At 39.6% G+C, this 252,634-nt stretch overlaps 4 protein-coding genes, 1 pseudogene and 4 gene segments (V, D, J or C); 7 read left to right on the plus strand and 2 right to left on the minus strand.

Moving 5' to 3' along the window:
- Positions 1 to 1,001: 1,001 nt before the first annotated feature.
- On the plus strand, positions 1,002 to 4,336 carry LOC307160911 (Ig lambda chain C region-like). The segment is given in 2 exons: positions 1,002 to 1,344; positions 2,854 to 4,336.
- Positions 4,337 to 7,789: 3,453 nt separating this feature from the next.
- Positions 7,790 to 41,762, plus strand: LOC307166294 (immunoglobulin lambda-1 light chain-like; annotated as a pseudogene). The gene is made up of 5 exons: positions 7,790 to 8,186; positions 8,322 to 8,498; positions 10,028 to 10,350; positions 40,720 to 40,755; positions 41,298 to 41,762. The product of its transcript is annotated as an immunoglobulin lambda-1 light chain-like (transcript).
- A 1,323-nt stretch (positions 41,763 to 43,085) lies between these two features.
- Positions 43,086 to 62,002, plus strand: LOC307166300 (uncharacterized protein; the record flags this gene model as incomplete). Its single annotated transcript, XM_079884569.1, has 8 exons — positions 43,086 to 43,141; positions 43,274 to 43,455; positions 44,448 to 44,543; positions 44,627 to 44,963; positions 48,255 to 48,406; positions 48,487 to 48,809; positions 58,576 to 58,609; positions 60,985 to 62,002. 8 exons carry the CDS (start codon positions 43,086 to 43,088, stop codon positions 61,308 to 61,310), a joined length of 1,506 nt encoding a protein of 501 aa, XP_079740695.1. The 3' UTR covers positions 61,311 to 62,002.
- Positions 62,003 to 63,078: 1,076 nt separating this feature from the next.
- On the plus strand, positions 63,079 to 71,466 carry LOC307166307 (immunoglobulin kappa variable 3-15-like). The segment is given in 4 exons: positions 63,079 to 63,118; positions 63,207 to 63,280; positions 70,095 to 70,195; positions 71,286 to 71,466.
- A 40,144-nt stretch (positions 71,467 to 111,610) lies between these two features.
- Positions 111,611 to 115,022, plus strand: LOC307160526 (Ig lambda chain C region-like). The segment is given in 2 exons: positions 111,611 to 112,232; positions 113,624 to 115,022.
- Positions 115,023 to 132,713: 17,691 nt separating this feature from the next.
- Positions 132,714 to 134,245, plus strand: LOC307169217 (Ig lambda chain C region-like). The segment is given in 2 exons: positions 132,714 to 132,744; positions 133,715 to 134,245.
- Positions 134,246 to 136,274: 2,029 nt separating this feature from the next.
- On the minus strand, positions 136,275 to 154,730 carry gsg1l2a (gsg1-like 2a). The gene is made up of 5 exons (XM_079886575.1): positions 154,238 to 154,730; positions 149,456 to 149,503; positions 148,730 to 148,882; positions 139,286 to 139,397; positions 136,275 to 138,137 (listed from the first exon to the last, which is right to left on the minus strand). Exons 1-5 carry the CDS (start codon positions 154,536 to 154,538, stop codon positions 137,861 to 137,863), a joined length of 891 nt encoding a protein of 296 aa, XP_079742701.1. The 5' UTR covers positions 154,539 to 154,730; the 3' UTR covers positions 136,275 to 137,860.
- Positions 154,731 to 167,769: 13,039 nt separating this feature from the next.
- Positions 167,770 to 171,614, plus strand: rcvrna (recoverin a). Of its 2 annotated transcripts, none has more exons than XM_079874918.1 (3): positions 167,770 to 168,563; positions 168,847 to 168,958; positions 169,059 to 171,614. In XM_079874918.1, exons 1-3 carry the CDS (start codon positions 168,183 to 168,185, stop codon positions 169,175 to 169,177), a joined length of 612 nt encoding a protein of 203 aa, XP_079731044.1. In that variant the 5' UTR covers positions 167,770 to 168,182; the 3' UTR covers positions 169,178 to 171,614. The 2 variants fall into 2 exon arrangements, with proteins under 2 accessions (XP_079731044.1, XP_079731045.1); XM_079874919.1 differs by having other exon boundaries at positions 168,006 to 168,563; positions 168,875 to 168,958.
- Positions 170,979 to 235,273, minus strand: gas7a (growth arrest-specific 7a). 2 transcript variants are annotated; one of them, XM_079874906.1, is made up of 14 exons: positions 235,256 to 235,273; positions 218,096 to 218,216; positions 209,662 to 209,730; positions 206,797 to 206,882; positions 202,643 to 202,711; positions 193,733 to 193,822; positions 190,922 to 191,034; positions 189,974 to 190,048; positions 189,057 to 189,135; positions 188,377 to 188,508; positions 184,881 to 185,004; positions 181,830 to 181,909; positions 179,407 to 179,505; positions 170,979 to 174,958 (listed from the first exon to the last, which is right to left on the minus strand). In XM_079874906.1, the coding sequence occupies exons 1-14, from the start codon at positions 235,256 to 235,258 to the stop codon at positions 174,845 to 174,847; spliced, it is 1,254 nt and encodes a 417-aa protein (XP_079731032.1). In that variant the 5' UTR covers positions 235,259 to 235,273; the 3' UTR covers positions 170,979 to 174,844. The 2 variants fall into 2 exon arrangements, with proteins under 2 accessions (XP_079731032.1, XP_079731033.1); XM_079874907.1 differs by lacking the exon at positions 235,256 to 235,273 and adding an exon at positions 218,307 to 218,465.
- Positions 235,274 to 252,634: the final 17,361 nt, after the last annotated feature.

Consider the following 252,634-nt stretch of genomic DNA (forward strand, 5'->3'; position numbering starts at 1 on the left):
TGTCGGTACGTGGGAAGTGGTCCAGACACAATGATAGTTTTTTCAGGCGATGTGCTGTGTACCGTCTCGATCAGGCTCCTGAAGTCTTTCTTCAGAACCTCCGTCTGCCGCAGCCTGATATCGTTCACTCCCGCGTGCAACACGACGGCTCCGACACGCTCGTCACTGTTCAAGATCTCGGGTACCCGCGCAGCGACATCAAGAACACGAGCACCAGGAAAGCAGTGAGTGCGCACCTTACTTTTACCTAACGTAGCGTGGACGTGCCGGACAATGGAATTGCCGATGATCATAGCATCGCGTTCTGTTTCGCGAAGAGGGGAGAAGCGGTTCTGGGTGGAGATCTCGAAAACCGGGAAGGGCGGAGAGATTCTTGCTCTGGTCCTGGCCCGCGTCTTCCGCTGCGGAACCAGCCAGGCTTCGTGGTGGCGTGTCGGAGCCGGAGTGAATGAAACCATGGCTGAGGGTGACCTAGTCGCTCGGGACCAATGCTGAGAAACGCACGGAGTAGACGAGGTCGGGGTGAGCGGATTATTACTAATGTTAGTCACTGATTTGTGTGCATCGGCGTGTGATGTTTCAAGAGCTAAACGCCAGTCTATCAGCTCGGCTTGTTTCTCTAAAAGGTTGCGGATCTGCTTCTCTACAGCTTCCAGCTCAGACTGCACCGCGTGCAGCTCGAATGTGTCCTCACCTGCACCAAAAGGTAGACAACATACATCTGATATATTCGCCATTTTAACAGATGGACAGTAAGTTAGCAACGACGCTACCAGTGATTCTATCAATATTAATACTAATTTATGACTGAAGTCTTGGATATAAACCGTCTTTTTAGTGGTACGGGTGTAATGTAGACGCACGATAGGCGAGAAAATGTTCGTTTGTCAATGAGTGTAGAAAAGACGCACTCAGCCGTGACCCACAGGTGAAAACCGGTGTTGAATCAGGACTATGTATTGTTTTCTTTTTTTTGGTCTGGACCAAAAGAACCAGGAGAACCGAACTACAAGTGTGAACACACTGAGACAACAGCAGATTCACTGCAGTCACTGACACCTCAGAATAACAACAGCCATATGACATTGTGTTTCACAGCACTTTAATACACAGCCGTCAAATACAGCAAATATGAAGACTAAAACAGCAACATAAATGTGTTTGTGTTTGAATCTGAAACATTTCTCCATGAAATAAATGTGTAAAGGACACAGTCAGCCGAGGTTGAGTGAGTGTTTCACTTCTGTTTGTGTCTCTTCACAGACTGAGGAGGTTTTTGTACGACTGAACATATGAAATGTGTCACTGTGGTATTCGGACAAGGAACAAAACTCATTGTGACTGGTAAGTGATCTTTACACTGTATTTTCAGTTTTTAAAATCGTTTCACTGTATTAAATATAGCCTAAACTTCATTATAGAAATATAAACTCATTATTGTAGTTAATTTAGATAAATGTGTGAATTCAGTCAGAGACAGTTTTATCAGCACCTCCAGTAAACAGTCCTGAAATACTGACAAGACTTTCACTGCAGCTTTAACTTTCATCTGTGTTTTTATCTGGTTGTACTTTTTATTCAATTAAGAATAATAATAATAATTATTATTATTATTATTATTATAGAACAGACTTTTTCATGTTGTGATTTAAGGACAAGCATCTACTTTGTGTTTAATTTTATTTTAATTTTTAAAAATCCTCATTGAACTAATTATGTACAGTATCTGTGAAACAACACATGAGAAGTTGACCTGCAGTGTGACGTGCTGTATTACATCTAAAACTGTTTTGCTAAATGTTTTTTTAATAATTATTATACATGAAGCTTTTATTAACTAGTGTATTACTCAATTTGTACCTTTATGTCACGCTGTATAGACAGTTGAAAATGAGCTAGTGAAGGCACGAAGATGATTAAAAATGGTAGAAAATATAGTGTCAGCATCTAAAATATACACTGTGTGACAAATATATTCACATTTCAACCTAAAATCTCGATGTAGAAAATAACAATCCAACAAACTACCCACATACATGCACTATTTTGTGTTGCAAGTCAATAAAGACATTGAGATGCATGTTTTAAACATAAATAATTATGATATTATTTATTTATTAAATAATTTGACATGTTGACATGGTGATGTGTGACATTTTCAAAGTTTAAATGTAGTCAGAGTTTAATATGTCAGATGTGTGTCTGAGATGCAGATGTTTGTCCATGTTAATGGTGATTTGTGTTGATGCTGATGCAGATGTTTGTTCATGTTAATGGTGATTTGTGTTGATGCTGATGCAGATGTTTGTCCATGTTAATGGTGATTTGTGTTGATGCTGATGCAGATGTTTGTCCATGTTAAATGATGTTTTATTAACAAAGTTCGGGAGGAGCACGTTCAAATAATCAAGCAATCAATCAATCAACTCATCAAACAATTACCATGTCTACCCTATCAGCATGAGAGGAAGCATATATATATATTCACTCTGTCAACTCACCTAACTTCCTTGACAGTTTTCAGCATCCCTCCACCACCCCGACTCCTCACTCTTGGCTTGTTCTTCACAGCCAGGAATACGGGGGGAGTACTCTGGGTTCGGGCCAAATACCGAGCCCGGAGCCCTCTCCTCGGACAGCACGCCAAATACGCATTTATTCTATCTGACTTATTTGTAAGTGTGAACTCGTGAATGGTGATTTGTGTTGATGCTGATGCAGATGTTTGTCCATGTTAATGGTGATTTGTTTTGATGTTGATGCAGATGTTTGTTCATGTTAATGGTGATTTGTGTTGATGCTGATGCAGATGTTTGTCCATGTTAATGGTGATTTGTGTTGATGCTGATGCAGATGCTGATGTTGCTCCTCCTGTGCTGAACATCCTCCGTCCATCCAGAGAAGATCTGATCAGCTCCAGTAAAGTCACTCTGGTGTGTCTGATCAATCACATGTCTGTGGCTTTTGCTGATGTGCGCTGGCTTGTGAACGGGAACTCTGTTACTACAGGTGTCTTCACCGGCTCTGCTGAACAGCAGCCTGATCAGAAATTCAAGATGAGCAGTTATTTAACCATTGAGAGCTCAGAGTGGGACAAAGACCAAGAGCTGACATGTGAAGCGTCTGTCGCCTCAAAAATCACCAGCACAAGCATCAAGAAATCTCAATGCAGCGACTAAACTCAGAGGATCTGATGTGTTGTTTGAGGGATTATGATAGCGAGTGATAATATCTTCTGACGTAGTATAATAGAAATCATGAATATATATTAAAAATAGTTCAAGAATGTAACTTAGTAGCCTGAACTGTGTCGTTTTCTGCAGACAATATTCTGGCTTTAATGCTGATGTAAGATGATTTACAACCTGTTTAATAAACCGCATGTTCAACAAACAGTTTTCTTCTTGATTTTGTAAAAAAATTAAATATGTAACCATTCAAAATGTATTAACTACTTCTTTACTAAGTCAGTTTTCACTTCTACGATCAATGGAAGAATGAATAATAAAAGTAGTATCATTGTGTAAATACTCATATAAACCATGTCTTCAGTTTTAAAATATGAAACCTCAGATCTTCAGAGGAAAGAGCAAATTAAACGAGTGTTACTGCTAGTAAATATGATTTGTTCAGAGCACAGCAGAGATGAATGTCGTCTGAATATGGAGACGATCACATGACTGATAATGAAGAGTGACTCAATGACAAATGAAAAAATGACTATTATTTGATACAGTAAAGTTACGATCTAAACTATGAGAAACAAAATGCTCCTGATGGCCTGACATTCGTGTGATACGACATCATGTGAATCTGGATTGTAAAGTTGATGCTGAAGTGTGTCTTCTAGCAGATGCAGTGAGCTGTGGAGATTTTCTTCAGGACAGGAAGTTGATTCTGACACACAGGAAACACCTGCTGTTATAATCAGCTCTATGGAAATCAGCAGTTTCTCTGTCTCTTTTTATCTGTTCATTCAACCAGACAAGAGCTTTAACAGCAAATGATCAGGAATCTTCATCTGCACATGAACAATAATGAAGGAGCAATAAAATGAATTCAAAATACTGGCAAGAAGAAAAACAAAATGAACTTAAAAATAAATAATAGTTAGTTAGTTATATAATAGTTGGTGAAATTTGTGACATTGTTTTTGTCTCTTACTGTTTCTAACACTGACTTATGACAGGTTTTAAATATTTCAGAACATCAGAGACTTTTTTTTCTCAAACTTTTGAATTTGTTGCTTGCGTTGTTTTAATGAATAAGAAACTCTTTTGTAAATCAAGTTTCCTCTCACCAAAAAAAATGTTTGATATGTTTGAAGACTTACAATTAAAAAAAAAGAAAGTATTTCAACCTAGTATGTTATTACATAAGTTTAGGTAAATATATTGTATGTTTCGTGATGATGTGTATGATGATGAATGATGATGTCACTGAGAGGCTCCTCCCTCTTCAGTCTCTTATAGCTCGTCTCTGATCGCTCTTCTCTGTTCAGTCTCACATCACACACTCACAACATGCTGACGGTCTTCATCATCCTCATCATCACTCTGTCATGTAAGACATCACTGCAGTTTAAGATGCACATCTAATATGATCATGAATATGTGATATTGAGTCTCAGTAATGGTGTGTTTATTCTCAGGTGTCAGTGGAGTGACTGTAGTGACGCAGAATCCTCCATTAATCTCAGTCAATAAAGCACAGACTGTGTCATTGGTGTGTAACACAGGCAGCTCTACTGATGGTGGACGCTGGTATAAACAGGTCGCAGGAGGAACGCCTCAGTTTGTGTTAAACTCGTACCATAGCTGGAGCTCTCCTGAATATGGATCTGGATTCTCCTCTCCTAAATTTACAGTCTCTTATCCATCGAAGTCCGATTGTCATCTGTCAATCAATAATGTGGATGTTGGTGATTCTGCAGTGTATTACTGTCACACATGGGATGGCTCTGTTAATGAGTTCATATCACAGTGATTCACAGCATGACAAAAACCTCCTCACTGCTCACATTCACTTCTGCTTTTACACTGTAAAACGTTGTACTGTAAATTTACAGTAAAATACTGGCAGCTGACATAGTTTCCAGCCACATACTGTATTTTTACAGAACTAGTACAGTAAACAGCATTTACAGTACTCCACTTCAAAAGCACGATCACAGAACTGACAGCATTCGATAGCATTTTTTTTTTACCACATAGATAGACTATAACTGTAACACTACTTAAAAGCACTTACATTAGCACTGGACCGTCATCAGATTACAAAGCCTGAAACGAAAATTATATATATCAAAAGCAGGTCATGCAAATAACATGGTAAATGTTGCCTATTATGTGAAATATCGAAGTTAACGTTAATGTTAGCTGCTACTTGGTAAACAAGTGGAACAGAGTGAATTGTTTGTGCGGCCGCGGTAGTAAACCGCGTTCGCAAAATCAAACCAAATAGGCCTAACGTTACGTGGAAACAATGTAGAAATGCGAGCGCAAAAAATATATATTTTGACTTACCGTATCACTCAGTTGAACAATTTTCCATCTTCTCAAACTCTAAATCCCACTTATCGTCACAGGCGCAGGTTAGATTATTCAGATGACAAATTCTTCCATCCATCTTCATGTAACGTTGTTGTACATTTTCTGCTGCTTCAAAGGCAACTAATGTTTGAAACACGAACCGAAGCTCACAAAAGCTTAAAAATTGCTCACAGATTCGCAGACACTGTTTATCTTGATAACAGGAATGATTATTCTGTTCAGTTGAATCCCGCTGACAAATCAAGTTTGCCTGTAGTAGCTACTGTCTGCTCGCGTCACATTTGAACTGAATTGAGCGCGAAAGGAATCAATTCCACAATGCAATGCCTTTACAGTATGATACTGTAATACGAATTTATCGGGTTGAAAACAGAAATGTGCTGTATATTTACAGCTGTTCTGTAAAAGATACAGCCTAATACTGTATTATGGAAATACAGTACAATTCTATAGGAAATTCGCTGTAAATTTACAGTAAAGGGTTACAGTGTAGACAACAGATGATAAGAGTACTACTTCACTTCTCAGATTCATGATGAATTACAAACTAATCACAGATGCTGAGAATATTCTCCAATTTCTTAACTGTGTCTGTTAAGTTAACTCGTCTCTTGCTTTTATGATGTTATTTGTCCTGTTTGGAGCTGGAGACATCTAAAACAGATTATAGTCTGACCATCAGTAATGTGGATGTTGGTGATTCTGCAGTGTATTACTGTAGCACATGGGACAACTCTGTTAAAGAGTACGTATCACAGTGATTCACACCATGACAAAAACCTCCTCACTGCTCACATTCACTTCTGCTTTTAGACAACAGATGATAAGAGCACTACTTCACTTCTCAGATTCATGATGAATTACAAGCTAATCACAGATGCTGAGAATATTCTCCAATTTCTTAACTATTGTGTCTGTTAAGTTAACTCATCTCTTATGTTGCTTTTATGATGTTATTTGTCCTGTTTGGAGCTGGAGTCTTACCATGGCTGAAGCTCTCCTGAATATGGATCTCACTTCACCCATCTCTTCTCCCTCTCCTTTTCTTAAACTCTCTCCTCCTCATCTCTTTCTACCTGTTTCACTCTTCCTCTCCCGTTCCTCAACTCTCTCCACCATCTTCCACACCTCTTTCTTTTGCCTTCTCATGCTTCTTTTTTTTATCTTTACTGCAATTGTGAAAGCTGTGTAAACAATTAGAAGAACTGCATTTCCAGTGATGTGTGTATTATTAACCATCAGATTAGCCTACTAGTTTGGGGCCAAGTGAAATCACGCTATATGCAATTGAGAATATGACACACTTACAATCTGTTTAGGACAATTATAAAGCATTCAGATCTCTGTGTTAATTGTTTTGAGAGCAGTGATCTGAGTTTGTGTCAAATCAATTAGGTGTGTTCGACATCGGCTGCGACTGGATGTAAGCGATCGGCGAGAGTAGCCGCGTGCAGGCGGGGAGGAGCTGCAAACGGAGACGTGAAGTCGGACACTTTCTGGTTCCCGTAGTGACCGCTCACGTGGTGTTTGCATACTTTACCACAGCTGAAGTGAAATAAATGCAATATTTGCCAAATAATAGATGTTTCAGAGACATTTTCATTCAATACTTTATGTACTGCTTCATACAGCGTCTGTTTGAACAAGAATAAAGTTCAACATAAGCTACTATCAATGAAGTGGAGTCTACGTTTTTTAATCAGTTTTAATTTGATAAACATGACACAATATACCATCACAACTACATGAAAGAGTGTTTACTGTTATAATAAACTGATTTGTGAGCTTTAGAGGAACTAAAGGTGTTTGAATAAACACTAATCCGGCCAATCGTGGAACAACTGTGTCGTCATCAGCCCTCGTGCAGCCGCTCTTGAGAAGCTGTGCTGGCTGAGTTCTCCGGCTACTCTCGAATCGCTCTCGCGGTACTTTGATGGCATACGTCACAGTCATGTGGTGTCGGCGCTGTATCAAGTCGGACAAAATTTCTAACCGGCATGCACTGCTTTAAGTCAGCCAGCGATCGGTCTGCGCAGAGCTGCATTAAGTCGAATGTCACAGGTCGGGGTGGGCCAAGCCAGACTGCACCCACCCCTGGAGACCGGGTACCACCTCGAGGAGCGTGTCAAGGACCAGACAGACAAGAGAATAAAGGAGCAACAGTTTCTTTAAGTTAAAAGCAAATAATTTGAAAAGTCCTAATTAAAATCTTCCTTCTGGTCGCCAGTAGCAATTCGATGGCCCCCTGGGCCGTAGAGGGAAGGACGTTCGTGGCAGCCCTGCAGCTCGTTGAAGAGGGATCAGAGGGAACTCACACCGTCCAGGTAGGTCACTGGGTAAGTACTCTTTACAGGACCCTTGAGGAAGTCGTGGTTATACGGACCCCATTCGGACTGGAACCAGGTAGTACTCATGGCGGGAATGGAACTAGTCCCGGATGCTGCCCAGAGGTAAGTACCCAGGGAGCGGTGATCTCAAACTCGGACGGATCACAGGGTGGCGAGCGGGCCAGGCCAGGAGGGGAAGCAGGTGAGTATATCCCAGCAGGTGTCCTCTGGGCCAAGCCAAGTGGAACGGGGGCCTTGAGCCGGGACGGGAGAGAACCTTGGACAACTGGACGACACTTCGATCGAGGTACGTGCCGCAGCTATTCTCTTTCTTCTCAACAGCGGCAGCAGCTTGCAACGCGGGCATGGAGGGCCACCAGGCAAGAGGACACTTTAAGTGAGACGCTCCCTCTCGGCTGTGCACTTCTCTCTTTCTAAACAGGGCAGGAGCTTTCGTTGGGGCTTGTGAAGACCACCAGACGGAGAGGACCCTTCGAGCCAGACACTCCACTTCGGCTGTGCGCTTCTCTCTTTCTGAACAGGGCAACAGCTTTCGATAGGAGCGTGTGGAGACCACCAGGCGGGGAGGATGCTTTAAGCGAAACACTTCACTTCCGCTGTACACTGTAACAATGCAACAGGATTTAACCATTCAACAGTAGATGAAACATTCAGCTGCAATACCTTCTCTCTTTCTGAACAGGGCAGCGGCTTTCAATAGGAGCATGTGGAGACCACCAGACGGGGAGGATGCTTTAAGCGAGACACTTCACTTCAGCTGTACACTGTAACAATGTAGCAGGGTTTAACAGTTCAACCGTAGATGAAACATTCAGCTGCAATACCTTCTCTCGTTCTGAACAGGGCAGCGGCTTTCGTTAGGAGCGTGTGGAGACCACCAGGCGGGGAGGATGCTTTAAGCGAGACACTCCACTTCAGCTGTACACTGTAACAATGTAGCAGGGTTTAACAGTTCAACAGCATATAAAACATTCAGCATTAACAGAGCCGGGCTATCTCAAAATGGTAAGTTGGGCGCTTGATATATCAAAACCTTCCTTGGAGACGGCGAGTGAAAGACTGTAAGGAGAGAGTGCACAGCAGACTACTATTACTTCTCCACACGATGAACTTCACTCCATAACACAAACCGTGTGAATCGTCACTTCAGGCACTGCATTCCACTCGCACACCGTGCATTCGAGCCAGCACTCACCCACCGGTCTTTCTCCCACCAGATCGACTCTCGTCTCTCGCAAGGGCTCAACTTCTCTCCAGAGACAGCAGAAAACGGGTGCAGAGATCATCACATTCAGCGAGGAACAGACAAAAGTTGGAGACAGATCAACAATTCACTCGGTGTACTAGTTCACTCGTGCCACACACTTTCCAAACTCTCAACACCACTTCAGTGTTAGTGCATATAAACAACGAATCCAATACTCATCACTTTACGTCTTCCCCACTGCTGACGATATTCCTTGGGTTTTCGTTGATAAATACTTCACTCTCTTCTTTCCACTTCTCAGCTTCAATCTTCGCCCGCTTCACAGCCCAGCCTCAAATACAAAACAGCCCGCCGACAAACACAGTATCTCACGGGAGGAGAACCACACCGACAGTCTGTTTCCTCTCTATTTTTAAAGCCCCACCTGAATACGTGTCCCTCTCACAACACTGCCATAGCAACAGATTCGCGGTGCAATGAGACGGGTGTCCACAGGAGGTCTCCAAATAACACTGCATTCACAAGGGCTTTAATCTCTTTTCTAATTGTTATTTGTCACACCGTGACACGAACAAGCCTATTTTTTTCAGTGATGACATGAGAAGCACATGTGTAGTTTGTCAGATGTGGGTGTGTCTATTGTATGATGTGGGTGTGTCTATTGTATGATGTGGGTGGGTCTTTCAGTGACTCCTCCCTCTCAGAGCTCTTGACTGTCTTAAAGTTTCTCTCTCTGATCATCTCAGCATTATTCTACAGCACTGCTCATCTTTACACGTCACACGGACCAAATCACAAGATGATCACGATATTCTGTGCTTTCTTTACTCTTCTGACCTGTAAGTTTTCCCTGATTTCTGATGTCAGATTTAAAGTGTTTTGACTCACAATCTCATATAAAGGATGTGTTTATTCTGCAGGTGTCAGTGGAGTGACTGTAGTGACTCAGAGTCCATTAATCACAGTCAATAAAGGAGAAACAGCTAAACTGGACTGTAATCTGGGGACAGTAACTGGTTATTCTGCTAGATGGTACAAACAGACTCCAGGAGGAGTTCCTCAATATGTGTTAAAATTTTATCATAGCTCGAGCTCTCCATCATATGGATCTGGTTTCTCTGCTCCTAAATTCACATCAACACACTCATCTAAATCAGATTATAGTCTGATCATCAGTAATGTGGATGTTGGTGATTCTGCAGTGTATTACTGTAGCACATGGGATGACTCTGTTAAAGAGTACGTATCACAGTGATTCACACCATGACAAAAACCTCCTCACTGCTCACATTCACTTCTGCTTCTAGACAACAGATGATAAGAGCACTACTTCACTTCTCAGATTCATGATGAATTACAAGCTAATCACAGATGCTGAGAATATTCTCCAATTTCTTAACTATTGTGTCTGTTAAGTTAACTCGTCTCTTATGTTTCTTCTATGATGTTATTTGTCCTGTTTGGAGCTGGAGTCTTACCATGGCTGAAGCTCTCCTGAATATGGATCTGGATTCTCCTCTCCTAAAACTACAAATGTACACTATAGTACAACACTCATAAATATAGACGTGGAATGTCTTTTTAACACTTTTGATCTGTTTCAGCTTCTCTCAAGAATAATCTATAATTTATTACATGGTCAATTAGGGTGATTTTCCATTTAATTTGAAAGTCTGTACATTCTACGTCTCTTCACTCCTCTTTCATCCCTTCCTTTTGTCTTTGTTCAATTTCTCCTCTTATTCTTTCCCCTTCACCAATGTCCTCCACTTCACCCATCTCTTCTCCCTCTCCTTTTCTTAAACTCTCTCCTCCTCTCCTCTTCATCTCTTTCTACCTTTTCCTCTCCCATTCCTCAACTCTCTTCCACTCTTCCACCTCTTTCTTTCCTCTTCTCATGCTTATTCTTCTTTTTTTTAATTTGCATAACAACGTTTGTTACTTCTGAAAATAGTTTTTATCGTTAATGCAATTGTGATAGCTGTGTAAACAATTACACAAATTGCATTTCCAGTGATGTGTGTATTATTAACCAGAAGATACCAGTTTGGGGCCAAATGAAATAATTCCATGTGCGATTGAGAATACGAGAAATTACAGAGTTTTGTTTGCTGTGTTTGGAAAAATGGTACATACATTTTTGTGGTTTTTTTTTTTTTTTTGTAAATTCAATAAAAAGAGTTGCAAATGTTTTTTCCTGATAATTATAAAATGTTGGGTTGGATATGTAAACTGTCAACATTTGAGAAGCTTGTACTGAATGTTTTGAGAAAAAAAAATGCATATGATTTGTAATTTGTATGAAATAAATGAAAACTTTTGTTTAGGACAATTATAAAGTGTTCAGATCACTGTGTTAATTTTTTTGAGAACAGTGATCTGAGTTTGTGTCAAATCAATTGAGAAAAACTTGAACACATTTTCCTCAGTGAAGAAGTGAGAAGCACGTGTAGTTTGTCAGATGTGGGCGTGTCTATTGTAAGAGGTGGGCGGGTCTTTCAGTGGCTCCTCCCTCTAAGAGCTCTTGACTGTCTTAAAGTTTCTCTCTCTGATCATCTCAGCATTATTCTACAGCACTGCTCATCTTTACTCGTCACACAGACCAAATCACAAGATGATCACGATATTCTGTGCTTTCTTTACTCTTCTGACCTGTAAGTTTTCCTCATTTCTGATGTCAGATTTAAAGTGTTTTGACACACAATCTCATATAAAGGATGTGTTTATTCTGCAGGTGTCAGTGGAGTGACTGTAGTGACTCAGAGTCCATTAATCACAGTCAATAAAGGAGAAACAGCTAAACTGGACTGTAATCTGGGGACAGTAACTGATTCTCCTGCTAGATGGTACAAACAGACTCCAGGAGGAGTTCCTCAATATATGTTAAGATTTAAACATGACTGGAGCTCAGTTGAATATGGATCTGGTTTCTCTGCTCCTAAATTCACATCAACACATTCATCTACATCAGATTATAGTCTGATCATCAATAATGTGGATGTTGGTGATTCTGCAGTGTATTATTGTCAAACATGGGACAGCTCTGTTGATGAGGTCGTATCACAGTGATTCACACCATGACAAAATCCTCCTCACTGCTCACATTCACTTCTGCTTTTAGACAACAGATGATAAGAGCACTACTTCTCTTCTTAATCCATTATGATTAATCTAATTTACTAACTAAAACTTTACTTTTCTGTCCTGTCAGTAATTATTTTAGAAAAATATGTTTATCAACATATATAAGTGAAGTTATTAATGTAATTTCGGGAGGAGTACGCTCATCTAATCTTCTAATTAATACCAAGATATAAAACCAGCCTCTTATCATTTCTCGTGGTTAGTTCTTTCGACATCCCTCCTCCTCTCCTTCTCCTCCTTTTGTACCATACTTGGCCTGTGTAATAGGGGGCGATCGGAGCTCGAGGAGAATGTCCTCTCTGAGCCCCTCTATAGCGGACAGCAAGCCAAATCCGTTTACCACTTACGCTAAGATTATATGGGCACACAAACTCGTGAATGTTGTGTATTCCAGGTCTTCTGAAGCTACAGCAGTTTCTCATCTCTGGTCCTCAGGTGTAAAGACACACTTTCTTGAAGTGACCATAGCATGTTCCCTTCACTAACAAACTTACAGTATGTGATGGATTCAGTTGTTCACTTTCGTTTGAAACGCCCGACAAACGGCATCTTCTTCCCAAAGTGAATTCACTCAATGTTAACAACAGATTACTCTCATCTTTGGCTGCAAATAATCATGCAATCTCATCTACAAATGAACAATAATAACACAGAAAAAAATGTGTCCCACTTTATATTAAGTGGCTTTAAGTTCTATGTACTTACATCAAAACATATGTACAATGTACTTATTGTGTTCATGTTGTAAAACACTTTGCTGCTGTTAAGGTGTGATACAGGGAAGGTTAGGGACAGGTTTGGTGGCATGGGTTGGTTTAATGGTGGGTTGAGGTGTGAAGGAAGGGTCAACAGTTTAAATATAAATGTAATTACATAAATGAATTACAGCTATAGTTACAATGTAAAAATGTAAAATGTAAAAGTAAAAAAAAAAGTACAATGTAAAAACATGTATGTACACAATAAGTCTATTGTATCAAATGATTAATTTCAATGTTAGTACATATAGTACTTAATGCCACATAATATAAAGTGGGACCAAAACAATTAATGACAGCAACTGGTGAAAAAGATGACAAACAAACACTTTATCTCGTGTCTTAAAGCTAGAAATTCCTCATGCTAAAAAAACTGCATAAAAACAGCTTGTCGGTTGTCAGCTCCATCATATACCATCATAATTACTCACAGCGAGCGAATTTAGCGCAGAACACAGCATTGTTTTGGATGTTCGACAAGTTCCATCGCAACATATAATATTTTCTTTTTTCTTTTCTTTGTATCTTTAGGTCTGGTGTTAAAAATGACACTGTGAATGCTGAGCGAATCAGGACTATGTATTGTTTTCTTTTTTCGGTCTTGACCAAAAGAATCAGGAGAACCGAACTACATGTTGTTCTCTCAGGGGTGTCAAAGTTGATGAAATTAATTGTACTGATTATAATTTTTCAGGTGTCAGATCTGTGAAAGTGTTCAAACAGAAACCCTCTGTGCTGACAGAACAAAAAGGCAAATCTGTGACTATGAATTGTAACGTTGTAAAGGATGATGGCTATTATGTCAGCTGGTATAAACAGAGTCCAAATGCAGCTCCTCAGTTTGTGTTGAGATTCTATCAGTCACACAGCTCTCCTAACAAATATGGAGATGGTTTTACATCCAGCCGCTTCACATCTACAGCTCAGTCAAAGATTGACTATAGTCTGATCATCAGTAATGTGGATGTTGGTGATTCTGCAGTGTATTACTGTAACACATGAGACAACACTGCTAAAGAGGTCGTATCACAGTGATTCACACCATGACAAAAACCTCCTCACTGCTCACATTCACTTCTGCTTTTAGACAACAGATGATAAGAGCACTACTTCACACCTCAGATTAATGATGAATTACAAATGAATGTTGAGATTATTCTGCAATTTCTACTTTATTATAATCTCAATCTATTTACTAACTCTGATTTAGTGTCTCCATCATCTCTAGTGTGTAATCTTGGCGTTATTTTTGATTCACAGCTGACATTTGATGCCCATATTGCAATGATCTTGAAAGCTGCGTTTTTCCACCTCAGAAATCTTGCCAGACTTCGACCCTCTCTATCACTGCCTGATGCAGAAAGGCTTATCCATGCCTTTATTACGCTGAGGCTTGATTACTGCAATTCTCTTTATTCTGGTCTTCCTGATGAGTCTAATGAGAAACTTCAATATATTCAAAATTCAGCCGCACACATCCTGACTTACACAACTGCTCGTCATATTTCTCCAGTTCTTTATAGACTGCATTGGCTTCCAGTACAGGCACGTATTGATTTTAACACTTAGATTTTAAACATATAAAGCTGTTCATGGGTCAGCTCCAACATATCTTCGTAACATTCAAACTCATTCTCTACGTCCTTCCGACTCTTGTACTCTTCAGCCTACATTAAAACTGAAGTCTATGGGTGGTCGAGCTTTTTCCGTTTCTGCTCCAAGGTTATGGAATGCTTGGTAACACTTTAGAATAAGGTTCCTTTGTTAATGAATAACTACAAAGGAACAAATGAGTAACACATTATTAACAATCTAGTAACTACTATTGTTCGGTTCTTTAAGACTCTCCCCACCGAACGGGGCGTCAGGAGAGGACACGTTGTTATGACTCTTTGTGGTTTTTTATTTACTGTGATTAATTTTCCATACACAGTTGATTAGTCCACAAATAACAGGTTATAAACCTGTAAAAAATAGAAAAGCTATGGCGTAAACAACAATATTGATAGCCACATACATAATATAGCATAAAATCTGAATAATACACAAATATAAATAAAAATATAAATTCCAAATATAGTCAGTATTTAGTATTATAAATATTATAATATACTTAGTGTTTAAACTGAATGACTAAACAAAGCACATGCATCTAAACACAGAAATGCAACAATTTCACACACACCAAATGTACATGAATGTCAATGTTACACATTAAACCAATAGCCCAAAACCACAAAAGTGTTCTCAGTATGTTGGCCTAAAGTGAAAACCAGTGAGTGTAGTTTTAAATAGCAACGCTGAGCATAGCAATCCATTATATTACATTACATCCAGTGTAAAGCGACTAACTACATTACCCATCAAGCACCGCAAACAGGAAGTAACTCGTGTGATAGTGAAACGCTCCAATTTCAAACATTCGCTGGAATATACACAGATACTATCGAGCCGACAATGATAAACATCAGACCGCAAACAAGGTTTTATCAGCGTGACCAAAGTAACAGTTATCAAGCATTACAATTGCGCCCAGACAATCGGCAGCACAGTGGTAGCGCAAGTTTGCACATATACTGTTTACAGACAAACCGCAGCTCAATGGATAGAAACAGCAGCTTACCGTTGGCGCATCTCTCCTGACGAAACAACATGCCAAAACTAGTACTCGCTCCCGCTTATAGCTCGTGCTCATTCATACTGGATTCTAACACACCGTTTTTTACTGGTCTACGTTTCAACTCTTGACTGGCCCGTGCTTTAATCAGGTAAGTGAACCTCCCACTTATTAACCTGCGTTACATTGCTGTTAAACACCCGTGACGTAGTGAACGCGACACCTCCCACTTGACCGACTGATCATGTGATTCAAGGCGGTCACAGACAAAACATTACATTACACCACATAATTTTTTTTTTTTTTTTTTTCATGAAGAATAGGACGCCATTGTCACTGTTCAGGCACCTCCCCAGACAGATGTGTGGTATTCTGCCAGGTTTGGTCATATGAGGTATGTACTCTTCATTCTTCGTGAATGGTGGTGCAAGTGGGCAAAGGCGGCATAGATACGTACCCACCAGCGAGGAGAGAGAGAGAGAGAGAGAGAGAGAGAGAGAGAGAGAGAGAGAGAGAGAGAGAGAGAGAAACAGAGAGGTATCCTGAGGTTATGCCTTCAGAATCGGGGGGCTTGGGCGCTTGGGCAGCACCTGCAGAACTGGTGGCCGAAGAGACGAGGTCTAGGAGTCACTGGTCTTCCACAGGGATGAGGACTACCAGTCTTCTCACGTCTCTCCGTAGGATGACTGACGTCAGCTGCTGAGGGTTCCTCTTAAGTTGCCCAACTGTTAGGGAGGCAGGAGGACCTGCACACGTCTTAAAGGGGTCATATAATGCCATTTTTGTACAAGCTAATATGATTCTTTAGGGTCTAAATTAAAAGTTTGTAATATACTTTAATTAAAAATTCTCATTAGTATTGTAAGAAAACACTAATTTTACCTGGTCAAAAACAGCTCTGTTTTCAGCACGCCGTTTCAGTGCATGTGTCTTTAAATGATAATGAGCTTTGCTCACCCCGCCCCTCTGTTCTGTGGGTACACCGTATCTAACACAATAACCACGTGTTATTCGTTATAAACGTGTGATTATGAATTATATTGAGAACGTCGTACATAGAAAACATGCCGTAATGTACCCTGAGTGTAAACCTTAGACGCATTCATTGTGAAGCCTGCAGCAAGGTTTGCAAATTTCGCAAAGATTAATATAAATACTAATATAAAGGTTAATAAAACATTACACTCACATCTTCTGGAGGTTCAGCAGTAACACGTTGGTACCGATCCGTTTTTTCTCGTTTGTAAAGCTGTCTGGTGTGAAATGATTCGCGTAAACATGAAAGCATGGACGATCGTGGGGAATCCCCGTGAGGGAATCCCCGCGTCAATCCTTTGGGCATATCGCTTCAAAAACAAAACTCAGCCACTGCATCTTCAACGGCTCAGATTTAGGAACATCCAAATGACTGCTGTGTTCCTTATTACATCTAAGAACAGAACACCACAATCGCTTAGACGCCATTCTACTCCAGCATATCAACAATGGCGGACTACTATGACGACGGCTGTCACAGCTCGCTCAGGGCGGGTCTTGTGTTGAAACACGGCTGTCAATCACAATCGCGGGAGGGGCGTACGATCTTATGACGTCACAATATCGAACGGCTTGATTTCATAGATGGTCAAACATATATGGAGATTAAAACAAAACCACTGGATGGATTTTAATCATGATAGGATGGTTGTGTACAGGCACTGCCAACAGACATTTCAGTGCAATCAACTTGTAAAAGTGCATGTACCATTATATGACCCCTTTAACGTCTGCGTCTCTCACAAGTCCTTTCTTGTCAGGGTACACAGCCTGGATCCGTCCGAGCCGGAATTGCCCTCGCAGTGCGTTTTGATCAGCAATCCAAACAATGTCACCGATTGCTACATTCCTTTGGGTCTGGTGCCACTTTGGCCGAATGAATAAGTTAGGTCCGGCTAGTTCACTCCACTTCTTCCAGAACATATCCACACCAATCTGGATGGCTCTGAGACGGCGCCAGGGATGTCAAGTGCATAAGTCAATTCCTCCTGTATCTCCTCCTTGCCTAGTTCTTCCGAGAAGCAGAGTATTGGGGGTCAAATACTCTACAGAGTCTTCTTGTTCTTGTGCCCTGGCGTCAATTGGCCTTTCATTGGTGAGGTTAGCTGCCTGGTAGAAGAGGGTTTGGAGTTCACCCCAGGTGAGTGAGCTTGTTGTCCCTCCGAGGCTAGTGAGAGCCCTTTTTATGAGCTTAACTGCAGCTTCCGCAGCCCCGTTGCGATGAGGTGCGTCAGCCGGATGAAAGTTCCATGCCCACACTGTCCCATTCTTGCCGGCTTTGTCCTCTATTGATGCTTCCCGTAAGGTAGCTAAGTACCTATGCAAGTCTTGTAGGGCAGGTTTAGCTCCAATGAAATTGGTTTCCCTATCTGACCACAATTTTCTGGGATGGCCTCTCAATGATACAAAGCGAGAGTAAGATTGAAGAAAGCTTTCAAATGATTGGTCATCAACGAGGTCCGCATGAACTGCCCTTGATGCCATGCAACAGAATACTATGCCCCAGACTTTTTTCCCTGTTCTTTTCTTAACAGCATCCTTGATTTCAAAGGGGCCGAAGAGGTCAAGTGTGGTATACTCAAATGGGTTAGCACGCTGTGAGCGTTCTGGCGGCAGATCACTCATCTTCTGCTGGCACATCTTCCCTTTTAGTTTGCGACATGTAATACAGTCGTTTGCAACTCTCTTTACTATCCTCCGACCTTGCACAATCCATGCTTTCCTCCTGGTGCGCAGAAGCGTGGCAGCAACACCTTCATGGTTCTCGTCATGAGCTTCTCTTGACAGTAGCGTTCATGAATGAAATGGAATTAAAGGAACAGCTGTTCCATCTTCATTCCAGGACTGGATTCGTCCACCACAGAGAAGGATTCCTGTGCTCTCGTCCTTGTGGACCACCAAGCGGTTCAGCGTTGAGTCCAGGAACTGACTACCATCTTGGGCTGCGAGGACCAGGTCTCGGAAGGCTTGTGCTCTCTCCTCAATAGACAGGATAGAGCGGTTTGCCTCCCACTTTGATGAGTCTGGTGCCTGGCATCTTCTCAGCCAGTTTTCTGCAGCCCGTCGAGTCCAGGCTATAGAACCACACAGCTTGGAAAGAGAACTGAAGCGTTGAGGTTCCACAAGGCGCACCAGTCCAATTGCCCAGGGCCTTCTCTGTCTGTCTGCTGATGTTCCATCCTGGACAGCTGGCGATGTCTGTCTACTGTTGACTCCTTCATGCTTGAGGTCCGCCTTGATGTCAGGCCCGTTGAGGCCAATTCTTTCCTTTGACTGGGCCCTGGTGACCACTGCTGAGAAGGCTTTCCGCTGAAGTTTTCCCACATCTTCAGCAGCAGAGGATGTAATCTCACTGGCCATCTTCATAGGCCAGTCGGTCTTGGGCAATTTCAGGAACTCAGGGCCTCGCTGCCACTCTGACCCTTCGTTAAGTTCCTCAGGAGTTGCACCTCTGGTAAGTATGTCAGCAATGTTTCGTCTGCCTTCAATCCACCTCCAATCTTCCAAATATCCGGCTTTCTGAATCTCACCGATTCGATTAGCAAAAAAGGTCTGGAAGCCGTAGCTGTCCTTTTGGATGGCTGCCAGGATTGTTTGGCTGTCCACAAAGTGAATCCATTGCTTGATTTTAATGTGGCAGTGCTTCTCAAAATACTTTTTTAGGCGGGTAGCGAAGACCGCGCCACAGAATTCCGCCTTGATCACATCTCCCTTTTGGTCGAGAGGGGTCAGTTTAGCTGGATTTGGATTCCACCAACTTCACTACAACTTTGTCTCGGATTTCCCACCGCAGATAGAGTACAGCTCCATAGGAGGATTCGCTTCCATCTGAGAACGTGATCCCTTTTGGTGGGCCTATGGCTCCAGGCGGCGTGAGGCTTCTCTCAAACCTTACCTGGCCAAGTCGCACGATTTCTTCAAAGAGCGTTATTGCGGCTTCTCGAAGTTTTAGTGAGAGAGGGGCATCCCATGTGTCTTTAGATGGATTGTCCTTGCCAGCTTCCTGGAATGATTCTCGTACCAACATCACTCCCTTCTGTTTGGCTGGTGAGGCAAGACCAATCGGGTCGTATAATGCGGCAATCTGGCTAAGTAGTATGCGTCGGGTAAGGGGATTTGGTGTTCCTTCCCTGAAATCCTCCATGCTCAGATTAAATCCTGTCCTCATTTTCCCTCTTTTCTTAGAGAAGTTGATAGAAGTCAGCAACCGAAGCTTGTCTGTCTCAGGTTCGTAGCCGACCCCAAGAGCTTTGTTCTCCCCATCATGCATTTGATTGGGCAGTACCAGGGTCCTGGGTACAGTTGTTTCAGGAGGGGCTCCACTCCTCCCACTTTGGCATGACAGAACCCACGGTTTGAGGAAGAAGCCTCCCGCTTTCAAAATCTCCCCCACCCCTTTGGTGATCCTTTCCAGCGTCCTGAGGTCATCGTGTGAGGTCAGGATGTCATCCACATAGCTGTCCTCAGTCAGAGCTCGCCGTTCTTCAATCATATCAGCAAACTGAGGAAGGTTGGCCGTCTCCTTCATTGCAACTTGGGCGATACATCCTGCGGGTTTATCACCGATATTGACTCTGACAACTGCAAACACCTCAATGTTGTCCTCAGGGTTGTCTCTCCAGAGAAAGCGGTGGAGGTGAACTTCATCATCTTTCAGCCACACTGAGTTATACATCTTTTTTACGTCACCCAGTGCGGCATGGAGTCCACTCCTGAACCTCAAAAGGACACCTCTGATGGGATTGAGTACATCGGGACCCTTGTGAAGGAGATCATTTAGACTTATGCCTCGGAACTCTTGGCTACTATTCCACACAATTCTCACAGGAGTTGAGGAGGAGTGCGGGTTCGGTGCAACCAGATGGCTGATGTACCATTTAGGTCCTTCCCAGTTGTTAATTTCCTCCCTTGTGAGTTTTGCAGCAGCCCCTCTTGAAACCATTTCATGTATTTGTTCTTTATATGCAGCCTTCCACACAGGTTCCTTCTCCAGACGTTTCTCAGTGTTTCTGAAGGTTGCCTCCACTGCCTGCCGATTGTCTGGCAGTGTTGTGAGGTCTGTCTTCCAGGGATAAGCTGCGTCCCAGTGGGGAGAGTTGCTGTGTTTGTCCGCCAGCACGTATGTTAGGCATTCTTTTATCTTTTCCAGGTCCCGCTCTTCCTTGAGGGTCATTTCTTTTCCTCCAGGGGGGCACCTGCCACACTTGCAGCCGCCACATTGAGGACTGCACGCAGCTCCGATGCTGTCCCACCTGAACCACTCGAAGACCTCTTTGTTGGCGGTTGCAGTGCTCCGGACAAGCGCATTTCCTTCCTCTTCTTGAGGTATGATGGTCTCTTTATACGCCATCGAGGCTGATCTCATGGTCCTTGCAAGGTGAGTTTCAGAGCAGTACACGGCCAGGTCGACTGTCTCAATGAGATCGGGATGAGTTCCCCCAACAGTCTTTCCCAGCGAGGTCTCCCACAATCTTGATTGGCTGGGGAACAAGACGACCTTCCCGATGACTGATAAGGAGGTCAATCTTTGTGGGACGGACCAGTTCGTCTCTGGGTACATTGGGGAAGAACTTCTGCAGTTGCTCGGCAGTGACTAATTGAGTCACCTCCGCAATGTTTTCCAGGCCATAGCAGAGAATTTTGTGCTCTGCCACTTTTCCCTTGGATGTCTTCACCTTTAGCCGCAGGGAATATCTTTTGGTCAGGACAGTCTTCTTCATCCCCCCGACTCCATGGACTATAAGCCTGATGTTCTCACCGCACAGTCCAAGGCGATCGGCCGTTTCATTGGTGATATAATTGGTGTCAGATGCAAGGTCGATTAGGGAGCCAATAAGGCAACCCGAGTTTGTCGTCACTTCCATCAGCATCATCACCACTGGATGTTCTTGCAGTCCATCTCCAGCCTTGGCGCATACAGTTGATGATATCTTGTTTGAGAACGCATTCTTGTATTTCTCCCTTTGTTCTGGAGTAAGCTCTGCCAGAAACTCCTCTTGTTTGTTGGTTAGGCCAAGTTTCTTTCCTCCAATTTTTATGGTGCTCTGCTCCTCACTGCTGCTGTCCTTCTTTGGAGTCGGTGGCTTAGGACACAGAAGGTAATTGTGGTCCGACACCCCTCCTTTCCGACAGTCTACTTTCGGGCAGAGGTATCTGGGTGTGCATCCTTTCCCATCCTTGGGGTGGTGCCGCAAACACTTGGAGCACAACCCTAGCTTCTTCACATGGGCCCTTTTCCTCAAGAGATCTTGCTCCCTGAAGACCTTACACGCAAATAGCTTGCCGGCATGAGAGTCATCTTCACATATAGTACAGCTGGGATGGTCGTCCATCTGACCTGCTGTGGATTTAGTGAAAGCCTTCCTCCCTCTCTTATCTGGGTAGTCTGCAGCACCCTTTTCCACAGGGCCTTTGTCTGCAGGGCTTGGCTCCAACTGATCCAACTCTTCAAGAATCTCCTCCTGCTTCTTCAAGAATCCTAGAAGGCAATCAAAATGATACAGTGGAGAGAACCTATTTGCTGGGTCAGTTTTATGCATAATCCACTCCTTCTTGAGTGAACTGGGAAGCTTGCTTTCAAGAGATTGAGCAACAACACAGTTCTTCACGGCATCCTCTTCACCAAGAATCTGGAGGTTGCACAGTGCCCTTTCCACAGCCTGGATCAATTCAATGGTTCTTCTTGGATTGTTTCCTTTGACAGGGGGAAGAGACTGGACCTCGTTGGTGATCATTAGGACTATTTTCGCTCTGTTCCCGTATTTACTGTCCAGCAGCCTGAACATATCGTCGGCGGATCCACAGCTAGATAGGACAAGATCCTTCTTGACCTTTTCGTGGAGACTATTTAATAAGTGGAACTTTTTTATACATTCCACACCTTGTGGGTTACCCAATTCTTGTAGGTCCTCCCACTCAGTCTTCCAGCGGTAATAGTCCCTCATGTCACCAGAGAAAGTGGGTAGCCGTGCTCTTTCAAGGCTGATTTGAGGCTTGAGATTAGAGTTTCCTTTGGTCCTTTCCGGGCTGCTTTGCTGCAAGAGGGGCCGGGTGTTCATGTTCAATGCCCCTGTGTACGTTTTGGGCTTCAGCTTGAGATCGGCAGACATGTCAGGGAGAGAGAGGAAAGAAGCATCTTGTATCGGATCATCAACCGCGCTGCTATCATCTCCCAGGTTTCTTTCTCTACCCTTTACTTGGTCTGCTTCTTCCTCCTCCAGTTTATCAGACAACGCCAGGACCCTCTTCTTTAGTGTCTTGTGGCGTGTCCTAAGATCTAATGCCTTCGGACCAGGAACCAACTCCTTCCACTCTACCAGCATTTCTCCGAGTTCAATGTCCTCTCTTTCAAGACGTCTATTTCTTAGCCTGCGGTTCTTGATTAACTTCTGAGGGTTAACTTCCTCTTCCTCTGCCTGAGTGATGGCCGTATCAGCTGTTTTAGCCTGCTTAAAAAACACCTCCTCTGCATAGCTGGTCCAGAAGGTTTCCTGGGTGACTCTCTTTACCTCAAGGAACCTGTTCTCACACTCCGCTGTCTTTACATCAATTTGGTTTGCAGATGCTATGACCTCTTCATCCGTTGATTCCCTCAGGGCTTCAGCATACTCATGTCCCGCATCTGTAACTTTAGAAAAGTCTGTCCTGAAAATCTTCCATTCCCTGAGAACTTCAGTCGGTTCCAAGAGTCCCGGCTTGGTGAGAGTATGAGCCCTTTTTGTGAATGAAGCCTGTGCTCTTGATCGCACACTTTTAAGCTTTTCCAAGTCTGCCATTGTTACTCCCTTTGTGTTGACTGAAGAGCTGTCACTCAATGTGTATACACGCTCTTTTATCCTTGATCAACGGGCAGTTTGATTGGTGATAAACTTGGGGTCAGTCACAGAAGTGAGAGGCCAGCTGATCCTGGGTTAATTGAGCTTACTTAATGAAGCAGTCCGTGGCTGTTTTTTGCTGCACTCAATCCAGTGCAGTGGGCCGCGGTTTATAACTGTTCGGTTCTTTAAGAATCTCCCCACCGAACGTGTCCTCTCCTGACGCCCCGTTCGGTGGGGAGATTCTTAAAGAACTGAACAACTATTAACTAACAAGAAACTCTGATTAACAAATGAGTAAGTAATAGCACACAGATGAAAGTGGTAGTTCACTATTAACTAATCAATAACTACTATTTTTTTAATGCTTCCCAGAGAACTACTGAAAAAGTTTCATAATTCATGCAAAACGCCTCGGTTACGACTGTAACCTCGGTTCCCTGAAGAGGGAACGAGCGTTGCGTCGAGTTTGACGCTATGGGAACGCTTTGCGTGATGATGTCTTGAAGCACATGTAAAATCAGTCCAATGGCGTGGCGGAGCGTCAGATGCGGGTGACGTCACGTACCAGGAAACTATAAAGCCTGCTTGAAAACAGAGAGCGACAGCTTCGTAAAAAGTCTGAAGTAGCCGCTGACAGGCATGAAGGAGATATGGCAAGGTGACGCAACGCTCGTTCCCTCTTCAGGGAACCGAGGTTACAGTCGTAACCGAGGCGTTCCCTTTCAAGGGAACTCGCGTTGCGTCGAGTTTGACGCTATGGGAACGTCTATACCAACGCCACCATAGCTACGAATGTCTGTCCTGTGTGAAATCAAGTGAGCAGCACTAGGAAGACAGAACATGAGACCCTGGAGTAGAGTCCAAATCCAGAGAGTAGAACCTGACGAATGTGTGCGGTGAGGACCAGCCTGCCGCATCACAAACGTCCTGTAAGGAAACTCCTGATATAAGGGCCTTGGAGGCCGCCATACTCCTAGTAGAGTGCGACCGGACAGCCATAGGAGAAGGCTGTCCGGCTGCTTCATAAGCAAGCGAAATGGCCTCAACCACCCACTTGCTCATCCTTTGCTTAGACACTGGATATCCCTTGTTAGGGGACCCGAAACACCCAAATAATTGGTAGTTTTAAGCCACAGGGCAGCTCTGTGGACATAGCGTCTAACGCCCGAACTGGGCAAAGCAAATAGTTCTTTCCTGGTCCGTGAAAAGGAAGAGGACAGAAGGCCTGCAGAAAATAGTTAGAAGGAACAGAGCTTTCAGTGTCAAGAACTTCTCTGGAGCCTCCTCAATAGGCTCAAAAGGGGCCAGGGAAAGGCCTTGCAGCGCAAAGGACAAACCCCATGGAGGGACCCTAGAGCGAACTGCAGGCCTCAGCCTCAAGTGCCACGAAGGAAACGAGATACCAAGGGGTCTTTCCCCACAGAGATTCCACCCAAAAGCATGTGGTAAGCACCTATGGCCGCCACATAAACCTTTAACGTGGACGGGGTCAGACCTGCAGTGAACCGTTCTTGCAGGAACTCCAGCACTGTACCAAGTGGGCAGTTAACTGGGTCCAACCGACAGTCACTACACCAAGAAGTGAATACTCTCCACTTCAGGGCATAAAGTTTCCTCGTGGAGGGAGCTCTGGACTGTAGAATGGTCTCAACAACCTCAGTTGAGAGACCTGACACTATGCGCTGGGCCCCCTCAGAGGCCAAGCCCACAGGTTCCACAGTTCTGGTCGGGGGTGAAATATCGAGCCCTCCGCTTGGGACAGAAGATCCCTCCTGACGGGTAGCTCCAGGGGAGGCCCGTCGAGGAGAGACACGAGGTCGGGAAACCATACTCTGCCCGGCCAGTGCGGGGCTATAAGAAGCAGGCAAACCCGGTCCCTGCGAACTCTTTCCAGAACTCCCGGGAGCAGAGCAACTGGGGGAAAAGCGTACAGACGTAGCCTCGGCCACGTCTGCACCATAGCATCCAGTCCCAGAGGAGCTGGATGCGTGAGGGAGAACCAAAGTGGACAGTGAGACGTCTCTCGAGACGCAAACAGATCCACTTGTGCTTGCCAAACTCCCTCCATATCAGCTCCACCACCTCGGGGTGGAGCCTCCATTCCCCGGGCCTCAGCCCCTGTCTCGACAGAGTGTCTGCTCCTATATTCTGGACCCCGGGGATGTACGCTGCCCTGAGAGACAGCAGCTTTCCCTGGGACCACAAGAGGATATGGCGTGCCAAGTTGCATAACGGGCGCGAGCGCAAACCCCCTTGGTGGTTGATATAGGCGACTACCGACGTGTTGTCCGTGTGAACTAGCACATGGTGTCCCCTGAGATCTGTGAAAAAGCTCCTCAGAGCCCGGAAGACAGCTAACATCTCTAGGCGAATGATATGCCATAAGCGATGATGGTCTTCCCACAGACCTTGAGATGAGCGACCCTCTAGAATCGCTCCCCAGCCCGTGAGGGAAGCATCCGTCGTTAGCAGTTTGCGACGACAAGGAGCTCCCAACACTGGGCCCTGGGACAGGAACCAAGGTTTCCTCCACATAACCAAGGCACGTAGGCATCGCCGCGTGACCTTGATTGTGCGAAATGGGTTGCCCCTCGGGGAAAACCCCCTGGTCCTGAGCCACCACTGCAGGGGCCTCATGTGTAGCAGTCCAAAAGGTATCACGTTGGAAACTGCTGCCATGAGACCCAACAGTCTCTGGAACTGTTTGACAGTGAGTAGCTGGCCTAGCTTTACACTTTTCACAGCTGCAAGGATAGATTCTATACGTGGTGGTGACAGGCGCGCCTGCATCGACACAGAATCCCAAACCACGCCTAAGAAAGTGGTCCTCTGAAGTGGAGAAAGCACACTCTTCTTGGCGTTCAGCCGTAACCCCAACTCTTTCATATGTGCGAGAACGACATCTCGATGTCGAACCGCCACCTGATGTGACTGAGCTAAAATCAACCAATCGTCGATGTAGTTCATAATGCGAATGCCCTGGAGGCGCAGAGGCGCCAGAGCTGCATCCACACATTTCGTGAAAGTGCGGGGTGATAAAGCTAGGCCGAATGGAAGAACTCGATATTGGTATGCTTTGCCCCCGAAAGCAAACCTCAGGAACTTCCAAAGACACGGACGGATGGAAATATGGAAATATGCGTCCTTGAGATCTATCGTGACAAACCAGTCCTCGGACCTGATCTGAGGCACGATCTGTCTCAATGTTAACATTTTGAACTTGAGCTGCATGACTGACTCATTCAGAACTCGAAGATCTAAAATGGGACGCAATCCCCCGTCCTTTTTCGGAACTATGAAGTACCGGCTGTAAAACCCGGTTTTCCTGTCGGAGGGAGGTACATATTCTATGGCCCCTTTCTCTAACAGAGTGTTCACTTCCTGTTCCATAACCAGAACCTGCTCGGGGCCCACCACTGTGGGCAGGACCCCCATAAACCGAGGTGGGCGTTTCTTGAATCGTATCTGATACCCTTTTTCCACGGTCTGCAGGACCCAACGAGAAACATTTGACAGTAGCTTCCACGCTGTCAAAGATTCTACTAGAGGTACCAGTCTCTCGAGACTGACTTCTGGGTTCTGTTGTTGTTGAGTAGTTGGTTCATCGCCCTGTAACGGCGCACCGGCAGGGAACGACTGAACGGACTGCTCTAACACCCTCCTCAGAGGGGGCGGGCATCCCGAGGCCACTACGTTTCCGGGTGGTCCTTGAGATAAGTGCTCGCCGGAGACCGCTGCGCCCTGAAACACCGGAGGTGGCAGGGTTGGCAGAACGGTTTCCCCTTTTATTTTTTTTTTTTTTTTTTGCGTAGTCGGTTCGTCGCCCTGTAACAGCGCACCGGCAGGAAACGACTGAACGGACCGCTCTAACACCCTCCTCAGAGGGGGCGGGCATCCCGAGGCCACTACGTTTCCGGGTGGTCCTTGAGATATGTGCTCGCCGGAGACCGCTGCGCCCTGAAACACCAGAGGTGGCAGGGTTGGCAGAACGGTCCCCTGAGGGTACCGAAGAGAGACGGGCACCGTGAAAAGAGGTGTTGACCGCTGCACTTCGGGGGGGGGGACTACCCTCATTGTCCTGAGCCCTCGAGCATCAGGACAAAAAATTTTTCTCCAAAAAATTTACTAAGAGAACCAGCCTCTCAAGACTGGTGTAGATGTTACTCGAGCGACCAATTCAGTGCCCTGTATGGCGAACCGGCAGGGAACGACTGAACTGACTGCTCTAGGACCCTCCTCGGAGGGGGCAAGCATCCCAGGACCACTACGTTTCCGGGTGGACCCTGAGATATGTGCTCGCCGGAGACCACTGCGCCCCGAAACACACAAAGTGGCAGGGTTAGCATAAATGGCAAAGACATCGTGTATAAACACACGCGGAATAAGCCTTGCCCACCAGAGATATATTTTTTATTTTTTATGTCACTCTGAGGGGCTTATTTAGGCAATGCCGAAACACTTAGGGACGATGCTGTTGCTAGAGAGAGATAGCTCGCGAGCGTCTCTCCCACCTTTGGCATCTCCTCATAACCATGTCTCTTTAACCAGAAAATAGAGGAATAATCAGATATTTGAGGAATTAAACACTCTATATGACACTGGTTTCTCCCACGATCTCGACACCTCAGTATGGAGATCGGGGAAAAACGGCAGATTTCGGCGTTGTGATTGTGCACGTGAGGGCAGGAAGCGTTCGTCAAGTTTATTATTTATTTATTTATTTGAACGAACGTCCTGTTTATAAGATTGCCACACAATAATAGTCTATCGACTGCTCTTGTCACTACATCCAGCAATTCTTCAACATTAACAACATCCAGTTCCTCAGAACTGGACAATTGCAGTGTTTGTGTAACCATCAGGGGGGAAGAAACCGCCGCGCGTGCTTCCGCACCCTGATGAGAAACACCGGGTCTATCAGGCAAGGGCTGAGATAAGGCAGAGTCCGTCTCAGACCCCGCTGATAGATCCATTTGCGAACCCCAGGACTGAGATCGCCGCTGTGCCTCGGCAGCAGCGGGACCCGAGCCCTGGGGAGCGCGAGCTTCCCGGAAGAAACTCAGCCGGGATCGGAGCGAGCGCATGGACAGCGCCTCACAATGCACACAAGCCAGCACCCTCGAGTGCTGACTGGGCATGCTCCTCTCCCAAACAAACAATACACAGAACGTGAGTGTCCCTACCCGTAATAAAAACGCGGGCAGGGATGCACACACATTCTGAACTGATCGCTGGATTGCATAATGTGACAGACAACAATAAATAGACAGAGACAGATTTCACATAAAGCGCTACTGAAGACACAGAAGCTGTCGCTCTCTGTTTTCAAGCAGGCTTTATAGTTTCCTGGTACGTGACGTCACCCGCATCTGACGCTCCGCCACGCCATTGGACTGATTTTACATGTGCTTCAAGACATCATCACGCAAAGCGTTCCCATAGCGTCAAACTCGACGCAACGCGAGTTCCCTTGAAAGGGAACTAATCAATAACTAATGCAGGACAAATGTCTAGCACTACATTAACATTTTAACTGCTACTGTAAACAAATACACAAGGTTATTTACATTAGCAATATGTAATAGCATAGCAGACTTACGATTTCAGAAAGCTGTCAATAATTAGCCTATGCTGTCATATAGCAATAACGTTAAACACAAATCTAAAGCAATAATACTTTCCTTACATAAACATAACTATTACCAAATGCTACATGTGGAAAATATAAAATTAAGCATGCTTTTTCAACAGAACCAGCTGCAATATGATGCAATTGACTTGCGACTCCCAGCTCACCCCTGCTCACACGCCCCGTTTCCTTGGATAAAATCGCAATTTTCTCACGATTTAAAAATAGTTGGAAACATTTGGGATATTGTAAGTACTCAACTTAACAAAATATATAACACTGGCCTTGAGATTTTGGGATATTTTAATGTAAAATTCTTACATATTGTACCTTTAAATAAACAGCAGGCTTCCACACTATAATAGCTCTAGACCCCAAAACACGACAGTGTGTAGACAGTGATAGGACTACAGCTGCCATAGTTGTGGTGTCAACACACTGATTTTTTTTATGCATCGGGCTTGTTTTTGGCTTTGGTGAGTGCCCCTTTAAATCACATTGTGAAAGACATTTTCCTCTAACTATTGGGTTAGTGGCATTAGGATCTTAACACATTTTCTATAATACAAGACAGTACATCTGACCAAATGCAATTACAATGACTTGCCTTATACTCCCGAATGAGATGTCCATCATCCTCACCAAGGTAGATGCAAAGTGCCTTGAGGACTGCTGCCCTTTTAAGATTGATGTCACTTGTAGCCTGTGTAAAAGGATTACAACTATTAAAATATAATAAATAATAAAAATGTCTCGAAAGTGTAGAATATTTCAAACCTGTGGTAACCTCAAAAATATATACACAATAACTGCATTATACATTCTGAAAATGGACTGCCCTCTTTAGCTCTATCAGTATAGCTGTTAAGATGTATGTTAAATGCACTGTGTCTAAAGCCTGGAACACACCAAGCTGACGGTCGGCCTTTCGGGCAGTTTTTGTGCGTCGGCCGACTAAGTTTCCTCATTGTGTTCCGCACCGTCGGCTGAAATTGGTCCTCGTCAGCTTTTTTTCAGGCCGTCGGTGAAAGAAGGAACTCTGATTGGCTGTCCAGCTTAGTGAACGAGTCAGTGCACGAGAATAATAGAGAGCCTAAGTCCCATGGGACCTTACTTCGGAAAAAATATGTATGGTAGTCAATGGCGAGAGACAACTTATCTTTTTATTCCGTCTGATCTGTGCCCTGAATTACACATGCTGTTTGTCAATTTAAAAGATAATTATGAAAGTCAAGAAAGTCGCAGTTTGTCATAAAACAGAAGAGTAACGTTTAGTTTTATGTGAAAATCGCTCAATGAACTACATCTCTCGTCTCGCACTATGTACGTCACAAGATCCGTTGCTCGTATGTGTGCAGTCTGGTACAAAACACTCAGACATGACGGCGTAACATTACGATTATAACGTAAGACTATAGAGAAAATGACAGACGTTAGCTTCAGTAAAGTTAGCTTCATTCATTGAGAGAAAAGGTATGACGTCACACGTGCGCCTTTTGGGTTTGTAGTCTCTGTAATTACGTATTTTCACAGTCTTATACCTCACCAGTTTTACATCAAACTGCGACTTTCTTGACTTTAAAATGTATCTTTTAAATTGATAAACATCATATGTGTAATTCAGGGCACAATTCAAACGAGATCAACATATTTGTTGTCTCGCGCCATTGACTACCATCCAATATTTTTCCGAAGTAAGGTCCCATGGTGGTCTACCGGAAGGGGAGGGACTTAGGCTCTCTATCCGGTTGTTAAGTCTGACGTTACGCGTGACGTTTAGCCTTTACAGGTGTGGTGAATTATCCGGTCACTTCGGGGTGTGATGAGTCCGGGCGTAGGACCCAAGCAATCCGATTGGTTCAAAGCACGTTTTATGGGTAATCGCTTTAGTGCCTGGTTACAATTCATACAAAATCACTTTATTATAGAAGACATTTGTACTACGTTATAACGAGTCATTAATGTATTTAATGTATTTTAAATTATACGTTTCATATACTAGTATTTAACCGAAGCTATAGATTGTGAAATTAAACATTTCTCGTTGTTAGTGTGTTTTTTAGTTAGCTTAGATAGTAGCATAGCATACAGCTAACGTTATCCAATGATCGTGCTATGAGCTTATACTGCACTGATACTGCCTTACCATATTCACAGCAATTCGTAATGCAATTATAATTATTATTTTTTTACACTTTTATTTATTAAAAGATCCATAAAATAATGTTTATTTGTGTATATTACTATTTTTCTTATTAACAGTTTAGACATTCAAATAAATTACAGAATGCTAGCTATGTTTTGTGGGTATAAATATTAATTGGTTGTCTGCACTTGACTAAAGAACAGTATAATAAAATTATGGAATCACAATCTTAATGTAATTAATCAAACCCCTTAATTCATATAATAATATTTTATTTGAAAGAAATAACATTTTTAATTATGTTTTGTGACGAAGTTATTTGTTATTAAGCAATAGGGCATAATATGCTTTTTTTATTACAAGCATGTCATTTGTGTACTAATGCATATGATTTATGTTATAATTAATTCTTAATACAGACCATCATACAACACAATAACATTTAATGTAATAAAATTAGAGAATTAGAAGATTAGAATTAGAGATATAAAAATGTAATTAAATTACACAATACAATACATAATGAATTCAACTGAATTATGAAATGTAATGTATTACATTTTTATTACCACAAAACTACAAGCAAAATGCACATCGTTTTAGGACATTTATAGAGCTTTTTAAAATACACAACAATACAAAGCAGCTTTAAACAAACATACTCTAGTATGTCTTAACTTTCCTAAACACTTTTGTGATAGTCCTCTGGCTATACATTGTGAAAAACAATTAATTTTGAGTTAGCTGTGTTAAAATATTTAATGAACTGTAAGGTTAAAGTTTTTTGAGAGCTAATGAGACACAAATAGATGCAGTGTCTTTTGCTGTATGAAAAGTCAAATCTTTAGTTTGAAGTAAATTCATGTTGTATGTGCAGTCAATTCTTTGTGGAACCATCCTAAGGCCTAGATGATGCAGTCAGTCAATTTCCCCTTGGGATGGTGGGGTTGTGACCTGGTAGGTGAGGAGGCTGGACTAGGTGTCATGGACTGACTTGAGGGAACTCTGCAAAAACACACAAACATGCTGCAACACGTCATGTGCAACTGTACACTTGCAGTCTTTAGTGCTATGGAACATCACTCACTGTTTTCACACAAGCAAGACATTAAGTCACAAAGATCATGGTAACTAACTAGCAATGACTCAAGTGTTACTACACAAATTCTATCGGAATTACTATCTAAAACTTACTACTATCTAAAAGCTTAAAATGACTTCAGTAACTAGTTAGTTACCATGATCTTCACTTTATAATACAGATCCAAATAATTAGTAATTCCCATAGAAGTATGCAGTAACACTTGAGTCATTACTAGTTAGTTACAATGATTCTTACAGTAGTTACTAATGAAAAGCCAATCCTAAAGTAGAATCTTCTAATCATTCACTAGATATTCACACATACACACACACACACACACACACACACAAGTATATATATGAGCTAGCGCGCTCTCCGTGGGCGGAGTCACATTAAAACTTAATGAGCTGACATGAGAATGACTGACATCTCTCTCTTTTCATACATATTACATAAACTGAGAATATATTTTTTATATAAAAATTACTTCATTTAAAAGAAGAGAATTCAAGCTTCATGCCTGTGTGTCTGTCAGTGATGCGCGGGTTGATCCAAAATGAGTTACCCGCGGTTACGAGTCATCCAAAAATATTTTTAATGATATTCGGGTCGCGGTCGGTCGGGTCGTTTGAAATAAAGATGCCAATTAAACCTTTGTAATTTATATAGTACTAGACACAATTTTCTATGAAATACATAGGCCTACACTTTATTGGCTGCAGCTCAGTCTGCAGGTAGAGATGGAGGCGGCAAGAGAAAAGGTGAAGACTGGGGAGTGGAAGCTCCGCAAATACACAAATAGAAAGAGCAAAATGTGGGAGACATTTGCCAAAATAATGAAAGATGATGACCAAAGTGCTGGCTTTGTCATGTGTACTTCTTGTGATGCTATTTACACATTTGATAGCCACAAAACTGGCACGACCTACCAGGCACGGTGCCAGGATTCCAGTTTTGGATGGGCCAGACCAATTGTGGGTGGGCCAAACTTTAAATAAAAAAATTAAAAAAACATTATCCAATCACTGCTTAACCTAATAAAAAAATATATTGACTAATATAGCCTACTGTTATATTATCTGTGCGTATACATAATATAGATTTTAATAGCTTGATGCTCTTTAAATATTTTGTTGCATTGTTAAAGGTCCCGTATTATGCCCCTTTTCACAAGATGTAAAATAAGTCTCTGATGTCCCCAGAGTGTGTATGTGAAGTTTCAGCTCAAAATACCCAACAGATCATTTTTTACAGCATGTTTAAATTGTCATTTTTTGGGGCACAGAAAAACGCGCTGTTTTAGTGTGTGCCCTTTAAATGCAAATGAGGTGCTGCTGGACGACGCAGGGGTTTCATGAGCTCGCGCTCAGTCTCTCAGGACAATTTCAGCTCACGGAATGATGATAATATCAGAAACTCTCAGTAACAGCGTTCATTTCGAGTCGGACAATAATGCCTACAGAGTCAGAGTGCTGTATAGAGATGAAACAGGTATAGTTTAGTAGTTTAATTACGGTTATTATAACGTATTTGTCATCTGCTTGTAGGCTATGTATCCATTATTTATTAATAGCCTACAAGTCTGCTGTCTGAATGATGATCAAACATATACTGATGAGTTTAATAAAGTTTATTGTACATCACACAAAAGATGAAGCGTCAGTTTTACTTCAGAAAATCACCGTAAGAGCTGAGTAAACACAGTAGCCTAAGTTATAAGAAGGGCGCAAGTAGCCAGTAGAGTTGAGGGAGCATTCCTGTGGGCGGAGGTTAGTCAAAAAACTGTTCTAGTGACATCATTAAAGAAGGAAGTAGAGGGATGTAGTCCAAACGAGCCGTTCACTGTAGTCGACTTCTGTTAAATAAAATATCTCGCTTGGCATTGAACTTTGAGCTTTATAATTTTACAGATATTATTTATGCTCTAACAGCAACATTACACACTAACTAAAGTTTGAAACATGGGATCACGAAGAACGGGACCTTTAAAAGTTTCGGTGCATAGGACGGACCTATCCGCGATCGCTCTCCATGGTTCTGACCAAAGAAGAGCGCTTTGGAATCTCCGTTGCGCATCATACGCATCATACCTGGGCTGCATTTTCCGATAACATTGTCTCTTAACGCGCTACCAAGACTCTTAAGGTATAACTTAACTAAAGGTATACTACCACTAAAGGTATCATTGCTAGGCGTCTTCAGGGCTATCATCCACTCGCTAGGCAGAGGCGCTGAAAGGCAGAGGCGCTGGCGCCCTCCTAGCAACGGCGCTGTTTTTGGTAAAACATGATTTTGACGACTTCATTAAGTTTTGTTTTATAGAAAACTCTTTTTAAAAGATTTTCATTTAGTATAAATTGTATCTTAATTTTGATCAATGTTTTATCAATCAATTGCCCGTATTTAATGAATGAGAAGAAAATATATAGCAGACAATCGCCGGCACGATCACTTGTATTGCTTGTGCCTCACAGTTTTGAGAAATATAGGCTATATATTACAGAATGCTTGAAATGTCTACTTTTAAATGAAAATATTCAAACCAAAATAAATAGGCTACTCTCTGATTATGTAGGCCTAATCCATATGAAATGTGCATTTCTCTCTGGCGTTCATGGTGAGTCCGCATCGTCAACTTCATCTTTGCAGCGACACAGAAAACACCAGTTTATTACTAAACAATTAAATGTCTCCTTGCTAATTTAGACACATTCATAATCATTACTTTAACAGGTTCTTTGTGGCAAGCTTTATGCGTGCGGTCATAACGCTTATTATCGCTTATTAGCTGAACTTGCGCAGAAACATCAAAATAGACATAGCCAGCTTTTTTAAATTGTTTTTAAAACTAAACATTTAGACTATTTTAATACAAATTATGAGCTTATTGACGATTTTTTATAATTCTTGACAAAATTAGAATATATGAATTTTTTTTCCAATGACGCTACGATGAGCATTTACTACTTTTAAAAAATGCGGGTCAGGAAGCGGGTCGGGTACAATATTTTCTTTTTCTTTTTTTGCGGTCCGAGTTGTGGGCGGGTTAGTTGAAAACGTCGGTTGGGTGCAGGTTGTTTATAGATTGACCCGCGCATCACTGGTGTCTGTATGCCTGTTTGACTGAGAATTCGCTGAGTTACAGTTCATTTTCGGGCACGTTTCAGAATGGACCACACTGACAGAGAGAAAGCAGAACTCGCATCATGTTTATTTTTCTTTATTTGGCAAAAAGCACAACACAACTGTTTTTATTGTGAGTATACACAAAAATAATACACACTTAACAGGATCGAGCGATGTAAAACACAAGTATGTAAGATCAAATTCAACAGAGTAATTTTCGTCTCTGTTGCACTGATAAGGAAAAAAGCCTATCACGCCGGCGCGACAGCCGACCTCAGGGGGTTAAAACGACAGTTCCCATCATTCCACGCTCCTTCACATAGTCATCGAGCTACGCCGTTGTTGTTGTTTGGAATGTAGCGCCCTCTAGCGGCAAAAAATCTTGCATATTGTACCTTTAAATCAACTAATGCAAAACTTGAAAAATGCTCTAGCCACTAAAGCATGTCACCACAGAGGATCATATTGGTGTTTTTATGTTTTAGTTCATTGATGACAAATGCATTAAAATTACCGCTGACCATTTTCCAAAGGATCAATTTTAGAAAATTAATTTTAACCATATAAGTAGCCATAAGGTTGAGAATATTTGTATAAAAATCAACAATTTGCTGCACAGTTTTCAAAGCAGGTACCATTTTCTAAACACACCCTGGTGCATTCAAGAACTCTTGACATCCAATAATTATTAACAGATTTGTCTGTGTCTGGAGATTTTCATTAATTGGCTAAAACATTTTAAACCATCAGTTTGGTTCTTGAAACGATAAGGCAGGCTTTATTCATTATTTTGCTAATTGTTAAATTAAAATACCAAAACCAACAATGTGTTAGTTCATCTCTCAATCCATTCTGACTTCTGTGTCTCTGCTCCATTTGCAGAAAAGTTTGGATATTTTCTAGCCTAGAAATCTGGACGCGCCCTAGCGGCAGCAAAATGTATTTTGCAGCCAGGGCAGTCTAACAACTCTACATTGACTTTCGAGCTGCAAAAACCTAAATTGGGTCAGGCCAATCACATCGTGTATAGAGTAGGTGGGGCAGGCTTAACATAATGACGACAGAGTTGCGACAGTTACCTGACACTTGAAAACAAAGAATGACGGCTGCTGCTGGCGAAACATCTTTCGAATCGTCTTTGTCCGCGACTCTGGAGGACTTGGACTTAAGTTTTTCTTTGAGAAAAGAGCAAAGAACGGCACTTAAGTCATTCTTTAAAAAAGGAAGATGTGTTCGTAGTTTTGCCGGCCAGATATGGCAAAAGTTGAATCTATCAACTAGCTCCGCTGTTGGGAAAACGCTCTGGTTGGGTGAAGCGCTGTCCTATTGCGTGCAGAGGGAATTTGAAAGACAGCCGTTTATCCTGCCCCTCGGATTGAGCCGTGTCTATGGTGAGTTGCCAGACCCAACATCTTGATGTAGGTCTGGCTTGCCAGGCTAGATATTTTCCACAATGCCATAAAAACAAAAATCTGTGATTTTTCACATTGAACCTTTATTTAACTGACAAATATTTTCAATAGTTTTACTGACCAGTGTAATTATATATTGTAAATATAAAGAAATGTAGAATGTTCAGGTCATTAAAATCTATTACATAAATTCATGGTGTTGTTTTTTGTCACCTATATTCTACAAATATACAGGACATCGAAAGAGATGACTTCCTGAGAGATCTGCAGAAATCCACCATGGGCGTATATGTCATCAACAAGGAGGGTGGAGAAATTGGAGCTCATGATGACATTGGCATTTATGTTGAAGGAGAAATCATTCTGGACAACATTGGATCTGTAGCCCAAGCATGTGCAATGATGCTGGGAGTCATCTATGTACTGAACTATGTCCTCTTGCAAATGGGTGGTAAAAGGCTTTCCTCCAAAGTCCTTGGACTAAAGAACTAAATCAATGCTGGACTGTAGGATTTCTTCAGCTGCTATTATGAACCCTATTATGCACATTTAATATGATGTGAAATGCAGCTGTAGAAGATGTTGCAAAGTGAGTGGTGGACTGTAGTAATGTGTGAATATATGTATACAGCCACTGTTGTGAACATTTAAAGCTGTGGATGTTTTGGAATATTTACTCTATGAATACCTTGAGTCCTGGAAATATGTGCTTGTTTTGTGAAAAAAATGGGTATTGACTCAATGTAAGAGTTTGCAGTTTAACTTAAAATAAACTTAGAGTTGAAAATATTGGGTTTGCTTTATTTGTCTGAATATTAATGAAAGTTAAGATGCAATAAGAGATAAAAAAAAAACTATTTGATTGAACTTCGTTTTAGTATGTAGAAATTAAACCATTAAATTGATCTGGTTGCACATAATTAATTTTAGTGTACTGAACATAAAAAAAATGAGTAAATTCTACACAAAATAGTTTAGCTAAAATTATGAATATAATTAATCTGAAATTACTGAAAGAGATTAATACACTCAACTTATAAAATATAAGTACACTCAACTTAAAAATGTCTGGATTTAGATCAATTTATTTCCTGCAACCCCTTGACAATAAAATTAAGTAAAGTCAACATAACATTTTTTTCAGTGTGTGTATAAATAACATGGGAAATGAAACTAGACAGTCTGTTAGAATCTTGTGATTAACAAATGAAGTCATCATTAAATCAAAGTTTGCTTTACCTGTAACAGAGGGGTTTGCATATGAAGAACCAATCAAATAGTGGGGAAGTTATGTAATGCAGCCTGATATTTATGCCATACCTCTATACTATAAAAACTGTTGTATTCTTGTGTACGGTGGTATTTTCTCAATGGAATTTGTCGGAGATCCTCCGGCCTTGATTCTTCTTGGGAGAGTTTCTCTGAGAACTGCTCGAAGACTCTCCCGGCCGTTATTAAAGCATTTAGAGGACATCTGCTGATGTCTGTCTGTTAATTTCTGCTGCGCAGCAGGTCAGTTTAGGGAAGCAAGTAAGTTAGAGTAAGAGACTCGGCCAGTTGTCGATGGAAGACGCAAAGAGCTAGAGTATAAAGGTTATTAACTGTCGATTTGCAGACGCTCGGTGTCGATCAGTAGACACGACAGATTTATTTATTAAGTGTCGTTTTGAGACGCTAGATAGTCAGGTTTAGGGAAAAATCCACTACAGTCTCTTCACTCATCTTTCATCCCTTTCTTTTTTCTTTGTACAATTTCTCCTCTTATTCTTTCCACTGCACCAATGTCCTCCACTTCACCCATCTCTTCTCCCTCTCCTTTTCTTAAACTCTCTCCTCTCCTCTTCATCTCTGTCTACATGTTTCAATCTTCCTCTCCCATTCCTCAACTCTCTCCACCATCTTCCACACGTCTTTCTTTTCCTCTTCTCATGCTTATTCTTATTTTTTTATTTGCATAACAATGTTTGCTACTTTTGAAAATAGTTTTTATCGTAAAAGCAATTGTGATAGCTGTGTAAACAATTAGAAGAACTGCATTTCCAGTGATGTGTGTATTATTAACCATCAGATTAGCCTACTAGTTTGGGGTCAATTGAAATCATGCTATGTGCAATTGAGAATAGAACTTATAATCTGTTTAGGACAATTATAAAGTGTTTAGATCACTGTGTTAATTGTTTTGAGAACAGTGATCTGAGTTTGCAGAAATGTGTCAAATCGATAGAGAAAAACTTAACACATTTTTCTTCAGTGAAGAAGTGAGAAGCTCATCTGTACTTTGTCAGATGTGGGTGTGTCTATTGTATGATGTGGGTGTGTCTATTGTACGAGGTGGGCGGGTCTATATTATGTGGGCGTGTCTATTGTATGAGGTGGGCGGGTCTTTCAGTGGCTCCTCCCTCTCAGAGATCTTGACTGTCTTAAAGTTTCTCTCTCTGATCATCTCAGCATTATTCTACAGCACTGCTCATCTTTACACGTCACACGGACCAAATCACAAGATGATCATGATATTCTGTGCTTTCTTTACTCTTCTGACCTGTAAGTTTTCCTCATTTCTGATGTCAGATTTAAACTGTTTTGACACACAATCTCATATAAAGGATGTGTTTATTCTGCAGGTGTCAGTGGAGTGACTGTAGTGACTCAGAGTCCATTAATCACAGTCAATAAAGGAGAAACAGCTAAACTGAACTGTAATCTGGGGACAGTAACTGGTGATGCTGCTATATGGTACAAACAGACTCCAGGAGGAGTTCCTCAACATGTGTTAAGATTTCGTCATAGCTGGAGCACAGTTCATTATGGATCTGGTTTCTCTGCTCCTAAATTCACATCAACACATTCATCTAAAACAGATTATAGTCTGATCATCAGTAATGTGGATGTTGGTGATTCTTCAGTGTATTACTGTCAGACATGGGATGACTCTGTTAAAGAGCACGTATCACAGTGATTCACACCATGACAAAAACCTCCTCACTGCTCACATTCACTTCTGCTTTTCAAGTCAAGTCAACTCATTTATATAGCACTTTTAATGATATGGATTGTTTCAAAGCAGCTTTACAGTGATTATAGGAAATTACCGTAACAGATTGTTTAGGCTTTACAACAGCTCTAAGATAAAGACAGCAGATGATAAGAGCACTATTGCACAACACAGATTCATGACAAATTACAAACTAATCACAGATGCTGAGAATATTCTCCAATTTCTTTACTATTCTGCCCTGTAAGTAATTGTTTAGAGAAATATTTTTATCAAAAAAAAAAAAAAAAAAAAAAATCATAATAAAAAAAAAAAAATCATGACAGGATAGTGTTAAATGTTCTGTATTCCAGGTCTTCTGAAGCTACAGCAGTTTCTCATCTCTGGTCCTCAGGTGTAAAGACACACTTTCTTGAAGTGACCATAGCATGTTCCCTTCACTAACAGACTTACAGTATGTGATGGATTCAGTTGTTCACTTTCGTTTGAAACGCCCGACAAACAGCATCTCCTTCCCAAAGTGAATTCACTCAGTGTTCACAACAGATTACTCGCATCTTTGGCTACAAATAATCATGCAATCTCATCTACAGATGAACAATAATAACACAGAAAAAAATGAATGGCAGCAACTGGTGAAAAATATGAAAAACAAAAACTTTAAACACCTGCATAAAAACAGCTTCTTATGAACTTGTTTCTTGACATCACGACACTTAATGACTGTAAGAGTTTTAATGAAGAGAGTTGTGGTTTATAATCTGAGCTTGAGTGAATGTTTCAGTTCTGTGTCTCTCGCCTCTGAAACTCAGGAGGTTTTTGTACGAGTGAAGATGTGACTTGTATCACAGTGGTATTCGGCCAAGGAACAAAACTGAATGTGATCGGTGAGTAAACTTTACTCTTTCAATACTGTTCAGTCACTTTTTATTCTTGCAAAAATAAAGGTCAAATTATATGATAAAAAAAATGAAATATATTGATTTACTTAAAAAACAACAAGAACAAAAACTTGTTCTTGAGATTTTATTTCCTCTATAAATATATTTGATTATTTCAGAATTCACCTTAATAATGATTTTTAAAATCTGATCTCAAGTTGATGGGTTAATAATATTAAAATAGTTTTTTAAAGGCTTGATATTTTCCCTCATGTTGTTTCAAACCAGTAATGTTCTGTTCTTTATCACTGTAAAGCTGATTTGAAACAGTCCATATTGTTAAAAGTGCATTAGAAATGAAGGTGACTTGACATTGTAGAGTCAGATTCAAGGTTAAATTCAATATTAAAATGATGATTCTAGTAACTGTCTTGTATTTTATTTGCATATGTGTATCCTTTAACTGACCCATTTACACAAGTTGTGATACATTTATATTATATTATAATATTTCCTGTTGTCATGAATTCCCTGCCTGTTTTCTCCAGACTTTCCTCTGGCTCCTCCTGTTCTGACACTCTTGCCTCCGTCCTCTGAGGCTCTGAAGGAGAGTAAAGCTACACTTGTGTGTCTGGCTGAGGATATTTCTGTAGCTCTGGTTCATGTCAGCTGGACAGTCAATGGACACTCTGTTACAGATGGAGTTTGGAGCAGTGCTACTGAGAAACAACAAGACAAAACCTTCAAAATGAGCAGCTCTCTGACCATCGACTCCTCGGACTGGACCGATAATGTGGATTTCTCATGTGAAGTGTCAGTGGGCTCAAAATTCACTAAGAAAAGTATCAAAAACTCACAGTGTTATTGAAATATTGTCTGAATGAAAATAACATGTTTTTTTCTTCTTCTTTATTTCTTTTCATATTATTTGAATTGTATGATGCCATATCTGAGACTTATCACGAGTATATACTTTAATTTTTGGTTTTGGTTCTGCAATTAAAGATCTTTGGCAATGCATTTGTTTGCATTTTCTTTCATAGACATGCATGACTCTCTCTCAGGATACACCTGCACAATGTGCCTCATAATTTCAGCTTTATGTAAATCATGATGTTCCTCTGAGCTCTTTCAGAACTGAAACACACAAACTTAGTCTGTTAAGAAGTCACCGGCTGGCGGCTGCACAGATCACAGAGAAATATATTTCATAATAACCACATTATAATTAACATGATTTTGTGATATCTAATCAATGCTTTATTTTGCATCACATATCTTACTCATTTATAACTTTTACTACATACTATTAAAAATATATTTCTGTAATTGACAATCAGGGAACATATATGTAAAAATAATGACGTACTTGGATAAGTAATTTGTAATAAATACTGCAATATTTCATAAAAAAAATAAGATTACATGGTGACTTCAACATTTGGAAATCTGATCAAAGTCAAGAATGGTTAAACATCATGTTCATTCATCACTCATATACTCTATATACATTTCAGACAGAGGGTCAGAATGAAGATTGAAGATTGCAGTTTTCCAGCATTTCTGTGCAAAATAACTTTATTAACATTATAAGTGGACCTCAAGGAACATATTAAAATATCATCACATGACCCCTTTAACATTTGGAAATCTGATCAGACCTGGGACTGCCTAATGTTGGACCTGGGTCTGCCTAACTTCACATGTCTTTGGATCAAGGACTTCCTGACGGGACGCACACAGAGGGTCAGAGCCCCCACATTTCCACAGCTCTCAGACTCAGCACTGGCTCCCCCAGGGCTGTGTGTTGATCCCCTGCTCTATACCCTCTATGTACGACTGCGCCCCTGTCTATTCTGTTTGAATTCTCTTCAGTCTCCAGAACAGTTCTCTCTTCTCAGCGTCGCAGAATTGGTGCATTTTCTCTGTGAAATTCAGGTTTGTGTATGCTTTGTTTAATCTATAAAATCACTACTGTGCTTTAAATCATTTTATTTCACGAGTTCACACTTACAAATAAGTCAGATAGAATAAATGGTATGCATATTTGGCGTGCTGTCCGAGGAGAGGCCCGAATACCCTACTTCCCCTGTGTTCCTGTGGAAGGAACAAGCCAAAAGTGAGGAGTCGGAGTTGTGGAGGGATGCTGAAAAACTGTTGAGGAATGTAGGTGGGTCGACTGAGAGAATATATATATATATATATATATATATATATATATATATATATATATATATATATATATATATATAGCAGCTTCAACTCGAGCTGAGATACACCCCCCAGTGAGACTACTAATGCTCAGATGATGAGTATGGTAGCAAGATGCCTGAATTATGTTGGTGGAGTTGGGGAGGTGGAGGGATGCTAAAACAGCTGATGCCAGAGCAAGGTGAGCGGCTGCTTATATACTCCGGCAGTTAACTGAAAGATTAGATGGGTTCACTCCTCCCGAAATTACGTTGTGAACTTCACTAAAAGTTTTTAGAGTGCTCACTTATTGCCTCTGTGTGTGGTTTACCAGCTGCACTGTGGCACATAAAAGAGATCTTCAGAAGGATCAGGACTGCAGAGAAAATGATCGGGTGTCCTCTCCTAACTTTAGAGGACCTACACAGTTCACGCTGGCTCAAGAGAGCTCACAGCATCATAAAGACACATCTCATCCAGGTCGCTTTCTGTTCAGTCTGCTACCGTCAAGCAGAGGTAACCATCAGAACAAGGACAAATCTTTCAAAAACAGTTTTATCCAATAGATGCACAAGCTCTAAATGCTACGTAACATAAATGCTTATGTTATGTGTGAAATGAGGGATTTGTGCTGTCAAATTCAGCATATTTCCATTTACATTGCACTTTTTTTCTATTGTACATTATATTTGTTTGCACTATTTACATTTACATTCTGTACCATTTGATTACATTAGTTTATATTTTTTCAAATGGGTGTGTATGTGTGCACTTTTTCGAATAACAGACTAAATATCGTTGTATAACTATACAATGACAATAAACATTCAATTCAATTTGAATGACAGAAGAGAGAAAGATAAAACTGCAGTCAAGTGCATTTCATTATGAAACACATGTAGTTTCTTCTGTTGGTCACTGCTGTTTTTGATGAATGTAGCAGATTATCCATATAGACAGTGTATATACTATATACTGGATAATATTAACTATTAGGTGAACCTGAGCTTCTTTTACATGTGTTTTATTCTGTCTTTTAGATCGAAGCTTCTACTTAATGACTCACAAATGTAGCTGGATGTAAATTGTGTGTTTTTTCTGTTTTCACTCATGATGGAGAGAAACAGACGAGTTTTACTGACCTGCAGATTCTCACGAGACAAACCACAATCATGAACTGAGTTTAAATGATTTAATTAACAATTTTCATTTTAATATTCTGCAGTATCATTTGAAATTATAAATGAGATGCTTTAAAACAATTGTTTTTATATTTTTGTGCAATTTTAACATTAGTATATGTCTATACATTTGATTTCATGTATCAATTCTTAGATTATTGTTATTAAACTGACATTCATTTAACTGGAATGGAGGAAACATGATTTTTTTCCCCCATATATGAAGTAAGTGAGAATATTAAAGCAGTTTCTGGATGAAGTGATTGGCTGAACTCCAGTGATCGTCACTCTTTCAGAGTTTCTCTTCCTCATATATGAGTCTCTCAGTCTCTCTTATTCTCTTCATCTCTCCACTAAACTCAAACTGCTTCACAGGGAAGATGCTGATCATTTTCTACTTCACTCTCCTCACTCTTCTGTCATGTAAGTTATTTCACTACAAACATGTTGTTCTCTCAGAGGTGTCAAAGTTGATGAAATTAATTGTATTGATTATAATTTTTCAGGTGTCAGATCTGTGAAAGTGTTCACACAGAAACCCTCTGTGCTGACAGAACAAAAAGGCAAATCTGTGACTATGGATTGTAACGTTGAAAAGGATGAGAGTCAATATGTCAGCTGGTATAAACAGAGTCCAAATGAAGCTCCTCAGTTTGTGTTGAGATTCTATCATTCACACAGCTCTCCTGACAAATATGGAGATGGTTTTACATCCAGCCGCTTCACATCTAGAGCTCAGTCAAAGATTGACTATAGACTGATCATCAGTAATGTGGATGTTGGTGATTCTGCAGTGTATTACTGTGGCACATGGGACAGCTCTGCTAGTGAGTACGTATCACAGTGATTCACACCATGACAAAAACCTCCTCACTGCTCACATTCACTTCTGCTTTTACACACGTCTCACTTGATCTTGAATTCAATATACAATTTGGCCGGTTTTTACAGTTTACAGTTACATTAGTATATTTATATCAATTAAATCAAGTTTATTTAACAGTGAGGAAAATTTAACATACAATTTGAACATTAAAATTAATATTTTTTTATGAATTATCTATTTTCTATATTATATATTAAGACATTATACAGTATATATCTGAAAAAATAAAAGATGTGCACTAGTGACAGATGAATATAGTGAACTGTGACTGTGCTTCCCTAACACACTTTTATCATATCATTCTCATATCATTTAATTTCATTCATGAGAAGCTTATTATTATAGACCTTTAAAAAAGCCCTAAACCACATTCAAATATCACAGTGACTCATTTAAAAATATATAAACATGTATTAGAAATATTATATAAACCACTGACTAACACTATATTCCAAAGAAAAATTCTTAATTTCTTTTTTCGAATAATTTTTAAGTTGTTGTATTACAGTTTCTCTCAGTCGATTGGACACATTTCTCTAAACTCAGTTCATTGCTCTAAACACACTCTTATCTTATAGCCAAACAGTTCATGAAGCTCTGTATTTTATTATTAGTAAATACTATCATCAAAACTACAGGTGTGTTCTCTATTGATTTCATAACATATTCAGCTGTAGACACACAAATATACTAATGAAAATGCATTTTATGATGAAGTTCTTAATGAGGAGTTTTGATATATGTTTTTTCCTCTACCCCCCAAAATTATACACAATACACAAATGTTTGCTGTTGTTCAGTACTGCGATCACTCAACTTTATTGATCACGGCTCTGATTTACATCTGGACAGAGAATTTCACACAGAATATATTCTAATCGTGCATTATTATGACCGCCGCTAGCGTAGCTAGCGAAAGCGGTCATATAGGGATTGTCAAAGTTTTTTTTTTTTTTTTCCGTCATCTACTGAATTTTTCGTCAATGATACAGGGACACCGAAACACCGGGGAACATGAAATTTGGTGGGCATGTAGCCCCACTAGACTTTTACGGAAAGATTTCGTTTGGTCCCCGGGGGCCACTCACCCTCCACCCCCCCCCCACCCCCGCGCTGGGCCCCCCCAAACCCAAAAAATGCAGTTTTTCCTAAATAACTACCTGAACCGTGGCACCGAGGATGAAGACATTTTTATGGTATGTTGGTCTTAAGGGCCCACATCAACCTAGCCCATAATCACTCATTTGTGATTTGCGCCCCTTCCGATAAAAAATGAAAATGCAATATTATTCTGCTTTAATCGCCCCTATCTTCAGTTGAGATGTTCAGAACTGCACCATATTTCATGTGTATGATTAACTTGACATCCTCTGGGGGTATGCTAAGTTTTGTAGAATTTCATCCATGGGGGGGTATAAAATAAATTCATTTATGTGCACATTTAGTGATTGTACACTCATCGGCCTGTAGATGGTGCTGTTGAGCGAAGGGTTGCTGGTTTAGGATGATACTGTCACACACACACATGCAGGAATACAAACAAACGCAAGCATGCACACACACTGACATCCACACGCACAGACACACACCCATACACACACATACAAACACACACGCGCACAGTCGCACACACATGTACGCACGCATACATGCACGCACAGACACACACACACACACACACACACACTATGAATACATTTTATCAGCGTTATGGACATAACATGAAATACACACACTTTACAAGTGTCCTACAAACTCTGGGAATTATTAAACAAACTGCCGATGTAGCATGAAAAAGACTTGCTTGAACACAATAAGTGTGTTTTTGAAACTCATTTTTGTAATACATTATGTAGGGAAAACCACTGTTATGGATGTGACGTTTTCACATTATGGATGTTAAGTGTCTAAACTAATGACTTTTGATATAAAACTTAAATAGTAATGGCAAATAATTACAAAACTCTAAATTACCCATGATCCACAGGAATACTCCAGACAGTCTTTTAAAATATACAACTTATATACATAAACACGTAATACAGCCAAATTGCTCCACGTCATTTATTTTTGTGGAAAGCCAGTGCAGGCCTGAGCGGCGGTCATATTTTGTACCGCCATGCGGTACATCTAGTTATTATCCTTGTTTCTTCTGCCTCAACATCTTCACAGGACTCTTCTGTTGTGGTTGATGGTGTTGTTTAAAAATGACTTGCTCTTATTCCATTGAAAACACACTTGGTCTTCCTCAATGTTCTTGAACTTAAATTCTGAATAATGTTTGTACATTTACAGAACTTTCCCCTCTGAGTCTTTCTCAAAACTACAAATGTACACTATCTAGTGTAGTAAAACACTCATAGAAGTGGAATGTCTGAGTGTAACACTTTGGATCTGTTTCAGCTTTTCTCAAGAAGATTTATTTATTACATGGTCAATTAGGATGATTTTCCATTTCATGTGAAAGTCTGTACCTTCTACGTCTCTTCACTCCTCTTTCATCCCTTCCTTTTGTCTTTGTACAATTTCTCCTCTTATTCTTTCCACTTCACCAATGTCCTCCACTTCACCCATCTCTTCTCCCTCTCCTTTTCTTAAACTCTCTCCTCCTCTCCTCTTCATCTCTTTCTACCTTTTCCTCTCCCATTCCTCAACTCTCTTCCACCTCTTTCTTTCCTCTTCTCATGCTTATTCTTCTTTTTTTTTATTTGCATAACAACGTTTGTTACTTCTGAAAATAGTTTTTATCGTAAAAGTAAAACTACAACTGTACAATACTCATAAATATAGAAGTGGAATGTTATATAAACATTTTGTTTCAGCTTCTCTCAAGAAGAATCCATGATTTATTACATGGTCAATTAGGATGATTTTCCATTTCATGTGAAAGTCTGTACCTTCTACGTCTCTTCACTCCTCTTTCATCCCTTCCTTTTGTCTTTGTACAATTTCTCCTCTTATTCGTTCCACTACACCAATGTCCTCCACTTCACCCATCTCTTCTCCCTCTCCTTTTCTTAAACTCTCTCCTCCTCTCCTCTTCATCTCTTTCTACCTGTTTCACTCTTCCTCTCCCATTCCTCAATCTCTGTGTTAATTGTTTTGAGAACAGTGATCTGAGTTTGCAGAAATGTGTCAAATCGATTGAGAAAAACTTTAACACATTTTCCTCAGTATGACGTGAGAAGCTCATGTGTAGTTTGTCAGATGTGGGTGTGTCTATTGTACGAGGTGGGCGTGTCTTTCAGCGGCTCCTCCCTCTCAGAGATCTTGACTGTCTTAAAGTTTCTCTCTCTGATCATCTCAGCATTATTCTACAGCACTGCTCATCTTTACACGTCACACGGACCAAATCACAAGATGATCACGATATTCTGTGCTTTCTTTACTCTTCTGACCTGTAAGTTTTCATCATTTCTGATGTCAGATTTAAAGTGTTTTGACTCACAATCTCATATAAAGGATGTGTTTTTTCTGCAGGTGTCAGTGGAGTGACTGTAGTGACTCAGAGTCCATTAATCACAGTCAATAAAGGAGAAACAGCTAAACTGGACTGTAATCTGGGGACAGTAACTGATTCTCCTGCTAGATGGTACAAACAGACTCCAGGAGGAGTTCCTCAATATGTGTTAAGATTTAAACATGACTGGAGCTCAGTTGAATATGGATCTGGTTTCTCTGCTCCTAAATTCACATCAACACATTCATCTAAATCAGATTATAGTCTGATCATCAATAATGTGGATGTTGGTGATTCTGCAGTGTATTACTGTCAGACATGGGACGACTCTGTTAAAGAGGTCGTATCACAGTGATTCACAGCATGACAAAATCCTCCTCACTGCTCACATTCACTTCTGCTTCTAGACAACAGATGATAAGAGCACTACTTCACTACTTCATCCATGATGATTAATCTAATTTACTAACTAAAACTTTACTTTTCTGTCCTGTAAGTAATTATTTTAGAAAAATATGTTTATCAGCATATATAAGTGAAGTTATTAATGTAATTTCGGGAGGAGTACGCCCATCTAATCTTCTAATTAATACCAAGGTATACAACGAGCCTGTCCTCTCTGAGCCCCTCTATAGCGGACAGCAAGCCAAATCCGTTTACCACTTTCACTAAGATTATATGGGCACAAACTCGTGAATGTTGTGTATTCCAGGTCTTCTGAAGCTACAGCAGTTTCTCATCTCTGGTCCTCAGGTGTAAAGACACACTTTCTTGAAGTGACCATAGCATGTTCCCTTCACTAACAGACTTACAGTATGTGATGGATTCAGTTGTTCACTTTCGTTTGAAACACCTGACAAACGGCATCTCCTTCCCAAAGTGAATTCACTCAGTGTTCACAACAGATTACTCTCATCTTTCACTGCAAATAATCATGGGAATCCCATCTACAAATGAACAATAATAACAAAGCAAAAAATGAATGACAGCAATTGGTGAAAAAAGATGACACACAAACACTTTATCTTGTGTCTTAAAGCTAGAAATTCCTCATGCTAAAAAAACTGCATAAAAACAGCTTCTTATGAACTTGTTTCTTGACATCACGACACTTAATCACTTGAAGAGCTTTAATGAAGAGAGTTGTGGTTGACTTTGAATTTAGCGCAGAACACAGCATTGTTTTGGGTGTTCGACAAGTTCCATCGCAACATGTCATAAAATATTTTCTTTTTTCTTTTCTTTGTATCTTTAGGTCCAGTGTTAAAAATGACTGTGTGAATGCTGAGCGAATCAGGACTATGTGTAGCCCGGTGTGAGTGTATTAATGACAACACCGGACACAGGAATTAAAATTATTGAAGGGGTTATTTTATTCCAGACTGCACTTGAAACAGCGCAGCGTTAAGTATGCAGTTCTGTAGGATTGTTTGAGTCTCTTGTATTTTTGCTCTTAGTTACCACATTAACAAATCAATCTAACATAGACAAGGATAGTGGACTCTTTCTGGAAAACAAATAAACACAGAGGATCAGATAATGCTGCTCATTTGACATAAATCATGCATAAAAATAGAATTAAGTCACATTTCCCAGCAACATTGATGCATTCCAAACATTACAATGAATAATGTTCACTCAATCTCAAATCACAGTGAATTAACACTTGTACATTTCAAAAATCAAATGATTCAAACTTACTGTTTGTTCATCAGCACCCTTATAAGCATGTAAACTCTTGCATAGCCAGAGAGATGAACTCAATTTCCCTCTGTAGAAAGTAATGGACATAATACAACACCGTTTCTTAGCATTTAGAACACATGACAACAGAAAACCGGTAACAGTCTACTAGTTTCAATAAAACACATACATTGTGAGCAATAAACACTCTTTTAGAATGGATCAGTTAAGAACACTCACTCTTTTGCTTCACACTCAGGCCGAAAACACACAGAAGGCCTACAGAGAACTCCTCTCCCCTCTTAAATAAAACCAAAACGACCACCGATCACTTAATGTTCAAATCACATTATGCAAAATAAAACAACATTGATGATAAACTGGCATTGATAATGATTAATCACTTACGCTTTGAGATCTCTTGTCATTTGGATTTCTCCCCCACAGATATGAGTCTCGACAGCAGTTTCACTCACTCCGTGCAATACACAGCCGTGCACAAAACACTCAGAAAGGCTTTCAGGTCACTATATGTAAGGATGGCTGACGCGAAACAGTCGTTCCGAAGCTTTGCGAGATCCCGAAGCGCAGATGTGTCGAAACACTGATCCGAAGCGTGATTCGAAACACCCATGTCACGTGACTATGACCAAACGAAGCCTCGAAGTGTTTCACTAAGTGTTTCATCAGGTGTGGTCCGCCGAATCAGCGTTTGATTGACACGGTCGGGAACAGACCACACAATCGCACATCTGTATAAAAGTGAAATAAACGCATTTTGACCTCGTGGGTTTATGTGAGAGGAGTTTGATTTTGAGATAGCGTATTTTTGGTGATATAGTGACATAGTGCGATTTGATTAGTTATAGGCAATTTAGGCTTACATTTAAATTTACACAACACATTGACTGATAGGCTAGAGACAGACAGAGTAGGCTTAGGCTATACATATAGTGACACATTAATAGATACATAGATATAAATATATATAGACAGCTAGATTAATAGATAGATACATATATAGATAGATTACAGATATAAATACATATATTATAGATAGATACATATATAGATAGATTATAGATACATATATAAATACATATGTTATAGATAGATACATATATAGATACATAGATTATAGATACATATCTATACATAGATAGATTCATATAGATAGATAGATAGATTTGGATAGATAGATAAAATGGAGGCTCCCCAGAAGAGATGCCGTACATCTGTGGTGTGGGAGGCTGGGAGCATTTCCATTTAGAAACCCCAAATAAAGTGAGATGTGTGTATTGTGATCGGCAGCTAGCCTACTGCAACAATACATCATCCATGATGCGCCATTTGAGGAGCACTCATTCTGCCATTTTGCAGGGTGCAGAGGATGGCATTCCCCCTGTACCTAGGCCTGCTACTGACACTGTTGGGCCATCTATATGGAATGTATTGTTTGAAATATAATTATAATTGAAATATAATTACAACCTTTTGGGACACTGTTTAGAAAGTCCATAGCCCAATGCCCTACAACCTAATGTCCCAATCACAGCTGCCAATCATGTTAAAAATAGCTTCAATGTGAATATAATATAATATAATATAATATAATATAATATAATATAATATAATCTTGTGTGAATATACATTTTATAGGTCTACATATGAGTACCCAATATACTGCAGCTGATGCCACAGTGGAAGTGAAAAAAATACAAAAACGATGCGTATTTGCCCAGAACTCATGATCCACTAACTTACTGGAAAGAGAGAGCAGTAATCTTTCCTCATTTGTATGTCCTTGCTAAAAAATATCTTTGTATGCCAGCAACAAGTGTCCCTTGTGAGAGGATTTTTTCAAAGGCTGGAGAAATTATCTGTAAAAAAAGAAGTAGGCTAAGTCCTTCCACAGCAGAGAAATTAATATTTTTGAATAAAAATCTCTAAAAAAGTGAGACATTGTGGCTTGATTTATTTTATTAATATTCATTTTTCATAACCAAAATAACATTATGCACAGTGAGGAGCCTATAGGTTACAAGCTTCACATATTAGAAAATTATAATAATAAAAAAACAACACATTTTTTTAATGGCTCGTCAAGGTTGTTTCAGATCAACACCTGCAAGTGACCACTAGGTGTCACCGTTGAGACGGGTGTCGGATTGATTCGAAGCCTCGAAACAATATGGCACATTTGGTTCAACTGTTTCATTGCTTCACGAGGCCTCGATCTGGCCATCACTAACTATATGTGCGTGTTTCGCTTGATTTTTACAGCAGCACCGACTTTAATACCTTAGCTTCAACTCTTCACCGCATGAGCAGCGTCTCAATCACGTTCTATTTCACTGTTACAGACCGCCAGAGACGGTCAAACATAGTGGAAGGAGTCGCGTCTCGCGAGCCATATCGAGAATCTCGTATTGATTTGTCACCTGTGACCCTGACCGATGACGTGTTGGAAGCTATATCCGCTTCATTCGCGTCACGGTCGTTCTCTTTGTCATTCTCGCGAAGAGATCTCGCTCGAGCGTGCACAGCGTTTTTGGTGAGCAACTGCTCCCCGCTACGGCTGTGTCTCGGGAGAAATATTTGGATTATATTGGATTATATTTGGATCGCGTGCATCGGACCATAACGTTATACCCATTGGTTGACCAGGGGTTTGTTTGGACCGATCGCTACTAGCAGTGTTGAGGTGAGTACTCACGTGAACTTAGTGGTTAACCAAGGTTCATTCAGACTGCGTGTAGCATTGTTTATTGCCTAAACAGGGTTTGTTTGGAAACGATCACTACTAACAGTGTTGAGGTGAGTACTCATGTGAACTTAATGGTTAACCAGGGTTCATTCAGACTGCGTGTAGCATTGTTATTGTCTAATGACTGCTATGTGTATGCTCATTGGTTAACCAGGGTGATACATTGACAAGGCTTATCGTAGCAACTGCAAAGCCTTTTTTGTTTTGAGTGGCTGTTGTCTTTCTGCCTGTATTGTGATTATAATCCCATTGGTTGACCAGGGATTTTTTCCAACTACTGGTCTGGAGGTTATGGCAGCTTCATGTTCCATCTGCTCAGGTCCAATGGATCTCATGGATGCTCATATGCAATGTCCCACTTGCCTGGGCATTGATCATCTTCGAGAGGCTTTGGTAGACCCGTGTCCTGAATGTGGTTTGATGTCCTTGGAGATGAGACGACATCGGCTGGCTGAATTAGATCCTGAATTTCAGGGTTCTGCTCCATCAGTTGGGGCAGCGTCACATGTGAGTAGCAAGCGTGTGGCCAGCAAGCGTGTGGCCAGTGGGACTGGAAGGCCTTCGAAGAAGATGAGAACCTCTTCGGAGTCTAGTACGTTGACCCAGCAAGTGGCTGAGCTTGCGAACGCTGTTCAGGGTATTAAGGCCTTATTATCTGTACCCCCTACCCGTCAGAATATGAGTGAGGGGAATATGGGTGTCTTAGCTCCTCCCTTGCCCAGGTGTGAGCCGACGTCCAGCTTTTCCAGAAGAGAATCGGACACCTTATCTATTGCGGCCTCTGACTCCTTAGACCGGGAGGAACAGGATTATTATACGCCCATACAGGAGACCATACCCTCACATTCCGAGTTCCAGCGTTCTCATAGTGATGAGGGTTCTAGCCTTCAGGATGCGCCTTCTTCAGTGGTTTTCTCTCTGCAGGACACACTCAAGATGGCGCTTGCCAAGCGGAATTTGGATCCTCCATGTCCTGGGCCAGGCCAGTCAAACCTCTTGCGTCGCTCAGTTTCCCGTCAAGAGGATTTCCTAATGCCGAGTTGTCCGGACTTCACAGATGTTGTCTCTTCTGCGTTTCGGTCAGCTCCTTTATCCAGACCTGATCGTGTGGCTCGTACACTAGCAGCAATGGCTGAGGCTGAGGAGAAGGGCCTTGGTAACATGCCTCCAGTTGAGCCATGCGTTTCTTCACTGATAGTGTCACCAGATGAGGCTCTTAGACAGAACCTTCGCTGTCCTAACCCAGAGTGTAGACGCACAGATGATCTATTGGTGAAGATTTATAATACTGTCTCAGGCTTGAGTCGTGTGGGGAATTCCATGGCTCATCTTCTGTTGGCACTTCATTCCGCTTTGAGTACTAATCCACCGGATGGTACTGCATCAGAGTTACTTGAGGCCTCCTTACAGGCCTTGGGTTCAATCGCTTTCTCTAGTGGAAAGGCTCTTGGGCTTACAACACAGGCTAGGCGACAGGTTTGGCTGGCACAGTCTAAACTTCCAGAGGTTTGCCGTAACAATCTTCGTCAACTACCACTGGTACCTGGGCATGTTTTTGGTCCAGCCGCCCAAGAAGCTCTTGAGCGCAGAGTTCGTGCAGTGGAATCTCGGTCCCAGCACTTTGAGCGCAGTGTGAGTTATGGACCGCCTTCACATCGAATGCCTGTTCGTCAGGCAAATCCACTCCAGCACAGGCAGGGACAGTCTTACAGCAGGCCTGTACAGCAGGCAACTCGACCTGGGTATGACTCAAGAAGGGAGGCATCCCGTGCTCGTAGACCACCTGCTCGCCCTGTGGCAACTCATCGTCGCCCCCCCAGGGATAAGGGAACCGCTCCTCATCGTCGGTGATGGTCCAGGGTCTGTGATGGGACACTTTTCAACCTCTCAACTACAGCTTTGGAGAGGGATTACAGACAACAAGTGGCTCATCGACACACTCGACAAGGGCTACTGTCTTCAGTTCCGTCACAGACCCCAATTATGTACACACACTCGGCCCACAGTGGTTCGGGACCCTCGTCAAGCTCTTGCTCTATCTCTCGAGGTCCAGAAGCTACTGGAAAAGGGTGCGATAGAGCTAGTAAACCCCCAGGTCCATCCAGAGGGGTTTTATTCAAAGTACTTCCTAGTTCGCAAGAAAGATGGGAGTTTCAGGCCAATCTTGGACCTCAGACGCTTGAACAGGAGTCTCAAACACCTTCCTTTCCGCATGTTGCGTGTCAAGGATGTCCTACAAGTAGTCGAACCCGGCATGTGGTTTACGTCTGTGGATCTGAAGGATGCCTATTTCCATATCCCCATTGCACCTCATCACAGACGGTTTCTTCGGTTCACATTCCAGGACAAGACATACCAATATCGAGTCCTGCCATTTGGCCTCTCCCTCTCTCCCCGCGTGTTCACACGATGTATGCAAGCGGCACTAGAACCTCTACAACGGGAGGGCATGTTGATTCTCCCTTACCTGGACGATTGGCTGCTTTGTGCCAGATCACCTCAGCAAGTGGCCAACAACACACAGTGCCTACTGGAGCATGTTACTGCTCTAGGACTGAGGGTAAACCTAGAAAAAAGCTGCCTTACTCCATGCCAGTCAATATGCTTTCTGGGTTTGCAGCTGGACTCCAGAGTAATGAGGGCTACCCTCACAGCACGCAGGACGCAGGCTATACGGGGAGCCATAGCGAGGTTCCAGGTTCAGCGCAAGCTACCTTATCTCCACTTCCTACGGTTAGCGGGCCTTCTCACGGCAGCCTCATCAGCCATTCACTTGGGGCTTTTACACCTTCGTCCCTTTCAGCGTTGGTTGATAGCCAGACGGTTGTCAGCGGTTCACAACCGTCATGTCCTTGTTTTGGTGACAACCAGTTGTTCTGTCTCCCTGAGGCTTTGGAGACGGGAACAATTTCTACAAGGGGGTGTACCGATGGGACCACCCCCATCACGCAGAGAAGTGGTGACAACAGATGCCTCTCTCTCCGGATGGGGAGGGCTGTGGCAACACCGGGGTGTTCAAGGGAGCTGGACCTTGCAGCAGATGTCATCTCACATCAACATCCTGGAGCTGCGGGCAGTGCTTTTCACCCTAAGGCACTTCAGACAGGAGTTGTCAGGGAAGCACATCCTGGTGCGGACCGACAATACCACAGTGGTGTTTTTAATCAATCACCAAGGGGGCACGAGGTCTCTACCCTGCCTTCGTCTTTCACGAGTGCTGCTGTTGTGGGCAGACCAGCACTTCCTGTCGATCAGGGCAGCACACATTCCCGGTCACTGCAACAATGTGGCAGACTCACTCTCTCGATCGGGTCCGAAGCCAGGGGACTGGTGTCTGCACAAGGCGGTAGTTCAGTCAATTTGGGGACTTTATGGGACCGCAGCAGTCGACCTCTTTGCCAGCAGAGAGACGACACATTGTCCGCTCTGGTTCACAGAACAGGAGGAGCAGGGATCACTAGGTCAGGATGCCCTGGCACACAACTGGCCGGACCTCCTCCTCTATGCCTTTCCTCCAATTCCACTTCTTTGGCCTGTGCTGAGGCGTGTGCAGAAGAGACAACACAGGCTTATTCTAGTGGCACCCTGCTGGCCAGCAAGACCATGGTTCAGTCTGCTGCTGACCCTTACGACCGGTCCACCACAACCATTGCCAGTTCGGAGGGACCTACTATCACAGATGAACGGGGAGCTTTGGCACCCCTCACCGAACAAATTGAACCTATGTGTATGGCCCCTGGGGTTGAGCAGGAGCTCTCACAGTGCTCCGCAGATGTGAGAAACACTGTCATGAATGCAAGAGCCCCATCAACACGTCGCACTTATGCCAGTAAATGGAAGATTTTTGTTTCATGGTGTACAGATCGGTCTGTCAACCCAGTCACTTGTTCCATCAGTTCAGTGTTGGAGTTCTTACAGCATTTATTAGACACTGGGCGGTCCCCAGCAACTCTAAGGGTATTTGTGGCAGCCTTGTCAGCACATCGGAATCCTTTGGGGGGGATATCGATTGGTGCAGAGAAATTGGTGGCGGCTTTCCTTAAGGGAGCAGTACGTCTTAATCCACCGGCACGGATAATGCATACTCAGTGGGATCTTCAAATGGTGCTTAACAGCCTGCGTTTACCGCCTTATGAACCACTTGAACAAGCTGATATTAAGAGTCTCTCGATGAAGACTGCTTTTCTCTTGGCTATAACATCAACTAGAAGAGTAGGTGAGCTTCATGCCCTCTCAGTGAGTCCACAATGCCTTAGATGGGGGCCCGAGTACAATCAGGCTACACTCTGGCCGAATCCAGCTTTCCGACCTAAGGTGTTGTCTGATCGCTTTGTGAATCAACCCATTCAGCTTGCAGCGTTTAATCAGGAGGCTTCCCAGACAGCTGTGTGTCCAGTGAGAGCATTGCGACAGTATGTGTTGAAAACTGCTTCGTGGCGCACTACTGATCAGCTGTTTGTCCGTTTTGATGCCTGTCAGAGAGGCTCACCCTTGTCGAAGCAAAGGTTGTCTCATTGGGTGGTGGATACCATTGTACAGGCATATGAGTCGGCTGGTCAGACAGTTCCAACGTCTATTAAATGCCATTCAACTCGGTCAGTTGCTACTTCCTGGGCAGCTCTACGTGGGGTGCCCCTTTCCGAAATATGTGCAGCAGCTACATGGACGTCACCTTGCACGTTCATAAGATTCTACAGGATCAATGTGGCCCCTATTCCTTTGATCAGTTCTGCTGTGTTAGTGGACAGTATCTAGGTGGGTGGCCCTCGTGACTTGGTTGTATTCGTCTTCCACTATGTTTGACCGTCTCTGGCGGTCTGTAACAGTGAAATAGAACGCCGGTTACTGGTGTAACCTTGGTTCTATGAATAGTGGAAGACCGCCAGAGTCTCTGGTCACTCGGACTGAGAGAATGACTTCAGAGAACGGCCGTGACGCGAATGAAGCGGATATAGCTTCCAACACGTCATCGGTCAGGGTCACAGGTGACAAATCAATACGAGATTCTCGATATGGCTCGCGAGACGTGACTCCTTCCACTATGTTTGACCGTCTCTGGCGGTCTTCCACTATTCATAGAACCAAGGTTACACCAGTAACCGGCGTTGTGTACCCGCGCTTCTCACAGGCAACTCTCGCGACACTTCCAGAGCATCACTCAGTGTCATGTTTCTTAAAGGGCTAGCGTATTATTACATCAATGAGTGAGAAAACCCTGAAACATGCTATAGTGTAATTTACCTCAACTCAGAGCATTGATTAATCAGTACAGGGATTATTTTTGTAACTTTTTGCCCTGGTTACACTGTATTGTTTTCTTTTTTTCTGTCCGGACCAAAAGAATCAGGAGAGCCGAACTACAAGTGTGAACACACTGAGACAACAGCAGATTCACTGCAGTCACTGACACCTCAGAATAACAACAGCCATATGACATTGTGTTTCAAAGCACTTTAATACACAGCCGTCAAATACAGCAAATATGAAGACTAAAACAGCAACATAAATGTGTTTGTGCTTGAATCTGAAACATTTCTCCATGAAATAAATGTGTAAAGGACACAGTCAGCCGAGGTTGAGTGAGTGTTTCACTTCTGTTTGTGTCTCTTCACAGACTGAGGAGGTTTTTGTACGACTGAACATATGAAATGTGTCACTGGTATTCGGACAAGGAACAAAACTCATTGTGACTGGTAAGTGATCTTTACACTTTATTTTCATTTTTTAAATCTAGTCACTGTATTAAATATAGTCTAAACTTCATTATAGAAATATAAACTCATTATTGTAGTTAATGTAGTTAAATGTGTGAATTCAGTCAGAGACAGTTTTATCAGCACCTCCAGTAAACAGTCCTGAAATACTGACAAGACTTTCACTGCAGCTTTAACTCTCATCTGTGGTTTTATCTGGTTGTACTTTTTATTCAGTTAAGAATAATAATAATAATAATTATTATTATTATTATAGAACAGACTTGTTCATGTTGTGATTTAAGGACAAGCATTTTCTTTGTGTTTAATTTGATGCATTTTTAAAAATCCTCATTGAACTAATAATGTACAGTATCTGTGAAACAACACATGAGAAGTTGACCAGCGGTGTGACGTGCTGTATTACATCTAAAACTGTTTTGCTAAATGCTTTTTTAATAATTATTATACATGAAGCTTTTATGAACTAGTGTATTACTCAATTTGTACCTTTATGTCACACATTAGGACAGTTGAAAATGAGCTAGTGAAGGCATGAAGATGATTAAAAATGGTAGAAAATATAGTGTCAGCATCTAAAATATACACTGTGTGACAAATATATTCACATTTCAACCTAAAATCTTGATGTAGAAAATAACAATCCAACAAACTACCCACATACATGCACTATTTGACTTTTGTGTTTAAAGTCAATAAAGACATTGAGAGGCATGTTTTAAACATATATAATTATGATATTATTTATTTATTAAATAATTTGACATGTTGATGTGTGAAATTTTCGAAGTTTAGAGTTCAATATGTCAGATGTGTGTCCATGTTAAAGGGACACTATGCAAGTCTGAGTGTTTTTTCTCTATGAGCTCCCCCTAGTGTCTGGTAGTATAATGCTTTCAAACACTCTGTCGTAAAAACGAACTGTTGTCCCTCCCCCCTTGCCACGAGCAACCCAGCTGATCAGCTGTCAACCTAGCTGAGCAGAGGAACCGGCTATTTCAAAACCAGTTATGTCTACCGAGGCAAGTAAAGCAATACTTTCTTTCCAACTGATGGCGATTTTTTTATTTATTGTGTTGTCATGCATACTAGTATTTTTACCGGGAACGAACGATATGAACGAGGCGAACTACTGCTTTCGTGTTTGTTTGTTTGTTTGTTTTTGGGAGAATGGGCATGAGCATAAAAAAAAAATATATATCGGAGGCTAATATTTGTCTAAAGTTATATTAGCAAGGTCTATAAGTTCATCTGGTAGAATGATGGTTTACCTTTGCTTGTCTAAGAAAACATCAGAACGTTTTTTCTAGCTCGATCATGATATGTGCAACATTTTGCGCGTCTGATATTGCCTACTATCAGACGCGTTGACTTAGTGACATAAAATAAAAGTGTAAGTTACACAAATAAAACCGACAGAGGAACGGCCAAACAACTACAGAAATCAAACGTGTTTGCTATGACAATGCTAACATCAAAGTTATAGTATCTAGCGTACTAGTAAGCCCCTAACAGACAGCGATCATAATAAAAACCTTTACAGACAATAGCAAACATCCTGAGGTCGCAATTACTTGAAATTTAAATATTAAACACAGTTTATTCCAAAGATACTTAACTTACAAGTGCAACAGCAGGATCAGCATCCGTTTTGCAGGCTTCTGTTTCTCTCAGTTCTCACCATTCTGAAAAAGCCGGTCCGATATATTTACTCGAGTCTGACTTCTTGCTCGGTCAGTCTCCCGTTTCCTCTTTCGTTGGTCCTCCGACAAAGATTTCCTAGCTTTCTGCTTCTTTTTTACAGGCTCAGCCTCAGCCATAACTCAATCTATCGTTGCCCTTTGCTTATAGCTAGCCCGCCGGTGCTTGAATAGGGGCGTGTACGTGTGCAGTGCCGTCAAGCAATTCGTTACATCGCGAGACCTGATATCACGCGATACTTCCTGACACCGACCCGCGTCCCAAAGTTGCAAGTGAGTTTTTTCCGCTCTCGGGCACCAGGGGGGTGCGAAACCACCACCATTCAACCCGAAATAAGTAATATAACCATTCCACTGACTCCGAAGCTGTTCAGTTAAGGTTAAAAAGTTACCTAGAGCACCTTTAATGGTGATTTGTGTTGATGTTGATGCAGATGTTTGTCCATGTTAATGGTGATTTGTGTTGATGCTGATGCAGATGTTTGTCCATGTTAATGGTGATTTGTGTTGATGTTGATGCAGATGTTTGTCCATGTTAATGGTGATTTGTGTTGATGCTGATGCAGATGTTTGTCCATGTTAATGGTGATTTGTGTTGATGCTGATGCAGATGTTTGTCCATGTTAATGGTGATTTGTGTTGATGTTGATGCAGATGCTGATGTTGCTCCTCCTGTGCTGAACATCCTCCGTCCATCCAGAGAAGATCTGATCAGCTCCAGTAAAGTCACTCTGGTGTGTCTGATCAGTCACATGTCTGTGGCTTTTGCTGATGTGCGCTGGCTTGTGAACGGGAACTCTGTTACTACAGGCGTCTTCACCGGCTCTGCTGAACAGCAGCCTGATCAGAAATTCAAGATGAGCAGTTATTTAACCATTGAGAGCTCAGAGTGGGACAAAGACCAAGATCTGACATGTGAAGCGTCTGTCGCCTCAAAAATCACCAGCACAAGCATCAAGAAATCTCAATGCAGCGACTAAACTCAGAGGATCTGATGTGTTGTTTGAGGGATTATGATAGCGAGTGATAATATCTTCTGACGTAGTGTAATAGAAATCATGAATATATATTAAAAATAGTTCAAGAATGTAACTTAGTAGCCTGAACTGTGTCATTTTCTGTGACAATATTCTGGCTTTAATGCTGATGTAAGATGATTTACAACCTGTTTAATAAACCGCATGTTGAACAAACAGTTTTCTTCTTGATTTTTTGTAGAGAAATGAAGCATTTAACCATTCAAAATGTATTAACTACTTCTTTACTAAGTCAGTTTTCACTTCTACGATCAATGGAAGAATGAATAATAAAAGTAGTATCATTGTGTAAATACTCATATAAACCATGTCTTCAGTTTTAAAATATGAAACCTCAGATCTTCAGAGGAAAGAGCAAATTAAACGAGTGTTACTGCTAGTAAATCTCATTTGTTCAGAGCACAGCAGAGATGAATGTCGTCTGAATATGGAGACGATCACATGACTGATTTACATTACATTTACATTTATTCATTTAGCTGACGCTTTTATCCAAAGCGACTTACAATTGCTAATTATGTCAGAGGTCGCACGCCTCTGGAGCAACTAGGGGTTAAGTGTCTTGCTCAGGGACACATTGGTGTCTCACAGTGGATTCGAACCCTGGTCTCTCACACCAAAGGCATGTGTCTTATCCACTGCGCCACACCACCCACTGATAATGAAGAGTGACTCAATGACAAATGAAAAATGACTATTATTTGATACAGTAAAGTTACGATCTAAACTATGAGAAACAAAATGCTCCTGATGGCCTGACATTCGTGTGATACGACATCATGTGAATCTGGATTGTAAAGTTGATGCTGAAGTGTGTCTTCTAGCAGATGCAGTGAGCTGTGGAGATTTTCTTCAGGACAGGAAGTTGATTCTGACACACAGGAAACACCTGCTGTTATAATCAGCTCTATGGAAATCAGCAGTTTCTCTGTCTCTTTTCATCTGTTCATTCAACCAGACAAGAGCATTAACAGCAAATGATCAGGGGATCTTCATCTGTACATGAGCAATAATGAAGGAGCAATAAAATTAATTCAAAATACTGGCAAGAACAAAAACAAAATTAACTTACAGTTAAATAATAGTTAGTTTTAGTTTTTGGTTTTAAATATTTCAGAACATCAGAGACTTTTTCTGATACATCAAACGTTTGCATTTGTTACTTGCATTGTTTTAATGAATAAGAAACTATTATGTAAATCAAGTTTCCTCTCACCAAAAAAAAATGTAATACATAAGTTTAGGTAAATAGTTTAGGTAGGCCTAAATACATTTGTATGTTTCGTGATGATGTTGTCACATGCCAGTACTGTCTTGTGCTGCACATGGGTGTTTTGTTATTTTGGGCCATTTGCTCGTGTCTATTGTCTAGCCCCTCCCATCTTGTTATCTGATTATTAGTTAATTTGTCCCACCTGTCTGTCTCGTTACCCTCCTTTGTTTGTTCCCCTATTTAGCCTCCTTGTGTTTGTAGTCTTGTGCTGGTTCATTGTCCGTGTTTCTTGTTTCCTGGAGTTCCTGAGTTTTTGTGTTTGTACCGTACCTGCATGTCACTAATAAACTAACTCTGCATTTGTATCCTCGACTCTCGTTTACCATTCCGTGACAGATGTGAATGATGATGTTACTGAGAGGCTCCTCCCTCTTCAGTCTCTTATAGCTCGTCTCTGATCGCTCTTCTCTGTTCAATCTCACATCACACACTCACAACATGCTGACGGTCTTCCTCATCCTCATCATCACTCTGTCATGTAAGACATCACTGCAGTTTAAGATGCACATCTAATATGATCATGAATATGTGATATTGAGTCTCAGTAATGGTGTGTTTATTCTCAGGTGTCAGTGGAGTGACTGTAGTGACGCAGAATCCTCCATTAATCTCAGTCAATAAAGGACAGACTGTGTCATTGGTGTGAAACACCGGCAGCTCGACTGATGGTGGACGCTGGTATAAACATGAAGATCTCCTGAATATGGATCTGGATTCTCCTCTCCTAAAACTACAAATGTACACTATCAATACTATAGTACAACATTTATAAATATAGAAGTGGAATATGTCTTTTTAACACTTTTGATCTGTTTCAGCTTCTCTCAAGACGATTTATTCATTTATTTTTCAATTACATTTGAAAGTCTGTACCTTCTACATCTCTTCACTCTTCTTTCATTCCTTCCTTTTGTCTTTGTACAATTTCTCCTCTTATTCTTTCCACTTCACCAATGTCCTCCACTTCACCCATCTCTTCTCCCTCTCCTTTTCTTAATCTCTCTCCTCCTCTTCTCTTCATCTCTTTCTACCTTTTCCTCTCCCATTCCTCAACTCTCTTCCACTCTTACATGTCTTTATTTTCCCCTTCTCATGCTTATTCTTCTTTTTTTATTTGCATAACAATGTTTGTTACTTCTGAAAATAGTTTTATCATTAATGCAATTGTGATAGCTGTGTAAACAATTACACAAATTGCATTTCCATTGATGTGTGTATTATTAACCAGAAGATACCAGTTTGGGGCCAAATAATGAAATCACGCCATGTGCGATTGAGAATATGAGAAATTACAGAGTTTTGTTTGCTGTGTTTGGGAAAATGGTACATACATTTTTGTGTTTTTTTGTAAATTCAATAAAAAGAGTTGCAAATGTTTTTTTCCTGATAATTATAAAATGTTGAATATGTAAACTGTCAGCATTTGAGAAGCTTGTACTGAATGTTTTGAGAGAAAAAAAATGCATATGATTTGTAATTTGTATGAAATAAATGAAAACTTTCAATCTGTTTAGCACAATTATAAAGTGTTCAGATCACTGTTTATTGTTTTGAGAACAGTGATCTGAGTTTGCAGAAATGTGTCAAATCAACTGAGAAAAACTTGAACACATTTTCCTCAGTGAAGAAGTGAGAAGCTCATGTGTAGTTTGTCAGATGTGGGCGTGTCTATTGTACGAGGTGGGCGTGTCTTTCAGTGGCTCCTCCCTCTCAGAGATCTTGACTGTCTTAAAGTTTCTCTCTCTGATCATCTCAGCATTATTCTACAGCACTGCTCATCTTTACACGTCACACGGACCAAATCACAAGATGATCACGATATTCTGTGCTTTCTTTACTCTTCTGACCTGTAAGTTTTCATCATTTCTGATGTCATATTTAAAGTGTTTTGACACACAATCTCATATAAAGGATGTGTTTATTCTGCAGGTGTCAGTGGAGTGACTGTAGTGACTCAGAGTCCATTAATCACAGTCAATAAAGGAGAAACAGCTAAACTGGACTGTAATCTGGGGACAGTAACTGATTCTGGTGCTAGATGGTACAAACAGACTCCAGGAGGAGTTACTCAATATGTGTTAGTGTTTTATCATAGCTCGAGCTCTAAGTCTCCAGCATATGGATCTGGTTTCTCTGCTCCTAAATTCACATCAACACATTAATCTAAATCAGATTATAGTCTGATCATCAGTAATGTGGATGTTGGTGAATCTTCAGTGTATTACTGTAAGACATGGGACAGCTCTGCTAAAGAGTACGTATCACAGTGATTCACACCATGACAAAAACCTCCTCACTGCTCACATTCACTTCTGCTTTTAGTCAACAGATGATAAGAGCAATACTTCAAGCAGATTTAACCCACACAAACGTACTCTTTTAGACAAACATGCATAAACATGAGCACATACGCAAAGTCAATATCGACTCAAAAGATAGAGTGTAAACTTAATTAGAGGACAAACGTAAACTCATTTGAATGATTTTCAATTCATACATGTTTGGATTATGAGTATTTCTCTTTATCAACAGAAGGTAACAGCACAAGTGTGTGTCTATAGCAAAACATTAACAGTAGCCTATCTGGGCAAAATCGCTTGGACACTGCATCACATATATCAAACATGTTTTGTTATAACTCTGAAACTGTGAAAGTCTGTTTATGTGCAAAACATATTTTTTAACATATGCAAACAAGCACAGAGAAGGCAGTCATAAAGTAATCCTTAACCAGTGACACCCGAATGCAATCCAACACAATGTTCCTCAGGCAGATTTTATCACTAGTAAGGATGCATTAGTTCATTTGAGAGTCTGTGTGTCTTCACTCCTCTTTCATCCCTTCCTTTTGTCTTTGTACAATTTCTCCTCTTATTATTTCCACTACACCAATGTCCTCCACTTCACCCATCTCTTCTCTCTCTACTTTTCTTAAACTCTCTCATGCTTATTCTTATTTTTTTATTTGCATAACAGTGTTTGCTACTTTTGAAAATAGTTTTTATCGTTAATGCAATTGTGATAGCTGTGTAAAAAAAATTTCCAGTGATGTGTCTATTGTTAACCAGATTAAATCAGATTGGCCTACTAGTTTGGGGCCAATAGAGTGCCGAAGTTATGACGTCAATTTGTAGGACAACCCGGAAGTTAGCGGCGCATGGGTTCCCTCGATCAAAAAGCTATGCATTTTCCCCATAGACTTTTGGAAAATCGCAAAAAATAAGATCTGTGTTCAGCAAAGAGTTGTGACCCTTACACGTTTTGTCTATCAAGATAATCTTTACAAGTTAATCCAAAGTGTATACATTTTGAAGCCTAAATAAAGCCGTCAGATATAAAATGCTAACGGTAGGCTATAAACGGACTACAGCACTACAGCACACCATGGTCGCGGATCAACGTCATCATCAAGCTTCCTCAAACTTTATTTAAAAAACTCACTCGCTCGCTCATTATGATCTGCGCTGTGTATGAACCTATTTTTTACAGTCTATGGTATGAACACTTATCCACTTTTTCATGAGAAATATTGCCCATTCGTTTTTTCCAAAAATGTTAGAAACTAATTTTGTTTATGCGTGCCTCTCTGAGATTTTTTTTTTTTTATCTTTTGTTAATGTTTTATTTATTCGTTTATTATTTTGTTAGTTTATATAAACCTTAATAATATTTTCTTTGTGATTAAGATTATTATGCCTGATCATTGTGCCCCAAATAAACTTTAAAGATTATCTTTCACTGTATTATGTTTGACTGTATTTTTGCATACCATTTGCTAATTCGCCAGAAAAAAACGCGCTTTTACCATCACAGAAGCACTAACGTTAGCTATGGCCGTATCAATTTCCAATCTTATGTCCTTTTTCTTAGACGATAGAAAAACCATAGATCGAGGAGATAACCACTATAAATCTGGACATTGCCGGTATTGTACGGGCCAGCATGAGGGACAAGGTTTATCGAGTCTCGGTAAGTAAAACTAGGGAGAGATAGAGGAGTTATAATAGTGTTCTATGAATTTAAGATAACTATAGGCTACAAATAATCTCTGAACAAGCATAGCACAGTTAAATTCCAAACATTTAATATAATAGTTGTATTAACTTGTATATAATTATATATGTTGAATTTAAAGAGAATTGTCCAATAGCATCAACAAAAGCTTATTATAATATATTATAATTAAACCATATATGTTCCCTAAATGAACCATATATACTAATTTTGTTAACATTTTCTATATATTTTTACCTGGTAATCCACAAGCCCCAATGTGAGAGCCAGTGTAGTAAATTTTATCTCACATTCACATTACTGTGAGCTGGCTGGAGTGTAGTTACAATAGTATACAAGTAGTATACAATAGTTTAACATTTAATTCTTGGTATTTGTCAGACAGGCGACTTACAGTGCATTCGGGCTATACATATCGTGTTCTCTGGGAATTGAACTCGCAACCTTTTGCACAGTTAACAAAATGCTCTAATCACTGAGCCACAGAAACCTTACAGCAAGAGTTGTAGTAAACATCTTTATTTTCATAAAATAAGTAGGCTAAACCATAAATTGTGTAGCCATTTCCTCCTCTTCATCCATGGGTGGTGGAACATTTTTAGGCACATCAGCGCTATCCTGTCTCAGGGAGTATGAACCCAGACAGCAAGCCAACATTGAATAAACATTGTTTTTCCATCTGAATCATCATTATGGTTGATATTGAAATTTCAATGCAAAATAAATGTTGAATCACCATTACCATATCGATGAAAACCTGATGTTATTAATGTTGATGGCAACAATATTGGAACAACATTGATCTATAGTTATCTTTATGATTGATTAAAGCTGGGGTAGGTAAGAATGGTCTAAAAAACTTATTTTTCAAATGTGTTTAAACTTTATGTATATATCAATACATAATTAAAATGTAAGTATTCTGAAAAAGAAAGTATAAAAATCGAGTGTATGTAGACCTCTCACGACTGTTTTAAAGACAGCTCATTATTTCCATTCAGTCCACCCTCTCCCTTCTGGGGTCCTTCCAAAGCCACGCCCCCAAAACACATGAACGCGCGACTCCGACAGCTGAGCTGGAAGACGCATTATTTACCTGAGACGAGCGGAGAGGAAGGAGCGCAGTGCATGTAGCATCATGTCAGAATCACATGTAATAAAAAAAAATCTAACTTTATCATTATGAATATAAACAAATAAGATTTATTTTAGTAGCCTACTCACTATCAAGCTATCATATCGATATTGGTAAAGTTTAAAAAAAATTTTTTTTGATTCTCTAACGAGCTAGTTATAACTATAAGGCAAAGCTAAAAACAGGTTGCATTGATACACGTTTTTCCATTTCCATTAGTTGCACTGTGATGAAGATGAATTTCGTGTAAGATTCATAACATATAACGTTAGGCCTACTAGCTGTTAAACATGTATTTTGTTATGTAAAGCTCCCCCACAGCGGAGCCTGCCTTGAACGCGCAGGCTAGTAAACCGATGACGACGGATAAACAGTTATGGCACATTCACTGGTAGGGACAAAATGCTTTACATTGACTGGCCTGCCCATACTTTGACTACAAACTTGGTCCTCAAATCATTACGTATTATGTAATACATGTAATGTAACTTTATAACGTTGCACTCTTTCTATGAGTTATAAATAGCTAGTAAGATAATATAACGGTAACGTTGCAGTAGGCTATGTAAATAATTATTCTAGCGATATGTAATGCTAAATAAGGTTTGCTAGTACATTATTTTAGCAACATGACAAGCCAGTGAATTAGCAGGTTTCAGTTGTTGCTTTGTTTTAACACTGAGTCAATGGGCTCCGACGGGCTTGTTTATCGTCATCGGTCTTTTTCCGTTTACCTGTCTTTGTTGTATGAGCAGGTTCCACTCGAGAAATTGGCAGTTTTGGTTGTTTGTCCGCCATTAGCACAGCTGCTCGGCACACCGGCAATCTTGATTTTGAATGACGGCACGTGCTGTGCAAGAGAGGGCGATCAGCGCGTACGCGAACTTGATTGACACTGCTAAGACACTCCTCCTGGCTCTGAAGGCATCTGATTGGTTCTTTACATTCGCACCGAGTGGCAGTGATTGGTCAGAGTTTTTACTGTCCTGCAGCTGCTACAGAGGTCTGATTGTTTTCATTCCTTTTTCTGAACACATAATGTATTGACTACTCTCAGGATGGAAGGACCATTTCACCCAGTATAAAAAAAAGTGTTTCTGAACAGGATTACCTACTATAGCTTTAAGCATTGCTATTTGGTTTACCGGGCGATCGCTGAATGTGTTGAAGAGTCATTGATTTATAGTTGACCGGGAAACGACGCTACAGTCTCTCCACAGAAATAAAGAACTGGTAATCGGTTACCTTAATATCACAGAATTCTGTGTACAACAATATTTGGAAAAACTACAATTTGAAAAGACTAAATATATAACGTTATGTATATTAACTGAAAGGTAAACTTCTAAGAATGTGAGGCTGAAACGCGGGCTTGTGAGAGATTTCTGTTTGTCATGATGACGTCTAAAGTCCCCGCCAAAGGATGTAGTCCCTTTTAGCAACTTGTTAGCAACCACCGTTTGCAGACACAATACAGTTTAAAAAATCACAAGCAGGTTATAACTGGTGTGTTTTATGTCATAGATCAAAACGTGAAAATATTTAGAGGCTTTGTTAACCACAGACCTTATTTCAGGCGATTTAGCAAAATCCCATTCAAAAAACCCATAGACTTTAGGGCGAGGGAACCGGAAGTGCTAAAATGCTAACTCACTTCCGCGTTTTGGCCTACAAAGTGACGTCATAACTTCGGCACTCTATTGAAATCATGCTATGTGCAATTGAGAATATGATCTGTTTAGCACAATTATAAAGTGTTCAGATCTCTGTGTTAATTGTTTTGAGAACAGTGATCTGAGTTTGCAGAAATGTGTCAAATCGATTGAGAAAAACTTTAACACATTTTCCTCAGTGATGAAGTGAGACTTCCTCAGTTTCCTCATGTGTAGTTTGTCAGATGGGTGTGTCAATTGTACGAGGTGGGCGTGTATATTGTGTTATGTGGGCATGTCTATTGTATGCTGTGGGTGTGTCTATTGTATGAGGTGGGCGTGTCTTTCAGTGGCTCCTCCCTCTCAGAGCTCTTGACTGTCTTAAAGTTTCTCTCTCTGATCATCTCAGCATTATTCTACAGCACTGCTCATCTTTACACGTCACACAGACCAAATCACAAGATAATCACGATATTCTGTGCTTTCTTTACTCTTCTGACCTGTAAGTTTTCATCATTTCTGATGTCAGATTTAAAGTGTTTTGACACACAATCTCATATAAAGGATGTGTTTATTCTGCAGGTGTCAGTGGAGTGACTGTAGTGACTCAGAGTCCATTAATCACAGTCAATAAAGGAGAAACAGCTAAACTGGACTGTAATCTGGGGACAGTAACTGACCAATCTGCTAGATGGTACAAACAGACTCCAGGAGGAGTTCCTCAATATGTGTTAAAATTTTATCATGGCTCTAAGTCTCCATTATATGGATCTGGGCCCGGTTTCCCAAAGCGTTCTTATCTCTTAAGTAGTTCTTAACCTATTCCTTAACCTCTCTCTTAACCTTATGGCACGATTCCCGAAACGTTCGTTCGCTAAGTATATCTTCTGTAAGTCACACTTTCGTAAGGTTGGTCTGGCCACTCTTAGCTTTATCACTGTTGCAGGTCTATATGAATATTATTCTGAAGTTTTAATACACCCAGACAGTATTAAATTAGGCTAATTCAAGTGTTTTCATGCAAAGAATAAAATTGTCATTACACTGATTGTTGTTAGAATTTTAATTATATTATTATACAATATTATTTATTTAATTAAAACGCTCTTTTAAAGGCCAGTGAAAGCATAGGCTACTGTCAGTTAAGTCATATTCGGACGCTAATATTGTTTCTCATGGGCTCGTCCGGTATTTAAAAAATTTACAGGGGTAAGTCTGTGATTTTAGTTACCTTCTGTTTTTTGACAAACAGGTCGTGTGGTAATTTAATTGCCGTCTGAATCCACACCTCTGAGTTTACAAGAGATTCAAAATTCACGGTTTAAATCCTTTTTGATCACTGCCGAGCACCGTACGCAAGATGTAAACTTTTATTACTGAAATACTGGAAAGTGTTTACAAGAACGATATTTCATCGCAGCTCCACCTCAGCGAACAAAAATGGGAAAGAGAAGAAGGCACGTAAATTTTTGAAAAGGTTATTGTGGCAGCAATAGGCCTATATGTTAAAATTTTTAAATATGTAGGCTAGGCTATTATAGGCTATTATAGTTTGGATTATTTTTTATAATATCCAATAATCATAATAAATTGCAATTTCAACTATTTCTGAAGTGCTTCATTTATAAAGAACTCCGCTTTCTCACATAAACAGCCCCTGCACTAGAGAATAATTGATTCTCGAGCCATCGATATAAAAACATTCAGCAGCATCGCCACGGACAGCGCCGGGTAACGTCGCACGTAAGAAGGAATATCTTAAGCAGCTTCCTAAGGTATAGTTCGGGGAACACACTTAGGAACATAAACACCTTTGGTAAGATATATCTTTCGAGCTCTCTTAGCACGCTAAGAGTGAGTGTTATTGGGAAACCGGGCCCTGGTTTCTCTGCTCCTAAATTCACATCAACACACTCATCTACATCAGATTATAGTCTGATCATCAGTAATGTGGATGTTGGTGATTCTGCAGTGTATTACTGTAACACATATGACGTCTCTGCTAGTGAGCACGTATCACAGTGATTCACAGCATGACAAAAACCTCCTCACTGCTCACATTCACTTCTGCTTTTAGACAACAGATGATAAGATCACTACTTCAATTCTCATATTCATGATGATTAACCTAATTTACTAACTAAAACTTTACTTTCTGTCCTGTAAGTAATTATTTTAGAAAAATATGTTTATCAACATATATAAGTGAAGTTATTAACGTAATTTTGGGAGGAGTACGCCCATCTAATCTTCTAATTAATACCAAGATATAAAACCAGCCTCTTACCATTTCTCGTGGTTAGTTCTTTTGGCATCCCTCCTCCTCCCCTTCTCCTCCTTTTGTACCCTATTTGGCCTGTGTAATAGGGGGCGATCGGAGCTCGAGGAGAATGTCCTCTCTGAGCCCCTCTATAGCGGACAGCAAGCCAAATCCGTTTACCACTTTCACTAAGATTATATGGGCACAAACTCGTGAATGTTGAGTATTCCAGGTCTTCTGAAGCTACAGCAGTTTCTCATCTCTGGTCCTCAGGTGTAAAGACACACTTTCTTGAAGTGACCATAGCATGTTCCCTTCACTAACACACTTACAGTATGTGATGGATTCAGTTGTTCACTTTCGTTTGAAACGCCCGACAAACGGCATCTTCTTCCCAAAGTGAATTCTCTCAATGTTCACAACAGATTACTCTCATCTTTGGCTGCAAATAATCATGCAATCTCATCTACAAATGAACAATAATAACACAGAAAAAAATGTGTCCCACTTTATTTTAAGTGGCTTTAAGTTCTATGTACTTACATCGAAAAATATGTACAATGTACTTATTGTGTTCATGTTGTATTGTAAAACACTTGCTGCTGTTAAAGGGGTCATATAATCCCATTTTTGTACAAGTTATTATGATTATTTAGGGTCTAAATGGAAAGTTTGTAATACACTTTAATTAAAAATTCTCATTAGTATTGTAAGAAAACGATACTCGGTTACTCACGTAACCTCGGTTCTCTCTAGAGAGGGAACGAGTATTGCGTAAGGAACTTACGCTACGGGAAAAGTCATCTTTTCTCGAGATACTGAAGCCAAAAAATTATCCTTAATTTTTCATAATTTGTCAACGCAGTGCAGCAGGCAGCACAGCAGAGCTAGAGCGGGCAATACTGCGTGCTCATTGGCTGCCGCGCGGCAACTGCTTAAGCCTACCAGTGAGCCCCGCGTGACGTCACGCCCAATCAGGGTGCGCGCGCCCTCGGCGTCACAGCCCGCCAGAAGGGGCGACGTCAGAGCGTATAAAAACAGGGCTCGGAGGCTTAATTCTCTGGTTTCTGTCGAATGAAGCGACATGAGCTCGAGGCGCAAGCACGGCAGGGAACGCAATACTCGTTCCCTCTCTAGAGAGAACCGAGGTTACGTGAGTAACCGAGTATCGTTCTCTTACGAGAGGTTCTCTCGTATTGCGTAAGGAACTTACGCTACGGGAACCCTTTGTCAACGCCGTGCGCGCCATGCATCCACACACAACTCCAGGGGGAGGGGACCCGGGGAGTGAAGAGTGGGGAGAGAGGTGGCCAGCAATGCGGGCCAACACATGTACATAAGCACCCGTAGGGAGAAACAGAGCGGCGCAGCCGGTCTGTATATAAAAGCTTTCCCTGAAAGTGCGGCTCGACCAGAAGAGTCAAATCTAATATCCAGCCTGCGAAGAGCAGGGCATGAACATGATTTTAGACTGCAAGAAGTTTAGCCTGCAGGGCGGGAACTTCCAGGTTATAAAACCTAACAAATGTAGACGGGGAGGCCCAGCCTGCTGCCGTACAAATGTCATAAATGGAAATCCCACTGGACCATGCCCACGATGAGGCAACGCCTCTGGTGGAATGAGCCCGTATGCCCAGAGGGCACTGCAGGTCTTTGGACGCGTATGCTGTCGCAATAGCGTCCACTATCCATCTGGATAGCGTCTGTTTCGAGGCGGCGAGACCCTTGGTGTGCCCACCAAACGAAACAAAGAGCTGCTCTGAGAGCCTGAAGGCTGCAGAGCGCGTAATATAAAGCCTTAACGCCCTGACAGGGCAAAGGAGGTTATTATCGACCTCGCTGGCTCCCGGCGGCAGGGCTGAGAGGGAGATAACCTGTGCTCTGAAAGGAGTACCCAACACTTTAGGGACATAGCCATGTCTAGGTTTGAGAATGACTAACGAGTCGTTAGGTCCAAACTCGAGACACGACGCGCTAACTGATAGCGCATGCAAGTCACCCACACGTTTTACTGAGGCGAGGGCCAGCAGAAAAACGGTTTTGAAAGTGAGGTATTAGAGACCCACAGAGTCTAACGGCTCGAAGGGAAAAGCTTTAAGGGCCTCCAGGACCAAAGACAGATCCCATATCGGAACCGAAGGTGGCCGCGGAGGGTTCAGCCTCCTGGCGCCTCGCAGGAAACGGGTAATGAGTTTGTTTCTTCCTAGTGCGCGGCCGCGCGCCGAGTCGGCGAACGCAGCAATCGCCGCAACATACACCTTGAGCGTGGAGGGGGACCTGCCCGCGTCCAAGAGCTCTTGGAGGAAGTTCAGAACCTGTGGAACCCCACAGGACTGAGAGTTCAAACTCTTCCCTGCACACCATTTGTTAAACACTGACCATTTAGACGCATAGAGCCGCCTCGTCGAGAGGGCTCTGGACTGCGAGGTCGTGTTAACTACCCCTTCTGGCAGATCAGCGAATATTCGTTGATTACCCACGCATGCAGAGACCAGCGCTCTGGATGGGGATGCAGAATTGACCCTCGGGCTTGAGAGAGACGGTCTCTCCTCGCCGGAATCGGCCACGGGGCTGTGTCTGACAGGCTCACCAGCTCCGGGAACCAGGGTTGGTTCTCCCAGTGCGGGGCTATGAGGAGCACTGCGCAGCGCGTTTCCCTGATCTTTGCTAATACCTGAGGCAGCATTGAGATCGGGGGGAAAGCGTACAACGGGACACTGGGCCAAACTTGGGCCAGCGCATCCTTGCTCTTCGAAAAGAACCTTTTGCACTGAGCGTTCTCGCTTGTGGCAAAAAGGTCCAATTTCGCTTCGCCGAAGCGGCGCCACAACGTCTGTACCGTCTGGCTGTGTAACGCCCATTCCCCTGGGGTAACATTGTCCCTGGACAGTTTGTCCGGGTCGTCGTTCAGGTGCCCGGGCACGTGCGCGGCTCTCAGCGAGCGCAGCGAGCCCTGAGCCCAGACCAAAAGGCGTTCTGTTAGAGCGCGCAGGGCTCTGGATCTGAGTCCGCCCTGGCGGTTCACGTAGGACACCACTGACATGTTGTCTGAGCGAACTAGCACGTGGTGTCCCCGCAAGTATGGGAGAAAATGCTTCAAAGCCTTCTCGACCGCTAACATCTCCAGACAGTTTATATGGAGGTTCCGCTCTGGGCCCGACCAGGGGCCGCAGATTGGTCTGCCCCCGTAAAGCGCTCCCCAACCCATGTTGGACGCGTCTGTCGAGACCACTTTGCGGTGTGAGATGACTCCCATTGTCACTCCCTGTCGGTACCATTCGGGCGCTAGCCAGGGCTGCAGGGCTGAGACACAGACCTGAGTCACGCTGACTTGAGCGCTGCCCGAAGCCCACGCTCCGCGGGGTATTTTCGATTTCAGCCAGCATTGAAGCGGGCGCATTCGAAGTAAACCCAGCTGTAGGACCGCTGCGGCTGATGCCATATGGCCTAACAGCTTCTGGAAACGTTTCAGAGGGAGGTATCTGCCCTTTTGGAAGGATGCGGCGAGGTGTCGAACACAGCGCGCGCGCTGTTCTGACAGCCTGGCCGTCATCGCCACCGAGTCCAGTTCTATTCCTAGGAAGGAAATTGACTGACTGGGGATAAGTGAGCTCTTGGCCCAGTTCACCGAAAGACCCAGGCTTTCCAGATGACTGAGAAGCGCTATCTTGTGAGAGATGAGTTCCTCTTTTGACTGCGCTAGTCTTTCAGATCGAGAGATATGAACCAGTCCCTCGGGCGAATTAGCGTGAGGATCTGCCTGGTCGTAAGCATTTTGAACGGCCGTCTCATGAGAGCCCTGTTCAAATGTCTCAGATCTAATATGGGTCTGAGCCCACCGTCCTTCTTGGGCACGAGGAAATAACGGCTGTAAAAGCCCGCCTCGGTCAGAGAACTCTCTCTATCGCCTTTTTTTTTTTTTTTTTTTTTTTTTTCCGTAGCAGCTTCGCTATTTCTGCATGAAGCAGATGGGCTGCTTCTGCGTTCACTTTCATTTCGGTCCGGGCTTGAAAGCGCGGAGGCCGACGACTGAACTGTAGCGAATAGCCCTGTATTACCGTGTCCAGCACCCATGTCGACACACCCGGAATAGCTTTCCATGCATTCGCAATCATAGCTAGGGGTCGAATGGCCTCTGAGTCCTGCCCGCTGCATAGCGCGGGACGAGGGACCTGCAGTGGCGGGCGCGCGGTGCGCGCTGAGACAGTGCTGCGAGACGGGGACTCGCTGATAGCAGTGACCGGCCGGATTGCGCTGAGAGAGCGCGCGTGAGTGTTTATAGCAGAGTGTGAACGCAGGGGAGCGGTCACAGGACTCTTTATTAAAACACGGCCGGTGGCAGTGGCGATATCTGAACCCTGAACGTGTGAGACAGAGCGAACAGCGTGTGGTTGTGAGCACTCGTGAGCGGGCACCTTTCCTACACTTAACACTCGAGCGGCAAGTGCGCGCTTTATGTGAGTGTGCTCTGTGGGGTACACAGGGGGAATTGTGCTTGTGTGTAGAAATGAACACTGGGTCGTGGGCATATTTACTACACTCAAACACCGTCGGCGTGAGCCGAATAACCAGAATTAACACTCTTTGCCAGATTTTCTGGGCCGCTGTATGAACAGCGTTTGTGTGCAGGCGAGCGAGTTGTATAACTGACTCATTGGCTGCAATACACACACTTTCTGCGTGTGAGAAGCTGGCCGCGAGCTTGGATCAGCGAACAGCATAAAAAATTTTGCTGCCAGAGCCGGGATCGAACACGGGTCTCTGGTGTGAAAGCCTGTTATTCTGCCACTGAGCCACAGGGGAAGAGTGCATAGGCTATCGGTTCGCTCGAGCATAAGAGAGTGCGGGTCATGTTTTTCGTCGGCGATAGCGTGCAGACGTGCGTGTATTATAACAGGCTCGTTGCTGCAACATTAACATTTTCAGCCGCCTAAACTCAGAGGGGGCTGAGAAATGTATGGGAATTGGAGAATGGCCCGGCCTCAGCGGGGCTACAAACATCTCCCTCCTCATTCCGCCGGTGAGTGAGGCACGCGGGGTGCTGAGCATTACTCGTGACCGTCCGCTCTGACATCCCTGAGAACGGCGCAGTTTGCGCGGGAAGCGGGGCGAGTAGCCGGAGCGTCGTCATGTTTTGCAGGCGAGCGTGTAAGGTAACAGGCTCGTTTACTGCAATATTAATATTTCCAGCCGCCTGAACTTAGAGGGGACTGAGAAATATGAGAGAAAGGCGGAAGCCAAGCCTCGGTGGGACTCGAACGCTCTCTTTCCTCCTATCACCGGCGAGTGACGGACGCGGGGACAGTAGCTTTCTTGTAACGTAAAGAAAACTAACCCCGCGACTGTCAGCTTCTGCAATCCCTTGTGAGCGGCGCAGTCCGCGCGGCTCGAACAGAGGGAGAGAGTGCGGGGAGAGCGAGTAGCCAGAGAGCGTTATCATGTTTGCAGGCGTGCGTGTGCTGTGACAGGCTCGTTTACTGCAATATTAATATTTCCAGCCGCCTGAACTTAGAGGGGACTGAGAAATATGTGAGAAAGGCGGAAGCCAAGCCTCGGTGGGACTCGAACGCTCTCTTTCCTCCTATCACCGGCGAGTGACGGACGCGGGGACAGTAGCTTTCTTGTAACGTAAAGAAAACTAACCCCGCGACTGTCAGCTTCTGCAATCCCTTGTGAGCGGCGCAGTCTGCGCGGCTCGAACAGAGGGAGAGAGTGCGGGGAGAGCGAGTAGCCAGAGAGCGTTATCATGTTTGCAGGCGTGCGTGTACTGTAACAGGCTCGTTTACTGCAATATTAATATTTCCAGCCGCCTGAACTTAGAGGGGACTGAGAAATATGTGAGAAAGGCGGTAGCCAAGCCTCGGTGAGACTCGAACACTCTCTTTTCTCCTATCACCGGCGAGTGACGGACGCGGGGACAGTAGCTTTCTTGTAACGTAAAGAAAACTAACCCCGCGACTGTCAGCTTCTGCAATCCCTTGTGAGCGGCGCAGTCCGCGCGGCTCGAACAGAGGGAGAGAGTGCGGGGAGGGCGAGTAGCCAGAGAGCGTTATCCTGTTTGCAGGCGTGCGTGTGCTGTGACAGGCTCGTTTACTGTAGTATAGATATTCCCAGTAGCCTGAACTAGGAGGGGACTGAGAAATATGTTAGAGATGGAGGTTAGACCGGCCTTGGCGGGTCTAGAACACTCTTTTCTCCTTTCGCCGGGAGACGGCGGGCGGGGGGGAGGGGGGGTAGCTTTCTTGTAACGTAAAGAAAGCTAGCCCCGTGACCGTACGCGTCTGCGATCCCTTGTGAGCGGCACGTTTTGCGCGGCTCGAACAGAGGGAGAGAGCGAGCCCCGTAATCATCCGCATCTCTAACACACCTTGTGAGAGGCGCAGTTGCGCGGCTCGACAGAGGGAGAGAGAGCGGGGAGTGGTGCGAGGCATTTGAAACAACGCCTCGAGTAAAGATACATCAGTAAAACACATAATGAGAAAGGATATATCGCCGGATAGCTGAGCTGGCACGGCAGGCTGAAGGCGGCGAAGATTCGTCCGGCTTCCTCAGGCTGTCCTAGGCTGGCTCGTTGCTGGTTTCGACGGCGACGGCTTCTCTCAGAGAGCAGCGATGCGAAGAGCTTCGCTGAAGAGACAGAAATCAGAGAATTAAGCCTCCGAGCCCTGTTTTTATACGCTCTGACGTCGCCCCTTCTGGCGGGCTGTGACGCCGAGGGCGCGCGCACCCTGATTGGGCGTGACGTCACGCGGGGCTCACTGGTAGGCTTAAGCAGTTGCCGCGCGGCAGCCAATGAGCACGCAGTATTGCCCGCTCTAGCTCTGCTGTGCTGCCTGCTGCACTGCGTTGACAAATTATGAAAAATTAAGGATAATTTTTTGGCTTCAGTATCTCGAGAAAAGATGACTTTTCCCGTAGCGTAAGTTCCTTACGCAATACGAGAGAACCTCTCGTAAGAGAACACTAATTTTACCTGGTCAAAAACAGCTCTGTTTTCAGCACGCTGTTTAAGTGCATGTGTCTTTAAATGACAATGAGCTTTGCTCACCCCGCCCCTCTGTTCTGTACACCGTTTCTAACACAATAACCATAACGCGTTGTTCATTATAAACTTGGGATTATGAATTATATTGAGAACATTGTACATAGAAAACCAGCTTTATACTGACCCTACTTTATAAAGCAGTCTGGTGAGAAATGATTTGCGCAAACATGAAAGCATTGACTTTGATCGTGGGGAATATTCCCTTCGAAAACAAACTCAGCCACTGCGTCTTCAGCGGCTCAGATTTAGGAACATCAATATGACTGCTGTGTTCGTTATTACACCCAAGAACAGAACACCACAATCGCTTAGACGCCATTCTGCTCATAGACAGTGCTCCAGCGTATCAACAATGACCGCGCCGGTCCGTGCGGACTATGATGACAGCTCGCTCAGGGCGGGTCTGTGTTGAAACGCTGCTGTCAATCAACAATCATGGGAGGAGCGTCTGACCGTGTGACGTCACACGGTCAGGCGGCTCGATTTGAAACGGGGGAAAACATTTAAGAAGATTAAAAAAAGACCACTGGATGGATTTTTATCATTTTATGATGGTTGTGTACAGGCACTGCCAACACACATTTCAGTACAATCAACTTGTAAAAGTGCATGTACCATTATATGACCCCTTTAAGGTGTGATACAGGTAAGGTTAGGGGTTTGGTGGTATGGGTTGGTTTAAGGGTGGGTTGAGGTGTAAAGGAAGGGTCAACAGTTTAAATATAAATGTAATTACATAAATTAATTACAGCTATAGTTACAATGTAAAAATGTAAAATGTAAATGTTTTTGTACATGTATGTACACAATAAGTCCATTGTATCAAATTATTAATTTCAATGTTAGTACATATAGTACTTAAAGCCATATAAAGTGGGACCAAAACAATTAATGACAGCAACTGTGAAAAAGATGACAAACAAACACTTTATTTCGTGTCTAAAAACTAGAAATTCCTCATGCTAAAAAAAACTGTATAAAAACAGCTTGTCGGTTGTCAGCTCCATCATATACCATCATAATTACTCACAGCGAGCGAATTTAGCGCAGAACACAGAATTGTTTTGGATGTTCGACAAGTTCCATCGCAACATATAATATTTTCTTTTTTCTTTTCTTTGTATCTTTAGGTCCGGTGTTAAAAATGACAGTGTGAATGCTGAGCGAATCAGGACTATGTATTGTTTTCTTTTTTTCCGTCCGGACCAAAAGAACCAGGAGAGCCGAACTACAAGTGTGAACACACTGAGACAACAGCAGATTCACTGCAGTCACTGACACCTCAGAATAACAACAGCCATATGACATTGTGTTTCACAGCACTTTAATACACAGCCGTCAAATACAGCAAATATGAAGACTAAAACACAACATAAATGTGTTTGTGTTTGAATCTGAAACATTTCTCCATGAAATAAATGTGTAAAGGACACAGTCAGCCGAGGTTGAGTGAGTGTTTCACTTCTGTTTGTGTCTCTTCACAGACTGAGGAGGTTTTTGTACGACTGAACATATGAAATGTGTCACTGTGGTATTCGGACAAGGAACAAAACTCATTGTGACTGGTAAGTGATCTTTACACTGTATTTTCATTTTTTTAAAATCTATTCACTGTATTAAATATAGCCTAAACTTTATTATAGAAATATAAACTCATTATTGTAGTTAATGTAGTTAAATGTGTGAATTACCAATTACATATTTAAACTCTAAAAAAAAAAAAAATCATGCCTTAAAATAGTTTGAAAAGCCTATAACTCTACACCAGTGGTTCTCAACCTTTTTTGGGCCAGCGCCCCCTATCTATTATCCCTTACCCCCTGAGGCTCTGAAGGAGAGTAAAGCTACACTTGTGTGTCTGGCTGAGGATATTTCTGTAGCTCTGGTTCATGTCAGCTGGACAGTCAATGGACGCTCTGTTACAGATGGAGTTTGGAGCAGTGCTACTGAGAAACAACAAGACAAAACCTTCAAAATGAGCAGCTCTCTGACCATCGACTCCTCGGACTGGACCGATAATGTGGATTTCTCATGTGAAGTGTCAGTGGGCTCAGAATTCACTAAGAAAAGTATCAAAAACTCACAGTGTTATTGAAATATTGTCTGAATGAAAATAACAGATGTTTTTTTCTTCTTCTTTATTTCTTTTCATATTATTTGAATTGTATGATGCCATATCTGAGACTTATCACGAGTATATACTTTAATTTTTGGTTTTGGTTCTGCAATTAAAGATCTTTGGCAATGCATTTGTTTGCATTTTCTTTCATAGACATGCATGACTCTCTCTCAGGATATACCTGCACAATGTGCCTCATAATTTCAGCTTTATGTAAATCATGATGTTCCTCTGAGCTCTTTCAGAACTGAAACACACAAACTTAGTCTGTTAAGAAGTCACCGGCTGCACAGATCACAGAGAGATATATTTCATAATAACCACATTGTAATTAACATGATTTTGTGATATCTAATCAATGCTTTATTTTGCATCACATATCTTACTCATTTATAACTTTTACTACATACTATTAAAAATATATATTTCTGTAACGCAACAGAAACGCCACGCAGCCAGTGTGTCTCTGGTCGTAGGGCGCCTGATAATTAAAATGTCAATGATTTTGATGATTAAAACACTCCTGCTCCAAGTAAACCTTTCTTTTGTACCAGTTATTATGACAACCTCTAACTGCACAAACAATCCCGGTCTTCCCCGAAGCCATAATGATGAGTTAGTTGTTACGAAAACTTGTTTAATTAACCGCTATGGTGAAAAGTGAGTTAGCGCGCCAGTGACCGGAAGTGCCTGACCGGAAGTCTCGCACAAAATACCGTCAACTGGCTGCGTCCGTATTTCCGTTAAAAATAAGGTGAATAGAGTAAAATATATTTTGTAATATATATTTTATATAAAATATAAATAACTATATTTTTAAATTTGTACATTTTAATAAACTCAAACTTATATAACTTTTTTCTGTTTCACTTTCATCATTTATTTCACTTCAACAATAATCTGACAAATGTCTTCTTTAAAACAAGACTAACCATAGGGTCTATATTCCAAAGCATTCTTGAATTACAACCATTTAAGGTTGGATAGTGATTTTCATGTTTCACGAGTTCACATGTTAATGAAATCTGATGTAATATTATAATGCGTATTTGGCTTGCTGTCCGGGGGGAGGGCTCCGAGCTCGGAATTCGGCCCGACCCCAGACCCCATGAATGTATAAACCATGGTATCTATGAGCAGACCCATCTGAATGTGAGGTGATGGGGTGGTGGCGGGATGCTGAGAAATTTGTCATGAGACAGGAGGTAAGGGAAGGCTTTATTTGTACTGGCTTCTTCTTGTGCTGATTGGATGATTACCTGAACATGCTCCTCCCGAACTTTGTTACATAAAACTTCATTTATGCGAAAAAAAGGTGACAGTTAAGGTTAATTTAGTGATAACAATGAATTAATCAAGCGGTCATTTGCCAGGTTAGGTGTTCATATATCTCTGAAAGTATGCGATTTAAAAAGCCCACTTCGAGTCTTGACTCAATTTCGACCAAATACATAACGTTAGCAAACTGTTACTGCGGTTATGGGATAGCTTACATTAACGTTACAGCACCTGTTATCGTTGATGTTAGCTCACTTTAACGTTAATAAAAACCTTTTCTACTTTACCTCTCTGTATCTAATCTGAAATGCTAGTTGATTGGTTGTGCACTGGTAGTTGTTGGAGTTGATGGCAGAACACTGTTTTCTTTGTTTCCAATTATTTCCAGACATAATGTTAATGCTGTATACGGTAGTTGTGCTAACGGTAAAGCCGTTGGTTCAGTCCGAAATGGCGGCCACGCTACCGAAGCGCCACCTAGTGGCTGTTGTCAAAACTGCAACGGAGTTTCGCCTCTTGGTACTTCTATTCGCCTTATTTTCCATAACAAAAAGGGCGACGCCATTACGCTCATTTTGTTCCGCTCATACTTCCGGCTAAGCGGGACTTCAACTTCCGGCTGAAAGGACCTACGCTAGTTTCTAGCGTAATTCTATAGTTGTAACGGTAAAATATGTAAAGTATTATATGCTCAGTTAATGGCTGCTAACAATTGGATTAAGAGAATAGAACAATTCAACCAGTTGTGGTGTACTTTACGATTTACACGAGGAGCACCTGAGGCAATGGCGGAAGGCGCTAAACTTGAAGTGCTCACCCAAGCGCTGTGTGTTCGTACCATGTGTGTTATGTGTGTTCGTACCATTTTATGGACGGGGAGCAGATTGACGAATGAACACCCTTACCCCGAGTAAAGGCTCGGCTACGATGTTCTGGTAAAAAAGACCCGACGGGTACTGAACAGGTTGTCAGATTCAGGTAAGCTAACTTACCTAACTGTTGTTTCCTAACTTATCTATGTGCTTGTTAGCCTAACGTTAGATGAAGTCCGTTCTATGAATACATTTAAGATTAGTAACGAGCCGTTCCCAAAATACAACGAATCTTGCATGATTACCATTGGCCACCTATATGTCATATTTCTTATATTTCGTTTACTTTGTGATATGGACCTAAGGGTCTGAAATAAAGAATGGATGAATATTCACGATAGTACAATATATTATGGTACATTACAGTCTTACAATAGCTCACATTATTCCTGTAAGGAGGCCAGCTAGCTACATCTCTTATTCAGATATTGATATTGACCTACATAGAGTTAGGAGATTGTGTGTATACTGTCTCGTTTTTAATGCATCTCTCTTTTTCACACTGTTCTAAGTATGAGTGCCATCATAAATTAATTCTCATGATCTATTTTAAGTACTTATGTAAAAATGTGTATGGTTATATTACTTCCATAGAACATTGATGAGCGTCAGTGTTGCAGTGGACATGTGAGGATGATCACAGCTACATGCCCCAGACCTGTGATGCAGAAACACAATGGGAGGATCCATCTGTCTCTGACCACAACTACACTCAAATCTCAACTCAACCTGAAGCCACCTATATCTGATATGGGAACACAATGCGTTGAGCCATTGCCATAGTACATAACTCTGCTGAGAACGACCACCTTTGTCAGCTCTACACAGGGTCGACATTGATGCATTCCACTCAGTTGCCGAGCACCTTACCAATTCATACACCAACAGCTTTCAGCTACACACTTGGTATCAGCTCCTGATGACTCTGATGAAGCTGCGTCTTAAAGGGTTAGTTCATCCAAAAATGAAAACTCTGTCAGTAATTACTCACCCTCATGTTGTTCCAACCCCGTAAGACCTTTGTTCATCTTCGTAACACAAATTAAGATATTTTTTATTAAACTGAGAGCTGTCTCACTCCATTTAAAAAAAAGAACGGGGTTGGAACAACATGAGGGTGAGTAATTACTGACAGAATTTAAATTTTTGGGTGAACTAACCCTTTAATTTATTGCAGGGTGATCTTGCTGAAAGGTTTGGTGTTTCTCAGTCCATTGTGATTGTGGCGATCGGGTTCAGAAACAGGGACACCAAATGAATAAACCAACTACGCCACCCTGGGGGCTTATTACCAGGGAATCGCCCTAAACAAATTAGGAGCACACAAGGCTCACAGGCTCATATTGGTTGGAGTCAGGCATGAGACATGGGTGAAGGATACAAACAATAAAATCACTTTATTGATTAAAACAATAAAAAAAAGAAAAGAAAAAAAAAGAAAATAATCAGAAAAAGGATATTCAAAATTGGACACTCCTGGCGACGGAAATTGGGAACGGCAGCCAAATTACTCCACCCAAGGGGCCTCCCTATTCTCCTAAAAGAAAAGAAACGAAGAAAACCACAAACACACGTGCACTCACACTGCACTCAGTCAAACACCTCCGGGTGGCACAGCAATCACTCCAAAATACCACCACCAAGATGAGGGCTGCCGCCCTTAGTTTCCTTGCCGCCCAGGCCTACAATAAAGAACACACATCAGACTCATACACCACAAAATAAAGAAAACAAAAAGGAAAAAAAAAACAAGAAATACACAAAAACAATTATTTGCCCCAAATGCACAATGTTCGTCTCAAACCAGTATGATAACAAGCATTCTCATCATAGACAGATACATTCCAGATGATCGTCACCTCACAACATTGTTGAATTTTACACGTTCACCACTTAAATCAGGGTACTCTCATGAGAACAATTGGATAACCGGATATCCTAGACAGCATCCGGAAGATACAGACCAGGTGTTTGTTTAACTCGTACCGGGCCACAAAGAGCCAAAAAGAAAGAATTAAACAAAACACACATTCACATAATAATAAATAGACCAAAAAAAGGAAAACTTAAATCAAAACAATGAACAGTGATGACTAAGAATAATGAGCATCAAAAGCCACTTTATATACACTCTTTACATTCTGAGAACCCAATATCAAATCCCAGGCAATGAAAACATCCACACCAGTTCTCATGGAATGAAAGAGAAAAGTTAACGTTGTTAGTGCCGTTGAGATCGGAGATGTCGCAGTGACGCTAGTCAATAAGGCTACACAGCAGAGCAGCACGTAGTAAGTTTGTGGTCGCTCGCAGTCGTATATCCGTGAAATCAAGCCAAACAGCAGCACGCAGTAAATTTGTGGTCGCTCGCAGTCGTATATCCGTGAAATCAAGCCAAACAGCAGCACGCAGTAAGTTTGAGGTCGCTCAGCAGTTTATGTTGAACCGGACTTCTGATTAAAGCGTCCAGTGAATGACAATGATGACGAAACAACCCACCATAACCTTAAACAGGCATATGAAACACACCTGGATTGAAACAAAGAGGAAACTCACCAAGCAGACTTGAGTCGGACTGAGGCATTAAATATAAAAGGTTGAAAACAATACCTGAACAGCACGTCATTAAAGAACCACGAAACTCATCCGCTTCTCTAGAAGTTCGCACAACAACGAGCGCCGCCGAATGTATGCCGATTAGTTCCCCTGTCCACTACAACAAAGAAGTCCACATCAACCAGGGCCACAGGAATCACTTGCAACAGAGTTAAGGATGGCTGACGCGAAACAGTCGTTCCGAAGCTTTGCGAGATCCCGAAGCGCAGATATTTCGAAACACTGATCCGAAGCGTGATTCAAAACACCCATGTCACGTGACTATGGCTAAACGAAGCCTCGAAGTGTTTCACTAAGTGTTTCATCTGCTCTTGCACACCGCGCCGGAACAACAACAATGACATGACGTCACGTGTAATGCCCTCACAGGTAACGTACACCAACCGCATTTATAGTCCTCATAACTAGAGTTAAATCACCATCCAGCCGAGCGTTAATAGGCGGAGCCAATGCCTACTGCCACATAAGCAAGGTGATTTCGCGTTGGCTTGACATCATGGAGGAGAAGTGTTTCAGAGAGCAGTTTCCAAACACAACATGTAGAGCACAATATATCAAAATATCGCAAATGTATATATTGCAATATGCATAATTTTTGCTTTAATAAGCTTTAATCAGATTATATAATTCATAGGCTACAGTGAAAAACTAAGCAGTGTTTTACTTTTACATTTGATTATTCAGTTTCTGTTGTTAAATAGACCTAATGTAGGATAACCTGAACACCGTGGTTTACACTGATGTTAAAATAACACATCTTATATACAGTAAAACACTGATGTTGAAGGGATGTTTTCTTGTTACAAAAAGAATGTGAAACACGTATGTAGGTTATATAATTTTAAATCTAATTTAAAGCTCCAATATGTAGGAATTTTGTAATAAAATTTCCAAAAATAACTTGCACAGTGTGATATATTTCCTCCAGTTGTGTACTTACAATATCTCAAAAGTCTCCAAAGATTTTTTATTTTAGAGAAATTCCTATTTTAAATAACTGGCCGTCCCGGAAAAGAAATGTCGCGCCTCAGTGACGCAATGTCCGCTCTATCCTTTTTTCCGGTGTGGACCATGTGATAGGATATTCCACCACACCGGATTTTTTTTTTTTTTTTTTTTTTTTTTTTTACAACAACTTTATTGAGGTTTTTTTTCTTATCACAATAAACAATAAAGACGTCTGACAAAGAATAAAAAAAAAGAATAAAATAAAAAATATGACCCACCACACCGGAATATCGCATGGTCAAATGCGGAAGTGGTGGTTAAAGCGTTATAGCCATAGACTGTATGGTTATAGCTGTTATGGATCACGAACTCTTTGGCGAGTATTGAAGTGCCAACAAAACAAGGGCGTCCATATTCGGATACACGCGGAGTCGCGGACTGTGTGACAAACGGAGGAATAAAACCCGGATAAATATCGGCAGGCGTTTTCGAGATGGAGAGAGCTGCGGGACAATCTTGGACTTGACAGAGACTCTCTCGCGAGTGTATTGAGACAGGTAAGACATGCAACTGTCAATAATAGCACTTATAAACAAAGTTATATTGCTCTTTGTACTTTGGTAAGGCTTTTTATCACGTGTGGTGACCGAGATTATGGCAGTACAATTAAATACAATCGGATATGATGTTAAAAAAATATATTTAGTCATTACTTGCAAATGTTCGTTCAAATTTACTTTTAGATATTGGTTTGAACACGTTAAACAACACGGCATTAACCATAAAAACGTAAAACTGCACAACATTAACCAAACAAATCATTTGACAAATAGCTGTATGTTGTAACGGGATAATATAGCATAACATTTCACGTTCCTTGCAGTTCATTAATTATGATGACATAAAATAATACGATCAGACATACAGGTAATACAAAAATGAATAAATTACCTCATCCGTGATCATGATTCATTAATTCCATGTAGATATATCGCTAGATGGTGAAAACGCATTAAAAACGACATCTCCCATCGTCACCTCCTTCATAGCGTCATCAAGCTTCGCCTTTGTTATTGTTGGAAACTGCGCCCTCTTGTGGTCAAATACCAAAGTCACATACTGGAGCTTTAAGTTAATTTTATATACTTTAAGCATTATCGTATCGCATATCGAATATCGCATTGTTTAATAAGTTATCGCATATCGCATTTTTCTTCAGTATCGTGCACTTAATAACTTCATCCAGGCAATGAAGTAATGGCAGACAGAGGCTTCACCATTACTGATCTCCTCTATGAAAGGAAGGTGAAACTTGTCCTCCTTGTGAATCTTGTAAAACAGATGTTACCTGTTATGAATAGTTCTTTTTATAAACCTTTACAATGTGACCAGATGTTCCCTTACGAGAACGTTCTCTCGTACTGCGTTGCAAACGCTGTGGGAAAACTCCTTTTCTCGAGAATATTGAAGCCTTTATTTTAAAACGCATTGCAGCAGCACAGGTGAGAGCATCAGGCTCGCGCAAGCGCGCTAATAGGCTGTGCTGAGGCAACTGCACGAACCAATGGCGAGAAGGCAGAGGCGCGCGATCCAATCAGAGCGCTTGGCGCCCTGCCAGACTCGAGCGCGCCAAACAGGGCGTGGCAGAAGAGTATAAATACAGAGAAAACTCGCCATATGATAGATCTATCTCCTTCAGCTCTGAGACTCTCCTCGTCGCTGATTTCTCCAGATAGGAAGCCGCTCGCCGTAGAAAAGCCTCTCAGCGGAACAGCTTTGCGTCTCGGCATATCGCCAGCCAAGCGTTTCCTTGTGGCATCCGACGAGTATCCTTTTTTCATTTTATAAAAGAGTAAATCGCTGTTTTCACAGCGCGTGGCGTTGTTTCAAATGCTGCTTCCCATCTGTGATTCCTGCGGGGTTCCCCTGCACATGTCTGATAGACACACACAGTGCGCTGTCTGCCTCGGTCCTGAGCACGCTGAGGCAGCGTTCACTAAAGGCGGCTGTCTACATTGTGACGGCATGCCTGTGGCCGTCCTCCGATCAAGCCCTCAGAAGGGCTATGTGACTCTCCCACCACTTGAGGAAGCGGTCGCCGCTCATTTGTGCCCTCCCACTGCAGGAAGTTGGAGGTCAAAAGCGGTGCACCCATCCAAACCGTGCAGGACTACTTCGGCTATAGCCAGCCGCGCTTATGCTGCCGCCGGTCAAGCCGCCTCTGCACTACACGCCATGGCGACCCTTCAAGTGTTCCAGGCTAAGCTCCTCCGCACTATGGATGAGTCAGGACCTGACCCGGACGCTTTTAAGGACCTCCGAAGTGCTGCGGATTTGGCGCTACGGGCTACGAAGACCACTGCTCAAGCCCTCGGCCGCAATATGGCCAGCTTGGTGGTTTTGGAGCCCCATTTATGGCTTAATTTAACTGAGATCAGGGACGCAGATAAAACCGCCTTCCTCGATTCTCCGGTCTCCACAACTGGTCTCTTCGGCCCATCTGTCAGCGGCTTCGCAGAGCGTTTCACCGAAGCTCAGAAGGCTTCAAGTGCAATGAAGCACTTCCTTCCAAAACACTCCAGCTCGGCTTCACGGCGCCCCAAGAGCACGCCGCGGCCGGAAAAGACAGTGCCGGAGGTTCACCAGCCCCGCCCCAGCGGCTGAAACCAGCCAGCACCTGAAGCCCGCGAAACGGTACCCGTTCCCTAAGCGACCATGAGCCCAAAAAGACCGGCAGAAAGAGGGATCTATGTCCCGCCGCGGCCAGACCTGCCCCGAAGACCGCTCGAGTGCTTCTCACAGCCCCCTCTTCAGCTCAGGCAGCTGGAGCAGTATTAAATGCTGAACATGGGCCCGTCATCTGTCACGCACCCCTGCACCCAAACGCTGTTTTAACAGCGACCCACAAAAAGCACAAAACAAGCAAAATTTCTCACTTAAGTTCATGTCAGGTCGAACCCCCGACTCCGGGCGTTCCGTCATCAGATATGATCGTACCTCTGGCTCATTGGGCTCTGGCTTGGCAGGCCATCCCCAGAGTTTCAGAATGCGTGATGAACATTATAAAGCGCGGTTACTCGCTTCAGTTCGCCCGCAGACCACCGTGCTTTCGCGCTGTTATCCAAACCTCAGTAAAGAGCACGTTGACTCACGTCCTCCGCACCGAAGTGTTATGTCTGCTGGCGAAAGGGGCTATCTAGACAGTCCCCGCGTCACAAAGCGAGTCAGGGTTTTACAGCCGTTATTTTCTCGTTCCGAAGAAATACGGCGGCCTGAGACCCATTCTAGATCTCAGACATCTGAACAAGGCCCTCATGTCACGGCCATTCAGAATGCTTACGACCAGACACATCCTAGCGCAGATTCGCCCAGGGGACTGGTTCTTTTCAGTAGATCTAAAAGACGCGTATTTTCACATCCAAGTGAACCCCCACCACAGGCCATTCTTGAGATTCGCCTTCGAGGGGCAGACATACCAGTACACAGTCCTACCATTTGGACTGGCACTAGCGCCTCGTACATTCACGAAGTGCATGGATGCAGCTCTCTCCCCCTTAAGACAGCGGGGAATGCGCATTCTGAACTACCTCGACGACTGGCTCATACTGACTCAGTCAGAGGCGGAGTCCCATACTCACAAAGCCTGGCTCCTCAGCCATCTGGAATGCCTAGGGCTCAGGGTGAATTTTTCCATGAGTATACTGTTACCCAGCCAACGTATCATGTTCCTGGGAACAGTTCTCGACTCCGTACTTATGAGAGCATGGCCCACCTCGGCCCGTGCTCTATCGATTCAGCGGCTCGCCGCGTCATTCAAAGAGGGCTCCTATGTACCCCTCCGAACGTTTCAGAGGATCTTGGGCCTGATGGCCTCAGCATCATCAGTACTCCAACTAGGCTTACTGCGTATGTGTCCTCTTCAGCTGTGGCTAGCACCTCAGGTACCACCCCATGCCTGGCGCTCAGGCCTCTTGAATATCAGGGTGGACCAGCGCTGTATTCGAGCTCTGGCCCCCTGGAAAAACGCCAGCTGGTACCAGCAGGGCGTAAGCATGGGGGTGGTCTCAGAGAGGAGGGTCATTTCGACAGACGCTTCCAACTCCGGTTGGGGAGCCCTGTACAAGGGCAGGCCTGCCTCCGGCCTCTGGTCGAGCTTGGAGAAACGCCTACACATCAACTGCCTCGAGATGAGAGCGGTTTTTCTAGCCCTGAAAACCTTCCTTCCTTACCTGGCGGGACACCACGTCTTGGTCCAGACAGACAACATGTCAGTGGTATCCTACATAAATCGCCAGGGCGGCCTCAGGTCCCGCAACCTGTTCGCCATAGCCACACAGCTACTGCTATGGGCTCACACCAACCTGCGCTCGCTCAGGGCAGCTCACGTGCCGGGCACGATGAACACAGGAGCAGACATGCTTTCTCGGGGCAACGTTCCCCCAGAAGAATGGTCACTCCACCCCCAGACGGTTCTCCTACTATGGGAGGTCTTCGGGAAGGCAGAGGTAGACCTCTTCGACCTCAGAAGACAACTGTCACTGCCCAATCTTCTTTTCAAAGAACAGGGATGCGCTGGCCCACGAGTGGCCCAACCTTCCCCTTTATGCGTTTCCTCCGGTCTCGATGCTCCCTCAGTTCATCGAACGGATCAGGAACACGAAGTGCGCAGTCCTCTTGGTAGCCCCCCTCTGGCGAACACAGACTTGGTTCCCAGAGCTGATGCAACTGTCTGTGATAGACCCGTGGCCAATCCCGCTGAGGTGCGACCTCCTGGCGCAGGCGAACAAGACTATCTGGCACCCCCGTCCCGACTTGTGGGCCCTACATGTATGGCCACTCAACGGGTACCCCAGGACCTCCCAGAGGGTGTCCTAAATACTATTATGGAGGCTAGAGCTCCGTCTACTAGACGTCTCTACCACCTTAAATGGTCAGTGTTCTCCAGCTGGTGTCTATCTCGGAACCTCGACCCACACACTTGCAAAGTACCTATGGTACTATCCTTTCTCCAGGAGATGCTGGACGCGGGACGCTCCCCCTCCACGCTCAAGGTATACGTGGCAGCCATTGCAGCATTTCACGTACTGGTAGCCGGATCTTCTTTAGGTAAAAGCGACCTTATAGTTCGCTTCCTTAAAGGAGCTAGAAGGCTTAACCTTCAGTGCCGGCCTGGGACCTTTCCCTGGTTCTACAGGCTCTTAAGGCGAGACACGGCAGGCAAAAACATAAATTTTTTATGCAGTGGTCAGTTTTGAGATTTTGGGCTAGTTTACTCCTTCAATATGTGTTCTTTCAAGCTGCTATAAAGAAAACGTTGAAAATATACATTAAGATGTTTATTTTATTACATTTTGTTTACTTGCGGCAGTAAGTTTCTCCCGAATTTACCAGGAAGTTTGCATTCAAACGCGACACGCCGAGCTCCGTCTGTTTACTGAAGTCTGTCATGACCGGTATCATTGTGAAGCTCTGAATCTCCTGCACTGCACAACGCTATGTAACCCAAATATGGGCATTTCCTTTCTATCAGTAACCAATCGTGAATGTCCAAAGGGGGATTTAAAGTTAACGACGATTTCTCATTTAGAGCTATTTAAATCTTTAACTGCCGTTTTCTCAAAATGATTTTTTTGCGTTTTTTTGTCATTCTCCAGTACAAACATCTCAGCCTATGTAGCACCTGTGTACACCAAACTTTCCAGTTATACACTTAGCAGTATTCTGAAGATATTTTCAGAGGGATTTGTTAATAAATCATTCCTGGCCTGATTTATGTGACATTTTAATCAAAAAAATATGGCGAAAATCAATTTTTTATGGCTATGGACAGTATATTTTGATTTCCTAGGTAATGAAAGCATATATCCTGAAATCCCTCTGAGTTTTTATTTTCATCCTGTGTGTAAACAAAATGAAAAAAGAATTTTGCACCTGGCTTTATCATATGTTCAGATCTATCTACCGAAAATATATGCAAAATTGTGCATATTTAATGAGATAATACCTAATTTGCATAATTAAACATACAAATTTCTAAAACGTGTAATACATTTTTTTTATATACTTGTGTAAGTAATCAACTGAGGAAGTTTCATGGTGATATCTATTATTTTAAAATTTTACCCTATTCACCTGTAGTGTCTCGCCTTAAGGGACCCCCCTTTGAACTACTTCAGTTGGCTGATCTAAAACCCCTCTCCCTGAAAACCGCTCTGCTGTTGGCACTGGCGTCAGTTAAAAGAGTAGGGGACTTACAAGCGCTTTCCACGAGCACTTCCTGTCTTGAGTTTGGCCCTAACCACTCTAAATTCTTCCTTAGGCCAAGACATGGATATGCACCTAAGGTGCTCTCAACACTGTTCAGAGCCCAGGTTATTTCTCTGTCAGCTCTTCCAGTTTCGGGAGAAGACAGTGATGCTCACACGCTCTGCCCCGTCAGAGCTCTGAGAATATATCTGGAGCGTTCTGCCTCTTTCAGACAGTCTGAACAGCTCTTTATCTGTTTCGGGGGCCGGACCAAGGGTCTTCCGGCCACGAAACTCACGCTATCCAGATGGATAGTGGACGCCATTGCTCTGGCATACACCTCACTGGGCCTCCCTTGTCCCATAGGTGTTAGAGCTCATTCCACAAGAGGCATGGGCTTGGGCTTGGTCCAGTGGAATCCCTATCGAAGACATTTGTGCGGCGGCCGGCTGGTCCGCTCTGTCCACATTTGCAAGGTTTTATAACTTAGAGGTCCCTGCTCTGCAAGCACGAGTTCTCTCCATCTAGATCCTGGCTCCATGGACCCAGACTAGTGTTGACTCAGACACATGGTTGTGACCTCGATTTTATGTGGGTTTTATACTTTAGGTGACTGGCCCCTTTGGTACAGCTCTATGTATGCATTATGAATATCTCTTTGGCCCGACGTTCTGGTCTGTGGTATTCGGGCTACTCTGTCATAGTCCCGGGGCTCCCTGGACTCTCGGAGTAGCCACAAGACTAATAGCACGGCGTTTTAAAAAGCTTTCCCACAGCGTTTGCAACGCAGTACGAGAGAACGTTCTCGTAAGGGAACGTACTTGGTTACTTACGTAACCTCGGTTCCCTTAGAGATAAGGGAACGAGTACGCCGTTGCCTTGACGTGCTATTTCTCTTACATCAGGGGTTTTTCGCTTCAGTCGATTAGATCTGTAATATGGCGAGTTTTCTCTGTATTTATACTCTTCTGCCACACCCCTGTTTGGCGCGCTCGAGTCTGCCAGGGCGCCAAGCGCTCTGATTGGATTGCGCGCCTCTGCCTTCTCGCCATTGGTTTGTGCAGTTGCCTCAGCACAGCCTATCAGCTGCTGCAATGCGTTTTAAAATAAAGGCTTCAATATTCTCGAGAAAAGGAGTTTTCCCACAGCGTTTGCAACGCAGTACTCGTTCCCTTATCTCTAAGGGAACCGAGGTTACTTAAGTAACCAAGTACGTTACCTGTTATGAATAGTTATTTTTATAAACCTTTACAATGTGACCAGATGTTACCTGTTATGAATAGTTATTTTTATAAACCTTTACAATGTGACCAGTTGTTACCTGTCAGTCATTTATTATAAAACAATATAATGTGAGCTCTGTAGATTCCCCTTAAAACTTAAATGAATTAAGTCTTCTAGTTAGAAGGAATAAGTCACGTCAAGTTTGCAAATGAATACCATCTTGGTTTATTACTTATGAAATTTAAATGGTGAAATGTATCTACATGAAGGTCAGTAGAAGGTGTCTCTAGCTTCCTGAAAACATCAAACACTTCTTACAACTGATTTTATACAACTTATTTAATCGTTCATATTTAACCAATTACCTAATCTCCTATCCTTAACCCTAAATATTCCTTATTATTTACAAATAATTTTTCATTGCTGCTCCATCAACTCCTTCTGACAGGACGTAGTTAAATATTCCCATAGGTTAACGTTACCTCTGGCCACGTTAACAATGACGATGGATGAGACAATGTGAGACGAACTGATAGTCGTACGAAGTTTTCTCCGTGCTCCCAATTTAAAACATTTACGGTATTAACGTTATTTGTCATTTTGATAAAGTTTTGGCTAACTATAAACAATCTTCTAACTACTGAAATAGCTACCGGATGTGCCGTGTCAGTTTAGCGGAAGTCGGATGACAAAATGCGAAAGCGCAAAGTATTAAAAGTGGACGGGGCGGAATAAGGTGAATACAAAATAATTAATCAGAATACTTACTCCTGCTCACTCACGCTAAAGAACTCTTTGCTCAAGCTCGCCGTCTCTGCAAGATTAACGTTGGCAGTTTGCACGCACAGCTAGAAGATTTACATCTGTCAGACAAGGTTGCTCACGTCATCAAGCTTAGTTTGAGTTGGTTTGAGTCTGCGCGTCAGGAACGGAAGTGCTAAAAAATCACAAAAAATGGGCTTCACTTGTCTCAATTGAGTTCCAATGAGATGGCTCTGTCCACTTCTTATACTGTCTATGGCTAGACACCGAGCTCCGTACTGCGTCCTTGTACGGCAAAGTGGTTGTCGCCATCAAGTGGTCGGGAGTGTGCTAGCGCTTCAGACTCAAATATCGAGCGGAAGTTTATACGCGGTTGTGAGGTATCTGAAAACATAGTTCCACTATAGCAAATAACACGGATTGAAATCATACATTGCGCCGATATATTTGTTTTTAATCATCAACGAACACCACTAACCACTCGGTGAGTTGCACAGTTTTGAAAAGGAGCATTAAGGGTTGTTTTATGGACATTTTCGTGCATGCCCATAGACAGCCACTCTAAGCGGTCAAAGGCGATTCTAAAAAAGTAAAAAAGTCGAGACAGGACCCATCGTCAACATTCCTGCGTCCACCACTCTAGTTCATCCAAAACAAACTACAAGGTGTTAAATACCGGAATTATCCTTTAACCAGAAGATTGGCCTACTAGTTTGGGGCCAATTGAAATCATGCTATGTGCAATTGAGAATATGACAAACTTACAATCTGTTTAGGACAATTATAAAGTGTTCAGATCATTGTGTTAATTGTTCTGAGAACAGTGATCTGAGTTTGTGTCAAATCGATTGAGAAAAACTTGAATACATTTTCCTCAGTGATGACGTGAGAAGCTCATGTGTAGTTTGTCAGATGTGGGGCGGGTCTTTCAGTGGCTCCTCCCTCTCAGAGCTCTTGACTGTCTTAAAGTTTCTCTCTCTGATCATCTCAGCATTATTCTACAGCACTGCTCATCTTTACACGTCACACGGACCAAATCACAAGATGATCACGATATTCTGTGCTTTCTTTACTCTTCTGACCTGTAAGTTTTCCTCATTTCTGATGTCAGATTTAAAGTGTTTCGACACACAATCTCATATAAAGGATGTGTTTATTCTGCAGGTGTCAGTGGAGTGACTGTAGTGACTCAGAGTCCATTAATCACAGTCAATAAAGGACAAACAGCTAAATTGGACTGTAATCTGGGAATTGATTCTGGTGCTAGATGGTACAAACAGACTCCAGGAGGAGTTCCTCAATATATGTTAAGATTTTATCATGACTGGAGCTCAGTTACATATGGATCTGGTTTCTCTGCTCCGAAATTCACATCAACACATTCATCTAAATCAGATTATAGTCTGATCATCAATAATGTGGATGTTGGTGATTCTGCAGTGTATTACTGTAACACATATGACGTCTCTGCTAGTGAGCACGTATCACAGTGATTCACAGCATGACAAAAACCTCCTCACTGCTCACATTCACTTCTGCTTTTAGACAACAGATGATAAGAGCACTACTTCACTTCTCAGATCCATGACGATTAACCTAATTTAATAAATAAAACTTTAATGTTCTGTCCTGTAAGTAATTATTTTAGAAAAATATGTTTATCAACATATATAAGTGAAGTTATTAATGTAATTTCGGGAGGAGTATGCGCATCTAATCTTCTAATTAATACCAAGATATAAAACCAGCCTCTTATCATTTCTCGTGGTTAGTTCTTCCGGCATCCCTCCTCCTCCCCTTCTCCTCCTTTTGTACAATATTTGGCCTGTGTAATAGGGGGCGATCGGAGCTCAAGGAGAATGTCCTCTCTGAGCCCCTCTATAGCGGACAGCAAGCCAAAACCGTTGACCACTTACGCTAAGATTATATGGGCACAAACTCATGAAATGTTCTGTATTCCAGGTCTTCTGAAGCTACAGCAGTTTCTCATCTCTGGTCCTCAGGTGTAAAGACACACTTTCTTGAAGTGACCATAGCATGTTCCCTTCACTAACAGACTTACAGTGTGTGATGGATTCAGTTCTTCACTTTCGTTTGAAACGCCCGACAAACAGCATCTCCTTCCCAAAGTGAATTCACTCAGTGATCACAACAGATTACTCTCATCTTTCGCTGCAAATAATCATGGGAATCTCATCTACAAATGAACAATAATAACAAAGCAAAGAATGAATGACAGCAATTGGTGAAAAAGATGAGACACAAACACTTTATCTCGTGTCTTAAAGCTAGAAATTCCTCATGCTTAAAAAACTGCATAAAAACAGTTGCTTATGAACTTGTTTCTTGACATCACGACACTTAATCACTTGAAGAGCTTTAATGAAGAGAGTTGTGGTTGACTTTGAATTTAGCGCAGAACACAGCATTGTTTTGGGTGTTCGACAAGTTCCATCGCAACATATAATATTTTCTTTTTTCTTTTCTTTGTATCTTTAGGTCCAGTGTTAAAAATGACACTGTGAATGCTGAGCGAATCAGGACTATGTATTGTTTTCTTTTTTTGGTCCGGACCAAAAGAACCAGGAGAACCGAACTACAAGTGTGAACACACTGAGACAACAGCAGATTCACTGCAGTCACTGACACCTCAGAATAACAACAGCCATATGAGATTGTGTTTCAAAGCACTTTAATACTGTGATAACTCTTCACTCGAACAACAAACAGGCTGGAGACATTATGGCTTTCAACACAACGCAGCAAGATTTATTTTTCTTTGCCTTTTTACTATTGGGTAGCCTATAATAATGTAAGTCACGCAGGACCTCTTTTTTAAGCTACCCATGAGCATAGGAACTTTAACTATTACATTAACTACTTAAATAAACATTTTGTTGGGTTTTTCTAGAAACAAAAATAATAATTCCTTTGGAAATCACATTCATTTTCTGTGTGCTTTCAGCCTCTCCGTCGCGGTGAACTTTTTTTTCTTGAGCACGTCTATAAACTGAAACAAAACTCAGCGAATACTTGTCACACATATGAGCCATACCTTTATAATCATTTAAGTGTGTACTTTTAAATGATCGGATTCAAACTGAAAACAAATATTCTCTGTTTAAGTAATTTGTATAAAACCAACAAGATGTCCAGCTTCTCAAACGCTTGCTCATTAATTTTAATTTGACCACGCCCACACGCACAAAAGAGATTCACATGCAAATCTCCACATGGAACACGAACGCGCTCATTAGCCTACCTCAAAAACAAAGCACCAAAAAACTTCACAAGTCTCTGCTTTTCGTCGAGTTTGAAAGACGTACACGCCGTGAGCTTACATTGGCTTTACCTCAGAAGAAGAAGAATGCGATTTGAAGACAAGAAAGATGTAAGGTAAGAAATTCTTACTTATTAGTTTATGTTATTGTTGCATAAACTTCACATTGCAGTCAAACTGTTGCTAGATATATGGTGAATATTATAATATTTAGACCCGTGTTTACTGTTACTGTGTTTGTGGATATCTGCTCAAACATAGATATGTATAATATGGTAACCATAATGTTTCATATTTTGGAGCGCGTCGTGCGTTTGAATGTATCATATTTTGGATCGCGTTTGAAAAGCAAAACGCACCAAACATTAGGCTTCATGTTTTTACTATTATCTCATTTCATATCATCATAACGAATGGAAACATTTGAAGTAACATATGATAATAAATATATTTTTCTCATAGTTGTTACTGAAATCTTTTGGAAGATTTATAGGCTGCTATAGGTTATTGTTATTATTATTTTATTCAGCACTGCGCATAGCCTATGCCTACAAGGCACAACAAACCTGGTGTTTATTATATTATATATTGTTGGAAACATTTGTGTGTGTGTGTTCTGTGAATTTTAATAAGCAATTTTAACCAGAAAATACTGATATCTGTATGTTCACTTTTTTTTTTTTTTTCAGGGCCCAGATGCTGCACTAATGAGTCCTGCTGACTTCAACATTCTCATGAGTCTCTGTATATGAACATGGTAAAGTGAAAATCAAACACCTTGGAAATGAAAGGTATGTACAATGTTTTTAGGAATGGCACACAGGGGCCCGTTCTTCGTACGTCGCTAACTCACTTAGCTGTAATTGATTGTTGGCGATTTGGAATGATCTTGGATTGTTTGGTTCTTCGACGCTCATCCTGGACTTGCTGTCATAGCAACAGGTGCGCAAACTTAAACCTGCTCGGGAGCAGGCTTATTTCATGTTAACAGGATTAGATCCCGGCTTCATAAGCGGAGCTGATACGGGAAGTCCAGCGCAGCGCGATAGAGTGCACTTTCTTTCTGAGATATATATTTTTCTCGTGATTCGTGAGATTGTCGTTTTTTGTCGCTTTTAGGTTTAAAAAACAGTTTTAGGTTTTTTGTGGCATTTCCAAGCCACTTAAGACCCAATGTTGTAAAGCATTTTTTTTTTTTTTTTTTTAGGCTATCATAATTTTTTTATGAAGATCATACAATCATGACCATGCCGATTACAGATATGTCACTCAGGCTTCACTAACGTGATTGGTACCATAGACCATAGACTGCCATCAAGGCCTCAATGAAGGGGATTATGTGAACAGAAAGGGGGTTCACAATGTAAATGTGCAGCCCAGTTACTATTGTGATTCTTAATATTCCAGATTAGTAATATTATATCAAATTAAAAAAAGGCAGTTGACTAAAATCTTCCATATCACAAATGTGAAAGCAAAATGGCCAGGATCTGTGCATGACTTAAGAATTTTCAGAGATTCACATTTATGCACATTATTTGAAAGTGGTAAGAAAAGTTCCACAATTAAATATCAAGCTCACTGTATTACATACACTTATGCTGATCCTAACAGAACTGCATTTTTTTCATAGGTGATTATGACATGTTCCTGCCTGCAGACAGGTGTTTTATGACCCCATTCCCTGACCCAAACCAGTTACAATGCAGTATAGCCAGGACAAGGGCACACAATGAAATTAACTTTGGCTAACTAAAGGGAAGATTTCAGTGTCTGAAAAGTCTGAGGGTTGCACACCTGACAGGGCCTGTGACATTGTTGCATGTGCCATATTACACAACGTTGCCAAAAAAAACACTTTTCATTAAATGTTTAATAATAGACAAATATGCTTAGTTCCTTGTGTTTTATTTCAAGGGTAAATAAAAGCCAGTGGTCAAGTGCCTACAACAAGAGATATTAGACACATGCCTCATGCAACAAATAAAAAGGAAAAGTTGTCTATACACTGCCCACCTGTAGGCCTATGTCTCCTCTGTCTGTGCAGACTCTTCTGTAGGCCTTTCTGTAGATGTGGAATCCTGCAACTTATATTGCAGCCATAAAGCATACAAGTATAAATTAAGTAAAGTTATTTATGCACTTGCAGGTAGGCTAGTTCCTCCATATGACATCTGAGAGGGTTTATTCACTGTCCAGTGCAATGGAAACAAATGGACATTACAAAGTCGTGTACTTTCTTTCCTTTGGAAAGTTAGAAAATGTCCACTTACTGCACATTATTTATGCACTTGCAGGTAGGCTAGTTCCTCCATATGACATCTGAGAGGGTTTATTCACTGTCCAGTGCAATGGAAACAAATGGACATTACAAAGTCGTGTACTTTCTTTCCTTTGGAAAGTTAGAAAATGTCCACTTACTGCACATATTTCAGCCACCACTTACTTGGGAACAGATACAAGTGTTGGTGTATTATGTAAAAGTGCACAAAAGAGGAAAACACAATGTCATTACAATGAACTACACTCGGGAAAAATGTGATCAATAACTCATGGCAAAATATTTTTACATTAACAGAAGTAATCATTACTCAAGATTTAACAGTTGAAAACACTACAGCCTTAATTTAATGCAGCAAAAATTATTTTACAGGCTACTAAGATCTTTTCTTTTTTTTCTCAGCCTTTTTCTTGGTTGCTTTTATAATCAGACAACCATTTATTTAACAGTGCCTTTTATAAAAGAGACTATAATAACTAAAAATTACCATTATGTTGAATATTTTTGTACTTCACTTTTATTTGTTCCCATGTTCTAGTGTGGTGACTCTGACATTACAATGCACAAAGTAATTATGCAATTATTAAAATACAAAAATATAGGCTATTAAGTGCTAAAAACATCTAGCCTAACATGGCCACTTCTAATGGATTTAACCCTCTGATGGTCCTCGGTCATTTCTGACCGAATAATTTTCTGTTTTGAAATTTTAAAAATCACAGCTTCATCGGAAGGTTATGAAACTTGGTGACTTTTCTGGCATTAGGTATGTGAATACAAAAAAAAATTGAGGTCATGATCCGAGCATGCTAAGTGGTCGTAAACAAAAAGAGTCACACTCGTGGTCTTCGGTCAAAAATGACCGACCCATAGGAAATGAATGGGAAATTTACAAAAACACAAAAATTCTCTGAATTTTTGTCTGTACAATCTACAAATCGGACACGATTCTAAAAAAAAGTACACCGCAGTAAAGGGGTGACACTCTACAACATCAAGAGTGCAAAAAATTCACACCCACCCACACACACACACATACAAACACACGTTTATACACATACACACCAATAAATTCAGATTACAAAAATCTGTTTTGAATTTTTAAAAATCACAGCTTCATCAGAATGTTACGAAACTTGGTGACTTTTCTGGCATTAGGTATGTGAACACACAAAAAAGTAAAACATTTAGTTCATGATCCGAGCATGCTAAGTGGTCGTAAAAAAATTAGTCATGATTTTGGTCTTCGGTCAAAATTACCCCCATAGGAAATGAATGGGAAATTGACAAAAACACAAAAATTCTCTACAAATCAGCCACGATGCACAAAAAAAGTGCTCAGCAATGAAGGGGTGAAACTCTAAAACATCAAGAGTGAAAAACATAACATAATTAATAATTATAATTAATATATGTATATATAATTAATATAATAATTATTAAAATTATTAAAATAATAATTAATAAAATGTTATAAACCTTGGCAAAAAGTATTATTTGAGACTTTCTAAAAAAATACATTCAATCCACATCTTAAAAGTAAGTAATTTGGTCCAAAAACAACTAGAATTCACAAACATCTCCATTTAGAGCTATACAGGCATCTAGTGGTAAACCCATGCAATATCATGTTTTATTTAATTTTATGATTAATAAATTGATGAATTTTTTTTTATTTTATTTTTTTTCTGAAAGCCTAGTCTCTATTTTACCCGAAAATACTGCATAGAATTTTTTTTTTTTTTTAAATCAAAAAAATAAATTAAAATAATTATTTTCAATGGCAAAAAATGGACTATAAATATTGCATAAATATTAATAAGTTCAATCAAATTGTCTCAAAATTCTAAATTAAAAAGAATAAATATTATAGAACAAAAATAAATTGCATTGGTTTTTACTGGGATGGAGGAAGTTTCATTTTTAGGTGTCCGGTCATTTATGACCGGGAAGGCCCCCAGTGTGACTGCTAAACGAAGACCATCAGAGGGTTAAATTGTCTGCTACTTTTTGCCAGCCCTCTCTCCTGGCTTTTGCAGACTTTGAGGTGTTCCCTGGCGTTTTGATTAAACATTAAAATTCTGAATAAACTTCGACTATTAGTTCTTGCTCTGCTGAGGAGAAAAACTGAGCACGCTCTTTGGCCACGCTGAGCAGCCAATAGCAGCGTTGCTGATCAATGTTTCTACTATCGATACATATCCCCTTTTAACCAGCGCATGAACGTGCAATTATCTCAGATAACTCAATCCAGCGATACTAATCATATACGGCAAGTGTGTTCGAAGAACCGAGTTAGCCAGATCATGAGTAGCACGATGATATCATCTTGGATGTGTCATTTGATCTTGGATGTAATAAGCAACGTATGAAGAACGGGCCCCTGGTCTCAGTCTTTGGATTATTGTTTTCAATAATGTGCTTTTTTTGTCATTTGTTGTGTATCTTTGGATTATGTTGTGTTGTAAATAAATCCAAACAGTCAAAAAGCCATTCTTTTTTAAATCTCCTCATTCTTTGTGCAAGGTTGCTCAGAATGATAGGGCCTGATAGCTCCTAAAATAGGGCCATTAGGGAGTGTCTTTGTCTTTCTCAGGTGTGAAAGGCTTACATATTAATGAGGTGATCACGCCCCTTCACATAAAGCTTTCTCACACAAAAGACGTCTTACAGTTTTTAAATCAATATATTGTCTTATCTGAATGAGCAGTCAGGGTGATTTTCACATAGTTTTGGAGCAAATATTCTAGGCTACGTGATTCAAAAGTCTTGTGAAGAAATAATTAGTATGGGTTTCATGAGCTTATTTCAGTGACAATTGTTTTTTTGTATTTTCACAAACCACGCATAAACGTCATTATCTCAAAACTACAAACTTTTACACACATGCTGCTGATATATTATTGTAGCAGAGTTTGTGCTAAACACAGTGTAATCAGACTTTAGCCATGAAAATGTCACAAGTAACAGAAATAAGCACAAATGTCAGAGCATGTCAGAACACCTCCAGGCCCAGAAAACACCTCAGACCCCAGAGGGTTAAACTAACATTCATTTAACAGGAATGGAGGAAACATGATTTTGTTTCCCCCATACGTGAAGTAAGTGAGAATATTAAAGCAGTTTCTGGATGAAATGATTGGCTGAACTCCAGTGATCGTCACTCTTTCAGAGTTTCTCTTCCTCATATATGAGTCTCTCAGTCTCTCTTATTCTCTTCATCTCTCCACTAAACTCAAACTGCTTCACAGGGAAGATGCTGATCATTTTCTACTTCACTCTCCTCACTCTTCTGTCATGTAAGTTATTTCACTACAAACATGTTGTTCTCTCTGGGGTGTCAAAGTTGATGCAATTAATTGTATTGATTATAATTTTTCAGGTGTCAGATCTGTGAAAGTGATCACACAGAAACCCTCTGTGCTGACAGAACAAAAAGGCAAATCTGTGACTATGGATTGTAACATTGTAAAGGATGAGAGCTATTCTGCCCGATGGTATAAACAGAGTCCAAACGCAGCGCCTCAGTTTGTGTTGAAATTCCATCATTCAGACAACTCTCCTGACTATGGTGATGGTTTTACATCCAGCCGCTTCACATCTAGAGCTCAGTCAAAGATTGATTATAGTCTGATCATCAATAATGTGGATGTTGGTGATTCTGCAGTGTATTACTGTCACACATGGGACGACTCTGCTAAAGAGCACGTATCACAGTGATTCACACCATGACAAAAACCTCCTCACTGCTCACATTCACTTCTGCTTTTACACACATCTCACTTGTTCTTGAATTCAATATACAATTTGGGCAGTTACAGTTTACAGTTAAATTAGTATTTTTAAATAAATAATTTAAATCAAGTGTAACTCTATAGATGGACTGGTCACCTAGAGCATTTCCATGTTGGAAATGTATATTTATTTTTATTTCATATTCGTTTATTTAACAATGAGGAAAATCAAACGTAAATTTTGATTTGATGGATGTATACATACATTTACTTTGGATATCTGTTTTCTATATTATATATTACAGAATTATACAGCATATCTAAAAAAAGGAAGATGTGCATTAGTGACAGATGAAGTATCTAGTGAACTGTGACTGTGCTTCCCTAACACACTTTTTATATCATTTAATTTCATTCATGAGAAGTTTATTATTATAGACCTTTAAAAAAAGCCTAAAACTGTAAACCACATTCAAATATCACATTGAGTCATTTAAAAATATATATATTAACATGTATTAGAAATATTATATAAACCACTGACAAACACTATATTCCAAAGAAAAAAAAACTAATTTTTAATTTCTTTTTTCGATTAATTTTTAAATTGTTGTATTACAGTTCCCTTTCGAGGGAACTGGAACTGCGTTGATAAGACACTTTGGGGAACGCCCTTAGCGTAGCGGCTCTGAAGCATGAATGAAACTATAGGCTTGTTCGACTTCATGCAGCTCTGCGCAGACCGATCGGCGGCTGACTTAAAGCAGTGCATGCCGGTTAGAAATTTTGTCCGACTTGATACAGCGCCGACACCACGTGACTGTGACGTATGCCATCAAAGTACAGCGAGAGCGATTCGAGAGTAGCCGGAGAACTCAGCCAGCACAGCTTCTCAAGAGCGGCTGCACGAGGGCTGATGACGACACAGCTGTTCCACGATTGGCCGGATTCGCTGTATGACAACGATCACGTGTGTTTCATGTTTATTCGAACACCTTTAGTTCCTCTAAAGCTCACAAATCAGTTTTTTATAACAGTAAACACTCTTTTCATGTCGTTGCAATGTTATATTGTGTCATGTTTATCAAATTAAAACTGATTAAAAAACGTAGACTCCACTTCATTGATAGTAGCTTATGTTGAACTTTATTCTTGTTCAAACAGATGCTGTATGAAGCAGTACATAAAGTATTGAATGAAAATGTCTCTGAAACATCTATTATTTGGCAAATGTTGCATTTATTTCACTTCAGCTGTGGTAAAGTATGCAAACACCACGTGAGCGGTCACCACGGGAACCAGAAAGTGTCCGACTTCACATCTCCGTTTGCAGCTCCTCCCCACCTGCACGCGGCTACTCTCGCCGATCGGTTACATCCAGCCGCAGCCGATGTCGAACACACCGATTGGTGTTGCGTCATGACATGACGTGTGATGGCATACACGGAAGCTACAAAGGGACGCCAGCACACAACAGAGTTAGCTTTTTGCTCTTCAGCAAGCGCTCTGTGTGAAACTGTCTGTCCTATTTGGTGTTGTTTGTCCCATAAGAATTGTCCCAAATAAGGTCTGCATTGCAATATAGAATCTAGTGGCTCGGATCTCGCGTTTGCCGAGGCAGCGCGTAGATTACGGGGCTACTCTGCATTAAAGATTCTGTGAGGGTGCAAGGCATTCACATGTTCATGTTTGTTCATTGAGAAATATCTCAACGCACACAGCCGTGCGTTTTCGAGTGTTTCAGCCTCGCGCCCGTTGACTTTCTTCTCGAGAGATGAAAACCAAATATATTGTGAACGACTCGAATCTCACGTTTGCCGAGGCAGCACAGATTACGAGTCTGCAATAAAAGGGACACACGCGATCTGTGAAATAATACTGTTTGGGTGCAAGGCATTCACAGTCAGCTCCTGAGGGTGCTGGCAGTGTTCATTGAGAAATATCTCGGCGCGCGTGCATCCGTGCGCTGTCGGATGTTTCAACCTCGCACCTGTTGACTTTCTTCTCGAGGGATGAAAGCCAAATATATTATAACGGCTTGAATCTTGCGTTTGCCGAGGCAGCGTGTAGATTACGAGACCGTATAAATAAATATTAAAACAGTATTGTCTGGTGATTATGGCTGCATTTAATTCTATGAAATTAAAATGATGGAATATATTATCTGACTTGAAGAAGTTAGATATTTTAATTCAGCCTACCATCCAGACCATGGTTTACTTATCCAGTGTTTTTGGCTGCATTTAATTCTGAGGAATTAAAATGATGAGCAGCGAACGTCGAAAATCGTTTTTGCAGCCGACCCAGTGCAGGGTCGGGTATTGGAACAGGAAGTAAACTCCCTGCTGGTAAAAGAGGCCATAGAGTGTGTTCCTCTGCCGAGCAGGAGTTCTACGGGGTCTACAGCCACTACTTCATAGTTCCCAAGAAGGATGGAGAGTTGCGCCAACTTTAGATCTAAGGCATTTGAATCGGTTTCTGCATGAGGAGATTCAGGTTTAAGATGCTCACTATTTCCATCATCGTGAGTCAGATCAAATCTGAGGATTGGTTTGTCATGATAGATCTAAGGGACACAAACTTCCACATATCCATCCTTCCATCTCACAGGAAGTTCCTGAGGTTCGCTTTCGGGGGGCGAAGCGTTCCAATTTTGGTTTCTTCTGTACGGCCTAGCTATGGATGCAGCTCTAGCTCTGCTGAGGCTTCAAAAAGGGGTGTCAGGGTACTAAAATATATCAATTATTGGCTCATTATGGCCCAGTCACAAGAGCTGGCAGTTCGGCATTGAGATGTCGTCCTTGCCCACATCCAGAGCCTGAGGTTTAGAGAACCACGTTCCTGGGAGTGGCGTGGGACTCGGTCACGATGCAGGCACAATTGTCTCCTGCACAGATCGAGTCCATCCTGGCCACGGTGACCAGTATAAAGCTAGGCCAATCCATCACTGTAAAACATTTTTAGAGAGTGTTATGGCAGCAACGTCCAACGTCATTCCATTCGGCCTGCTGCACATGAGGGCCATGCAGTGGTGGTTGAAAACCAAGGGGTTTTCCCCAAGGGGGAACCCGTTCCGCATGATCAGGGTTACGCGCAGATGCCTTCGTTCCCTATCTATGTGGAAAAAAGCTTGGTTTCTGTCCCAAGGCCTCGTGCTGGGAGTGTCATGTCGCCGGAAAGCCGCTTCAACAGACGCCTCCCTCACGGGCTGGGGCGTGGTCATGGATGGCAGGGCTCTGAGGAGCTTCCTCCCAGACCTCAGGGGTCACCACGTAGACAGTGTGTCAGTGTTCTCCTACTTGATTCATCAGGGCGTTCTGAGATCGCGCCCTCTATCCAGATTGGCGCATCAGATCCTCCTGTGGTCCCAGGAGCAATGCACGTCCCAGGGGACCAGAATCAGTGAGCAGACATCCTGTCGAGGCAGGGGCTTAGGCCCAGGGGAATGGAGACTTCACACTAAGGTGGTGAAGTCGATATGCGAGAGGTTCGGCCCAGTGGAAGTGGATTTGTTTGCGTCTCGAGGGACGTCCCACTGTCCACTGTGGTTTTCTCTCACCCATCCAGCCCCATTGGGTTTGGATGCCATGGTACAGACGTGGCCGAGGCTACGTCTGTATGTTTTCCCCCCAAACGCTCTGCTCCCAGGAGTTCTGGAGAGGGTCCGTCGAGACAGGATCAGCCTACTTCTAGTTGTGCCGTACTGGCCGGCCCGGGTATGGTTTTCATCATAGCACTCCTGGCAGGCCAGCCTTGGCAGATCCCTCTGAGGAGGGACCTGCTTCCACAGGCCGGGGGCTCAATATTCACCCTCGACCAGACCTGTGGAAACTTTGGGCCTGGCCCCTGAGGGGGTTCAGTACCTAGAGGTTGGCCTGTTGGCTGGAGTGGTTTAAACCATACTCAGTTCCAGAGCTCCTTCCACGAGGAGATTGTACGGCCTAAAGTGGAATGTGTTTCCACTTGGTGTAGAGAGCGTGAGGTGGACACAGTTAACTGCCCGGTTGGCTTCAGTGCTGGAGCTCCTCCAAGATCGCCTCTCTGCTCGTCTTACCCCGTCCACACTCAAGGTGTACGTGGCTGCCATTGCGGCTTTCCACGCTCCTCTAGGTGATGGGCCTCTGGGGAGACATCAGCTGGTCGTACATTTCCTCCGTGGGGCTCGGAGGATGAGACCTGCGGCTCGTACTGGAGTTCCCACATGGGACCTGGCAGTGGTTCTCGAAGGGCTGGCAGAGGCCCCCTTCAAACCTCTGGAGTCGGCTGAGGCCAAGAACCTTCCCTCAAGGTAGCTTTTTTATTAGCCTTTTCTTCTCTGAGGAGAGTAGGAGATCTTCAGGTGCTCTCTATATCTCATGGGTGCCTGGAGTTTTCTCCAGGCGACATTAAGGCTATCTTGTATCCCAGGCCGGGCAATGTGCCTAAGTGCCATTTAATGTGGCACGGCTTACGGTTCTGCAGGTTTTTCAGCCTCCACCTCACGTGACGGCGGATGAAGAAAGACTTCATTTACTCTGCCCTATCAGAGCTCAAGATTTATGTCCAGAGGTCTTCTTCATGGCGGATGCTTCATCCCGCATCCAAACAGACCATCGGGATCTAACTGGGTCGTTCAGTCTCGGTCGAGTAACTGGGTTGTTCAGGCTATCTCTATGGTCTATCAGGTGCGTAGCTTGCCTTCACCTTTGGCCATGAGGTCTCATTCAACCAGAGGCATGGCGTCTTCTAGAGCCCTCATTTCAGGGGCCTCGATCCAAGTGTGCGATGCAGCTGGATGGGCCACCCCTCATACTTTCATCAGATTCTATAGCCTGGACATTCCTTCTACGCCAGGCACTCTAGTGCTCTCGTCCTAAGTGTGCCTGTGTGCAGCTTCACACAGGGACAGGCAGGGCTTGTTGTGGCATAGTGGGTACTCGTTCCCCAAAGTGTCTTATCGACGCAGTTCGAGTTCCCTCGAAAGGGAACGTCTTGTGTTACGACTGTAACCCTTGTTCCCTGAGAAAGGGAACGAGAACTGCATCCCTCCGCCAAGCCTTCCCCTGCCTGGGAGCGACTTGCTTCATCACAGAAGCTAACTCTGTTGTGTGCCTTCGTCCCTTTGTAGCTTCCGTCATGATGCAACACCACTCAAGGTTGGCTTAGTTTCATTCATGCTTCAGAGCCGCTACGCTAAGGGCATTCCCCAAAGTGTCTTATCGACGCAGTTCTCGTTCCCTCTCAGGGAACAAGGGTTACAGTCGTAACTCGAGACGTTCTTCTCAGTCGATTGGACACATTTCTCTGAACTCAGTTCATTGCTCTAAACACACTCTTATATTATAGCCAAACAGTTCATGAAGCTCTGTATTTTATTACTATCATCAAAACTACAGGTGTGTTCTCTATTGATTTCATAACATATTCAGCTATAGACACACAAATATACTAATGAAAATGCTTTTTATCATAAAGTTCTTAATGAGGAGTTTTGATTTATGTTTTTCCCCTACCCCCCAACAATTATACACAATGCACAAATGTTTGCTGTTGTACAGAACTGCGATCACTCAACTTTATTGATCACAGCTCTGATTCACATCTGGACAGAGAATTTCACACAGAAAATGTTCTAATCATGCATTATTATCATCCATGTTTCTTCTGCCTCAACATCTTCACAGGACTCTTCTGTTGTGGTTGATGGTGTTGTTAAAAAATGACTTGCTCTTATTCTATTGAAAACACACTTGGTCATCATCAGTGTTCTTGAACTTAAATTATGAATAATGTTTGGACATTTACAGAACTTTCCCCTCTGAGTCTTTCTCAAAACTACAAATGTACACTATACTAGTGTAGTAAAACACTCATAAAAGTGGAATGTCTTAGTAACACTTTAGATCTGTTTCAGCTTCTCTCAAGAAGATTTATTTATTACATGGTCAATTAGGATGATTTTCCATTTCCTTTGAAAGTCTGTACCTTCTACATCTTTTCACTCTTCTTTCATCCCTTCCTTTTGTCTTTGTGCAATTTCTCCTCTTATTCTTTCCACTTCACCCATCTCTTCTCCCTCTCCTTTTCTTAAACTCTCTCCTCCTCTCCTCTTCATCTCTTTCTACCTGTTTCACTCTTCCTCTCCCATTCCTCAACTCTCTTCCACTCTTCCACCTCTTTCTTTCCCCTTCTCATGCTTATTCTTCTTTTTTTTTTTTTTTTTGCATAACAATGTTTGTTACTTCTGAAAAAAGTTTTTTATCATTATTGCAATTGTGATTTTTGACAATTACAAAAATTGCATTTCCAGTGATGTGTGTATTATTAACCAGAAGATACCAGTTTGTGGCCAAATGAAATCATTCCATGTGCGAATGAGAATATGTACGAGGTGGGTGGGTCTTTCAGTGGCTCCTCCCTCTCAGAGCTCTTGACTGTCTTAAAGTTTCTCTCTCTGATCATCTCAGCATTATTCTACAGCACTGCTCATCTTTACACGTCACACGGACCAAATCACAAGATGATCACGATATTCTGTGCTTTCTTTACTCTTCTAACCTGTAAGTTTTCATCATTTCTGATGTCAGATTTAAAGTGTTTTGACACACAATCTCATATAAAGGATGTGTTTATTCTGCAGGTGTCAGTGGAGTGACTGTAGTGACTCAGAGTCCATTAATCACAGTCAATAAAGGACAAACAGCTAAACTGGACTGTAATCTGGGGACAGTAACTGATTATTCAGCTAGATGGTTAAAACAGACTCCAGGAGGAGTTCCTCAATATGTGTTAAGATTTCTTCATGAATGGAGCTCAGTTAAATATGGATCTGGTTTCTCTGCTCCTAAATTCACATCAACACATTCATCTAAAACAGATTATAGTCTGATCATCAATAATGTGGATGTTGGTGATTCTGCAGTGTATTACTGTGCTACATGGGACAACTCTGCTAAAGAGGAGGTATCAGTGATTCACAGCATGACAAAAACCTCCTCACTGCTCACATTCACTTCTGCTTCTAGACAACAGATGATAAGAGCACTACTTCACACCTCAGATTCATTATGATTACAAACTAATCACAGATGCTGATAATATTCTCTAATTTCTTTAGACATAAATAGCATGAATCATAACAGGATAGTGTTAAATGTTCTGTATTCCAGGTCTTCTGAAGCTACAGCAGTTTCTCATATCTGGTCCTCAGGTGTAAAGACACACTTTCTTGAAGTGACCATAGCATGTTCCCTTCACTAACAGACTTACAGTATGTGATGGATTCAGTTCCTCACTTTCGTTTGAAACGCCCGACAAACAGCATCTCCTTCCCAAAGTGAATTCACTCAGTGTTCACAACAGATTATTCTCATCTTTCGCTGCAAATAATCATGGGAATCTCATCTACAAATGAACAATAATAACAAAGCAAAGAATGAATGACAGCAACTGGTGAAAAAGATGAGACACAAACACTTTATCTTGTGTCTTAAAGCTAGAAATTCCTCATGCTAAAAAAACTGCATAAAAACAGCTTCTTATGAACTTGTTTCTTGACATCACGACACTTAATCACTTGAAGAGCTTTAATGAAGAGAGTTGTGGTTGACTTTGAATTTAGCGCAGAACACAGCATTGTTTTGGATGTTCGACAAGTTCCATCGCAACATGTCATAAAATATTTTCTTTTTTCTTTTCTTTGTATCTTTAGGTCCGGTGTTAAAAATGACTGTGTGAATGCTGAGCGAATCAGGACTATGTATTGTTTTCTTTTTTTCCGTCCTGACCAAAAGATCCAGGAGAACCGAACTACAAGTGTGAACACACTGAGACAACAGCAGATTCACTGCAGTCACTGACACCTCAGAATAACAACAGCCATATGAGATTGTGTTTCACAGCACTTTAATACACAGCCGTCAAATACAGCAAATATGAAGACTAAAACAGCAACATAAATGTGTTTGTGCTTGAATCTGAAACATTTCTCCATGAAATAAATGTGTAAAGGACACAGTCAGCCGAGGTTGAGTGAGTGTTTCACTTCTGTTTGTGTCTCTTCACAGACTGAGGAGGTTTTTGTACGACTGAACATATGAAATGTGTCACTGTGGTATTCGGACAAGGAACAAAACTCATTGTGACTGGTAAGTGATCTTTACACTGTATTTTCAATATTTTAAATCTTTTCACTGTATCAAATATAGTCAAAACTTCATTATAGAAATATAAGCTCATTATTGTAGTTAATTTAGTTAAATGTGTGAATTCAGTCAGAGACAGTTTTATCAGCACCTCCAGTAAACAGTCCTGAAATACTGACAAGACTTTCACTGCAGCTTTAACTTTATCTGTGTTTTTATCTGGTTGTACTTTTTATTCAGTTAATAATAATTATAATTATTATTATTATAGAACAGACTTTTTCATGTTGTGATTTAAGGACAAGTATCTACTTTGTGTTTAATTTGATGTATTTTTAAAAATCCTCATTGAATTATGTCCAGTATCTGTGAAACAACACATGAGAAGTTGACCTGCGGTGTGACGTGCTGTATTACATCTAAAACTGTTTTGCTAAATGTTTTTTTAATAATTACTATACATGAAGCTTTTATGAACTAGTGTATTACTCAATTTGTACCTTTATGTCACGCTGTAGGACAGTTGAAAATGAGCTAGTGAAGGCATGAAGATTATTAAAAATGGTAGTTAATATAGTGTCAGCATCTAAAATATACACTGTGTGACAAATATATTCACATCTCAACCTAAAATCTCGATGTAGAAAATAACAATCCAACAAACTACCCACATACATTACGCACTATTTGACTTTTGTGTTGCAAGTCAATATAATAAAGACATTGAGATGCATGTTTTAAACATAAATAATTATGATATTATTTATTTATTAAATAATTTGACATGTTGACATGTTGATGTGTGACATTTTCGAAGTTTAAATGTAGTCAGAGTTCAATATGTCAGATGTGTGTCTGAGATGCAGATGTTTGTTCATGTTAATGGTGATTTGTGTTGATGCTGATACAGATGTTTGTTCATGTTAATGGTGATTTGTGTTGATGCTGATGCAGATGTTTGCTCATGTTAATGGTGATTTGTGTTGATGCTGATGCAGATGTTTGTCCATGTTAATGGTGATTTGTGTTGATGCTGATGCAGATGTTTGTTCATGTTAATGGTGATTTGTGTTGATGCTGATACAGATGTTTGTCCATGTTAATGGTGATTTGTGTTGATGCTGATACAGATGTTTGTTCATGTTAATGGTGATTTGTGTTGATGCTGATGCAGATGTTTGTTCATGTTAATGGTGATTTGTGTTGATGCTGATACAGATGTTTGTCCATGTTAATGGTGATTTGTGTTGATGCTGATACAGATGTTTGTTCATGTTAATGGTGATTTGTTTTGATGCTGATGCAGATGTTTGTCCATGTTAATGGTGATTTGTGTTGATGCTGATGCAGATGTTTGTCCATGTTAATGGTGATTTGTGTTGATGCTGATGCAGATGCTGATGTTGCTCCTCCTGTGCTGAACATCCTCCGTCCATCCAGAGAAGATCTGATCAGCTCCAGTAAAGTCACTCTGGTGTGTCTGATCAATCACATGTCTGTGGCTTTTGCTGATGTGCGCTGGCTTGTGAACGGGAACTCTGTCACTACAGGCGTCTTCACCGGCTCTGCTGAACAGCAGCCTGATCAGAAATTCAAGATGAGCAGTTATTTAACCATTGAGAGCTCAGAGTGGGACAAAGACCAAGAGCTGACATGTGAAGCGTCTGTCGCCTCAAAAATCACCAGCACAAGCATCAAGAAATCTCAATGCAGCGACTAAACTCAGAGGATCTGATGTGTTGTTTGAGGGATTATGATAGCGAGTGATAATATCTTCTGACGTAGTGTAATAGAAATCATGAATATATATTAAAAATAGTTCAAGAATGTAACTTAGTAGCCTGAACTGTGTCATTTTCTGCAGACAATATTCTGGCTTTAATGCTGATGTAAGATGATTCACAACCTGTTTAATAAACCGCATGTTGAACAAACAGTTTTCTTCTTGATTTTGTAAAAAAATTAAATATGTAACCATTCAAAATGTATTAACTACTTCTTTACTAAGTCAGTTTTCACTTCTACGATCAATGGAAGAATGAATAATAAAAGTAGTATCATTGTGTAAATACTCATATAAACCATGTCTTCAGTTTTAAAATATGAAACCTCAGATCTTCAGAGGAAAGAGCAAATTAAACGAGTGTTACTGCTAGTAAATCTCATTTGTTCAGAGCACAGCAGAGATGAATGTCGTCTGAATATGGAGACGATCACATGACTGATAATGAAGAGTGACTCAATGACAAATGAAAAAATGACTATTATTTGATACAGTAAAGTTACGATCTAAACTATGAGAAACAAAATGCTCCTGATGGCCTGACATTCGTGTGATCCGACATCATGTGAATCTGGATTGTAAAGTTGATGCTGAAGTGTGTCTTCTAGCAGATGCAGTGAGCTGTGGAGATTTTCTTCAGGACAGGAAGTTGATTCTGACACACAGGAAACACCTGCTGTTATAATCAGCTCTATGGAAATCAGCAGTTTCTCTGTCTCTTTTTATCTGTTCATTCAACCAGACAAGAGCATTAACAGCAAATGATCAGGGGATCTTCATCTGTACATGAACAATAATGAAGGAGCAATAAAATGAATTCAAAATACTGGAAAAATGGGAGAAAACTAAACAAAAATTCACATACAAAACAAAGCAATATTCAGTGCTTTAAAATATAGTATTTAGTGAAATGTATGACTGCTTTTGGCTCTCAATGTTTCTAAGTTTCAGATTTTGATTATTTCAGAACATCAGATGCTTTTTTGTAAAACATTAAACTTGCATTTGTTACTTGCGTTTTATACTGGCATGAATTATTTTAATAAGAAAATACAACTGTTATTCACCAACACATTTTGGCACACAGGCCTTCATGAGGGCTAAAAGCTCGCAGGAACACAAAGACTCATTTAAATACAAGCAAAGTCAGATAGTATAACATATCAGGTAAGTGATCACACATAGCCTCTGTATTTGTAAAATTGTCCTAAAATATGTGTTTAAAGTCCCCCTGTAGTCAATAATATCCCTAAAAACTCATCTTTGATCACCAAAATTACATATTTAAACTCGAATATATATATATATATATATATATATATATATATATATATATATATATATATATATATATATATATATATATATATTCATGCCTTAAAATAGTTTTGAAAAGCCTATAACTCTACACCAGTGGTTCTCAACCTTTTTTGGGCCAGCGCCCCCTATCTATTATCCCTTACCCCCTGAGGCTCTGAGGGAGAGTAAAGCTACACTTGTGTGTCTGGCTGAGGATATTTCTGTAGCTCTGGTTCATGTCAGCTGGACAGTCAATGGACACTCTGTTACAGATGGAGTTTGGAGCAGTGCTACTGAGAAACAACAAGACAAAACCTTCAAAATGAGCAGCTCTCTGACCATCGACTCCTCGGACTGGACCGATAATGTGGATTTCTCATGTGAAGTGTCAGTGGGCTCAAAATTCACTAAGAAAAGTATCAAAAACTCACAGTGTTATTGAAATATTGTCTGAATGAAAATAACAGATGTTTTTGTCTTCTTCTTTATTTCTTCTCATATTATTTGAATTGTATGATCATATCTGAGACTTAACACGAGTATATACACTTTAATTTTTGGTTTTGGTTCTGCAATTAAAGATCTTTGGCAATGCATTTGTTTGCATTTTCTTTCATAGACATGCATGACTCTCTCTCAGGATACACCTGCACAATGTGCCTCATAATTTCAGCTTTATGTAAATCATGATGTTCCTCTGAGCTCTTTCAGAACTGAAACACACAAACTTAGGCTGTTAAGAAGTCACCGGCTGCACAGATCACAGAGAAATATATTTCATATATATTATATTTTCATATATATATAAAACCACATTGTAATTAACATGATTTTGTGATATCTAATCAATGCTTTATTATGCATCACATATCTTACTCATTTATAACTTTTACTGCATAAGATCAAACATATATTTCTGTAATTGACAGGGAACAAATTTAAAAATAACGAGTGCTTGGATAAGTCATTATAATAAATATTGCAATATTTCATAAAAAAAATTAAGAATTGTCAATTTTGATTTCTTGGTGACTTCAACATTTGGAAATCTGATCAAATAGTCGTTAAACATCGTAACAGTTGACAAATGTGTTCAAAACTGCTGTAATCGTTCTGTTATAAGAGCAGATCTGTTTGACTAATGCAGTATCACAGAAAACCAGGAAACTCTGTGGAAAGCTGTGGAATGACAGAAGAGAGAAAGATAAAACTGCAGTCAAGAGCATTTCATTATGAAACACATTTTTTTTGTAAATTTGGAGTGCTGTCAGTACAGAGAACAACGACAAAAATCGGTGTTGCCTACACCGTGTTATCCTCTTTTTAAAATTTGCACCCTGTTGACTAATCGATTGAGTAGTCGATTGTCGAGTTCACGCGCATTGGTTTAGTACCTATGATCACGCGCGTGAACTCGACAATTGATTACTATGGACTTCGACCGAAAACAGGATGTAAATACAGGTATGTGCGCTGGCTGAATAAACATCATTTTTATTAATATCTTTCACATCTACTGCAGTCAGATTGACCCGCGTTCACTCTGAAGGAATCACTCACATGACCTGTGCACTTGTAATGACACATCAAGGATGTTAAGAGGCTAAAAGCAGGTTTAAAACTTGCCCCATTGAAGTCAACAGGGTGCAAATTTTAAAAAGAGGATAACACGGTGTAGGCAACACCGATTTTTGTCGTTGTTCTCTGTACTGACAGCACTAAAAATTTACAAAAAAATGAGCTCAATGTTAAAATTGACCGGAGTTCTCCTTTAATGTCAGTTTTGCATTTGGAGATAAGTTTTAGGCTATATTTTTGGAGGGAAAAGCTTAGTGTTCATGTTCGCATGGGTAGTAGCACTGGCTTTAGCGGCTCTAACTTAACTTTTCCATATCATTCATCTTATGATGGACGTCTCATGATATTTATTTTAGCACAACTGGGCTGTATTATGCTATTGATTCCCGTGATTTTGCTTATAAATTTTGATTCAGCCATTAGCCTACCTTCGTGATCACGCAAGAGGTCTGCCGTGGCGGTCCGTTCAGAGTTCGCTTAAATATTTTTTATTAAACAATGACAGACAACAAAAATGTGTGCTTGTGTGAGTGTGTGTGAACAAGAAAAACAAAAACCAGGGGCAGGTGATCCATGAAACAGACAGGACTGGTGATGGCCATAACAATCCTAGAGGTCCAGCATTGTTCTCACAAGCCGCTTCACTCAAGACAATAAAACATAATGAAAAGTTAGTATATCCCAAAAAATTAAATTAAATAAAAGTTGCTATGAAGGTGGTAGCAATTCATTACCGAACTCTTACTGTCACAGCTGACGAAGTCGCACAGACAGTGCTTGAAAATTGGTTGAAACAACCAACATAAAATATAAATAATTACGCTGTGCATGTACAAATGAAGACCAGTATAAGCATCGCAAAGGGCCTCTGATACAATATAGACAGTTGACAATTCAAAAGAGGTCGATATTTCAGCAACTTAACTCTGGAACAACTCGACGTGCAGCAATGTAAGTGAATGGTGTCCAACGCCCGATCTTCAAATCCTGGAAGTAGGCGGTTAAAAGCGCCGCCATTTTTTACAACAGAGGTCTATGGGAGTGTCGCAACTCTTTCTCTCTATGGCTCTGGCCTATTCTTTTCCTATTGTTTTCTGTCCGAGTCACGTGACTTTCAAGATTCCGGCTGTGAGAACAAAAAACATGGCGGACATTTCTTTCATTTTTAGTGAAAAAATCAATATTTTGAGTTAGTTTCTGAAACTGAAACGTTTTGGTTGAGTCACGTGACTTCAAGAAGGATGGGGAGTGGGTAGTTGTTAGAGTATCTGGACCAAGTTCACAGTAGGTGGCGGTAATGCACTATCTATCTATCTATCTATCTATCTATCTATCTATCTATCCATCTATGAAGGACAGAGATGATCTGTCAAGCTTTTACAAACACAGCATGTGTTCTCTGGTTTGCTACAAAGTGGGAGTCTTTCAGGCTTTTGAATTTTTTTTAATATAGCCTACTGTATAACAACATAAACACAGCTTATGGAACAAAACAATTGAACATTTCCTTAATTCTTGGTGTTCTCCTCCGTCACCCACTGTGTCAGCCAAGTTTTCCCTCTGTAATTAAAAGAGATTGTTATTAATTTAGGTCTTTACATATTGATTTCTTTCACTAAAAATGAAAGAAATGTCCGCCATGTTTTTTGTTCTCACAGCCGGAATCTTGAAAGTCACGTGGCTCGGACGGAAAACAATAGGAAAAGAATTGGCAAAAAAAAAAAAAAAAAAAAAATTTAACAGTCATACAATTTAAGGGCCATTATTGTAACCCCTCTACGTTTTGCACTTTGGACCAACGTAGTCAGGGTACGTTTTTATATGAGACTGGGTTGATTATCCATATAGACAGTGTATGCAGCAAAAGTATACCGAGATTTTAAAAGGAGTGCATATTGCATTATTTAACGAACATAAATATAACAATGCAATATGTAACAAGTTGTTTTAACTATTCACGAGTTCACACTTACAAATAAATCGGATAGATTAAATTGGTAAACATATTTGGCGTGCTGTCCGGGGAGAGGGCTCTGATCTTGGTAATTGGCCCAAACCGCTGTAGACCGAAGACTGTAGAATATCCTTAGGAGGTGAGTTTGACTGTGATGTATGGTTTGCCTGCGTGCTTATTGGGTAGTTGATTACTGATTGTAGACAGCTGGTGATACTAGAGTATTTGTGATTACTGATTGTAGACAGCAGGTGGCAATAGAGTAGCTTATTTTGACGTGTTCCTCCCGAATACGTAAACATCATTTAGCCTATGTAAACCTTAGCTTCCTGTACATGTGTTTTGTTCGTTTTTTTAGATCGAAGCTTCTTCATAATGACCATATATAATATAATTGGAATATAGCTGGATGTGAATTGTGTGTTTTCTCTGTTTTCATTCATGATGGAGAGAAACAGACCAGTTTTACTGACCTGCAGGTTCTCACGAGACAAACCGCAATCATTAACCATATATTTTCATGAATAGGCCTACTTACCTGAACAAATATTCAGTCACATAAAAATTGAAACAGGTCTTCTAACTGAATGAAATTCTTGTCTTGAAATCCTGTGCTGAGTTTAAATGATTCAGTGAACAAATTTAATTTTAATATTCAGCAGTATCGTTTGAAATTATAAATGAGATGCTTTGAATTTTATTTTTGTGCAATTTTTATTTTAGTATCAGTCTATATTTCATATATCACCTCTTAGAGAATTTCCCTTAAACTAATATTCATTTCACAGGAATGGAGGAAACATTAGGATTCTTTATTTATTTTTTTTCCATATATGAAGTAAGTGAGAATATTAAAGCAGTTTCTGGATGAAGTGATTGGCTGAACTCCAGTGATCGTCACTCTTTCAGAGTTTCTCTTCCTCATATATGAGTCTCTCAGTCTCTCTTATTCTCTTCATCTCTCCACTAAACTCAAACTGCTTCACAGGGAAGATGCTGATCATTTTCTACTTCACTCTCCTCACTCTTCTGTCATGTAAGTTATTTCACTACACACATGTTGTTCTCTCAGGGGTGTCAAAGTTGATGAAATTAATTATATTGATTATCATTTTTCAGGTGTTAGATCTGTGAAAGTGGTCACACAGAAACCCTCTGTGCTGACAGAACAAAAAGGCAAATCTGTGACTATGGATTGTAACGTTGAAAAAGATTATGATTATGTCAGCTGGTATAAACAGAGTCCAAACGCAGCTCCTCAGTTTGTGTTGAGATTCTATCATTCACACAGCTCTCCTGACAAATATGGAGATGGTTTTACATCCAGCCGCTTCACATCTAGAGCTCAGTCAAATATTGACTATAGACTGATCATCAATAATGTGGATGTTGGTGATTCTGCAGTGTATTACTGTGGCGGACGCGACAACTCTGAGTACGTATCACTGTGATTCACACCATGACAAAAACCTCCTCACTGCTCACATTCACTTCTGCTTTTACACACGTCTCACTTGTTCTTGAATTCAATTTACAATATGTTCGGTTTGTACAGTTTACAGTTACATTAGTATATTTAAATAATTTAAATCAAGTGAAACTTTAGAGATGGACTGGTCATCTAGAGGCATGTTGGACATTTATATATTTATTTTTATTTCATATTCATTTATTTAACAGTAAGGAAAATTGAATGTAAAATTTGATTTGATTTGATTTGATTTGATTTGATAGACTTTATTAATCCCACACTGGGGAAATTTCTGTGTTACAGCAGCTCAAAAATAAAGTAAGAAATACAAAAAATATAGAGAATGGAAAATAGAATAGAATAAGATTACTTACAATAACAATAATAATAATTAGAAAAACAACTGTATTCACACAATAGCCAACCTTATGTAAACAGACAGTATATAAATACAAATATACAAGTATACAAATAAGTATAATGTAAATGAGTGGAGGTAACATATTGCACAATTATAAGTGACACAAAGTAATAAATAGATAAAGAAATGCAGAGTAATTGTCCGGTGCTACTCAAAGTGCAGAAGCAGCTAGCAGTGCTGCATTATGATGTTGCATTAAATAGTCTGACTGCTGCTGGAATGAAGGACCTGCGGACAGGGCTGGACTGGGACAAAAAATCGGCCCGGGCATTTTTGCCCAGACCGGCCCACTATATGTATAAATCTTACCTTAGGGGTGGTAAACTAGCTGACAGAAATCATGCTCTCAAACACATGTGTGCACAGCAAACAAATAGGAAGAGGTGCTCAACCCTGAGCTCCAAACTCACAGGTGTGCTCCACCCAGGTGATTAGCCTCCCACAAAATTAATGGATCCGGTACAAATGAATTAGACTGTACAAATAATCTATCACTCATTCAACATAAGAGAAAAAAAAGAGAACAACATGGGCCTACCATAAATGACAACATCAGTTAATAATTGAGTAACAACGCCTCACTGGCAATAAACAAAGTTACACCAAGAGAATGACTTGTAGATAGAGGACGCACTACGAAATCGGCCCAATTCAAACTGGTCAAACCAAAACCACAAAACAGAGATAACAAAATGAAAACACAATCATAATTACACAAAAAGTAAACCAAGTTAAGGAAAAACGTGTGAGCTGTGGAAGGTCAAATCCACGGATCAACGAACATCAGGATGTTAGAATGCCTTCACAAATGTTCCACTAAAAGCTTTCATCGAGCGCTCGATGTCGACGCAACTGCCAGGAGACTTTAACAGGAACGTCTACAGCGACAACTCAACTACAGTGACACTGGAGACATGAGAGGCGGGCATAACAAAGCCTACGATCTAACCTAAGAATATTCTCCAATTTCTTAAATATTGTGTCTGTTAAGTTAACTCACCTCTTATAGTGATTTTTATGATGTTTTTTGTCCTGTTTGGAGCTGGAGTCTTACCATGGCTGAAACTCTTCTGAATATGGATCTGGATTCTCCTCTCCTAAAACTACAAATGTACACTATCAATACTATAGTACAATACTCATAAATATAGAAGTGGAATGTCATACAAACACTTTGGATCTGTTTCCTATTCTCTCAAGAATAATCTATGATTTATTATATGTTAATTAGGATGATGTCCATTTCATTTGAAAGTCTGTACATTATGTCTCTTCACTTTCATCCCTTCCTATTGTCTTTTTAATATTTCTACTCTTAATCTTTCCACAACACCAATGTCCTCCGCTTTCATCTCTTCACCCTCTCCTTTTCCCCATTCTACTGTTCCTATTCCCTTTCTTTTTCTGAAACTCTCTCCTCTTCATCTCAAACTTGTTTTTCAGAACGCTAAACAGTTTTTAGCAGGCAAAAGTTGAATAAAATTAAAACACCATTATAATAATAATAATTAACTTTATTTTCTATAGCGCCTTTAAAAGTAGCATCTCAAAGCGCTTCACAAGAATGAGATAAAATATAACATACAATTATACAAACGATGCATTAATGAAAGTGGAATACAGACAAAGAACAAAATACTATATAAAAACGTATCAAAAGTACAACAAATAAATAGAAAAATATAATAATTTCAAAATAATCAGATAAAAGGTACCCTATAAAAATAAGCTTTAAGAGAGGACTTAAAAACACTAAGGGATTCTGCTTGCCTAATCTCAGCAGAAGTTTTGGAGCAAACAGAACAATTAAAAGGCCAGCTTCTGAGGAGCGGAGATCACGCACTGGTGATTAAGGGGTTAAAAGCTCAGAGAGATAATGAGGTGCCAATCCATGCAAAACCTTTAAAAAAAAAAGCATGAGCATTTTAAAATCAACACAGAATCTGACAGGGAGCCAATGTAGAGACTCTAAGACAGGAGTGATGTGATCCCTGTTTCCAGACAGGATTCGAGAGGCTGAATTTTGAACCAACTGTAATTTATCTTTTGAAACCCCGGCCAGCAAAGCATTGCAATAATCAATGCGGGAAAATACAAAGATGTTAATTATCTTTTCAGCCTCTGGGAATGACAACATATCTGGCACTATTTTTAAGATGAAAAAAATGATGTTTTGACAACGTTCTGAACATACGGAACAAATGTTAAATGAGCATCAAATATCACCCCCACTTTTTTGTTGTTGTCATCGTTTACACACAATAAATCAAAAATGTTCACACTTATTTCTAATGATGTGATCAAACCAACTGTACAAAATAAGCCAGTTAGGTGCACTGAATGTTGATACGAAAAGGAGAGGAGGAAGAGTATGTGTAAGAGGTGGTGGACGAGGAGGTAGAGGACGAGAAAGAGCAAGGTGTGGACAGTGTTGTCAAGACTGGATCCATGATCACACTAGAAGATTTTTCCCTTTGCCCTGTAAGAAACGACATTGCCTGTGATGTGGACAAATCCTCAGGCCGGACCAACATGAAGACGTGATGCTTTTTTACTGTTACAATATACTTTTTTCTGTAACTGCATGATTTGGATTCTGTAATCTCCACTTTTTGATGTTGTGTCTAATGAATGATCTGTAGTGTTTATAATATTGACTCACTGTGAGTATGATCTGAAAACATTATTTGATTTTGAAAACAGATAAAATGGTTTTGAGGCAATTGTTTGATTTAGCCAGAAACGTCAAGATGTTCTATGAATGTAGTTTGAAGTTTTAGTTTTGTGTTTAAGGTTTGTGGTGGATTTTTACTGTATTACTGTCACTGTATATCAAACTAACCATGTCTCTAACATCTAACCTTACTTACTTTTTCAGGCCTAACATGATAACACTTTGAAACACAATGTACTAAAACGTTCTCTCCTGTGTTTTTGAATGTTGTATGTTGTGTTGCCATACCCCTTTGACTTTGGTTGTGTGAGTGTAAAAATAACACATTTGGGAATTGAAACTAGACAGATGACTAAATTTGAACCTTGTGATTAACAATGAAGTAATCATTAAAACAAAGATTTACCTAGTAACAGAAGGGTTTGTCTATGAAGAACCAATCAAATTCATATCATTTTGCCATACCTCCCTATTCTATAAAAACTGTTGTATTCGAGTTAGCTGGTGGGAATCTCAATGGAATTTGTCTGAGATCCTCCGGCCTTGCTTCTTCTTGGGGGAGATTCTCTGAGAATTGCTCGAGTACTCTCCCGGCCGTAAATAAAGAACTCAAAGGACATTTGCTGAAGTCTGTCTTTCAATTTCTGCTGCGCAGCAGGTGAGTTAGATTAAAGAGGTAAGGGAATGTTGATTGGAGACAACCCAGTTAGTTAGGTTTAGGGAAAAATCTACGACAGGTTTTAAGAAAGCGGGTGATGGTTTTGAGAAATGTGTTTTAGCAATTCAGAAAAACTGTAATGTAATTCTGATAGCTGTGTAAACAATTAGAAAAAAATGCATTTCCAGTGGTATTACAGTTTTTAAAAATTATTATACACACTAAAAAAAACACTGTTTGCACAGGAAATTACTGTATATATGTTTACAGTAGAATACTCAAGATTCAGTCAAACATTGCAGTAATGAAAGTACTGTGAGAGTCAGTAATTTCCTATGTACTGTAGAAAACACAATAACTAATTATGTACTTTAGAAAATCACATTAACTTCCAATGTACTGTAGAAAACACAATAACTAATTATGTACTGTAGAAAATCACAGTAACCTATTATGTATATAGAGAAGGAAAACACAGTGTACTGGCAGCTGGGTGGCCAGGCAATTACTGCATTTAAATTGACCTTATCGTAATTCAATTACATTTTCACCCTGAATAGAGAATACAGGAAGCACATTTTATTGTTTTCAACACATCTAGCAATAAGTGAAGAATGAATAAAGCTTGTTATGATGATGAGCTGTTTGACTGTAGATAAATGGATATTCATATTCAAATCATGCGATATGCTTTTTTTATTTATCAATTCATTTGGGCAGAAACAGTATAACTAAACAACACTTAAACATTAAGAACCAGTTGGTGCCGATAGCCTAGTGTTTAGCACACTGACATATAGTGCAATTGTGCCTCCGGTGACCTGAGTTTGATTCCTGCCTCGAGGTCCTTTGCTGATCCCATTCCCTTCTTTCCCGCCAATCGCTACACTGTCCTGTCTAATAAGCAAAATAAATAAACTGCCAATTGAGTGAGTTTTACTCTACAGTGAATTTCACAGTCATTAACAATGAAGTAATAATTGTTCTTACAGTACACAATTACTGAAACTATGGATCCATTTCTCAAAACTCTACACACAAAATCAAAAACATGCACACAAGATGCAAAACGTCACACATCTCTTGTAAAAGCCAACACAAAATTATTTAACTAAATAAAATAAAAATTGTGTTTTTGCATGGTAACTCTATACACAAACCATTAAATGATTGGCCACATACACATGAAACTACACACAGGTGTGTAACATGTAAAACACTACTCTCTTGTGTCTTTTGCTGTTTCAGTGTGCAGTGGAGTGTACCAGAGTTTGTCACACGGATATGTACACAAATACACTATATATACAGCATGTATGCACAATTGATCAACTTTACAATTATTGAACTGAACTGAATCAACACTGTACTTGAGCTGAATAATGACACCATTACCTTGTTAGAGCTTTACAGCAGAATTTGAATTTGTTACTATTGTGAAGCTCCTTTAAAACAATCTACAGAAATAAAGATGACTTAACTTGTATGCAGTTCAGTAAATATTTACAAAATAAACAGAAATGCAAGGGTCAAAAATGTATTTGTTTCTCAAAACATTGAGTTTTCTAAGTGATCAATCTATGGATAAGTGTTTTGCAGACATGGTCTGAAGATTAGGTACAAGAGTGAATGGTTTTTCTAAGTAGGCCTCAAGTACCAGTTTTAGTGTGTAAGCATTTAAAAAAAAAAAACTTGTATTAAACCGGCAGATACTAGTTTGGGGACTGAAATCATTGCATGTGTAACCGTGTAGTGAGTCTCTTGAGATCAGAGGAGTGAGGTTTTCCTGCACAGCTCTCACTAGCTGGCCTCAATGTGCGAGTGAGAATATGACAAATTACAGTTTTGTTTGCTGTGTTTGGAAAAATGGTACATAAATGTTTGTGATTTTTGTAAATTCAATAAAAAGAGCTGTATTTTTTTTTTTTTTTTTTTTTTATATACATAAAATGTTTGGTTGTATATGTGAACTGTAAAAACATTTGAGAAGTGTGTACTCAATGTTTTGAGACAATTATGCATATGATTTGTTATTTGTATGAAATAAATGAAAACTTACAATCTGTTTAGGACAATTATAATGTGTAATGTGTTCACTGTGTTAATTGTTTTGAGAACAGTGATCTGAGTTTTCAGAAATGTGTCAAAACCATAGAGAAAAATTTGAACACATTTTCCTCAGTGATGAAGTGAGAAGCTCATGTGTAGTTTGTCAGATGTGGGCGTGTCTATTGTACGAGGTGGGCGGGTCTGTTGTATGATGTGTGCGTGTCTATTGTATGATGTGGGCATGTCTATTGTACGAGGTGGGCGGGTCTTTCAGTGGCACCTCCCTCTCAGAGATCTTGACTGTCTTAAAGTTTCTCTCTCTGATCATCTCAGCATTATTCTACAGCACTGCTCATCTTTACACGTCACACGGACCAAATCACAAGATGATCACGATATTCTGTGCTTTCTTTACTCTTCTGACCTTTAAGTTTTCATCATTTCTGATGTCAGATTTAAAGTGTTTTGACACACAATCTCATATAAAGGATGTGTTTATTCTGCAGGTGTCAGTGGAGTGACTGTAGTGACTCAGAGTCCATTAATCACAGTCAATAAAGGAGAAACAGCTAAACTGGACTGTAATCTGGGGACAGTAACTAATTCTGAAGCTAGATGGTACAAACAGACTCCAGGAGGAGTTCCTCAATATATGTTAAGATTTTATCATGGCTGGAGCTCAGTTCAATATGGATCTGGTTTCTCTGCTCCTAAATTCACATCAACACATTCATCTAAATCAGATTATAGTCTGATCATCAATAATGTGGATGTTGGTGATTCTGCAGTGTATTACTGTAAGACATATGGGACAACTCTGTTAGTGAGTACGTATCACAGTGATTCGCAGCATGACAAAAACCTCCTCACTGCTCACATTCACTTCTGCTTTTCAGATTCACGATGAATTACAAACTAATCACAGATGCAGGATAGTGACAGGATAGTGTTAAATGTTCTGTATTCCAGGTCTTCTGAAGCTACAGCAGTTTCTCATCTCTGGTCCTCAGGTGTAAAGACACACTTTCTTGAAGTGACCATGTGATGGGAGTGAATTATTGATGAATGCATTTTTGATACACATTTTAATGTTATATGATTGACTCATCGATCAAATGACTTTTGTACTATGCTCATTTCCTAACACCTGTGCATAGACTAATCAGTGACCTAGTGTCATAGGCTGGTTAAGAAAAAGGTGGAGACTGTGGCCCTTTAAGACCGTGTGCTTGAGAGACTGAGGTGTGTGCGTCGTCTGGGCTGCGTCATTTACGTGCAAGTCGACATCCGGTTGAGTATTTTAAACAGGTGCTGGCGTCTGAGAAGAAACGCTGAACAGTGATAACCAAACGTTTTACGGCTGTGCGGGAACGAGTGAGTCGGAGTATTGTGAAGACGGCGACGCAGAGCGATCACGGGCGCAGCTGTTGGAGATAATTGAGTCAGCGATCGTTTGGAGACGGCAACAGTGGGCGGTGAGCACGACGGCGACGCAGAGCAATCACAGGCGCGGCTGTTGGAGACGAGTGAGTCAGCGTGTACAGAGTGTATCAGCGGTTGCTGTTTGGAGGGGCGAATCAACGAGTGCTGGTCGTAGACGAGTGAGACCGCGGTTGGTGAGACGGCGACGGAGGATTTCACAAAGCTGGAAATTAACTAGACTGGGTAGTGGGAACTGCTACCCACCCAGTCATATTGTGAGTACAACCCCAGTTGAAGATCGTCTGATGAATATTGTGTTGACCATTTTGCATCTAATTCATAATAGAGACAATTCATAATAGAGAGAATTCATAATAAGAGACTAGGAACTAATTTCCAGTATAACTTACTATCCCTAGCTCTTGTTTTCCTTTTGCTGTGGTGTGATTTATTTGGGTTGCAGTGTGTATTACATGGTGTGGGTATTTGTGTGCACCTGTGAGTTGTAGTTAGCTTTTTCTTGCATTGGACTAGTTGTTTCTTATTTCTTTCTAGTAACAGTTACACTATAATCTCTGGATCTGTGGAGACCTACATGCTGTGCGACCAACCCAGGACATTTGTTCATTCACCATAAGGACATCATACCAGACTGTGCTGAGGACTGCATCCCTTTTGATAACTGCTTTTAATATTGAGATCATTTTATAGTCTAATAAAGTGTTTTTGTAATCCAATCTATCTGTTGAGTGTCAATACTGTCCAGCCCTCAGTGAATGATTAACTTGGGTCCTGGGTTCCATTAAAACAACCTAGGTGGCGTAGTCGGCTACTTGTATTTAATTGGGGTTAATATAGTATTGCTGGTTTGTGCAGAAATTATTATAAAAAGCCCCTTTAAATTATTTTTATTTTGCTGCGCTGCAGCGTGCCACATCTGGCGTAGTCGGCAGGGTTATTTGTTGAACCTGTGTGAGGGACTGAGGACGTTTTGACACTCACGTGGTAGACTGAACTAGGGTTTTGCAAAAATGTTAATGCCAGTTTTCCCTGGGTTCCCAAATTTAGTGGGATGGGTGGTGATTTTGAGTTATGGGGATTGGAAGGAGCAAATGCAAGGACTTTTAGAGGCTCAAGAAATGAATGAAGCAAACAAAGTCAAGATTTTATTAGGTGCTTTGGGTGGGAATGCAAAACGAGAGATAAGTGTTTTAGCAGAGGAAGAACATAAGTTGATTAAGATTTTTGACCAATTAGATGCTCTGTATGTTGGAGAAACCCCTTTGCCTGTTCTCCGGTCACAATTTTTTAGCTGCAGGCAGAAGTCAGATGAGTCTTTTAAAGCTTTTGTTTTACGGTTGTGAGAACTCTTTCGTAGGTTACAGCGGCGCAGCCCAGAGGGAACCCTGGTGGAAGATCAGCTGAAGGAACAGCTATTGATGAGGATGGAGGATGGGCCGATGCAGAGAGCCTTGAAGACGTATGCCCGCCATCACGCAGAAGGGACCTTTGCTGAACTGCATCAAGAGGCGTTATTGCTGGAGGTGGAGTATGGCCATGGAAGGTATGAGACTGCATGTGCTGCCATAAGCCAGTGTGATACACCGAATCCACGCCCATATAGGCCTGACTGGAAAGCTGAGTTAACCCTCTGGAGTCTGAGCGGTTTTCTGGGCCCTTGAGATGTTCTGACATGCCCTGACATTTGTGCTTTTTTCAGTTGCTTATAAACATATTAATGGCAAAGGTGTAAATTCACTCTATAAAGCACAAACAGGGCTACCATAATATGTGAGCCACGTGTATGTACATGTTTTAATTTTTGAGAGAATAATGTTTATGCGTGGATATTGAAAAAACTAAAAACTAAAATTTCTGAAATAAGGCCACAAAACACATAGTAAATATGTGTCAATAAGACTTTTGACCCATGGATGTCGTCGCCTATAGTTTTTTCTTCAAAATTATGTGAAAATAGTCTTGCTTTATCGTTCAAATAAAACCATACATTGATTTAAATGAAGTTCCTAAACGCAAGTTAGGGAGGAGTGAGCCCATCTAATCTTTCAATCAACAGCCTGAGTATATAAGCAGCCGCTTACCTCTCTCTAGCATCAAGCTGTTCCAGTATCCCTCCACCTCCCCAAACTCCACCTTCATCTCCGGTACCTTGCCCTTCAATTATCATATCCTACATTTAGCCACTGGGGGGTATATCAGAGCTCGAGTTGAAGCTGCTTCATCGAGCCCCTCTTCAGTGGACAGCAAGCCAAATAAGTTTAACCTAATATCTGAAAGATTTTATGGGCAAGCAAACTCGTTAAATTGATGTAAAACAGGTTTTGCTTGGAAAGCCAATATGCGAGGGGGCGTGAACGAGGAGTGGTTTTCACCTGAATTACCACCCACTCTGCATAATGATGAGCCATTCACACAGGTGTGAAACTGGCTGAGCCACAATACAAGGACAAAATATATTTAGAAGAAGACTTATATTGACCATTTAAGATTTTGCTTACATCTATCTTGTACATATGTTGTGCTATTTTATTAAAAAGGTTACAATTACAACAATAATTACAATTTCAACTATTTCAAGTGTACTATTTCTTTGTAAAAAAAAAGAAAGATTATAGGCCTACATTTTATCTATGTATTCATTACTTTGAATATAGCCAACATTGGAACAGCTAACATCTTAGTTGATGACTTTATTTTTGACAAAAATATTAGGCTATTTTATATATAGAAATTGCTAAACAAAAGCTTATTTGACGAGGCAGTATATTCTACAGTAAAAACTGTACCCAAATCTACTAAACAAAATGTTGTCTTTCATATTTCGCCTGACTGTAAAGTTGTTTTCATGAAATATTAGGGCATATAAATGTTAATTTGCAGTTTACGTTGCTTATACAAATAGCCAACATTTTATTTCAACATATTTCAGTCGATTTTTACTCATCTCAGTATAGCAATACAGTTTGCTAAAACATCATCATTCGTTGACGATAGGCTTATTTACTTTAAATCCAGGAAAGTTGTTAATGAACAAATTATTAAAATTAAGATACAATTGATTCAAAACGGAATTCGTTTTAAAGAAAGGATTTGTACTTTCTGTTTTGAGGTCTCTGTGAAAGTTTGAAAGTCTTTTAGTGTTTTTTTTTTTTTTAGAGCTCGCGTCCATAATGGAGAAAAAACAGAGCGCATGCCGTTCATTCGTCAATAAACAGAAACCCGAGAAGGAAAACTTACTAGTATTCCTCATTATTCCTCACAGCGCTGCAAGACGGTGTAAGCAAGTAATGTTCTGAATAAACTTGTGTTTTGGTTTTCTCGAGCTGATGGGGGCGTTCACAGGATTGCGCGGATTACCTCAGCCATTTGCGTTTGAATAGCGTGCGCTCTCCGTGGGCGGAGTCACATTACATTTGAATTAGCTCTAATTAGGTCGACTGGAATCGCTCTCTTTTAATACAGATTTCACAAGATGAGAATATTTGTTTTTTATATAAATTACTTCATTTAAAAGAAGAGATTTCAAGCTTCATAAAGACATATATCACGTGTATGTGTGAGAAGTATTCACTGAGTTATGGTTCATTTTCGGACGCGTTTCAGAATGGACTACACGGACAGAGAGAAGGCAGAACTCGCTTCGTGTTTATTTTTCTTTATTTGTCGAAAAGCACAACACTATGTTTTTATTGTGAGTATACACAAAAATAATACACATTTAACAGAATCGATTGATGTATGGAACTCCTATGGAAAATCAAAGTCAACAGAGTATTCATGAGTTTCTTTTACACTGATAAAAAAAAGCGAGCTGGTATCGCCGGCGATACCGTCGACCTCAGGGGGTTAAAGCGTGAGATTTTGGAGGAAGTCAAGGGCCAGATTCAAGAGTTGACTCAGGAAGTGGTAAGAGAGCTGAGGAATTCTAACTGTGCAGCCCCTGTAAATCCCGCAGCCTCGCAACAGCCGACTTTTCCTGTGCCTAGGAGGAGAGAGTATCAGTCGATGAACCGCTGGGACCCTGATGGTAGACCCATTTGTCGACGCTGCCAACCACCAGGTCATATGGCCCGTCATTGTAGAGAGAACAGAGAGCCCCTAACAGACTTACAGTATGTGATGGATTCAGTTGTTCACTTTCGTTTGAAACGCCCGACAAACAGCATCTCCTTCCCAAAGTGAATTCACTCAGTGTTCACAACAGATTACTCGCATCTTTGGCTACAAATAATCATGGGAACCTACAAATGAATCTACAAATGAACAATAATAACACAGAGAAAATGTGTCCCACTTTATATTAAGTGGCTTTAAGTTCTATGTACTTACATTGAAAAATATGTACAATGTACTTATTGTGTTCATGTTGTATAGTAAAACACTTTGCTACTGGTGTGATACAATGGAGTTACAATGCACAATAAGTCCATTGTATCAAAATATTAATTTCAATGTTAGTACATATAGTACTTAAAGCCACATAATATAAAGTGGGACCAAAACAATTAATGACAGCAACTGGTGAAAAACATGAGACACAAACACTTTATCTCGTATCTTAAAGCTAGAAATTCCTCATGCTAAAAAAACTGTATAAAAACAGCTTGTCGGTTGTCAGCTCCATCATAAACCATCATAATTACTCACAGCGAGTGAATTTAGCGCAGAACACAGCATTGTTTTGGATGTTCGACAAGTTCCATCGCAACATGTCATAAAATATTTTCTTTTTTCTTTTCTTTGTATCTTTAGGTCCGGTGTTAAAAATGACAGTGTGAATGCTGAGCGAATCAGGACTATGTATTGTTTTCTTTTTTCGTTCTTGACCAAAAGAACCAGGAGAACCGAACTACAAGTGTGAACACACTGAGACAACAGCAGATTCACTGCAGTCACTGACACCTCAGAATAACAACAGCCATATGACATTGTGTTTCACAGCACTTTAATACACAGCCGTCAAATACAGCAAATATGAAGACTAAAACAGCAACATAAATGTGTTTGTGCTTGAATCTGAAACATTTCTCCATGAAATAAATGTGTAAAGGACACAGTCAGCCGAGGTTGAGTGAGTGTTTCACTTCTGTTTGTGTCTCTTCACAGACTGAGGAGGTTTTTGTACGACTGAACATATGAAATGTGTCACTGGTATTCGGACAAGGAACAAAACTCATTGTGACTGGTAAGTGATCTTTACACTGTATTTTCAATATTTTAAATCTTTTCACTGTATTAAATATAGTCTAAACTTCATTATAGAAATATAAACTCATTATTGTAGTTAATTTAGTTAAATGTGTGAATTCAGTCAGAGACAGTTTTATCAGCAACTCCAGTAAACAGTCCTGAAATACTGACAAGACTTTCACTGCAGCTTTAACTCTCATCTGTGGTTTTATCTGGTTGTACTTTTTATTCAGTTAATAATAATTATAATTATTATTATTATAGAACAGACTTTTTCATGTTGTGATTTAAGGACAAGCATCTTCTTTGTGTTTAATTTGATGCATTTTTAAAAATCCTCATTGAACTAATTATGTACAGTATCTGTGAAACAACAAATGAGAAGTTGACCTGCGGTGTGACGTGCTGTATTACATCTAAAACTGTTTTGCTAAATGTTTTTTAAATAATTATTATACATGAAGCTTTTATGAACTAGTGTATTACTCAATGTGTACCTTTATGTCACGCTGTAGGAGAAGTTGAAAATGAGCTAGTGAAGGCACGAAGATTATTAAAAATGGTAGAAAATAAAGTGTCAGCATCTAAAATATACACTGTAAATATATTCACATCTCAACCTAGAATCTTGATGTAGAAAATAACAATCCAACAAACTACCCACATACATGCACTATTTGACTTTTGTGTTGCAAGTCAATAAAGACATTGAGAGGCATGTTTTAAACATAGATAATTATGATATTATTTCTTTATTAAATAATTTGACATGTTGATGTGTGAAATTTTCGAAGTTTAGAGTTCAATATGTCAGATGTGTGTCTGAGATGCAGATGTTTGTTCATGTTAATGGTGATTTGTGTTGATGCTGACGCAGATGTTTGTTCATGTTAATGGTGATTTGTGTTGATGCTGATACAGATGTTTGCCCATGTTAATGGTGATTTGTGTTGATGTTGATGCAGATGCTGATGTTGCTCCTCCTGTGCTGAACATCCTCCGTCCATCCAGAGAAGATCTGATCAGCTCCAGTAAAGTCACTCTGGTGTGTCTGATCAATCACATGTCTGTGGCTTTTGCTGATGTGCGCTGGCTTGTGAACGGGAACTCTGTTACTACAGGCGTCTTCACCGGCTCTGCTGAACAGCAACCTGATCAGAAATTCAAGATGAGCAGTTATTTAACCATTGAGAGCTCAGAGTGGGACAAAGACCAAGAGCTGACATGTGAAGCGTCTGTCGCCTCAAAAATCACCAGCACAAGCATCAAGAAATCTGAATGCAGCGACTAAACTCAGAGGATCTGATGTGTTGTTTGAGGGATTATGATAGCGAGTGATAATATCTTCTGACGTAGTGTAATAGAAATCATGAATATATATTAAAAATAGTTCAAGAATGTAACTTAGTAGCCTGAACTGTGTCATTTTCTGCAGACAATATTCTGGCTTTAATGCTGATGTAAGATGATTTACAACCTGTTTAATAAACCGCATGTTGAACAAACAGTTTTCTTCTTGATTTTGTAAAAAAATTAAATATGTAACCATTCAAAATGTATTAACTACTTCTTTACTAAGTCAGTTTTCACTTCTACGATCAATGGAAGAATGAATAATAAAAGTAGTATCATTGTGTAAATACTCATAAACCATGTCTTCAGTTTTAAAATATGAAACCTCAGATCTTCAGAGGAAAGAGCAAATTAAACGAGTGTTACTGCTAGTAAATCTCATTTGTTCAGAGCACAGCAGAGATGAATGTCGTCTGAATATGGAGACGATCACATGACTGATAATGAAGAGTGACTCAATGACAAATGAAAAAATGACTATTATTTGATACAGTAAAGTTACGATCTAAACTATGAGAAACAAAATGCTCCTGATGGCCTGACATTCGTGTGATACGACATCATGTGAATCTGGATTGTAAAGTTGATGCTGAAGTGTGTCTTCTAGCAGATGCAGTGAGCTGTGGAGATTTTCTTCAGGACAGGAAGTTGATTCTGACACACAGGAAACACCTGCTGTTATAATCAGCTCTATGGAAATCAGCAGTTTCTCTGTCTCTTTTCATCTGTTCATTCAACCAGACAAGAGCATTAACAGCAAATGATCAGGGGATCTTCATCTGTACATGAACAATAATGAAGGAGCAATAAAATGAATTCAAAATACTGGAAAAATGGGAGAAAACTAAACAAAATTCACATACAAAACAAAGCAATATTCAGTGCTTTAAAATATAGTATTTAGTGAAATGTATGACTGCTTTTGGCTCTCAATGTTTCTAAGTTTCAGATTTTGATTATTTCAGAACATCAGATGCTTTTTTGTAAAACATTAAACTTGCATTTGTTACTTGCGTTTTATACTTGCATGAATTATTTTAATAAGAAAATACAACTGTTATTCACCAACACATTTTGGCACACAAGCCTTCATGAGGGCTAAAAGCTCGCAGGAACACAAAGACTCATTTAAATACAAGCAAAGTCAGATAGTATAACATATCAGGTAAGTGATCACACATAGCCTCTGTATTTGTAAAATTGTCCTAAAATATGTGTTTAAAGTCCCCCTGTAGTCAATAATATCCCTAAAAACTCATCTTTGATCACCAAAATTACATATTTAAACTCGAATATATATATATATATATATATATATATATATATATATATATATATATATATATTCATGCCTTAAAATAGTTTTGAAAAGCCTATAAATCTACACCAGTGGTTCTCAACCTTTTTTGGGCCAGCGCCCCCTATCTATTATCCCTTACCCCCTGAGGCTCTGAAGGAGAGTAAAGCTACACTTGTGTGTCTGGCTGAGGATATTTCTGTAGCTCTGGTTCATGTCAGCTGGACAGTCAATGGACGCTCTGTTACAGAGGGAGTTTGGAGCAGTGCTACTGAGAAACAACAAGACAAAACCTTCAAAATGAGCAGCTCTCTGACCATCGACTCCTCGGACTGGACCGATAATGTGGATTTCTCATGTGAAGTGTCAGTGGGCTCAAAATTCACTAAGAAAAGTATCAAAAACTCACAGTGTTATTGAAATATTGTCTGAATGAAAATAACAGATTTTTTATTTCTTTTCATATTGAATTGTATGATGCCATATCTGAGACATAACACGAGTATATTCTTTAATTTTTGGTTTTGGTTCTGCAATTAAAGATCTTTGGCAATGCATTTGTTTGCATTTTCTTTCATAGACATGCATGACTCTCTCTCAGGATACACCTGCACAATGTGCCTCATAATTTCAGCTTTATGTAAATCATGATGTTCCTCTGAGCTCTTTCAGAACTGAAACACACAAACTTAGTCTGTTAAGAAGTCACCGGCTGCACAGATCACAGAGAAATATATTTCATATACACAAAACCACATTATAATTAAGATGATTTTGTGATATCTAATCAATGCTGTCACATCCATCACAATTCTTTTAGGCTACTCAAGAAAATGCTATGTGAGGGTTAGTTAATGATGACAGATGTCATTTTTATATTAATTATCCATTTAATAAGCACCACACATACAAGTAAAATTCAACCGTTTTCCGTGTCATCAAAGACAGAAGAACTAATCCAGAAACCCACGCTTACATCCAGAAGAGATTGAGGGATTTCACTCATCCTACAAGTGCATATACAAGATGGTTGGCATTGACACAAGTGTGTAATAAATGTGGCACTGGAGCATGTCTTATTTCTGCCAGAGGCACTGAAATGTCGGCCCAGAAGATGGCGTCCGTACCTCTCTGTGGTTCAAAGTTCATATGAGACATAATGACATTTCACATGAATAGACATGCATTAATCAATTTTTAAATGTTTAAAAATATATATAACAACAAACAATGCATGGTATAATAGGCTACTCTGGGTTAGAGAACAAGTGTCAGTACATGCGACATGCTGTCAATCATCACAGAAAATATATTTGCTTTGTGCTTTAATAGTGTTGGATTTACTCCATTTGAACTAACCTTGCTTTTGGATTAAAAACCATAATACATAAAATAGTTTCCTTTTAAATACATACAGCTGCACTCCCCTATATGTACAAGTATTGGGACACACCTCTTAATTATTTGTGACCCTGGACCACAAAACCAGTCACAAGTAGCACGCGTATATTTGTGGCAATAGCCAACAATACATTGTATGGGTCAAAATTATCATTAGGCTATTAAGTAAAGATCATGGTCCATGAAGATATTTTGTAAATTTCCAACTGTAAATATATAAAACATGTATTTTTGTGAGTGAATGCAGCACAATCGTGAACATAAATTGACAACTTTAAAGGCGATTTTCCCAGTGTTTTATTTTTTTTTGCACCCTCAGATTCCAGATTTTCAGTTGTATCTCGGCCAAATATTGTCCTATAACAAACAATACATCAATTGAAAGCTTATTTATCCAGTTTTCATATGATGTATAAATCTCAATTTCATAAAATTGACCCATGTGACTGGTTTTTGTGGTCCAGGGTCACATTTAATTCAATTGTTTCAATCAAAGGGGGGACCAACTCCATATTTTAATGTCTATGTATTTAGAATGCACTGTCATTACAGTCCCTGTTGGTGCAATGGTCGGGTGTCCCAACACTTTTGTCCATATAGCATATATTTATAGGAAGAACAATGAACTGAAGTTATTATCATTAAAGAGAGTGCATGAGAATTATAATAATGATGTGCGCGGATAAATCCATTATTATAAATACTGCAAAATTCCATAAAAATAAGAGCTGTCCATTACGTACTAATTCAAAAGTATGTCAAACTATGTTTTTGTCAAGAATGTCAACATTGTTTCAGCATGAATTATATTCCGTGATAACTGACAGCAGTCAAATTTGTTGTCGATAGAGCTTAACTTGTTCTTTAAACTCAGAACATTACTTTAAACCTCAGTTATCAGCATATGAAGAAAGTTCACAGTAGCACAGCGAGTCTTGTCAGAACAGATGTGGCACTGCAAAATAACTTTAGTCCATATCCTGCTCTGTTGACAGAAGCCCTATGATGTAAATGCACAAAAATGTCTGTGCTGAAGACGGGCAGTGTCCTGCATGAGTTTTCAGCAGTATGCTCTGCCCCAATCGTCCAGTATTGTGGAGTTGATGCAGGACGGCTCGGTGCCGTTCACATACAGAGCCGCGTGTTGGTCTGCTTGCTCTTGTAATGAAGTGGTGTACCATAAGTCTTCTGGCACGTCCAGCTCCAGAATCTGCTTGATGCGCAGTTTCTTCTCAATCGTCCTCCGCTTGAACTTAAACTCAATGATGGTTTTGGTGTAACGGTTTAATGCCGTGACCGCCGAGCCCATGCAGGTGCCGAACGAGCCCCATGCCAGACTGAGAAAAAGTGGAGAGAAGATCATATTTAATAATCTAATTTTTAAAAAAAGGGGGTAAAACATAACTGACACATACTGTATATGTACTGTAGTTGATGCATACCAATAAATACAGTTATATATAGTCAAATCAAAAATTATTCAGACACCAGATATAAAAAAAAAAGTTCTTTTTTTTACTAGTGGGTGCAGGACACTATAATTTGTGACCCTGGATCACAAAACCAGTCATAAGTCGCACAGGTTTGTGGCAATAGCCAACAATATATTGTATGCGTCAAAAAATCATTAGGATATTAAGTAAACATCATGTTCCATGAAGATATTTTGTAAATTTCCTACCGTAAATATATTTAAAAAAAAATTTGTGAGTGAATGCAACACAATCGCGAACATTAATGGACAACTTTAAAGGCGATTTTTTCAGTGTTTCGATATTTTTTTGCACACTCAGATTCCAGATTTTAAAATAGTTGTATCTCGACCAAATATTGTCCTATCCTAACAAACCATACATCAATGGAAAGATTATTTATTCAGCTTTTCGTGATGTATAAATCTTAATTTCAAAAAAATTGACCCATGTGACTGGTTTTGTGGTCCAGGGTCACACACTTATGTATGTGAGGATAGCAAAATAAAGTAAACTGTGACATATACCCAAAAATTCTTCATACAGTGGACTACCAGTGAAATTTATTTTAAAAAAATATGGGACCAAAAATTATTCAGACTCTTTGACCTGACCATGTTTTGCTTAAGTGTTTTTTTTTTTTTTTTCTTTAATTGCTAATGCGACCTTTTTATACCACAGACTGAACAAAATGAAGCATTGCTTGGTAATTGGTTGACCTAAATTGGTATTATCTAATTGTGTAGTTAAATTTAACCGAATTCTTTTGTTAGACAGTCTAACAGAAGGATGGCAAAAACCAGTGAAATATAAATAATAATGTGGGAAATGTTATAGATGTCTGAATAAATTTTGGTTTGACTGTACTCACTGTATGTAGAGAACTGTTTTTGTGCAAAAAAGAAATTTTCAAGTCTATAAGATCAACTATCCTGCTAGTGCATCCGGCTTGACAATTATTAATGTACGTCTGCTGGAAAATTTATTTGCAAAGTGTCATACATGAGACTCACAGATAGGACCAGCTGTAGTCCCATGTCTTAGGTCTCCAGTCTTCTGGACCCAGCTGAACAGCCAGCTGGAAAGCTGTGGTGAACATCATATGTGCAACCATCCCGAAAAGGCCTGGGACACAGAAAAATTACAGCGCATATGTTGTCATTTGTGCCTTTGTCCACAAGATGTCAGTATGAGTTTCAGTATAATGTCTATTCAAAGAATAAACCTGTCCAGTTGCAAAACCAACTTAATAAGTAGTAGAAATGATTAATTATTGTATATTAATAGGCGTAGTAGCAAGTACTTGACCAGCTGTGATAGGGTTGTTTCCTCCGAGGAGGCAAGATAGTTTCTCCTCAAAGAACTGGATGAGTAGAAAACTAAAACAACGCAGATATTAAGAAATATGACATTAAAAAAAAGTGTGCACTGTCCAACAGCAACACCAGCGGTGAAAGTTACGGCGAGAAGAGTCTCTCTTGCCTCCCCTGGTCCCATTAAGTCCCATTGAGTTTTGACATCTCCCCCACAAAAAAAAAAAAAAAAAAAAAAAAAAAAAAACATGACGGCTTAAATTTGAAAAGTCACGTGAGAGGAGGCAAAGTCTCCATCGCACTATGATTGGCTATTGCACTGTTTGTGCGGGTAAAAATCGCGCCTCTCAATTTAGTGCTCGTGAGAATCAGTCTGAAGAAATATGTCAATGGAAAGACCAAATAAAAAGTAAGTAAACAACTCACCCACTCAGATATCCGCTTTGTCACGTCAAAAACGACCTAACGTGAGCAATCAGTTTTGTATGGTGATATTAAAAGTAGGCTATATCTCATTTCTGTGACCTGCAGTGTTTACCGAGTCTTGATGACTGATGATCCGAAAATAAGTTAACTATTAAAAAGAACAGGTGAACATCAGGTAACAAATAAAGTATCCATTATAGAATAATTATGGTAATAAGCACTATCTTTATACTTCGTTTCATTAAATAGAACATAAATTGCATTGTTACTGTAAAAGTGTGAGTAACATTTATTTAACCTTAAAGTGTCAACATTAAGTGTAACATGAATATGAATTTACATATTTTTTTTTTTAAACAGAGGATTTTGCCTTGGCTTTGCCCTGAACACCACGAATCAGTCCTATTGAGATCAATGAGAATGTTAACGTATTGGTTTCTAAGACCACAGTTAGTCACATCTGAATTAAATCTGCAAGTGAAGTTAAGTTAGAGTGCCTGCAACATTCATTACACCTGCAGTGATTACAGAGGTCTGGTTTGAAAATAAGGTAGAAACACTTGATTACTTTTTTATTGTGACAGAAATGTTATATTAGGCTATTGATTATGAATTGAAACCAAGTAAACATTAAATGGAACATTTATTTATAACTAAAAAACCCAAATGCAAATATTTCAGAAGCCAACCACACCGCTGCAATGCACATGCATCATGTGATGAAGCTGCTATTGTGTTTTTTTCAGTGTCGTTTCTTCGAATGGCAGGTGCTGATGTGCATCAAGTGTGTTGGTGAGCATTCCTACAACCAGGATTATAGTGAAAAAAAATAGGGGGAGGGAGGATGGTCTCGGCTGGCCATGTCACATACCAAAACCCCTAACCCCCCACACCAATCCGATTACAGCACAAACTACCAAATCCCCACGCTGTTGGGACAGACCAGAGAGGCAGCTTCCCGTCCAAAACAACCTCCCACCACTGCCACAAATACACATTCACTGCAAGACAACTTTTTCTTAATCACTATTTTTTCTTGTTTTCAGTAAGATATTGAAATACTTTTCACTAAAAAAGCGTAATATATTAAAACTTTTCAGAGATTATTTATGCTTAAATTAAGATTTCTTTTCTTTATATGCATTTTCTGTTGTTGTTTTGAGCGCAAACCTCATTAAATTTTGTTACAATGCAAAGCAATATATATAATAATAATATATATAATATATATATACAGCAATATATAGCCATATATATAACATCAAAAAATGGCCACAAAAATCTTTATTTTTTATTTTTTTATATGTATGCCCACATTTTTGTTGTCACACACAGCAAGGGAGAAAAAGAGAAATAATGTAGAATATAGACCCAGGGAGGCACTTTTTCACCCCTGTGATGAACAGCATTGCTCAGTTGGTCTCTGGGGCATCGCTGACCCATCATTGCTCTCTGTAAAGTGTCGGGAACACATGAAGCGGTTGGATTTGTGCTGTATAATCTCATCTCTGTTTCACAGCTGGGGATGACTGGCAGGAGTTGAGCTTGCAGGATTTTCTACTTTTCTGGCAATGAGCATTCAACAGGGACTAGTGTTCCTCTGTCTGTCTGTGCCAAAAATGTGAAAGCAAGACAGAAAAGTCCGTTAAAATAGGGCCCGATGTACTGTGTTAATACTTTAATGTTGATTTTTCACAGACGTTTCCCTTTTGAATTATGCATCGCCTTGTGCTGTGTTTTAGGTCATTGGAGATATCCGTAAACGTAATGGAAAATCTTTGCAGAACATTTCCACTGCTTTTTCCGTTTTTCTACAGGTTTTTTTTCTTGTAAAATAGATAAGACCTTTTTAGATTTGAATATTCTGGATGTCTTCTGCCACACAGACACAGGTCAAACTATCAAAGAAGATCGTTAAACCAACTGGCCTGATTTATTTTTGCTCTCTGTTATTTTATTCAAATTAGTTTTTCAACCCCATTCCCTTATAATTAAAAAATATATGTGACACTGGACCACAAAACCAGTCACATGGGTTACAATTTTGAAATTGAGATTTATACATCATATGAAAGCTGAATAAATAAGCTTTCCATTGATGTATTTTATGTTATGATAGGACAATATTTGGCATTCTCAATATTTTACATTATGAGAAATGTATTACATTATCAACTTACCGAAAACATGTCATATTTTCATAATTGTAATAGCTTTTAAAACATAAAAACATATTAGTATTCCCTTACAGTACATTTAAAAAAATCTAAATACAGTCTTAAACTACCTGCAACAGATTTAAAAAAAATAAAAAAATAAACAAAAATAAACTTCCTTTACAGTACATTTAAAAAATCTAAATCCAATCTTAACCTGCCAACAAAATCCACCAGACTAGTACTATTATGATTATTACTACTACTACTACTACTACTGCTACTTCTTGTATACATACGGTATACAGTACAGGTCAAAAGTTTGGAAACATTACGTTTTTTTATATTTTTGAAAGAAGTCTCTAATGCTTATCAAGGCTGCGTTTATTTGATCAAAAATACAGAAAAAAAACAGTAATATTGTGAAATATTATTACAACTTAAAATAATAGTTTTCTATTTGAATATACTTTAAAAAATAATTTATTTCTGTGATGCAAAGCTGAATTTTCAGCATCATTACTCCAGTCTTCAGTGTCACATGTGACATCCAGTCTATCACATGATCCTTTAGAAATCATTCTAATATTCTGATTTATTATGAGTGTTGGAAACAGTTCTGCTGCCTAATATATTTGATGAATAAAAGGTTAAAAAGAACTGCATTTATTCAAAATAAAGAAATATTTTCTAATAATATAAACTAATATATCACTTTTTATCAATTTAACACATCCTTGCTGAATAAAAGTATTGATTTATTTCAAAAAAGAAAGAAAAAAAATTATTGACCCCAAATTACTGACCAGTAGTGTATATTGTTGTTACAAAAGATTTCTATTTTTAAAAAATTTGCTTCTTTTTTTTATTTATTTATTTATTTATTTTTTACTTTTTATTCATCAAAGTATCCTAAAAAAAAGTATCACAGGTTATGAAAAAATATTAAGCGGTAGAACTGTTTCCAACTTTGATAATGAATCATCCTATTAGAATGATTTCTAAAGGATCATGTGATAGACTGGAGTAATGATCCTGAAAATTCAGCTTTGCATCACAGAAATAAATGATAATTTAAAGTATAATAAATTGAAAACCAATTATTTTAAATTGTAATAATATATCACAATATTACATTTTTTTTTCAGTATTTTTGATCAAATAAATGCAGGCTTGATGAGCAGAAGAAACTTCTTTCAAAAACATTAAAAATAGTAATGTTTCCAAACTTTTGACCTGTACTGTACATACTGTAAAACAGTTTGGGGGAAGTTACTTTTAAAAGTAATGCATTACAATATTGTGTTACTCCCCAAAAAAGTAACTAATTGCATTACTTAGTTTTTATGAAAAGTAACCCATTACATTACTTTTGCGTTACTTTTTCTCACCTGGGCTGGGCTTGCTTGTTTGTTTTTTAATAACATCAAAAAAAGTTATATTTTTGGCAAATTTTAAGGCCCTTTCACATCAAAAGTTAAATGAATAAGCCTCAGGCAGAAGGAAATACATATTTACGCCTGTGCTGTAGAGGGCGCAGCTCAAACAAACCTTTCGGCTGTTCTGCTATTCTGGAGTCGACATGAAATCAAAATTTACCCTATTTACTTTGTTAGCGCATATTACTAGTCTTGTGGTGAACAATTAATCCGTGCAAGTTAAAGGGATCCACTGGAGGTAAGCTTATTGAGAACCCAAGTGCAGTTTATTATAAACAAGATCAAACAAGATCAGATCATGATGTAAAGATTCTCAGACTTGGCAGGCATGACTAGCCTAGAAATCTAGACGCACCCTAGCGGCAGCAAAAATTATTTTGCAGCCAGGGTAGTCTAGCAACTCTCCGTTGACTTTCGTGCTGGAAAAACCTAAATTGGGTCAGGCCAATCACATCGTGTATAGAGTAGGCGGGGCGGGCTTAACATGATGACGACAGAGTTGCGACGGTTCCCCGCTAACATTACTTGAAAACAAAGAAGAACTGCTGCTGGAGAACAGTCTTTCGAATTGGCTTTGGCCGCGACTCTGGAGGACTTGGAGTTACGTTTTTCTTTGAGAAAAGAGCAAAGAACGGCACTTAAGTCATTCTTAAAAAAGGAAGATGTGTTCGTAATTTTGCCGGCCAGATTCAAAAGTTGAATCTATCAACTAACGTTAGCTCCGCTGTTGGGAAAACGCTCTGGTTGGTTGAAGCGCTGTCCTATTGCATGCAGAGGGAATTTGAAAGACAGCCGTTTATCCCGCCCCTCGGATTGAGCCTTGTCTATGGTGAGTTGCCAGACCTAACATCTTGATGTGAAGAGGCTCAGACTTGGCAGGCATGACCTGAAGAGGCTCAGACTTGGCAGGCATGACCTGAAGAGGCTCAGACTTGGCAGGCATGACCTGAAGAGGCTCAGACTTGGCAGGCATGACCTGAAGAGGCTCAGGCTTGGCAGGCATGACCTGAAGAGGCTCAGACTTGGCAGGCATGACCTGAAGAGGCTCAGACTTGGCAGGCATGACCTGAAGAGGCTCAGGCTTGGCAGGCATGACCTGAAGAGGCTCAGACTTGGCAGGCATGACCTGAAGAGGCTCAGGCTTGGCAGGCATGACCTGAAGAGGCTCAGACTTGGCAGGCATGACCTTAAGAGGCTCAGACTTGGCAGGCATGACCTGAAGAGGCTCAGGCTTGGCAGGCGTGACCTGAAGAGGCTCAGACTTGGCAGGCGTGACCTGAAGAGGCTCAGGCTTGGCAGGCGTGACCTGAAGAGGCTCAGGCTTGGCAGGCGTGACCTGAAGAGGCTCAGGCTTGGCAGGCGTGACATGAAGAGACTCAGACTTGGCAGGCGTGACCTGAAGAGGCTCAGACTTGGCAGGCATGACCTGAAGAGGCTCAGACTTGGCAGGCATGACCTGAAGAGGCTCAGACTTGGCAGGCATGACCTGAAGAGGCTCAGACTTGGCAGGCATGACCTGAAGAGGCTCAGACTTGGCAGGCATGACCTGAAGAGGCTCAGGCTTGGCAGGCGTGACATGAAGAGACTCAGGCTGGGAGGGTACTGTGGTTTTGCGGGGCTCCTCGTCCGCAAAAAACACCATAAAAGTTGAGCCACTCACCAACAAGGCATAGTCAATGTATTGGGCCAGGGAAAAATGAATTTTTCCCACTGGCAATCGAGACCGCACTTGTTCATTCAGCCCAAAATGATAAATGTCCTTTAGAGCCACGTCATTAAAATCTGTCAAATCGCAAAGTTCACTGAAGTCCTCAACATAGTCCTCCAGGGGATGATTCCCCTGGCGTAGATTTATAATTTAGGAGGGCAACTGCTGGGTTCATTGTTGACAGTCAAGTATTCTGAACCCAAGTGCAGTTTATTACAAACAAGATCAAACATGAAACAAAAACATGGCGTGGCATGAAAAATTCAAAATGAAGACATGAACATGAACTTACAAACAGTCTACAGGGAATCACATGACAAAACACAGAAACATGACAATGACAAAACCAAAATGTGACAGTAGTGTACTGTAATGGAATATATTTTTTTATGTTTTAAAAGATTTTACAATTGTAAAAATATGACATGTTTTTGGTGAGTTTATAATGTAATAAATTTCTCATAACGTAAAAATTATTACATTATGAGTTTAGTTACAATAATAATGTAATACTTATTACATGAGTTGCTACAGCGTGTATTGCGCATCATTTGACTAATTCCCGCAGATTTTGTGCTCACACCCAAAGTGCGGCACATAAAGCCGCCTCTTAGTACTAAATGTAGTTATTTTTCGCTGCTTATTGCACTTAAACAGTCAAATACACAAAACATAATGACAAAATGCCAGTCTTGGCGAGTATTCATGTAAACACAGTCAGTTATGTTTTAAGTGAATGTAAACAGTTGAGAAAGAAAACACATGTGTAACGGTATAATGGATCGGTGCATCGGCTCTTAAAGTGACATCAGCCTAATATTCCTGCTGCCAAATTATGAGATAATATTAAAAATATCTATATGGCAGTTATTGGTATCATTGTCAAAATGGTGGCCAGTGAAAATGCTGAGTCACTAGTAACTTTGGAAACCCACGAGCCACAGCCGCAGGTGAGTAAAAAAGTTAATGTCAAGCCCTGATTGTGACACTATAATGTCATATCCATGAAAATATTAACATTACCGCCAACATTTACAGACCAGTGCTTATTCAGTATTCAGCAATTTGGCTAATTCTGATGCACAACAGTCTGAACTACATCAACAAACAGAGCAAATCCTAACAGTCTGGTCTTTGCAAAGGAACTACTGTCTTAGCGCACTTCTGGTGAATGTCAGTCAGCGCGAGCACCAAACGCATTGAGTTTGCGTCACCAAACGCAATCTTTTTTACAGTTTATTGCACTCATCATCAAGCACGTCCCACTCTTCAATTTCTCATTCATGCATGTTTCTTTTAGCCTGACTACGTCAGACTTCTTACTTCCGCTCAATTTCATTTCGCTTCTGTACTCAGTCTGAGACAGCATAATAGCTTTCCGTTTTCCTCCGGCCTGAAAACAGGCGTCCAATCAACGAACAGAGGGCGGGCTGAGAGCTGTGACGTAGACGCTGATTGTACCGTGGATGCGTAGATTTACTTCACATAATCTGCAAAAGTCGTTCACAGCCATGTTCACTCCGGTATTTCGCTCGATGGTTTTGTTTTCGCATCATACATGTGTTTACAGTGGAAGTTAGATGCGGCTGAGCATGCGCATAACACACGCCATAACCAAATGTTATGTGAGTGGCTTACGAGTAACCAATGATTTTAAACTTCAGACAAGCGCCCCCCCCCCCCCCCCCCCCCCGCGAGAAAGAAAACGCTTTTCAATTATGCCATGCCAGACTCTGTCTACGAAGCAAAGCGAAGTAGCAGAGTTTGATATTACCAGGCTATGTTTCTTTATCACTCTTACGTGTATATAACTTTAAAGAGCATCTTGCAGGTTAGAAGACCCAACAAGTCAATGTATAGAAAAATAATGTAGGAACTAGATTTTCTTTAAAAAAAAAATTATAAATACGCTACAGTGGCTTCTGGAGTCGTTTTTGTGAGAAAATTTTACTTCCGCATCTGAAAATGGGCGTGACGGGCGTGACGTAGCACGAGGGAGAGCGGTCGATTCAAACAACAGGGAAAATGGATCGCAATGACATTTCGGACGCTGAGGAAATTGTTGACGGACCACAGCCATACAATTATGAGCCTGCTAGGCTGCCAAGAGAGCAAGGACAGGTCAGGATTAAATGTTAGACAGAACATATTGGAACTTACAATAACAGAAACTAAGCTTTGATCAGGCGTTTGTCATGCTCATTAATATCCGCCCAGACTAACGTTACGTGATATAACTTAGCGGTTTCTCATCGAGAGACAGAGATATTTATTCCTGATACATTTTTTGTTCCATAGGTGCTTGTGTGGGAAATGCGAGGCAATGTTTACAGCTGAGGAAAGTCAGTGTTGCAGGGAGGTGGATGCATACTGGGCCTTTGTGGAAAATGCCAAACTTCCATGGTTGCAGTTAGTGTTACTACAGTAAAGCCATGGTGAATGTTGCTGATCTGTGGACACTGGATAGTTCGTTCATTCATTGCACAATGTTTATTCCTGGTTTCCACGTCAGCGCTGTTCGATCCGTTAATGACGGAGAAATGTGAATATTTCTCACTAGATCTCGCAGCGATGTTATTACTTCAGTGGCGAATTCACATGCTTTATTTTCTGGATCTCGCAGTTACAGTGTTGCTTGATCAGGCTCGCGCTGCACTGGTCCAAACTGATAAACGGTCCACACAAACACAATAACGAGTAGCTCAGTTTCGTTCCGCTTACATTGCGTTTGCCAGTTGATGTTGTGCTCGCGCCTACATCCGGAAAGATAGCACCGTCCTTTTTCTTGTTAGGAAACCGGTGGACTCGATGTCCTGACAGGCTGGAGTTTTTGCAAGCTCCACAAACACATACATTTACCATGACGATGATAAATTGAAATACAAAAACTAGTGAAAACACACTGACTCATGACCGCTCTTACTGAATACCAACCTACTCTGCACTGAGCTGAGGCAGAGCAGTGAGAGCACAGCACACATCTCCCTCGTGTGACGTAAAATGACGCGATGTTGAAAAAAAAGCGGTTTGTACGAGCAGTCAACTTTATCTACTAAATTGGTGTCCTTGTGTTGTTTTAAAACATTTTAAATCCTGCATTATCTTTTCATATGGTATTTTCATACACGGTTATATATTCATTTAGATTTTTTTTTTACCTGCAAGATGCTCTTTAAGTAGTACTGTGTTACGCGGATATATTTACACACAGAGAAATAGTAAAAGCTCTAATGATAAACGTTATTCCGTGGTCACGATACCGTCATACCAGTCCTATAGCAGATATATACATTTAAAACTAACAGTAGGCTATCTTAAACTAAATGCAATTAACTATTTATTTAAAAAAAAGATAAGCCCTTAAAATACTGTATGTACCGCCCCAACTGTTCTTATGTGTTTTATTTATTTTTACCTGAGAGAGCGGTGCACAGAGCTGCAAAGGCATTGAGCTTGAGTCTGTTCATCATGTTAAAGCATGGACACATCTCTATGACCATCATAGCTCCACCGGTGAACAGCAGACCAATGTACAGACACTCAGCCACAATACACAGCCAGAGCACTTCTGAGAGAGAGAGAGAGAGAGAGAGAGAGAGAGAGAGAGAGAGAGAGAGAGAGAGAGAGGGGGGGGGGATAAGAGAGACATTGGTGTCCTTTTGCTTTTAAATTAGCATTTACATTTATACATTATTCCACACATAAAGGACATGCTCCTCTTTTCTACTATTGTAGACTTAATTATATATATATATAATTACGATAAAAAAGTTGTGCTTTGTTCTCAGTAAAAAAATATAAAAAAATAATAATAATTAAGAAAAGGGGATTAATGACTTTAAAATGTAGCTATTTCCATCTATTACACAGATTAACTGATGCACCTTTAGGCTACTTTATCCTCAGTTACTGAACACTGTAACTCATTCCAAGTAATCTTTGACCTCTCACGAGTATCAAAGCTTGCATGCACACTTGCACATATTGTAAGCAAAAGAAAATCTGATGACCTTGTCTAGAGAAGTGTTTGGGTGGTGTTCGTTTTTGAATTGAATGAACTAGTAGATGTAACGGAATTTGTTTTAGGTCATTTGTGTTTATTGTTCATATAAATAACATGTAACACTTGTTACTTACCCACCTCTTTCATGATCTGGTGCAATCTCTAAAAAGCTCCTACAGGTAAATCCTGTAAAGAGACAATTCTGGTAAACATTGGCTTCTGTCTCCAAATGTGCATCAAACAAATGGATTCACATTCTTTAAGAAGGAACAAGTTTTACAGAATTTATTATAGGTTAGTGTTATAAATAATAAATGCTATTGTTCATTGTTAATTCATGCTTGTTCGTTATTCGTAAACTAATGTTCCTTTTCATAGGTTCACTTGATGCTACCAGAAGTGATGATTGTTTGAAGCCTGTTTAAATACTCTATGGGAGTGTGCGATTGATTTGGTGTTTGTGCTACTAAACATTTGGTTTGTATGATTGGTTGCTCATGGCTGATTCTGCTTGTCAGCTCTGCTGTGTGGCATTACAGATGATAGCAGTTCGATAGCAGTCATGTATTTTTTTAAAGATGGCTCACTCACAAGACTACTATGTCGTGGTTAGGCAATGCGGTCCGCCCGACTCCCAGAAACTGGCCTAGTCCAAAGGCACAGCACTCACGTAGGTGCATTAAACTAAGGTTGGCAATCAAGTTAAACCAATTTTATACTCTTCATTTCTCATGTAGTGGTTGGAGACGCTTCAGGCTCTCTCACTATGACACATTTTCAGGTGACCATGTCACCTATGGTTAGCTCCATCACAACCTGCATCTTTGACAAAAGCAGACCGTGTGATGCCCCATATGACAATGTACTCCTGTTTTCTCCATGCTACAAGACTTTTGGAGTTTATGCTTTGCAGAGAGACTTATGCTTCTCTCCCCATCTAGCAAGGTGGAGACTTTTGCCAAATGGGATGATTCTTTGAATCATAAAACTGGGGTACTGTACATCATCCAATTCCATCGTGTTCCACTTTTTTTCAATGGACTGCTCCCTATAGCTGCTGGTTGGGAGGCTCTCATTTTGGGGCAGGAAGTTCTAAGTTCTTCCCCTTTGGAGAGAGGAGCCGTAGAAGAAGTGTCTCCTTCTCAAAGGGAGTCTGGCTTTTACAGCCGATACCGGGCCAGATTTACTAACTAACTAACTAAGATCTAAATCTTTACTTATTAAAAAACTACTTTCAGGATTTACTAAAGACACACAGTTAAAAAGGTGAAAAGGCGTGGACACCTTACTGCATATGCATTTGTAGGATTTTTCCATTTCAGACTCAAAATTTATGGGAGGAGAGTATTTCATGAGTTCACACTTACATGTAATTAAGTGGAGTAAAGGTTATGCATAAGTAAGGGCTCCGAGCTCTGAATTTTTGCCCGAACCCAGAGTACTCCCCCCGGTTGTTGAAGGTGGTGGAGGGATGCTGTTAAACTGTTGACGAACGGAGGTAAGTCTGCTGTAAATATACCTCTTATTTTGGTAATTGGTGGATTAACTGAGTGCGCTCTGAGTTAATTTAGGTTAATTATCTGAACGTGCTCCTCCCGAACTTTGTTAATAAAACATAATTTAAATGAATCATGGAAGGTGATTTACTAAGGTTGGCGCTTGTCAGTTTACTGGTATTTGCGCCATTATTTAACGCCCCCCAAAAAGCAAGTCTTAAACCAGAGGCTAATTTGCGCTGCTCTTGTTGGTCATTATGAAAATGATCCGGCTGCATTGGTGTTCTTTCATTTGCACGTCTTCCGTAGATCACGCGCAGAACTTTCCACTTCCATCTGCGCTTTGTTCGAATTTCGCTCTCATGCTAATTTGCCCTGTTTAGTATATCTGGTCCACTTTCTGATGTTGAAAAAGTATATGGGAGACTACACCCATCTTGAATTTGCATTGATGGAACTATGCTCTTCAGAATTGCTGTTTCAGGATGCTGATGCTGAAGCGTGGTGAGGAAGGCAGGTTTGTCATGAATGATAGATCTGAAGGAGGTTTACATCCTTATTCAGATCGTTCAGAGACACAGGAAGTTTCTCAGGTTATCTTTTTGGGGGACAACTTTTTAAATCCTATTACCAAGTGCTTCCTTTAAGCCTAACCTTATAGCACCTTGAACAATTATGAAGTTCATGAATGTTGCTCTGGCTCCAATGTGGTCTACTAAGGCCACCCAACCTACACAGTCTGTAAGGGCAAGCACCACTCCTGGCACATAGCTCATAATGCAGCATCAAGCAAACCCATTGAAAGGAACATCTCGGTTCCCTGAACAGAGAACGAGATGCTGTGTAGCTTGCCATGCTAGTTCTTACTGCCTTCTTCCTTCATTTAGTTCATTAGTAAACCCATACAGAAAAAAAAAATATTGAAATATATTTTAAAGTGTCAAAAATATATGTGGCATATATTCCAAATATATTGAAATATATTTGCATTGTTGTTCACTTATATTTATCATTTTGAAATATATTCTGAAATATAACAAAAATATATGATGTTAAGTGTGAAATATATTTACATTTATAACGTAATGTAAAATATATGACAAAATATATGGTCATAAAATGTTTAGCTTGCTAAAGAAGGGTCGAAAATGTATTTTGATCATAGTAATTCCTCTACCTTTTCCCCTATACACAACAGTAGGCTACCACATTTCACTACTGTATTATGAGACACAGCTATAATAAATACTGTACTTACGTTTAAATGACTGCAATGTAAAATGACAGATAGTTGCTTTCCTAGGACTATTAGGCCATATTAGGTGGCACATACCTAACACTAAGTGCAATTATTAGATTTATTGTTGTTTTATTGACATCTTTCCTGAAGTCATTTAAATATTGAAAATATGCACAATATTTACAGTGCTATGCATAAGTTTAGACACCCATACTAAAGTTGACTAAAAAGAGGAATAAAAAATCATCTTTTGGAAACTGAACTTAATGCCTTAATTTAAAAAATTAGGAAAAATCCAACCTTTAAGGACACCTATTTTCTTTGTGAATGAATAATGTATTGTAAATAAATAAATGTTCTTCCTTAAAATACAGGGTGCATAAGTTTGGACACCCCTATGTTAAATTCCCATAGAGGCAGGCAGATTTTTATTTTTAAAGGCCAGTTACTTCATGGATCCTATGCATCCTGATAAAGTTCCCTTGGCCTTTGGAATTAAAATAGCCGCACATCATCACATAGCCTTCACCATACCTAGAGATTGGCATGGTTTTATTTCAGTTAGCATAATAGCTAGTTTGATTTGCATTGAGAGATGATCTTATGGAAAGTACCCCATGCCAATCTCTAGGTATGGTGAAGGCTATGTGATGATGTGGGGCTATTTTAATTCCAAAGGCCAAGGGAACTTTATCAGAATGCATAGTATCCTGGATCCATGAAGTAACTGGCCTTTAAAAATAAAAATCTGCCTGGCTCTATGGGAATTTAACATAGGGGTGTCCAGACTTATGCACCCTGTATTTTAAGGAAGAACATTTATTTATTTACGATACATTATTCATTCACAAAGAAAATTGGTGTCCTTAAAGGTTGGATTTTTCCTAATTTCTTAAATTAAGGCATTAAGTTCAATTTCCAAAAGATTATTTTTTATTCCTCTTTTTAGTCAACTTTAGCATGGGTGTCTAAACTTATGCATAGCACTGTATGATGCAAGTATAGCAGTGACACTCCAACAGTGAAGTGCACTTAAACAATAGATAGAACTCAGTGTCTAACACTGCATACACACACTATTAAATAACTGTATTCAATTCTGTAAAAATAGGGAAAAAAAACTCTGCATTCTGTGTGTTATTTCCTACATAAAATTGTCATTTTAGGCCAATAAAGTCAGTCAGTAAAGGGGCAGCCGTGGCCTACTGGTTAGGGCTTTGGGCTTGTAACCGAAGAGTTGCCGGTTTTATCCCCGACCAGTAGGAAAAATGTGGGTGGGGGAAGTGGTAGAGCACTGCTCTCCCATGCCCACATCCACGGCTGAAGTGGTCTATCTAAAAAATAAATTGAAAATGTGTTGTTTGTTTGTGAAAATGTTAACTTTTTAAATTTCAAAATATATTTCAAATGAAACAATTTGCAAAAGTTAAAACATATATGAACATATATGAAAATATATTTACATATATTTAACTAAAATATATTTATTGGGCCAATTTCAAATATTTGCATATATTCCAAAAATATATTTTGAAAATATATTTCAAATATATTTCTTTTGTGTATGGGAAGACCGCAAGACCTCAAGATGGTTGTGTCGGATAAGACATCAGAAATGCGCAGTGTTGGAGGGCCTCCAGAACCAGTGCTTTAATTTATACTTAGAAATGGTGGTATTAGTATTGTGTAGAATTTAACATAACCCAGGAATAATAATAGTCCTGTAAAAGCATTATTCATTGTTTTTATTGTGATGTGTTTCCAGACATGTAGATGGCCTATATAAATTAACATAAAGCAATATCAATTCACATTGTGAAGGGGTGTTATTCATTGTTATTTCACGTTAACTATTGCATTAACAAATGTTAAAAATTTAAACTATTAATGTTAAGAGATGATTCGATTAACTAATGCTGTTTACTAAGAAATGCATTGTAAATGCACAATTTAACATTAACAAAAATTAATGCTATATGCAGAATTTTGATCATTGCTAATTTTAACCAATGCATGAACTAATGTTTACAAATACAACCTTATTGTAAAGTGTTACCACATCCATTTCTCCAGAGACCAGAGCCAGACCTGGAGAATGAACTTCTGCACTGCACTTTTAATGAAAACACTAGTGGTTTTTGTAGGCAGTCTAGCCACGAGAAAGAGGCAGTAATGCTGTCTTACCTTGTAAGTCCATGGTTTGTTCACAGGAGAACCAGATGCCTGCGTGGAACTTCCTCATGAGGAACTTCTCCTCTCCTGTCTCATAGATGTACTGCACCAGCCGCGTGTCGTTGATGTCGGAGCTGTTAAAGCGGATGCAGTAAGTCTGCTTGACTTTCACCGCCCCCATGCAGAAAGGCTTGACCACCTTTCTGGTCCCCTCACACCAGTAGCTGGTGGTGACGGCGGAGATCGCCATGGCCAACGCCACGTAGTTGAGCGTGAGCGCCAGAGATGCTCTCTGAGCACGCTGTATACCCATCGTGCTCCAGGAGGCACAAGGAGATGAGTGATCCTGGCTTCGAGGTCCTTGCTTCAGACATTCAAACTTTTGTTTTGCAGATGCTTGCTAATGCGTCCCATCTGTGCTTTCTTCTCCTTGGTAGACCAACTGGACGGACGCAGAGCTTTCACAAATGACAGTTGCTCTGCTTCATGTCTAGCTCTAATGCTATCAGTCTCTTATGTTTCGCTCTAACTTCCCCTTACCCACCCCACCCACGGTTCCCTTCCCCCCATCATTTTCACTGTTATCATTTCAAAGGGCAAATTGTTCTTCCATCTAAACCCCCTAGCTTATTTTTGTGAGCATAGCAATAAAACAGATTATCAATCAGATTATTCTTCAATCTGATGCAGGGCTATCTGCCAAATCTCAGTGGGAACTTCCTCCATTTTCAAGACTGCCTCAGTGAACATGTCAATGAAGTGACACAGTTTGCTCAACAATGGTTTACAGTAAAGAAGATAAAGATAAATCTGTAACATCTTTGATGCTGCGAAGAAGCTCTTACATCTGTTTGCACATGCAAAAATTATTGACACACACACACACACACAGCAAATCCTGTCTGATTTGACAGCTGGATGATTAATGTGGGATATTTCATACAAATGTAGGGGAATGGCTATGGGAAATATGTTTAAGGGCTGACAGATGTCAGCACAAACAGACACTGGACTAAGCCCACAGGGGCTTATGCTGTAAATTATTATTTAACTTTTATTATTCAGGAATTCACAAATTATCTTGGAGAGAATAAAGAGAAGGTTTTTTTTTTTTTTTAGCAGTTAAAGTTTTTGCGCGATATTTAGAAAAATGTCCACACTGTCTTTTTAAAAAACTTTCACAATGTAAGCGAACGGATTCTGGGGGTGTCAAACAACAAAAATGACAAAAAAAAGCACCATGAAAGTACCATAAACGTAGTCTATTTCACTATGCACTAGTTATTTGGAAGTCATATGATAGAAATGGAGGTATTGTGTTACGCAAGTCATATGGGTTTTTGCATGACATGAGTTTTTTTTTTTTTTTTTTTTTTAACTAATCTCTGTAAGGCATATAATATCACAAGGGTATTATAATAATACAGTAGGTTATAATAATTGTCCATGTGATTTTTTCCCCAAAGTAATTTCATTAACCGGTGGAAAGAGATTTTTACAAGGATGGATCCTAGCAGAGGATAAAGAAGGGAAATACAGGGAAAAGGAGGAAATTACTTTTCTCCCCCCCATGTTTTTTCCGAGGTGCTGTTGAACCGGAAATTCCAATACTGGTTTAAAGCTCATGATATCAAAGAACAGTGGAGAATGTTATGTAATATGGAATCCTGAGGTTTATCTGTTTCCGGATATTTCATGCTTTGTCACAGAGATATTAATTTTACAGACTGCAACATTGTATTGCTTGTACATACTTTTGTAAAGGCAAATGTTTTGTTTTAAATTTTATTTTTTTATTAGTCCACCTAGAACAAAATGTCTCTGTTCATCCCAATGAAGATTCCGTCACCGGTTACATTTGGAACAAAAACATAAGATAATATTTTGAAGATTACTGGTAACCAATCAAGTCGCTGTTTGGTCCACTGACATCCAAAAACAAACTAACTGACAAAAAAACGTAGAAAAAAAAACAAACAAAAAACATGTTGGGTGTAATATCCATTTAAACTTACCAAATCAGGTTGCTGGACAAGATACATATTAGCCTCTAATCCTTGAAAACCATAAACAAAACCATACAAAAAGTATGTCTTACACTAAATTAAACACGGGTTAGGTTGCAGCAAGGATTGTGCTGACCAGAGTGCATTTTGTGAGGTGATTTACTGACCTTCAAGAGTGTGAAACCATCAAAAATAGAGAATGATCCCATTAAAAAGAGATATTTAGAAACCAAACCTCTACATTATCCTATTCAGCATATGGCCACATTAATATGCATATTAATATAATTCAATGCTGATTATTATTATTATTGTTCAGGCCTATGAAAAATATGATTCACTGAAATAAGTATTTAAAAAAAGCTAGCTATGAATGCTAGTATCTGATAATGACCGATGAAATATGGCAGAAGTATTCAGTATTTTCTGTAGGGGTGAAATTATGTAACAAATAATCCATATTTTCCATTAGATTTCTGATGGTCAACATAATAAACACAGATTACAATAATATTCAACCTATAGTGCATTCATATTGTCTTCCATTGTCCTAGAGACTACAAACTCTAATGCAATATAGATTTAGGATAAGTTATAATAATGATAAAAACTTAAATAAATAAAAAATTCAGGAATAATAACACACAGGTGATTTGTCTACAAACCTCATTTTAAAAAGAGTTTCAGATGCTTTGAGGATTATCTGCACTGACATTTGATGAGGACCATGTCCGTATAGGATGTCCTACATATACAAACTACATCCAATGCCCTATATAATAGCGATTGCTCAAACATTGCTCTCTCTTGTATTGAGTTGCATTTTTGAAAGGATTTTAATTTTGACTTTAAAATGACGTGTTCATGAAATATGCAAAACAACCTAATATAATGATCAAAGTGATCAAAACCGTATAACCTAGAACACCAAGGAAAATGAATCAAAGTGTCGCAGAGTCAAACACCACTGCAGGTTTGATAGTTTAATTTTTAAAAGTCTAAACCAGTTTTGTGATGAGTCAGTTTTACTTATACTGTACGTTGCATTTTTCATACATTCATTTCAGAATTAATCCTTCAATATCTGTGCATGGTTAAATGTTAAAGTGCAGGAACACAGATTGTAATCATGACCACGCTGCCCACTTGATTGTGGTTTTGCTGTAACCTCCTGGAAAAGAGAAGCTAAAGCATGTAATCCTTACCTGCATATCCTCCTATCCCAAACTTAATTGCTTTTTTGTTGTTGTTGTTGTTTATTCTGTACTGTAAAATACAGTATAAGTGTTGGCAGCATGACTAAGAGATATTCCACGTATTTATCCATGTAAAGCGGCAAATTAATTCTGAAAAAACATCAATTGTTTCTGAACATGAACAAAATCACAATGTCAACATTAGATAATCCTGTTAAATGACTGAATTCAACTGATTACATAAATCAGATTTGACCTCTCTCATGCCAAGCCCCAACAGCAGAGCTCATATGAAAAATAAAATCAGTCCTCATCCCCTACACTCTAAAAACTGCTGGGTTGTGTTAACCCAATTTTGGGTCAAATATGGTCTCACCCAACGTTGGGTTAAAAATTCAATTTAAAAATGGACAAACCCAGCCGTTGGTTTACATTTTTAATGTAACCAATGCAATTTGTCCATTTTTAAATTGCATTTTTGTCCATTTTTTATTTTGTCCAAAATGCAATTTGTCCATTTTTAAATTGCATTTTTTAACCCAACGTTGGGTGAGACCATATTTGACCCAAAATTGGGTTAACACAACCCAGCAGTTTTTAGAGTGTAGTGAAAAAATTGTATACTGAAGCACAATTTATTACTACATGTATTTATGCAACACTATAAATTGGTATACTTAAAGTCTATTAAACTGAAACAACCAATTTTGTACTAAATGCATTTTAGTTGTACAAAAGCAGTGCTGAAGTTCGACTAAAGTTGTATTTAATATACTTGTTTGTGCTAAAGTGGAACTATTCCAAGTATACTTAAGTATAGGCACTTTAATATATACTCCTGTATTTAAGTTTTGAAAAGCAGAATTCACTCAGCTTAAACTTCAAATATATTTTGGTGACATTACAATTGCAATTCAATTACACTGTAAGAGTGTTGAACACATTAATATTATACTGATAACAAACTTTTAGTGATTTTAAAACACATTGCAATGGCATTCAAGTAAGCTTGAAGTGTTTGTATGGCAATGGCATCATTAGTGTGCTTCAAATAGGCTGCTACAATAAAGTAATCTTTATAAATAATGACACTGTATGAGAAATTGCATTTTACTGACATGCCTCAGTATACCAGTAACTTACTTATCCAGAGAACATCAACGCTATCTCACGACCAATTCGTACGAATTCGAATGAGTGATAAAAAGTTGGCTAATTCGAGTGAGGTCGTACGAATTCGTACGATTTGTCTAAACCCACGTGATGGGTAGGTTTAGGGGCGGGGTCAGGGGTAGGTAGGTCATTCGTATGAATTCATACGAATTGGGCAATTTGTACAATATGTACGATTTAGCCAAAATCTTACTAATTCATTCGAGTGAGGTCGTATGAATTCGTACGAATTAGCCACCTCTTAGAATTCGTACGAATTGCCGTGAGATCAGGCTGGTGAGACAATGGGAACAGATATTTGCCCATTGAATGTAGGAACCACTTCGGACTGGGATCAAACCCGGGTCGCCCGAGTCGCTTAATACAAATGCACTCGTTTTATTCTTGTGCACGCGCTAAAACACAGACAGTTCCGTTCGTTGGTGGTGGGGGAATGTGAACGTGCAGAACTGCTTGAGTTTCGGTGCGTGCGGATGGAATAAAACCATCCGTAACAATTCTCTGCCGATTGTCACTGCTAGCTTCAACTCTCAATGTACTGCAGAACTGTCTACTCCTGATGTAAAACGCAATGAAATGATTTGGCGGTTTGACGGTCTCGCATTACGCTACAGAAGTGCGGTTTTAAATATGACACATGAATTGAAATTATTTTAATGCATTTTATGTAGTTTTTTATGCAGTTAACGTTTCTGAATTGATTTGACAAACTTTGAGGACTGGGATCATTTTAATAATTAGTTTAATAATTCATAGTATTTTGACAGCCTAAAGGGCTTTTCAAAGTTTAACAGGCCATTAAAGTACCATTAAAAGGAAAAGTGTATTAGTAGGGGAGAGCCGGGACAGTTGAAACACTTTTCAGATAAACGTCGTTTTCTAAGATAAGATAGAATTTTTTTTTTTTTTTTTTTTTTTTTTGTGATCAGCAACTCACATATGTGTTCTTTAAACGTACAAATATAGAATGATTTAAGTAAAAACTGACTTTGAACGGTATGTGCTTTGTTTCAATCACACAGGGGTGGGGCGGATGAAACATAACAGTTTAAACGGCAACTATTCATCTAATGCTTGTTTTTATTAACAATACCTGACAAGTAACTTATGTACATATTATTACAAACATATTTTGTAATTTATTTAAATTTAAAGGTTCATATTAACATCCTAGGGAATATGAAGAATGGAGGGACATGGTTGCCCTGCGCATTACCCGCGAAGGCGATGGTGACCAATGTCCCCCTCTCCCCAGAAGTCATTGCTCCTACCTGCCGCTCCCCCGTGGCGGCTATCACTCTGTCCGGCACCTGCACAGTGGTAATGCCTGCAAAAACATATGAGCTGTTAAATGGATTTTATTGTATTTATTTATTCATCTATCTATCTATTTATTAACATGAGTTTCATGAATATACCCGTCTCATCCACATTCCAAATATCCTTCGCAGTGAATTTGTGGCGGTCCAAGACCTTCTGCAAATTGAGGTAGAAGGAGTTCACATTGTTCTCATTGAAACTGGTTGCGTGCTGAATGCTGGTGGCTTGGGGGCAACATATGGACAGGGAGGTGGCACTCTGGAGAAATGATGTGAGCCAGTCCTTGTTCTCCCAGGAGGCAGGGCATTTGTAGTGAAATCAGTGGCTCAGCTCTCCTCTTCACGTAGTGTGACAGGGTGACATGGTTGAGGCCATGTATTTCAGCTGCACACCTAATGCTGACCTCCCTAGACACTATATCTAAATAGGCCCTTTCATATACCTCTGGCTCAACCTCTCCTTGTAGTTTTTAGCGCAATTTTCCACCGGACAAATTGCGATTGTTAACTCATGATTTCTGTTCTGTGCGTCTGTGCGCACCAATCTTGCACTTCTATCTACTCCTCAACCAGACCACCTAGAGACTTCGGGTTTTCGGCATTATGTTAAGGAAGGTCTAATCTCGGGAACGCACAAAAAAAAATCCAGGAAAAGATTTACTATCTCTTAGTGTTGTGATCTAGCCTGACTTCGTCATACTCATATTCTAGTCAGAATGTGAGTCTGAGACTGCTCCATAGAGATTTGATTATGGGGCGTGTCTCAACCGAACCAGGGAAAAAAAAAAACTCTGCACTCAATTGGATAGACCTACAACCAATCAGAGCAACGGAGTAAATGACGCATGTTTTTCATTCATATTTTCAACCAACAAAATGTCGCGGCTCTCTATTCCTCTTTTAAAATGAATGCGCTGTGGATATCTTCTATAACAGACGCGATGGCGGAATCTACACATGATGTTTCATAAACAAAGTTCGGGAGAAGCACGTACAAATAATCAATCCAATATCAACTTGTCATCAAACAATACCATCTCTAAGGTTACCCTATATCAGCATGAGGAAGCATATTCACTCTGTCAACTTACCTAACACTCCTTGACAGTTTTTCAGCATCCCTCCACCACCCCGAATCCTCACTCTTGTCTTGTTCTCTCACAACCAGGAACACGGGGGAGTATGGCTACCGAGCCCACAGCCCTCGGACAGCACGTCATATACGCATTTAGTCTATCTGACTTATTTGTGTGAACTCGTGAAATCTTATAGGCTATAAGCATTTATTCTATCTGACTTATTTGTGTGAACTCGTGAAATCTCAATTCTCCAGCTGCACTCGTCTTTGTTGTAAACTAATTCAAATCAAGCACTCTTTGGTGACGTAGGTGATTACGTTACCGTTGCTCATCTGTCCATCATCGTATAAAGCCCGCCCTGACAATTTGATTGGTCCGAACAATTTTTGTTCGGGCATAATAGCTCCTCAACGGAGCGAGTCCAGACCGAACTTCCCGACCAAAAAATATTGTGGGCGGGGTTCGGGCTGGCACCCAGGCTAGTTGTGATCCCATGAGGTGAGAAAATTGCGCTAAAACACTCACTGAGTTTTTATTACTTGTTTTCCTTATTCTTGGCATTTTCTGTACTGTAGGTTCATATGGTTAAATAACTATTAAACATCGAAAACACATCTTATGCATTACAAATGTTTTCATTATTTATTGCAAAACACTTTTTTATTCAATGCTTAAACACATAGTGTGACCACATTAACAGCGATTTTCCTTTGACCAGGTTTAACTGGCAGGAGGCGCTGTCGGGACGGTTGAAACCATAGAGAGTAAAATAAATGGACACAGCGACCCCATAGACTTCGACGGAGAAAAGTGAAGTCAATTAGAAGCACTCTCTTCCTGATGGCTGAGCAGCCTCAAACTGAGCTTGACGACGTAGATGTGACGTGAGCAACCTGTCTGACAGTTGTAAGTCTTCTAGTAGCTGTGCCAAGAGAAATCTGAATCATTCCCTTCCGAATCTTGCAGAGACGGAGAGCGTGAGTTGTAGCTGTCCATGAGCTAGGAGCAGGAGAAACTTTTGCTAAGTATTCTTGAATTTTTCGGACTTTATGCCTCCACGTCCCCCGATTGCCAGCGAGCTTCTCCTCCTGTCTATACGGTAATTTATCTACTGTGCGACAGAGAATCGCGTGGTTATGACACAATCGTTAGCCTATTTTTACAAAAACTGCTTCTACGGGGCCATAGTGTAAGATACAAGGTAATGGAGCCTTTTATACATTGTCGTTTTTCTTTAGAAAAAAACAATGGACAAATAGAGTCTTTAAACGCCTCAGATGTAAAGTTATTCGCAGTCAAAGTGATGCCAAAATGAATGGGAGTCAATGGAATGCTAACAGCAGGTGATGGCTTGTTAGCCAATGGATGCCCCCATAGAAGGTATGCTTTCCAGATGCTGGATTACCCCCTTGGTTGAAACACTTGTTTCAACCGTCCCGACAGCGCCTCCTGCCAGTTAAACCTGTTTTGCCCTTAAACTAAAAAACTCTGATATTGCACAGTTAAGGGTGTGTTGTAGTACTAATACACCTTCCGTATTATCATTACAATGGCACATGAAACAATAAATACAACTTGTCAGTCAAAAAAAAAGTACCGCACGAAAGAATTCACAAACCGCACTCAAAAACAGCTTTCCGGCTTCTAACTCTAAAACGGCATGACATAAAGAAGAAATGTTTTCGCGGGTCTGGTAGGCATTGCATGCTGTACTTGCTGACTAAATTTGACGTACATGACGTGAGTGGTTTTCAAGGAAATCTCAATGTTTCATCCGTCCCGCGTTTCAATCGTCCCGGCTCTCCCCTACAGTAGGTACATTGGATTATATTATGAATAATACACTCCAATGCATAAAACTTTTGATCAGGTACATGAATGTCTTTCACCATTTCAAATTGACTATATTTTGTTTTGATTATTTGTCATAACTATACTTTTGTGACTATAGTTCATTCTATATGTAGGCTATGTAAGCTGCTTTGCAACCATGCAAAACTGTGAAAAGTGCTATAGAAATAAATTTGAATTGAATTAAACAATAGTCAACCAAAGTGTGGGTAAATTATTGAAAAGGTAAAGGTCATAATTATAAAACTTCATGATTATCTTTGTGGCACTCTAAACACATTTCCTGTAAACTCAACTTGTATTGTACATTTAACAAAACTAAATTACTGAAGTAGTACTTAAATATTTTACAAATTAATTGTATTTACAAATTGCTCATTGTTACATTTGCACTGTAGGCAAAAGTTGTCTTTGGAAATTCTGCCCTTACAGCATAGTAATGTTCCCTAGTGAAAAAAAAAACATACCAAAATGCATGTATTTCATATGTTGTACTTTGATCTTAACACCTTATTTTTGATTATTCTTAAGGGGACCCTACACACCGGGACGAATATCGGCGCGCGTTATTCGCCAGCATTTTTCAACGCGTTTTTTGTGTTCACACCCAAGCGATTTTCGCTGACGATGAGCCGAGTGAACATGCAAATTCATTCCCTGACATTAGATGGCGCTTAATGTAAAACAGAAACCACTCCATAACAGTTCTCTTTTATCAAGATTTTTGTAGTCGCTGTCGCGTTTGTCATATAGTTCTTTATGTTCCAACACCAACGAGACCAGCAGCTCTACAATCATCTTGCCTTGCATCTTCCTCGTCTTATTTCTTCCCGGCAGTGTAGACGCTACTTGGTGTATATCTTCTTCGCCGTTACGTATGTGTGCTCGGCAAGACCGTTTTGTGTTTGAGCGCCCCCAATTTGTGTTTTACTGTAACTTCAGAAGCTCCAGACACGTGAACAAAAGCGCCAATCTCATTGGTCGGATAGTTTTTGACGCGGTGCGTCAAACCCGAGGCGTTTTTTTAAAAATTACGCTTTAGCGCGTGCGTTTTTCGCGCCAGTGTGCACACTCACATTGGCGCCCTTTGTTTAGTCACGAGGCGTTAAACGTCGGCGAATATCGCGCGCGAAATTTGTCCTGGTGTGAACAGGCCTTCAGGTTAGGTAAAGAAATTCGAGTCTGGCCTAAATTATAAGGCATTTTAAATTACTTGCAATTCGGTCAGAATACTTCTCTGTAATATACTGTATGTTCTTGTTAAAAGTCTTTAAAAACACTATAAATCAAGCCTCAGGCAGTTTTTGTAATCAATTAAATACATTTTATTTGGTTACTTTTCTCTTTATAATAAACAAAAATATAAAGGCAAATAAAACTATAATCACGCTTTGAGTCAAAGGTGTAGTCAGCTCTGGGCATATTGTCTTCCACATGGGGTTTCTTGTCTTCAGCTCTGGGCTTCTTGTTTTCAGCTTGGGCTTTCTTGTCCTCAGCTCTGGGTTTCTTGTCCTCAGCTTGGGGTTTCTTGTCCTCAGCTCTGGGTTTCTTGTCCTCAGCTCTGGGTTTCTTGTCCTCAGCTTGGGGTTTCTTGTCCTCAGCTCTGGGTTTCTTGTCCTCAGCTTGGGGTTTCTTGTCCTCAGCTCTGGGTTTCTTGTCCTCAGCTTGGGGTTTCTTGTCCTCAGCTCTGGGTTTCTTGTCCTCAGCTTGGGGTTTCTTGTCCTCAGCTCTGGGCTTCTAGGCATCTGGGGTTTAATGACGTATCAGTTTCCAAAGAGGCAATCAACTCATCAGTCTTTTATACTCCTGTTGTTTCCCACCAAAGTTAGGTTCTAATCTTCTTGATTGGTTGAATCTTCTTGGAAGTTGTAACTTTCCAAGATCCTTCTCAAGGCATCGCAGGTGCAAGCTGTCCACCTTTTCATGTGCTTGAACTCCAGTAAACTCAACCAAAATGGCTGATTTCCTTTATACTCCTTTCTAGGAGTAGGACCACAGTAGAACCAGTCTTTTGTGTCCTTGAACACACACACACACACACACACACACACACACACATAAACGCACATAACTAACAATTACTGCACATCTCTGCCAATACAGTATATGCATTGTGTATACATTGTACACAATGCATTATATTCAGTACATTGGCTAAATATGTGTAACAAAAAGGCATCTACAATAGACAAGTAGGCAGGGTAATTGCATTTCATTGATATTATACAACAGTAAACAATACAAATTCATGAACATATTTACTGACATATCGCTTGTGACTTAATGATATAAATATTATAATTAATCTTTATTTGGAGTACTTCTTTATTGCACAATGCACATTTATTAATATTAAGCCAAAAATGTGTTTTAATATCACTATTAGTAAGGATCATATGATCTCTGTATGATATCAGTCTTTAAATGCAAGATATTTAAAATGTTCCTAAAGTATACCTGATTTTATTTTACAATTTAGCAGACTTTAAGTATACCAATTTAGTATACTAAAAGAACAATTGCAGGGTATTTATATTAAGTACATAATATGTAAATGTATTTGTAGAATACTTAGCATAAAATAAATGTATTTAAAATACAGTTAAGTATATTTATGTCACGCTTTGGTTGATGAAGCAGACAGACGAAGCTTGATTCCAAAATATAACAAAGATTTAATGTACACAGGCAGGTGAACAGGACACAACAACCTGTATAATATATAGATACGAATAATAACCGACAAGGGACTGAACTGGGAGAATATGTAAATGAGGGAAATAACTAGACACAGGTGGATGAAGGTTAACTAATCAGGGACTAACAAGAACAGGTGCAGACAAGACAGAACATAATTGTGACAATTTATTTTTCACTAGGGTCCCCAAACAAACAAAACATTTAAAGGAAGCCTATCATCAAAATTTTGAGAAGGTTCTGGTGCGGATAGGAGGCTGGATACTTGACTCTTATGGTTTAATAGCTGAGTGTGTGCGGCCTGGATTTGACCAGTAGTCTGGGCTTCTTCAGTGCAACAGTCATCATAGGGATTTATATGGTGTCAGACATAAGCCCAGTTTCCCAACCCACTGACGCCATTATCATCTCCATGTAAATTACATGTTCAGTCTACAGGCATGCACAAGTACAAAACAACAATGGCGGACTACAGGTTTTTGTGCTGCTCAAGATACAGAGTTCTCCAGCAAAGTGTATATTTACTGCACCACTACTACGACCAGCAGAGACGCTTTGCATAATAAAGCGTTTTTGCGGATCCGTGTGAACGGGGATGGTTTTGACAATGCAGTCGTCTGTACACAAAACTTTTCAAAGCACAAAGGAAAAACTTTTACGTTTTTAAGTACATTGTTGTGGTGTAAACGTACCCTAAAAAGCTAAGCTAATTAAAGCCCAGCAGACACACTATCAATAAGATCAGTTTCCCTTTTTGGCTGGCAGATCTGTCGTCAGTCATAATCTGCTTAGTAGAGCAGTATTGACCTCCATGACTTGAGGCAACACAAATAGGCAATGTGTGCTAATGAGTTTAGAGAGGTCAGTAGCTCAAGCTGTTCACCATCCAAACAAAAGCACACTCACCCAGCAAAATAACTCCAGCACAACTAAAATAAATCAATAAATCGCATCAAATAATAATAATAAAAAAGCAACGCTAATCAACATGACACATATGACAGGGTTCCAACATCCAATGTGTTAGAAATATAGAAAATAGTATTCTAATTAAAGTCATGTCCTCTGATGCTAAAGGAAACTCTCCTCCCCAAACCACAACAAGAGCATTCTTTATTAGCTGCAGATGTGGTGTAATGTAAGTCCACTCTATTCCTGTAGTGTACACTATAAGGTTTTCGCAGCAATGCCACAGAAGAACCCGTTTTGGTCCCCCAAAGAACCTTTCAGGGAACAGTTTGTAAAAAATAATATATATATTCATGGATGTTAAAATTTCTGCATGGAACCATAGATACCAATAAAGAAACCTTTATTTTTAAGAGTGAATGGAGCCGATCTACTTTTATGATTGGGAAGCAAATCAAGTAAGGATCATTGACAGGTCATGGCTGACAAAAGAGGTACATTTATGGAGGGATGACAAACTAAACCTATGATTAAGGTCATAAGCTGTACAACACTGGTCAGACAGACTGCAAAATGCAACAATCCTATTTGAAACTCATGGGACATTAAAAAAAACAAAAAAAATCTAATTTGTGCAAAGATGTTGGAAGCAAGATGGATGCCCTTGTCAGGCCTCATGACTTGATTCAATTCTCTATCCACTTGTTCAGTCATGCCAAAAGGAATACTGGTTATACTGGTTCTGGGTCCAAGCTTCTACTCATTGTAATTGAGAACACTATTTATTCACATCACACATTTAAGCTACGCTTTTAAAACTTGTAGATTACATATGGACTCATGGCATCCTGGACACCAATACTTTAACAAGTCCAAAAAAATTAATCACTGTCTGGCCATATGAGATTTCGGTATGGAAATGAAGGTTAGGATCATGATTCGGTAGTATTACAGAACACCAAGTGTGTATTAGCACCATTTGTTGTTTGATTTTGCTGGTTTGGAAAATGGTGACGCGTAACATCAGACTTAAATTGTAACTGCAAAGAACCAAAATAATGCTTCCTGAAGATACCCATACCCTACTTACAGTATATAACATGAAACTACACATTGTTTATATTTTTGTAAAATAACAACAATGCAGCTTGTGCAGTGTTTTCCTATTCATAAATGCACCTCCGGGATGTTTAAGGCGTTACAGTAACACAACCCTGTCTGTTAATTACCTAGTCCAATTAGAGTAACAGCAGATGGTCTTGTAAGCTGGTGGGTCTTATTGTAAAATGAACCCCCATGTAGAGCCCCCAAACCACATGCAGAAACCGTCTCTATCAGCAAAATGGCAGCCCAGTTGCTCATCACACTTGATGACACAGGTAATTTTATAGCAAAGTGCAGAGTTTTGTTTGCCATCCTTGTATTGTTAGACCACGTCATAAAGGAGCAAAGCAACATAATGCAGCACTCATCAGAAGTGGTGTTACGTAACTAACTAATCTTTCAGAAAGCCTGTCTGGATTTAAATAGAGATATACATAATCCAATTCAGCACTTAGAGGAGTTGTCAGGGGGAGCCAAGCCCAAAGAGGGGCCAACGCCAGCACTAAGCACAACGCCATCCTGTTGTTCTGGTTGGAGAAAGGAGGAGGTAATCGAGGAGGGTGGGTGAAAGCAAGAAGAAACTCAGCAAATCCGTCCCTTTTACTCGTGTACAGCTTGGGAATATGGGGAACAGTAAGAGCGGTGCTTTGTCCAAAGAGATTCTGGATGATCTGAAGTTGAACACCAAATACACGGAGGAAGAGCTCTGCACATGGTACGCCAGCTTCCTCAAAGAGTGTCCCACTGGACGCATCACCAAAGAACAGTTTGAGGGCATCTACGCCAGTTTCTTCCCAGATGCGGATCCTTCCGCCTACGCTAGGCATGTCTTCCGCAGCTTTGACACCAACGCAGACGGAACCTTGGACTTTAAGGAGTACATTGTGGCGCTGCACCTTACCTCGTCAGGCAAGACCACACGCAAACTTGAATGGGCGTTTGCTCTGTATGATGTAGACGGCAACGGGACCATCAGTAAAAACGAGGTGCAGGAGATTGTACGGGTGAGTATTGGTCAATATTGGCTTTAACATACAAGACTTTTTAATGCATTAGCTGTTGACTGAGTATGGAAAGTGTGCAAGACTTAGGGGTTTGTTTGCAGCCACTGCTCGTGGCATTTAGTAGCAAGTTGTAGTATGTAGGCAACAGTTGTGAACAGATGGCTCAAGAAGCTCAGGATAGATTACACCCCCTGGTGTAATACAAGTCTCAATCACTTAGTTGTAAATGCGTCAGTTATTATTATTAAATGTTAAAAATGACAGAATTTTAATATTTTAACAGTCGATATTCAACATGATTCCGGACGAAGACCAGAAAAACCTTCCGGAAGACGAGGACACACCAGAAAAGCGAGCAGACAAAATTTGGACCTTTTTCGGAAAGAAAGATGATGGTAATAACTCATCATAATATGTGCTATTGCTGTAGAATACGTGAATCATGCCGTGTGCTCATAATCCATGCATTTTCACAATGTCTCATTGTCTTCACAGATAAGATCGAAGAGGGGGAATTCATTCAGGGTGTCATGGAAAACAAAGACATCTTGAGGTTGATACAGTTCGACGAGCCAAAGAAGATTCAGGAAAAACTCAAGGAAAAGAAGCATTAATGACCACATTCCCATGAGACTGATCGGAGCTTCGTTTCTATTCATTTGAAACCAAACCTACACGAACCAGACCTGCTTCTCCAGGTCACATACTGGACACATACAGATCCGCTATCCATAAACACGTCAGAGTTATGAACCAGACAAGCCTAGCTTTTCTTATAATACACACAAGACTTCTGTCCTGGACCACCACCGCATCTACCTGAAGGGCCTTTGAAGTCATTGCTATTTCCATTGTTTTTAGAGTCCAATCAATAAGAGCAATTAGGCTCATGTTAACAGTCCAACTCTAGCGTATGCAATCCTCTTAGGATCTGAAGGTCGGGTGAGACAAATCCGCAGGGTCCAGTGGCTCTCCCTTTAGATCCCTTCAGGGTTAAGGTGGTTTAAGCGCTCAACATGCATTCATCAGAATCTGTTTAGCAGCTGACTGGGTCATTTTTATAGAACAAATTTCTTGTACTGTTTTTTAGGATGTATAGTGATGGTGATGACAATTTTAGAGAATTTTTACATGAAAAATTTAGGAATACATATCTATTCTAAGTCCATGTCATTACTCATCAATCCACCAATGCCAATTAGCCATATAAAGACTTGGGGTAACATTTGTTTTACAGTGTCCTTGCTACATATGTTACATCTACTTACTGTAGTAATAAGTTACAGTAAATTATGCATAATTACAAGCAACTAATCCTAAACCAAAACCTAACCCTACCCTTTAGTAAGTGCATGCTGTTAATTGATATTACTCAGTGTGCAAATGTATAATTCCTCTGTAACAAGGACACCTTAAGTGTAACCAAACACTTTTTCTGTCCATTTTAGATCAAAGATTACTGTTGTAGTGTTGGAACAACAGTGGACATGACAGTCACAACTGACTGTGGTTTCTGTCCATGTACTTGAAAAATAATATAGCAGCCTGAAGTTTTAGATAAGTACAAATGTTAACGTGTGTTGTCCTTGTTCTTTTCTTTTTCAATCAATTGATATTTTTTAGTTGATTTTCAGTGCAAATAATTGGTAATATCATGTAACCACTACTTGTTGTCAATGACCTACTTTTGTACATGATATTATCACACAAATACAGCTGGAACTTCGGAGTGAGATTAGAGTCTCCAAACACGTTTAGACGTACTAAACTTGAATACTAGAAAGGGCTCTCACCCCAGGTATATCTTTATCATGTTGACGCTGCTTACGGCCAAATCTCTAAGGACAAGCCTGAAACGCAGGGGCTTACCTCTTTCTTTTCTTAAAGCCGTCTTAGGCTCAGGCTAATGCATGGCCTGGATTCAACACTAGGACAACGAGCTGCAAAACAATGGCCAGAGCTCTGCAGCATGGTTGCTTTTGACTCAATGAAAAACAGGCTGAATGGTCACATGCAAAAACACACAGAGGATCATTATTACTAGAGTTGCATTAAACCTGAATCACCTGGTTTTTGGTTTGGCCTGCCTTTGTTTTGAACCAGCGGGTCAAGGTTTGGTTGGTTAGCTTGAGCAGTCAGCCTCTACACACTTTGCAGGCAAAAAACGTCTTTCTCCATTGACGGCCATTCAAAAGTTGGCATGCATTCTGAAGAAATACAAAAATTTTGCATTAAGTTATGGTAGATATTTCTTCAGTGAACAGTTATTTGGATGGCTGGCTCAAAAATAAAATAAAATAAAATAAAATATGGAACTGCAGGCCCAGATGGCAGCATGTGCCAGATGAGCAATGTTGAGCTAAACAGAAATGCTACATGCTAATGTTGCTCAAAAGAAGAAACCTCAGTGGTGATAAACCATTAGAGTTGTTTTTATTATTATAATAGACAATGTAGTGATTTCCAGGGCAAATTCAACATAAACATCATATCTTCATAAACATGTTGATAAATGAATTTTATCAACAAAGACTATTAAGTTGAGAGCAAATAAATCAACATTTACAATATGATGTATATACTGTATATATATAAAAGATCTAGTTTGGAACACAGACATTCAACTGAACAGTTTTTCAGAATACACAATGCACACCATTGACATCAATTTTCAATACGACTTCTGCAACATGTAGTTCTAGAATAGCTTGGGCAATGCAATACAGTAAAACTTGTTACATGCTAAACAGCAAATGTAAACCAGTCATACCCTATGTTAGGTGAAAAGAGAATGATTGTTAGTAACTTGATATAAAGGAAATAATAAAGTAAACGATAACCTGAATGCATTACCTTTCATGGTACAGCATTTTTTACTTATCCATTTTAGATTTACTTTCACATTATCGGACATGCTTATGTGCATTTTACGATGTTCTTAGCGGAGTACATAAAATCCAATTAAATTCCCATCATGTATTCCTGGTGCGCATACATATACTGTGAGTTTATCTCAGGCAATAAGTACTATATTATTTGCTTTTTTTTTTTTTTTTTTTTTTAAACAAATTCTATGCTTGATTTGATTGGGTTGTGTATTTATCTAACTCTAACCACTATTTCTTGTCATATTGACTAATAGTAAAAATAAATACAAATCTAAACAAAAGCACAGATATTTTTCTTTTCCCAAAGTGTGCTTTGACTTCCTGTGCTATATAAATATATCAAATTTCTCAATATTACTGTATAAAGTTTGAAAATTGAAATGTGTCATATCTCTTCCAGTATTATAGCTGAGCGGTTTGAACAGTGTGATAATTAGCTGCCTATGATAATGTGCATTCAGCAGAAAACTGTGGCATCCATCAGTCAAATGTTTACGTATCAGTTAAAACATATTATGACGAAGACTACAGAGAGATGAGCATGATGTAGGATGAGCCTGACAACAATTACAGACAAAAAAACGCCACGCACATATTTACAGTTATGTACAAACACGTAACAGAATAGATTGTGAACATTCCAAGGCAATTTACCTTTAGGCACTAAAAGGTGTACATTATAACTCAAATCATTATAATTCACATATGATCCACCTTTGATTGACACCGGGATTCTACAGCCAAACCATATAATTTCACCATTAAGAAACAGTATCGTTTAGAAGTTGCTTTAGTGCAACTTACAGAAGAAATTTGGATGCCATCAGAGTAAAACTGGCTGCATAAGAGGATTTCTTGGCTTTAACTGGGAAAAATTATATGACTTTGCTATCGAGTCCTGGTTAGTTCACACATCTTCCATGAACACAATCAATGGACTAACCAGCACCACTCAAATTACACATCAATTTTTCCATTAACCATACAAGAACTAGTCCTACATTTAGACAAAACATGCTTTTCTGTAAAATAAATCTGCAAAAATATGAAAATATATCAATTCCATACTTCGACAATGCAACCTGGCCCCTCTTTCATAAGGAAGGCTGTAGATTTGCCAGCAGATTATGTGTAGTTTGTGAAAATAGCATTAAAAATTTTCCATTGCATTCCTTGTTGCAAAAAAAAACCCTTTTTCTCAATACAATAAAGATTTAACAATATAACCACTGAACAATGATATGCTTTAGCATTTCCCCCCCATAACTTTGATGCTGGTTATGCTAAGGATGGATTGTTTTTGAAGTCTTTGAACACCTATATGGCATTCAGAAGCTGTCTGTTCAGACTGAAACAATCATCATAATGTTAAGCTGCGTTCACACCACCAGCGACGCGCAGCAACAAAGCGACATTATCCCATTCATTTCAATGGAGAGCTGGCGATTTCAGACGACATGAGCAACAGTGACCATTGACGACCATTATGCCTGGTACAGTGACCATTACACCTGGTATTAAAATGCGCTTTGGTCGATTGGATCACAAGTAGATGAGGGAGACACATTCCCGTTTACACCTGGTGTTTTAATCCGTCTCTTTTGTCCACTTTCAAACACTTCTGTCCTGGTTTCTTTGAGTGGAGGGTCTATAGGTCAGTAAATCTATGGGCTTTTTCAGATCTTTCGAACTAATAGATGAAATAAGCTCGTGCAATTTACATATGAACGCGCTTGGAGATGGCGGAAAAACACACGGAGAACAGCAGCTTTTGTTCCTGCTCTGACAGCATAAAGGTCCTTGCACACTGAGTCAGAAATTTTCGTAAGAGTTTTTTTGTTTGCGAAAAACGCAGAAAATCGAACCCGATACGAATTTTTTTATGACGGACGAACGTTTCGGAGGCAGTGTGTAAACGTGATTGACAGAATGTGAGGTCGTTTTTAATTCGGACTCAGTGTGCAAGGAACTTACGACCACGCCAAACACTGTGAGTGCGTGTAAGAAATCAGGAATGGTGAGAGAACATTGTGCTTGGTATGTTTTTCATCTTCAAACCAAACTCGGGTCTTCAGCCGTCAAAGTTTGAATCCCATCTGGCTAGCGCACTTCCCTTCATTTTTACGCATTAAATCTTTTGTGGCTGTTCGTATGCATTCAACCACATTGGCCGTTTACACTACGAAAGCAATCCAGTCGAATGCGTTTTCAACTACCTCTGGAAGTGGGCGAAAGTTGACAAGCTCAAAGCGTTTTAGACCCAGTTTACACTTGTACTTAGCGTCGTCCACTTGTGATCCAATCGACCAAAACGCATCTTTATACCAGGTGTAAACAGGGCCAAAGGTGAGATATGTTTAACTTTATGCAAATGAAAATGTACTTTCGAGAGCAACAACCAATAGGAGTGAAGTCATTGGAGAGCATGTGGTATGTAGGCATGTATGGTATGTCTCTGTGTGCATACGGTGGTTCTCACCATGCTGACCGAATAGTTTCATGAACCCAGATAGACCTGCGCTTGTGCTTTCACAGCAGATAAATAGCCGCGATGACACAAAGCAGTCGCCGTTTCTCGTTCATCTTTAATATAAGCATTTTATGTACCGATTCCATTTATATTTAGTCTTTTCCCTCCAAAATGTTTGTTTTTAGTGGCAAGGAAACGGATTCGGTGTCTACAACATGGAATAACATCCGTGAATGTCATTCATAAATGCTACTAGCGTCGCTGGCAGTGTGAACGCAGCTTTAGACACACACTTTAATCGAGGGAACTATAGATATCCACAACTAGCTGTGTAGTTCAATGTGTGTACACTATCACTTTAACACCAAAAAGATAAAAAAAAAAAATTTGATTGAATGAAATTTGTTTAACAGGCATCCACCGCTGCAATTAAACAAACAGGTGTTTTACTGTACAGTATTTGTTCAGATCTTTATCAGTGGAGCCTTGACTATTTTTTTTTTTTCATGTTAATGTAATAGACTGGGAAGTCTTTAGTAGCATCTTAAAGTTATTCAAAGGACATGCAGGATTATATGGATGGCTACTCAATATCATAATGTGTCTGCTGTCCTTTCCTGACACTCATTCCACATGACATTAAGAAAATCTTCTATAAAGCTTTGATTTTGTAATTATCTGATATTTTCAGTGGAAATCCACAAAACAAGCAGTGCTTCAAGGGGTGATACCTGTATGGCTTTGGCTGAGAGGTTGAAGTACTCAGGTAGACAGGCATGCAGGTAGATTCATATAGTATAATCTGTGTCTGTGTGTGTGTGTGTGTGTGTGTGTGTGTGTGTGTGTGTGTGTGTGTGTGTGTGTGTGTGTGTGTGTGTGTGTGTGTGTGTGTGTGCGCGCGCGCGTGTGTGTGTGTGGTCGGTCTAGATGTCCATGTCCACAGGTCTCAGATCTCCTGTCTTGTGTTCCTTTACCCAGAGCTCTCTGTCTTTGGCTGGGTCCACACTCTGCAGGAGTTGGTCCACCGGCTCCAGCGTCTAAGAAACAAGAGCAGTCAAAAAAGGTCTGAGATGTTAGCTACCAAGTACACTGCTAAAAAATGTACACTACAAAAGTTTGGGGTCAGGTTTTTAAAAAAATGTTTTAAAGAAATTATTACTTTTATTCCGCAAGGACACATTAAATAGATCAAACGTGCCAGAATAGACCTTTATAATGTTACAAAAAGATTTCTGTTTCACATAAATGCTGTTCGTTCTATTAATCAAATAGTCCTAAAAAAAGGTATGATGGTTTCTACAAAAATATAAAGCAGCACAACTGTTTTCAACATTCATAATAATCAGAAATGTTTCTTGAGCATCAAATCATCATATTATAATGACTTCTGAAGGATCATGTGACACTGAAGACTGGAGTAATGATGCTGAAAAATTCAGCTTTGATCACAGGAATAAATTATATTTCACAACATATTAAAGTAGGAAACAGCTTAAATTGTAATAATATTTTACTCTGGCGTCGAGTAATGACGCTCATTAAATATGCCCTTGTATCCGAGCTGCACCAATCACATCGGGTTATCTGATATAGGCGGGCCAGAGGCGAGCTAAACAGATGACGACAGCGCTGTGACGTCGAAGTCATTAGTAAACATTGCAAGATGGCTATGGATGAACACCAGTTGTTTGAAACTGCTTTGGCCGCTACAATGAATGAGTTAGACTTGGCTTTTTGTCTAAAAGAGGAACAGAAGACGCCGCTCTAATCTTTCCTTTGTAAGAAGGGCGTTTTAGCTGTTTTGCCGACCGGATACGGCAAGAGTCTAATCTACCAGTTAGCTCCGCTGGTAGCATATGGGTCTTGTTGTGATTGGTCGTAGTGTTATCCAATTGCGTGCAGTGAGATTTCCAAATGCATGCTTGATGCCGCCCCTCGAGCTGGCCGATTTTCATTAGTCGATGCCAGACTATGGGCCCTATCTTGCACCCAGCGCAATTGACTTTGTACACCGACGCATGTATCATTCCTATTTTGCACCCGCGCAAAGCGCGCTTTTCCCTCCACAGAAGCACGTCGCTAAACTAGGGAATGAACTTGCGCTCCCTGGGCGGTTCAGCGCAAAAAAGGAGGCGTGTTCCAGCGCAAACGTTCCTTCATGCTATTTTGCAGGTTTAGAAAACAGTTGCGCCACTAACCAGGAAAAAAATAGTTTAAAGTCAGTGGCGCGTTGCGCATGTTATTCATATGCTATTTTAAGGGCGCATGCTTGGCCATAATCAATGTAGCGTGTGAACAACGCGCATACACTTTGATTCTCTAATCTACACAGAAGCAGCAGTTTTCATTTTTGCAAATCATACATTATTACGATAGATAGATAGATAGATAGATAGATAGATAGATAGATAGATAGATAGATAGATAGACAATTTATTATAAAAGCATACATCTAGCTTACACATTTACCCAAATTATCATACGCCTTTTTAACCGAAGCTAATTTGGGTGGGTTTCTCCATCCTCAACGTCCCTGACGAGAACGTCGGTCTCTTTGGCTGTGAACCGCTCCTCGCGTGCACCTGGCAAATCCGCCGTTTTAATAGGAATCCGCTTTAGAACAAGCGTGCCTGCTCTTAAAGGGAATGTGAGATGACGCTCTGATTGGTTTATTTCATGTTACGCCCAAACCACACCTATGAATAATGAAGCTACTTCAGACCAACCCATTTTAGATTTGCGCCTGGCGCAAGAATCATTTATCCCGCCGGGAAAATAGCAACAGCGCCGAGACCCGCCCACAAAGTTACTTGCGCTTTGCGCTTTGACACTTGCGTTTCAGATCGTTAAAATAGGGCCCCTTTAATCTTTCAGATTTAGGTCTGGATTTCCAGGCTAATAATATTTCACAATATTACTGTTTTTACTGTATTTTTTATATTATATATTTATATTTTTATATTATAAATTAGGTGACACCAATAAAAGTAATTTTAAGAGCCAAAGCGCCTTAAAAGCATAGTTCACCCAAAAATGAAGATTCTGTCATCATTTACTCACCCTCAAGTTGCTCTAAACCTGTATGAGTTTCTTTCTTCTGTTGAACACAAAAGAAGATATTTTGAAGAATGTCGGTAACTAAATATTTGCAGGTCCCCTTTGATTTCCATCGTATGAATGGGGACCAGAAACTGTTAGGTAAATGATGTACAGAATTTGCATTTTAACTTTCCCTGTAAGCCAACATCCACATGTGTTTTATATGGAATGTGGACAGGTGTACTATGGGAAAAGGCTGAGTGCTCGCAGATATTCTCAGTCTTTCCACTGACCAGAGACAGACTTCAAATGTGCTCACTCGAACGTCTTCATGTCTATTCTGACCACTTCATGAAGTGTTACAGAAAACATGTCCATTAAGGCTGAGATCCTGTTTGAGATCCATCTGTTGAGACTGATGGTGAGTGTTACTCTGTTTGTACGGGCTTGTGAAGTTGAGAGCGCTGGCAGCTACTCTTCTGTGAAGACAGCAGCTTTCTCTAACACAACCCCAAGGGCTCTGGAGCTTGTGTTTACACTCTGATTTGCCCTGAAACACGAACCCCGTGTTTTTACAATGTGTCTAGCTTGCATTAACCTATCATTCAGCAAATCGTAATGTAACCGAGATCCACACATACAACATTATTAAGAGGCAGACAGAAAAATGAAGGCATTTGAATTTACAAGAGTTGCTTGCAGAGTTAACTTGTATGCTAAAGACAAGTGTTTCCATTTAATACTATATTTTATACTTTATTTTATTGCACCGCTGGTGTTCACTTGTTTTGAAGGATTTTAAAAGGAAATGTAGATGGTAAAACTTAAGTTCTATCATCATTTACTCATTCTCATGTTGTTCCAAACCTGTAAGACTTTTGTTCATTTTCGAAACACAAATGAAGATCTTTCTGATGAAATCTGAGCGATTTCTGTCCCTCCATTGACAGTCTACGCAACTACCACTTTAAAACCCCAGAAAGGTAGTAAAAACATCATTAAATGTTTGTGCTTTGGCTTTGTTTGCGCAAAAAACATAATTTACCACTTTATTTAGAAAATATTAATCTCCAACGCGCGTTCACGCAACAAAGTCTGCTTTGTCTCAACAATGGTGATCTTTTATATATGCATACTTCTACACAGAATTTTCATATGATTGACACAGCTTACCATGCTTCGTTGAGGTTCATTACAAATTGCAAAGCGCTGACTCACCACTGTGAGCTATACTCTCGGGTTGGATGGCCTCCTCTAGCCACCCGAAGGCTTTGTCATTGGTACACTTTCATATATAAGGCAATTCTTGGTCTGCTGCCAAGCTACCTATGTGTTCATTTCATACAGAAAAGCAATGGGTGACACTTTTTGCGTTCTCAGGACTTTGTTATGCTCTCTGTACCAAAGACTCGTACGGAAATGGGAAAGGCGGCATTTCTGTATTCTGCACCTTCAGCATGGAATACGTTGCAAAAGGACTTGAAACTCACTGAATTAATCTCGCTAAACGCATTTAAATCCAAAATGAAAGACGTAAATTTTTTTAGATCGTAATCAGATATAATTTTTAGATCGTAGTTTTCTGTGTTATTTGTCTGTACCTATGTGTTTGTATTATTTTTTATATGCTGCTGCCTGTCTTGGCCAGGTCACCCTTGCAAAAGAGGTTCTTAATCTCAATGGGATTCTCCTGGTTAAATAAAGGGAAAAAAACACACACAAAAAAACACGCATGCGTAGTGGTGCTCTCATGAACGCACGTGGGAGATTCATATTTTATAAATAAAGTGGAAAATTATCCTTTTTGTGCAAACAAACCCTCACGTTGCTTCATAAAATTGAGGGTAAACCACTGGCGTCACATGGATTACTTTAATGATGTCTTTACTACCTTTCTGGGCCTTGAAAGTGGTAGTTGCGTAGACTGTCAATGGAGGGAGAGAAAGCTCTCAGATTTCATTAAAAAGATCTTCATTTGTGTTCTGAAGTCTTACGGGTTTTGAATGACATGAGGGTGAGTAAATGATGACAGAATCTTCATTTTGAACTATCCTTTTAAGACAGCAAAGTATCTGGATGCTTTCTGGATGTCAAACGTTTGTGGACAATGTTGATAGTTACTGTATTGATATATATACGTCTTTACTCTGCTAGGAAACTTGTGTGAACTTGAGGAGAACTTACTTATACATCCATTAAAAAAAATCACCAAAACACTAGTTGAGTAAAAGACATTAAGCAAAAATATCTGATATTCTGAAATTATAAGCTTATAAACTGCGTACATAATAAAGCTCATGTAATGAGATTTTCTGATCATATGAAAAATCATTTGAAACCTGCTTTAATGAAATTCGAATGCACTACAGATAGCTGCAGATGTTGTATGAATATGAAGCTTGGGTTTTGGGTTTGTTACGCAGAAGAACATCCTGCTGTTACTCACACTTTGGTTGAACATGTCGGTCTCATGCCGCAGCGTGGTGTACTGACGCAGATGCTGCTGGATCATCTCTACTCGCTCCACCTCCAGCCTCTCCAACTCCTTCAGAGACACAAACACACACAATCACAGGTCCAGCATCAGTGTGTGCACGGCCTTTAGAAAAAAGGTTCAGCGTGGTTCTTGACTCAATCTTAAAGAACTTCTTATGCCAAAAAGGTTCTATATAAAGAGAAATGTCTTAAATGATTGCATAATACTTACATGTTTAATGAGTTATTTCATTTTTTTTCTACTGATAAAGTATGTCAATGAGCTGTTTAATATTACAATTAAAATGAATTAAAACAAAATTAATTAAAACATTAAAAAAATCCAATAATTGGATAGGAAGCCCTAAAAGGTTCTATATATGAAGTGTGTAAAAGAACCCTTTAAGGTTCTTCTATATAGAACCTTTTCTTCTAAGAGTGTATCTTACAGTCATCTTATCTTATCTTATCTTAGCTGATGACTTAGACGAAAATACTACTCATTTTCTTTATGGTGAAATTAATTATTCACAGTAATGTATAAACCTTACAAGATACCTGCCATGAGCACAGGGTTATATAGTGAAGATTCATAATACAGAAGCCACAGATCAGTGAAAATTCAACTTATTTTCCATTCAACTGATGAATTCCCAGTGAAGAACTACACTACCCATAATCCTTAAAGTTTCCCTTTAGTCAATTATTTTATCCCTTAAAACTCATCTTTGATCACCAAAATGACATATTTAAACGTTTTTTCCTTGAAATTGTTTTGTCATGCCTTAAAATAGCTTGAATGTAACTCTACACCCTTGCCTCATTTAATATACTCGGTTCTATGAATATGCAAATGAGCCCCGCCTCCACTCACTCACACCAGCTCAGAGATCCACTGGTTGACGATCACACGTTGACCTGATTGGTTGCAAGGTAGTTTGTGTCGTCAGAAACACCAGCGATTTCAAACCGTGTTTTTGAGACTGTCTTTGGTTCACTGCAGTTTTAAGAAGAAAATACTCAGCAATGGTGTCGACTTATGAATTTGCACATGGTTTGTCTTTAAAGGGATAGTTCACTTTGAAATTAAATTTTGGTATGTTTTAGCTTACCTCAAGGGCATCCAAGATGTAGGTGTTTTTGTTTCCGCAGTAGTTTCAATTTTGATATTTTTAGGTCAAACCGTTCTTGTCTGTCAGTCATTTAATGCAGGTCTGTGGTCACTGTCTCAAAGAGCATGCACAGAGTCCAAATTAAAACAATTCCCCATCGTAAGTACACATTGATGGCCTAAGACACGAAACGAGCGGTTTGTGTGAGAAAACGAACAGTATTTATATAGTTTTTACCTCTTATACACAGCCACATCCAAGTGATCTGAGGGCGCGCGCGCATCCTGGTGTGTGACGTGTGCGCAGACTGGTGCATAGATATATACACTAGATGTCGCCTTGTCTACGGCATTCGTTAAGAACTGCCGTAGTCAAGGCGACATCTAGTGTATATATCTATGCACCAGTCTGCACCAGATCACTTGGATGTGGCTGTGTTACAAGAGGTAAAAACGATATAAATACTGTTCGTTTTCTCACACAAACCGCTCGTTTCATGTCTTAGGCCATCAATGTGTACTTACGATGGGGAATTGTTTAATTTGGACGATGGGGAATTGTTTTAATTTGGACTCTGTGCATGCTCTTTAAGACCGTGACCATAGACCTGCATTAAATGACTGACAGACAAGAACGGTTTGTCCTAAAAATATCAAAATTGAAACTACTGCGGAAACAAAAACACCTACATCTTGGATGCCCTTCAGGTAAGCTAAAACATACCAAAATTTAATTTCAAAGTGACCTATCCCTTTAAGCAAGAGAGATCCGCTGATCATAGTAGATGGCTGCGTCTACAGCAAAACAGAGCGGTCTTTAGTGAGAACTAAGCGAATATTTAATTACTACAATACTAATTTCTCGCTAGAAATAGAAATAATAAATAGAAAAAAAAATAGAAAGTTGTTCAAAAATGTACATTTACACACACAATCTTTGTGAATGTTGTTCCAGGATCAACAAAGATGTTGATCTAGGTACATGTTGTACTTGGTGAAATCAGGTTCTGCTGAAAGGATAGTATTATTTATTGAAATTATTATTAGTAGTACATGTAATTATTCATGTTGCTGCCACTTCATAAAAGCAAGAAGCAACTCAAAGTTTTGCACTGCAGTTTTATCAAGCTTAAGAGATAAACTTTTGTGTACTTTTATATATACTTTTATAAAATAATAATGAAAGGCGATCATGATAAATGCGCCTCACAAAGAATATTAAAAAATCTCATCTGTATCATCTTGCTCGGGGAAACGAGAGAGAAACATCATGAAATAATTACCAGGCTTGTGGTGACCATCTCCTCAAACCACTTTGACTGAGCCTGGTTGTAAAGGTCCACACAGCGCATCAGATCATCACCTATTCAGATAAAACACAGAGACGCTCATTACAATCATGCAGTTACATTACAATTAAAAAGAAAAAGAAAAGTAGTGTGGTTTATGCTTAAAACAAGTGGGGGAAAAACAATATCAACTTTTCTTAAGCATTTAATTTCTTCTTAAACTTGATTTCAAAATTATAAACATTGAAAATATGTAAGAAAACACAACAAGAACATGTTTTGTATTTAAATTGAATTTTAGCTATTCTTAAGTGTAAACTGCATAATTTGCGATCAGATGATTATTAAATTATGCATCAAGCATGCCTTCATGTCTGTAACTATTTTACTGGGTCTTTATACCTAATAGCGATTTTGCTTTTCAATGGAATATATCTTGTTTAAATGCCATCTGGATATTTTTAGTGGTAAAACAAACAAAGATGATGAATATTTTTCATAGCTGTGTAGGCACATTGCTTGCCAGCAGATGGCAGTCTCAACTTATTTATTACTATTTGTATTGCCTTCTGTAACAGCAATCACAGTTAACATTCAAACTCCAAGCTGTTTACCAAGAAAAACTTAACTGCTTTACAATTAAGTGCATAATTAAAGGTAAACTGAGGGAAAAGGAGGCAGATGTGCGCGAGAGAGAAAGAGTATTGATATCTTGAAAAAAAAAAACCCAGATTGCTCCTTCTATATGTAAATGAGCTTTATAGGCTTTAAAGACATTTGCATTAGTGATTTGAACTGCCATGATTATTGAAGGAAAACGGCGCTTGAGCCCTGCTTAATGTTTGGCCATTGATTTATAGCGAGAACTGTGACTCGCTCTGTGCGTGGGAGTTTGAGAAAGAGAGAGACACAGATAACATCATACAGGGTTTTTCTACTGAGCTCAGCTGCAGTGGAGAACACAGTAAAGCTCTTGGCAGCCGCACAATTAAAAACAATCTCCTGCAGTCGAGCACTGGAAGAAATCTCCGCAAACAAAGAAAATCAAAGCTGACTTTTGATTTACACTATATCAAATTACTTATTGTCATGGAGTAATTATAATCAATAACAAATGAGTTTAATAATATAAACTCCATTTTTACATCTTTTTTTAATTTGTGCTAGGGTGTTGTGGCTGCCTGCCAGGGCATTGCTTTGTATTGCTAATGTGTTCTGGGTGGATATTAGGCGGTGACTAGAAGGTTGCTTACTGGTTGAAGAGTCCATATACTCAAGTCTCTGTAACATTGTGGTCTTTGGCGGGTTCCACATTCAGTCTAAATTTGCAGACATTTTGATGCCAAAGACTTCTAAATATAATCATCCTCTTGCGAGAGACCACCTTCCTAAAAATATATAGGCAATTCGATATTTATCTATATTGACCCATACAGTGTGAGAGATTATACGATATCATACAACTGTGATATCATAAAGACATGTTGCCCTTTACTGTATATTGTGACTGTACTAAAGCAAAAAAAAAAATTAATAATAATAATTAATTAAAATATTCTTGAATGTTCATTGGGTATTTATAATTTATTGAAATGATTTATTCATTGTTGAAATATTATTCAGGTCCTGAATAATAAAGCCATGGTACTGAATGATCATCATAGTGTTCCATGTACCATGGTATTTACATGGGATTCCATGGTACGTAGTGCTTGGAATACCTAACCCCAAAAAACAATGAAATAACCATTCCCAAACTTTTCTGTTACAAAACATGTCAATATCATGGTACCCTACTTTTCATTACTGTGAAGTGAGTGCATCGCTGTGGATAATATCCCATGAATGTTGCGTTTTGGAATTGAATAGTGAACCAGGAACTTCTCTCACAGTGCTGCTAGACTGAAACACTCAGTGTGGCTGTACGAGAGTCAGTCATGGTCATTTGGCCCTCTGTGCTGATAGACTCAGTCTATAAGCACTGAATAAGACACCGTTAGAGTCCTCAATAATGCAGCCGTCACTCAGGCCAACAGGTTGTCCCGAACCTCGAAGGGTGAGTGAATTCTCCCCCCGTGTGAACCTTAGGGCTGCCAGGTCTTCTTGCGTTAGGGATGTGTGAGTGTCCAGCTCAGGACAAATCCGGCATTGATTGTAGGCGCTCTGAGGAATAAGACGCTTGGCATGCTGAACGTCCGCTCCCCCAAGGCCTGTTTTCCCACTGCAAAAATAGACCATTACTCCATGCCTTTCCCAACTCCGTCTGGAACCAATACGGCCTGGCTCCTCTCAAACACAGACTCCTGGGACTGAGCCAAGGTCCTCTTCTATCCCCATGCACCGTTCTCTCCCATCCTGTTTGTCATGCCTCTCTCCACAGCTCAAAAACACAGTCCCATCTAAAACACGCTGCAACGAGTGCTGCCCTGCGCAAGATTTCACCACAAAGATAGATCCTTACTCAACATAGTGTAAAAAGCACTGATGCCTGATTACGGGTTCGTTTCATTTGCAAAGCCATCCTAAATGGAAGAGAATGGCTGGAGGTTTTTAAAATGAGAAACTATTGAGGAAGTCAGAAAGTTTGTCTGCTACAGTGTTATGACAGCTGGAAAAAATTGAGGGACTGATGACTTGAGGATTCTTATAGTTCTGATGGGCTTTTTAATGAACTTCTTAACCCTAAAAAGCCTATTGCATCATATTTGATATGGAAAATTCTAAAGGCTTCTAAATGGTCAACATGATCTAAAACTTTGCTGAAAAACTCATTGATTTACATTACACAAGCCTTCAGAATTGTATCTTATTCTGGCCATATAAATATCAGCAACTGCACCAAATTTTTGCTTAGTTTGGGCCTCTGAATAAAATGTAGGTGTTTTTCCCCCCTCAAATGTGAGCTCCATGTTCTCATATATTACAGTATATTACATGAGCCTGATGAATCAGATATGATACTTATATACATACTTATGATACTTAGGTAGCATTTGATGTGTGTAGTTCGGGCTTAATGAACTGCTTTTGTACTGATGCTCTGACCTGCTTGTGTGGATTTCCGTCGGGCTTTCTTAATATCCTCCTCTGTTTTGTTGCTCAATTTGATCTCAAGCTGCTGTGTTTTCACCTCAAGATCCTTCTGTCTGTCCGCTAGAGCCTTCCGTGCCTGCAAAACACAACACAAAGAAGTCATGCAAAGACCAGATTATATGTGGCAATTTTCCACAAATAGGGCACAAAATATACCATAGTACTTTTCCTTCTTCAACAAATGATCAGAGAAAGGAAGTGTCTGACCTTCAGAAAAAAAGAAAAGAAAAAAAATGGCCATCAACCTCAAAAGGTCAAACCAAAACTTGAGAGATTTTCTAATCAATTGCAATGGAATTAGCTTTTTTGTTTTTTTTATTAAAGGTGCTCTAAGCGATGTTTTTTAGGCCAATTTTTTTTTTGACACATCCAGCAAACATCTCCTCACTATCCGCTAGCTGCCTGTCCCCTGAACACACTGTAAAAAAACGCGGTCTCTGTAAACAGCCCAGGCTCCACAAACGGCAAGAAAACCAAACTGGCCCAGCCTGGACCACGAAACATAACAAACAATGTTCCAGCCAATAACCGACAAGAATGATTTGGGGGTGGGGGTTGGGGGGTTAGTGCACGTACACATGAAGGGGGGTGTGTGGGGAGTGGAGGAGAGAGAAGCATGAAGAGGGAAGTTAGCTAGAGGAGAGATGTCCTAGACAACGACTAACGTTACAAATTTATATTCTTGAGAATTTGATATGGCCGACAGACGACCAAAGAGACGACGTTCCGATGAACAAATAACAAAGAATAGGGAAAAGGAGAAGGAACGAATTTACATCGGAAAAGCGTTCAAAAGGTGGCGAGAACTCCGCCGGCAGAAGGGCTTCCAATCCGACATTCAGGAGGCTCTGTTTTTGCTGGACAGGTGGGTAAATCCAGTTTGTTTTTTCTAAATGGTTCACGACTGTTTCAGGAAGCACGGAAGGGAGGGGGAGGGGACGGGATGAGGAGGAGGGAGGGTCGAGCTAGCCTCCATTTTGTTTGACAATACCTACAAGAAGTGACGTCACCCAACATCGCTTAGAGCACCTTTAAATTAAGACACTGAACAAAGGTTGAAACCCTGATTTGTGTTATTTTGTCATTTTCTAGCAAGTAAATGAACATAAATTAAATAGAATGTAATGTAAATAATTGATATTATGCCACATTGGCTAACAGAACTGCAAATTTAGTCTGAATTTGTTCACAGAGTGTTGTCTGGAGGTTCTTAGATTATTAGTAGATGTTCTCTGCTGTATTCAATCATATCAAGTCATAGATCATGTGAGCTTCATTGTCTGCAATCCCACTGATAGCTGCCGCATTGCGACAGTTAAACTGTGCTAAACTTCGATGCATTGCCTCTGGTTACTGTTGCTCATGTCGCCTAGAAATGGCCAATTCTCACTGGAAATGAATGACGGATAAGCGCCTGTGGTCACTGCTGATGTTTAATCAGAGGGATAAACAAGTGAATCTCTCAAGGCATCATTCTAATGTGTTCTCATTTCTCATCCAGCCATCTGCTGTCCATGCACAAGTTTGAATAGACATGTCGACACACTGGCTTCAAGACATAAAGCGCAACCTGGAAAACATTTTAGAGCCCTTTGTACCAGCAACACACTGACTTGAAAAGAAAGCTTAAATATGCTAGACAAAATCACAATGGACTCAAGGTTCCCTTGTGAAAAAGAAGTAAACTTCAGCATACTTTCAAAAAACAGTATTTGTTCTGGAAATAATACATACTAAAGAATGAACTGAATGTAACGTGTTCAAACACTTAATTGCAAGTTATTTATAATTAAATGAAAATGTATTTCAGTTTAAATTTATATTAAATGCAATTAGCTGAGTGTTTTTAACCCATTTACAGTAAGTACATATTTATATGTAATTACTTAATAACATCTATTGTAAATAAACAAAAAAAAATACTTTAATGTAATTTCTATTGAAACTTATATGTTATTAATTTAATATATATTTGTAATTACACATTTGTAATGATGAAGTTGCAATTGATCCCATTTAGAATATATTAACCTATGTAACATCTAGGGGTGTAACGATACCCTCATGTCACGATTCGATACATATCACGATACTGAACTCCCGATACGATATTATTGCGATACTCCAAGACATGTGGTAAAAGGTTAACAAAAATACTAAATTTAGTATTACATTGTGGGTGTAAATGAATAGGCTTTGACTTGGTGCTGAAACGCAATGCACAGGACAATGGTGACCAAATATATTCATGATTCTGAAGCTGAAAATACAGAGTTATTTTAGACAAATATACTTGCACTTGATCACTGATTAGATATATTTAAAATAACGTAGGCCATGTTTTACTGGTAACAAGACATTTGCCATTATCAGGACCCACAAAGATTTCCCCACTGCATTATTATACATTATATTCAACATTATATATATGTAGCACTGACACTAAAACTCTGTAAACTCACACAGTAATTTTCAGTTTGGGTGAATTATACACAATACATATTGTCACAATCCACGATACATACTGTTGCATTTTTGTATTGCGATATATTGTGACACCCCTAGTAACATCAAATTCCGAAGCTACGCACATGGTATCCCGGCCAAAAATTGATGCACCTCTTGATGGAAATAACATCACATCATTTATATCCATCAAGAGGTGCATCAATTTTTGGTCAAGATCTTGTATTGTCAATGCAAGAGTCCAGCACTCTGTAAAGTCTCCTCCAGCACAACCCAAAGACTTTCAATTAATTTAAAGGAGAAGTTCACTTTTAAAATGAAAATTCTGTCATCATATACTCACCCTCATGTTGTTTCAAACCTGTATGAATTTCTTTCTTCTGCTGAACAGAAACGAAGATAATTAGAAGATTATCAGTAACCAGACAGTTTTTGGGTCCCAATGACTTCCATAGTAGGAAAAAAAATACTCTTCTAAATATCTTCCTTTCTGTTCAGCAGAAGAAAGAAATTCATACAGGTTTGAAACAACATGAGGGTGAGTATATGATGACAGAATTTTCATTTTAAAAGTGAACTTCTCCTTTAAGGTCTGGACTCAGAGGTGCCGATTCACGTGTGGAAATGATTATTCATGAATTCTTCAAAGATTTTTCAGTCTGAGCCTGATGAATCTGGACATTGTCATCCTGTAATAAGGTCATGATGTGTCTTCCTACATTGTTTAAGAAATGAAAAGCTACACACGCCATCAATTAGTGTTAGAAGAACTGTTGCCAAACATATAACATGCTAGAAACATAATAATGAAACATAATAATGATCCAATCCTAGACTCATACTTTTAAAATTTGAATGTGACAAAGATTTAGTCTTTTAAGATGTTTTAAAATCTTTTAAGCTTTGACAAGTGCACATTCAAAGGAATTAAGTACACTTCTTTTTCACTAGGGTTTAAACAAAACATTTATAGAGTTTGCACCTTCTCCACTGCAGCATAACGGCTGACCAGCTGCTTCCTCAGGTCAGCGATGTGGTGGTCGTATTTCTTCATGTCTTTTTTAAAATTGTCCCCTCTGAAGGTCAGGAAAGGCTTCTCGACTTCACTCTGGAGCTGGAGACAAAATCCTTGAAATCAGTTGAACATCGAACAGCGTCTGTGAAATGAGCTGTGGGGTGTGTGTGGTTCTCTAAGACGACATTTACTTCATTTCAGCGCAAACAGTATTTGGATCAAGCCCAAAGTTTCTGCTTCTGTAATGATGATGATGATGATGTTCTTTAAGAAAGGAGGCTTTTGTTTTGCCGTCTCCGTAAATCATATGTGATCTGATGGAATGAGACTGCAGAATCACCTCCTTCTTTCTGCAATTAATCACCCACACTGGCACTAAATGGAGCACGCAAGTGTGAACGCGGGAAAGCACAGCGGTGGAAATAGACAAATCACAGCAGACTGAGAAAGCTGTGTAGCTCATTACATACAGGCGGCTAATAACATCTCTGAGGGGAAGCTATTCAGTACGGCACAGAAATGAAATAAAGGCCGGATACTTCATCTTCCCTGACAATGCATGGGTTTGAACTGCAAGTTTCTCAACTGGATCTTATATCACCTCTATTGAGAAATGTCATCATAAGAGTGAACTGAGAACTGCCCACCTTTGAGGAGAACTTGAGATGGACCTCGGCTTCATCAGCTAGACTCTTCTTGACTTGAGCCCAAGCTTCTCCAAGAGTCCTAACCAAACAAACCAGGTTAAAGCTACCATATTACTCTTCAGAGTTATCAAAATAAGTGTACTCCTTTAAAACACCCTCAAAAATTACTAAACTTGACATTATTACAAAGTGCACTTATTAAAAGTCTCCTTAAATATAGTCATGAAAGTGTACTCTCTTTTAGCACACTCAGTTGGCCTTTTATTTCACTAATATTATACATTTTCTGCAAGTGCAGCTTTTTAAAATGATACTTTTAAGATTTGAAGTACACTACAAGTGCACATTCAATACAATTAAGCATGTGTAAGCATGTTTTTAAGTATGTTCATTTATTCTTGAAATCCCTTTTTTTAATAGATTTAATTATTTTCAAATGGATCTAGCTCAAAGATATTTATATAATAAATAATAATAAAAAAATTATCCTCAACTAGATGGAAAAACTATGGAAGCATTTCCGTCACTGAATAAAAAAAAAAGGTAATTGAGACTTTTTATCTTGCAATTGTGACTTTATAACACGCAATTGTGATTTTATATCTCACAATTCTTACTTTATAATTCACAATTGCGAGTTTATATCACACAATTCTGAATTTATAACTCACAATTGTGAGTTTATATCATGCAATTGTGAGAAAAAAGTCAGAATTTTAAGGGAAAAAAAGTCAAATTGCAAGATATATGCTCACAATTGTCAGGAAAATGTCAGAATTGTGAGATAAAAAAAATCACAATTAACTTTTTAATTGTTTTATTCTGTGGCGGAAACAAGCTTCCATAAAAAAACAGCTAACAAGTGTCCAGTATGCAAACTCCTTCAATAATACTTCTAAATCATCCTTGTGACGTACCCTTCCTCTTGTGCTGCCATTGGGAACATGGAGAGTTTGGAAAGGTTCTTGGCATATTCCTCTTCGATTTTTATCCTGAAACATAAAGCGTTATCAAGACAAAACCTTTCAATGTGGCATATAGTCTCATACAGTACTACTGAAAGAACTCCACCGCAAGATGAGCAAAAAACTAGTTAAATTAATAAATTATTATTAATATATTCAAGTAATACCACTCTAATCTACAGTAATAAGAAACACCTAAAATCAATCAGTAACTATTGATTTGATTGAAGAACATACACTTCTTTAAAAACTTCCGGAATCACAGTATGAATTTTGGTTAATTTACGCATTTAATAAATCAGTTGTGTTAATAAAGAAATATAGAAAAAAGCTGTTTTGTCATAATTACAGCAGAAATACTGGCTTAATGGATAATAACAGTGGTTGGGTCCTTTGAATGTTGTTGGCAACCTTAGAGTCCAAAAGGCAAAAATAGTGATTAAAGTCACCATGAAATCAAAATGGATAATTCCTATTCTTTTTATGGAATATTGCGGTATTTAATATAAATGATTTATCTTTATGCATTTTTTTTTTTTTTTATGTGCCTGCAGCTCATCTCTTCTCTTCTCTGATGATGTGTTTACTGGCGTGAGGGCGGGGCAACCTGTCACTCAAATCAGATCCACCAATAGCAAACCACAACCATCAAATCAATTCCCCATGGATAAAATCAAGCCCCGCCCTACATTTTTCTTCTTCGAGAAGCCGTTTCACTCTGATATATATATATATTGTGAGATATATATTGTGATATATATATATACATATATATACAACAGGGAAGAAACAACTATGGCAGCTTCCGTTTAATGCCGACTTCAAGAAAATGTTTGTTTGCAGTGTAATACAGAGTGAGGTGTTGCATAAGGAGTCAGTATGAGAAAGAGGCTTTCCCACCTTTCTCTGATGAACTCTGCCATCTCTTTCTGCATCTGCTTTCCTTTCAGCTGTTTCTGCAGCAGCACCTCGAACCCTGACACCGTGGCCCCCTGAGGGTCCCTCTTATCGGCCTGCAGAGGACAGAGACACGTCACACACACTACCACATCATCAGAACCAGACTGTCAACAACACGTGAGCGCCATCAGTGTGTGTGAGTCACAGCGTAGGTTTGCATGAATCAGAGCACGTGGGAGGGGGTGTACGGCCTTGTGGGTGTAACTGAGTGTGCGTTTCGGTGAAGGGTGTGTATAGGTTTGTTGAGGGTATGACTAATATAACGTGAGGGCTCCAGATGCAATGTGTGTACGCAGCATGGTAATGGAATATGCTTTGCCATGTGTGTGTGTGTGTGTGTGTGTGTGTGTGTGTGTGTGTGTGTGTGTGTAAGAGTCTGCTGTTGTGATGGAAGTGGATGTGCCAAGCCACACATGACAGAAGTGTCATAACCTCTTCACACGCTTGACTTGAGAAACAGCCAGGAAGAATCCTCCCAACAAAATCCTCCTCTTAGCATTTGCCTGTGATTTTTGCCAAGTAAGACAAGTTCATGGGTCAACATATTTTGTTGATCCTGGAACAACATTCCTGTCTGAAAAAATGTGTCCTAACTCTATCCCTACCACTTAACCTAACCGTACCCATAGGTAAAAATGATAGGTGAATAATGTAGATGATTGGATGTGATTGCATGATTGGAATGTTGTTCCAGTATGGAAGTAAAATAATGCCAAATGTTTTTGAAACAAAAAAAGCTTGTTGAATTGCACTAATTGAAAAAATATATATTCATTGCATTAACCCTGCTTGCATTTTAATGCATTGTATTTTTAGGGCTTGCAATTTATGGGCTGAAATTCAACATGGTTGAATATTTAAGCTGTGAATATTTCAATTCAAAACATTTCACACACGTTTTCATTATTAAAAATTCAATAATCCATATTCACCTTTCAGATTTCACTTCCAAAATATTCATTCTGTTTAAAAATACAACCTATAATATTCGACAGGCAATTTTCGGTCCATTTTATTTCGCTCTACAAATTCAGTGGTTCAAATTCGACAGAAAATTCAACATTTCACATCCGGGAACTGCAGGAATATCAATAGATTGCCGATTCATAATCTCCATCGGCTGTTAGTCGACCTCACCAGCAGGGGGTGCAAGCGGCTGTTGACGAAGACTAGAGCAACGGGTGAAAGAGTCATTCATTCGTAAAAACAGATTTACAGAAATGGAGCAAGTGGTAAGTATTTGTGATGATTATCAGGGCCAGTATGGAAAAGCTGATAAAGACACAAAAGCTGTGTTTACATGTAATTCGTCACAGTTACAATTGTACATGTAAGCAGCTTTCTCTACCGTCAACGAGATTATGATGTTATTCCCCGATGCTGACATACAGATCAAACGTTAAATCTGAGGTAGTAGACATACATTTCTCTCGGTTGTTTAGTTTCCTTAACTTTATATCGTGGCGCTGTGAAGTTAAAGGGATAGTTTACTTTGAAATTAAATTTTGGTATGTTTTAGCTTACCTCAAGGGCATCCAAGATGTAGGTATCTTTTTTTCCGCAGTAGTTTCAATTTTGATATTTTTAGGTCAAACCGTTCTTGTCTGTCAGTCATTTAATGCAGGTCTATGGTCACTGTCTCAAAGAACATGCACAGAGTCCAAATTAAAACAATTCCCCATCGTAAGTACACATTGATGGCCTAGACTAGATGTCGCCTTAAAGACATTTGTTCCAATGAACTGCCGTAGACAAGGCGACATCTAGTGTATATATATCTATGCACCAGTCTGCGTACACGTCACACAGCAGGATGCGCGCGCGCCCTCAGATCACTTGGACGTGGCTGTGTTACAAGAGGTAAAAACGATAAAATTATTGTTCGTTTTCTCACACAAACCGCTCGTTTCGTGTCTTAGGCCATCAATGTGTACTTACGATGGGGAATTGTTTTAATTTGGACTCTGTGCATGCTCTTTGAGACAGTGACCATAGACCTGCATTACATGACTGGCAGGCAAGAACGGTTTGACCTAAAAATATCAAAATTGAAACTACTGCGGAAAAAAAGACACCTACATCTTGGATGCCCTTGAGGTAAGCTAAAACATACCAAAGTTTTATTTCAAAGTGAACTATCCCTTTAAGGAAACTAAACAACCGAGATAAATGTATGTCTACTACCTCAGATTTAACGTTTGTGCTGGCGCAAGCGGTTAGTAAATCTGGCCTTAACCAACTTTTTGTTAATTAAAATTAACAAATGAAAATTAACAAAAATTTTATAATATTAAAATTATAAAAACTACATTTCTAAGGCAAAATTTTCTAAGGCATCATGTCTCATTTTTATTTAGTTTAAACTGATGGACTAAAAAACAAACATAAAAATAAATAAAAAATGTGTAGATATAATAAAATATAAAAAATTTAAAACACAAAACTCACTAAATTACTGGATGGATGGATGGATAAACTTTAATGCATCAGGCCGACCCTATGTCTGCTACAGTATAGCATAAGTTTGTACACAATGAATTGTTTTTGTCCTTCTAATGGTATTAGATGTGTCCTGTCCGATACTAATCCTAGTATGGTATCAGCACTCAGCCACTGGATGATTGTCCTCTCTCTCTCTCTCTCTCTCTCTCTCTCTCTCTCTCTCTCTCTCTCTCTCTCTCTCTCTCTCTCTCTCTCTCTCTCTCTCTCTCTCTCTCTCTCTCTCTCTCTCTCTCTCTCTCTCTCTCTCACCCAGAAATAGTCGCAGTAGCTCCATTCATTGGGCTTGAGAAGCTGCTGCTCCGGCGTAGACATGGGCACAGGGAAGGTGACGCAGTTGATCTGTGGTGAGATAAAACAGAGGAAGGTCAGTTCACAGTGTGTGTGTGTGTGTGTGTGTGTGTGTGTGTGTGTGTGTGTGTGTGTGTGTGTGTGTGTGTGTGTGTGTGTGTGTGTGTGTGTGTGTGTTGTTTTGTCAGGATGGTTTTATTTTCTGAGGAGTGAGACAGAGCTGGCTCAGTGGCTCAGTCTCAGAGGGGAGACAAACGAAAGGTCACGATTTAAAAGAGAAAGACTGGTCATATAGACTGTGGCCCATTGCTGCATGAGAAGGAACAGAGTGATGGAGGAAGAGAGAGAAAGAAGGGGTATGTTTAGAATGGCCTAGTATTTTGAGTATGCACTATGTAAAGCGTGCAGAGTCTGCAAGTTTTCTCTATACAGGTACATTTATCAAAGCACACTGCATGAAACACTGTACCACATGTGAAGAATGAAAGCTCAGTAATGCATGTTTAATAATGCTTCACACATTTCTTTTTAAGATCTTAAGCAGTAGCACATATCATTGTGCAAAAGAAGTACACTTAGCATTCTTTTTAAATCATTTTCTTTAACCCCTTAACTGTCACCCCCCTTTTTGAGAATAAAAAAATGTCTTTCTTCTGTTGACCACAAAATAAGTTATTGTGAAGAATACTATACTATGGAAGTCAATGGGGTCCATCAACTGTTTGGTTACCCATTATCTTCTTATTATATCTTATTTTGTGTTCAGCAGAAGACAGAAATTCATACAGGGTTGAAACAACTTGAGGGTGAGTAAATTATGACAGAATTTTCATTTTTGGGGTGAACTATCTCTTTAAGTATTTATATGTAATTTCATAATTACTTCTATTGTCTTTGAAATATGTGTAAAGTTTGCTTGTCAGTGCATATGGCTAATGTACTGAGAAGCATTTATGGTAAACTAAAACATACGTTAATGTCATATTGAAACTCATGTATTTGTAATAATGAAGTTGCAATTTAAAATATATTAACTTTAACATTATCTGGGTTAGATTTTCTCACAGTTTTAGAGTAAAAAAAATAAAATAAAAAAAAAATATATATATATATATATAGTGTTTTTGTGCATTTCTCATAACAATAAACTTTTTAAGTTTTGTGCATTTTTCATAACAATACACTTTTTAAGTTTTTAATCTGCCAAGTTCCCCCGTTAAAAAGAGTCCAAACTTCAGTCTGTGTTCCAAAGCATTCAAGATTTATGACAGTTTAAGTTGGAAATTTCATTTTCAGGTCTATGCTCAAAAAGTGTTAACAAGTAACACATGGATTATATCTACTGCATAAATATAATATATTACCATAAAATCCCCTAAAAAAATTTTTTGGACCACCACACGGTGAGCACCAGATTATGCTTTTAAGATTTGAAGTACACTACAAGTGCACATTCAATAAAATGAAGCGCACTTCAAAGTGTAAAACGATCAGAACAAAGGGATTTCTTTTTTATTGAATATTTACAGCGCAACATCATTTGTGTAAACATAATCAAAGGCGGATCTCATTTAAAATCATTTTCAAATAAACCAGGCAAGCAGGGACCCACACTTAAATAAAAGGCCCAACATTAATTATACATTTTAATGATACTCATTACCTATGTAAATCTGACACGTCTTTACATGTCCGATCCATTTACCGCCAAATCTAAATCAACTGTATGTCACTGCACGCTATGACAACACTTCTGCAGTGCATAGTAGCAAATATTTCATGTTTTGAGAGACAGTAAAATGGCTAGACTCTAGCACAGTATGCAGGTATGCAAGTACACCGTTGCACTCAAAACACAGCCGGAGATTTGCTCACAACCACTAAACAAGTTGTTCAGAGTGAGATTACTGGCAAACAATCGCGTACAGAACTGCTATCTTTTCCTACCTCAGACTGCAGTTATGTGCACTCATAAAGTGTTTGCGTGTACACTCTAGGGTCCATGGCGTCTCCAATTAGCCTGTAAGCACTGCAATTATGTAATGCTCACCATCTGTACCGCCTCCCTGCCACTGCCAAACAGGATGTGCTCCCTACCATAGCCCTTCAGTGCCTCACACACACACACACACACACACACACACACATTCATGCTCAAATACTCCACTGTAAACAAATTGGTCTTACCCTCTTATAAGCAAGATATTTTGCAAAGTTACAGTATGTCAACAATTATTAAGATATTCCATTAACTTTTATATCTATTAAACACACTAATGTCATCTTTTTCTTTTTCTTTTCTTTTTTTTATCTAACTCAAATCAAGGCTGAACAATTTTATAGTATTTCTTTAATACTTTAAATTGTAAATGTTACTACAGAACTTTCAAGAAATCCACCTCAGGAATAAAGTAACCACCATAGACACTGGAGGACCACCGTTTTTCAATGGCAGATTAAAAAAAAAATTACCCCAATTCTATTAATATGTGGTCTTGCAAATGACCAATAGTTACGTATTGTTAACAGTCCTATTCGCTATAATTACTTCAACCCTGTTACATTAAATTTGGCATCAATAATTTCAAAACATAAAGTAAATTTTGATAGTATCACACACTTTGTGTAATTAGGCACATTGTAATTAAAAAAATAATAAAAAAATAATAAATTGCACATTGTAATTGAAATATTATATATATATATATATATATATATATATATATATATATATATATATATATATATTTATATTTATATTTATATATATACATATGTATATATATATATATATATATATATATATATATATATATATATATATATATATATATATATATAATCTATTACATTTATCCTTAAAAACATGATTTATGCAGTTACAATATTGCATTCAAAATAAAAAAGAGTTAAAGGTCGTTGCAAAAATGGCTAATAGCAGCCTAAGCTACCAAATATCAGCAAATAGCGAAAATATGCATAAATATTATCATTATTAATATAGAATTATTTACAATATTATTGTGCAAACGAAAAAATATAAAATATTATTATATTTAAATATTTAAATATTATATTATGGTGATAAATGGTGAAGACATACAAATTGGCTAATATTCCAATGTAAGAAAATCATTTAAAAAGTATATATATATAATTGCGACTTTTTATCTCACAATTCTGACATTTTAATGAATTATATATATATGATAATATTTTTACAAGCAATTGCTTGTTATAAAGTCAGAATTGCAAGTTTATATCACGCAATTCCAAGGAAATAGAATAGTGAGATAAAAAGTAGCAATTACCTTTTTTATTTTTTATTCTGTGGCGGAAACAAGCTTCCATACATTTCTTCTGAACTACAAACTTTTGAAAAGAAGTTTATACATTTCTAATTTGGAATTGATATCTACCCGTTCCCTGACAATGGCTTATAGCCACAAGGACAAAACGCACAGAATGCTGGATAATATTTTTTTATCAGAGGACTATCAGGGCAAGCCTTGATGAATTACGAATTTTCTATCTTGTCTAAGCAAAGCATCTCTGAATGCTAACTCCTCGACTGCATCAGCAGCGTTTAGGTCTACATCACTTGCACAAAAGGAAAAGATGGCGCAATTCAAATTGAGTAAACTTGAGCACAAAGATACACAGACACACACAAACACACACACACACACACACACACACACACACACACACACACACATACATAAAAAACGCAATTACGATCAAGACATTCAGTAGATTGACCACCATACATATGCACAGTGATAAGACCATATCTCTCACCCCAGGCACTTCCTAATCTGATGCCGTTTGAGCTGATTTACTCATTCGTGCCTCGTCACTTTGTTCATTTCATGCCTGGAAGATCCCTCTGATTGTCGTGGCCACTAGATTTTCCCTTACAGTGCCGCCACATCTATCACTCCTGTTGTTTATTGTAGCCTCTCATCCTCCACCAAATGAGACCATTCATCAGATTCAGGTCCATCTCCTCTGCTAATAACTCCTCAGCGAGGTGATACGTCATTATCAGGAGCTTATTACACCCTCTGTCCACAATGAAATACGTCCCCCTCCACATACTTTTTTTCATCTGGGCTGATGTAAGGTCAGTTCACATCCACCAAATGTGAAACTTTAATCACCATTTGGGACACCGCACTCTGCATCAGTGCGGGGAGGGCTGTTACTCTTGATATTGTGCTGGTAAACTTGGATGAGGGCCGCAGTTATTTCAATCATGGACTGTGAGAGGCAATGCTGGATCTTTCAGCAGGGTCACCCAAAACTTTATATTATGTCATCATTTACTCAGTTTCACATCATCTAAACAACATTCTACGCCACTGACTTTAGTTGGTTGAACAAAAAACAAAACAAAGCAAAACGTAAAACGCAAAACAAAACACAAAGCAAAAGAAACAAAACAAAACACGAAGTGCAAAATGTAAAATATAAAACAAATGTAAAACAAAACAAAATACAAAGTGAAAAATGTAAAACAAAACAAATAAAGGAATCAAAAGAAACGAAACACAAAGCACATGTAAAACAAAACAAAAACGCAAAGCGTAAAGTGTAAAATAAAACAAAACAAAAGAAACAAAGCACAAAATGTATAATGCAAAACAAAACAAAAACAAAACAATATGTGTAGAATGTAAAAAAAAACTAAAGTAAAACAAAACAAAGCATAAAATGTAAAACAAAACAAAAGAAACTAAACAACATGCAAAATGTAAAACATACAACAAAACATAAAACAAAAAAGGAAACGTAAAATCTAAAACAAAATGAAACAAATGTAAAACAAAACACAAAGCGGAAAATGTAAAACTTAAAACAAAATAAAAACAAAACAAAGTGTAAAATGTAAAACAAAACAAAAGAAACTAAACATGCAAAATGTAAAACAAAACAAAAAACAAATGTAAAACAAAACAAAGCACAAAGCGTAAAATGTAAAATGTAAAACAAAACATTAAAAAAAACAGAAGAAAGTACAGGTTTGGGTGACATGAGGGTGAGTAAATGATGAGATAATGGAAATTTTGGGGTGAACTATCCCTTTATGAGTTCTTTGTTGAATTCAACATAAAAACTCTCTAGACAGAGCAGTAATCACTGCCTTTAAGTCAGGAGTTTAGAAATAACCCACAACACTGGCAAGCAATGTGAATATAACTGTGTTTATGCGTGTGTGTGTGAGTGCTCGTGAAGGGAAAGGGAAAGGGAAAAAACGGACACATTATTTGTTTGGGTAAGCAGAATGTCTGTGCCCAGCGTATGTCTGGCACCGGCCCATGAACCCTCTGCCCTACTCTCTCTTAATGCAGTAATGAACACGGCTGCTGGAAACCAAACATTTCTGCTGAACAGCCGCAAATATCACCGACCTAATGATAGCATGCAGCAGGCATGAGGGACGCAAAATCAGCAGGCAAGCAAACAAATAAATCTACAAAACACAAATCCAGTCAGCTTCACTCCAACAACCATCCATACAGGCATACATACAGAGAGCTGAACCGCTGCTCAGACTGTAGGGTCCTCAGCCTCTGTTGCTAAGCGACAAATTGCTTTCCCTGTAAGGGCATTTTCCCCCCATTACAAAACAATATTTGGATATTGCAATACCAATAATGGATGACATCATTTCAAAGTGCAAAACATTTTCGCAAACAAACATGTCTCAAATGGGGTCTCCAGATAGTTCACAATATGCAGTTGTTTACAAGCGCAAGCACTACGACCAGCTATTGACAGCTACCTATTATTTCAAGCGCAGGAAAGTGCATGGAGGACCGAGAGCCAGCGTGGATCAGTCAGCCAAACTGACATGTTTTTCGTTCCACATTAGTGATACTCAGAAGATACTGAAGGTGAGCAAAAGGTGAAAGCTTCTAGGCCAGCTTTTCCATCAACCTCACGCTATTGATTCAACATGTCTCCAATTCAGTGGTTGTCATGGAGAATCGCTTGTGCGTTTCGAGCGAGCTAAAAATACCTTGTAATATGTACAGAAATCCATATATATATGCATTACACCTTTAGTGATGTGCTGTGTAATATTGATATTTCTAGTCAAATTTTAGATAAATGGTGCATTTCAGCAAAGTACAAAAAGTGTTTTGGTTCAGTGATTGTATCATATGAGTAGTACTAGAGTATTTGTAAACTATTATGCAGTTTGATTGCCATAGTCATATATTTCACGGGATTTAAGTGGTGCATATATTGATTATTCAATTGGACAGCACTTATGCATATGTGTGTGTGCACACGTGTGATATACATATAAGGATAATTCATTGTATAACAGACTAAACACTATTTAAATATACTGTTTTAATATAATTAAAAAATGTAATTTATTCCTGTGATCAAAAGCTGAATATTCATCATCATTACTCCAGTCTTCAGTGTCACATGTTCCTTCAGAAATCACTCTAATATGATGATTTGATCAGTTATTATCCATGTTGGAAACAGTTGTGCTGTTTAATGTTTTTTTGTTTTTTTTTTCAGGATTCACTGATGAATAAAAAGTAAAAAAAGAACAGCATTTGTTCAAAACAGAAAACTTTTCTAACAATATAAATCTATACCTTTTTAACAACAAATCCTTGCTGAATACAAGTATTAATTTCTTTCAAAAAAAAGAAAGAAAAAAAATGACAGACCCCAAACTTTTGAAGGGTAGTGTTTATTGTTACAAAATATTTCTATTTTAAATAAATGCTGTTCTTTTTCTTTTTCTTTTTTTTTTGCATCACAAGTTATAAAAGATATTAAGCAGCACAACTATTTCCGACATTGATAATAAATCATCATATTAGAATGACTTCTGAAGGATCATGTGACACTGAAGACTGGAGTAATGATGCTGAAAATTCAGCTTTGATCACAGGAGTAAAATTACATTTTAAAGTATATTAACATAGAAAACCATTATTTTAATTTGTAATAATATTTTCTGTATTTTTGATCAAATAAAAGCAGCCTTGATGAGCATAAGATAAATAGTAGTGTGTGTGTGTGAGTGTGTGCGTGCATGCGAGCATCCATATATATCCATATCCATATGTGTAATATCTGTTTTATGTACAGCCAGCTGGTCATTAAAAAAAGCCTTCAACCCTTGATCAAGACCCTTCTTATCACCCTATAGGGGATTATTTTGTGATAATGACTGTAGCTACAGTACATTATCCCTTCTGCTTCAATAAGCGAACAGACTTCCTTTGTTAGAGGAAATGAAATGGCACGTTTATTAAAGCACACCAGTATGAATATGAGAGCAGTCTTATACCTGCCGCTAAAACTGCAGCATACTAAACACACTGCATGCTGCCTCTCTGAACAAACAGTGACAGGTTGAATGACAGCTTTCTTTTATCCCTCCCATTTCGCTCTCTTTCTTTTTCTCTCTTTGTGTGTGTGTGTTTTTTTTTTTTTTTTTTTTCAACACCCATTAGTCAGTACTATTGCCTTTGTCACCATGGAAACTGGACTAGCCATGTCTTCCCCGGTTCTCTAGTTCCCTCTCTCTGGTGGGCGGTCTCTCTCTCTCTCTCTCGTCTGACGGACACCTCACCTGCCCTATACACACACACACACCAGAATATCTGTACATCTCTCACACTACAGGTTACATAACACTAACCAACCCAAGCCTGCCATAAACACCCTCAATGAATGTTAATGTAAATACATACTGTAGAGGTGCCAGTCATCACCACTGACCATCAGTGCGTTTTCATGAATGAGAGTTGCCCATCGAAAATATCGCCCAGGCTGCTACACACTCTCAAAGTGGATGTTAGGGCTTATTCAGAAGTGAAGGACTTCCTGCGAGAGTTCGGGTGTGAAAAAATCAGTGGCTGCAACATCTGACCTTCTGTGCGCTGCTTTATGAACCATAGCTGCGTTTACAAATGCACTGCAACACAACTAGTCTCTCGACAGCTTCGGCTTCCCATGAAACCTAAAGCACACCGGTTGTGTGAGCCTTATGCGACGTTTCCAGGTGAAGCTGGATCAAAGCAGGGTTCCAATACAGCCGCAAAGCCACGTCTCCGCACTCACACTGCATACATAATTTGAAAAGAAGTGGCGCGGCTTCGAGCGGCGCGTTCGTGCGCGAGATTCCCACTGTTGAGCATCAGCCATGCCACACAACAGAGCGTCCGCACAGCTTGTGTTGGCATTCAAAATACTCTCTTCCTTGTGGTTGAACGCTGGTCAAGAACATTAGGAATAGCAAGTGGTCTCTTGGGAAGTGGGGAAATTGAATGCATGTGCAAGAAGGACAAACACAAGAGTGGTTTTTGAAAAGTGCCTGATATTTTTTATTTCCACTCCGTTTTGTCCCATTTTGTCTCCATTCAAAGCAGTTCCCGGAGGAGTTCCATCATAGCAAATAATCTCGGAGTGATTAGCATATTTGAATGAGTCCATGTTGGTGAATCCTTTAAAACATGGTATTGCAAAACAGTGGTGATGTAATCCACTAGTCATAGTGCATCTTCAGACTCACAGAAGCGCACACACAAACTTCCAGCAACATCACTCATGAAACACACACACACATAGACACAAACCAGTGAAAAGAGTGCATGGCACAAAACCCTGATCAGATGTTTCACATCTGTGAAACACTTCAGGGAAACACTGATTTGAATTCCCAGTGGCCAGTTCTGCAAAACACTCTTTCTGATCAACATTATGATTAAAGCTAATAAATCGAGTGACTGATGGAATTAAGAGCATACAGAGCGTCTCATATATATGTCTACTTGACAGCAGTGTGAGTGTATAGGTGTCTATCTGTAATCAATTGTCAGTACTCACAGTGATTTTGGTCTCCTTGATCTCCTTCTCCTTATTCTGCCTCCTGGCCGGGGACGTGGACCCTGGGCTCTGGGGGGACAGACAGGAGGCATCATCAAAACTGCCCTCCGCATCAAAGCTTTCCTCCATCTCCATTGATCCGTGCCTCCTCTCTTTCTTTCTCTCGCTGGCTCACTCTTTTTGCACTCTTTTCGCTCGACTCCCGCGTGCGGTCTGACTGCCTGGCTCTGTTGCTGTGGCAAGCGATGCAGAGTGGAGTGTGTGTGTGTGTGTGGTGGGGGTCTCAGGGGGAGGGGGGTCGTGGAAGCGTGACGGAGTGAGAGGGAGTGAGAGACATAGGCAGAGAGAGTAGGTGAGGTACACGAGACTTCAGTAACAGTTAAAAGGGCACACAGTCAACAGAAAAGAGGGTTAATCTCATGAAACCTGACAAGAACACGTCCAGGTCATATTTTACCCCAAAATAGTAATAATGTGTTTGTTTGTTTTCTCAGTGAGGAATTTTTTTTGTTTGTTTTTTTGCAAAGGTCCCCTCAGGGGCTCCGTACAAAACAGATTTTCAGATGGATAGTATGCATTTTTGGTTTTAACTGAGGAGATACCATATTAAACATAATACAGTAATAACACATACTGTGTGTATTTACAAACCAATGAATAAAGTGGTATAAAATCATGTGAAAATTATAAAATACATACAAAAAATATATATAATACAGCTTCAATTTCATCAAAGATCTCTACGACCTGTCAATGTACAACTCTGTGGAAACCCAAATCAGATAAAATACTCACGGTCCCCCCAGTCTACTGGAGTATGTAGATTTACCCTTATTAGCTGCTAATTCTGATTATGATCAAAATGGACATATTTCTACCGTAGAAAACCTCAGACTGAAATCTCCATTGATCTGTTGATGTTTTCAGACTGTGGAAAAACAATCAGCGATCAGGTGTTTTCAGTCTCATCTGAAATGAGCAGTGTTGGAGGTGTCGGAGGTCATTTGTCCACTAAATTGGACATCATGCATCACTAGCTATATTTCAGCTACAAATGAATGTTTTCAGTTTTCTACATTATCTGATTTGGGTTTCCACAGAGTTGTACATTGACAGGTCGTAGAGATCTTTGATGGAATTATATCCTCATATTGTAATCTGATTATGTTATGCGTGTTACTTGTAATACATAATCAGATTACTTTTTGATGTAACGAGTAAAGTAACACATTACAAGTAATGTGCTTTATGTAATCAGATTACTTTTTTTGATGTAACTGATGTAATCTAATAACAAATGTGACCACAAAACCAGACACATGGGTAAAAAAAATTTGAAATTGAGATTTATTCATAATCCGAAAGCTGAATAAATAGACGTTCCGTTGATGTATGGTTTGTTATGTTAGGACAATATTTGACCGAGATACAACTATTTGGAAATCTGGAATCTGAGGGTGCAAAACATTGAGAAAATCACCTTTAAAGTTGTCCATTTATATTCGCGATTGTGCTGCATTCACTCACATAAATAAATGTTCTTTGATCTTTACTTAATATCATAAAGATTTTTGGCATAAAAGAAAAATCGATAATTTTTTGACCCATACAATGTATTGTTGGCTATTGCCACAAATATACGCGTGCGACATGTGACTATTTTTGTGATCCAGGGTCACAAATACATTTATTTACAGCCAAAACAGTTACTGCGGATGAAGTATTTTCAAGAACAGCAGTCACAGTAATAGTATGAATTGTAGCTGAAATATAGCTAGTGATGCATGACGTCCAATTTAGTGGACAGATGATTAATCAAAATTCCCTCCCAATCTAAAATCAATACTTGGAAACTTTAACAATGATATGACTCATTAGATGATACTTGATGCTACAACATTTTGTTTTACCTGCAAGAGTCTCATAGAAGGAATGGATTGATTTTCCAAAGAAACTTGGCATATCTGACTGGCCGTCGGCCATCTTGTATTTTTAGTACCTTGGTGGCAGTGTATAGGATGCACTAGAGTCCACCGTGGAAGTAGATGTGCAACTACACCATCAAAAGCCATGCATACGCAAGAAAATGCTTTTTGAATAGCTGTCCACTGTAGTGACCTCTATGCGTAAAAGAGTCAAAAAAAAGACAACCTGTTTTTTGGACCATTAAAATTTTTATTTCTAAATACTGCATTAATCGATTCCAATTTTTATAGCACATTTTCTACTGTAAAAAATCTCATTTGTTTTCCAAATGTAAGTTTAATTAAAATTTTGGGGAAAATATGATTAATTATCATGTAAACAAAGTCACAGTGAATAAATAATTAAATAAACAAGTAAATCGAAAAAATTTTCTCTTAATTCTGGGGTAAAATATTGGCTGGACATTTCTTTTGTGAAATTCACTCAAGAAAACAGGAAGATAAAAACAGACAACCAGAGTTTTTGTCCTTTAAAAAGAGCCGTACAAGATATTATTAAGAACAGCTGAGAAAAATGCTCTTAGTGGTTGTTAGCGTGCTGTTATGCGGTTGCTAGGGAGTTCAGGGTGGTTGCTAGGCAGTTGCTTACTGGTCCAAGTCAAAAGAGTCCACCCCCAAGTCTCTAAGATATTCTAGTCTTTAGACATGACTCGGGTCTCAATTTTCAGGGTAAATCTGTGGGTTTTTTCAACAGTTTGATTGCATGCCAGACAAAAAGATCATTATATGTCTTAGAAAAGTAATAACACACATCCCCTCAACAATCTACATAATTGAGGTATCATTCACAGTACAAAAGGTGTGAAGTGAGCAATGAGCCAAAGCTCAATAAGCGATAGTAAAAGCGATGTGTCTTAGCAAACACCACTAATTTAAATAATAATATTAATAACACACAAAATAAGGTTAAACATAAGGAGAGAAAAATGATGGGAGGCAAATGATTTACTGAAACAGAACCACACACCCTCTTCCTTCTGTACAACGTACGTGTGTTTGAGCAGAGAGGAGGGGAGGAGAGAGAGGGAGGAGGGGGGGAAATGGGGCTAATTATCATTGGAGGTAAGCTGCAAACAACAGCATGCTGTCAGACGAGAAAAAAAAAACACATGACCAGCGAAAACAAAGCATTTCTCACCGCCCGTGTGTGTGTGTGTGTGTGTGTGTGTGTGTGTGTGTGTGTGTGTGTGTTGGTGTGAGCTTATCTTTCAGACTGGCTGATGCTTCAAGGTATCTGTATTCATTTTGCATCAGTATTAGTGCTTCGAGAGAGGTGTGCCTGTGTGTATGTGTCCAAAGCTGGTGAGTGCAAGTGTGTGTATGTGCCTTATTTCAAGCTGCAGACGCTGCATCACCATCCTTGTGTTAGCAGGTGTTAGAGACTTTGTGCTTAGCATGTGCATAAGCAAACATCTCCCAGCATGCATCAAACTACACTGCCTCCCCTCTGTGCTTAACTGTACTAGCATAGTGCATGTTTGCATTATTTGCAGCGCGTCTGTACACCTATGTACACACTCCATCATTCTAATAAAAAACATGGCCAAAAATCCAGCATGCACAGCACTCCGGATAACGAGAAGCTAATGAACGTGCACAACCACACACTTTCTGTCTTACCGTCCTGCAGAACATGTCAGCGCAGGCCCGCAACCTGCGGTTCCGTTCCTCGCCGCTCACCCGGTCCCGCTCGATAACTGTTCCGCACCCCAGACTCTCACAGCGTACCTCGTCCTATCCGTCTAACCCTCACCAGCTCCGCTTAAAACCCAACACCTTCCCAATCCTGGCCTGAGATCAAACTCTAACAGCGTAAAAGGATCCAGAACTGGGCCGCCCATATGGCCCACTCTTTGCCGCTCCCATTTGCTGATGGCATGAGCTGCCCTTGTCTGGCTGTTCGTAGATCACGTGGGATAGGGAGGGCTTTACTTGGCCCTGCTTCACCATCTTTAACTGTTACTGTCCCCAGATTGGCGCAGATGGCACCAGATCTACTGACTCATATATTTCTGTCAGAATCCAAGCAGCAATGGAAGACCAAATCATTTGGTTTTTGTAAACTGTTTGCGAGTTATTCTTGGAATCGTTCCACAGATACTCCACAGAAGTTCAGATTTACTTTATGATATATTCATGAGCAGGGGATATCTCGAAATGGGACTGTACCTGGTTGCTTATGTTGGTCTTCCTTAGGGACACATCTGGATGTTCCAGCACATGACCAGAGGCTCCGAGAGACTGACGACCATTTACTGCAACATAGAGGCAGACTGTGAGTCTTCATTAACCTCATAGGTTTCCCTCACATACTGTATGTTCAAAAGTTGGTGTGCGATAGTGATTCAATTTCAAGACTGATAACCAGATGGTTGCTGGTTTAATCTCAGAAAGAATCTCATGGGACCGGGAGCCAATCATAAGGGGGATCTTTTTACTTTTTTTTTTTTGCTATATTTTAATAGTGCAAAATCCAGTCATTTGAAAAGTACACAGGTTTGGTGTGAGGATTGGCGTTCCCCATGCAGATTTCAGAACAGGCTCAATTTGGTTCACAGCGATGACCAACAGAAAGTTTCTTGATTTCAAAGTAACTTGACTGTGTGAGCTGTGCTTCATAAGGCCCTGTTTACACCTGGTATTAAGATGCGTTTTGGTCGATCGGATCACAAGTGCACGGCGCTAAATACAGCTGTAAATGGGGTCTAAAACGTTTCGACCACTTCCAGAGGAAGTCGAAAATGCATTTGACTAGATTGCTTTCCTAGTGCAAATTCTCATGTGGTCGAATGTGTTCGAACAGCCACAAAAGACCGCCTACTCTCTGCCTAATGACTTAATAAGAAAACATTAAGGGAAGCGTGCTAGCCAGACGGGATTTAAACTCTGAGGGCTGAAGACCCGAGTTTGGTTTGAAGATGAAAAACGTACCAAGCACAACGTTCTCTCATCATCCCTGATATCTAATCATTTCTAAATGTGTCTATCAGAGCAGAAATGAAAGCTGCTGCTCTCTGTGTGTTTTTCCGTCGTCTCGGGGCGTGTACACATGTAAATTGCACATAAGAAGTTAAAATAAAAATAAAAAGTTTATTTTGTCCTTTGGATCGAAAGATCTAAAAAACGGAAAAAAAAAACAACAACACATTTACCCGCCCATAGACCCTCCCTTTGAAGATATCAGAGACAAAAGAGACAAATTAAAACATCAGGTGTAAACAGGAATACGTCTCCCTCATCTACTTGTGATATGATCAACCAAAACGCACTTTCCTGCCGAGTTGATATCCAGCCTTTTTAAACTACCTTCCAGCAACTTTCTAATAATTCTGAAGACATTGACTAATTTGTTCAAGTGTGTTTGATTAGGGTTGGAGCTCTGTGGACCTCGGGGGCCAGAGTCGAGAACCCCTGTTTTAGACAGTAGTCTGTATTTTGGAATGGAGCTTGTTTTATGTTTTCAACAGCCTATGCGAGCAGTGACGCGTGCACACAAACCCTTATTGACACTACACTGAAGCTAACGTGCAAGATAATACATAATGTCCAAATGGTATTCATATCACTGAGTCTGGCCCCATGGCCCACAGATGGCTAACGTTCAGCTCTCGCAAAGGCTGAACAGCCTGTGTGTGCGTGTTCAGTGACTGTGTCCAGTGGTGAGTGATTATTATGATGGAGGCTGTGGTACAATGTTGTTCTTCTTTGAGTTGTCCCTCTCCCTCCCTCAGGGCTGAAGAAACACACACAGTCAGAGCATTAATGAGCCAGCCTTCCCTGATATAAGCACTGACATCCAGCATTTGATAAACAGACTACATTCTCTCTTCTTTTTCTTACTGCTGTTCCCATGTCTCTGATTCTCAGTCTGTTATCTTCCAACATGTCTACTATTTAAACCTTTGTCAACTATGTCACCTCTTGTGCCTCTCTCCACCATGTCCTCTATCGTTTTACTATCTTTTTATTCTATATTACTGCCCTCCATGTATTATTCTTTCTTTGTCTCTGTTCACATTTGACTCTCTCTACAGCTCTATCACATTCCCCTTCTATTTCTACCTCATTTCTAATATAATATTCTAATATTTTGGTGGCCCCCAAAATGAATATTTTCCCACCTTAGCTTTATTTGACCATTTGATTTGATTTCTGAGATGACTGCTATGCTTGTAATGGTGGCATGGCATGCTTGTTGATGACTGTGGTAGAGCTGTAAAATCCCTTATTTCTTTGATCAAACTTCTAACTTCACATTCTTTGTCTCTGTATCAAATGCCCTTCCATTAAATAAATATTCCAGTGATCTTAAGTGGATTTACTCTTTAAAATTAGTCATAAAACATAATTGATCCAAGCAACAGGTGCATAAATGCTAGCTAGCATGTTATCTTAGCATAGCATCAAAACACAACAATTTATTACATTAATACCATGTTTGTTCCAACCTCACAATGCAACATTAGTCATGTGTCTTAAATAACTTCCTTTTGTGACCTGATGTAGCTTCTTATCACAGAATGTAGCAGAAAATATGTTATTTTATAGCATTCTATACACTAATAAGGCATAAGGCTGTGCCAATTAGCATTGCATTAAACAGTTTATTCTAAAGTTTATTCTTATGAAATTGTGTGCTGTGTGTGTGGATGACCGTGTTCCTTTTCTTAGGTCCAGGAAAACCCCTGTTCTCTCATTACATTTTTGTCCAGTGCAATTTAAAATTAAAATGTTTGCCTTTAACTGTTAATGGCCAAAGCAGGTAATGATAAAGTTATGAACCCATTTAGATAATCTTAAAATGGTCAAATCTTGATTTATTGATCTGAGTATGTCATCGCATGATTTAGCAATAAATGTACTGTATTTTAGCAATAACATAATTGTGTTTGTCAAGGTTTCATTAGATTGTCTCTTGAATATAAGATGCAAACTGTAAAACGGTGGAAGCTGTAAACTCTGTATCTATATAATAAAAGCTATTTTGTTAAATTGAAAATCAATATTGTTTCCAAGCTCTTTTGGAAATATTACCTGAGTGTCGGTGAGACCCAGTAGCTTTCGAGATGGTGGTGGATGTGCTTGGCCGTTCCCACGTTGTCTCTAACACAAACACAGGCATTATTTACAGTTTGATGCCCCACTCATATTGGTAGTGCATACTAGTTTTGATTGCTCTACATTAGGTTTAGGACGGTACACATAAATTGTCTTTCTGTCTTTGAGCTACCATACTACTGTTTCTGATTAAATAAAACTAAAGCTCTTCTTCAATCAATATCATAGTCAGCCCAAGTAGGGGGCAGTTACTGAATAACATTGTAAAAGCAATGTTTCTTTTTCACAGCCATGGCTGAAAATTGTTACCATATTTTTCTTACATAGTCGCCCCATGTTTCCTGTGAATCAAGATGGATTTTTTTATGCTAACTCTTGCAAAACAGCATCCCTCATTCCAAGCACTCAGTCAAAAACGATTTTCCCACACAGAAACATTCTTGTGCAAACATAATTTTCTAATCAGCCTCAGATAGGCCATCCAGGGCTGTACAGCAGTGGTTCTCTGTCTGTTGTGATAGGGTCATGATCCGCAGAAAAAAGCAATGCTAACTGCAATTTTCTTTTTTTAAATGAGGTTATATAATTGTACACAATCAGGATAACACCGATTTAAAAACTTCTAAAAGTGAAAATAAACTGCTGCCCATAAGTTTTGTTGTTGACGTTAATAGTTGTGTCTCCAATAAACCGTTATGGTATTTTCATGCAAATTCATTTGGTATTATAACTAAAACGAATACACCCAGTGTTTGTTCTATGTGTAAATACATGTGTATGTCATGCTAATAATTTTGTCTATTTTGTTAGTGTGTAATGTTGCTGTTTGAGCATAAACAACATCTGCAAAGTTGCAATGCTTCAAAGTTCAAAGCAAAGAGAGATATTTGCTTTTAAAGAAATTGCTTTTTACAACAAACGGCTGGTAGAGACTACACGACATTCCTCCAGGGTTAGTGACATCACCAACCCTAGAATTTACATAAACCCCACCCCCCAGGAACGTGATTTATAGATTATCATGACAAGCTACATAAATTCATCAAAAAACCATTCAGAAATGTTGTCTACATGTTGTCACTTCTTGAGTCTCTCAATCTTTGTCTGACTCCGGTTTGAACATAAAAGGCAAAACGTTTTTTAAATTTTAAGTGCATGAGCTTCTGGTAACACAAGAGCTGTTGAAGCTCCGCCCTCTGTGCCGGGAGCAGCAGCTCATTTGCATTTAAAGGGACAGACAAAAAGTGACAATTTTAACATGCTATGAAAAAATATCTGAGGGGTATTTTGAGCTAAAACTTCACATACACACTCTGGAGACATCACACACTAATTTTACATCTTGTGAAAAGGGTATTATACCACCCCTTTAAAGCAACTTTTGTACATCGTCAACACATGAAGTGCGGGTGGCATGACTTTAGCTGATGTGGTCTTTAGCTTCAAATAAAAAATCTACATATTATTTTAGATCTTCTTGTATTCAAGTTATTTTCATCATCCATTTGATAAAATTGGATGATTAAAAAACAGATTAAAAAACTGAAATTAAAAAACTGAAATATAAAATTATTTAATGTACAAGTGTAATGCTTGTCATTTAAGACAGTATTAAGAGCAGGCGCGCTCAACTCTCAAAATAGTTTATGGGTGCGAGTAATAAAAAACGTTTATCAAAAGTAAAGATGAAAAACCGCACTCTCAGGTTCTATTTTCATACATTTATTATTACCATGTCCTCACAGACGCGTTTCGGCCTAAGCCATCATCAGTGTGTACTATGAAACACCGAAAAGATTGTTTTTTAAAAAGAAACACCTCACAGGTGAACCTCATTCCGCAAATCATCAGCACCTTCAGGTGCATCAAGTTACCAACATTGTGGAAACACCAGGAATAACACAACATACCATATGTAATATCCATGTGACCCTTATGAACAATTTATACAAAAAAAAAAAAAAATAATAATAATTTCAAATTACATGATTTCATAAAAAATAATAATTCAAAGGCAATTCTTCATTTAAACCATTAGGGTATACTGTTTGAAGTGTATAAACAAATTAATTTCAGAATGCATGATAAATACAAAAAAAAAATAAAAAAAAAATAAAAAAAATAATAATAATAATAATAATAATAATATTAATTTCAAATTACATGATTTCATAAAAAACAATTCAGAGACAGTTCTTCATTTAAACCATTAAGGTATACTGTTTAAAGTGTAAAAACAAATTAATTTCAGAATACATGGTAAATACAAACAAAAAAAAATAATAATAATAAAAAAAAAATAATCATAATTTCGAATTACATGATTTCATAAACAATTCAAAGGCAATTCTTCATTTAGACCATTAGGGTATACTATTTGAACTGTATAAAGAAACGTGAATCACTTTTTAAGAAAAAAACAGTCATTTCAGATAATCGAGTTGTCTTATCTACGACATTTTCTCCCCTTTCGGGTAAGATCAAATCAATAGTGAATAAACATTGGCATATTTTATCGAGTGACACACAGATCGGCCAGACTTTTCAAAACCCTCCGCTTTTTGCTTATAAGAGATCACGTAATTTGAGAGATGCTGGTTAGAGCTGATTCTTACACTTCGCCTACCAATTGGCTTACAGCCCTTGATCCGGGCAATTTCCCTTGTAGGAGTTGCATTAATTGTAATGCGATGATTATTTATGGGTAATTCCTTTTCACATCCACGGACCGGCAAGACATTCTCTGTGAGAGGGAGAATTACTTGCCGTACGTCCTTTGTTGTTTACTTGCTCAAATGCCCATGTGGGCTCTGTTATGTTGGTAAAACAAAAAGAGAGTTAAGAACAAGATTACACGAACACAAAAGTAACATACGCAATCACGATATTAAGTCACCCGTGGCGAGACATTTTAATGAGTTTGGACATGATATCTGTACTTTGAAATTTCAAGGCATTGAGTTAGTTAAACCTTTTCAACGGGGTGGAAATAGGGAGCGTTACCTTCTTCAGCGAGAGGCATTTTGGATTTATACACTTCAAACAGTATACCCTAATGGTTTAAATGAAGAATTGCCTTTGAATAGTTTTTTATGAAATCATGTAATTTGTCATTGAAATCATGTAAAAATGTATTTACCATGTATTCTGAAATTAATTTCTTTATACAGTTCAAATAGTATACCCTAATGGTCTAAATGAAGAATTGCCTTTGAATTGTTTATGAAATCATGTAATTCGAAATTTTTTTTGTTTTTTTTTTTTGTTTTGTTTTTTGTATTTACCATGTATTCTGAAATTAATTTGTTTTTACACTTTAAACAGTATACCTTAATGGTTTAAATGAAGAACTGTCTCTGAATTGTTTTTTATGAAATCATGTAATTTGAAATTAATATTATTATTTATTTTTTTTATTTATTTTTTTTTATTTATCATGCATTCTGAAATTAATTTGTTTATACACTTCAAACAGTATACCCTAATGGTTTAAATGAAGAATTGCCTTTGAATTATTATTTTTTATGAAATCATGTAATTTGAAATTATTATTATTTTTTATTTTTTTTGTATAAATTGTTCATAAGGGTCACATGGATATTACATATGGTATGTTGTGTTATTCCTGGTGTTTCCACAATGTTGGTAACTTGATGCACCTGAAGGTGCTGATGATTTGCGGAATGAGGTTCACCTGTGAGGTGTTTCTTTTTAAAAAAACAATCTTTTCGGTGTTTCATAGTACACACTGATGATGGCTTAGGCCGAAACGCGTCTGTGAGGACATGGTAATAATAAATGTATGAAAATAGAACCTGAGAGTGCGGTTTTTCATCTTTACTTTTGTCATTTAAGACATCAATTACTGCTTTGTTTATTCATAAACTGAAGTAACATCAAGTTAACATCTGAGTATTCTACTTTTCATTTTAATATTATGACAACAGCGCCCCCACTAAATAAATATAACATTCTACCGGCCAGGTACTAGGACCTGGTGGAGGCTTCTGCTGCTGTGGAGGCTGCTGCATGAACTACAGAGTGACTGTTAACGGCGAGTATTCATAAATTAGCAAAATAAAGGGGGTGAGGCCTAGGCCTAACTGGCGGTTATGTTGACCAATCACAACACACTCATCCAGCCGTCCAATCAGAGCACACTGCACTTTTCAGAAGGAGGGGATTTATAGAGACAGGAACGTCTCGGTTGCGTATGCAACCCTCGTTCCCTGAAGGAGGGAACGGAGACGTAGTCGACGTCGACTGAATGGGATCACGCTTAGGGAGCCAGTCATCTTCGAGTACTATTGAAACGAGCCAATGAAATTGGCTTGCGTGATTTGCATCACACACTCCGCCACCACGGCGCGGCATAAATACGGAAGTGGATGCACGCACTAGTTGCTTTTTCGCTGAGGTGCCGAGCGTAACTCGGAGTCAGTGGTGGTCCAGCAATAGTGGCAAAGGGACTACGTCTCCGTTCCCTCCTTCAGGGAACGAGGGTGGCATACGCAACCGAGACATTCCCTTTCAGTCGTTCACATTCAACGTAGTCGTCGTCGACTGAATGGGATCCCCCATGAAAACGCCACTAGAGCAGCCACCTTCAAGTGCCTAGACAAAAGGGACAGGGCTTAGGCCAGGGAAGTCACTGCTGTTCCACAGGACCACTGGGAAAGCGTACCCTATCAATGGAAGGAAGGGACGCTGCGGAAGCCACATTCTGACCGAAGGGAGGTAACGTGGAGAAAACACAAATGGACTGGGCAAATGACCGGGCAGTACAACATATGGAGTGTCACTGGGATGACTCCAGCCTATGACAGGGGGAGGATCAACCGAACAGTGAAAACACAGGCTCGCCGGAGGGAGCCGTACCGTGGAATACACATATGGGATCGCCGTAGGGATCACAACATATTGACCCAGCCTAACACAGGTTCCACCAGTGCATGCGAGTGAAAGGCCTGGCTTCGGACGCTGCGCCACGTCCGAAGCCAAAGGGTATGGAGGAACTCAACAGGGTTCAGATAACAAGGGGAACTCACTGGAACAAATTTGCGCACGTATTCAGTCCATAGGAGGGGAATGGCACAGCAAGCCGACACTTCGAACCGGGCTTACAGTGAAACTGACTTCATGTGAAGGGAGCCCATGGAAAGCAGCGGTTCGACACATTGGCTATATTCTAGTGGATGTTTGATAGGTGTCGCCCAGCCCCCAACTTTAATAACATCTGTCAGCAAGGCACATTGTGTCAACGCCTAAGAAGGAGCAATTCTCACTTTGGAGGAGCTCACCACCCAGGTGGGCACGTGCATCTTGGGAATCTTCACCAAGATGAAGGCAACCACTATTACAGTGGGCCAACCTCTGCTTGGAAACAGCCTTCCCTTCTGCTGGTCTCCGTAACAGACAAGAGCTGGTCTGAGATCCAGGCTTTGCATTCTGAGCATGTATAACCACAATGGAGCGGACGAACAGAGAAAAGCCAGGGCTGGGTCTGCCTCCTCCGGGGCAGTGCTTGCAGGCTCACCACCTGGTCCTGTAGGAGAGGTAGGAACCTTGGGAAGCATTTTTAGGTTCCCACAAACCGGGCCAGGGCCAGGGACCAAGGACAGCGAGGTGGAGGACAGGGACCCAGTTCGAGAGGCCCGAAGGCGGCCCGAAGCGGGGTCTGAGTGTGCAGTACAACACTTACCTGACTCTACTAAGTGGCAGGGGATGCGTGAGAAGGCAGATGACCGGGTCCTCGAACCGCACCCAGCTGCTGGCTGGCGAATAAGAGGGGGCTGAAGGGTGCAAGGCTTTGCAGGGTCACACACCGCCAGACTAGCCCTCTTGGGGCCCAGTAACGAGAGAAATTGCTATTTCTTTGAGTATGTGGGTACCGCTGGCTCTGCTTTTCTGGGAGCCAGCAGCAGAACAGACACACACACACCTTCTGCGGCCGGCTCCACGCTGAGACCTGGGTGAGGGGGGAGGAGCTACTCAGGCGATTTCTGGCAGAGAAAGGTGCCGTCCATGTCTTTGTCAACTCCTCATGCACTTCAGGAAAGAAAGGTAACGGAGCGGTGGGCTGAGAAACAGACCGACCCGCTCCGAGAAACCAATCATCCAACCGAGACAGTTCGGAACACGGTGGTTCGTTCCACTCGAGCCCTACTGCCTCAGCGGCCTTTTTAAGCATAGCTGCCATCCCTGGTTCCGGCTCGGGCAACGCTGGTCACCCAGAGGGAGGCAGCGCAGCTGAGTCGTCATCTCCAGAGCCCAGCTCACCCTACGATGCTGCGATGGACATCCTGTCCTCTGGAGGGGCCCCGAATGAAACGGCTGGTCGGTCGGAACTACTCCTGAATCAAAACCAGCTGAGAACCACTGATCTATTAACAGTTCTTATTCTGACAGTTCTGAAAGCTCCCATGGATATTTGATAACAATTCGATGCCCAAAAGATACAGTACATGTTAAAATTACCGCAGGTCTAATTTAGTAGATCAAATAAGAACCAGTCCAGAATAGACTACAGCATTTAATTTTTTTCAGCAAAGAGAAACAAAGCATAAGCATAGAGAGAAAGTGTTTACAGTGGAAGAACAGCAGCACATGGTTGCGGCGCTGTACAAACAGATCGCCTCTGGACAGTTCTGCCAGTGTTTACAGGGCAGTCATAGTTTAGTGCCAGACTGTTAGAGAATCATGCTGGGTGCCAGCTCAGAATGAACAGAAATACACAGCACATGTTTACAAAAGACCATTGAACACCATGGCTGTTTTAAAGTAAAGTTTAACCTTCACAACATCCAGTTACCTGAAGAGCAAAAACAACATCAGGATATAATATCAAAATCCCAAACGAAAGGGTTAGTCGAACCAAGGTGTCAAGGTTCGGCTGGATATCTTTGTAACTACCACATTACAGCGCCAATATTGTTTGAAGAAAATATTCGCTGAACATGCCTTTATACAGTATAGTTTGTGCGTCTTTCTATCCATCTGGTCTTTATCCTGCATTATACGAAATGTCCTTTGGCTTCTGAACTTCTAAATTGCTGATAGTTGGCATGACTAAACCGCCATGAATTCAAAATTCACTTCAATTACGCTTCAGTGGAAAACAAGAGGTCATTGCAGCTTTATACGTCCCAGGCAGCGTGCTGGGGCTTGTCAGAAAAGAGGAAGAAGAAATATGAAAACAGTGTGTGAGAAGGGACACGAGAAGACTATCAGATTAATCCAGATAAGCTTGATTTGTCCCTCTTCAGATGAATAGGCTATAAAGATGATGGAGAATGCTAATGAAGTTTTCCAGCCTGTGGCGCCGTACGTGGAAGAACTGGATTCTATGATTACACAACAACATTCTGAGATACCTTATCAACGTTTCGCATTTTTATCAGGCAACGCACACATGTAAAAAGAAGCCTGAGGGTATATGAATGAATCACTGTAGCTGGTACCACAGCAGCAGTGAAAAGACCAGTAAATGAGATAAATTTGGAAAGGGCAATGAAATTAGCTCGGAGCTTTTTTACTTTTATATACATTATGACCATTCATGTCACGTGCACAGGTGACTGGTCTTTATAAAAACCACTGCATTTGTTTCAGACTAACTGAAATTGAGATATTATGATGCCATCACTGTACCATGCCACAAACCCTGACCGGGATTCTCAAAGCACAGAACATTAGTAGCACATACATAGTGTTTTTATCTCTATGGCACATTGCCCAAAAGCATAATTTTTCCCTAAAGCATCAGTATATCAGCAACATAAAAGATATGCTGGCTAAAGTTGCAGTATTATCAGGAAAACCCGCACTTTTATTGAAAGGAATGCCGTTTCATTTTCAAAGCACTATAGACAACCCAAAAACAATAATCCAATTCAGAAAAATAAATAAATAAAATTATTCAACTTGCTATTTCATAATAGAACATTTCAAAAAGATAGTGCAAATAATTGGCTGCAAACCCGTGTTTTGGCCACAAATGCCTTCCTCCGAACAAACAAAAAATTGTCTCAAGAAAAAGGTTCTCACACAAGAGAGCGCCTTTTCTTGTGAGAACCTTTTTCTTGAGATATTATTTGTACTGTCTTTTTTAAATGTTATGAGCCATTTGAATATATGCTTTTTAATGTGTTTTTTCATTGTTGTTTTATTGTAATGTCTCTCTACAAAATGTACACCTTTGAATGAATAAATCACCGAACGTCTTTGTTTTTGTTTGTCTCTTAAAACAGATATATAGATTCAGCGAGCCTATTCCGAGAAGGGACAAGAAAAAAGCTTTGGCAACTTAAAAAAAAAGAAAATATAGCAGCTTCCATAAAAATACTGCTCAAACTCTAGACAGCCAAAACAAGCTTACTGACATAAACAAAGACACAGAGGGCATCAATACCTTTAGTGCTTGGGTTGACATAGTATTTCCGTCCCTCAGGTGATCTGTAGCTTTTCCAACCCACAGGAAGAGACGCATTCTCGATTTCCTCTGTTGGCATACAGCAGACTACTGGCTTCTGCTACAGAAACAAGCAGCAACAAGATGAATAGATATAAATATAAACTGAAATAAATAAATAAATTTATAATAAAGCTTGACATAAGCTCACATAAGCTTTCTGAGCGCGTTCACCCGAAGCGCGTGCACAACAAAAGCCAGACAGCGCCACGTAAGTAGTGAACTAAGTTCTCTTTCGCGTCTTATATTGCGTTCAAACTGTCAAATACACACAAGCTTTACATAAACACAGTCATTTATATGTTAAGTGAATGTAAATAGTTCTGATGCGTGTCAGAATATTATACATGTGTGTCAGTATCCGCGCTTTTGGTCTTAAAGTGACAGGCAGCCTATAAACCTACTGCAATCTATGTCGTTAAATACTAGAGAAAACACTTACTGGTCTTGACTGAATAACTTCAGTAGCTTTAATGCTACTTTTAAACAAGTACTGTAGCTGAAACATTAAAGCATTACATTTGAACCATATATTGTATTTGTCCTAATTTGTCATTTGCATCTTTATCCTTAATTTTAATAACAAATATAAAATAGTTAAATAAAATAAAGTGAAATAAGATTTTGGTCGTATCACCCACCTTTGGTCTAAATGGTCTGTCATTGTTTATCTTTTTTCTTTTGTTACTACATTTTAAAATAGGGAAATTTGTCTGGCTGTATTGCTCAGTGACTTGCAAAATAGACTCAAAATCCAACATGAAAACGAATTGTGATAAGATCGTGATCCTGCCTGAAAAAAAAACTTGATATGATATTTTAGCCATTTCGCATCTAGTGTATTATATCATTTGTTTAACCTGTTACGTGATGTGGAATTAGCCCCAACAATAAAAACTACATTATTTTAAGCATTTAAATATTATCTTATTAAAACATTGTCATGGTCTGCCTAGATTTTTTGTAAAAGGACTCTTATGTGGAATTATATACCATTCAGTTCTCCTGTGTCTGAATAATATAGCTTGTTTGCCGCTGTGTATTTATAGCCTTGTGTTTCTTTTCAGTTTCGTCAAGTATTGATTCTGTTCTGATGCCAAAGCTGTTAGGTGTTTGACTACTCCTGATATGAGATTATCTTTGTTTTTGTTTATAAATAAAGTTTTACATCTGCATCTGGATCCACCTCTCCATCTCATCTTCCTTTGCCTGACCTGATGTTATAGAATACTGGAACACAAAAAAAACATGGTCTAGCTGATGCTTTCACTGATCTCGTTAGAGAAGGTCTTCCCTTGTTGGGGTATTCCGCCCGGTTCTGGGAGTTGGCCAAGCTCTCCAACATTGATGACATCACTCTGAAATCAATTTCTTGGATTGGGGCTAACTATTATGGGTGGCTGGACTTACCAGAGATCAGGGAATCTCACATGAAGAGAATCATCCTCCTCTGCTTGGAATTTGCATACCTGTTGATGTTCTTGCCCGCACCCATCAAGGACCCAGAGCCAGAGCCCACTGCAGACCAGAGCCTAAGCCAGCCCCAATGTATGTCGCATTAGGTAGTTCGAGGGCATGGAGTCCCACACATCCTCCAGCTGAGTTTGCTGAGCTAAGTCCCCACTGACGTACTATTAGATGAGATGGATGATGTAGTGTTTCATGGTCTACAGTCCCCACTGATGCCATCCAGTCTTCTGTCTCCTTTGTCGTTGCTGGTCCCGCCCATTTCCAAGTCTCCTTTGTCACCACTGGATCCACTCATCTCCAAGTCTCCTTCATTCGCCGCTGGTTCCGCCCATCTCCAAGTCTCCTTTGTCACCACTGGATCCACTCATCTCCAAGTCTCTTTCGTTGCTAATGGTTCCACTCATCTCCAAGTCTCCTCTGTCGCTAATGGTTCTGCCTATCTCCAAGTCTCCTCTGTCACCCCTGGATCCACTCATCTCCAAGTCTCCTTCGTTGCTAATGGTTCAGTCCATCTCCAAGTCTCCTTTGTCGCCACTGGTTCCACTCATCTCCAAGTCTCCTCTGTCACTAATGGTTCTGCCTGTCTCCAAGTCTCCTTTGTCACCACTGAATCCACATCTCCAAGTCTCCTTCTTTGCTAATGGTTCGGTCCATCTCCAAGTCTCCTTTGGCGCCACTGGTTCCGCTCATCTCCAAGTCTCCTTTGTCGCCACTGGTTCTCCTCATCTCCAAGTCTCCTTCGTTGCTAATGGTTCCGCCCATCTTCAAGTCTCCTTCATTCGCCACTGGTTCCGCCCATCTCCAAGTCTCCTTCGTTGCTAATGGTTCTGCCTATCTCCAAGTCTCCTTTGTTACCACTGGATCCACTCATCTCCAAGTCTCCTTCGTTGCTAATGGTTCCGCCCATCTTCAAGTCTCCTTTGTCACCACTGGTTCCACTCATCTCCAAGTCTCCTCTGTCGCTAATGGTTCTGCCTATCTCCAAGTCTCCTCTGTCACCACTGGATCCACTCATCTCCAAGTCTCCTTCGTTGCTAATGGTTCAGTCCATCTCCAAGTCTCCTTTGTCGCCACTGGTTCCACTCATCTCCAAGTCTCCTCTGTCACTAATGGTTCTGCCTGTCTCCAAGTCTCCTTTGTCACCACTGAATCCACATCTCCAAGTCTCCTTCTTTGCTAATGGTTCGGTCCATCTCCAAGTCTCCTTTGTCACCACTGAATCCACTCATCTCCAAGTCTCCTTCGTTGCTAATGGTTCGGTCCATCTCCAAGTCTCCTTTGGCGCCACTGGTTCCGCTCATCTCCAAGTCTCCTTTGGCGCCACTGGTTCCGCTCATCTCCAAGTCTCCTTTGTCGCCACTGGTTCCTCTCATCTCCAAGTCTCCTTCGTTGCTAATGGTTCCGCCCATCTTCAAGTCTCCTTCATTCGCCACTGGTTCCTCTCATCTCCAAGTCTCCTTCGTTGCTAATGGTTCCGCCCATCTTCAAGTCTCCTTCATTCGCCACTGGTTCCGCCCATCTCCAAGTCTCCTTCGTTGCTAATGGTTCCGCCCATCTTCAAGTCTCCTTCATTCGCCACTGGTTCCTCTCATCTCCAAGTCTCCTTCGTTGCTAATGGTTCCGCTCATCTCCAAGTCTCCTTTGTCGCCACTGGTTCCTCTCATCTCCAAGTCTCCTTCGTTGCTAATGGTTCCGCCCATCTTCAAGTCTCCTTTGTCACCACTGGTTCCACTCATCTCCAAGTCTCCTCTGTCGCTAATGGTTCCGCCCATCTTCAAGTCTCCTTCATTCGCCACTGGTTCCGCCCATCTCCAAGTCTCCTTCGTTGCTAATGGTTCTGCCTATCTCCAAGTCTCCTTTGTTACCACTGGATCCACTCATCTCCAAGTCTCCTTTGTTGCTAATGGTTCCGCCCATCTCCAAGTCTCCTTTGTTACCACTGGATCCACTCATCTCCAAGTCTCCTTCATTGCTAATGGTTCTGCCCATCTCCAAGTCTCCTTTGTCACCACTGGATCCACTCATCTCCAAGTCTCCTCTGTCGCTAATGGTTCTGCCCATCTTCAAGTCTCCTTTGTCACCACTGGATCCACTCATCTCCAAGTCTCCTTCGTTGCTAATGGTTCCGCCCATCTTCAAGTCTCCTTTGTCACCACTGGTTCCACTCATCTCCAAGTCTCCTCTGTCGCTAATGGTTCTGCCTATCTCCAAGTCTCCTCTGTCACCACTGGATCCACTCATCTCCAAGTCTCCTTCGTTGCTAATGGTTCAGTCCCTCTCCAAGTCTCCTTTGTCGCCACTGGTTCCACTCATCTCCAAGTCTCCTCTGTCATTAATGGTTCTGCCTGTCTCCAAGCCTCCTTTGTCACCACTGAATCCACTCATCTCCAAGTCTCCTTCTTTGCTAATGGTTCGGTCCATCTCCAAGTCTCCTTTGTCACCACTGAATCCACTCATCTCCAAGTCTCCTTCGTTGCTAATGGTTCGGTCCATCTCCAAGTCTCCTCTGTCACCACTGAATCCACTCATCTCCAAGTCTCTTTCGTTGCTAATGGTTCGGTCCATCTCCAGGTCTCCTTTGTCACCACTGAATCCACTCATCTCCAAGTCTCCTTCGTTGCTAATGGTTCGGTCCATCTCCAAGTCTCCTTTGGCGCCACTGGTTCCGCTCATCTCCAAGTCTCCTTTGTCGCCACTGGTTCCTCTCATCTCCAAGTCTCCTTCGTTGCTAATGGTTCCGCCCATCGGCCTCACCCTCGTTGTCTCTCTTCAGCCTCTGGGCTCTGCCTTCTGTGGTTCTGCCCTGCTGCTCTGATCCACTTTGGGCTTCCTGGTCTCCAGCTCCGCCCAGGTGTGTCGATCCCCTGGCTGTACCTTGGGCCCTCCAGGACTCCATCTCAGCCTGTCGACCCATAGGCTCCACGCTCCCATTGGCTACACCTTGCTCTGGCAAGCCCTACGTTTCCACCTCGGTCCCACAAGCTTGAGGTGAAGAGCTTCATCTTCATCCCCTCAGCTCTGCCATGCCTTTCATCTCAGTTTTGTCTAGTATTGGCCTTGTGCTGGTGCCAAAGCTGTTATGTTTCACTACTCCTGTAATGTGGATTAACAGGTAAACTCTTCCTTTACCTGATCTGACCTTACAGACATATTACTGGGAGATACATTTTTTTCTTACTTTTTTGGCCATATAAATATCAGAATCTGCACTAAATTGCAAATGTTTGCTCAGGTTGAGCCTCTGGATAAAACTGAATTGAAATTGCAAATTTTGGCTCAGTTTGGGCCTCTGAATAAAACTGAATTGAACAAAATAAAAGTGTTTTTCCTCTTCGAGTATGAGCTCCATATTCTAAATTTATCATCCTAACCATAAAAGCCTGATGTATCAAATGATACTCACCAAAAAACACTTGCACATTTTTTTTTTTTAGATTGTCTAAATTAACTGTTCCATTTCAAATTAACCATAAAAAAATATATTTTTCTGACTATATTAATTAATTGTCTGGATTTACAGTGTTAATTAAATGTATACATTTGAAAACAATTATAAAATGTTTAATGATACATTTTAAAATATTTTATACTACAGGGCCGTTGAATGCTTGAATCTGATTGGTTGACGAACGTTCTAAGGTGTGCATTACTTTCAGGGAAACGCACAGCTAAAGTAGTTCCAGGCAGGTCTTGACCGCATTACATTTCCATATCACTTCGCGTAGTCAACTGTAATAACGGAAAATAGGATACAATTCATAACAAGAAAAAGCATTTAGCCCCATGCGCTTGATCTGGAATTTTCAATGTCTAGCTTCACAATCAATGGAAACATGCAGTTTAATTTGAATAAATAAAGTACATAGTCCTATATAATCAATAGAAAATTAAACTGAATAGGCTAAATAAATGGATAGTCCTGCAGCACGGATTTTTATTGCAGATAATATATAACAAATAAATAATTATTGATAGGCCTACTTGTTAAAGGGCTTTGTGTTTCATTTATTTGTCTAGTCTACTGTCATCTGTCAATAATAGAAACAAATGAATGAACGAATTAATTAAAACGAATTGAATTAATATATAAATAATAATATTGACGCACATGCTTTTCTGTCTCATTATTGCAACATCTCTCTCTAATAACTGCATTAATAACTGGGGACACACTTTAAGGCCGGTTATGAATGTAATTTGATTCTTATGACTGATCATGTCCAAACGCGTGTTCAGCGCGTTCAGTCTGTGTTCAAAGTCGGTGTTTAAAATATGCTGCGATGAAAACGGTCAGAGAATGTGTCAGCTAGTCGTGTGTCCCCAGCATTAGTCTGCTATCAGTGGCTCAAACCTCCGTTACTAACTCTAAAATGACGTTTTGGAATTAGCAACGGAGGCATTGGATTAGATGCGTAAGAAATTAGTCCTACATACAAGAGCGTTTTAATGACAAAAACTTTACAAACGTCTAGAAATACATAATCTGAACAATGTTTCGAGATGTGGTAACTGTATAAGCGTAATAATTGACTTCAGGCCGTTGAATTATTAGAAAAATAATGCACACCCGAGGTGTAACGGCCACTCCGCTTCGCGTCGTGACCGCATTACCACCTCGGGTGTGCATTATTTTTCTAATAATTCAACGGCCTGTCGTCAATTATTCCTTACATATTAATAATAGGTCTCTCTACCGAAGAAGCAGCCATATGTTTAAGTCACCAACTGTGTTACTTGCATAAAAATATGACCATATGGAACTGTTCAGGAAAGCTATTTGAAAACAAACATTTTTAGTGCAGCAATTAAACAGTGTTTAAAAAAAGAATGAACACTGGCCATCTCAGCACAGAGCAACTCATAGAATAAGGCAAATATTAAGGGCTAATAACTGAATAGCACAGGCGATTGTGCATTTTACAGCAGCAGTCAGTGAGGACTACTGTGGTCTGATCCCTCTTTTGATGCATAACATAAAAGAGATTCCACACCCACTCCGTCCACCCCCACTTTTCTCTCTATCTGAACCTCTCTACCTACATCTGTCCCTTTATCTATCTGCCTTATCTACTAAAAGTCTGTGAAGGAAGCACGGAAAGTGGAGGTTTTTCTCCATGAAGCAGCTTTTGTTCCATGCCACAAGCAGTCATTTTAGTGAAACCCAGGAAAAAGGGAAGTATCCGTCAGCAAAAGCAACTAAAAAGCATTCAACTGGCCGCTATAGTTGACAGAATTTAATTACAAACTTTCTTCAGGATATCAGATTAGGAAATTACTTTAGAGAAAGTAACTTTTCTTTTTTCAACTTTGTAATTGAACATTATGGTTGTTTAAGGAAGGGGTTTTCAAATATTTTGATGACAAAACATTCAAATGCAGCTATTTTGATGCATAAAAAAAAACATTTATACAGTGTAGTGTTGTTTTCTATACAGTTTTAAGGAATTAATTATTTTATTATATTGAAATTACCTTTACAACTTTGTAATTGAGCATTATCTCAATGATGGATCAGTAACGGTTCCTGATCGAGCTTATAGCCTCCATTCACTGCAGTAATGAAAAGGAAAGCACAAACTTTATTACAGTTCATTTTATGGATATAAAGTTTACCAGTTTATTAAGTACCCCCCGAAAAGGCATTAAGTCTGTATATATTTGTCACCAGAGCATGAGCTCTTGAAGCTCTGCCCTCTTCTTGAAAGGGGCCCGGGAGCAGCAGCTCATTTGCATTTATAAGGACACACGTTTTTGCTCACCCCCCAAAAATGGCAATTTTAACATGCTAAAAAAATAATGATCTGTGGGGTATTTTGAGCTAAACCTCCCTTCCACACTCTGGGGACATCAGAGACTTATTTTACAGCTTGTAAAAAGGGGCATAATAGGTCCGCTTTAAAATTAATCAGGTTAATAGATATAAATTAGTTATCGTCATTTTACAAACTCTGCTAATACAGCAAATTCTTAAAGTATTATTTGAAAAATATTTACTTTGTTTTTTACATTGACAGTGTATCAGACATATGCTTTTTTTTCCTGTTCAAACTTAGTACTCACATATAAATTCACATATTTGTAAAAATCGCAACAAAATCAAATGATTTCTGACCAGTCGAGAAAACAGAACTAGATAGTTGTATTATTCAGTTTTGTGAATGTGAAAAAAGTACAATGTAAAAATGTAATGTGAATGTAAAAAAAAAAAAATTCAACTTACAGTATTTTACAGTATTTTCTTCCATTTTAAGTTGATACACAATAATACTCCAAAATTGGCACACAAATTTGCTGATTATGTTTTGATGTGATTATATGATTATGTTATTTGTGTACTAATTATAAAGTTCAGTTTTACGGCCCATTCCATAACCAACAAATAGTGCAACCATGTCCTAAATTTAGACTCAACATTATTGTGATTTTCAGTGATCAACAGGCACTAAGCCAAGCATATTATTATAGCAGAAATCATAATTTGATATTGCCTCTGACTCCAGCTCTACTATTAGTATCCATAGAAACCAACTGGCCACATACAGTATCAATGATTTGACCGATTTAAAAAAAAAGAAAAAGATTAACTCAATTCATACGCTGAGCTGTATTCAATAGGGGCTACTAACATAACCCTCTCACAAATGTATGAGGGAATTTGCTTTGGCCCAAATCCTAACAGAAGAGCCGTACTACTAGAGAAAGCCAATGAATATTACTATAAACAAACCAGAATTCATTTGACGTGGGCTTTTTCTGTTCTCCTTCAAGACAAGAGGAGGATTTAAAGAGACAAGGGGGAAGGTCGACAGCAGGGGCTTGAGAATACAGATACTCTCAGAGCTGCAATGGCAAGGTCTGAAATTTGATACAATTATTATTTTTATTTTTTTTGACAGCACTTCATTAAGGAATATGAAGAAATGACTGAAATAGGTCAACACAGGCTTAGAGGGAGACACAAAGAAAATAATTCACATTTATTTGCACATTCTATTTGTGTTGTTTTAGCAACCAATTCACTAAAGTAAAGGCACAAACACACACAATTTAAACTATGAAATTCCTATCTTGCGGGTTGGTTTAGAGTGAGGTTACAATGGATGCAGCAGACTACCACAATCTGACATACTTTACTGGGGCTGTACAGTATGACCCTTTAGTATCATTTAAAGTAAAAATATAGGTTATTTATTGGCATCTATGATTCCTTGAAGAACCTTTAACGTCCATAGTCACTGTCACAAAGGTTCTCTAGATCTTCAAAATGTCATTCAAACAAACAAACAAAAAAAAGGCCCTTTCAAGAACTGTTCACTGAGAGGTTCTTTGAGAAACCAAAAATGGTACTTGCATTGGCATTGCTGGTATGGCATTGCTGTGAAAGCCCCCTCAGGAACCTTTATTTTTAAGAGTGTTAAAAAAAAAAAAAAAGAATAAGCTATGACAAGATGCATTGACCAAAAAGGATGCTATTGCAATATTTACAATTTGTTCGCTGAAGTATCAAGAGGCAACTTGTTGCTGAAGAACTTTACAATGGCTGGATTAATTTATCACCTGAGATCACGATGAGATTATTTTACCCAGTTACACAAAATTACCAAAGCTTTAATTTTCGACTAAATAAAAAATTCGGTTTTGATGTATTGAATGAAAACAAATGGTATAAATGAACAAAGTCCATGACAAATGAGTCAATCTCTCCAGCAACCGTCTTGTTTGTCCTGCCATTATTTCTGTGTAGCTATATCACCATGAAACACATTTGCATTTGGCTGCTTTGGCCCACCCTCAAAGAACAGTTGGGTAAGTGGTATTGCTATGTGGGAAAAAAAAAAAAGTTTAAAATTCCAGTATACAGATGCCATTGTTACCATAGACATAATACTGTTTACAGCTGCTCATGAAGCCACAGGAGCTGAAACCCGGTTACGGTAAGAGGTGTCACATTTCCCACAAACGCTCAGTAGACCAATCACAAAAGACTGTGCTTTTCAGAAAGATGGGCTTTAAAGGGATAGTTCACTTTGAAATTAAATTTTGGTATGTTTTAGTTTACCTCAAAGGCATCCAAGATGTAGGTGTCTTTGTTTCCGCAGTAGTTTCAATTTTGATATTTTTAGGTCAAACCGTTCTTGTCTGTCAGTCATATGAATTGTCACACCTTTAGTGCGGTTGGGGAAGTTGTAATAATCTGATTGGTCAGTTTGAATGTCTCACAATTGGGTTTTAGTCACATGGTCATGGAAGGGATAAAAGAAGATTGTAATTTTTTCTCTGTCTATTTTTATGCTCTGGCTCTCTGATTCTCTGGGTCCCTTTCTTGGGGCTCTCTTCCTTTACCTCCTATTTTCTTTGTCTCTCTCTCTCTCTCTCTGGTAACATTTTTCATATATGCTGGGTATGATTAATGGTAGAAGTTATCATCATCTCATACATCTATTTTGTAACTATTTTAAGTGTAAACATAACCATATTTTGTCATTAAACCTTTTCAGTTACATGTGCTAACTAGTTTTGATTTGGTATTGACTTTGAAGTGCTACATATTGCAATACAGTATTGTCACTCTCTATAGCAACGCTCTCCCACATATTAAGCTATTGTAACTGTGCTTATTTCCGTCGTTGGTATAAGTGGCAGTGGGTGGAATAGACAAGAAATGTACAGTTTTCTACTGTTATCTTGCTGACAACTTTTCTTTAGTCATTCGGCAGTCTTGCAGCTTGAACCACTGCAGGAAATCCACCCTTACATTATCATTTGATAAACGTTTCACCAGCACAAGACCTCACATCTCCTTTTTTCACTAGCTGAGGTTTACGTATGAGAACCTTTTTCCTGGTTTAAGCCGAAGCCATTTGGCACCTCTCCTTTTATCCACGTATTGTTTACTCTTCTTTTGAAGCTTTGCCAGTCTCTCGTGAACATTCCTGCAGTCATCTTTAGCGCGGACAGGCAAGATGTTTGATTCAGTACGCATCGGTCGACCTCTAATCAGCTGAAAAAGAGTCGCACTGATAGTGGCATGCTGAGTCGCTCTGTACCATCTCGCAACATCCTTGTGACCTCAGGCTTCCAGGGTGTCTGTTGTAATTCTGCTAACCGGATGCTTTTTCAGGACCCTGTTGAAACGTTCAACACAGCAGTTCGACTGCGTATGATACACACTTGAGCGGATGTGTTTAATCCCGCCTTCCTTCAGGAACTTACTCAAGACAGATGAAACAAACTGTGGACCAATATCGGTCACAATTGTAGGATTTCCCTCACATGAGTCACGGTGGTGGCAGTGACATTAGCGGCCAACGCAACTTCAGGCCATTTGCTAAAGTAATCCACCAAACATATGGCAAAACGACAATAATACCTCCCTTTCTCAAACGGCCCCATGATATCCACCGCAACCTTCTGGAATGGACCTTGCGAAAGCTCAATAGGCTGCAGAGGAGCTGGATGCGTTCTGGCAGTTTTGTCAGATGACTGAGGCCCTGTTTACACGAGAACGCTCGCGGGTGAAAACGTAAAAATATTTTATCAGATGTGCCTTTCGTTTAGACGGCGACGGCGTTTTTGGGGCTTAAAAACGCAAAAAAGTGAAACCACCCTCCAGAGTGGAAATCTTAAAAACGCTCCACCGTCGCTTTTCCGTCTAAACGGTAAAAACGCAAAAGTCTGCTAGACAGTGAAGGCACCGATCAGTGCTTCACATTGCCACCTAGCCGCCTGGAGTGCATACTACATTGAATTTCACACACTTTTGCGTCACCGTATGCACGCAGATTTCCCCCCCCATAACGCTCGTCTAAACGCAGAATAAAAAGTGATCACTTTTGCGTTTTCTCTTCAGATCGTTTCCGTGTAAACGTAGCCTGACAAGTGCCAAATTATGCAATAACTGTCACGGTTCATGAATTCGCCGTCTCTCTCTTGTCTGTGTTTGTGTGTGTGTGTGTGTGTGTGGGTAGAGCTGCTGATCACTGTGCTGATCAGCACCCCAATCATGATTGATCAGCATGCCAGCTGCAGATGATCAGCGCTGCCTATTTAGTCTCTCTGTTTTCACCTTGTCTTTTGTCAGATCGTTGTTTGGATGTTCCTGTCTGTTCCCGCCTGACCAGTTACTGTTGCTGCCTGTTCATTTGTCCTGCACGTCCGCCTTCACTTCATGAGTATCTCTCGGATTATTACCGCCGTCAACTTCCGGATCTTTGCCGTCTTCTTCACTCATCTCACGGGATCTTCACGTCTGGAATGGGCTGTACTACGGCGTCCCTGTGTCACTAAGTGTTTGCTTCCCTGGACATTGTTTCATCTCATCATCATCATCTCTGTTCCTGCATTTACCAATAAACTCACTTTTACTTGCAATTGAATCCATCTTATCATTTCATCACAATAACTGAATGTACCAACTCTTCCATGTGCGGCCACCATTAAAGTTCTCTAGTCTTTGTTTGGTGCTCACGAGTCCAGGGTAGTTGTTATGTGCGAGATGAAAAAGGAAGGGGATTGCGTGATCATCCCTCACCGTGAACTGACGACCCCACAGGTACGTCCTACATCGCTCTACATCCTGACAACACAGAGCGTGTAGTTGAGTTCACTTTCACGTACACCCTCAGCTAGCCTGGCAAGCCAGACCTACATCAAGATGTTAGGTCTGGCAACTCACCATAGACACGGCTCAATCCGAGGGGCGGGATAAACGGCTGTCTTTCAAATTCCCTCTGCACGCAATAGGACAGCGCTTCAACCAACCAGAGCGTTTTCCCAACAGCGGAGCTAACGTTAGTTGATAGATTCAACTTTTGAATCTGGCCGGCAAAACTACGAACACATCTTCCTTTTTTAAGAATGACTTAAGTGCCGTTCTTTGCTCTTTTCTCAAAGAAAAACTTAAATCCAAGTCCTCCAGAGTCGTGGCCAAAGCCGATTTGAAAGACTGTTCTCCAGCAGCAGCTCTTCTTTGTTTTCAAGTAGCAGGGAACCGTCGCAACTCTGTCGTCATCATGTTAAGCCCGCCCCGCCTACTCTATACACGATGTGATTGGCCTGACCCAATTTAGGTTTTTCCAGCTCCTAAAGTCAATGGAGAGTTGCTAGACTACCCTGGCTGCAAAATACATTTTTCTGCCGCTAGGGTGCGTCTAGATTTCTAGGCTAACTCTCAGCTGCATAAAGAAAATATTCAGAGAAAATATAAACGCCGCTGAGAGTGTACGCGAAAGCAAACGCAACTACATGCGGGATGCTCTGTGTTGTTGGGATGCAACTGCGATGCAACCAGTCCCTCCTTCAGTTCCGTGAAACTTTTCTCTGCCTCCACTGTCCAGTCGAAAGAATTTCACAATAAATCTCTCAGTGGTTCCACTACAGTAGTGTAGTTGGGAATTAATTTATTGAACCAAGAAGTTAAAACTAAGAAGGATCTGAGAGCTTGTTGATTGGCTGTAAATGTGGCCCTCTACAATGGCCTTGATGTGGTCAGGATTTTGGTGAAGACCATCACAAGAAAGAATGCGAGGACAATATATATATGTAAGGGATAATCCACGGCTAGCCATGCATTAAAGGATTTTAATGCACGACGTAGAGGCGAAGAACCACCCGACGCAAAGCGAAGTGCATTAAAATTCTTTAATGCATGGCTAGCCGTGGATTATCCCGCTTATACCTTGGTTATTTGCCAAGTTAAAAATAAGTTAAAGCTGTAACTGATGTTTACAGTGTAATTTTTTAACAGACGTGTAAAAATGACGGTTATTTCTTAAGCTTAGGCTCGTCAGTTCTTGCACTCCGTCCGCTTTAAATAAAGTAGAGCCATCGGATTGCTTTTATTTGAATGAATTCACATTTATTTAAATTCATTATTTAAAGAGAGAGACAGAGAACTGAAGGAGAAGGAACAGAGAGAGAGAGAGAGAGAGAGATGCGTGCGCGAGTTAACGTTACCTTTGTGTGTCGATCTCTTCTTTAAAGTCTAGCAGCTACAGCCTACCTAAACGTTTTCATATGCGTCTCTCACTCTGCTTGCAAGTGTATCTGTGTTACTATGGTTACCAATGTAGCGGATTAATTTCGAACTGTAATCAAACTGACTGGAACTACCTGTGCATTAAACGGTTTTATTACATGGCTTGGCTGAATTCCAATGTAGAATGCGGTCTGTTATTTCTTTATAACAGACCGCTGCGGAGTATAACAGACCGTTGCCATGAAAAACAGCGCGTTGCTATGGACGCGGAACGGACTATTTTCTTTGGCGGAAGCAATACAATCGTTTTTAAATCAATAAACTCCTTTTTAAATCAATAATTCGTGTCAAATTATTTATTTATTTTGTAGGTAGCCATGTAATAAGCGGGATAATGTATAGAGAGGCGGTCGTTATAGCGAATAACAAGCCCTTCAGGCTGTCAAGACCCCTCCGCTTCGCGTCGGGGTCTCGTTCAGCCTGTCGGGCTTGTTATTCGCTATAACAACCGCCTCTCTATACATTATCCCTTACTTACTGCACACCTTCCAGCCAATCAGAATCGAGTATTTAAACAGCCCATGGTATAAATTGCATTTAATTTATTTAGAATATAGTTAATATAATCCAAAAGTCAAAAGCACATTTTGAGTACAGTCATACCTGGAAACAAATCCTGTTCAAATAGTCTATATGGGCCATTCTACAGAATTGGTTCAAAGTCACAGTTGGAAACATCTTGAAAAAAAGTGTCTTGTCTTTTCCCACAAATTTTGTATGCATGCAAATTGTATAATATCCAAGGTAAACATTTCTAGTAATTGTGCTGTTAATTCTCATACTATGTTTTCAGAAAGTTTTGGAATATTGATCACCTCCCCAAATTTGTCTCTAATAAAACACAATAATAAATGATTTAATGAGAAGGCTTATATTGACCTATTAAGATTTTGTTTACATCTACCTTGTAAATATATTTTTTGCTATTTTATTAAATAGTTTTTTACATGTAAATCAACAACAATTTTAAAAAATATTTCAAGTGTAATCTTTCTTTGTAAAAACCATACATTTTATCATATGTATTTCAAAGTTAAGGATTCATTAGTTTGAATATACATTGGAACAAACACTATAATAACATCTTAGTTGATAGTTCAATATTCTTTATTTTTGACAAAACATCCCATACCATATATTTAACATATGAGCAGAAATTGGCAAACAAAAGCTTATTTAATGTGACAGTAGTCTATTTTACAGTAAAAACTTTATAATCTTTCCAAAATAGTCAACGAAATCGTTTAAACTTTCATACTTCGTCTGTAACATTTCATTTTTATGATATATTAATATAGGGCATATAATGTTAATTTGCAGTTTAATACATTGCTTATACAAAGACATTTTATTTCAACATATTTCAATTGATTTTTACTCATCTCAGTATAGCAATATAGTCTGGGAAAAGCTAAACTAGAAGATGTGTTCATGTTCATGTAAAAATAGCATGTTTACTAATGTTAGTGCCTGTAGTAAACAACAGCGCACATCTGTGCCGTACATTCACACATAGACACGCGATTCATATTTAAAGTCTTTTTGCAGTTTACATACACTATATTGCACTTAAGAATAAAGAACTTACTATTCACATTCCTCAGCTGGATCCGTTGCTCCTCGAAATGAAACCGAAACCAGCACTTCTAAGGTACATTTTCCTTAGGATTATATTAATATTACGCTATGATTATTCCTCACAGCGTCGTAGGACGACAAAGTACATGAATATGATAAAACTTGAGTTTTATCGAGTTGATGTGGGCGTTGATAGGTTTGCATGGGTCGCTTCAGATCATTTGCATTTCAATAGCGCGTGCTCTCCATAGGTGTGTTCACATTAGCAGATAATGAGAACGACTGACATCTCTCTCTTTTCATACGGATTACATAAATAGAGAATATTTGTTTTCGTTTTTAATTAGATAATTTAATAGTAGACACTTAAATGTTAATACAAATATATTGCTCATGCTAGTGAGACTAGTATTCGCTGAGTTTTGTTTAAGTTTCGAGAAAAGTTAGAGTTTTGTAAAAAGTTCACGGAGACGGAGAGGCAGAAAGCATAGCCTGTTTTGTTTTCGATTGTAAGTGGACATTTTACATCTTATTTTTATTTTTACATTTATTTTTTCATATTTCTTATGTCTGTATGTCTAATGACAGAGTATTTTAAGTCTATTTTGCTGCTATGTGAAAAAAATCCAGCAAAACGCGCCGGCACATTTGTCGACCCCAGAGGGTTAACTGTGGATTTGCAAACATTTGCGAAGTGTCCTTTTTTCCACATGACTTACAGGTCACTGATGCAGCGGGACAATTTTTAGCATTTGCCAGATGATACAGTGAACCACACTTGAAGCAGAACTTTTCCTGTTTCATTCCATCAGGCTCTGGTGGAGGCTTTCTCGGCTGTTTCCCGGAGCGAAATTTCTGCTGCCTTTGGAAAGTGGATTTATGGATTGCAATAGCCCCCATTGGGAATGGAGGCGTTTTGCACTGCTGATTTCGCCTGATGTGCCAAAGTCAAGGCCCGTAGCAAAGTAAGATCATCCTCAAGCAGAAGTCTGTCTCTGACTTGACAAAGGTGTGCATGCTCTATTAATTGGTCTCTGATCATTTCGTCCTCCATCTCCCCAAACGCACATGGTGCAGCAAGATCTTTACAATCTGCCACCATGTTAACATTCAGGACAAAATGCCTCTCAAGGCGCTGTTATTGCGTCTTCCATTGTTGCCCCAGTGTTAGGTAGAGTATAAAAGAGTCTCTGTCCTTCCATCCAAAGGCAGTGTTAGAGGATTGCTCCGCATCTAGCATCAGTCCATCCACCTGCAGAAGCATTTATTACCGCAAGGAAATTTTCTACAATTCTTCACCAGATCATAACGGGAAGGGTAGGCTCGTCAGGCAGGGTAAATGGAGCAGGAGCAGGGACGGAAGATGCCATCCTCGCCAATTTGTTATATTTTCACATAGTATTAGTATGTGACACATAGTATTTCACATAGCATTGCTTACTTTTCACTCACTTTATTCTCTACGTTCTTTCCCCCTTACGTTCGCATAAAGCTCCCCCTACTGGACACAATCGTTTTTTTCAGAACACTTGCCATAAAACATAAATGATGCACGTTCACATGAAGCAAGTGTGAAAAAAAACATACCAACCTTTTTGTGTGTGAGTAAAGTTACTGTACGTGGCGAACAGGACAAGGCCGAGGGCCGTGAGAGATACGAGGTGCGATACGCAGGTGTGGCTCATTAGTAATCACGCCACCGGCCTCGCGCCGCTCTCTCACGGGCCTCGTCCTGCTCGCCACACTGTACATCCAATTTCACGAATTTGTTGTCATTACCACATAACATCTAAAACCCTGAACTGACTGCACAAAAGACGTGAACAACTTTACGTGTTTTAACATCTTAATTAATGTAAGTGCTTTTATAAAATGCTGAGCTTCACATTTTAAGTGCGTTTAAGTGTGGTAATCAACATTATGCTACAAATTCCATTGATTGAGCCTAAACCAGAATATTCCTTTAGGTAACATACAGAGGCATACACTCTTTAAAAACATAACAAAGCTCTTACCATGATATTTCAATCGAACCTTTCCCAGCGGTGTGAAAAGTAGTTCACTTTAAGTACGTACGGCCCTGTGCACATCCAAGAGCCGTCCAAGTGTTTCAAGAGAGGCAGCCAAACTTCTCACACATGGAACTTCTCACTCCTTCATGCATCAAATGGCCTATGGTCAGAGCTAAAGACACAGAAAGAATGAACTAGCCTGAAAATCACTTAGCACTTTTTTTTTTCTCTCTTTTCATGTTTCACAAAAAAAGGGGTCAGACAAAAAATGTCTTGCTCTGGTGTCTGGGCTGGAGTGATTTCTGAAAGCCTTTGTTTTGGGAGTTCCAGATGTAGGAAAACTAAGAGAGACTAGTGCCGTAATCTGGCCGTTCTCTGAGGGCTTAACAGCAGCACAATGTCTGACACTGTTTGAATGGGCCGATGGCACTCTCTTAAGCAACAAGGCCTGTTTTGTGCTGTCAAACTCTCCTTTTCTACTAAATCAAATTGAGCCTTGTGTGCGGCGCCTGCTGCCCATGCAGTCCCTCACTTCCTCCTTTAATGGCACTCTCAAACAGAGCTAGAAGTGCTCTACTGTTCTTGCCACTGACAAGACGGATCACTAAAAGGGAAGGAAGGGCGGAAGACAGAAGACAAAATGCTGTCTTGAGACTGCAGCCCTAAATGGGGCATTTTGAAGGAAGGTTTTCCTGCTCAAACTCAAGTCCACTAACTGGCAGGGAATCTGACACATCCTTGGATGTAACAGAAGTCTAGAGGAAATGAATACGACAACTATCTTTGTAATTGGGTGACCACAGACCACCAAATCAAACTTTCTCAAGGTTTCTTCTTGAAATAACATGTAGGAGCAGGCTAAACAACTCATTTAAAACAAATATGCTGTGCAATTGCAGACCAAGTCAATCTTACAAGACACTAATTCTAATAGTTTTAAATCTAGAGATTTTCCACCCTCAGTGAATGCGTGTATCAAAATGACTAGATGAATATTATTTTCTCTACTTTCTCTACTTGCTTTGTCAATGACAATACATGTTAAACATTTACATTGTTTGTGACATCAGAGATGGACAATAAACATTAAAACATAAAATAAATATTTTCTTTTTGGGGGTTATAGGGATATGATCTAGTAAACACATTATGGGGACATCAAAATATGACTCAAACATGGCAATATCTGAAATTCTTGTCCCTGTGGGGACATTTGTTGTCCCCATGAGGAAAACAGCTTATGAATCATTCCAATTGATGTTTTTTTGAAAATGTAAGGGTAAGGATAGATATAGAATATACAGTTTGTGCAGTATAAAATTCAATATGTCTATGGAAAGTCCCTATAAAACATGGAAACCCATCGTGTGTGTGTGTGTGTATAAAACTACTCAAAAATGCTAAGAATAGGCTTAAATTCTTAGTAAAAAAGACTCGTTTAGGAGCTATTTATAAAGAAGCTAAGAGCAACTTCAGCAAAGTCTAAAGCCCTATTCGGACGGGATTAACTTTACAAGGGTACAAATTACAAGGTAATTTTACCACAGGACGTCTGTAATATTAATGGTCAATTCGCACGGGATAAGATATCTGAGTAAAACTAGCAGAAGTGGGAGGAGTAACTCGATTTGCACATCGCAGTCACCCTCCTGTCCTCATGTGCGTATTACTTTGCTTCCTGATATCATGTGAGCAAACAACCTATATTTATATAAAACAGTTACGTCCGGTCGAATGATGTATTAATTATCTTCCGATTGGATTGTGTTGGTAAAAGGCACTTACCTAACGCTAAAAGATGTTTCGTGCCTCTATAGTGTTTTCCATCTTCTTTCTGATCTTGGTATGTGGAAAACACTTGAGTTTTGCCACAGACTTGTCCCAGCGTCTAGAACGCAACTGGATGCTTTTTAAGACTGACTCTTAGGTGCTAACTGAAGCACTTATGTGTTGTGAACTAAGGACTACAATATGTCAACCCCAAAATAGCTGCCCTCAACCTCTCAATCGGCCAATAGTGAGCCTACAAGGGTAGTCACGACACAATGTCACCAGTCATTTCATGCAATTATACTAAAATTATTTAATTAAGACAACGAAACGTTTATTTTAAGATTTAAATGTATTGATGCTGTGGAATCATTTTCTTTTGATTATGCTTTTTACTGCCAGATGCTGTAGTCACGATCGACCAGCAGGGGCTTGCTGGACCAAACTAACCAGCCAAACCTTGACCCCATGGTGCTCACAAACAAACAGGACTGCATTCACATTAATTCCTGGTCTGAATGGAGATGAACAAAATAATCTTTGGTGCATGACACATCAGCAACTCCTCTTTGGTTAAACAAACCTATCTGTGGGCAGAAAACACCCACTGATTGTGGGGGCACTGTGCACTGTACACCACATCATTAAGGACTAAAAGCAGTGTCAACAAACATTGTACAGACCAGACACACATGCAGAATTAAAGCAGTGCCCTTATAATACAAGCACTCTCTAGGGTCCTAACAGCAGCTGTGCTTCATGAAGATACGACACTTGCAGTTTATAAGGTGCTAGAAGAAGCTAGTGCAGTTATCAAAAAAATATTTAACACAAACAGGTCACAATGGAAACCTGGCCATATGTATAAAGCTTAAGTGTGTCGAAATTCTAAGAATGATGTGATTTTAGGCTTATTTCTAGACTTATGTATAAGTGTGATTCGTTAAGATTCCTATATGGTGTTTCAGTCATTTTTGATCGAAAAATTTTACTTTTGTTTTTCGGAATGGTACGAAACTTGGTAAAGGTTTTGGCACTTGTTATGTGAACACACACACACACACACACACACACACACACACACACACACACACACACACAAAAAAAAATCATGGACATGATTCGAGCAGGCTAAATGGTCCTGAAAAAAAATGAATGGGAGACGAATTTCATCTAGTGGAAACTTTTGGTACTGCAACCAAACAAAATCTTACTGAAAGCTCTTTTTATGGGATATCAAGCTCAAATTTTGAACACAACCTGTTTAGATTTATTGATTATTAATTTTATTGATTATTAGCTTTGATTTTCTTGCCGTTTTAGAGTAAAACGAGATTTTGAAAATATATATTTCATATAAAATATAATATTTTTTCATAACAATAAACGTACAATTCTGTAACTTTTTTTAAATTCACTTTTTAAAACCTTTTTCACTTCAGTAAGAATCTGCCAAGTGTCGTCTCTGAAAATAGATAAAACTTAGGTCTGTCCTCTAAAGCATTCATGATTTACGACAGTTTAAGTTGGAAATTACACTTTCAGGTCTATGCTCAAAAAGTGAATAAATGGATTATAAATGCAGCGTAAATATAATTTAGTACCAAAAAATCCCCTAAAAATACAAAATATTAAATAAAAAAACATTATCGAACTAAAATATAGTACATTCATTTCATTGAAAAAAAAAAAGAAAAAAAAAATGTTCATTTTTCACTGACACGCAGAGAGCACCAGAGGGTCAGGACTAGCTCCTAAATGTTTTAGGAGTGCTGGGCAGGTAATCTAATCTAGTTAGGAGTAACAAGATGGCAGCAGAGAGGGAAGAGATGAAGATATAACGTATTGGAGTTATATGATGACAACAGTGAGTTGATAAAACGACACAGGCTTGATCATCAAGGTATTCTTTTTGTAATTCATTAACTTCTCTAACTCTACAAATCAATGCTCTAACAACAGAAAATAAGGTAATAATGACATTTTTTTTGCATAATGACATTTTTTTGCATTTAATGCATTATTAAATCATGAAAGAAATAAAGCTTGTTGACAGTACTTTTATTTCAAGAGCCCTTGATGTAACAATATTTTGTCATTATATGAGCCGAATGACAATAAACTCAACCTTGAATTTCAAACCTATTTCAATTTTTTTTATTTTTAAAACAATGTAATTTGCATTTACATACAGTAAATACAGAACCTATGTGCATAACTGAAAAGTTCTTCAAATTCAGTACATTCTCTGAAAGTATGGAAATTCATAGAATTATGGAGAAATTTCACAGACAGTATAGGCTAAACGTGTAATTGTTAAAATGGCTTTTTTGGCGACTGTAGTGGACATTACATGATTAAACCTATTTGTATTGCATCGTTCATGTCCTTTTTCACATATTTAAAATTTATTTGTGCATTTATTTATTTATATAGCAGGTTTGGCTCATATTGCAACAGCTTATCAGCCACAATGTGTTGAATGTGTTCTTGTGGATGCAATGAAACCCTGTAAATCTTGGCACTGACAAATGGTTGTGGCAAGTCTGAGACTCCACGCCTGTCGAGAGAAGTCAAGCGATTAATTAGCCTGAAACAAAAGCCTTCCTGTATCGTTTCCCCCCACCAAGCTTAACCAAAGCCCTGCAGCAAAATCACCTAACTGTGACATTGTAGTCTGAAGTAAACTTGGCGAGTTTTAATTAACACAATCCTAATTAAAGGTGAGAACAGCCGCGCCACTGATTAAAGCTGGGTGTCTAAATTAGACATGATAAGACGATGATGTGGATAGACGGTCTCAAGCACTGCTATCTATACACTGTAAAAAAAAAAATGACATCCCCAAGTCAAAAATTTCTAGTGACTGGTCTCATCTAAATTTTTCAATTAGTCTGACGTATTATTTCTCATTGAGCCAATGTTAACAGACTATTGCAACAAGAATTGCACTTGGGCCAATTTAAAAATTTAGATGTGACCAGTCACTAGAAAATTTTGACTTGGAGAGGTTAGAATTTTTTTACAGTGTACTCGTGGGCTCCATTTCAGTGCAGAGAGGGTAAAAAAGCTGTGTCACAGTGAACAATCCTCTGTCACTCGCCCATTTCGAGTCTTTTGTGCAGGCAGTCTGCTGCAGTTGGCTAATTTGCTACAGTTGTGTGTGCCACGTGAGTCTGCTTGGTTATATTGTTCACTAAATGTTGCATATTTTGTGCATTCTGGATTTTTATAAATCTAATAAAGCAGTGGTTTTCATCAAGATGTCTTAAAAGCTGAAACGGTTTAAAAAACAGGGTCAACAATTGAATTAGGCAGTGTGTCTGAGCGTTTTTAGCCAGCTGAAAACGGCAGAGCTCTTCTGAAAACATCTTGCTGTGGGCGCTTGAGAGCGCTTTATCATTGCAGCGTTTTTTACAGCTGAGACATTATATGTGCTGATAAGGAATTTCCGCGGACAAGTAATGCGAGTTACAAAATCAGATTACTTTTTTTAACTAGTAGAGTAACGCATTACTTTTAAATTTACGTCTACATATCTGAGCTACTTTTTTAAATGTGGAAAAAAAACGTTACTTTATCACATTTAGTGACTGACCGCTCTCCTGTACCCATGTTGAGAGAAATTGTGAGTAAGTGCAGAGTGTGTAAACTGTGTGTAAACATGATGCTTATTGTAGTTTTAGACTAAATGTGAACAGGCATTTACTCATCTCACTTGCACAAAAACAGATTCAGTATTTCCTGAAATTAATAAAAACGTGAAATTCTGAATATTAGGCAAACCTGCAATAATTCAATTTGTTAAAAAAACACAAATATACTTTGTGTACTTAATCTCACTTTATTAACCAATGTCTTTGCTGTTGACCTTTGGTGATCCCATTCAACCTTAGGAATTAACAAACAAGTAATAAAAACTCAGTGAGTGTTTTAGCGCAATTTTCTCACCTCATGGGATTACAACACTAAGAGATAGTAAATCTTTTCCTGGATTTTTTTTTTTGTGCGTTCCCGAGATTAGACCTTCCTTAACATAATGCCGAAAACCGAAGTCTAGGTGGTCTGGTTGAGGAGTAGATAGAAGTGCAAGATTGGTGCGCACAGACGCACAGAACAGAAATCATGAGTTAACAATCGCAATTTGTCCGGTGGAAAATTGCGCTAAAAATTAATTAAGTTTAAATGAAGTTCAAAATGAAGGTTTGGGAGGAGCCTAAACATTCAGTCCTGTCAATCATCATTACGAGCGTACTATATAAGCAGCAGACACCACATCATCCCATTGACAAATTCTTCCGGCATCCCTCCTCCTCCCCTTCTCCCCCAGTAAATTATCTCTATCCTCTTATGTTCAATTTCATCATTGGGGGGGTTAACTCGGACCTCAAGCCGAGCCTCGGGTTCGAGTCTCCTCCAAGGACAGCAAGCCAAGTTAGTTTACTATTAACCTTTAAGACTGAATGGGCAGGCGAACCAGTGAACATCACATTTCACTGTGACTGGACGGCTGGGTAAAAAGTGACAGTGATGAGCGCTGCGTTTTACCCAAACAAAGGGTACCCAAAAAAAAAAATGGTGACTTTTTCAGCATTCCACATTCATTTCCACATTCTTCAAAATATCTTCCTTTGTGTTCAGCAGAACAAAGAAATTCATTATTAAATGGATTTTAAATTACTTTCTGAACCTATTCTTCTTCATCATCTGTTCTACAACCATGCGTGACAATGTGAGGCAGTGAATGAGTATTCCATGATATCCAAGTGGGTATAATTCACCATCTTCTAGCTAGATGCAATAAATTATGAAGCTCTAGAACTTTCAACTTTCAATTAATCTTACATTCCAAACACAATTTGCACATAAACTAATATCTGCTTCCATGTCTCAAGTGATTGAAGTTATGTAGGTAATAGAAGTTGAAGTTTTCAAACGTATCTGTCCAAAATTTCGGCCTCAGATGAAGCCCCATGGACTGCTAACAGACCATCTGTTCTGTTCTACATAAAAACGGTTCCAACCTCACATGCTCCAATCTGAATGCTCGTGGCATTGGGTTTTTGAAATGGTATTTGAAGCACTGACTAGCAAGCCAACTTTGAGCAGAACTGTATATTTTGCTTTGTGTTCAAAGTTAAATTATAATAGTGATTATTACTTTTGGACCTCTGAAATGTCTGGCCACAAAGTCTATGTTCCACCAATTTCTACAGTAATTGGTCAAATATTGAGCCATCATTGATTCACCCATGCCTTAATGTTATGTTTACATATCAGTCAAATGGCTCCTTCCTGTCTAAGTGGGAGATTCTTTGCCAGCAGAAGATGCAGTGCGGTTCAGATTTTACACCCAAGACTCTGACTCTGTAAGACTAGACCCTGTTGCTCTCTTTAACATCTGATATACCTGATATACTCATTCCCTTCATTTATAAATACATATGCAGCTGAAAAACAACAACAACAACAAAACAATCATGAATTATTCATTATCCTTAGGAAAACCAGAAGGAGTTTGTGTCTAATCTGAGAACCAGCAGGCTATAAATGTGCTGTGCTCAATTCATGCTTGCACTAAAAACACAGGTATGTTTCAGTCTAACCACTAGGACATCCTCTTAAGTTGACTTTCCTATCAGACAGACTCATGTTCAAATGATTATTCTTATTATTCCTATTTACGATAAACAACAATAAAGCTGCAGAGAAATTACTAGGCTTTATTGATATAGATGATATTTCATACAAGTTGGGACATATAAATATAAGTTTTATAACTATATTTTTATGGCAAGCTAATAGTCAACAACCTTGAGGTTTTATGTGCACTATTTATCCTACATTTTTTGGTACAGGTCTCAATGAGTTAGTTTGGTTAGTTCACCCAAAAATGCAAAAAAAAAAAAAAAATACTCATGTCATTCCAAACCTGTCAGACTTTTGTTCATCTTTAAATCACATTTTAAATGAAATCTGAGAGTTTTCTGTCAGAAATCATAAAACTAATCCATATTAATCAAGCGGTTTAGAATGAATCCATTATGAATCAAGTGATGAAACGATTGAATTTAGGCGTTTATTCATATATAATCATTAAAGGTAGGGTAGGCAATTTGTTTTCTAAACACTTTTTGTTATACTGGTTAAAACTCTCTTCACATCCTGACAGCAATCAATAATAGAAGTGGTCTAAATATTAAAACATACCTATATCTTCTGTGGAAGTCTCAGGACCAAAAAATGTTTGTCCAATCAGTGTATTCAGTACGATATAATGTCCTACCTGCCAGTCAAAATATGTGTTTCCATATACCTCAGCTCGTGCAGACATCACAGTGTTGTGGACAGAAGCGCTACAAACAAACAGCAGCCGCATTTTACAGTTCCTCCTGAACCAAAACAATGAGCTTATGCTGCATTCACGCAATGTCATACCCTGTTATGGCTATCTTGCATCCCAGGCCGGGCTATCTGCCTAAAGTGCCATCTAATGTGGGACGGCCTACGGTTCTGCAGGCTTTTCATCCTCCACCTCAAGTGACGGCGGATGAAGAGAGACTTTATTTGCTCTGCCCTGTCAGAGCTCTCAAGATTTATATCCAGAGGTCCTCTTCATGGAGGAAGTCAGACCAGTTGCTGGTGTGTTTCAAGTCGCCCAGAAAGGGGCTTCCCGCATCCAAACAGACCATCAGTAACTGGATCGTTCAGGCTATCTCTATAGTCTATCAGGTGCGCAGCTTGCCTTCACCTTTGGCCGTGAGGGCTCATTCAATCAGAGGCATGGCGTCCTCTAGAGCCCTCCTTTCAGCGGCCCGATCCAAGAAGTGTGCGATGCAGCAGGATGGGCCACCCTGGGACAGGCAGGGCTCGTTGTGGCATAGTGGGTACTCGTTCCCCAAAGTGTCGTATTCGACGCATTTCAAGTTCCCTCAAGAAAGGGAACGTCTCGGGTTACAACTGTAACCCCTGTTCCCTGAGAATGGAACGAGACACTGCGTCCCTCCGCCACGCCTTCCTCTGCCTGGGAGCGACTTGCTTCATCACAGAAGATAACGCTGTTGTGTGCCGGCATCCCTTTGTAGCTTCCGTGTATGCCGTCACACGTCATGACGCAACACCAATCACGATTGGCTTAGTTTCATTCATGCTTCAGAGGCGCTATTGGGGGGCGTTCCCCAAAGTGTCGTATTTGACGCAGTGTCTCGTTCCCGCAGTCGTAACCCGAGACGTTTTCTGTAATCTGATGCAAAGGTATAATACAAAGTATAGTGTTATAAATGTACATATATATATAAAGCACAACAATGCTGATGACCGTTAAAACGCGCCATCACATTCGGTTAAAAGGTTCCATTAAGCATAATCATCTGCAATATTGGCCCGCTGGTTTATTATCCTCAAAAAACGTATTTACATTTGTTTCCCCCATTGACTTTGGGATGATGGAACCAGAAGTGCTAAAATGCAAACTATTTTTGACCTACAAAAATACGTCACGAAGCATCACCCAATCAGAACACAGTGTGTTTACATTGATCCATATCAAGAATCTCCACATCAAGAATCTTCTGCAAACAGATGATCGATCAACTTGACCCGATTTTCTCATTGCAATATTCAAATTAAATCTACATGGTTAATCAGAAAAATAATGATTATGCTTAGAATTACTGCCTATTTATCCTGTTTTTGTTGTTGTTGTTGTTGTTGTTTGCATCATTGAGCATAGTAATTACATGCTCAAGCACATAAACGCAATGGCCAATCAGAGTCATTTAATTAGTCACTGTGCAGAAGAATTTAGCTCAAAGCTCCAATAAACAGTAAATCCGTTGTGCAGTGTAGACAGACAGATTAATACAGATTAACACTCAACTGCTGTATAAAATTAATTAAAAAAAATATGTATAAAAATAAACATCAGTGTCTTTTATAAAAACGGACTTTTAGAGCTTTTCCCTCAATGAACTATGTGCCCTTAATGTTGTTCTGAAATAGACTGACCTGTAAGCATATTTTGATATGCATTGTCAGACACAGAGAAGATGTGAGGTGGGGCCTTCATGCGCTTTTTGCCGCTGTATGCCACCACCACCTCTGAGTTATACACCGGGAGCCACTTGTAAAGATTCACAGTAACACAGAACAGCCCAGAGTAGGTCTGCAGAGAAATCACAGATATTCATTAAACTGATATTAAGTGCTCCTGTCTGACCATTTCTCAGAACTGAGGCATTTCTTACATAAATCATCCACGCCGCGTAACGATCTTTGAGGTTAAACAGCACAGAGGGCTCGTTGAGGTGGGTCATCATGGCCATGTCCTCAAGTTTATCATACTTGGGTGGATTCATTGGGTGACATTCCTCATCCTTCACTTTCACTGTCTGCAGAGAAAAAGTCATGTAACTGCAGTCTTCAAGCAGTCACTATGCAATGCCATTTCTTTGTATTTTGAATGGAATGGGTTGCAGTGTAATGCCGTTTAAAGACTCTTCAATCAAAACGGATTTCATGGCATTTCACCTCCCCAGTTTCGGTCTGGACTGTAGCTTTGCCTCCTTCCCTGTTTTGAATGATGCCTTTTCTCTACAGTTCTTTGGCATCAGGAATAAAACAGGCTGTCTTGGCATCAAAAGGCCGATTCTGAGCTTCAATTCTCTCCTTCTCGGGTTTGCGGAGGTAGATTGCAGCTGGCCTGTATTGGGCCATTTCTGCATCGCTGCTCATGATGACCCGAAACTGGGGGGGAAAAAACACTGATGTTGTGAAAATATCATGCAAAACCAAGAGGATGAACAGAACAAAAATAAATGGAAAATTTTAACTATACCTTTGCAAGTTCTCACCAGTAGTAGGATATTGATTGCACTGAAATTTAAAAAAAATTATATTATATTATATTATATTATATTATATTATATTATATTATATTATTACAGACCTTATGTGCCAGAGAAACAAGCGCACAGCAGCCATCTTTAGAATTTTGTCTAGCTGGTAAGGTGAATTTACATATTGAATAGTTAACGAAAGTTATCAGGAGCATTGTAATGTTTGAAGCAGATGTCATAACAAAACGTCAGTATAGATTTAAAACAAGCGGTTCATTCATATATCCATAAGATCTTACCTTCATGCTGTGGAAATAAAAACTGGAAGACAGAACACAACGAGCGCAGCGCTGAAAAGGGGTGGGGCTTCATAAAGTCTATTAGTAACACTTTACAATAAGATTTCATTTGTTAACACTAGTTTACTGCATTATTAAACGAACATACTTACATACATACTTCTACAGCATTTGTTTATCTTAGTTAAAGGTACACCATGTTACTTTTGCTTTAAAAAACAAAACTGCATGCATTTTGTGGAAGAACATTGTTTTGGTTGTGCTTCAGCTCTTCATAATAGATGGACATGTTTTGGAAGAAGTATTGATGATGTATTGACTATTTAAACTGTTAATTTTGAACCAAAAAAAGTTACATAGTGTACCTTTAATGTTAATTTGAACATTTACTAATGCATTATTAAAATCAAATATTGTATCTGTTAACATTAATGTACTAACATGAAAAAACAATGAATAATTGTATTTTTATTAAGTAACAATAACAAAGATTAATAAATGCTGTCAAAATATTGCTCATTGTTAGTTAATTCATTAACTAATGTTACCGAATTGGGCCTTATTGTAATGTGCTACCGTTATTTTCTAGAATAACAATAACGTTTTTAATGTACAATTTAAAAAATGTAAACAATTTCAACAGAAAAAAAAACACACTTCAATAATTATCTTGTTTAGACTAATTATTTAAAACCCATATCTACATTTATTATATTTTTATTCTACAAATATTTTTGTGCACAAGTATAATATATATAAACTGAATGTGACATTGATCTTACCACGGGTGATCACGACCTGACAATCTCCTTAGCACAGCATGATCCTCCTTTTATTAAGATGTGCCAGACCAGAATAAAAGAAAGAAAGAAAAAAAACACCCTCTATATGCATGTAATTCTATTCAAATCTTAATCACGTCACACTCTCTTATGTGCTCCGCTCTTAAGTTGAGCCTCGGAAAGTCAAAGGCTAATTAAATGTGTCGCCAAGATCAGGTAACATTGCTCAAGAATATGGATTTAAAAGTGCATGCCTGGAAATCCTTTGTGTTTAATATGTCTTTAAGACAGAACTAAAACAGTAAATGGAAATGTATAAAATCTTAGATGAAAAATGTTTAAAGATGAAAAATACATCAAAGGTTAAGTTTCGTCATATAATCAACCACCTTGACATCCAAATTCCTGTCAAACGTAGGTCAGTTTTCACTTTATTACAGAGACCCTTTGACATTCACTGTTTCAAGCCATATTTAGTTAAGGGTTATTTTATTGTGCCATGTGAATTTTTTCACACTGGTTTTGTCTGTGTGCCATATCAGTTCCTCCGTTGTTGTCACGTGACTTGAGGACACTTTAAATCCTTTCTCTAACATTAACTTCCGTTTTCAAGGATAGATGCTCTGCTGATTGTTATGAGTACCTGCTCCTCCAGACCCAAAAATACCACCAACAAAGATCAGTTTGACGTCCTACACAATTCTTCAACTGTGTTACATGTGAGAATGTTCGTTTGACATTATCCTGGAAATCCTTGGTGGAGGACACCAGCTGTTAGACAAGTCCTACACATCCGTTAGCGGCCTAAAATTAAGCTTAGAGTAACTTTTCTAGGAAAAGCATTTGAGGTAGGATACATTGCTTTGTGACTGTGATTTGTGAATTGAGACATGCTTAAAAATGACTTGGAAAAGCACTTTGAAGATGACACATTTTGCTCTCAAAACACTTGAATATTTAAATATACAGTATATGCATATTTTGCAATAAACTTAAAATATATTGTTTTTACATCTATAATCAAGATTTTTAAATGAGTATAGTTTTAAATTTCTCCATCAGTTTTAATTCGGATGCTGTTTGCAATGCTTTGTTGTCAGAATTAGATTTAACAAAATCTCAATTGTTTTAAAATATACATTGCTCCTTATGCAATATCAATGTTCTTTAATTCAGATTGGGAAAGGAGATTGAATAGAATGGGGGTTATCCGCAGCACAATTCTGTATTATGTAAAACAGGTTAAATCACTGTCGGATCAGGTTTTTTGTATGTGATTTGTTAAATATAGCTGTTTTACTCAAGATGCCTTCAAAGGAGCTACAAATGATGTCCATTGCGTATGCAGATTGATATCTCAAAGTTTTTATTTGTATTTTTCCTCTTCTCACTAACATTTGGATATTAAAATTGAATAATACAATAAAATAATAGTAAAAAATAGCTAGATTAGCTGACCACCTTCATCAGTTCACACTGTTAACACTTTCTCCGACGCGCAGATGTGATGAGACCGGTTTACTGTTTGTTCATGTGACATTCGACATAAATCCTATTCTTTCAGTTTAAAGTTGAAATGTTTGTTAAGGAGACATGCTTGGGAACAATCATTATTTGTCCGAATAATATTTGGTGAACAGAAATAACACCTTCAAAGGAAGAATGAAAAAGAACAAGGAGAGCATATAAGCATATGTAGAAACCCATAGTCTGCCTTCTGATCATAAAGGTGATCTCTGGTGCATGACATTCCAGAATTAGCCCCATGGGAGTGAGCTTTGATCCTGTTCAACATGTTCAGAAGCCAGGACTTTGATGATGTCACGTGAGTGTGTTTTGACGTAGGATGCCAAAAGGATACTGTGACAGATGGTTGAGGAACCAGCAGCGCTACGTGAGAATTGAACAAAAATCAATGAAATTGTTGCTAACTGATTTACTTTATTTTTTTGCACATTGATCTGTGCATCAGTCTGACTTTGTATAAAGTTTTTTTTTTTACTACATCAGACCAAGTTCTTAATACATTTAGGTCATACATTTAGACAAGTTTAATCATTTGGAGTCATTTATTTGTGCATTGCATTGTTGAATCAATACCTCTCACATTTGTGATTGCAATTGTCCTTGCAGAGGATCAGAACACCCACCGAAGGTTAGATTCCCAAGCGTCTAATTGATCTGCTTTGAGCATGAGTGCAGCAAATTACCTATATATGAAAGCTAAGGCCACTTGTAAGATGTCCAAGGCATTATGAACAAAGTCAATCACAGTATTAGAGATGCACCGATTAGAATTTTCTAGGCCGATTCCGATTTCCGATTTTTCATTGAGTTTGACCTGCCGATACCGATTTTAGCCGATTCCGATTAAAAAAAATTCTAACCACTTTACAGCACACACAAATATTTATTTTCGATCTTTTCTTTAACCCTTTCATATGAAGGACTAAAAATGACAGAACGAAAAATAAATAAATAAATAAATAAAAGTAGAAATAAATAAATAAATGCAGAAATAATAGTAAAAATAAATACATTTTGGTAATATAAATGGCTATTTCTGTATTTTTACATGTATTTATTTATTTATTTATGCATTTCTATATGTATTTATTTATGTATTTATACATTTATTTATATATTTATGTATTTATATATTTATTTATTTATATATTTATATATGTATTTATTTATACATTTATTTATTCCTACATTTATTTATTTCTGTATTTCCACATTTCTACATTTATTTATTTCTGTATTTCCACATTTCTACATTTATTTATTTCTGTATTTCCACATTTCTACATTTATTTTTCCCTGCGCTTGTATGCTAATTGACCAATGGCTAAGCCACGCCCCCAAACGCGATGAGCCAATCACAGTACGCATAGCTAACCCAATACACTCGGACATTCTCTGCTTCCTCGTCCATTGCAATGCATTGCGGTTATCAGTTTTCATTCGTTTTTATGTTTTTTCTTGTCATTTTAGCTTTTAAACAGCGTGTGTGTGTGATTTTGGTTGGGTGACAGTTGTAGGTTACAGTTTGACAAGAGTTTACAGTTTGACAAAAGCACAATGTTGTGTTTTAAACAAATATAAGTAGGCTAAACACTTTGCAGTTTTAATTATGTCCTGTATGAACAAAATGGAGTATGTTTTTTATGTTTCCACTGTTCATCGCGCCCCGGCGCCCGCTCTCTGACACACACACACACATCCAGCATGCAATCTTGACATCGCAGCCTGTTCTTCTGCGCTCCCACCAAACGCGAATAGAGCGTCAAATTCGCGCGTATCCGCGTCTAGTTCGACGCTTGAACATTTTGAATCCAAAGCGAATAGGACGCGCGTATAAAGCGAGCGTTTGAAGCGAAATAGCACCAAACTATGACGTTTACACTGTGAAGTGTGAACTGTAAATCTTTGTTCTGGAGCTGAAGCTTATCGACCTTCTCAACAATAAAATTATTAATATAACCCTCCAATGCATATTTAAGGCCCTTTTGGTGACATCGAGATGATATATAATCTTTCTGTCTCTAAAAAATCATCAATTGCCTCCTGTGAAATGTCTCCGACTGTGACAGCTGCCATAGCGCCTGTTACCGAATGTTGACAGAGTGAGTGGAGGGGGCGTGGTTAGCCATTGGTCAATTAGCATACATGCGCAGGGAAAAATAAATGTAGAAATGTGGAAAGAAATAAATAAATGTAGAAATGTGGAAATACAGAAATAAATAAATGTAGGAATAAATAAATGTATAAATAAATACATATATAAATATATAAATAAATAAATATATAAATACATGAATATATAAATAAATGTATAAATACATAAATAAATACATATAGAAATGCATAAATAAATAAATAAATACATGTAAAAATACAGAAATAGCCATTTATATTACCAAAATGTATTTATTTTTACTATTATTTCTGCATTTATTTATTTATTTCTACTTTTATTTATTTATTTATTTATTTTTCGTTCTGTCATTTTTAGTCCTTCATACTTTCACGCGTAAGTTTAAAATATTCTAACTGACACCCCCACCCCCAGAGTGAGTTTTTTCATTCGAGGCGAACGTTCCCTTTAATGTTTCCATAGCGACGCGTCACGCGATACACCGCAGTCACAATAATACTGTATGACAGATGTGTCGCTTTTATTCCGCTTTTCCTTTTTTATTCAAAATATTCACAAACTTGCTTACCATGTCATCAATCAGCCTATCTGTTATTCCGATTATCAAATACGTGTAAGTGAGTGTGTTTGGTCGTTTAAAAACCTTTATAAATAATCTTGATCTATAACATGAGATGGGCGCCGCAATGTTGTCCTGTCAGTCGGATTTACAGCACGTGAATTCATCAGTTTCTCCCGAAATAAATGCAAGAAAGTGGCCGGTGAACTGAGAAGAATAGAGTAAACTTTATAGTTGTTACTTTCACTATGTTTGTCTGATATGAATAACTTAACACATGTCGGCAAATTATATTTGAATAGATTGTTATTGCTGCTTCCACAGACATCAGTGTGTATTTTACAAACTCCAAATATTGTTTTACTCGTGCTTATGTGTATTTAAATATCTGAAACCTAAAATAAACATTATGAGGTTGAAAACACTGCTTAGTTGTGATATATGACAGCGCTGAACGCGTCCGACTCTGGCTCAGCGCCAGCCAACGCGCGAGAGCACAGTTTGAATCTGGCAGTTAACGTTATGCGACGTCACTGAACATCCTAAATGTGGCACCGTAACATTACTCAGGGCAGGAGCACATAAATAAAATCCCATATATGAGACGGTACCGCTCAAAAGGTTAATCATGCGGCGCCCGAGTGCATTTGACCGGCATAAAATCGGCAAATGTCAGACTGACCGGCCGGTCGCCGGTCATGGCCGATCACGTGAAAATCGGCCAATTCCGGTCACCAGCCGATCAATCGGTGCATCTCTACACAGTATTACTAGCAATCAACTCAACACTCAAAAACTCAAATTAACATTACCATTTTTTATAGCATCATCAACATAGAGGATTTATATTTACATACAGCACAGAATAAGATTTAAATAAGTTTTAACAGGATTGCATATCGTAATAAAAGAATAACAGCAAGTAATTTTGGTTTGGTCTTGGCAGCAGTCAAGCAGAAGTCTTACCCTTATTCAAAACCCTGCTTGGCCAGTACAACCTCAAAGAAAGATCTAAAGTAAGTTGTTGTAGTTAAGTGAATATTTAAAATGAAGGCATCTGTGTCTGTGAATACACTTTAAGACTAAGGCCCCGTCCACACTACTGCATTTTCGTTTAAAAACGGAGACCTTTTGCTACGTTTGCACCTCCCGTCCACACTAAAACGGCAAAAACGGAGAAGTTTAGAACCGCTGCCGACCCGTTTTTCGTTTTGAATCTCCGGAGGGCGTTTTAGTCTGGACGGGTCAAAACGGAGGACTTTAGAAACGATGACGCAGAGGCTCACGCTCGGCTCTATGAAGGGTGTCATCAGTCATGGAGTATACACAGGTAATATTCAGTACCAGTAAACTTCACCCGCTGGAACAGTTTCTTACAGTAAGACACTGCCGCGTGGTAAACGCGTGCATGCTAGAAATAGAACCGACGCCTATTTTTCAAGTGTGTTGGAAGCGTTTCCAGGCAAAATAGAAT

Source organism: Squalius cephalus, assembly GCF_949319135.1.
Source record: "Squalius cephalus genome assembly, chromosome: 1".
Classification (NCBI taxonomy): domain Eukaryota; kingdom Metazoa; phylum Chordata; class Actinopteri; order Cypriniformes; family Leuciscidae; genus Squalius; species Squalius cephalus.

Excerpts from the sequence above, each read along its gene's own strand:
- rcvrna (XM_079874918.1), top strand. The coding sequence starts at position 168,183 with ATGGGGAACAGTAAGAGCGGTGCTTTGTCCAAAGAGATTCTGGATGAT. Across the intron at positions 168,564-168,846 it reads AGGTGCAGGAGATTGTACGG|TCGATATTCAACATGATTCC; the intron begins GTGAGTATTGGT and ends ATATTTTAACAG. Across the intron at positions 168,959-169,058 it reads TTTCGGAAAGAAAGATGATG|ATAAGATCGAAGAGGGGGAA; the intron begins GTAATAACTCAT and ends TTGTCTTCACAG.
- gas7a (XM_079874906.1), bottom strand. Across the intron at positions 206,883-209,661 it reads TGGGTCTCACCGACACTCAG|TAAATGGTCGTCAGTCTCTC; the intron begins GTAATATTTCCA and ends TCTATGTTGCAG. Across the intron at positions 193,823-202,642 it reads TCAAGGAGACCAAAATCACT|ATCAACTGCGTCACCTTCCC; the intron begins GTGAGTACTGAC and ends ATCTCACCACAG.
- gsg1l2a (XM_079886575.1), bottom strand. The coding sequence starts at position 154,538 with ATGGGTATACAGCGTGCTCAGAGAGCATCTCTGGCGCTCACGCTCAAC. Across the intron at positions 149,504-154,237 it reads ACAAACCATGGACTTACAAG|GATTTACCTGTAGGAGCTTT; the intron begins GTAAGACAGCAT and ends GTCTCTTTACAG. Across the intron at positions 138,138-139,285 it reads GACTACAGCTGGTCCTATCT|TCTGGCATGGGGCTCGTTCG; the intron begins GTGAGTCTCATG and ends ACTTTTTCTCAG.